Source organism: Oreochromis aureus, linkage group 3 (genome assembly GCF_013358895.1).
Source record: "Oreochromis aureus strain Israel breed Guangdong linkage group 3, ZZ_aureus, whole genome shotgun sequence".
Lineage (NCBI taxonomy): Eukaryota > Metazoa > Chordata > Actinopteri > Cichliformes > Cichlidae > Oreochromis > Oreochromis aureus.
The window spans coordinates 109909563-110197920 of NC_052944.1; the positions used below are offsets into that span (position 1 = coordinate 109909563).

General features: G+C 42.0%; 2 protein-coding genes, 3 long non-coding RNA genes and 2 pseudogenes across 5 annotated transcripts; 6 read left to right on the plus strand and 1 right to left on the minus strand.

Annotated features, from left to right (window-relative positions):
* The first annotated feature begins 25036 nt into the window (after positions 1-25036).
* LOC120435015 lies at positions 25037-29536 on the plus strand (annotated as a pseudogene).
* An 8367-nt stretch (positions 29537-37903) lies between these two features.
* LOC116321799 lies at positions 37904-94729 on the plus strand (annotated as a pseudogene).
* On the plus strand, positions 45902-48820 carry LOC120438808. Its single transcript, XR_005612166.1, has 2 exons — positions 45902-46956; positions 47396-48820. It is a non-coding gene; the product is annotated as an uncharacterized LOC120438808 (long non-coding RNA).
* Positions 55463-56303, minus strand: LOC120438814. Its single transcript, XR_005612175.1, has 3 exons — positions 56054-56303; positions 55829-55930; positions 55463-55594 (listed from the first exon to the last, which is right to left on the minus strand). It is a non-coding gene; the product is annotated as an uncharacterized LOC120438814 (long non-coding RNA).
* Positions 94730-120681: 25952 nt separating the features above from the next.
* LOC120438815 lies at positions 120682-124840 on the plus strand. The gene is made up of 3 exons (XR_005612176.1): positions 120682-120796; positions 120873-121051; positions 124552-124840. It is a non-coding gene; the product is annotated as an uncharacterized LOC120438815 (long non-coding RNA).
* Positions 124841-141824: 16984 nt separating this feature from the next.
* Positions 141825-208216, plus strand: LOC120435020 (protein NLRC3-like). The gene is made up of 11 exons (XM_039603749.1): positions 141825-141864; positions 141949-142050; positions 143631-143741; positions 145977-146055; positions 146217-146403; positions 146532-148335; positions 158164-158337; positions 160347-160520; positions 181475-181521; positions 181670-182201; positions 208126-208216. Exons 2-11 carry the CDS (start codon positions 142013-142015, stop codon positions 208214-208216), a joined length of 3237 nt encoding a protein of 1078 aa, XP_039459683.1. The 5' UTR covers positions 141825-141864; positions 141949-142012.
* Positions 208217-215445: 7229 nt separating this feature from the next.
* Positions 215446-229541, plus strand: LOC120435022 (NLR family CARD domain-containing protein 3-like; the record flags this gene model as incomplete). The annotated part of the gene is made up of 7 exons (XM_039603752.1): positions 215446-215505; positions 215667-215853; positions 215981-217784; positions 220253-220426; positions 225478-225651; positions 228799-228845; positions 228994-229541. Coding segments are annotated over 7 exons (2994 nt in total), but the record flags the coding sequence as incomplete, so codon positions are not given.
* Positions 229542-288358: the final 58817 nt, after the last annotated feature.

Genomic DNA, 288358 nt, shown 5'->3' on the forward strand with positions numbered 1-288358 from the left:
TAGTTAGTAATTAGTACCTTTTTATTCCTTAATTTTTATCAAAACTTAGCATTTTACTTATTTGTAATTCCTAGTTTTATATCTCTTGGAGATATATCCTTTATATATTTATAAATGCACCATGGGGGGCTCAGGGTGAAACAGCATTTCGGTACACTGTTACTACTGTACTGAAAATAAAGCTCTTGAATCTTGAATCTTGATTCACACAGTAAACTTATTGACACAGCATCTTATTGAATGCAAAACACCTGATTGTTCTGTAAATAGTTTGAAATGGTTATTTAAAAAATCAAGGTAAAAGGTAAACGATTGCAAATAACTTTGTTATTTGTTTGCAAACTTTGTTAGCAAAACTTGTGCATAGGATTTTAAAACTGACAATTTATATTTGCATTTAAAGTTATGAAATATGATTCAATAAACATGTTTGTGGTTTTTACAGTAAAAAATAGAACTTTTTCTACTCTGATTTTATGTTTTTTGTCTGATTTTAGATCAATTGCGTTAATACGGTATGTGAAAATGAAAACATAACTGTAAATTTAGACACGTGAGGTTGTGCTGAAAAGGATGAAACCAAACATCATCATTAAGTAACGCAATAGTTACTTGTCAAGTAATTAATTACTTTTAGAATATTGTAACTCAGTTACTGACTCATTTACTTCTTCAAAAAAGTAACTAGTAACTATAATTAATTAATTTTTCAAATTGATGATGAAAAATCAATTTGAAAATGATCTAAACCAATCACAGTGGGTGAGACAAAAGACTGTTGTAACTGAAAAGATACAGAGAGTCTCTCTGTGTGTGTGTGTGTGTGTGTGTGTGTGTGTGTGTGATGGTATAAAAGGGACGCTGCAATGCCCCAAGGTTAGAGCACTCATGACTGTAAACTTGTCCTGCATGCAGTAATAAAATAGCTTGACTGCAGGTCAGATGTGTTGGTTTTAGATGTGTCCTTGATCCAGCACAGCTGATTTAAATGGTTAAATTACCTCCTCAACATGTCTTGAAGTTCTCCAGAGGCCTGGTAATGAACTAATCATGCGATTCAGGTGTGTTGATCCAGGGTGAGATCTAAAACCTGCAGGCCCTTGAGGCCTGGAGTTGGACACCCCTGCCTTAAGGTGACATAGCAACAACCACGTGTGTCTTTGTTGTGTAATGAACAGCACTGAAGGACTCCTTTGAAAAGACCAGTTCCTCAAGGCTCTTAATACCATATTGTTTTCTTTTTTTTACATCATTAATAGAAAGACTGTTTTCACCCCATTTTGTGAATCAAGCTGTCACAACAACCCATCGTTTGTTCACTACAAGACACAGCCCATATTTAAATCAGGGTGGGGAAACATGATCACACTTTCACCAAACAGCCCAGAGGACCAGGGCTGTATCGTCACTGATTCAATTCAGTTTGGACTCAGACATAAATGATTAGAGTTACAATATTTCTGACTAAGTACATATCCATACTTTATATGTATAAAAACAAAGCTGATACTGTGAGACTTCATCAGAGGTGTGAGCATCACAGTGTGGAATGCCAAGACTGCCATAATGAATTAATTAAATACACCATTAAATAATTAATTAAATGTGGCAATAATTAATTAAAATTGGAAATAATTTATTAAATAAATATTTTTGACATATTGAATTAATTATTTATTTATTTCCACACTTAAATTAATTATTGCCACATTTAAATAATTATTTAATGGTGTATTTAATTCATTCATTTTGGCACACTTGAGTCCTTCAGATCTCACCATGAATTTATTTTATCTGTCAACCGCACCACAGCATACCACTCGCAAGCTAATGGGATGTGCGAGCGGTTTCACCGGTCACTCAAGGCCGGGCTCCGGGCTTCCTTAACAGGTGGCGACTGGGTTGACCGTCTTTCGTGGGTGTTGCTGGGATTACGTAGAGCGCTCAAAGAAGACCTTGGGGTTTCCCCGGCTGAACTGGTCCTTGGCCAGCCCCTCCGGGTCCCCGGGAAATTCTTACCTGAGAGCCCCCCCCCCCGTGTTTCGATACCTCTGTGCTGCCTTTTTGCCCCCCAAGACACTCATTTCCTGTTCCTGGCCCTGTGCACCACTGCCTGCCTGACACTTTTGTTCCGAGGTCGTTGGACTCTGCTCGTTTCATTTTTGTCAGGCACGATGCCCATAGGACTCCTATGGGCGGTGGGGTGGCTGTAGCTCAGGAGGTAGAGCAGGTCACCTACTGATCGGAAGGTTGGTGGTTCGATTCCTGGCTTCCCCTAGTCAAATATCCTTGGGCGAGATACTAACCCCAAATTGCTCTCTGATGCATCCATCGGAGTATGAATGTGTGTATCTTAGAAAGATGTGCTTGTGCGAATGGGTGAATGCACAAGTTGTGTAAAGCGCTTTGAGTGCTCAGATGAGTAGAAAAGCGCTATATAAGAACCAGTCCATTTACCATTACTCCACTGCGTCCACCATATGACGGGCCATACAGGGTTCTTAAACCGGGTGAAAAACATTTCATTTTGGACTTTGGTGGTTGGCAAGAAGTTGTCTCTGTTGACAGACTTAAGCCTGCACATGTTCTGCAAGATGATCAGGTGGTCCCGGCCCAGGCCACTTGCCGCGGCCGCCCACCTGCCACCGGGCTGATGGATTCTGTTTTTTCCCCCAGGAGCGCTCCATAACCAAGTTGTCTGCAGCTTTTTCTGACCGCCAGTGCCAGCCTCGCTCCCGGGCTGGGTTTCCCTCTGTCAGTTCCCCACCCCCCCGGTTCAGCCGTTCCGGCCGTTTGCTTAAACCCCGAGTCCTGGACTAGTTCTGCTGGGTGTTCGGGGGGGGGGGTCATGTGTGGTGGACCACTAGAGGGCTCCAGTCACACCCAGTGTTGAGGAAGTGTGTTGCTGTGTTTTGTGGCGCGATGTGTTCAGTTGATGTTGGAGAGGAATAAAGAAGGAGTGAGAACTGAGAGCTCTGTGTCGTCCATGCTTACCTCCACAAGGGTAAACAACCCTGTACGCCACGATAACGTCAGCTCTCTGAGTTGACCCAGAGTTTCCCAGCTGGGTCACATAAAAGTGTCGGCAGCATCAAACTAATCTAACGGTCATCTACGAATAATTCACGGGTCATATCAATATTATTTTACAGAAAATCATCCTTATTACTGCCAACTATTCCAGAGATGTGAAAATCTACAGCATAAAGAGCACAAAAATATAGCAGTCTAACGCAACACTGTAACAGAGATGAACGCATCAGTTTGTCACAGATCAAAGTGGAATGAAAGTGACTGGTTGAACAGGTGTTCATAATCTGTGTTTTCTGCATTTTCATCAGCGTAAGAGACTCAGCAGCAGATTAGAATAACATGTATACATTTAATAAATCACCAAATGAATCCACGCAAGAAACGATCAAACCTGTTCTGACAATTTGAGTTTGTATTCCCTCAGCTGCAGACTCCCTGCTGGTTAAATGTTTGAGAGCGAAGATTAGATATAAAGCAAACGTCAAACATAGACTCAGTCTGCGTTCACATTTGAGGCCAGCGCGTATAGTGGCTGTGTCCTGTTTTAAGATGATATATGTAAAATTGTTGTCTGACTCGTGTTGATCCAGCAGCTCACAGTCCGTGGTTACCATGGTTACTGCATAAGCAGCTGTAATTTAAACAGCTGGCACAGCCAACACATTCTCACTCCCAACTCGTCAAATGTGTGACGCATGGTCAGGCTCCCTCTGCTTCACTTATCGACGCGCAGGGTACCCCCCTCGCGTTGAGAATTGACGTGCAGGGTCCTCTCATTGAATACTATAGCGCTCCCTAAACGTCGTTTATCGACGACAAGAGATTGCCGTGGAAGAGCTTGTTGTCCGTATATTTATATATTTCCGAAATCACATTGTAGTGACGTGTACTGAACACAATATGTTATATAATGTAAGCAACTACCTGAGAAACATCAGATACAGCAGATAAATTAATTATAGGCCATTACTTTTGTATCGTTTATTGCATTTATGGAGGGAGAGGTGTAAAAAGGATGTATTGTTCCGACAACAGTTAATCCTTAATATGTTTTATGTGTGTGTTTTTGTGGTTGTGGTGGTGGTGGTGGTGGGGGGGCGCCAGAGGGAGTGTTCGCCCGGGGCGCCAAACAGGCTAGGACCGCCACTGGCTTTGAGTAACCACATTTTTTACCATATTAAAAAAATATATCAATGATGTATTTTGATGGGCTGTAACCTCCCTCATTTACTTTTAGAATTTTATGAAAAGTTTTGCACTCAGTGGTGAGTGATGTAGTTAAAATCATTTGTGCGGGATTTTGTCAGTCACAGTTTTTCGAAGCTTTTGTCTCCACGCAGTGTTTTTCACTTGTGGTAATTAAGCTAAAGTGGCTCAGTCCAGCAACATAACTGGTTTTCATTTTCATGCTGTCGGAGCCCCGTGACTTTAGTGCAGGCACAGCTCACATAGAGGGATGATGCGAGTTTCCAGTTATACTTGGTTGGTGTATCAGTAAGACCCATGCTCAGTCACGATGTTTATGTTTCTGTAGAACGATCTTCAAGACAAAGGTACATTCAGGAAATAATATAGTAATATGTGTTTAATCTGACATAAGTCTTTCATAATTTGTATGTTTAACAAGATTTATAACTGCAGAAGCCTTGAGGTGGATAGTTTATGCTCAAAAAGTATTCATGTATAATAAATTAACCTCTCTGTCATTTTAGTCAGTAAAACTGTTTGGTCGCCTTAGGGCATAAATGGATAATAGTAAGAATGCTCTGTATTTAACGTCAAATTAACACCCAATGGTGTTTGGATACAGAGATGATATTGTGTAGATTAAAAGGACGTCTTTTCAAATATAGGAAGATATATACATATATGCATACATATAAATACATAAATAGTGTTATTTCATGTCATGATCTATCACCAAATCGGTACAGAAAATAGGGTCTATCCCCATTTTAATCTAATAAAGAGTTTCATGGTTTTATAAGTGAACCTCACCTTTAAAAATTTTAGTATTACTTCAAATTTGTCTTTAACAATTTGTTTGTGTAAAATTTTTACTTCGGAGAGTGTGATTGTTATTAATGTTGTGTTCTTTTCAGTTGTTGGAAGATCCCTCAGCTTAAATTCAGCTGATCAGTATGTAGACTATGCATTTTAAATAAGTTGTGATGGATGATTGTATTAATTTAAACTACTAGTTTTGAAATTGAAGCAGAAGAAAATGACTAAGTTGACCCTACTTAATATAAGTTAACTCTGCCCATTTACATTTTATTCTAGGTTGAACGAGATAGAGTTCCATGTAATCACTGATGACCAAATCGAGAAGTTGGTTCTTCCATCAGGGATCCCACCAACAGTAGAGGAGCTGCAAAGTGTTGTGAAGGATACCTTTGGGATTTCAAACGACTTCAGTCTTCAGTATTTGACACCAAAATTTCAGGACTACTTCACTATTCACAGAAGTGACCAGATAAAAGACAAAGACACTGTGAAGGTTGTTGGCATCACCCTGGTCATCCTGCCAGTTTTCGACAGCCCCTCTGATCAACTGTCAGCTGACTATGACTCATCATCCAATCCAGTTGTATCTAATGCAGACTCTGCTGCAACCACTTCTCAGGACACCATTATTAAAAAGGCAGAACTTGTTCCCCATTCCACAGTCAGCATAGGAAACTGAAATGCAACTGGAAAGAGCCACTGAGGATTATAAAAAGAATGTAAATCTTCTGCCCACCTCCAAAGTAAAGACTGACATTCTCGAGAAGTTGGCTGAAACTATATTTTCAATTATGGCCTAGTCTTCCTATTATATTATTATTATATTATATTATTATTCCAAGCACTAGTGAAAAATTTCAGTGCATACGATCTAAATTAATCAGAAAAATGTGATATTATAAATTTTGTATACGTTTTATATTCCACAATAAAAACAATTACTGTTTGAATGTTCTCTTTGTGAAATTGATTCATTTTACTCAGAAAAGAAATTAAATTAGCTTGATTTTCTCTTACTATTCAGTCATTGTTTATAAAGTTTAATTGGAAAATGCTGCAGTGATGGTGGTGGAGCAGCATTAATGATGATGCTGTAGAACAACAGGAACATGGGGATATCAGACTGTTAGTGGGTTTAGTCGCTCCTGCTGCACTGTTTGTTCTTCTTATTGAAGTGACCTGCTGAGAGCTCACACTGTTCTCTGTAGAAATGATGTCAGTCTGACTCGTCACATGTTTGGAGGTGTGTTTGATGTTTGCTCTTCTGGAAACTCTCAGTATCAAATATGGAAGATGCAAAGGAGACACGCTTCAGTCTGGACCTGTTTCTGTAGCTGCCACCATCATTCTACATGTTTGTACATCAGCTTATCAAATCCTGTCTACGGTCTTCATTTATTACTCTTCACCTGCTTCACTGTCACTGTGTGGGCGGAGCTGCCTGAGCCCTGCCCACACATACACACCTCCTCTCTGGAGCTACACTTCTGCTTCATCTCTGCCTCTTTTCTTCATCCTCCATCTCTCTTTTCTCTTCTTCAGTGTTCTGCAGCCACGGAGCCTCACAGCCATTAGCACGCCCATACCTGAGCAGCTAGCATTACCCAGCATGCCGTGCAGCAGTGTCAGTTTGTAAATGTGCAATAATTCCTGCTCCAAACTGTTTCTGTTTCACAGATTGCTGTGTGCCGTGACCTTTGACCTGCTAAAGTGAGTCAGCTGTGGATTATTCATTGTTGTGTCTGATACTTAGAACTGTGAGGAAGAACGCTACACAGTTAATCAGGGTCCCCTCTCTGAATTAGGAAAGGTTGGCAGGCCGCGTGTGGGCCTTGGGCCATACGTTGAGTATCACTGTTTGAAATGTGAACATTGTTCTGCTGCAGTCAATAGACTAAACCAGAGAAGAAGAAAACAGACTTTACCATGAAGATCCTCAGTGTGGATCAGTATAATATCAGCCTTATGTCTGCAGTTTAGTGTCAGCACAACTTTCACATCATATTCATCTCAGCACAACTAAAACATGCTGACTGACCTCAGAGTTTCAAGTCCACATCCTGGACTCTCCAGAAAACCACACAGCTGCTTCACTCCTGAATCCTGCAGCTTGTTCCAGCTCAGGTCCAGCTCTCTCAGATGGGAGGGGTTGGACTTCAGTGCTGCTGCCAGATAATCACAGCTGATCTCTGACAAATCACAGCCCCTCAATCTGTATAAAGAATGAAAGATGTAAGTTTATTAGACAAAGTGTGAGCTTGAAATCATTCAGTGTTTCATCATCTGTTCAGAGCTGAAGAAGGTTCAGAATGTAGAAGTTTAGAAAATGGAAACTCCAAACAGCTGAAGCCAACAGGAAGCAGCTTCAAACAAACACAACAAGAGAAAAAAAACTCTGAATGTTTCATATTAAAGTCGTACATTTATCATAAAAACATGAAAGAGACTTGAAAAAGTCGTGTTTTTCCTTCCAGGAAAGACATGGCTTCACTTTTAAAGGTGAAGTGTGAAAGAAATGGACATATTTGAAGTCCAACACCTTTTTCCAGTCACATTATTAAAGCAGACAAACTACAAGCTCATTTTCATTCCAACAAGTCATCTTCTGACCTGGACTAACAACACTGGTCTCTATGTGCAGCTGGCTGTGAGACTCAGGGAGCGTCTACAAAGTGCAACACTGAAAGAACATCACACACAAATTTCCTTCCAGCACTTTCACACAAACATCTACTGTCATTATTTTCACCAAACTCTGTGGATTCTTTGTTGGAAATTCAAATGGGATTCAAACGGTCAGACAAAAGAGGGTTATGAGGAAATATGATGAAATGTTGTGTATTAGCAGGAAGTTATTGAATCATTTTCCTCAGAAACCAAACAAAATGATTGACAAACATGTTTTTACAAACTCAGTCTTGGACTTTGATCAGCAGGATAAGCTGATGTTTAAAGGCATTTTGGTCTCGCTGTAGGAGAGTCCAGTTATTACTCAATATTTATGCATGATGTTCTAAATTAGGCTCAAATATGTGACAGACATTTAATCCCATTTCAGTTTGGCCTCATCTTGGGCCAGACTATCCGACACACACTCTGACCACAGGTCACTACCTCTTCAAGCCAAACACAATAAAAACATGAGCATATATATGTTTCCTGATAAAATGATGTGACAGATAGAACAGAGTAAAGTGGTGGTGTTACAGCCTTTCTCCCCTCTGCTGCCGAGGCTGTTAGTCCCTCCCAAACTCAGCTACAGGACTTCCACATGAATGAAAGCAGCAGAAGTGGCTTTACAAATGAAAGAGGAAGAGGAGAAGAAGAGGAGAGGGAGGCCACCCTGACCATCACTTCAGCTGAAAACATCACACTTCCATTAAAGTTGGTGAGAAAATGTTGAGCAGGATGAGCTGCTGGCTAATCTGGAGGCTGTAGCAGCAATCACCGATCAGCCACCGATCAGCCCAATTGTGACCAGCAGCTCACAATCGGAGGTGGCTGTAGCTCAGGTGGTAGAGCGGGTCACCTACTCACCAGAAGGTTGAAGGTCGATCCCAGGCTCCTCCAGTCTACATGCCAAATATCGTTGGGCAAGATACTAACCCCATGTTTACATACTGGTGGTGGTCAGAGATGACTGTGAACAGAATAGATGTAACAGTAGTTGTTGTACATGTACAGACCATAAATATGGAGTCCAGCTGTGTTTGATGCTGCTGGGCAGACTGACCACTGGGAACCACTGAGCTCTGCTGGTCCACTCTGGAGGAACCATGAAGCATTAGATCAACACAGGATAAAGATCCAGCAGTTTCTGCTCAAATAACTTCATCTGACTCAAGTTTCTCAAGTTTTAAATTCTCAGATTCTGAAAATATGGGTAAGTTTATGGACTTTCTTTCAGTCATGATGTAAGGGATGATTTTGAAGAAGCTCATTAAACTGAACCATCAGCAGATCACTGCTCCAAAACCAGAACATGATCCGAGGTCTCCCTCCACCACCAGAACACCAGCTTTACTAACGTGGTAGATCAGTGTAGTACAGATCAAAAACTGATGAGTCATTTTATCAAAATCACTGAGTGCTTCACATCTGACCCTCTGATGTTTCTGTGGACATTTTGCATATTTAATGAATGTCTGAAAGTTTTACATTCGTTCTATGAATACAGTGTAAATGTTGTGTTATAGTCTCCATGTTTTTTCCAGCATCATAAATTCTTTTTTAGATTAGATTCTATTTTCACAGCTGAAAAACAACAACATTTATTCTCTATTGAAATCTGCATCGTCCACTCCAAAGGTCACAATCTGAAGGTAACATCTGGTTTTGTTCCCTGTGATCAAATCTGAGCATCAGTATGGTGGGATTTATCCACTACATCCACACCACTGTGGTTCAGTGTTGTCCTGATGGAGTAACAGCAGCCAGTATGATCCAGGCTTTAGCTGCTGGGTCTCTGTGTGACCTCTCAGACTGTTTAACAGATCAGACACAAAGAGAATCAGAGCAGCTCTTTAAAGACAAACATGAACCCACTCAGGTCACACTTTCCCCACAGATATGAGCATCACTGTCCTCAAACAGCAAATGACCAAGTCTAACATTTGGATCTTTTCTCTTTCATTGTTTTCTTTTTAATGAATCTTTGTAACAATCTGAGGATGTTTCAGGTCAGATTTATCCAGGAAACACAAACATGTAAAGGAGTCATCACAGCTCTCTGACCTCGTTGGTCCAGGTTCAGCACTGAAGACTGAAGGTTGACCTTTGGACCAGTCAGTCCTCACAGACGGACAGCCGGATCCTGCAGACTCTGCTCTGTCCTCCTCTTCCTCCATCATCATTTTCAGTCAGTCTGAGAGGTAAACCACAAACACTCAGTCAGTTCACATTAACAGGAGTAACTGAGTTACAGTAGCTGTAACTCAATTACATAACATGATATAATCTGGTAATTTACACCGATGTGTTTTATATATGCATGTGTAAAGAGAGTGTGAGAGCCCTTGTCTGACACTGTGTCTGACACACAACCTGTCCAAAGGGAGGGTCTGGCTGCTTCCAAATACAGCACATTTCATTCATAATGTTGTCAATCCAAGCCCCTTATATATTAATTATTTTTCCTGGGTTGTGTGAAATCCCTGGAAAAAAAAAACCCTAAACAAACTGAATCTGTGCACTAAGATGTGGGTCTGGTTGTGTTGTGGTGATTCTCGGGTTAGGGGATGGGTGTTGACACTGGAATACAAAATAACACCAATGGAAGATGGACAAGAAGAGGTCAAAGGTCATCTGGTGCTCAGTTTAGAAAAAAGAGAAAAGAAGAAAATGTAAGCAGATTTGTCTTTGGATATTAGCAGGTATTATGCAGGGCTCTAGAGTGCGACCAATTTTCTTTTCTTTTTTTTAAAAATTGAACAGTTTTTATTCATTATCAAGAAAAGCATAAAATCATAACAAAGCAGACAAACAACAAACAAGAAAAAAAAACCCCAAAGGGAATATATTAAAGTCATTATATATCTGTACAAATACACATATGGGGTAAAGAGGAGAAAAAAAAGAGAGAAAAAAAAGGAAATATATTTTCGCTCATTTACCCACAGATTTAGAAAGAGAAAAAGATAAACTCCAAGAGTGAATTGTTGTCCTTTACGCTTACTTCCTATTTAACTGAGAACATCTTAATCACAACCACCCCCCCTCAACAGTTGGGACAAATCATTTGGCAAATAAAAAAGCAAAGGGGACCAAACATTGAGAAAGAGACCCTCATTTCCTCCTAAAATAGCAGCAGTTCTTTTGTGAGGAATAACTTTAAATAATTCTCTGTACCACAAACTCACAGAGGAGGTTTATCCTTAACCCAATTAATGAGAATACATTTCCTAGCTACCAGCAATAGTTTGTCACATAATTTGCGCTGCGAGTGATTTAATGTTAGTTCTTTTGAGGGTAGGCCAAGAAGAAAATACCCGGGGTCCCTTTGGAGCAGATTGTTAAAAATATTACTTAGTTCTTGAGATATGGAGCTCCAAAAGCTTTTGATTAATTTACATTCCCAAAAGTAATGAAAAAAGTGCCAGTTTTTTTTGACATTTACTACAAAAATGGGAAATATGAGGTGCAATCTTATGCAAGACATTAGGAGCTATGTAAAGGCAATGTGTGATTTTGTATTGGGTTTCTCATAGCGGTTGCAAGTAAAAGTGGAACTACCCATGTTAATGGCTCCTTTCCACTCCTCTTCGGTATATTGATTATTAAGATCTCTCTCCCATTTATGAATAGCACTCAATGTGTTGCTACTTAGAGTATATAGGAGAGAATAAAAGGCTGAGATAAAAATGAGTTCTGTCTTTTTGCTTAATAAGAAATGTCTCAATATCATCATATATAACTATTTCTGAAGACTGTGGAATTTTAGAATGCACAAAGTTACGAACCTGGAGAAAGCCAAAAAAGTGGTCTCTAGGAATATTAAAATTTGACTGCAATTGCTCAAAGTTCATCAGTGTGTTGTTTTGAAACAAATCGCCAATTACCCTTAATCCCTTTTTGTGCCACTTATCGAACATACATTATGTAGGTATTATGCAGGGCTCTAGAGTGCGACCAATTTTCAATGGTGCGACAAAAATATCCTAGATCACACGGATGAATTACAATGGCTGTTTGTTAGCCAATGCATACTATCTATCTGTGTGTGTGTATATGCATGTGTGCACACACACACACAGATAGATAGTACACACACACAGATAGATAGTACACACACACACATGATATAGACTTATTACATGTAAAGCAAGATATTTCAAGCCTTTATTTTTTTATAATTTTGATGATTATTGCTTGCAGCAAATGAAATCCCAGTTTCAAAATCTCTAATGTAGCTAATGTACATATGGAGGATATCCCCAGGGTACCAAACAGGCTAGGACCGCCCCTATCTATGTACATGTCCCATGTTTAGTCAGTCATTGTCAGGAGTTGCAGTGTGGATGTTGGAGTGAATTGGTAACTGTTTGTCATTTTTATGCTTACCATCCATTTCTACATTGTTTAACTGTAGGATGAAAGGAATTCCACTGTCCCCCTCCCCAGATTCTCGAGGTTCTGGGTGAGAGGCTGTAGTCTTTTATTACAGACATCCTTGTGAAGGTCCTTTTGATGTAAGCTTCCTGCGTTTACGACCCTTTGGTCAGCAGGAGGTCTCAGACACACACACACACACACACACACATTCCTACTTACATATAGAAGTTCACACATATACATACAAAGCCTTGTCTTAGAACTATGTGGGCGTTACTTCTTGTGTGAACTGTCTCTCAATAAAAGGCAGCAGGAGGAGGCCATCGTCGGGGTCATTCGTGATGAGCTAAGATACCAACGAGGCCTCCCTTGCGCAAGTAATCAATCAAACGCTGTTGCCTTGTTTTTCTTTCATGGGAATAAGTCCTGGATACAGCGGGGTCTGAGTTTAGACTCAACAGTGGATGAGGGAAGGAGGACCCAAACGCTGGACTCACAGGTAGGTGAAGGTTGGGGTTTATTGTAGACGGAGTGAACGAACAGAACAGAAGCAGGAAATGGCTGGCTGGCTGGAAAGGCTAATGACTGACTGACTGACGTAACTGACGTAACTGAACAGCGACAACCTAACAGCGACAATGACACGACAGTGAACTGGTAAAACTGAGGAACTTAAATACACAGACTGGATGATGACAACAATTGGCAAGAGGTGAGTACAAGGCTGAAGATAATGAAACAAGAAATGGAACATGTAGGAAATAAACAGTGAAGAACAGAAAACACTGAGTCAAGGCGACGGCGTGGGAGCCGGCGGTGACGGCGGAGCGGCAGCTGCAGGGCCAGCAGGTGTGGAAACTTCTGGCTGGAGGCAGGCGGGGCCAGCAGTTGCGGGAACCCCTGGCTCAGGAGCGGCCGGGCCAGCGGGTGCGGACGCCCCTGGCTGAGGAGCGAGACAGCTCACAGCTGGCTCTAAATGCTGTGGCGGCAGGTCAGGTAGTGTGAAGGGGAGAAATATTTTACTGCTATTATTTGCTGCTATTTTATAATCATCATTACCATTTCATGTGATGTTGCATTCAGATGCATTCAGATGTTCAAATATATTGGTATTATATTAGTCTTTATTACAGGTTCAGTTATAATCAGTTGAATCTATAATTTAAAGGTTTTGAATGTTTTGTATTTTTATACTGAAGTCTTCAGTGGGGAGAAGCTGACTGCAGGCTGACAGGAAATGCGTCTGCAAGCCATGCTTTTGCAGAAGTGAAACTGTTCAGAGAGCAGAAGCACACTTTGTGCACCCACAGATAGACGAGACACACACACGCTGAGTTAGAGGGATCACTGGTAGGGGAAAGTTCAAATTGCTTTGCTTGGGGTTACTTTTAGACTATATTAGGAGGAGTAAACATATTAGCAGATCTGAAAAGGAAAAACCTGTGTTAGGAAAATGATTTTAATCTTTTATACATGATTGCATTTGAGCATATTAAAGAGCTGTGGCTCCTGGTCACGTGAAGGTCAGAAGTGTAATGGGTGAGATGTGAGAGCATTTAAGGGGCGAGACATATACGTACAGACAGACAAATAGTGAGAGGTCATGACACGACGCAGTACACAGCATGCGCCGCCTCGCCATGCGTGTCGCACACACACATACACACCATGGTAGATCTATTTTGGTAAGCAAGAAGTGAAGATGTGTGCCGACGTACTTAGAGGAAGTGCAACAGATGTCCCAGGGAAGCGACAGCGAAGACGAGCTGAGGGGAAGCACCGACCCGAAGACAATGTTCTTTAAAACTATGTTAAAGGTTGTTGACAGAACATTTGTGGTTTTGAGTGACGTATGCTTTGTTTAAATCTGCCTAGTGACAGAAAAGGGGGCTGTACTATCTTAACCCCATAAAACAGTTGTCTGAATATGATAAAGACAGTTCAACACTGATTGGGTTGTTGAACTCACACATGTGTTCATTAAAATGCCGTCTAAAGTGCACACGCCTGGATCTGTGGTTATTTATGGATTCTTCTCTCAACATTGAACCCTAACATTTGGGGGCTCGTTCCGGTGAGAGAGGGGAATGGTGTAGACGGAGAGATCCGGGGTCTGTGGTGATTAGATGGGCAAATAGGAGTCAGTGGTCTGAAGTGAGAGACAAGCCGGCTTAAACAAAGGTAAGGCACATACCTGTTGAATTTTCCAAAATGTGCTAGATTGGACATGTCAAATTAAAGTCTACTCACTGAAAATTACTGGTGAATGTCTGTTTTTTAATTTTGGTGAAGTTTTCATGAAGTTTACCGGGTGAAGTAATGATAATGAAGTATAAGTGACAGTACTGAGTAATGAGAATAAGTAAGTAATAAGTGAACTTAGAGTGATAGGGAATTTGGTCAATCTGTGGGTTAGAGTCCCATTGGTCATACAATCCTGAAGAAGTTTCTCGGAGGTGACGCTCCCTGCTGGGTAAAGACGTTTATCCTTCACCTACCCTGAAGAGTAGGGATAGTTTCGGGCAACATCCGAGGAGTACTGGGGAATCTCGAAATTGTTGAGGGTTGTCCTCAATCTTAATCCTTGTTGGGAGGGTAAGATTGTTGACTCAAATTATTCTAAATTTTTCTAGGATGACAGCGGCGTCTGTTAAGAAGCGCATTTTCTCGGAGGTAACGCTCCCTCCTGGATAAAGACGTTTATCCTTGACCTACCCGGAAGAGTAGGGATAGTACCGTCGACAGCGGGGGAAAACTGGGGAATCTCCAAAATTGCTAGGAGTTAGAGTCTCCTATTTTTGCGCTTATTTGGCTACCTGTAAATTAAGTTAGGATTAGATATTTGGACAGGCCAGTTAGAGTCTGGTCTGGTGAATTGATTGCAAAAAACCTGAGGTTTGCCCGTTCGAGTCGGTTATGTTAAATTTTTCGAAATTGGTAGGAGCTAAGAGGCCTAAAAAATCTGTGCAGTTGTAAAAATAAGGACGTCTCTGTAATATAATAATATAATAATAAGTAATCCTCGGCTGAAGGGAGTCTCTGTATCAGAAGCACTGCCTGCTGACTTCTATTTTTAGATGGTGTGTGTTCATGTAAATGAGGAGCAGTGACGCTCATAGTGACTATCGCTTTCGGTTTCGAGTGGAGTGAATGTGTAACTATTGTTTGAGCTTTTTGCTAAATGCCTGTATATAAGAGGTTGGTTTTGCTTATTACGAGAGTGTAAATACAGTTTGAATATATTAGTGTGGATGTATAGTAAATGACTGAATTTTGATAGATGTATATATCTTGAGCCATAAATGTTGGTGTGTTTTATTTTTCAGTTATGTGTGTGTGGGGAGAAGCTGTGAGACGATGAGAGGTTTCAGTTTTCTTTTTCTTTTTTCTTTTGACTTGCTCTTTCTGGTCATGGAAGGCATGTCCAAAATACTCGTATGAAAGCGTATTTTGTGTGATTTTAACTGTGTGAAGGCTGTCAGTATTTGATTTGAGTGACTCTGCATGATTTGTCTGAGTGAGTGGAAAATGGAAGTTTGAGAGAGAGAAGGCAGTGTGTGTGAGACGAGTCATGGCGTCTGAAAGAGGTTAGAATATTTAAAAGTGTGTGTGAGAGGAAGGTGTGTGTGACTGATGATGTCAGGGGAGCACCCAGAGAAATAGACAGAGTTAAATTCTAAGAAGATGAAGCGAATGCATGTTTTAAGAAAAAGTAATAAAGTAATAAAATTATATTAATTACAGGTTTTAGAAAAGAGACAGACCGAGAGAAATAAATACATGAACTAACAATTACATTAATGAATTGAAAACGCACGTACACAAACTGTTACATGTGAAATTATTGTTGGAAAGTTTAATAAAGAAAGCAGTTTACACTCCTTTAATTTCCAGAACCAGTGTGTCCCTAGACCTGATAACACTCTTGCCCAGTTGGCCCCTGTAGTAGGCGGGCATGGAAGGCTGGACAGCCCATGACGGGTAAGATCCCACCTCGAAACCCTGGGACAACCTAAGGCAAGGCGCAGTCACGATTGCTTGAACCTAAGTCCCGGAGTGACCTTGGAGTCACTGGAGGAGACAGGATTTAACAGGTAAGGCCACTGGGCACAGGCGGGGAAATGTCATTAACAAGGACCAGTGATGAACCAGAGAGAAAATACACCCTGTCAAAGGAGTTTGAAACACTGCAAAAGAAACATTTACAAGATCACAAAGATCATAAAGAAACATTTATAAAAATCACACATAAAAACATTAAATGCACTAACCTTACAGAGATAAGCTCATGAAGAGTAATGCATAGATAGTGATTAAAACTTGGCTAAGAACACAAATATATGTAATTAAATTAGCCTGTTAATTTCATGAGGGTTAAAATGGTGTGAATGTTGAAGAAAATACATTTAAAACACACTTGGATAAAATAGAGTTGTGGTGGAATAACTCAAACGAAGCTGTATGACAAGGGAGTGAGTTATGGAAAAAAAACAAAAACAAAACAAAAGAGAAGTGACTCAGGAGTGCTCTTGCACTGATTGATCAAAGTAAGTGATTAGTATAGAAAGAAAATGAAAATAATTCAATAATGTGATAAGGTTTAAATATGTATTTTTCTTGTCAAGGTGGCTGTTGAGCTGTGGGTTTATGCAAATTAGCTGGAGCAGAGACACTTCCTGTGTGCGTGTGTGTCGGAGGCTTTCAGTTCAGTTCAAGAGAGAGCGGTGGCTGTTGAAGATTATTTGGCGAAATATATACTGGTAAAGTATCAGGATATTTGATTACGGTGGTCAGGTCTGTTCAGAGGTGCAGATTTGGACAAGAAATTTATAATTTAGTGTGGACACATTGTTATAACGTGTTTATATTTTAGGCTGAATCTAAGTATGGTGAAGTGTCAAAGGAGACATGGTTGTGTGTAAAACGGTGCAGCTTTTGACGAGGTTTCAGTGCATTGAACGGGTGAACTTTGAGATTGTTTTAGATTTTTGAGGCTGTTGTTTTATTTCGAGAGAGGGAGTTTGATTAGACCTGGATAGGTCTGAGAGGGGCCCAGAGAAAAATTTTTTGTAGTAGTAAGTGCACTCAGGAAAAAACCTGTCAGGTGATTTTGTTTGGTACTTTGATGAGCTAATAATCAGCTCTCTTTTTTCATTTTTGTTCTAAGCAGGCCTGGAAGACAGTGAACGGACGGCGTTGACAAAATTACCAAGTACGAAAATCAGGTGGGCTTTACAGAATTATAATTGATTACAATCAGAGACTGATTGGCGGCGAGTCCCTGTCTAAAAAATGATTGCAGCGTGTCAATCCAGTCAAAATATAGAGAACTATTTTCCTAAAAAGGAAAACGAAATAAAACAAAGGATTGAGCTCATTTTGCTGATGTGGAGCATCTGATGACGTGCGCAGAAGGCTGCAGTATCAGCAAAAACATAAGGTGTGAATGCATGTGAGTGAATGCGAGTGATGGGACCAAGGGGGGAAATAAATGAAAGGACAAGTGGGAGACTTAATTCTGGGGATGCTGATTTTGGGATGCTGATGTTTGCTTTGAGAAAATTTCTTTTTACTGGGGTTAGATTATGGGATTACATTATATTGTTGGGAGAATGCTAAATGCTAAAAGGGAAACATTGTTTGATGAAACTCAAGTTACCATTAACTGAGGTAACACATGATTAATAACTGTTCTGTTTGAGTTTATTTTTGTCATGACACAGATTGGATCATATAGGGGGAGAGTTGAGTAAAGGTTTTGTTTTCAGGAAATTCCAAGGATCCAGACTTTCCATGGAGCAACGATTTTGAGGAGATTTGACATGATGATTAAATTGATTTTGTTCCTTAAACACAGGTTTTCAGGGCTGGAGCAAAATACCGGAGAGGAGGATGGCTGAAGTGTTCTGAGAAATGATATGATATGACTAACCTTTTTTCCCTTGTTAATTTGTTAAGCTTGGGTGAAGCATGTTGAGTTTTTTGCCACATGAGATGTGTCAAAAAAGAGAGGGATTTAAGATTTAATTTGTTTAATTTGAAATGGGTTTTAGTATGATTTTATAACTATTGGGGTTGTTTGATAATTTAGATATGGTAATACTGAGGCAGAGATTGTTAATTCTAAAGAAAGGAGTAAAATGAACTGAATTCTGTTTAGAAGATAAATTGCTGGTGTTAAGAAGAAGTTGTACACCAAATTTAGAGGGAAATTGTGGGAATAAAGGATATGCTTTGGGGAAAATAGTGAACATTTTATGAGTAGAAAATGTGGGATTTCTTTTTGATTTTTAGGATAAGTTGTAACAGTGACATAATGCTAGAATGTTGTTATAATGTAGGCTTTAGAAACAGATAGTAAATAGATTTATTTCTAGGGTAGAGGAGAGCTTTTTATGAGGATGTTAAGAGTGGTATGGACTCAAATGAATAATATTGGAGATTATATATGTAGAAATGATTTTTTCTTACACATTGCAATCGTGCTCATTAACAGAGTTGATGTTCGGTCCATTTAAAGGTCATAAGCTTCGATGAGCGTTATGTCTCAGTCGATATATTGTAGGGGACTTGGAGCAATAGAAGGATAAACAGCATTCACGCTTACAAACACATATGGTTTAAACATAGGTGAGGCCTAGGGCCTGAAATTCCTTTAGCTTTTAACTGAATTTGAGTTGGCCCAATAACAAATGACAGAAAGAGGAACTGAATAGGAGTTTTGCTTGTAACTAAACTGAGTGACATATAAAATATTGAGATAACACATGCAGCTCTAACTTAGTCCTCTTATATAAAAAGCAGTTACAGAATAACAAATACTTGTTGAAGCAAAACAGAAGCAAAGGGAGAAAGCTTATATATGTTGGTTAAGTCTGATAAAGTTTAAGTTAGAAGGAGTCATTACATTAAGAGCAGCAAAATGAAATAAAATGATATATTCAAACAGGTTATCACCCAGGAAATGGGAGCTCAAAAGACAGTTAGAGTTCAGCTTTTAGCTATGATGAAGTTTATCTAGGAGCAATTAACTATGTGTTTACACGTAATGATTAAAGTGGTTGTTTTTTATTATCCTTTTAGTAGAATAAGCCGTTATGATGATTTTCTTGATACATTTTCTTGTGATAGGTGACTTTAGATGAGAGGTAGGCCCTTGCAGCAGTGACAGTTTTGTGCACAGGATGTGGGTGATCAGATAAGGAACAACAGGAAACATATGACAGCAGTGCAGTGAGACTGTTAAAAGCTGTAGATTGAGATGAGTGATGTTTAAGATTATATAGGAACAAAAGTCAGAAAGTCAAAACATAATTAGGTTTATGCTTTTGAATGAAGAAAACAATTGAGGAAACAGAGTAAGTTAGAGCATAGTAGGGAGAAGGTTCTTATCCATTACAGTTAAGGTGGATCTAGTCTTAGACTAGGATCCACTCCGTGAATTATTAGTTTTGGTCATGCTTTTCGTTGTTTTGGTGACCTCTGGATGTTATCCAGAGGTCAAAAGGGGAAGTGTGAAGGGGAGAAATATTTTACTGCTATTATTTGCTGCTATTTTATAATCATCATTACCATTTCATGTGATGTTGCATTCAGATGCATTCAGATGTTCAAATATATTGGTATTATATTAGTCTTTATTACAGGTTCAGTTATAATCAGTTGAATCTATAATTTAAAGGTTTTGAATGTTTTGTATTTTTATACTGAAGTCTTCAGTGGGGGAGAAGCTGACTGCAGGCTGACAGGAAATGCGTCTGCAAGCCATGCTTTTGCAGAAGTGAAACTGTTCAGAGAGCAGAAGCACACTTTGTGCACCCACAGATAGACGAGACACACACACGCTGAGTTAGAGGGATCACTGATAGGGGAAAGTTCAAATTGCTTTGCTTGGGGTTACTTTTAGACTATATTAGGAGGAGTAAACATATTAGCAGATCTGAAAAGGAAAAACCTGTGTTAGGAAAATGATTTTAATCTTTTATACATGATTGCATTTGAGCATATTAAAGAGCTGTGGCTCCTGGTCACGTGAAGGTCAGAAGTGTAACGGGTGAGATGTGAGAGCATTTAAGGGCGAGACATATACGTACAGACAGACAAATAGTGAGAGGTCATGACACGTACGCAGTACACAGCATGCACACGCCCTCGCACGTGTACGCACACACACATACACACCATGGTAGATCTATTTTGGTAAGCAAGAAGTGAAGATGTGTGCCGACGTACTTAGAGGAAGTGCAACAGATGTCCCAGGGAAGCGACAGCGAAGACGAGCTGAGGGGAAGCACCGACCCGAAGACAATGTTCTTTAAAACTATGTTAAAGGTTGTTGACAGAACATTTGTGGTTTTGGAGTGACGTATGCTTTGTTTAAATCTGCCTAGTGACAGAAAAGGGGGCTGTACTATCTTAACCCCATAAAACAGTTGTCTGAATATGATAAAGACAGTTCAACACTGATTGGGTTGTTGAACTCACACATGTGTTCATTAAAATGCCGTCTAAAGTGCACACGCCTGGATCTGTGGTTATTTATGGATTCTTCTCTCAACATTGAACCCTAACAGTAGCAGAACAGGATGATAAATGAGTGACTGGGCCAGAGACTAGATAGGAGATTGGGCAATGGGTGACTGAGTTACTGGAGACTGGACTACAGACTGAACTGACTGGACTACAGAAGACTGGACGACAGACTGGGCTGACTGGACAGGAGGAGACTGGGCTGACTGGACAGGAGGAGGCTGGGCTGACTGGACAAGAGAAGACTGGAAAGGAGGAGAGTGGAGAACAGGAGACTGAGCTACAGGGGACTGGAGGACAGGAGACTGAGCTACAGGGCACAGGACTGACTGAACTGGAAGCTGAACAGCAGGCGAGTTAACTGACTGGACTAGAAGCTTAACAGCAGGTGAGTGAACTTACTGGACTGGGGAGGCTAATGGATGAGCTAAAGACTGTGCTAGTGAAGGAGAGAAAGCTGCAGCTTGGGCTAGCGCATCAGGTGCCTGAGCGGGGAAGAGCTCAGCTAGCCTAACCAGAGACAGAGCTAGGGCGTGAAAGGCTGGATCAGCAGGTGGGTGAAGTGGTAGACTGATGGGTGAACAGGCTAGCTCTTCCCGGCCTCCAGGGCATGAGGGCACTGGCTGGAGAGCCTCAGCTGAGCCTCTAGGATGGTCAGGTTGGATTCTGGCTGCCCTCAGCCTGGGCGCTGGGACAGGCACAGGGGGTGGCTGGACACCAGTCACCCCCACCCGAGGAACATGAACGGGTGCAGGAGTGGACTGGGTCATAGCTGCCCTTGTCCTGGGAGCTGGCACAGGTGAGGGTGTTGGCTGGCTGATAGGGGTGGAAATAATAACTGGGTGAGTGATACTGACAGGTTTAGCAGGGATTATTCTGGCACCGAGTTAATGTGATCCGTGAAATGTAGTACGTCCTGAGATTTGATTTTCACCCAGGTGTCATCCACATATCTGAACCAATGGCTTGGTGGTGTTCCAGGGTAGGATAGCAAAGCCCTGTTTTCCACTTCTTCCATGTACAAATTGGCCACGATGGGTGAAACTGGGGAGCCCGTGGCACACCCATGTTTCTGCCTGTAGAACTGACCCTTGTATGTGAAGTAGGTGGAATGAAGACACAGTTCAAACACACTTGGTCGATGCTGAGAGTGGTCCTGTTGCTGAGGTTGGTGTCATCCTGTAATCTCTTACGGACTACCTCCAACGCTTCCATGACTGGGATACAAGTGAAGAGAGATGTAACGCGCATCGTGCGAGACCATGGTTTCATCTGCCTCCATAATGACATCTCTCACCTTCTCAACAAAATCCAGGGTGTTCCTGATGTGGTGTTCAGAGCTGCCCACCAGCGGGTTGAGGATCGAAGCCAGAAACTTGGAGATGTTATAGGTGACCGAGTTGATCATGCAGACAATCGGTCTGAAAGGTGCACCCTGTTTATGTATTTTCGGTAAACCATACAGACTTGATGTAGACTCCCCTGGGTGTAGCCTGTGGTATGAGGTCTGGTCAATAGCTTTGTCTTGTTCTAACTGCTTCAGACAGTCTATCACCCTCTTCCTGTAACCACTTCCTGGGTCTCGTTTCAGGGGCTCATAAGTATTTTCATCACTGAGTAGTGACAAAATCTTCTCATGATAGTCTTTTTGGTTTAGCAATACTGTGCACCTACCCATATCTGCCGGAAGGATCAGGGAACTGACCTCACAGCCCATTGTTCCTCAGTGGGCTGCTTTCAGTCATTATGCAAATGTACTGTTTATAAGGTTTGGGGAAACCTGCAGTCAGCTGAGACTGAAGAAGTCACTTGGATGAGTGACGAAATGTTTTTCCCACAAAACGCTATGTCCAGATGAACAGAATCAACTTTTGGAGATTTACTTTCCTGGATGATTGAGAATGCATCAAGACTTATGCATGTGCATGTGGCGATATTAATCCCAGGAACCACATTCAGTTAAAAGTGTAAGAGCAAATGATCCATCAATAAAGGATAATGTTGGATCAGTGTTTCAATATTTATATCTTTTATTAGATGTGCATGTCGTTTGGTTATTTGCTTTTTGGTGAAAGTACACTGAGAGAGGACTTTTTTATTAGTGATCTTAATAATATTTTTTTTCATATTAATGTAATTTTTTATCTAATTGAATACAATCTATTTGTGTATGATTGTCAGTCAAAAGAGGGAGAGAGGAAAGAGGGGAACGTGAGGAGAAAGTACAAGGTCAGGAAGAACCCTGTTAGAAAACAGACAGGGAACAGTGACAGGCAAAACAGAAACTGTTTAACTGCTTGAGAGAGTTGACCACCAAAAAGTGATAGACAGATTTGCCAACCTCAAGCTGAGGCGACATAGGTTAAAATAAAAGAAAAAAATCTGCAGAGCCATATTAGTAGTATCTGCAGTAAACATCTTTTCATACATTGCACCATAGGCACAATTTTTTTTATCAATATTTTGTACATTTGTATATTTCAAGGACTCTTCTGTTTTTGGAGTGTATTTTTATACATCTGTATTATATTATACATACACATTAAAAGTGAATCTCTGTCCAAAAAATGCACTCAGTTTACTTCTTACTCACTATGAGCATCATTTTCACCCAGTAATTAAGGTAAGGATATGTATTTTTTTTATCCATTCTTCGTTTACAGCATTTAAATAACCTTCATCAGATTTGATGGTTTTGTTACAGACTTTTAAAAAAAAGTGTTTTGCCTTTCTTTCACAAATGTGGGGATTAAATTGTGTTAAAATGTACAAAACAATGATGTCATGTTTTGTGACGAGGACCCAGGCACAGAGAGACTTGATGAATTTAAGAATCTTATGATTTAATAAAGAAATTTGCAGACTTGCACAGAGATGGTAAAATTATGATGACTGATAGCGGAGATGAAGACAACAGACGATGAGGACAGGGAGGAACAGGGGTTTAAATTCACCAAGGAGACAGTCATAGAGAACTCGGGACAACTGGAGACATTTAAGGATGCAGTGACTGACAGAGACGGGGAAGAAGTCTCATCGTGAGGAGTACAGTTTATCTTGCCTGGCTGGGCAGCTCTCTGGGTGCTCAGCACCCCCAAAGCTCTGATCCTAGAATCGCCCCTGGTATAAATGATGAGGATCTGCAGCTGTGCAGCGCTGACATCACTGAGTTATTTGGGAGAACAGCGAGAAACTCCCTCATGCAGCTCACTTAAAGTTCACACACAGATTCATTCATCAGAATCAGCTCAGGCTGAAAATCCTGCAGCAAACACAGCAGAGCGATCAGTGCTGCGTCAGTGGATCTTTACTGTCACAGTCAGTTTCACAACTCACCTCACCGACTGCACTTCAACTGTTCAGCCAGAGTCACAAACTCTTTATCCATGTGCAGCTGTATGAGATGAAAGTCTTTAAGGTGGACTGATTGTGTGTTCAAATACAAAACTAAGACAGAGACAGAATCAGGGAGCAGACATCAGACACAGATCATCGCTGCAGTTCTTCACTTTCTCAGACTCTGATCTTCATGTTGATGCTTTGATTCTCAGTGTTTACTCTCAATGAAAGCTTCACATGGATTCATGTCACCTTTAAACTAAAGCAGGTGAACTTAGAAGCAGGACAGCAGCAGTTAATGAGCAAAGACTGCATTTATACTCAGACACATGTCAGGAGGAACAAACAGCAGGATCAGGTTTGATTCGCTCCCGGAAGAAAAGATCTGACTACACAAATTAAAGAATAACTCCTGACGTGTTGTGTTTGTGGAGCAGAGCTGTGAATATTAGAGGAGTAAATATTACAGAAATTATAAATATATACATACATATATGTATATATATTAGGAACATGTACAAATGAGAAAAACCATTTAAAATATCTTGCTGCAAACAGTCAATGAGTCAGAGTGATGGTGAAGAATTGCATTTGTGTAACTGTCACAGATAAAGTGGAAAAATCCACTCTGGGCAGAGGTCACAGAAAGAAAACTAAAAAGTCCGTACATGGAACAGTAGCTTAGCAACATAACAGAGTCATGACTGTGATCACAGGAATGAGCTGTGCTGATGAAACTCCTTCCTGTACAGCAGGAAGATCAGTAGGAACAGATTTCCTCTCTGCACACAGTGAAATAACAGGACACAAAAGGAAGGAAAGAAGGAAAAGAAAAGGTCCATCTCTGTCCTTTCAAACAAACAAGCATCAACTGTGTGCTCCAGCCAATCACAGGACAGACTGTGCTCTGAATAAAGCTGTCTCAGTTTGTACATATGTACACATTATGAATCCAGCACACAAACAATCCTGGATCTTCAAACAGAAAAAAGGCATTAGCACTTAGAAAAAGCCAAACAAATGGAAGCTGAGAGCTTTCAAATCTTCGGGGATCTTCAGGCTGGGAATTCCAGTCATGATGTGGAGCGCAAAGGCCGGATCAGCTTTAGTGACTAAACGAGTCTTTGGGAACACTAACAAGGCCACACCAGAAGGTCTGAGGCAGCGAGCGGCTCATGGAGTCAGCGTCTCTGATACAGGCAGGAGCCTGACCATGGAGGGCTTTAAAGATGGGTCTTTATTTGGATATCAATGAAAAATCCTCATCAATACAAAGCAGCAGACATCAGCAGCATCAAATGAATGCTGCAGTGTTTGATGTCAAAGATAAGATAAGATGACCTTTATTAGTCCCACAGATAGGAAATTTGTTTCGTTACAGCAAAAGTGCAAAGTTATGTACCAGAATTTAGAAAACACTGGAATGGAATAAAATAAAATACTATATACAATAGAATACAAATGCTATATACAACTGAGTAAGAAAATACAAAAGTACAACGTTAAGTCTAATTGTTGAATGTTGTCATTGTGTTTCTTAAATTTGTAAAGTCTTGGTTCAAACTATAGGATCAAGCAAGCAAGCAATTTATTTATATAGTACTTTCAGATCAGCCCCCAGCTGAACACAAAGTGCTGTACACTTGACATGCCAGAAATGATACATTGAACATGTTTAAAAAAAAATATATAAGAAAAAAAAAAAATTATATAAAAAAAAAAAATAAAAAATAAGATAATTATTAAAATGACATTTAAATTAATAAAATTAGCACAAATAGCAAAAACAATAATAAAATAGTATAAAAATGATGATGAGAATTACATTTAAAACAATAAAATCAGCACATTAGATTAAAACAATAAAATCAGGGTCAGACCGTGTCATAAGCCAAGGAGTAAAAATCAAGACATTCCTTTGTCTCTGACCATCTCTCCAGCCACTCTGTGCTGGGGGAGGTTTTATTGTACATACATCCTATCTGACAGATCTGTTTCTTGTGTTGTAAGCTTCCTGCTTTTATGACCCTTTTGGTGAGCAGAAGGTCACACACATGACACACACACACACGTTCTTGCACATGCATACAGGTGCTTACACATACACACACATAGTGCCTTGTCTTTGTAACCAAGGGGGGTTTTACGGAGGGAGGTGCTTGTGTTGCAACTGTCATGTCAATAAAAAGGCTATGAGGACAGCTGCTCTTTGAAGGATTTGGGCTAGAGACCAAGAGCTGGTTCTTTTCCAAAGCTTCCCTCATTAGCGAGTTAAGAAACCGGTTGAAGATGTTCTGTTATGTCTTGTGTTCTTCATGAGGAATAAGTCTCTAAACTAGTGGGGCCTGTGGAAACACAGACACAACATACAACTTTGTCAGAAAAAGAATTGCACATATAGCAGTCTTATTGCACATGTGTGGATGTGTGTGTTTGATCAGTTTAAGTCTTTGTTGTGGAGTCTGACAGCAGTGGGGAGGAAAGACCTGCGAAATCTCTCCGTCCCACACCGTGGGTGCCGCAGTCTCCCACTGAAGGAGCTGCTCAGTGCTGTCACAGTCTCATGCATGGGGTGGGAGATGTTGTCCAACAGGGATGACAGCTTAGCCACCATTCTCCTGTCACTCACCACCTCCACTGGGTCCAGAGGGCATCCTAGAACAGAGCTGGCCATCCGGATCAGCATGTGTAGTCTCTTCCTGTCTCTGGCAGAGATGTTGCCGCCCCAGCAGATCATACCTTAAAAGATGGCTGAGGCCACCACAGAGTCATAGAAGGTCTTCAGGAGTGGGCCCTCCACTCCAAACGACCTGAGTCTCCACAGCAGGTACAGCCTGCTCTGCCCTTTCCTGTAGAGGGCGTCTGAGTTATGAGTCCAGTCCAGTTTATTTGAAGACATACCATCTGTAGCACTGCCTCAGTTCTGGATGTTTCCACAGACTCCTCTGGGCTCTGTGCACCTAAAGAAAAGGTCAAAGGTCAGTAGCACATGTAGTTGGGACAGTTCTTCATTTACAAACAACAGTCGCACAAACTACACAATTATTTTCCTCCAATGACGACTTTTCACTTGCAGAAATGGTCCTGTGTGATTTCTAGGCTGTGATATAAAAACTAGTTCCTAATGGCAGCGATTCACTCAGTAAACATGTGTTTCCTTCACCAACCTCACACACAGATCCAATAAGATCAGGAAGTGGGCAGTATAGTACAATATGTGTTATTTTGTACTGTGCTGCCCAAACTAAAGATCTGCTGAAGTGTTGGAAATGATTCAGATGTTTATTTTGGACGATACAGCAGAAGATCAGACATGAAAGTGGAGATAACACAGAAGACCTGCAGCAAAGGGTCAGAGGTCAGACTGGGCCACGTGATTCAACAATGAGCCAATGATCATCAAGTAGTGACTAAAGCAGAGCCCTGACGTTCTGACATTTATCACACAGTTAGAACAAATGTCTGCTGATGACTTCATCTCATGAAATGACTGATAGATGTCAATTCATTGATCAGCTGACCTGCTGATCTTCATCGTGCACAGAAACATTCAGCTTGTTTCAATCAGTAAATAACTCCCACTACTCTCAGTTTGAACTGTTCCCACTCAAAATGCTGTCAGAACAATGATCATTGTAGAACTTCACAAACATCACGTGTTGTTTTCCACATGTAAGATCAGCAAACATACAGAAACTTCCTGTTGCCACACACGGCCTCTAAAATCTCTTCCACGCTTTCTGTCTGAAGTCCACTCTCTGTGTCGGATCCACAGGAAACAACAAGATCTTCCTGTTCGTGTATAGAGTCCGTAAAAAGTCCTTAAAATAAACCGTCCATAAGTCCAGGGGGATGTGTGTGAAGAAAGGGAACAGTAAGTTCAAAGTGGCGTGGTGTGTTTTTGTTTTGTTGCAACTGGCCTACCACACTCTGCTGTGCAGCACAGAACAAAGTCAATTGGCTCGCCATCGATTACAGGATCCGTTGCAATGCATCAAAAGGAAGATACAAAAGGAAACACACACACAAAAAAAAAAACCTGACCTGTCAACGACAGTGTCATAGAACATATTAAGTTCAACCTTGGTTTCGAGACCAAGGCCGGTGTTGAGACATCCAACTGTAACCTACACTACAGCTCTGCTGGCCTCTGTGTTCACCCTGCAGGAGACGTGGAGACCCGCCCTCACCTTCTGCAGCACTTAGACACAGTTGCAGTGAGGGAAGGTGAGTCATCCTTTAGCAGGACATCATTCAGGCTTTATTAGCATCACTGTGACTGTTATTGTGTTTGTAGGAGGTTTCCTCTGCTGGTCTCAGGCAGCAGCAGAAACATCAGCCTCCCTGTCAGTGGAGATCAGTTCTTATGTGCTGTTGGCCAAACTCAGCGCCTCCCCGACTGCTGAGGATCTGGGATATGCCTCTGGTATTATCACGTGGCTGACTGGGCAGCAGAACTATGACGGAGGCTTCTCCTCCACTCAGGTACGACACCACCCGAACAGCATGAAGCTCATCTTTGAGTTCATCTACAGTCTTGGACCAAATCAGGAGAAATAATCCTGAAGCTTTCATGTTGTTGCTTTTCTCTCAGATATGCAGACTTGTTTTAGCAGGCAGGGATGTTTTTATTCTTTATTTACAAGATGAAATTGACTTTGGTCTACTTTGTTTCTCTGAGATCATCTCTGTTAAACAGATTTAACCTGTTTAACCTTTATTTAACCAGGAAGTGAAGGTTAGAAACTCTTTGTGAGAGTGTGTTGAAGTGACACAGGCAGTTTGAACTTCATGTCAACATGAATCCATCCTGTAGGACACAGTGGAGGCTCTTCAGGCTCTCTGCTCCACTCTGGTGTTCAGTCCTGAAGGTTGGAGCACAGGGACAGTTCAGGCTCCAGCAGTCAGCTGACATTTGATCAGGGCAACAAACTGCTCCACCAGGAGGAGGCGCTGCAGGACGTGTCAGGAAAATCCAGGCTGGAGGTGAAGCTGCATGTGCTTCAGTGCAGCTCAGTGACAGCATCATGTGACCAGGTCCTGGTTGGTGTCAAACAGGCTTTCTTTGTTTCTTTGTACTTATAAAACGCTAAAGAAGCATTTTCACATGTAATCAATGTGTTTTCATAGACAACATTAGAGCTGACAGTAATAACTGCACACAGCACAATTCTGTTTGACACTAAATTAAAAATCACTAAAGTCACTTTGTGTCTACATGAGAATCAGAGAAACTTTCTTCATCCCAGAGGGAAACTGAGCTGTCGGAGCAGCAAACACACAACAAACATCAAGCACTGATAGACAATGAGAAACACAGATATTGATGATAAATATTAAGATAAAGAGATAAATATAGAGATATAAATATAAAAGTGTCACGGTGTAGAAAAGTGACAGCAGGCTGCACTGAGCTGTGATTGGTTCTGTTTGTTTCCCAGATTTGTGCACCTACAACATCCCAACACCTGCTGATGTCCTCACTCTCAGTGTGAAAGTCCACACAGAGGTGGAGCCCACAGGTCGATCTGCCAGACTGACTGTGGAAATACATCCCTGTAAGTATGTGACAGGTTAGAGGAGAGTCTGTACCAGCGTGGAGTCACTGTGGGTGATGAAGAGCATGTGTGCACACACTGTTCAATCACAGCTACAGTGGGAGGAGAAAACTACAAACATGGTGGTCCTGGATGTTCCCCACAGTGTGAGTCATTAGACAGACTCTACCAACACGTCATGTGACCACTGTGATGATGTCATCTCCTCACAGCTCAAACGTGGCCTCCTGGTGAGTCGTGTTGAACCAAAGGAAGATCCTGTTCTGGTGTCCTTAGAGGAGGTCAGAGAAGTCCACAGTGGGGACACCAGATGATGATCTTTGGTACAAACTGTGTCTGTGATTGTTTCTGTTTCGTCCAGTTATCAAAGGACACACCATCAACCACAGAGATCATCCAGGAGCTCCCAGTGGACGACCTGAAGCCAGCCGTGGTCCAGATCTATGACAACTACCAACCAGGTCCAAGTCTAACTAAGCTTTACTCCAACAGCTCACTGACACACTTCAGAGGATCCATCAGACTGAACAGTTCATACAAGCTGATGTTTCCATCAGTGACTCAGAGAAATGACACTTTCATAAATCTGGTTTTAGTCACTTTGAGTGTAAACAGGAAACAAACTGCATCATTTGTGCTTCTTGCACCAGGATCCTCCTCGTCTCTCCCACAGCAGGAAGTTCAGCTCTGCTCTCATGAAGCAGCAGGAAGAGGCTCAGAGTGAGGACTGAGTACAGGCTGATGGCACACTCAGCCTTTTGCCACTGCATGCACAGCTGTGAGTCATGTGACACTCGTGCACTCGTGTTGATCACACCTCTCATTGTAGATAAGTGAACTCTCCCAACGATCACACACAGTGGTGTGAAAAAGTCTTTCACTCAGTCATTTCTGACTGTGTTTATCACACAAATGTTCATGTTAGACAAAGATAACACAAGTAAATAAATGATGATGTCATTGATTAAGGCACAAAGGTGATCCCAACCTACCTGAGCTGTGTGCAAAAAAATAACTGCCCTCTGCTTCAATCATGAATGAACTGTGATGAAGCACATTTGTTTCTAAAGCTGAGTTTGACAAACACACTCAGCCTGATTACTAGAAGACCTGTTGGATCAACAGACTCATCAACTTCTACAGAACCCGTGTGAGAAAGTGAACAGGCTGAAAGATGTCAAACAGCAACACATGATGCCACCATCTACACAATCAGCTGACAGAGTTACAGCTGTCAGTCTGCACAGGGTTCAAAGCCATTTCTAAGGCTTTGGGACTCTGTTGAACCACGCTGAGAGCCATTAGACACAAATGCTGAAAGTGGGGAACAGTGGGAACCTTCCCAGGAGCCAGTGGCCTCCAACATGACTCCAAGAGCACATCGACATCCAGGAGCTCACAAAGAGCCCAGAACAACATGAACGAGCTGCAGGCCTCAGTTAAGGTCATCATTGAACAATAAGAAAGAGAATCCATGGAGGAGTCCAAGGAGAAAACCACTGCAGACCAAGAAGAACACAAAGGATGGTCTCACACTGTCCAACAACATGTTGATGATCCCGTTTGGGAAAGACTCTGTGGACTGATGAGACAAAAGCTTTCTGACAGCTTTGAGTCCTGTTACATCTGAAACTAACACAGCATCAATGAAGAGGAGCCTCATAGCAACAGTCACATATGGTGGTGGTAGTGTGATGGTCCCATGTGATGCATCATGGCAGCAACAATACAACAACAAATACACACATGTGACAAATGTACAATAACAGATCATTAAGTGTCACGGCGCCGTGCGCATTAGTATATTTGACTTAAGCTTAATAATCAGAATAATGCTCTGATCCCTTCACATAAATGAATCATACCTTTCTACTAAAACTGTTTCTGTTGGTCTCCACCTTTTCCTGAACCAGACCCTGCAGGATCCACCTGAGAGTCCCAGTCCTGGACCCTGTTTGTAACCAGGAGGATCCCAGGCCTGATTATTGCTGATGTGTTATAAATATTCTTCTTTTATTCTCATTAAATAAATATGTGTATAAATATGTGGATTCATGTTTCAGTCCTGTTGATGCTTGTTTGTTTGAAAGGACACAGATGGACCTTGTTTCCTTCTTTCCTTCCTTTTTGTGTCCTCTGTGCTTCATCTGCTGCTCTTCACTCTGTTACTTTGGACTGATTTCACTCACACTTTGTTTCCATGGTTTCTGTGCGTCACGCTGACAGCACGTGAACAACACGACATGTTTGATCTCAAAGAAGGAGCAGCATCCTCTCTCCAACCTGTTTCTCCATCTTCTACAACACCTGATTCATTCCAGTTTCTCTGCTTTGATTCATGTCAACATGAAGCCTGAGCGTCTGTGATGAACACACTATCAGCATCACTGACATGTTTCATCATTTAAAAACACTTCCTGTCACTGTGGTGGTTACAGTGACATCATGCAGTTTGTGCTTTGACCTCCAGAGGGCGACAAATCAGCACAGACAGAGAGCTCCATTCAAACTTTGCTGCCATCAGTAATAATTCTTCAAATATAATAATCAGCGTTTGAGCAGTTATGATATCAGGGACAATCTAGACATGTGTGACAATACTGAACATGTCACATGACACACCTTAAACATCATGTGATCCACTCTCAGTCTGCACTTTCATTCATGACTCCAACAGGTGAAATGAGCTTTGAACAAACATTAGTTCAGTGCTAAAATATTCAAACGCTGCAGGAAGAAGAACAACAAAGTGATGACACATGTTTGTGTTTCAAACAGGAAAACCAGCAGAAATAAATCAACCAAGGAGTTCCTTGAAGATTTGTGAATTTCCAAGTTTCACCTGATTGCAACACAGACTTTTCGATTCTTCTGAGTGTCCTCAAACGCCTCTTCGGTGTTTCCGCCTTTCGTCTTTCCTGAACTTCGTGGAGTGGAGCTTGTTGTTGTTGGTGTGTGAAGAAACTGTGAGTTTGCTTTGTTTCCTCCTTTAACAGTTTGTCTTTAGGAACTTTACTGTTTGTTCAGCTCATGTTTGATTTCTTCACACAACAAACTGTGTTTGTATTTCCAGTCTCTCCATTAAAGTCAGTGTGTAATGTTTTCTAACGAGGCCATTTTCCGTTAGTGTGTGATCAGACTCTGGGAATCAGACTAAACACACTGTATGTGTCCTGAGCTCGGCGGGAGAGCCTCTGAGCTTTATTTGTGTTTATTAGCTGTGTTTATATTCACAGAAACAGCAGGAGACGGAGAGCGGACTTTGTAAATGAAAATTCTGTATAGGTGTGTGTTAGATGCAGATTCAACATGTCGGTCTTAAAAATACTGCGCTCCACTCCAACAGGAAGAAGTGTTACAAAACTGAAAAGTTATTGTAGTTCACTAAAACTGAACTCACAACTAAAACTAGATCTGAAGTTAAAACAGAAATAGAAGCTAAACACAAAAATTAAAGCTAAAGTATTGATAATAATCAATGAAATTATTTTTGATAATTAAACAATGTTTTATAGGAAATGTCCTGTTAATTATTTTTAGTTTGGCTAAAAAAAGAATAAAAATAAAAAATCTGCCACATTATTCTTTGATAGACATTTATTTAGATGTTGGATGTTAGTCACGGCTTTCACAGAGTTATCAGCCCAGTCTCTGACACAGACCCTGAATACATAATAATAAAAACTAAAATCTAGTCTTAAAGAAGCAAACAAAATCGGATTAAACTATAATATGAAGTATAACATCAGGACTCCTTGTTGGATTTGCTGTTATGCTTTGGTTCATTGTCATGTTGCAGTGTCAAGTTGCTCTTCAGCTTTATGTTTTTAACAGATGGTTTCACATGTTCTTCAATCACCCTTTGATACTGGCCAGGTCCTGCTGCAGCAAACCATCCCCAAACTATCATACTGCCACCTCCATGCTTCACAGTTGGTATGAGGTTCTTTTCTTGGAAGGCTGCATTTGGTTTACACCAAACATGTCTACTGCTCTGGTGTCCAAATAATTCAGTTTTAGACTCACCTGTCCAAAGAACTTTATTCCAGAAGTCGTGGTCTTTGTCTACGTTCGGTCTGACAAACTTCAGTCTGGCCTTAATGTTTCTCTCAGAGAGCAAAGGTTTCCTCCTTCCACACCTCCCATGTAAGTCAAACTTGTGTATTCTCTGTCTGATAGTATTCAATTCAATTCAATTCAATTCAATTTTATTTATATAGCGCCAAATCACAACAAAAGTCGCCTCAAGGCGCTTTATATTGTACAGTAGATAGCACAATAATAAATACAGAGAAAAACCCAACAATCATATGACCCCTGTGAGCAAGCACTTTGGCGACAGTGGGAAGGAAAAACTCCCTTTAACAGGAAGAAACCTCCGGCAGAACCAGGCTCAGGGGGCGGGGCCATCTGCTGCGACCGGTTGGGGTGAAAGAAGGAAAACAGGATAAAGACATGCTGTGGAAGAGAGACAGAGATTAATAACAGATATGATTCGATGCAGAGAGGTCTATTAACACATAGTGAGTGAGAAAGGTGACTGGAAGGGAAAAACTCAATGCATCATGGGAATCCCCGGCAGCCTACATCTATTGCAGCATAACTAAGGGAGGATTCAGGGTCACCTGGTCCAGCCCTAACTATATGCTTTAGCAAAAGGAAAGTTTTAAGCCTAATCTTCAAAGTAGAGATAGTGTCTGTCTCCGAATCCAAACTGGAAGCTGGTTCCACAGAAGAGGGGCCTGAAAACTGAAGGCTCTCACTCCCATTCTACTTTTAAATACTCTAGGAACAACAAGTAAGCCTGCAGAGCGAGAGCGAAGTGCTCTAATAGGGTGATATGGTACTACAAGGTCATTAAGATAAGATGGGGCCTGATTATTTAAGACCTTGTATGTGAGGAGCAGGATTTTGAATTCAATTCTGGATTTAACAGGAAGCCAATGAAGGAAGCCAAAACAGGAGAAATATGCTCTCTCTTTCTAGTCCCTGTCAGTACCCTTGCTGCAGCATTTTGGATCAGCTGAAGGCTTTTCAGTGAGTTTTTAGGACATCCTGATAATAAAGAATTACAGTAGTCCAGCCTGGAAGTAATAAATGCATGAACTAGTTTTTCAGCATCACTCTGAGACAGGATATTTCTAATTTTAGAGATGTTGCTAAATGGAAGAAAGCAGTCTTACATATTTGTTTAATATGTGCATTGAAGGACATGTCCTGGTCAAAAATGACTCAAGGTTCCTCACAGCATTACTGGAGGCCAAGGTAATGCCATCCAGAGTAAGAATCTGCTTAGATACCATATTTCTAAGATTTTCAGGGCCGAGTACAATAACCTCAGTTTTATCTGAATTAAGAAGCAGAAAGTTAGCGGCCATCCAGGTCTTTATGTCTTTAAGACATTCCTGCAGTTTAACTAATTGGTGTGTTATCTGGCTTCATGGATAGATAGAGCTGCGTGTCATCTGCATAGCAGTGAAAATTTATGCTATGTCTTCTAATGATGCTGCCTAAAGGAAGCATGTATAATGTAAATAGAATTGGTCCTAGCACTGAACCCTGTGGCACACCATAATTGACCTTAGTGTGTGAAGAGGACTCTCCATTTACTTGAACAAATTGGAGTCTATTAGATAGATATGATACAAACCACTGCAGTGCAGTACCTGTAATACCTACAGCATGTTCTAATCGCTCTAATAGGATATTATGGTCAACAGTATCGAACGCAGCACTGAGGTCTAGCAGGACAAGCACAGAGATGAGTCCACTGTCAGAGGCCATAAGAAGATCATTTGTAACCTTCACTAAAGCTGTTTCTGTGCTGTGATGAGCTCTGAAACCTGACTGAAACGCTTCAAATAAGCCATTCCTCTGCAGATGATCTGTTAGCTGTTTGACAACTACTCTTTCAAGGATTTTTGATATGAAAGGAAGGTTGGAGATTGGCCTATAATTAGCTAAGACAGCTGGGTCTAGAGATGGCTTTTTAAGTAAAGGTTTAACTACAGCCACCTTGAAGGCCTGTGGTACATAGCCGATTATTAGAGATAGGTTGATCATATTTAAGATCGAAGAATTAATTAATGGCAGGACTTCTTTGAGCAGTTTTGTAGGAATGGGGTCTAAAAGACACGTTGATGGTTTGGAGGAATTAATTATTGAAGTTAACTCAGAAAGATCAATTGCAGAAAAAGAGTCTAACTTAACATCGATGGTACTAAAAGTAGCTGTAGATAATATTACATCTGTGGGATGATTATTGGTAATTTTTCTCTAATGATAAAAATTTTATTTGTGAAGAAGTTCATGAAGTCATTACTAGTTAACGTTAAAGGGATTGTTGGCTCAGTAGAGCTCTGACTTTTTGTCAGCCTGGCTACAGTGCTGAAGAGAAACCTGGGGTTGTTCTTATTTTCTTCAATCAGTGACGAATAGTAAGATGTTCTGGCTTTTATGGAGGGCTTTCTTATAAAGCAGCAAACTATTTCTCCAGGCTAAAAGATGATCCTCTAAATTTGTGACACGCCATTTCCTCTCCAGCTTACGAGTTATCTGCTTTAGGCTACGTGTTTGAGAATTATACCACGGAGTCAGGTACTTCGGATTTGAGGCCTTAGTTTTCACAGGAGCTACAGTATCCAGAGTCGTGCGTAGTGAGGAGGTAAAATTATTAACAAGATAATCGACCTCTGTTGGAGTAGCGTTCAGATAGCTGCTCTGCTCTATGTTGGTACAGGGCATTGAAGATGATAACAGTGGGTGGATTATATTCTTAAACTTAGTTACAGCACTTTCAGAAAGACATCTACTTTGATAAAGTCTACTCTCCGCTGCTGTGTAATCAATTATTGTAAATGTAAATGTTATCAGGAAATGATCAGACAGCAGAGGGTTTTCAGGAAACACTGTTAAATGTTCAGTTTCTATGCCATATGTTAAAACAAGATCTAGAGTGTGATTAAAGTGGTGGGTGGGTTCTTTTACATTTTGAGAGAAGCCAATTGAGTCTAATAACAGATTAAATGCGATGTTGAGGCTGTCATTTTTAGCATCTACATGGATGTTAAAATCACCCACAATAATTATTTTATCTGAGCTGAGCACTAAATCAGATAAAAAGTCTGAGAAATCAGAGAGAAGATAGTAGAGTCATGCATGTTCACATCGACAGTAGAGAGCCTGCTGTAGTTCCTGTGATGACATTTTAGGCTTTTGATGACTTCTTTGAGCATCTTGCAGTAGCTCTGGGGGTAAATATGCTTTGATGTCCAGACCGGGGTCATGGTGGCAGTTGTTTTGAATTTTCTCCACTTATAAACAATTTTCCGGATGGTGGAAGGGCTGATGTCAAATTCTTTTGAGAAAAGGTTTTTAAATCCCTTACCAGACTCATAAGGGACCACAATCGTCTTTCTGAGGGCATCCCACAGCTCTTTAGATCTCACTATGGAGCTCACTTCAACAGTCAGGAGCACAACAGACTCAATCTGAGGTTTAAATAGGGCTCCTTTAAAATGCTGGATAACAATGTACTGATCATGTGCACCTGACATGATACACCTGTGTGTGATTTTAACCATTTTAAGTAGGATGACACGTGGGGGGGTCCTAATTTATTCCTCACCAGAAATTGCATTCTTTTAAATTACGTTTCACATAAAGTTTTGAAAAGGCTTTTCTGATTTTTTTAATTGTTTAGTTATATTATTTGGATTCCTCAGTATGATTTAAATTGATATTAAATATCTATATGTCCAAATATATTTTACAATATACAGGCTTTCATAGGGTGTCCTAGTTTCCTCATGTGACTGTACTCCAGTGAGTAATTAAGTCATGTAAATGTTGGATCTACTTCAACAGGGAGTCATTATGACCACCAGTCTATGACACAGAGGTTGTTGCTTCTGTTATTCAGACTGACGTCTTTAGACCAAACAAAATGATTATATTACTGGAAACATTAACAGATAAACAGATATCAGTTATCAGGTATGTCTACAGGTGAAGTCAGATGTTGAGACAGAAGAAAGAATAAATAAATAAATTGTCATGAACTGTGTGTGGAGCAGGACTTTAACTCAAAAACATCCAGTTTTATTGTGTGAAGGAAAAATAAGTACAAAACTGACAAAGAAACACACAGCCATGAGGGAGGTCGCGATGCAGGACAGATGGAGACATATACATAAATCTGGGCAAATGGGGACAGCAACACAGCTGAAGGTGATCTACAAAACAGGCCAACAAATCTGAACAGGACGCACACCAGACAAGAAACTACCAAAGTAAAACAGGAAACACTAAGGCACAGACTAACTCACACAAGAGGTTGCTTTTGTGTGTAAGGAACTATCAGGGAAACCAGATGGATTAGAGAGATAATGGGAGGAGACAACGAGAGCGATGTGGACACGGACTCTTCAGCTTCCGGCGCCCCCCGTGTGCGGCAGCCTGTTACAGCAGCTCTGCTCATTCTGAGTTTATTTCTTTCTTATCTTTTTTCTTCTCGTAATTTTTATAACTAACGTATTAGTAATTAGACTCTGCAACCATGTTCTACCGTTTTGTGCTAGTTCTGGTTGTTTTTCTTAGTTTTTTTCTACTTTTTTCACCCGTGTCTGGGGACCCAGAGCAGGGATCCTTTGTTTACAGTAGGGATCAGCTGTTAGTGCTGCATCCAGCAGCGGTACTGCCGGCGGACAGACTCGACATTCCCAGTGAACTGAGGAAGAAAAGACGGGGGTGTCGTGCTGGGAAGGAGCGCCGTCGCCCGAGAAGGAGACGTTATCGACCATCTCTTCCTTCTGTAATTATTAGAAACGTACGATCTCTGCTCAATAAGATGGATGAGCTAACGTCGCTAACCTGGTCACAGAGGGAGTACCGGCAATGTAGCATCATGATGCTAACGGAGTCGTGGCTAACACCGCTAACTCCGGACACGAGCGTGACACTACCGGGATTCCAGATGCTGCGAGCGGACAGGACGAGAGAGAGCGGTAAGAGGAAAGGAGGGGACTGACAGTGTTTGTGAATGACAGATGGTGTAACCCGGGCACATCACTGTGAAAGAACAACTCTGCAGCAGAGACATTGAGCTGTTAGCCGTTAGCATGCGTCCGTACTACCTGCCCCGGGAATTCTCGCATGTTATCGCGATAACAGCGTATATGCCCCCTCGGCCAACGCGGATGCAGCCTGTGACACTCTCCACTCAGTGGTGGTCAGCAGACTGCAAACGCAATCTCCGAGAGCCCTTCTCATAATATCAGACTTCAATCATGCCTCACTGGACTCCACACTGCCCACCTTCACCCAGTATGTGACCTGCCCAACCAGAGACAATAAAACACTGGACTTACTGTATGCCAATGCAGAAGAGGCATACAGTTCATCACCTCTCCTCCCTGGGCAGATCTGATCACAACCTGGTGCACCTTGTCCCTGTGTATGAGCCCTTAGTGCGCAGGGAGCCACCAGCCACCCGCACAGTGCAGAGATGGTCGGAGGAGAGCGAGGAGGCTCTTAAGGATTGTTTTGAGTCCACTGTGTGGGAGGTGATCTGTGACGACCACGGAGAGGACATCGACAGCCTTACTACACGCATTACTGACTATATTAATTTCTGTGTGGATAACACCGCACCTACCAGGACTGTACGGTGTTTCTCCAACAACAAACCTTGGATTACCCCAGAAATTAAAGCCGTCCTCAAGCAGAAGAGGAGGGCCTTCAAATCCAGAGACAAAGAGGAGTTGAAAAGGGTGCAGAGAGAACTGAGGGGACTGATAAGAAATGGGAAGGACAGCTACAGGCAGAAGATGGAGAACCAGCTTCAGCAAAATAACGTTGGTGAAGTCTGGAGAGGCCTCAGAACGATCTCAGGCCACAAACATCAGAACTCTCTGCCTGGGAGGGATGTGAGGTGGGCAAATGAACTGAATCATTTCTTCAACAGATTTGATTCAGCCATGAGGCAGTCTCCAACATCGGCTGCAGACTCACCCACCCCCACTGCTGCTGTTCCACCTCTGACACCTCAGACACTTCACACCTCCTCTATTCACCCTGCTCACTCCTCCCCACCCCCAACAACAGCATCCAATGCACACTCATCACAAGGCTCCAGTCTGTCTCTCTCAACCACCCAGGTTAGGAGGGAACTGAGGAGGATTAAAGCCAAGAAGGCAGCGGGTCCAGATGGCATCAGCTCGAGGGCCATCAGGTCCTGCGCGGACCAACTGTGTGGGGTGATGGAGCACCTCTTCAACCTAAGCCTGAGGCTGGGAAGAGTCCCACAGCTCTGGAAAACTTCCTGTGTTGTTCCAGTGCCAAAGACTTCACGCCCCAAGGACCTCAACAGCTACAGGCCGGTGGCTCTGACATCCCACCTGATGAAGACCCTGGAGCGGCTGGTCCTGGCTCAGCCGCGCCTTGTGAGCTCATCACTGGACCCACTTCAGTTTGCCTACCAGCCTGGCATTGGAGCGGATGATGCCGTCATTCATCTCCTACATCGTTCCCTCGCTCACCTGGAGACCGCTGGGAGCACTGTGAGAATCATGTTCTTTGATTTCTCCAGTGCCTTTAACACTATTCTTCCCTCGGTCCTGAAGGACAAGTTGGAGAACTCTGGAGTGGACCATCACCTCACTACCTGGATTTTGGACTACCTCACCGACCGACCACAGTATGTGAGGACTCAGGGCTGTGTGTCGGACAGGGTCGAGTCTGCAGCACGGGGCCCCACAGGGAGCGGTTCTGGCTCCGTTCCTCTTCACCATCTACACTGCAGACTTCTCCCACAACTCCACCCAGTGCTTCCTGCAGAAGTTCTCTGATGACTCTGCAATAGTCGGCCTCATCACTGATGGGGACGACAAGGAGTACAGAGGACTGACTCAGGACTTTGTGGACTGGTGCCAGCTGAACTACCTCCAGATCAATGCCAGTAAAACCAAGGAGCTGGTGGTAGACTTCCGCAGGCACAAGCATCCTCCACTGCAACCACTGAACATCCAAGGTATGGACATCAAGGCTGTGGACAGCTACAGGTACCTTGGTGTTCATCTGAACAGCAAACTGGACTGGACTCATAACTCAGACGCCCTCTACAGGAAAGGGCAGAGCAGGCTGTACCTGCTGCGGAGACTCAGGTCGTTTGGAGTGGAGGGCCCACTCCTGAAGACCTTCTATGACTCTGTGGTGGCCTCAGCCATTTTTTATGGTGTGGTCTGCTGGGGTGGCAGCATCTCTGCTGGGGACAGGAAGGGACTGAACAGGCTGATCCGAAGGGCCAGCTCTGTTCTGGGAGGCCCTCTGGACCCAGTGGAGGTTGTGAGTGACAGGAGAATGGTGGCTAAGCTGTCATCCCTGATGGACAACATCTCCCACCCCATGCATGAGACTGTGACAGCACTGAGCAGCTCCTTCAGTGGGAGACTGCGGCACCCACGGTGTGGGACGGAGAGATTTCGCAGGTCTTTCCTCCCCACTGCTGTCAGACTCCACAACAAAGACTTTTGCAGCTGATCAAACACACAAACCCCCACATGTGCAATAAGACTGCTATATGTGCAATTCTTCTTCTGACGAAGTTGTGTTTTTGTATTTTCCTACTCAGTTGTATATAGTATTTGTATTTCTATTTTATTCTATTGTATATATTATTCTATTCTATTTTATTCTATTGTACATAGTATTTTATTTTATTTTATTTTATTTTATTTTATTGTATTGCATTCCAGTGTTTTCTCATTTCTGCTACATAACTTTGCACTTTTGCTGTAACAAAACAAATTTCCCACCTGTGGGACTAATAAAGGCCATCTTATCTTATCTTAATGCAGACGAGAGACAGAGAGTGAGAAGAGAATGAAGCATTAGGAGAACATGGGGACAAAAAAGGGAAAGAACTCACAAGCACACACAGAGACACAAGGGGAACCAAAGAGGAATATTAGAAACTCAAATCAGACTAACCTAAAGACCGCTAATGTACCTAAATAAAAAAGTGGTTTAAAAATAAAAATACGAATGACCTGTACTCTAATATAGTGTATTTCTATATGTTAAAACCAAGTAACACTTACTGATTTCTGTTTGTACACAGACATGATGTAAGTGAAAAGTGCAGATACCAGTCTCAGTGTTTGACCTCAGCTGTCCCTCAGCGGTTCGTCACTCACTGATACATTGTAACATACAAAATATGTGTATTCTCATACCTATAACAGACCCATTTCTGTAACATATCTATATTATAGCTAAAGCACTTCTGGGTGGATGCAAACGGCATTTCGCTGCTTTGTACTTGTGACGTGTGCAATGACAATAAAGTTGAATTCTATTCTATTCTGTTCAGTTTGGCACAAAATTCAGCCCATATTATGTCTCCATCTAGTAGACTGATAGTAGAGCAGCTTCCTCTGCCTCACACTGCTGTCTGACTGCATTCAGCTGACACTGAGATGAAGCAGGAAAGAAGCAGCTGATATTTGGACAGCACACATGATGGAAAGGAGGATTTCAGTTGATGTGCACATGAATGATTTGTGTTTCCTCTGCAGGTGAAGGTAGAAAGTGTGTGTGAGCTGATGTGAATTGAGCAGCATGGATCAGTGTGAGGACAGAGAGAGGAGTCCCTCCTCTAAAAGCACTCTGTGTGGGGAACATGAGAGCCAGACCAAAGCTCAGAGGTGAGATGACCATCTCTAACTGTCCATGACTCGTCTCCATGTCACAGCTCAGCACTCACATCACTGCTCCATCATTATTCACAGGAACCAACAAGGAACTAAACGCAAACATGAACCTGAACCCAGCTGTGTGTCCCTAAGGAGTGACCAGTCCAAGGGTCACATCATTAACTTTAAAGTCCAGCCTGTGTCTGCTGCAGAGAGGTGAGCTGTTAGTAACATGAACTCTTTGATGTCACTTTGCTGTCTGATTTAAATGAACTGTTTGATGGTCCAGATTAGAGATGCAGATTAGAGACCAGTTTCCTGGTCTCTAATCTGCATCTCAAAGGAAGTAACTGAGCATGTTCTATAAAACATGTCCAACATTTAAACTCCTGCTGCTCACAGTGGGACCATCAATAGGGCTTTGGAGTTGACGTCACGCCGCAGTGCATTGTGGGATCGCTGCACCATGTCAGAAGGCAACAAATCAAAACAAACACCCTGTGTTGGAAGCAGGACTGTCAGGACCATGCTTAAAATCAGCGCAAAAGACAAAGGGCTGTATCGCGACCGATTGCGCCCAGATGCAAAAAAAATAGCGTGCATCGGTAATGTGGACCTGTATGAAAAAAGGCAGTGGAGCGGAAACCCAGACAGCCTACCGCCGTTGTCCTATCCCGATATCGTCGCGTACCTTGTCTGTGGAGTCAGCGCATACACGGCGAATCATTTTCATAATTATAAATTCCTGGAGGCGCACATCTAATTCACAAACGGTTGGGTACAAGATTTGGCCATTTTTAAGTCTCCACGTTGTGAGTACGTTGACCATATGACCAAGATACAGCCAGAGGTTGCCAGCTGTGCGTTGCCATGTAAATAGTTTGCATTTCATGTGTATGTACTTGCTAAGTACATGTGAACAGATCTTGAATTAAAAAATAAACATACTTTTCTTTTCTGTTTCATATTTCATATGCTGGTTTGCCTGCAATAATGCCAAATAATAAGCTACTCTGTCAACATGACGTGGTTCTGCAGCATCACACATTAGGATGTTTTTGTCTAATTATCTATGACCTCAGTGCATTCAAAATAACGCTAAAAGCCTATTAAGAGAGATATGAATTTATTTAAACTCAGCTGAAAGAAAATGCCGTAACCAACCCAACAAAAAATTGGGGATGGCAGAGAACTCGATATCCGCTCATCTGACCGCTGCAATCCAAGCCTGATGTCTTCGTTTAGTAATATCGGATATACGAGATCCCTCCCGTTGCCTCCAGGAGGGGAGACGATGAAAAGAGAGCCCATTTTCCAGCTTCTTGCCTTCCCTATCGTGTGATCTAACGTTGCAACCGACAACACAGCATGTACAAACCATAGCTGACACTTCCATGTGCTTTGTTTGGCCTACTGTCATGGTGACATCACGCTCCAAAGCCCTATAGTCCTGCACAGTGTAAATGACTGTGTTTACCTCTGGGTGGCGCTCTGTTCTTACACTGCTAACACTAGTTTAGATTTTCCTTCAGCTCATGCTCAGCCAGCAAACAGGGGATGATAAAGGTATTTTAAGTTTCCATCAGCTTCCATGGCTCCAAATGGAAAAACTCATTTTTCTTCTCTGACAGGATCAATGAGAGACCTGCTGGACCTGAACCTGAACCCAGCTGTGTGTCCTTAAAGAGTGACCAGTCCAATGGTCACATTGTTCATTTTAAAGTCCAGCCTCTGTCGGCTGTAGAGAGGTGAGCTGTTAGTAACATGAACTCTTTGATGTCAGTTTGGTTTCTTCCACCTGTCCTCGTCCTCCTGCTCCACACCTCCACATTAGTGGTCCTGGGTGGTTGTCACAGAGGGACTCAGAGCTGTTTCTGAATGATGGTGCCAGTGTTTTAGCAGACTGCTTATTCTCAGCACCAGGCTCCAGAGTACAGAGCTGCTAACACTGGTTTTATTGACACTTTTAATCTGTGTGTGAAATCATTCCTTTTTTTCCCCTGAACCCACAGAGTCTATCCCAACTGCTTAGGAAGCCAAATCCTAACAGCTTTCATTCGGTCTTGTCTCAGACACTATGATGCAAATATATCAGTGTCTCTGACCATAAGTGTATTTAATGTCCAAAACAACCCGCGAGGAATAAACCAAGCCTACATGCACATGTACTTTTAATAATAATAATGGATAGCATTGATATAGCGCTTTTCGAGACCCTCAAAGTGCTTTACAATTCCACTATTCATTCACTCTCACATTCACCCACTGGTGGAGGCAGCTACAGTTGTAGCCACAGCTGCCCTGGGGCAGACTGACAGAAGCGAGGCTGCCATATCACCAATCCGTTCTCACTCCCGACGCGTAAAATACTGACGATTTGTCACGTCCCTTAACTTCTCATGCTGACGCTAAAGGTACCCTTCCACGTTTTTATGTGACGCTGTGGGTTGCCAATTCATTCCAATATGAAGCCGCTCGCGGCGATCAGAGACGCTTCGAGTAGAGGCTCCAGCCATCCATTTACTCCAATAATAACCCCGTCACGGCGAAACGTGACGCCGTGAAGCACAATCTAACTGGAGAACCGGGGACCCTCTCCGCGAACGGGTTTTTCTCCCTAATTTAATGCTTTCTTTTAATGACATCGTTAACATTTCTCAACAAAAACACATGAAAGTATCACTGATAATTCAACAATAAAATCGCTTCATGTTGTGGCCATCACACAGTGTTTTCCAAAGTGATTCATGATCTGAAAGTGCGCAGATTTAACGTACATAATCCTTTGTTAGGTTTATTATTTTCATTTCACACATAAAACACATTTATAGATTCATTCACCACTCCTGTTAGTTTTGGATGCGCTCGGCTCCAACCAATCAGACCAATTTACGCTAACGGCGCACTAATCCCGTAACTGCACACTACCCATAAGCCTCAACCGCCGTTGGTATGGAAATGAAGATAACAACAGCTTGGTGCTACCCGTTATTCCTTTATTTACTCTAAACTAATAACCAGCGATAATACGAAAATAAACTGGCCCAGTGTTTAATTATGTAATTACAAATTGCAAATTTTATTTTATTTTTTTTTTATTATTTTTTTTATTTTCAGTTGTTACAGATGGGACAGACATGACTGGGGGATAGGAAAGGGAGAAAGAAAGAGAGGAAAGAAAAGAAAAACAGAAGGGAAAAGGGACAGTGAGAAAGGGCACTTACAAAGACAAAGAGAAAGGAAAAAAAAAAAATCTCCTGGATCACCTGTTGAGAGAAAAAGAAGAGAAGACAAGCAAAAACAACCAAACAAAAACAAAGCAACATACTAAACAACACCATCACGTTAATCTAGCTAAGTGTGAACAGCAGTAAATACTAAATATTGAAAGTTGTTGTGCAGCACGCAGGACAGACAGCGCACAGTGTGCTTTGAAGTAGCAGCTAAGAAAGGTGTAGTTTATGTCACGAACAGTGAACACCCGTGTGCACACCTGTGTGGATCAACGCGCTTGTATACAAAAAGGTTTCCCATGTAACGGTCTGCTAGAGGGTGTGGAGGCCCATAGCCCCGTCCCCCAGGGCATGAAGCAGGCATGGAGGAGATCCAGGCTCCAGACATCCAGAGGCCCCAGAGTGCGAGAGCCCAAGGAGTACCACGGAGGGGCATCCGTGCCACCTTCCTGGGAAGGGCTGAGGAGATCCCCAGACGAGGGGTCACCCAGTAGCCACGGAGCAGAAGCCAGAGGGGGCTGCACTGGCGTGCCCGCCGGCTCTGCCGGCAGCCAGCTGTGCCAGAGTGAACTGAGTTGCAGGCCCCTTTGCCCTGGAAGAGGCCTGACCGAGCGACAGGCACCAGGCCCCGCCAAGTAGCCACCGGGAGTGAGCTGGTGCATACCTGAGCGCAAATTTTATTTTTTAATTTTATTTTATTTTTTACAAATTGCAATATTTATCTACAGCGTGCCTTTAGCGACACGTCAACAGATCTTAAGCAAGGCGATTGGATGGTTTTTACTGCAATGCATCTTGGGAGTCGTAGTAAATGGATCTTTCAACTTACGGTCCTGCAGGAATTTTTCTACTCGACACGAGGCAGATCCTAGCTAAGTAAGTTGTGATAAACTGTGGGTAATTTGCATGTTCAGTGAAATATTATTTTCAGTGATATTAAACTGATATTAAACTTGAAATGTTTTCACAGAGCAGTCTGTGTACCAAGAGAACTACTTCTGCAAAAGTTTATTTAATTTTTTTTGTGACGTATTGTCATGTGTAAGACACTTGCTTGGCCACCCAGCTAATGTTAGTACTGCTCTATTTTAGCAATGTACCTTTTCTGTAATCAATTCAGTTTTTTTAACCCTATTCACGTAATTAACTCAATATTAACGACTTTAATCTCGTAATTGATTTTTTTTCTAAATATGGTGTAATAATGCCTCGTAATATAAGTTATTTCTTTGGTCACAAATTATTTTTGTAACCATTTCACCAAGACAGACCTGAAATAATCCCTACATGTTCCATTTTCATTTGCAGAAATTACAAAGTCAAAAACCAAACCATGCCCTTCCTGTCAGTCTCCAAACACCTGCAACAGGAAGACATGCAGTGGATGCCTGGGCAGCCTGAACGTAAAGGAGGGATTGAAAAAAAACACAAGAACAGTTTAAAAACAGTAACTGGGCTGCCTCTGTTAAAAAAAACAGAAATGCGAGCAGGGTGGTTAATTCAGCCCAGTTGTCAGTAAGTTTAAAAGTTCTGATCTAATAAGTGGTTGGTCTGCTAGACAATTCTTTATTAATCACAGTTGTCAATGTTTTCTTGTATATCATGAAGTAAGAAACTAACAAGACATGTATATACACATAAAATATTAATTTATAAAAGAGCATAAATAAAAAAGTTATTCACATCAGAATAACATCATCACACTAAAGACATCAAACTAGAAAAAACTATTTTTATTTAAGCTACTTCTGATTTTTAATTTAATCGGCTATTAACTGAGAGACAAAACATTTCAAGGTGGATTTTATCATTAATTTACAGGTTTGGTCACCATAAATACTTTTTAACTATCTACAACAATAAAACAACAAAGATGTGAAACTTAAAGGTTTGTTATACATCAATTTGCTTACATGAAAGACTGGCTGCATGTTTTTCTTTGTTGTTCTTGCAGGTTTCAAAACTACATGCCCTGGGCTTCCAGCCAATTCTGTTTCTTGGACAGTTTGACCGAAAGGGCCGTATAGTAGGGGACGTGATCACTCAGATCGAACCAGCGGAAGGTGCTGCACGTGACATCCTTATGAAGATGAGGAAGCTTTATGAACACCTTCTGAGAAGTAAGATATGCTTTGTCCATTATCTGTAACCAGGTGTCCTTATCAGGTAGCCTATCCTAGCTGTCTTTGGGTGATACTCATGGTACACCCTAGATAAGAAGGCAGGTCACCACGGGCTACACAGAGACAAACAAGATGGTGAGGATGAGGATAGTTAACAGTCACCAGCTATTCTATTATATTCTACTCTACTCTATTTTGTTCTATTCTATTCTATTATTCAGCCAAGGTTCAGACCAGTAACCTTCTTGCTGTGAGGTGACAGCTGCTCTACATGTCCTGTTGCTAACATGAAAATAGTGTTATATATGCCTTATTACCTCCCATGTGGCGTTCACATTACCAAAGCTAGCCATACTGAACCTCTGGTGTTACCCACCTGAACAATTTTGTATGTGTGTGTGTGTGTGTATAGTATGGTCTTTCACACTCATGTATATACAAATGTAATTTTAAAAATCTTCACGAAAACCAGACCTGATAATTCTCTTCAAGACTTTCCAGTATAACAAATGTTATATAATGTTACCAATATGAACACCAAGATTCTTAAATAACTTATATACTTCTTAAGAGGTTACCTGATTACCTCCCTGAGGTTGTTAAGGTGACCATTGTACAAATACTTTACTTCTTTATAGAGCTTATAGTTAGGGCTGGTTCAGGTCAGCCCTTAGTTATGCTGTCATAGGACCAGACTGCTGGGGTTAGTCCCCCCCCCCTCTCTCTGTCTGTCTCTTTGGTTGAAGATGCAGTCACGTCTCCTTTTACTGAAAACTCTCCCCCTCTCCCTCACCACCATCTGTAAACATACATGTCTCAGTAATGCAGTTCATGCATGTTACTAACTAAACTTCTTCCCTGTAGTTTCTGTGCTCTCTCATCCAGCAGGTTCCGATGGCTCGTGGCTGCTGCTATGGTCCTGCTTGACATCTACTACATATATTATTACTCTCTGACTTGATTTGATTAATTTAGATTACAATGAAGGTGTATAAAGCATGACGTGAATATAGAAGATATTTCATCCTAAAAAATTGTCATATGTCACAACCTAAATTATCCTATTTTGTGTGTGTTTGTGTGTGGTTGTCATTGTTGTTTGTTATGTTTTTCCCCTGACAGTGGCAAAGTGTTGGATGACACATGGGAACCTGCGCAGTTTTACACACAGTAAACCAGATCCCTGTGTGCGATCGCACAGTTCAGTTTGTAGTTCAGCATAAAAGTTCAAAATAAAATATTTACTATACATTTCAGCCAGTGTCAGTCTCTGTTTCACTCTCTAATTGTGGCTTAAGTACCTAACACATTCATGAATCTGATCAATCAATAATATCTTCCCTGCACTCGATATCTCATAGTTTTACATATCAGCCAACATTGTGTACATCCTCATAAATATAGAAGTGACTTGCTTATTATAACATATTACAAGTTAAAGTAATACTGCACTGCACGTAAAGTAAGTAACACCTACTGTGTATGGGAGCCTAAAGCAAAGTTAACTGCACCAGTAGCAGCTTCAGAACATATTGTATATTATATGTTTCTACCTTTGGCAATATGTCATGTTTAGATGCAGTGACAATTGCACATTTGGAGTTGTGGTCATACGTGGTTTTTATATACAGGGTATTAGAAAAAAATTGACATTTTTTGCTATTTTTCTTGTTTGGTTGCACATTATTATTCTGTACATATTACTGTCAAGAGATTTATTCTAAATGACACTTCTTCAGCTGAGAGTCTAAGAGTGAAGAGACACAGAGACGCTGCAGCATTTACTTGTATACAAGGACGATCACAGAACGCTCACACCAGAGTGGGGGCCCTGTGATGCGCGCTCTGTTCTTGCACTTGTCTTTATTTATATACAAAAGTAATACAACAGTGAATACGTCTATTCATAGGTAGAGGAAAGTTAGTGTGTAGGGAGTGAAGATAAGAGTGGTTTAGGTGTATGCGTGTGTGTTGTGAGATTCAGAAGGACGCAGCCTCTCTTCTTGTTAGGGAGCGTCAGATAAGAGTGTCCAGCTCTTCCTCTTCCTGGCAGGAGTGAAATAATAACAGCTTATTCAGCTGTGAGAAAGAATTTATAAAACAGTCCTGTAGTGGACAACAGTCTAAGTCATCAAAAGGTCAACATACAGTATTCTATCATATGCAAACTTATATCATTAAAAGCTTATACTGACTACTAAGTACAATTTTCCACTGACAATTACATATGTAACATTATTGTTAATATTATTATTAGATATCAAAGATACAATTTGATTAAGGGTTTTCCTCTCATAATTTCAATAAAAATGCAATTACACACGTAAACAATAGGATCAAAATAAACTTTAAAATAGAGATAAAATAATCTGAATAGTAACAGTGATCTTGGATGATGATGGAGGTTTCAGTGGATTATTCTGTTTCAATCAATAGGTTTGTATCTATGACAATAATTTGATAAGTTTAACAGGTTGGTTTAGGCCTGGCAATACAGCAAATATTCACAAACTTTTGTTTTTGAAGAATGTTTATCTTTTTGGGGATGAAGCTATCTGGCAAAATGATACAACCGTTTTAACCTCATCTTTATGTCTATCATGTGGCTATGATACTAGATTTTGGTTTGATGCATATGCAGGTTACAGCTGGGGAATGGCAGTATGTTGTGGATTGATTTGGCATGTTCAACCACTGTTACACCAAACTCTCTCACTTATAACATGATAAAGGCCTCTTACTCAATGTCATGGATTTTCTATACTTTTGGGGACACAGGGCCAAAGTCTGAGGCAGTAAGTCAGCTCAAAGAAGGCAATGATTCTAAAATGGGAGTTTACTCATGGCATTGTATGTATCCAGGAATATGTGCCTGAGGATAGTTGTCATGAAATCAATATTAAATCAAAGTATTCCTTAATTACCACAGCTGACACGAGTTCTCCATAGCTGTCTGCTGTCTCAGGATCTGTCTCCAAAAAGGACCAGGGAGCGCTAACATATTATGTTCTAAACTGATGCAGAAAATGCACATTAAACATAATATAAACTTACTGAGTGAAGTAATGTCAAGAGGATTCCTTTAGCTCCTACTGGGTTGGTTCCTTGATCAATGCAATACAGAATCATTAATCTGGTTTTATGTGATTTCCTTAAAACATGTCAAAATGAGGCTCACTAGTCTGTATGACCTCCCTACAACACCTGGGCATGCTCCTGATGAAGTGGCAGATGCTCTCCTGATGGATCTCCTCCCAGACTCCAGGACTAAAGCATCTGCCCACTCCTGGACATTTTGTGGTGCAGTTGGTGGATGAGACATGATGTCCCAGATGTCCTCAATTGGATTCAGGTCTGGGGAACAGGCAGGCCAGTCCACAGCATCAATGCCTTTGTCTTGCAGGAACTGCTGACACACTCCAGCCACATGAGGTCTAGCATTGTCTTGCATTAGGAGGAACCCGGGGCCAACCGCACCAGCATATGGTCTCACAAGGGGCCTGAGGATCTCATCTCAGTACCTAATGGCTGTCAGGCTACCTCTGCCGAACACATGGAGGGCTGTGCAGCTCCCCAAAGAAATGCCACCCCACACCAAAACTGACCCACTGCCAAACCGTCAAGCTGGAGGATGTTGCAGGCAGCAGAAGGTTCTCCACGGCGTCTCCAGACTCTGTCAAAAGTGCTCAGTGTGAACCTGCTTTCATCTGTGAGGAGCACAGGGCGCCAGTGGCAAAGTTGCCAATCTTTGTGTTCTCTGGCAAATGCCAAACATCCTGCATGGTGTTGGGCTGTAAGCACAACCCCACCTATGGACGTCGGGCCCTCATGCCACCCTCATGGAGTCAGTTTCTGACCGTTTGAGCAGACGTGCACATTTGTGGCCTGCTGGAGGTCATTTTGCACGGCTCTGGCCTTTCTTTCCTACCCCGCAGTACCTTCCCTTACCATTCGTTTCTTACTCTTTTACTTCTTCTTTGATGACGGTTGTCTTTCTAGATAAGCAATTTCATTTGCTCTTGTGCGAGTCAGTGGCTCGGGTGCATTCTGGGACTGTCAGTTCACCAGTGTGCTGGCATGCTTCTTAACAAACACACCACTACAGCAAACATCTCAATTGTACTTGTTGATTTCTTCGACAAAACACTGAACAAAAAATTTACTTGTGAGTTTGCTGCCTGGTGCTTTTAAATTTTGTGATAATTTGAGCAGCCCAGAAAGCATCCCATGAATTAAATTAGGTTAGTCTATCTGAACATGTATACTAGTCATTAAATTAGATGGGAAAGAATGATTCAGGGTAAACAACCGCACCAAGGGAATTACATTTTTCTTCTCAAAATGTAAAAGGTCTGTTGAAAAATCACATTAAACAGAGATGTGATTAACTTTTTATTTTACCAAAAATAACATCAATGGTGACACAATCAGTCTTCATCAGAAGTGCTCAAATCACTCTCAGTGGCATCGTCTGGAATGTCCTCCTCCTCCTCCGAGTCCATTTCCAGGAGTGGTTGGTGGCTGAGGATTCTCTTGTACATGTCCTTTACTTTGAGCATTTCAGCTTTCAGTTCACTTTGTTTTTTTTAAACCAGGCTACGGAGTCCCTTCTGTGCATCCTCCGACATGCCAACAAAGGAGGCTGTAAAAAGAACAAAACAAAGAAATATGAGTAAAGTAAAAACAAACAAACAACAAAAACCTCACCTCATAAACACAAGGAATTAGGATCCTGTAATTAAACTTTTTTTTTTTTAAGGGAGAAGGCAGTGTTAGCTAGCAATCTAGATATAGGTAAAAGATCCAGTAAGACTTTAGCATCTGCTCTTATTTTCAATCGATTCATCAAATAATTAATAAATAAAAGATGTGCTTACAGTCTGAGCAGATTGTCCCCAACACCACAGATCGCATTCACAACACTGTCCAGTGATGCCGCATCTCCCTGCACAGGATCATCTCCTCCTCTCTCAGGCGCCTCACAGCCATCACCTTCTCAAAGATCTTTCTCTTTGTCTGGAGGTCAGCAGCAGCTACAGTTTAACAACATCAGATGGGAAAACATAGTAGCACGTTATGACTCAAGAACAAAACATTCAGCTACTGCTCAGATACTGGGAGTTTGTTTAAAAAGGATATTTATAAATCAAGAGCTTACGTTCACTTGTGCTCGGCCAGGGCCAAATATCGGTCTGGATGAGGGCATCACTGGATACGATTGACTTTGTTGGTTCAGCAAGCTTGTTGTAGTCGTCAACAGCAGCCGCCAAGCGTTTCTTCTCAACTAAGATGACCTTGCGAATTCTGTGTCGCCTCTTGTTGCTATCTGTAAATAATCATAAAAAATTCACACCTTCGCATAATGTATATATTTACATTTTAATCTACACTCATCAATTTGTTTGCTAGAACAAATCACATCCAGCTTAAACAAACCTGGATCTGATTTTATTCTGTTTACAAAGTAGCTGTACAAACTAAGTATCAAACGGTCCATTTCAAAGAAACTGGGACGTACCATTTTGTCTGTAAAGACTTTGTGTTCGCACTCTGATGATGACGACAAGCTCCTCTATTCGTGTCTGCAACGCTCCAAGGCTGCCATCAGTTTGATCAGTTTCTAAGTGAGAGGAATATTAATCAGAATACAGGATGAGTAACAGTCACCAAACTACAGTGGACTCTGTAATCACTGACTTGATGACATTCGTTATAAGACATCTGTAGCCTTCATGTGCTGCATTATCATTAGATAACAAGTATGTTGGTGTTCAGGTTTATAAAACCAACTAGTACGACATCATTTCAACCCAGTTCCAATACAATTTGATCAAACGCAACAACTCTGCCATCAATTCTGCTTTTACAAGGCTTATTTTTCATTGTTTGTTGACACTGTCAGAAAGATATTAATTCTACCTTAAGTTCTTTAATGAGGCCATGGTAGGTCCTATTGTTATACACGAGTGCGTTATATTGAGACTCACCTTCAGCCCATTTCTGCACATTGGCCACCAATTGCTGCAGTGTGTCGTCATCCACACCCAGCTCATTTTTGGTCGCATTCAGGCTCTCCACTTGTTCTCTAAGGATCCTTATGATCTAAGAATACATTAATAAATGTCATTCATATTGACATTAAAAGAGTACTGGTGTTTTTCCCCCATTACCACACACATTAAAATGGGTGTTGAAAAAAAAAAATCACCTTGAGATATCTCTGGCTCAAACTGCGGCCCAGTTGTTCCACTTTCCTTTTGTTCCACCCCAAAGCCAGGAGGGTCAGCATGTCTGTTCGCCCTGCATTTCAGTTAGTATACAAATAAGAATTAATGAGCAGGAGACTGAGTGGAATCTCAGACACGGACACATACCTGCTTTAGACATGTACTTCGTTGTGATGGCCGCCCTAGACAGGAAACTGTTTACTTGTTCCACCTCTTCTCCAACTGTTGAACCGGCCCCATCCTGAAACGCACCTCCCCATTGGATCTATAGAAAGGTCACAATACATGACTGCTGAATTCATTCAACCTTATAAGGAAATGTCTCAAATTAATCCAAAACTACAGGCTGCAGTATACCTTGCATTTCCAAGTGTGAGCCTTTGCATGCATGACAGAGAGAAAAGGACGCATTGACAAGAGGTTCCTCAGCTCAGGGCACTGCTGAGCCACCTTGGTTAAATAGGGGAAATATCTACAGGCCACATCGGAGCAAAGGAACGTAATATGTCCTGGGACGTTAGCTCCCAACTTCCTCTGGAGAAAAAGGGGATAAGCAAAGATCTCCCCTCGAAACATGTTCAATGCAGCTAAGAGGACTCCGTGGCGACAAACAGCTATTTCCATGCTCTCTTCATCCAACTTCCCAGTGGACTTTTTAGTCGACTCCTTTGCTGCAGTCCAAGATGAAGATCCGCACAACCCTTTCCCCGGGACCTATACACTCAAAGATTTTAACATAAAAGACACGACGTGATTAAGCCCTATCAGGGACAAACTTTTTAAAACAAATGCATAACAATTAGCTGAATTAGCCTTAAGTCACACAAGACCTCATATCTCCCCAGGACAGCACTGATAACATAACATAAAAATCATGTTGTTGTTTTTTTAAAATACACATGGTGACAAAATTAAGTACACATTAAGATAAAGTAAAGTAAATAGTATTACCACAACACCAAGAGAAAAATAAAATAAATATCCACCCATCCATATATGTATATACACACACACACACACACACACCTATGTGTATATGGTTATGGCGTTAATGTCATTTTAACAACATTACCGCTGACTGCACTAATATATATGTGTATCTTACATGATTTGTGTGTCTCTGGATGTATTTCACAAACTCAGCTACTTCCTCATCTTTTTCAATGAAGACACCTTCAAAGTTCGCCTGCTCTGAAGTGCTGAACGAACACAGTGACAGTTGTTTGAAAAGAAACAGTAAAATACATTTTTTTACAAATCCATATTTGATTTATGTACACAATGCATAACGTACCTTGCATTAGATTGAAAGCGATAAACCTTGCGGTTTCCATCAACTGAGACGGCAAGCATGTCTGGAGTGCAGGCAGGGCAGCTAAAGCATGGCTCCTTGCACATCCTGTCCACCTCAAACTTTACAGCACTCCACTCCAAGAAACTTTTACTGAAGGCATCAGGTGATATTCGGCCAGTCTTTTACATAGAGGACATACAACAGAATATTCAAGGACAGTCATCATAAACATTGATTTGCACAATTTCCTTAAACTTGGCAAATTTAGAAACTCACCCTTCCAAAATGGGCTGTTCTTTCATCCAGCATTTTGACAAATGCCTTAAGTGACATCCGTGGTGCAGCCTTCTTAATGTCATGGAAAGACTGAAAGACAGCCATTGAAAACAGGGTGCAGAAATTTAAGGTGCCAGGCCAATATCCACTACCCAGGATGTCCTTAACTGAGGGGGACCACATTAGGCCACAGCTGGTGCAGCTCACCACTGGCAGTGCAAGGTTATAACGGCCTTTAGAAAGGATAAGGATAAATTCAGTCATGGTTCAAAGCATTCATTTTAAACATGTTGTGAAGATTTCATGTTGTTTTCAAATCGGTCTGGTAAATCCAAATGACCTTTGACAGGTGCCCACATATACTGCGGGCCGAGGGTAATTCAAACCAAGATAGCAATGCACAATTTGCAATAAAACCTGCAAACACATCTATTGTGTATGTAGTGTGTGACAAAAGGGCAACTTACCATTTATGGTTACAAGAGCCACAATTGCGCCGGGTGAAACCTCAACGTTACCTGCTGGGCAGTCACACACATGGTCTGGCCTTTGCACAGGCAACAGCCAAACTAACATTAAAACACACAATATATATAAAAAGAATTGGAAATTAACTGATACACAACAAATATACAATAACAGCACCCACTCATAGTACATAGCAAGAAATGCATAAGACTTAAAAACCGTACCTATTGGCTTGTGAAACTCTGATGAAGGCTGCAAAAACCCTCCTGTTACTGCCTCTCTGTTGTGCAGGACAAAGTGTGTGTGAACTGCAATATCACACTCAGCACAAAGGAATGGAAGAGGCAGGCAGTCCAGACACCTCACAACTACTTGTTTGCCACACTGACACACACGGTGTGACTGTGGATCCAGAGTAGCTAACATATTGTCTATAAGACAAGGCCTGGCCTCTTTCCACTTTTGCGAGGACACCATATTTCTGATCGCCCAGTGAGTAGCAGCTGACTCAGACGCCGTCTCACAAGTCATGGCTGCGTCCTCTTCTCCATCCTCCAACAACTGAAGGAGCTCCTGAGGAAGCACCTCAGTTCCATACACTAACAGAAAAAAAATAAAGAAACTCTTCCACAAAGTGAAAAACACTCTAGGCAGTATGTTTCTTAGGACTGCACAAAAGCCCTGCCAAACTCAACTATAACAACAAATATAAAAGTAAACTTTAAAAAAGGAATACCTTCTTTTATATATTGTGAAAGTGCCTTTTGGTGGGTTGACACTGGCAACATAACTAGGTTCTTCACGTGGACATTGATGCTGATCTGCGGAAAATGGGGGAAAAAAGAGATTGAAGAATATTTACTTACTGAAACATATATACACATATATAAAATGTATAAAAAAATATATCAAATAATATTACGTTTACTACGTACAATAAATTAGACAAGTGTGTCCCCTCTTTAAAAATTGTTTCCACTACATCACATTTACAAAAAAAAAAAGTTTACCTGCATTTATTGAGTCTTCGTCAGCAGCTTGAAGCTTGGCGCTCCGGTTAACGTTAGCAATTAAGGTTAGCATCATAGGTTTGTAATGAGCTAGCAGAACTATTAGCGCAAAAACTGCTTTACACACCATGTAAGGCTATTTTGCAACACACAAGTCCTTAAATGTTTATAATAGATTTAATGATCATCACAGGATTAAATGGCTAATGCTGCACTAGCCACGTGTAGTCGTTACCGTACTCTACCTAGCAAGCATGCTGACGGTAGCTGTAGCCATTTTTAAATGAATTAAATCGTTTCCGAGATCAGTCACCTCTGTTTGCTTGAAGCTTTTATGAAAAAAACCCCTTTGAAACACACATCAAGCTATTACTCCAAATATATGACTACTTTGTAGTCATATATTTTTTTACATACCTGCATTAGAATCAATCAATTCCGCCTCCTTTTCTTACTCTTATAACTGGGTCTCTCCGTTCTTCCATCATCCTTTGCTTACACAGGTTGCGTCTGATTGGTTGGAGCCGAGCGCATCCAAAACTAACAGGAATGGTATAAAACTATAAATGTGTTTTACGTGTGAAATAAAAATAATAACCCCAACCAAGGATTATGTACGTTAAATCTGCGTACTTTCAGATCGTGAATCACTTTAGAAAATAAAGCGATTTTATTGTTGAATTATCAGTGTTACTTTCATGTGTTTTTGTTGAGAAATGTTAACGATGTCATTAAAAGAAAGCATTAAATTAGGGAGAAAACCCTGTTCGCGGAGAGGGTTCCCGGTTGTCCAGTTAGATTGTACTTCAAGGCGTCACGTTTCGCCGTGAAGGGGGAGTAAATGGATGGCTGGAGCCTCTGCTCGAAGCGTCTCTTATCACCGCAAGCGGGTTCATATTGGAATGAATTGACAACCCACAGCGTCGCATAAAAACGTGGAAGGGTACCTTTAGCGTCAGCATGAGAAGTTAAGGGACATGACAAAACGTCAGTATTTTACGCGTCGGGAGTGAGAACAGGTTGCATATCATACCATCGGCCCCTCTGGCCAACATACTGTGAGCAATGTTTCACATACTTTAATCTTATAGATGATTAAAGCTGCAATGGATGGTTAAGTTAAATGTTTTTGTCTCATTTCTTTGCTTTCTTTTTATCTGCTTCCTGGATATGAGTCATTAGTAAATAATGATTGCTAAAAGACTTTGGCAAATCACAATAATCTGTCAATTTGTTCTTTGAGCGCAAGTTTCCTAAAATAGTATTTAGCAGTCTTTAGTTCTAAAGTTATATTTTGATCAGCAGAGCTCTGATAAGTTCAGATCCCCCTGACACCCACCCTGGATCTAAGACTTCAATCAATCTCACTCAGCACCCACATATCCCCCCACTGTGGCTGAGGACTGCATGTCCACAGGGCTCTCAGCCCCCTGCTGTATGCCCTGTACAACCTATGACTGCACACCAACCAATCAACCAATGTCATCGTCATGTATGCTGATGACACCACTGTGTTTGGGTCATCTGTGATGGAGATGAGACAGCGACAGGGACAAGGTGGAGAACGTGCGATATGACCAAAATGTCATATCCCGATATGAGACATCTATCGTCCCGACAACAACATAAATCACAAACATTTTCTGTAAACTCTGTGACTCTCGGACAAATCGACTTGCGTGAAGTGTTTCCAGCTGGGTGTCGTGTACCTGGAGTCGAGTGTTTTGACCGATGCATGAAACTATACATTTTTACACATAAGTTGTAACTTTTCTTTGTGAGTATTTATCACATGGCGTGCTGTGGGGAAAAGCCTGTTCTAACGTTTGAGTCTAAGGTTTGTTTGGAGCACCTGACGGCTCTTCTTGCTTCTCATCCATAAACTCTCTCCGCACTCTGCCACGTGATTCTTGTGTAGGTGGTAGCAGAGGTTTGTTGTGTTTGAGTCTGTGGTTGGGACCGGTTTGTTCCATAATTTGCAGAGTACAGTTTTCTGGTCAGTGTTAGACTTTTCATAACCAAACAGCGTCCGTGCTACAGAGCTAGACCCTTGTTTAGGAATAAGGTCCTCAATTTATTTGGACTGGTCCTTCTGTTTGTCATCATTTCAGTTTATTTTGAAAGATCTCAACAGGATCTTGAGCTTTATTTTGAAAGGTTTATGTAGAAAATAAACAAACGACAGATTTACCATCGTTGTTGCTAACGACAACGCGTAAAAACAGTCACCTGTCTGCCCGTAGTGTGTTTATTTTAAATATAAGAGGAAGTGAGAACTTGTGACCATCAAAATAATGAAAAAATAAACAGTTTATTTTGTGACACCACGAAATAAACAGTAGCGTATAATATAAAACGCTAGACGTTTACATGTCGTCATCCGATATATATCGTTATATCAAACAGCTGCAGGAGGCACAGACAGCTCCACTCCTCTCATGGCACCATCACCCTGGTATAAAAGGCCCAGCAGCAGCTGCCTTCCTTTGTGTCCTGAGCAAGAATAAACTGGACCAGGAGCTGCTGCTGGCTTTCTGCCCTCCTCAGTGGAGAGTGTGCTCTCCTGCTGCCTGGTGTTTGTATTCAGGGGCCACAACTGAGAACAGGAAGGCTGCACAGAGGGTCATTAACAACCCCAAATCATCATTGGCTTCCCTTTTCCACCACTGGAGGCCATCATCAGATCCTCCTGTCTCAGGTAAACCAGGGCCATCACAGCTGACCCCTTGCACTCCACCCACCACCTGTTTCACCTGCTGCCCTCTGGATAGCAACTTAGGTCAATCACTCGCTCTAGGGCTGCCCCAAACCATTATTTTGATAGTCGACTAGTCACCAATTATTTTTGCGATTAGTTGACTAATCAGATCATGCATCCATTAGACGTAAAACGTACAGCTTATTGCACCAGCCTGCATCTCCTCTTACATAACTATCATTAGCTTACAGCTGTAAGTGTTTAAGGTATGTGCTAACTAAAAATAAAGACAAGATGATAGTTTATTAGGTTTTAATGAATTTTGCAGATTGTTTCGGTGAAGTTTGATAAACTCAGCCGTCTGCTCCTTGCTATCTAAAATATAACGGGACACCGGAGTATATTCTCACGCATCTCACACTTCTGATAATCAGTTGTCTGCTTGACATTTATTCAGCTGTGTAAAAACTATAACTTTAATCTCAGCCAAACCGATTTACTCAGGAACAAATAAAATACTGAAAAAAGGCAAACAATAACATTTTAGGTTATATAAGTGACTTAGATATCATGTTTAATCTGAGTAGCGAAAGACCACAGAGATCTGAAAACGATATGCTGGGAGTTCGCTGTTCCCACCGGCTCTAGTGAGGCTTGAACCCCGACTAGCTATCAAGCTGGTGTCTGTGAAGGTTTTCAGTCATCCGGGTCATCGTAGTAGAGCTTAGAAAGAAAAGCGTCTGGACTTCTTTGAGTTGCTTGAAGACGTTTCACCTCTCATCTGAGAAGCTTCTTCAGTTCTAAGGGTCAATTGGTGGGGAGTCCCAGATTTAAACCCAGTGGGAGTTTCCCCCCCAAAGAGGGACAAAGGACCCCCTGATGATCCTCTACCTAATCACATGAGCCAAGGTGTGAAAGTGGGTGGGGGTCCTAATCAGCCAGGGTTTCGGGTGAGGTCATTGTGAAACCTGGCCCCACCCTATCATGTGATTTCCTGAGGTCAGATGGCCCAGGATGTGAGTGGGCGTTAAGGCGTCTGGGAAGGGATCTCAAAACTGGATTATAGATGGCAGACAGTTAGTTTCGTAAACCACCACCTCTGTTCAAAGATGGTCGCTCACAGTGGACGTAAATGGCTTCTTTCACTCCTCTTTCAAACCATCTGTCCTCTCTGTCCAAAATGTGAACGTTGGCATCCTCGAAAGAGTGACCTTTGTCCTTTAGATGCAGATGAACTGCTGAGTCTTGTCCTGTGGAGGTGGCTCTTCTATGTTGTGCCATGCGCTTGTGAAGTGGCTGTTTGGTCTCTCCGATGTAGAGGTCTGGGCATTCCTCACTGCACTGTACAGCATACACCACATTGTTAAGTTTGTGTTTAGGAGTTTTGTCTTTCGGGTGAACCAGTTTCTGTCTGAGTGTGTTGCTGGGTCTGAAGTACACTGGGATGTCATGCTTGGAGAAAACTCTCCTGAGTTTCTCTGATACACCGGCTACATAGGGGATGACAATGTTGTTGCATCTGTCTTTCTTATCCTCCCTCGCTGGTGTCTGATCTTCTTTTCTGTGCATCTTTGCTGACTTTATGAACGCCCAATTAGGATAACCGCATGTTTTAAGTGCTTCCTTTACATGTGTGTGTTCCTTCTTTTTCCCTTCAGGCTTAGAGGGAACATGTTCTGCCCGGTGGTGTAGGGTCCTGATAACCCCAAGTTTGTGTTCCAGAGGGTGATGGGAGTCAAAGAGGAGGTACTGGTCCGTGTGTGTGGGCTTCCGGTAAACTTCAATGTTGAGGTTGCCATTCTCTTCAATGTGCACAGCGCAGTCCAGGAATGGCAAACAGTTATCCTTTGTGTCTTCCCTGGTGAACTTGATGTTTTTATCCACGGCGTTAATGTGCGCAGTGAAGGATTCCACTTCTTGTCTTTTGATTTTCACCCAGGTGTCGTCTACATATCTGTACCAGTGGCTGGGTACTCTCCCTTTAAAAGAGCCAAGAGCCTTTCTCTCCACTTCCTCCATGTAAAGGTTGGCTACAATAGGTGACACGGGGGAGCCCATGGCACAGCCATGTTTTTGTCTGTAGAAACCTTCGTTGTATTTGAAATATGTAGTGGTAAGGCAGAGGTCTAACAGTGTGCAAATCTGGTCGGGTGTGAAATTGGTCCTGTCTTCCAAGGAGCTGTCTTCTTGTAGTCGTTTTCTGACAGTCTCCACTGCCTCCGTGGTGGGTATGCAAGTGAAGAGTGAGACTACATCAAAGGACACCATGGTTTCAGGGGTTCCTTTGTCCCTCTTAGATGCGCAACCTTGTCACCGATGTTTACAAGTAATCTGCCGTCGTATACTATAAGACTAGAGGATTTTGGAATGTAAACTAGTGCAAAAAATAAGTAAAAAACAAAAAAAGTGGATAGTCGGAGCGGAACGGTCAGGAAGGAGTCTGGACGTGGCCGCGCCATCTTGAAAGAGTGAAGCCACGTTAATAACAACGTGTACAACCATTGGAGATTTGTGCAGGACAGACGGAACAACTGACGGAAAAAGTGTGGACTTTATACCAGTTTTTAAATTGTGTTGATAGGCCACGTAAAACCAGAGTTATGATAAAAATATCTGCAATGTTTGGTTTTCTTCCTGAATACTATCGTTGTTTATATTTGTAGTAGCTTACATGTATTACATGTAGCTTGCCATCACCAGTGTGTGAATGTGTGCGTGAATGGGTGGATGACTGGATGTGTAAAGCGCTTTGGGGTCCTTAGGGACTAGTAAAAGCGCTATATAAATACAGGCCATTTACCGTTTAACATTTACTGTGGGAAGAAACGGTAAAAACAGCGTTTTATAAGGAAAATGCTCGAAAGCACTCTCTGCCTGTGAGCAAAGACGAAACCAAAAAAAAAACCCCACCCTTTCCTATTGGTGGAAAAATGTACCATGTCGACCAATCAAAAAATGGCATTTAGTTGTTAAGAAACGGGAGGAAGTTTTAAGAGTGTCGGTGGTGTTTTGAGATGTGGAAGTTTTGCGATCTTTAGTGCAAATCTTGTGTAGTTATGGTGTAGTGTAGTCAATAGGTTTGTTGTGTGTGTCAGAACAATGAGGCGACTGCTGAATGTCACCGGTGTTACAGGAGTGATACATCTCCTGTTGTCAGGCCTGCAGGTATCAGGCTGTTGTTCTCCTTTATCTCATAGTGGACAGAAATTATTTTTTGGAGTGGCACAAATAATTTGTGTGGCATCGAATTTGATGCAGAACAGCTGATTGTTCTGTAAATATTTTGAAATGTTTATTTAAAAAAAACGCCTTGGCTGCATTTTTAGGTAAACAGCTGCAAAAAACTTTGTTTGCAAAACTCAGTAACTTATTTGAAGGAGTAACTATATAATTAAATGCCCAACATTGGTCATTATATACTGTATTTCGCAGACAGAGAGTTACAGGACTCTCTCCCAGACCACAGACTCAGACTCATAATACAAGTCAGAGCTTTATTTAAAAATAAAAAAAAAGAAGTTGTGTTTTCAAAATTGGAGTTCAAGTTATTTTTACTTCCAGTATGTTAACATACTACACAGGTCATGAACAAGATTTTTTTAATTTTCATTGTAAGTGGGCTAAAGCAGTTAATTAAAAGTAGTCTAACATAAATGTAAATGCTGTAATTTGATTATTTTAATAAACCATGTAACTTGGATGGATTGGATGCTGGCGTGACCACAGTGCACACGGCTGCTGTTGCTCACAGTGGTCCAAGGTATCGCTCAGGGAGTTTGTGTGTTCGCTCAGACACATGAAAAATTAGAGGGAACATTGATTGTGTCCTTTCCTTAGTCTTTCCTACCTCTCCTCCTTCCTTGTAATTGTTGTGTGGTTTGACATTATGTTACGGACCCCAGCAATGTTGCCACAATAACAAAGATGAAATCCATGCAAATGCTGGTAAAGTTCAGGAGCGATGAAGACACAGTGCACTCGGTTTGTCTTCCAGATTGCATCTCAGTAGTGGGAAAAGTCCCCAAAGCAACTGGGGAACACCTGACTTGACATCAATAGTTCCACCTGTGATGTTGCTCCATTTTTCTGTCCTTCTGTACAGGCCATGTCACAAAATAATATATTACAGAAATTAGTCATGTTTCCAAAATAATTTGGAGTCCTCATGGTCACTGAAAATAACAAATAAACAAATTAAATGAATTAAATTAAATGTTTAAGATAAAGTTGGAGACACGTGGTTAGCCCACTGCATGACCCCCTGACTCTGACCGAATCAGTGGTGAGTTGATTGTAATAATAGAGTGTGAACAGCGATCTTCTCCTCTCCCTATGCCGGCCCCTCTCAACAGTTTCTGACCATGTTTCTGTTGCAGATATGCTAACAATGCTAATGCTAAAGGCTGCATAACTAATACTGGGACAAGAACTACATGTTGTGTTGTTCAACAATAAAGAAGCAGCAAAGACAAAGATGTTTGGACTTGTGCGTGTTCAATCCTGCAGCTGCAGCAGTCAGAAACCACATCTGTAATGTGACACCGAGTACAGTCTGACTGACAGCTGGGACACTTTTGTTTTAGCTGCTTAGAGTTTATGCTGGAGAAGAACCTGCTCACTTTGGGTATGTTTCTGGTTCTGCAGACAGTGCATCTGCTCATACTGGGACCCGTCTTCTTCATCAGGAGACTCCTCCTGTCCCCAGTGTGGAGAAAGATCCAGAAGCAGAGCTGGACTGCAGACAGCCAGTCAGAGCAGCTGTGTACAAAGTAAGACTGAACATCTGTCTGCTGATGGACTCATTTCTGAAAACTGGACTTCTTGTTGTTGTTCAGACATTAAAGAGTTTTCTTTCTGTTTTTCTTTCTTTCAGCAGATGTTGGTCTACAGGAGGTTTTAGATGAACATAAGATCAGTCTGAGGAGGAGATGTGAACGTGTGACTGAAGGAAGTGATGAAACAGGAAGTAGAACCCTCCTCAACAGGATCTACACTGAGCTCTACATCACAGAGGGACAGAGTGAAGAGGTTCATACCCAACATGAGGTGAGGCAGCTGGAGACAGCTTCCAAGATGGACGCCCTCCATGACACTCCAATCAGGTGCCAGGACATCTTTAAAGCCTTACCTGACCAACAGAGACCCATCAGAGTGGTTCTGACCAACGGCGTGGCTGGTGTTGGAAAAACCTTCTCAGTGCAGAAGTTCACTCTGGACTGGGCAGAGGGCTTGGAGAACCAACATGTCAGTGTGGTGGTTCTGCTTTCATTCAGGAGCTGAACCTGATCAGAGATGAGCAGTACAGTCTTCTGGAGCTGCTCCATGTTTTCCATCCAACATTACAGAAGGTCACAGCAGAGAAGCTGGCTGTCTCTCAGCTTTTGTTCATCTTTGACGGCCTGGATGAAAGCAGACTTTCATTGGATTTCACCAACAGGAAGCTGCTGTCTGATGTCACACAGAAGTCATCAGTCAGCCAGCTGCTGACAAACCTCATCCAGGGGAATCTGCTTCCCTCGGCTCTCGTCTGGATAACTTCCCGACCTGCAGCAGCCAATCAGATCCCTCCTACATGTGTTGACAGGCTAACAGAAGTACGAGGCTTCACTGACGCCCAGAAGGAGGAGTACTTCAGGTGGAGATTCAGTGATGAAGAGCTGTCCAGCAGAATCATCTCACACATGAAGACATCCAGGAGCCTCCACATCATGTGTAGTATCCCAGTCTTCTGCTGGATCACTGCTACAGTTCTGGAGCACATGTTGACTACAGAGCAGAGAGGAGAGCTGCCCAAGACCCTGACTGACATGTACTCACACTTCCTGCTGGTTCAGACAAAGAGGAAGAAGAACAAGTACCATGAGGGACATGAGACGAGTCCACAGGAGCTGACGGAGGCTGACAGGGAAGTACTTCTGAAGCTGGGGAGGCTGGCGTTTGAACATCTGGAGAAAGGAAACATCATGTTCTACCAAGAAGACCTGGAGCAGTGTGGTCTGGATGTGACAGAGGCCTCGGTGTACTCAGGAGTTTGTACAGAGATCTTCAAAAGAGAGTGTGTGATCTTCCAGAAACCAGTCTACTGCTTTGTTCATCTGAGCATTCAGGAGTTTCTGGCTGCGGTCTACATGTTCCACTGTCACACCAACAGGAAGACAGAGATGCTGAGGAATTTCCTGGGAGATTTTTATGATTCTCTTTATCCTGGAAGGAATCCCGATAATAAACCATCTCTGGATGATTTCCATAACAGAGTCATGTATAAATCCCTCCAGAGTAAAAACGGCCACCTGGACCTGTTTGTTCGCTTCCTTCATGGCCTCTGTCTGGAGTCCAACCAGAGACTCTTAGGAGGTCTGCTGGGTCAGACAGAGAACAGTGCAGAGACCATCCAGAGAATCATCAACAACCTGAAGATGACTGTGAACAGCGATGACATCTCTCCTGACAGAAGCATCAACATCTTCCACTGTCTGATGGAGATGAACGACCTCTCAGTACATCAGGAGATCCAAGAGTTCCTGAAGTCAGAGAACAGATCAAAGAAGAAACTCTCTGAGATCCACTGCTCAGCTCTGGCCTTCATGCTGCAGATGTCAGAGGAGGTTCTGGATGAGTTGGACCTGCAGGAGTACAACACATCAGAGGGGGGACGGCAGAGACTGATTCCAGCTGTGAGGAACTGCAGAAAGGCTCGGTGAGTCTAGATTGGTTCATAAACATAATCAGCCAAATCAACTTGCATGTTTATATGCTGGTGTTTGCTTGAGCTTAAGCAAATGTATAAATGTTGTTGTGAAGGCTGAATCTTCTCTTTACTGCCACTCTGACATTCCCAACATCATTTCAGACAGAACTGTGTAGTTGATGGAACATTTCTAATCAGATCAGGATTCACCAAATGTCTCCAAATACTCACTGAGAGGAAACCTTGCAGCATGTCCTGCATAAGAAAGCAGATCCATGTCACACCCTGTTGTGGACATAGACGTTCCTACACCGTGGAAGTTTCTGTAGTGCTAATAGAGAGCACCAGACCCTCTGCCACTTTTTCTCTACTCGAGGATATTAAATGTCAACAGTGATCAAAATTCAATGAAAGCAAGTTTGATGCAAGAGAATCAATAAAGACAATCTGAATCAGCAGAGATGCAACAGGACCAACAAACTAATCATCAAGGCTGGAAGCATCATTGGTCAGAATCTGAAGGTGTTTGAGTCAGTGAGGGTCAGAGGTCACTGAACAAACTGCTAAATTGGTCATGTGATTCCAAAGCAGCGGCGTGTCCATCGACCCCAGAGGGTTAACTGGGTGAAAGGACACTCTCTCAATCTGAACACCATTATTTTATGAATTTCTTCATCCCTTCTATGTACAAACAGCAACAAGATGCAGCAACCCAGAGTCTCCATTACAACTTGGGCGAAAGTGCGGAGTTCAAACCGTATAACAGTTTTTAAATTGCGCAGATAGGCCACGTTAAACCAGAGTTATGATAAAAAATGCACACGACGTTTGTTTCGGAACAAAACAGAACAGTGGTGTTTACAGCAGGAAGGAACGGTATGAACTGCGTTTTCTACGGACAACGCTAGCAAACACTCCACTTGTGAGTGAAAAAAGAAAAAGAAAAAACACCCCTTCCCTATTGGTGGTAAAGTTTACCATGTCAGCCAATCAAAAAAATGATATGGCAACATGTGGCATTTGGTTGTTTAGGGAGAGGGGGCAGTTTTAGTAGTGACAACAGCGCGAGAAAACGAACGAGCAAAAGAAAGAAGGAAAGTTTTCATATGTGAGAGATTAGTGACGTTTATTGTGCTTGGAGGCTATAGTTAGTGTGCACTGTAGTCATTGTTTTGTTTTGTGTGTCAGTTCTACTAGTGAATGTCACATTTGCTCCAAAAAAACCACCAAAGGCAGATTGCAGTGTAAACACTGTCCCCACATGGATAACAGGAGTGATATATGCATTATTCGTTAAACATGTTTGTGGTTTTTACAGTAAAAAATATAACTTTTTTCTACTCTGATTTTAAATTTTTTGTTTGAATTTAGATCAATTGTGCTAATATAGTATGTCAAAATGAAAAAATAACTCCAATTTCAGATATTTGAGGTTGAGCTTAAAATAGTGATACTAAACAAGGCAAGATAAACAGTTTTTAAAGGTGAAATATAGAGGTAAAATCAAAAGTAGTCAAAAACAGCCAATTATACCCTGGACCCCAGAGGGTTAAGCGAAAGTCAACAGTCCGCAGCCTATGCAGGTGGCCTTGGAAGAATATGGACAAAAGAGTCAAACAGTCCTCTTTAGGGATGGGTATCGTTTAGGGTTTATCCGATACAGTGTTTGCTAGTTCACCTTACATGCATTAATTTAATAACTTGGTTAGCCTACTCAACGTAAATTACACACGAACAACATTAAGCTACTCACGCAGAGAAGAACAGCTGCTGCTGCCATCATCATCCGTCATCATTTCTCCTACACTGGCAGGGCTAGGTGCCAGGACTCTACTCTTCGGGTTTTTGGGGGATGTTGCTAACTCCGGGTCCGATAACAGGCAACCCACCCGCAGCACATGTGCACGGTGTGAGGTCTCGCAGCAAGCTATCAAATACTGTGCATTTCTCGGCTTAAAAAACCGCTATGCGTCGCCAGGTGTTTCATCAGATTCGAGGTGTTACCTCCTTTTCACAGTATCACCTTAAAGCACTTGTTGCAAGCTGCTGAGTTTGCATCTTTTGGTGTGAAGTACAGCCAGACTTTGACCGCTTCGCTTTGGGCATTTTTAATCTGTAGCTCTGCTCTAAAAGAACGTACGTACCTGGCCCCGCCTACTACGCTTACAAAGGTAAAATGATTGGCTAGAATCCAAAGTGTATGACATCTCAGGAAAAAAAGCACTGAAATAAAGCACCGAAATGTGCGCTGCTTTTCAGTCTGGTTACTACCGTTTATGTCAGAATACCGGTACCCATCCCTAGTCCTCTTATCAGGGAGAATTTTCTTGTTCCTGCCATCCTTGGCCTTCGAGCGTCCAGCTGGCGTCGGGCGGTGAGCCGTATGACATGAAGATGATTGTTATTGAGTTAGTACGAACAGACTGAATCAGAATTTTACAGTTGTTCTTAATGTCGATCACTGGTCACAAGGTGTATCAATTTCCTGTTGAAGAGCCATGAACCTTTCCATGATCTACAACAGTCTGAGTACTCACAGCCCTCCCCAGACCTTTAATCATAGCTGCTAGCCTTGTGGGGTTTGGAACAGGTGTAACCACTTTCTTCAATTTCCGATAAGCCAGCTCCGATCAGCAAGGACCCCGTTATCATGGTTCCAAATACGTAGATGTCTTCGATGTCCTCAATCGACAGTCCCGCCAGGAACATGACGCGCCACTTTTGCCACCCAACCATTGCGTATCCAGCAGGGAATGTCCCTCCAGGACATTCCAACTCTCCCAAATCCAGGCTTCTCGTCGAGAAGACAATGTCAAATGCATTTGGGGACCAGTTGATCAAATCCATAATTCTTCTTTAGGTTTTAGAGAACAGGACTAAGAGGCTCTTCTGGGGTTTAAAGATAGACACGACTAGACAGAAGACAAGAGATGCCAAGCAGGCAAGATACGATGAGGGAGATGGAGAAAAGAGAGCCAAGGAGAACGTTCCCCCACCCCTGCTTTAGATATAGCTATGCCAGACCCTTAGTAAAACAATGACCATAATCAAAGAGCCGATGTGTGTTTCTCCTTGTAATCTTGTAATTATCTCCGCTCTGACCTCAGACTAGAGTTTTCTGCTGTGAGCTGTGGACAGGAGGAAAATGGAAGCAGATGGGGAGAGTATGTCAGATTGTCTCAGGTGAAGCATTGACTGAGGGTCAACAATGAGCAGGCACTTATAAGGAGGACTGTAGTCCCTTTGTTTTATTCAGCTGGTTTGATGTTTTGAAATCCAACTGCCAAAGAGATTCATGAGATAAAAAAACAATCTGAAGCACAGATGAGAAAAACTGATTTTTTCAGATGATGACATCAATTTCTTTTGTCTTCATATACATTCAGTGTGTGTTTATAATGCAGATTTTCTGCTTGTATAATAACGCATTTTATATTTTCTGTAATCACAGACTGACTCAGTGTGGACTCTCAGAGAGTCACTGTGAAGTTGTGGCCTCAGCTCTGAAGTCCAACCCCTCCCATCTGACAGAGCTGGACATGAGTGAGAACAACCTGCAGGATTCAGTAGTGAAGCTTCTTTGTGCTGGACTGGAGAGTCCAAACTGTCGACTGGAGACTCTGAGGTGAGTTCACGTATGGAACGCCAGGACTGCCATAGTGAATTAATTAAATACACCATTAAATAATTAAATGTGACAATAATTAAATACAATTGGGAATAATTAATTAAATATTTTTGACACATTTAATTTATTGTTGATACATTTAATTAATGATTTATTTATTTCACATTTTAATTCATTATTGACACATTTAATTATTTAATGGTGTATTTAATTAATTCATTATGGAACCTTGACTCCTTCAGGTCTCACCATGAAATAACTTTATATGTCAACCTCACCCATCAAACTCAGGGGGCAGGGAGTCTTCATGATGAACATGCTGTTGCAAACTCTCCTCCTCTCGGTGGAAATGCGCTTTTTCTTTCCTCTTTGTATAAAAACATTTTAAAAGTCAGTTTAATCTCAAAATTCACTGTTAAATCCAAAACACACCAGTCTAACACATGTGCCAGTGAACCATTAAACTTCAGTAAAACTATGCAGTTCTGAAACGTAACTTTAACCTCAGCCAAACCGATTTGCTCACTTGTAAATAAAACAGCGAAGTAAACGTGACCCGACAGACAAAACCTGAGTGAATTAAGTCCAGCGTTTAACCACTGAGCGCTAAAACTCAGGTGAGGTTTCAAAGCTGTGCGGTGATTGGACATCAGCCGCTGATAAAGCTGGTTCGCTTATAAAGTGCTCTGTTGGGAAACAAGCTCCAGCAGCTCTGCGCTCGGGAAAAAAAACACTATATTTACTTATCTTGTGCAGAAAAATGTGTCGACATTGCGTTATATCGAGCACCGGCTGCCCAGTTAAACTTTGACTATCAGCAGGTGCCGTGGGCATGTTTCTTGAATTAGCAGCAGGTGTTAAACAGCTGACAGGTGAGGAGGAGGATGCATGCAGCTAAACTGAGTACCTGTTGAGCTGATCGCTGGTTTCGTGAGAAAAATATCAGCTCGTTCTTTATGTTACAGAAGCACAGAGCCACAAGACCAGGCGGAAAGAGACGATCATTCGGTGAAAATGAGAATCTGCGAATGCAACATGTGGAACACGGAGAGTGGAATATGTAAACCTCCCACCCCCTTCCCCTCCAAAAACACCCAAACAAACAAAAAACAGTTAAGCTGGAACACCGGGGCTGTGAGCTTGGTACACTCTGTCAGCTGACTGTTAGCAGAGCTAGTGACATCTCTGAAAACATCTGAGCACTTTTGCAAACATGCTCTATGTTGACAACCTGACCAGACATGTGAAGATAACGTCGCGACATTTGCTGTTAAAACACCAACTACAGAAAAACGGGGTATTTTAAAACTTTACACCACCATTGCTGCTTGTGATTTAGAATTCATTCTGGGATACCTGGCTGCCCCAAGTCCTCACAAGCAATCAATTATCTAGGATCGACCTGTCTTGAGTTACTTTGAACGGCAACCGATCAAATGCTAGAGAAGCTGCAGTGGCAGCGTTAACCCCGCCCACTTTGTTTGATCGGTGAGGCTGACAGATAAAATTATTTCAAGGCGAGGCATGAAGGAGACAATAGACCCTGTGCACGAGAAAATGCTAACTTCCTGGTTTGAGACCGGATGTGGGGTTGTACATTTCCGGTAGCTTTACTTTGCGGTCAATCGCTACTGCGAAGATATTCTCCAAAATCATGTCCAAAACTCAAAAACGGAAAGATCACGTTAAGTTACAAAGAGGAGAGGGTGGGAACACTCACCACTGTTGTGTCATAAAAAAATCTAATGATCAATTTTGACGTTTAGAGTTTAGATCGATCAGTTGTTTACATCACTCAACACACGCAGAACTGCATTACAGAATCAGAAGACACATCGTCCACATTCAGAAGCACATCTCTGTATAGTGACTGGTCTTATGATTTAAACAGGCAAATGTTGAGCATTCAAACTACAGGTGAGGGATAGTCAAACCAGATGTTTCCCGTTATGTTGATATCAGCTAGTCAAGTACACACCTACACAGCATGTTAACAAACCGTGAAAAAAGCCACACAAAAAATGAATGATTGCTGGTAAGAGTTTCTATACATTAGTATTTACGAAGGGTATGTTATGACTTATCTTCAAAATTACAGTGGTCCCTCGCTATAACACGGTTCACCTTTCACCTGCTGTTTCACAGATTTTTTTAGTGCAAGTTTGCATGCTTATTTTTTTATGTCACATTGTGTCCTGCGTCCTGATCGCTGCAGACGATCTCCTCCGTGCCGTCGCTGCATCGATCGCTAGCAGTGTCACTCTGAAGTGCAGTACTGTATGTCCACGATGTCCACCAAACGTTTTGCACCGTCAAAAAATAAAATTGGCTTCTTGATTTCATCTATCGCTGGTTATTTTTAGAACATAACACCTGCGATAAATGAGGGACAGCTGACAAATATAACATTTGAATCCCTTTTCTCTTTTACTCTGAGGTGCAGGGGAAAAATATCGACAAGTCGATGAACATCATTTACAGATATATTGGGTAAATGCCCAAGACATCTATAGAAATGTAAATCGCCACTTGATTCATTCATTTGGTTAACTTGTTTTGGACCGTAAACAAGGCGCAAATAGGACACTGGAAACAAAGCTCCCCACAGGAGTTTCCGCACCGGAAGTAGCAAATGCTAACGTGCACATAGTCAATAGTGTCATAATGAATTAAATGAATACATCATTAAATAATAAATTAAAACTGTCAATTATTTAAATGTGTTATTAATTAATTAAATGTGTCAATAATTAATTAATTAAATGTGTCGTAAATACTTACTTAATTAATTACTTCCAATTTTAATTCATTGTTGCCAGATTTAATTAATTATTTAATGGTGTATTTAGTTAATTCATTATGGCAGTCCTGGCGTTCCATAACGCGGTTCCGGTTCTACAGGGATTTAAAAATAGTTACGTAAAAATGAAGCTAATAAAATCAAAGCTAATAAAATGAAGTTAGGAGCTGTGATGATGTTCATGGTACGAGAAGCTGATATGGCTGCTACAGAGACAACCCACACAGCTGCTGTGGTGAGGTGTGTGTTAAACTAGAGGAACACAGAGCAGCCTAACTAGGGATGGGTATCGTTTGGGTTTTATCCGATACCAGTGCCAAACCGGCACTTTTGAAACCGTGCTGGTGCTCGAACCGGTGCTTAAACAATGGAGAAAACACAAACTTTGTCCAAAAACCTCTCATGTTCAGCTGTTTTTTTTTGTAAAAGGATAACAATGTTAGCCTTTTCTGCAGCTCTAGGGCATATATGGTATCACTCTTGGCTGGAAGCAGTGCTTAAACAATGGAAAAAACACAAACTTTGTCCAAAAACCTCTCATGTTTAACTGTTTAACACATCAAACTTATTGGTAATGTCACAAGAAAAACAATGGTGTGCTCGGTTTCAACGTAACTTTATTCAGCCGTTCTTCTCTGCGTGAGTAGTTTAATTTTGTTCGTGTGTAATTTACGTTGAGTAGGCTAACCACGTTATTAAATTAATGCATGTAAGGTGAACTAGCAAACACCATCGTAGTTTCATGCGGCTGTCTTCTTGTTTGATGGCAGATACTCCCATCACCCTGGCAAAAAGGCTAAAATGACCAAAGAAATAGTGGAAAGTCTTTTTCATGTTTTTTTGATAAATGTACGACTTTAATGTGAAACACTCAGAGTTTTTTCTCTTGTTGTGTTTGTTTGAAGCAGCTTCCTGTTGGCTTCAGCTGTTTGGATTTTTCATTCTAAACTTCTACATTCTGAACCTTCTTCAGCTCTGAACAGATGATGAAACACTGAATGATTTCAAGCACACACTTTGTCTAATAAATTTACATCTTTCATTTTTTATACAGATTGTTTGGCTGTGGTTTGTCAGAGATCAGCTGTGATTTTCTGGCAGCAGCGCTGAAGTCCAACCCCTCGTATCCTAGAGTTCTGGATCTGAGTGGAAACTACAACAACCTGCAGGACTCAGGACTGAAGCAGCTGTGTGTTCTTCTGGAGAATCCACGATGTCGATTTGAAACTCTGAGGTCAGTCACCATGTTTTAGTTGTGCTGAGATTAATATGATGTGAAAGTTGTGCTGACACTGTGGATTCGGTAGCCCCACAGACCCCTATACAGGAAGTCTTGTTCAGCTCTTTGTAGAACTTCTGATCCCTGATTCTCTGAGCCCGACTCAGTAGATAATGCAGAGTTCTGAGCTGATGTGGGTGAGGGGACTCAGGCAGCCTGACAGAGTTGATGTCCATGTCTTCCCTGCTTCTCCTGATACAAATAAACATGAGTATCCTTGCAGGTCAGATCTTATCAGTCACACCTGTTAGTGCAGCTCTCCTCTACAGGGAGTGCAGAATTATTAGGCAGTGTTGTGTTTTTAAAAGTAACCTAGTCAGTTTTCGAGATTTACAATGACTAACACAGAGCAGTGCTGATTTTCTAACACTGGAATATTTCTAACATTTTGAGTTATTTTCCAGTGTTCAGAAAATCAGCACTGCTCAGTTTTATTCATTGTAAATCTTGAAAACTGACTAGGTTACTTTTAAAAATACAACACTGTCAAAAGTGTTCATTTAACACTCAACAGTGTGGACACATATAGACACTCTGTAGTGTTAATTTAACACTGGAGATTTTGCTGTGTACCCACTGAGTCAAAGGCCAGTGAATATAATGTGTTTTCAATCTGGATTTAAAAACCAGCCAAGGCTCGCAAAATTTCAAAATCCCTGGTAGCCCTTCGGGCCGGCACTCTTCAGTTTTTGGTAGCCCAAAATAAATTTAAGTAGCCTGAATAAAAAAGAGAGCAATTTTTTTTATGTTTTGTTTCCTGTTTTGTTTCCGTTACAATATTCATGTATAATATTGTAACGGAAACAAAAATTAATCAAAAAATTGTTAAAATACAAATCACAACAACTGTATAAAAATTACAATCATCAACTCAAATACTTGGTTCTCATTGAACAGAAATTTCTATGAACTTGTAAGAACTGTGAACATGAATCAGTCTGTGTCAGATCCTGAATTTGAAATTTCCACTGAAGTCACTGGTAAGAGGTAAGTGGAACCAAGATCTGGGCCATTTGCTTTTTGAAGTTTGCAAAGACTGCTGAATTTTGCCAATGGTAGTTCACTCTTTGCAACATAGTACGCTGTTCTAAACAGATTTTTCAGGACTTCTTCTTGTGCTTGGTCTATTTTTAGTATGTTTTTTGCATTTGGTGTTTGTTCTGGGAAAGATACTGCAGACTGGGCAATAATGCATTTCTTGCATTTCTCATGGGTTCTGATGGGGTCTTTCTTAAAATTACTGGTCCCAGTAACAAAGGCGCTTGTCGACTCAATAATTGAATGAAACTCACAGCACACCTGGCAGAACATCATGTTATTTAGCTTGTCATATTCCAGCCACAGAAATTCTTTTGTCCATGAAACCAAAAAAAGCTTTTTTTTGCCTCATAGTCTGATTTGTCATAACTTTCCGTTTTGTGGTAGGCTTTTCTTTGGCTGTCACTTCTTCACCCTGACCTGTCTTATTTTGCTGAGCAGAACTAAAATACCGGCGTAAATCCTGCTGCTTTTACACACGCACTTGCATAACGGACAGCGATTCTCTGCACAATCAACCTCTCACATGTTTAAGCTTGCTGTGGGAGATTTCACTTGTCATGTCTGAATAGTAGCTAATGAGAGATAAGACGATGCCAGAGGAATTGGTGCGCAATTAATCGTCACTCACCAATCAGTACTGTCGCTCTCTACACACCATTCGCACGATCGCAAAGTGAAAGCAAAAAACAAGCGCAAATTCAAACGCGATTTCAATATGTCACATATTGACAGTGGCTCATCGAGAATGCTTGGTCTCCTCTCAGTTTCAGCCGTGATTTGGGGACTGAGAGTAACAGCTGCTCAGTTGACCGCAGCGAACGAGTGGGGACATAAGGCTTTAGCAAATTAGACAAATATGCAGGTGCCAGACCATTTAAGGGTTTAAAAACCAATAAAAGAACTTTAAAATGACAGACACGATCCGGCCATCGAACTGAGTGGACAAAGGCCTTGACAAAAAAGGTAGGCACAGGCCTGTTGATTTCTATCCGAAGTGTGCTGAATTGGACGATAAAATTAAATGTTTATTCAGTGAAATTGCCGTTAAAGGTCTGTTTTGATTGAGGTGAAATTTGCATGACAATTGAAAGTTGAAGTAATGGTAATGAAATTCTTGAGAATAAAGTAAAACTTTGAAGTAAAGACAAGCTTTGAAGTGAAACTTTGAAATAATGAGAAGTTTTGAAGTAAAGAGAAACTTTGGAGGAAAGAGAAGCTTTGAAGTAATGAGAACCTCTGAAGTAAGGATAATGAAACCTTGAGAAAAAGGCAGTACTGAGTTAAATGTAATATGGTATTTTATGGTAAAAGAGAAAAGAGACCAATGTGTCTTTAGGAAAAGACAGGATCATAGGTTATTGGTCAGTTTATGGTTGTCAACCCACGGGGTTGGAGAACCCCCTCCCTGTCTGAGACGTTAGAGAGGAGCTCCGGCGTTGGGCATACTGCAGGTGGCACCTGCCAAGAGTTGTGGGCTTGGTATTAAAAATAGCTAATGATCGACAGGATCATTTTGGGATACACTTATTTGTGAGTACAAAGAGTAATTTCGGACGTGGAAGTCCGACAGAAGAACACCTGGTGTTGGTGTTCAAGTGCCTCAGAATCTCAGAGAACCGAGTCACTTATGGTTTTGAGTTCCTTGGTTAATTGATTTGAAGGAAAAATCTATGAATATACTGTTAAGAAGACTTTCAGTATTGTAACATAAGTGAAGAATCAACTGTGTAGTTTTGGGAATAAAAGTGTGTTGACATTATCAGACCCGGCGTGGTCTGAAAAACAGACAAAGAAATACATCAGTGACGGTATTAATATATTTCTTTGAATATTGGTGGATCTACTGAGGTCCAGAAGAATAATCAATGCTTACTGTGTTGGTTTGAATGTTGATAAATGATCCAGGAAGAATTGCCCTGTGTCTGTGTGTGTGTGTGTTCTTCAGTGACAGTATGTGTGTATACAATGATTATGGCTGCTCCTGTAATAAAAATGTTCATATGTGATTATGATAACAATGATAATGTAATACAAGTTTTAACGTAATGCCAACAGCTTCAATAAATGCTTTGATGGGATGATGATTAATGCAATGGTAGCAGTAAAATATTTCCCTCATCTTGACACTTCGAATCAGGACAACAGTCAGCGAGAAACTCCGAAAACTCAGATAAAAACTCCTTGCTATATTTAGGAGGCCGATAAACACAGCAACAAAGGCGAGTGGCCCAGTTCAGACAAACAAAGTTCAAAGCTGGTGTGGCGTGTCCATGAGGATAGTTGCTTAAACTCAAAGTGTGCTTAAAAAACAACAGCTAACCCCCCACCAAGACAGAAGCTCTCGGAGTGCTAAAATAAGCACAGCCAAGAGTCATGGTGTACATAGATTAATACTCAGATTTACATCTTTATTGTTTCACAAAGGGTTAAAATTTGAATGTACACAGAGAGGTTGGTGGTGAGATGGGCACTGTAGATGTGTTCCAGCTCAGTGTTCATGGAAATAATCCGGAGAGCATGATTCCTTGATGAATGTCACATCTTCTTAAAGTTATCATCCACAGAGAAAACCTTGAAACTGTCGCTCTGAGATCTAGTCAACCAATCTGGTGTTTACATGACATTCACTGATCTTCAGCCCCACCTTATTATCTCTCTCTCTCTCTCTCTCTCTCTCGCTTTCACATCTGAATAATCGTGATTTCACACTTAAGTCAGTTAAGATTTCAGTAGCACGTTCACATTAGCATAATCCATTTTAATCCAAATACCTTTCTCTTTAAAATCTGTTTGTCAATCACAGTATATTCAGTATAATCCTCTTTTTCACTAGTCAGTAATTCAATGGTAACTTTATTGTCCCCAATGGGAAACTGATTTGCGGTATGTCCATACGGAGATATAAAATCAAACAAACACAACACATACACACAAAAATAAGCTCAGAGAAAACAACCTAAATTTTATCATCAAAAAAGTGCAGTGTGCAATGGGAACAACACCTATGGTTTAGTGTTATTAACCACTATAATACAGTAGGTACAAAAGACAAGCTATGTCTCTTTGTTTTCACTACAGGCAATTTATTACGACGACCTGATGGAAACAGTTGAAAATCATTAAAGAGAGGATGATCTGAACACAACAAGACAGAGGTTGCCTTCCTCCACACCTGCCTTTTATAAAAGTCCACAAGCTGGACCTGAGACCTCCCTGAAATCTGACCAGCCACTTTAACCAGGTTACTAAGTCTGGTCTTATTATTCAAAGACATATGACCAAACCAAGCAATGATACACAAGGTTAAAATAAATTCAATAAAACTAGAAATGGGCTGATATATCCTGTATCCACTAAAGCTCTCTTCTCTCTCTCTCTCTTTTTTTTTTAAGAAATCCATGTGTTTCTGAAATTATAATTATCATTAAATTTCAAATAAAATCTGCTCTGCTCATTACCTAACTGAGAGTCTGAACTAAAACCAGGGAGACTTATCCTATAACAGACACCGTGACAATGACCAGTCATGTGTTTAATGCCTGCCCAGGCAACCCTTAAGTTATTGCTACCCATCTCCGCCTCTACCTTATCCTTATTTTGGCTTTTTTTTTTAAATTTCTGATCTGATCTGGCCTGCTACAGATGTATACGCACGTTTTATGGAACCATAACATAGATCCTCAGTCTTACGGAAGTGTCTGGGTTCACATACTGATAAAAACTACCCAATGTTTTCTTCAAGTCACAGCATTTAAAGTCCCCAAGAACGATATTAGGGCCCTCTGGAGAGAGAGATTATAGTGAGTGGATAACGTTGAAGATGGTGTCAGTTGCATTCTTTGGAGTTGCTTTAAGATGGATGTAAACGATGGCGATGTTGATCTGCAGGAATTCTCTCCGCAGATAAAACGGTCTCCAAGACACAGAGAGGAGGTCGATGTGAGGCAGACACATCTTGTTGGGTCCAAACATTTGACCCAGCCATACGTATGATTCACTTGCAGGTAGCAATCACAAGCTGACTTCTGAGTAGCTCCACATTCCCGAGCCAAACGTATGGGAAACCCGAAGTTTAGTTCCAGAGAAGAATTAGGATCAGAATCCCTGAGCCAAGTCTCTGTGAATGCCATCAGACATGTATCCCAGTAGTCACATAAATGTGCGACATTCAAATGCAGTTCATCCAATTTACTCCTTGGAGACTGCACATAACCCAGGATTATTGATGGCAAAGGAATACGATTGTATCGTATTTGCTTTCTCAATCACTGACATAGACCTCTCTTCTTACCACGCTTCCTAGCTTTGACACACATTTGAAACACTGAAGGGTGAAAAGAATCCAGAGACAGGCCGTTCCACCGAAGATCCAGAAGAAACTCCTGTGAGTATGTACTTGTTTGTGAGTAGCAATGACTCCAAACAACTGTTAGGATTGTCAATAAAACCATGCGAAATAAAAACCCCATCTTCGTTAAAAAGAAAGTTCCACAAAGCACAAGCCAATGCTATAGGATTTGCTCAGGCTCAAAAATTAAAAAACACAACTCAAAAATGAAATAAACTACATTGTCTGACATTGACAGACAGAGACAACCTGCTGGTCGCCGCAAGAGCAGCCCTCTCCTAAGTCACACACTCAGAGATCAGAGTGTCCTGTGTGCGCTCTCATTGACTCACACTCACTCTCATATGGCTAAAGCCTGTTTCTACACAGGCTGACCTCAGGAAATCACATGGGGGCTAGATTTCACAATGTGCTCACCTGAAACCCTGGCTGATTGTGACCTACACCCATTTTCAGACCTTGGTTCGTGTGATTAGGTAGAGGATCATCAGGGGGATCATGACCCCCTTGGGTGGACATTCACCTAGGGCAGGGGTCGGCAACCCGCGGCTCCGGAGCCGCATGCGGCTCTTTAGTCCTTATAGTGCGGCTCCGCGTGGTTTGGGAAAATAAATTAGAAGTATTTCGCTGAAGTGTATTTTATTTATGTTAGTTCTTTTAAACTTGTAGTTCTAAATTGGAAGATTATTGTGATATTGAAATATAAATATAAAATTATATTCTATTATTTTTTCCTCGCTCAATATAAAGCGTCACACTGGCGGAAAGCTTGGTATACCCTTGAAACGCCGTGCATTTATCGAGACTTTCAACCCCAGGTAGGCCAATTATGGATCTTCGGATCCACATTATGTCAGCAGCTGTTCTCCACCGTGAACTATGTTAAATTCAAACACCGTTCACGCCTGACAGATGACAGCTTACAGTCCTGCGTAAACTGACTTCGTATAGCCCCGATTTGCGGACTGTGCGCAAAGGTTCAGGAGCAGAAGTCTCATTGTAAACAAATCACGGCAGACCCGACGATGTTTGCATGAACGCGCTTTTCAGCATCTCTTTATTGATCACTTTTAAAACATGGTTGCTGTACGCATACAGCCGGCTGTAGCTTCGCAGCTCACAGCCCGACACACACCACCAACAACAACAGCAGAGAGACCACAGACTTTAAGGTGGCGAGGCGTGATTGTGGGTGCCGCTCAGGTGCGTCCGCCTCCCCTGCAGCGGCGCTGCAGACCACGCCCCGCCGCACGCATTAACCAGGTAAAATACATATTTAGGCAGAATTTTGCAAATATCTATTTTCAGTTTTCAGCAGCATAGAGCTTTTTCCAATTATTTTTAAAAGTCAGGTCAAGGCTCCAAAAGCCCAAAGGAGATATAAGGGAGGCGGCTGACAACTGTTTTTGTTTGCTACATGGATCATTTTAGTTCAGCTGGGTGTCTTTGCTTTTGTTATATTTCTTTAAGAGTTCAAAATGTGTTAATTACACAAATAAAATGTAATTTTCTCTGTAGCACTTCATGGATTTCATAAGCAGCACACCTTAGTTGTTCACACAAAGGTAAAAAACAATATATACAGTGTTATCTTCATTTTAGATGTCAAAAAGTATTTGCGGCTCCCAGTGTTTTCTTTTTGCGTGGAAACCGGGTCCAAGTGGCTCTTTGGGTGTAAAGGTTGCAGACCCCTGCCCTAGGGCTTAAATCTGAGACTCTCCACCATTTCAGCTCAGAATGGAAGCTTCTCAGATGAGAGGTGAAACGTCTTCAAGCAACTTAGAGACGTCCAGACGCTTTTCTTTCCAAGCTCCTTAGACTACGATGAGCTGGATGACAGAGAACCTTCACAGACACCTCATCAGAGGGACTCTCAGAGCTACCAGCCCTTTCCTACAATCACAAAGCTCTTCACTGAAATCAATGATATCAAAGCTGGAATCAAATGAGTCCAAGTCTTCTGCTGATTCAGCATCACATTCATCTTTTGTCTTTGTTCTGCATCCCCACCATGGGCATCATTCCTTTCCAAGCCAGCCTTGAGTGTCCTTTATTCAACTTATGCTCTACTTTACTTTTAGATCTGATTTTAGCTGCTTTATCTCTCTTTGAACAATTTTGTGTGCCTCAATCTTTTTCTTCTCTCCCTCATAACAAGACAGCTTCTTCTGACTGATAACATGTTTGAGTGATCAGGGCTACTTATTGGGGAAAATAGTTCCTGTTTTCAAAATAATCCCCGTTTTTCCTAGAAAGAAATGTAAGTAGAAATAGATGATCTAAGTGAGAATATGAGCCTTCTAAAAAGGCTCTTCTGAGGCTGCTGCTAGTGGTCAAAAGCCTCCAACAAAGCTCTGTAAGTACATATCTGATCATACATTCAGTTTTAAATATTTTTAAATTCTAGTTAACACAAATCGGGTGCAAACAATAAAAATAAAAAAAACTAAACATAAGAAGTCTTGATTGCTGACGTCTGAAAAATCTATAAAACTACTAAATGATCATCAGCACTCACTTTGTTCAATGCTGAATACATTGCAGCAGAAATTCTCCGCATTTCTGAAATATTTTCGGGTGTAACTGTTACCAAAGCGCCATCTAGACCTGGCCTGTGGTTGTTACCTAAGTGATAATGATCAATTCTTCTAAAACGAATACAAAATAAAGAAATTTGACACATTTTGTTGATGTCAAAAGCACACTGAACAATTCAGTGTTCTTTTACTGCTGTTCTCTCTTCACTTCGTCTCCTCTGATTCCGTCCAGTGCTCAGTTTCCTGATATATTGCTAAATATAATAGTATCTCATTACACTTCAACGTAAGTGTTTTATTTTTGTAATTGTTTATCTGTTATTTTTCAGACTGAGTCACTGTGACCTGTCAGAGAGAAGCTGTGAAGCTCTGTCCTCAGCTCTCAGCTCTCAGTCCTCTAATCTGAGAGAGCTGGACCTGAGTAACAATAACCTGCAGGATTCAGGATTGAAGCTTCTGTCTGAAGGACTGAAGAGTCTACACTGTACACTGGAAACTCTCAGGTGAGATCAAGCATTGTTTGGTTTTTTTCATCAACTGACAGAATTAACAAACTAATAATAAAGTAATCGTCTGATAAGAGGAGACATGGGGTGTTTTGAAGTGCAGTATTTTCTTATATTGAAAGGTTCTAAAACATGAAGTAGTTCCTGGGAACTAGCTGTTTGGTGGTTGTTGAGATGGTTTTGTGAGCTTTGAGATTCTGACATTTCTGTAGATACCACACATGTCTATATCTAAATAACAGATCTGTTGGTACATCACATTAAACCAGAAGTTCCTTCTCACCCGTCATACCGCAGACATTGGGATTCAACAGCTTAAATGTTTATTGCTTAATTACTTTGTATAGTATGATAAAAGTGTCATAAAAGACACCTCACATCCTGGCCACTCCCTGTTTGAACTATTGCCCTCAGGCAGACGGTACAGAGCAGTCAGTGTAAGGACTAATAGACTCAAACACAGCTTTTATCCAACTGCAATAACAAATCTGAATACTACAAAAAAATGTCCATCACGCCACTCTTGTGTTAACCTATGCGCGGTCTGAAGCATGTATGTGGGAATGTATGTGAATGTTTACTGATACGTCTTATTAGCATTTTAAGTATTCTGTTTATTTTATTGAATGAATTTTATTGTTTTATTTATATTTTGATATTGTTGGGGATGATGCAATGATCAGGGACCTTTCTTAATTTCGTTGTACCTGTGACAATTACAATCAAGATTCTGATTCTGATTCTGATTCTGAATGGCCATAAGGAGGTTTTTAACAGTAAGAAAATTTGTAAAACTTAAGAAAATACAGTTAAAAGTCCAAAACTTCTGGTTGTTTGTGGTACGTAGCGGATTAAAGGAGTTAAGAGCTATAAATTTTAATTATGAATGGCTTCATCGAGTCTCATTCAGGCCTGTGAGACTCATTCAGACACTGAGCCGTGGCTCTGTGCTACATGCACACATTAATGCATCTCTGCCATTCAAATGTACTTTACTTTGTTTTATGAAGTATTCAATACTAAACTGTACTTTTGGTCTTTTTAAAGTCAGCCATTTTTATTTAGTGTTTTCATAAAAGCCTTATTTTTATCCACTTAATGGTATAAGGAAGAACACACAAGCGAGGTTTAAGGTCTTGACAAGTTTGACACTTTCGTACTCCACAATGGAAAATGGGTGAAGATAAAAATGGGTATCACTTTAGTCAGCTCATAATTTGATCAGTTCTACTCTCAGTGTCTCCTATATATCTCCTATATAAATTCTGCACTCAGCTTTGTGGTCTCCAATATCACTGAAATGCAGCCAGATGCTGCTCATTTTGCGTTTTCACTCTTCCCTGACACGCTTGCATTTAAATACAGCTCCCAGTTTCTCTGTGTACCGGGTCTCTACCACTGCACTTGCTGTCTATGGAACATTTCCGTCTTCTTTCAAATAATGGTATGATCCCAGTCTGTCTCTTAAAGTGTTTGGCCACATGGTGTGCTCATCATAATAACATCTCGGCCGTCCTCACATTGATTATCAGCAACCTTGAAAATTAATCAATAATTGACATGAAATTATCTTAACAGCTGGATTTGACCCACGGGCCATATGTTTGACACCCCTGGTTTACACACTTTAGTATTCAATGTAATAGTGAGTTAGCACCCAGCTAACTCACTAGCAAACCAGCTAACTAGTAAACCAGCTAACTGCAGCCACAAGCTGTGACTGCATCTTTCTAACAAGAGCATCAGACACTCAGACTGGTTTTCTTTGTGGATGATGTTGTATTCTCACACTGATCCTTCATAGTGATGTTGCCATCCACCCACTGCTCCTGGGTTCACATCTTCATCATCATCTCCATCAGCCCTCACAATACTCCACCTTCATCAGCTCCATGTTCAGGAGCCTGGATGGACAGTAATTCTTTCCATGGGTTATGGTGATGGGCAGCTTTGTTCAGAGCATTAAGGCCCAGCCAAGATTACTGAGGTCAAAGAGTCACTGATGAAACCTGTGTGCTTATAGAAACTGAAACCAGATGAACCAGAATAGAAGGACATTAAAATGAAGTGTCAGCTACACAAAGTTATTCAGTTGTTGGTGTGAGTTATTTAAATGGAGGATGGAGTCAGACTTTAAGCTGCTGGACTCAGTCACTATATCCTGTTCCCCTCATAGAACCTGGATACACAGACTCACCTGTGACTCAGTGACACACAGTGTGGCTACACACACATTAGAAAGTGGATCAGTCACACTTGTGCAATCATTTGTAGTGCTGGGCAACCATGAACACTTTGAATCACCATTAATGGCTTTGTTACAGCAACATTCAATCATGAGTTCAGTGTGCAGAAACAAATCAGGTGCTTTATCAGCAGTGTTCCCTTTAACACAGTAGCAGTTCAAATATTTCTGTTAATCTGAGCTGAAACATGAATCTAATCAAATCAAATATCAAATCAAAGTTCTTTGCCTCTGCTATGACGTTAACATTTGATCTAGTTTGGTCCAAACAAAGTTCCCCTCAGAGTTCAGAGCCACCATCATATCATTATAACAAGCACCTTTGATCAACAGCAAGTGAACATTTATAAATGTGTGTTTTCAGAACAGGAACCAGCAGAACTATTTTTCTGTTATCAGGTAGCAGCACAAACACTCATCAGCTCATTTACTGTGCAGGACTTTGAGTGTGTGAAGTGTGTGTTTGTACTGGATTTCCTTTGGAGAATCTCAGTCAGAAACAAGACAAAGAAAAACACTTTCAGTCGTCCAGGTTGAGTTGACAACATGAACTGCATTTATCGTCCTCTGGCTTGACATTTTCTTCCTCCTCTGCACCGAGCCAGCTGCTAAGACACAAGCTCATTGACATTTTCTGATGATAAAGAAACTCTCTTCTTCTGTACAATATGAGCAACAACAGAGAACAACCTTTCACAGCCACAGATGTTGCAGCTGTGGCCAAGTACATGTGCTGCATGTTTGGAGCAGCACTCTAATGGACAGACCTCTGTACTGATGGTGGGCTCTGCTCTGTATCCACCACACTGTTCTCAGCTGAGTCTTCCTCCTGTTCACAATCACACTCTGATGAAGCAGCCAATAGGTCCAACTTTTTCTCTGGTGGCTCGGATGTTGTTGCTTCCACAGGTTTCCCTCCAACAACCCTCTGTTCCTTCAGTAAGTTCAGTAAGATCTGGGTAAACACTTGAGCTCCTTGAGTCTGGCTCCAGTGCAGCAGCAGTTTTCACAAATACAATGTTGGCAATTAGTTTGCGTGTCTCCAGGTCTGTTCTGAATGTAGACTTGAATTTGACCACGTAGGCGGGGTCATCATCTGAGCTCCCCATCACCCGAGAGAGATGACAAAACACAGGCAGAGTCACAGAGCATGAAACACTTTTCTCCTCCCAGAAGTTCAGTCACAGACCTGCAACAGAAACAAAAATCAAAGATTCAAATGAGAATGTCGAGCACTCATTTACTTATATACACAAACATGTCCTCTACATATTCATGCTGTATTTACACACACATACAGAGGCTGTTTGTCTCTCACACACAGACAGTGAGAAATACATCATGTTAAATATACCTGCAGGGTTCCAGCTGTGCACTTTGTCCCTGTTAGCTGTGATTGCCATGGCAACCTTGGTGTTGTGCACGATGCAGGGACGTGTTCAAAGGCAGACGTCTGGCAGCAGCATCATATTTGAAGCACTATCTGTAGTGAGTGTGCTGACTTCATTTCAAAAACTGCTGTGCAACATGAATCACATGTTCTGCACGTTTCAGTCAAATGCCTCTGTTTTTATTACAGTCAGAGCATGTGAAAGCAGCTCCTACTCTTCATTAATATCATGTACTGTAACTCCCAGGTAACCATGGTTACCCAGCCACGTCCAGTAGTCTCCAGAGAGACCAACAGCTGGTGCACGTTGTAACGCCGTGGCTTTCGTAGTCTCTCCTTTTTCTACAGCTCATGTATTCTTCTTGTGATGGTGCGTCTTGAGGCTCATACATGCCGTCATTTGTTGATCCTAAGAACGTTCCTCAGACCAACTTCTTCAACAACACTAATCGGCCTGCAGTTTGTAGCTACTCACTTCACTATGGCGTTTGTTAGCTTGTCTTTCTGTGGTTTATCTAGACTCCTCCCACAAGCTGATCCAACATATTCTGCCCAAGCCTCCCGCCACTGTTTGTTTGGGTGGTTTGTTTGCTGCCATCAACAGCGTGTAATGCATTTAAGTGATACAGACATGAAGTACTCCAGTGATAAAAAAAACTCAAATTTGCTTCCAAATAACTTTAGTTGTATCAACACTGCCCTCTGGAACAGTTTAAAATGAACATGTCCATGTCAAAGATCTGTACCTGTCTCCATGTTTCTGTCCCCACCCCTTTCTTTCTGTCAGAATCAGAATACTTTATAGATCCCTAGGGGAAATTATTTTTCGTTACAGTGCTCCATTATAGACAAACATTAACTAAGACAGACAATACACTAACTAAGAATAGCACAATATACATATACAGGCATATATATACATAAAAGTCACTTATTAATAAATAGCTGAAAAAGAACATGTGCAAGAAGTGTGTAGCTGTTGCAGTAAACAGTGTGTTAAGTGGATGCGTTGTACAGGGAGATGGCCACAGGCAGGAATGATTTCCTGTGTCGTTCAGTGGTGCTTTTCGGCAATCTCAGTCTTTCACTGAACGTGCTCCTGTGACTGACCAGCATGTCATGGAGTGGGTGGGAGGTGTTATCCAACATTGTCTTTATCTTGGACAACATCCGCCTCTCCGACACCACCTTGAGGGAGTCCAGCTCCATCCCCACAACATTACTGGCCTTACGAATCAGTTTATCGAGTCTGTTGGCATCTGCGACCCTCAGTCTGCTCCCCCAGCATGCCACAGCATAGAGGATCGCACTGGCCACAACAGACTCGTAGAAAATCCTGAGCATTTTCTGGCAGATGTTGAAGGACCTCAGTCGCCTCAAAAAATAGAGACGACTCTGGCCCTTCCTGTGAAGTGCTGTGGTGTTTTTAGCCCAGTCCAGTTTATTGTCAATGTGTACTCCAAGGTATTTATAGTCCTCCACGATGTCAACACTGACCCCCTGGATTGAAACAGGGGTCAAGTGTTTCCTGGTCTTCCTGACGTCCACTATTAATTCCTTGGTCTTTGCCACGTTGAGCTGCAGATGATTCTGCTCACACCACGTGACAAAGGAGTCGACCACAGCCCGGTACTCTGTCTCATCATCCCTGCTGATGCATCCAACCACCGCTGAGTCATCAGAAAACTTCTGAAGATGGCAGGTCTCTGTGCAGTGGCTGAAGTCTGTGGTGTAGAGGGTGAAGAGGAAGGGGGAGAGGACAGTCCCCTGTGGTGCCCCTGTGTTGCTGATCACCTTGTCAGACACACCCTGTGGGAGACGTACATATTGTGGTCTTCCTGTCAGGTAATCAACAATCCAGGACACCAGAGAAGGATCCACCCGCATCACTGTTAACTTATCACCCAGGAGGGTCGGCCTGATGGTGTTCAATGCACTGGAAAAGTCAAAAAACATGACCCTCACAGTGCTCGCCGGCTGGTCCAGATGGGTGTAGACACGATCGAGCAGGTAGATGATGGCGTCCTCTGTTCCAAGATGAGGCTGATAAGCAAATTGAAGGGGATCCAGATGTGGTCTGACAATGGGTCGCAGCTGATCCAGGATGAGCCTTTCCATGGTCTTCATGATGTGGGATGTCAGTGCCATGGGCCTGTAATCCTGGGGGCCACTGGGACGTGGCGTCTTTGGTACAGGGACGAGGCATGATGTCTTCCACTGCACTGGTACCCTCTGCAGACTCAAACTCAGCATAAACAGTTTATGAAAGACTCCACACAACTGGGGGGCACAGGTCTTGAGGACGCGGGGACTCACTCCGTCTGGTCCAGCAGACTTGCCTGAGTGAAGTCTCCTCATTTGCATCTCAACCTGGTATTGAGTGAAGGTGATGGGTGGGGGAGGGGTGTCAGGAATCCCACAGGAGGCAACAGCGCCATGTGAAGAGAGAGGCTGGCACAGTGGTGTGGCTCTGGATTCCAGGCTGACCACAGGTGAGGTTGTGGGGGTGTGAGCAGACACTGTGATGTCGAATCTATTGAAAAACAGATTCAACTCGTTAGCTCTATTCTCACCTCCCTCAGCTCCCCTGCTGTTGGTTGGCCTGAATCCAGTGATGGTCTTCATGCCCCTCCACACCTCTCTCATGCTGTTCTGCTGGAGTTTCCACTCCAGCTTCCTCCTGTAATTGTCCTTAGCCTCTCTGATCTTGTCCTTTAGTAACACCTGGACCTTCCTCACCTCCTCTTTATTGCCCCCTCTGAAAGCCCTCTTCTTGTCGTTGAGGAGGGCTTTGATGTCCTTAGTCACCCACGGCTTGTTATTTGGGTAAGAATGAACAGTCTGAGCTGGAACAATGGAGTCGGTGCAGAAAGTTATGTAGTCTGTGATACACTCAGTAAGCCCATTGATGTCCTCAGCGTGAGGCTCACAGAGTGTCTCCCAGTTGGTCACCTCGAAACAGCCCTGTAGTTCCGCTAAGGCGTCCTCTGACCACCTCCTAACGCTCCTCGTGGTCACAGGTTCCCTCCTCACAATTGGCACATAGCGGGGGGTGAGGTGAATCAGGTTATGATCTGACCTACCAAGTGGGGGGAGGGAGGAGGAGCTGTATGCATCCTTGACATTAGCATACAGTAGGTCTAGAATTTTCTCTCCCCTGGTGGGACAGTCCACATATTGTCTGAATGTTGGTAGTGTATTTTCCAGTGATACATGGTTGAAGTCACCCAAGATCACAATAAAGGCACTCGGGTGCTGAGTCTGTAACCGGGCTATGGCAGAGTGGATAGTGTCACATGCAGCTGTGGGGTTAGCAGAGGGAGGAACATAAACAGCCACCAAGATGACGTGAGAGAATTCCCTGGGTAAATAATACGGCCTGAGTCCAACAGCACACAGTTCAATGTCCGGGCAACAAATCCTTTCTTTGATTGTTATGTTGGCAGGGTTACACCACCGGTTGTTAACTAAAACAACATGCCCACCTCCTTTCCGCTTACCGCTAGCGATGCTGTCCCTGTCCGCCCGAACAGTGTGGAAGCCTTCCACGGAAGCATTCTCGTCGGGAATGTCCTGGTGCATCCATGATTCAGTGAAACACATCAGGCTACACTCTCGGTATTCCCTCTGACTCCGTACCACTGCTGAGAGCTCATCAATTTTACTCGATAACGATCGCACATTTCCTATTACGATAGACGGCAGACACGGTTTATACCTCCTCCTTGCTTCGAGCCTCCGCTGTATGCACACTGTCCTGGGTCATGTGAGCGCTGCAGTAGTATTAGGCCCACCCTCAATGCTCTCATTGGTTGAGACGCATAATGACGCCCATTTCAAGCCAGCACTGATCAACATCCCATCCCTCCTGTGACCCGTGGCTTTTTATATTCAGAGCCAGTGAGCACTTTCACAATAATCATGATTTTAAAAACTGTGATTCAAAACTGTGATTAATCAATTAATGAGTTAACGTGATAATAACAGTTTAACTTGCCCTAATAATTAGACTTTGATGACAAACTGATGTGATCTCAGTGTTTCCTTTGTTGGACTGTGGGCGAGTGTCAGAAATGAATGTACTGAGTAACATGTAGTGTTTAACCCTTTAAAGCCGGTAGTGGACATGCTCCATTTTGCGTAACTATTTTTAAATCCGGGAGCACTGCAACCACTTAAGCTAGCGCAATAATTCTTTTTCCATATGAAACCGGAGGAGTTGTACTTACATCTTATTCCATTAGCTTGCCCTAGGTCACAGTTTCCTTCCACATATGGCTTTGCAAAAATTGCATAAAAAGCACTTGCAGCAACAAAAACATAATATTCCAGAAACATGCTTTTCCGATCCGATCAGCTGTTCATAACACTTCCTATGTCCATCAGCGCAAACTATCTCATGTCCGCCATGACCTGCCCTAAACCGGAAGTGATGTCATTTTGCAGAAATGTAGTTTTTTACCATCAGGGCCTTATGAGCCTATACTGGTGTTTTTACAAGTTATGTTTGACTTTATGACTTTCTGTGTCGTTTCTGGGATGCTTAGGATTCATATTGCACTGCTGGAAATAGTTTATTTTGATGCACATGCTGTTTTTTTGCAAATTTGCATTAGAATATTTATTTTCGTTTTTCCTGCAGCATATAAAAATTGGTGTATTTCAAAAATAAAACTATGAAGACACTTAAAATTAATTTCCTGTGGTGGGAAACTATTTTGTGCAACTTTTTTGTATTTACAGTTTTGAGGGATAAACCTCTTAAATTTCTCTAAGTAGAAATATATGTTAAAAAAAACAAAAACGATTTTCAATTTTTTTGTAGTTTATTGCACTTTTTTGCAATTTATGTAATTACTATGCACTTAATGCATACATATTATTAAAAATTTGGCTACAATGGTTGTATTGATGTATATCAACTTGAAATGCTCCCAAAAATGGCACTACAGCATGTAAAAATATAATATAAGCTCTGGCGGACTTCAGTTCCAGTTTTAGAGCTCTAAAGTGCAGCTATCATGTTAGGAATATGTTAGGAATAGAGTGTAAGGTCAAGTCTTTATTTTACCACTCGCTGCATTCTTGATGTTCATGAATTCAGCAGGTTCATGATTGTCAGCAGCATTAATCTCATATTTCCATCTAAAGTGTTGAATTTGACTGTTTGATGTTCTTTATGATCTCTGGCACCAGTTCATCTGTAGGCTGAACTCAGTCCATCCATTTAGTGAAATGATGTTTAAAGGTCTCCTTGTTCTGTGAGCGTGCAGAGATCCTGAAGCAGAAAGCCTGGGTTAACAGAGAAATGATCATCACTGTGATGATACTCATCATCTCTGACTGGGATTTGTGGTTTTGTCAAAGCAGCGAACACAAAGAAAGCCTGGCTATGTTGGACTGGGTGTGGAAGCAGCTCCCAGTTTGAGTTCAGGAGACAGACACCCTCTCTACTTTGAAGATCAGCTTCAAACTTCCCTTTTTGATAAAGCTTATAGTTCGAGCAGGATCAGGTGACCCTGAACCATCCCTTAGTTATGCTGCTATAGGCTCAGGCTGTTGGTGGACTTCCCATGATGCTCTGCTTTTTTCTCCACTCCCCTCTTTTCACTCCTGATGCTTTTATATGTCACTACTGCATGTCCTTAACTTTTGTCTTCTCTCTCCTTTGTTTGTGTTTTGTTCTTTTCTCTCTGAGCTCATCTCTTCTCTTTCCCCTCACCCTGCAACCTGTCATGGTAGATGCTGCTCCTGGAGCCTGTTTTCACTGGGAGGATCTTTGTGTCAAAGGGAGTTCTTCCTTCCCACCATCACCAAGTGGTGCTCACAGTGGATTGTCTAATGGTTGGGGCTTTCTCTCTAATATTGGAGGCTGTTACCTTACACTGTTAAACAGCTTGAGATGACTGTTGGTGTCTGTTGGGTATTGTCACTTCTAAATAAAGTTACATTGAATGGATGTAAATGGATAGATGTTATTGTGACAAAGAGAAAATGATTGTTGACAGATGGATTGTTGTTTTGTGTGTCTGTAGCCTGTCAGGCTGTCTGATCACAGACGAAGGCTGTACTTCTCTGGCCTCAGCTCTGAGCTCCAACCCCTCCCATCTGAGAGAGCTGGACCTGAGCTACAATCATCCAGGAGACTCAGGAATGAAGCTGCTGTCGGCTGGACTGAGGGATCCAGGCTGGAGACTGGACACTCTCAGGTATGGGGAGAATGTCTGATAGAGGAGGAAGAGCTGGAAACATTTCCTGTGTCATTCACTCACTTCCTGTTTGTTTCCTGCAGATGACATGAACAATCACACATGCAGGAATATTTTCAGGGACAGACACACTAGTCTAACTGGATAGTACATGGATATTTATGTAGGGGTCTCCAAGGAGTCTGTTTGCAGGAACATTTAGGTCACAGGTGTACCTGAGATAGATGCCAGTGTACCTAATAAAGTGTCAGTTAACATTTGGAAATGGAAGCTTAAATGATGACAAACTCTACATTCACAGCTGAATTCACAATAAATTTGATCTCGTGCATGGGATCAAAGAGCTCTGCTTGGTGCCTTTTGCTGTTGTAGTAGAATTTTCTGGTTCCAGTAGTAGCTCTGTGCTAGACAGACCATCACCTGCTTTTTCCACTGGTTACCAGTACGTTGTAGAACCCACTTCCAGATCTTGTTGTTTGTCTTTAAATCTCTGAATGGATTAGCTCCATCTTATCTCTCTTTAACAAAAATAATCCATGCAGAGCCCTCAGGTCTGCAGATAAGTAGCTTCTGACCAGAACTAGCTGTAAAAACAGAGATGAGCTTTATCGATCGCTGCAGCCAAACTCTGGAACAGTCTCCCTTCACATCAGTGTTGCGAAATCAGTTTTGCCCCGGTTCTTTTATTCGTCGAGGGATCCAGAGACGGCACCGGAACTCAGTAGTCATTTTTACAAAATCTTTATTCATCTTCATTTAAGCATGCACTTCTAGAAGGGAAGACGAGGCCAGTGTCCCTCTGAAACAATCTTCACCCCTTTGTTAGTCACAGCCAGCTTTATAGAGGCGACCCCATCATAAATCCCCCATGGTGTGCTGGAAACTCTGTATGTCTGTGTGTGTATGCACGAGCCTGTGAATGCCTATGTGTGCGCGTACCCATGTGTCTATGTGTGTGAGTGAATGTATGCACGTAGGTGTGGGTGCGTAACAGTTAAAGCACTATGTGTGTGTCTCTCCGTACGTGACTTCCTGGGGGTCATAAAAGTAACCTCACCCAAGCTACACCAAATTCCTTTAGTCCACATACAAAACAGAGTTAACATATTACAAATATTGAGACCACCACTCTGCATCCACTGGGCCATTGGCTTTTGTTGTCTTACATTTACAGATCAGGTGGAGAGTCTCCAGCAAACCTACTTTTAAGTTATGGCAATTATGAACTTTTATTAAAGGTACAAGCATCAGCATCAGCAACCCCCAACTGTAGCTTCCTGTCTCCTTTTATGACACCAGACCCCCAGTGTCCATAAATTCCTTTCCCTCTAAACAATTACACACTCTCAAGCCTACAGCTAAGCCAAACTGAAACACAGACCAATCCTTCGTCATTACTGTGATCTAAACAAATTTAACACATTACATTCTAATAATTATTTTCTTGTACTCACATATGAACACACAACTTAAGGTCATGAGAGAGGTCGTACCGATAAATAAATGTAGATTTCTTTGAATAAAACAGTGGAGCCGAGCTTTGAGCTCAGTGTGTAACAGTGTGTGTGTGAGAGCCATGTAATGTCCATGTGTGCATGCTGACTGCTCTGACCCCTCCTCCTTTCAGGGTGGAGCCTGCTGGAGTCCGATGGTTGAGACCAGGTCTGAGGAAGTGTAAGTGTGTTTTTAATGGGATTCATGAAAACAAAGCAGCACACATTCAACCATCTTCATCATGTCAGGAGTCATCATCAAAGTGTCAATCAATGAACAGATGATGGATCAATAACTGCAGCTGGATTGTGTTTGTTCTCTCCATCAGATTCCTGTCAACTCACAATCGACACAAACACAGTGAACACAAAGCTTCAACTGTCTGACAACAACAGGAAGGTGACACGTGTGAAGGAGGTTCAGTCATATCCTGATCATCCAGACAGATTTGATGGTTGGCCTCAGCTGCTGTGTAGAAATGGTCTGATTGGTCGCTGTTACTGGGAGGTTGAGTGGAGAGGAAGAGTTGATATATCAGTGAGTTACAGAAGAATCAGAAGGAAAGGAGACAGTAATGACTGTGGGTTTGGATGGAATGATCAGTCCTGGAGTCTGTACTGTTATAGTGGTGCTCCTCGTTATGTCAGGCACAATAAGAGACAAACATCCTCCTCCTCCTCCTCCTCCTCCTCCTCCTCCTCCTCCTCTGTCTCTAACAGAGCAGCAGTGTATGTGGACTGTCCTGCTGGCACTCTGTCCTTCTACAGAGTCTCCTCTGACACTCTGATCCACCTCCACACCTTCAACACCACATTCACTCAAACTCTTTATCCTGGGTTTAATATCTATCGTGGTTCGTCAGTGCTCCTGTGCTGAGTGGAGTGTACAGAGTGTCTCCTGTTAGAGAAACACTCTGACTGTTGAACAGATAGTTCAGTCTGTACATGTCTGTCTCTTTCACTCACAAACACGTTTTCACATTCATGGATTCAATCAGTTGATGTTTGAAACTCTTCTAAATGATTCCTTGTAAACTTCTTCCTCTTCATCACAAACAAACAGGAAGTGATGTCACATGTGTTCCTGTCCACACAGCAGAATGAGTCTATTGCTGACAGTGATGTACAAACAGAGTGAGCATTTCTGAGGCCCAAAATAAACTGAGCAGTTCACTGAATGAACAATGGACTGTGAGCTCAGTTCCTTCATCATTAGTATGGATTATATATGTATATGTATTATATTAGTATCATATATATCAGGTGCTGCTGCTGCTGGTTTCAGTCATTGTGCAAATGTGCTGTTTGTAAGGTTGCAGATTTGGTGACTTCTTCGGTCTCAGCTGACTGCAGCTTTACAACAAAGGTTTGTATAGTTTTATGATTTAAATGAATTAAAAACTTCAGACTTTACCTCTGATTGTTATTTGAAGAGGCTCTTGTTGAGCTGTTGCCTTAAATGTTTCACTCTCTACTCTGAAGAAGTATGTGTCTGTGTAGTTTGTGGTTAAATTAGAAAACAGAGTGGTGCAGTCTCTCTGACTCAGGTTCCCAGTAATACTCATTGGATAGATGCTAACTGTTCCACTACAAACAAGATCACATTGTTTGGATATATGTCAAAGTATACATAATTTTTAATCCACACTCCAAAGATTTTTCTTCTGCTGTTAAATTTCCATTCGTCTTTGGGTCTGAAGCGACATGGGATTTGCAAACAAGATCCACTCAGTGCTTCCATCTTCTTTGGTGCAGTGATGAAGAGGTCTGCAGAGTCAGCATAACCATTTAAAGTACCTGTAAAGACAGTGTCATGATTAACAAACTGCTGTCCTTTCCAATTTCCTGGTATACCGATTACACTTCTAAATGCAAAACATGTAGCAGTGAGCGCATAAACTGTGGGAGCTGTTAGCGCTAGCAGTCCCAATTCAGGTACCAACAAAAAGTGTTAGAAGCCTAAACTTGATGAAATGACTGGCTTCAGGACCGAAATTTGTAAGTTAACATCGGACAAAACTTACAAATTCTCTCAAAAATGATTGCTCTGGACTGTAGACCACTATCAGTGGTAGAAGACAGGGGGTTAGACAATGTGCTACAGTCAGCATCAGCTGATCCAACTTTCCAACTGCCATGCCGAAAGACAATTTTGCATAAAATTCAACAGCTTTACGACTGTTAGCCTTGCTGCTAGAGGATGGAGTGATGCATTAGCATAACGAAATTTCTGCGGTACTTTGTGTGAGACATACAATAAGACAATTTCTTAACTTATTGTTACTGTTTCTTAGAAAAACTTTATACTTCACAGTTATTGTGTAGATTAATTGGCCAGGGATATTATTTTTATTTCTCAGTTTTCAACTGAAATGCAGTTTAAATGTTTGGGGGGTTTTTTCAAAAATTAAAAGAGTTTGAGTTTACAATATTTAGGACCATGTCTATTATTTGATTCTGTTACCCACTAAATCCTTTTAAATTTAAAAAAGTAATAAAAACATTTGCGCTTTGGGGCAAATTTTCTTGAGCAATTAATTATTTAATCAAGTGTTATTCAAAATTAATTCATTATAATCCCTCTAATTAATTAGATTAGGTTTTTAAGTTCCACCCCTAGTAATGAGTTAATTGGCAAATGAATCCAAATTTTTTTTTTTTTTTAATAACTGAACAATCAGCTCACCTGAAACAAAGAAAAAAATCAGTAAAATGCTGACTGTCACCATGTTCACACACAGGAACTCGTTCCTGAAATCACAACAAACAAACAAACAAATTAATCAACAAAAACTTAATGATTACGAGTTAGTGATTATTATTTACATTTGTAGAGCTGTGTGCTTTGACCATAGCTGAAATAATAAAAACTGAGTTTGAGTCTAAGATTAAAGCAAAATTTGATAAAATTACATGACGTGTCAGTCAGTTCACTGAAAGAAAAATAACTTAAAGTTTAGTTTATAAAGTTAATGAATAAAAGCTGTAAAATTTTCCTTACATATTAAGTACATGTGTTTTACTGTAAGATTAGGCTGTTTCTAAATAAGTATAAAGACAACATGTTCTTTAAGAAAGACAGTCAAATATAGTCAGTCAAAAATAATAAATATTTTTTTAATTTAGAAAGTTAAGAAATAAAAGCAGTAAAATATTTCCTTACCCCACATTACATCTGATGATTGCCTTATGAGTGAAACAAAGCAGCCTTCAGCAGAACTACTATAAACTGTAAAATACAAATTGTCATCTGAGGAAGGACATGTAGAGACACCCACTGACTGTAGCGCTGCATAATGAAGTCAGTTTTGTGCTACCAGCTTATTTCCTGTGAAAAAGTCAGATGTTACTGATAAAGACATTTTTAACTTTTGGTCTGTCGAAGCCTCTGATCTTAACCTTACAGAATTAATTTAATCATTCTCAGTCTGACTGTAAAACCTGTGCTAACACAAATCATGTTGATGGACTATGAAAGACAAAAGACTCTCTTTTTTTTTTTTTTTTTATTTAGAGACTCTCTCTAAATATATACAGTGAAGAACATAAGCATAAGCATTTGAGCACCGTGCGATTTTGCAAGTTCTCCCACCTTAGGAGTCTGAAATTCACTTGTAGGTGCATTCCCTATGTGAGAGACAGTATTTAAAAAACAGTTCAGGAAATCACATTGTATCAAATCAAAATTAAATCAAAATTTATTTATATAGCACATATTAAAACAACAATGTTGACCATAGTGCTTCACAGTCAGTAAAAGCATGAGACAATTAAAACAAACAATAAAACAGGACAACAAACAATATGTAACAACACAACACGCTAGAACAGCCAACTAGTTAGAATCAAAAGCCAAAGTAAAAAGATAGGTTTTAAGATGTGATTTAAAAGACTGGATAGACTCAGCAGTACGAATATGAACAGGGAGGTTATTCCAGAATCTAGGTGCCACGGTTGCAAAGGCCCAGTCGTGCTAGGAGCCTGTGATTGGACGATCTAAGTGCTCTGTTGGGATTGTATAAGTGGAGTAGTTCAGAAAGATAGCTGGGTGCTAAATTATTCAGAATTCTAAAAGTGAACAAAAGAATTTTAAAATCTATGCGATATTTAACAGAGAGCCAATGTAATTTGGCTAAAATTGGAGTTATGCGTTCATAGATTCTTGTACCTGTTAAAAGACGCGCAGCTGCATTTTGAATTAACTGAAGCCGGTAAAGAGAAGAGTGTTGGAGGCCCGAGTAGAGGGAGTTACAGTAGTCCAATCTGTATGTGATAAATGCGTGAACAAGCTTTTCAAGGTCCTTTAAAGGAAGGAACGGCTTTGCTTTGGAAATCTGACGCAACTGGCAAAAGCTGTTTTTTACCACAGTGGAGAGCTGTTTCTCAAGTTTAAAAGAGAGCCATCCAGAAACACTCCGAGGTTTCTTACAGTGAGCGAGAGATGGCTAGCGAGAGGGCCAAGGGCATCAGCTAACTGGTCTAGCGGAGTGGGACTACCAAAGACTACGATTTCGGTCTTATATTCTCGTTCAGTGTAAGAAAATTATGTGATAACCAAATTTTAACTTCATGCAAACAGTTGAACAGAGGTTGCAAAGAAACAGTCACATCGAATTTCAAAGGTGAATAAATCTGGATGTCATCAGCATAACAGTGAAAGGAGATGTTATATTTTTTAAAAATTAATCCCAACGGCAACATGTACAAAGAGAAAAGAGCAGGACCGAGCATGGACCCTTGAGGCACACCACAATAAATAGGGGCAGAACGACCACTCTGAGAGGTAGGATTTAAACCAAGTTAAAACCGTACCTTTGAGACCAACAACATGTTCCAGTCTTGATAGAAGAAAGTTGTGGTTAACTACGTCAAAAGCAGCAGTCAAGTCAAGTAAAACTAAAACCATGGAATAGTATGGGCAGAAATCTGTGCCATCAGAAGCTGAATTTGAATAAGTTAAAGTTGAATTTGAATTGCTCAGATTGAATCTGAATTGTAACTTGAATAAATGCTTTTGAAAACTGAATTTGAATTAGTCTAATTTGAAATTGAATTTATGGTTTGAAAATGATCATCACTAAATTGAAATTGAATTTTATATATTGAAAATGAATTGATTTGCTTTGAAACTGCATTTTATCCTTTAAAAATTCAGCTCTCCAATAATTTCAGTTTCACTCTCACCATTAAGTTTCAGTTCTACAATTCAATTTCAGTTCCAAAATTCAGTTTTTTGGAACTTACATCCGGTTCCGGTTCAAGAGTGAACGAGCGCAGATTAACAGAACTACGTTTTACTAGCGGACTGAAAGTGTTACTGACGGGAATCTACAGCATCTTGAGCTGAATTAAGACTTCAGAAGTCATTCGTCATGTCGAATGACCAGCGGATAAACTCTCAGGTTGGTAATAAATGTATTACATGTATAAGAACAAGCGTCATGTTAACAAATGATAGCCGTACAGTAACGTTTATGCTTATTGTAGCTGTTAACTAAAAATGCTAATTTAGCCTAGTTTGCCCTGGATTCAGCTTTGACAAACAAATATGATCGACTGTTTCTAGTAGAATTCCAAAGTTGTCATCTTGTACCCTCTCAGAGCCCTGTATGCTTGCAGAGACCCCTACAGTAGGGAAACATGCAAAACGGTGTCCAAACCTTTGTATTTTAGCTTTATTTATGTCTTACACAGCATCCCAACTCTTTAGCTAAAAAAGAAAAAAGAAAAAGATTATTGGAGATTAATCACATATTTTAGAAAGCTGAGTTCACTTTCATTTCAACACACTGATCCGGTTCCCTGTGATGACCTACAAGGGAACATTTTCTGTAACATTTGTTCAACCACACACTCATTTTCTTCTGTACTTTTCTTCTGTTCTCAGTCTTGCACACTTACTTGCACACTCAGTACATAAAATGAGAGTTCATACTCTCTGGGCTATCACGTCTCTGTGTTACACCTGTTGACATGTTGATCTGTGAATAACACTAAACACTTAATCCTGCTTCTGTCTGCTGTCCCGCACTGAGTCTAAAGAAGGTCAGGGTCCCCGTTTGGAGAAGTCAGTTTCCTCATTATGACCACCTTCATTTTCTGCTCTTATGGCTGATTCTTGAAGAGCTGCACTCCGTGATCAAAAATCAAAAAGACCAAACAGTTCAAACACACTGTACAATCTAATATTGTGTTTAATTACTGCAGTTCCCTCTTATTTGGTCTCCCTAAAAGATCCCTTCATAAACTCCAACTTCTTCAAAATTCTGCAGCATAACTCGTACTCCGTAAAGAGCTCATATTACCCTAGTTCAGGGGTCGGCAACCTGCGGCACCGGAGCCGCGTGCGGCTCTTTAGTCCTTAAAGTGCAGCTCCGCGTGGTTTGGGCAAATAAATTAGAAGTATTTAGCGGAAGTGTATTTTATTTATGTTAGTTCTTTTTAACTCGTAGTTCTAAATTGGAAGATTATTGTGATATTGAAATATAAAAATAAAATTATATTCTATTATTTTTTCATCGCTCAAAATAAGAGTCACACTCACAGAAGCCGGTATACCCGCCGATACGCCGTGCATTTATCGAGACTTTCAACCCCAGGTAGGCCAATTATGGATCTTCGGATCCACATTATGTCAGCAGCTGTTCTCCACCGTGAACTAAGACAAACACCGTTCACGCCTGACAGATGACAGCTTACAGTCCTGCGTAAACTGACTTCGTATAGCCCCGATTTGTGGACTCTGTGCGCAGAGGTTCAAGAGCAGAAGTCCCATTGTAAACAAATCACGGCAGACCCGACGATGTTTCCATGAACACGCTTTTGAGCATCTCTTTATTGACCACTTTTCACACAAGGTTGCAGTACGCATACAGCCGGCTGTAGCTTTTCAGCTCACAGCCCGACATACACCACCAACAACACAACAGCACAGATAGCGCAGACGTAAAGGCAGCGAGGCGTGATTGCGGGTGTCGCTCAGGTGCGTCCGCCTCCCCTGCAGCGGCGCTGCAGACCACGCCCCGCCGCACGCATTAACCAGGTAAAATACATATTTAGGCAGAATTTTGCAAATATCTATTTTTCATCTTTCAGCAGCATAGTGCTTTTTTCCAATTATTTTTTAAGAGTCAGGTCAAGGCTCCAAAAGCCCAAAGGCAATATAAGGGTGGCGGCTGACACTTGTTTGCTACATGGATCATTTTAGTTCAGCTGGGTGTCTTTGCTTTTGTTATATTTCTTTAAGAGTTCAAAATGTGTTGATTACATAAACAAAATGTAATTTTCTCTGTAGCACTTCATGGATTTCATAAGCAGCACACCTTAGTTGTTCACACAAAGGTAAAAAACAATATATACAGTGTTATCTTCATTTTAGATGTCAAAAAGTATTTGCGGCTCCCAGTGTTTCCTTTTGCGTGGAAACCGGGTCCAAGTGGCTCTTTGGGTGTAAAAGGTTGCAGACCCCTGCCCTAGGGCTTAAATCTGAGACTCTCCACCATTTCAGCTCAGAATGGAAGCTTCTCAGATGAGAGGTGAAACGTCTTCAAGCAACTTAGAGACGTCCAGACGCTTTTCTTTCCAAGCTCCTTAGACTACGATGAGCTGGATGACAGAGAACCTTCACAGACACCTCATCAGAGGGACTCTCAGAGCTACCAGCCCTTTCCTACAATCACAAAGCTCTTCACTGAAATCAATGATATCAAAGCTGGAATCAAATGAGTCCAAGTCTTCTGCTGATTCAGCATCACATTCATCTTTTGTCTTTGTTCTGCATCCCCACCATGGGCATCATTCCTTTCCAAGCCAGCCTTGAGTGTCCTTTATTCAACTTATGCTCTACTTTACTTTTAGATCTGATTTTAGCTGCTTTATCTCTCTTTGAACAATTTTGTGTGCCTCAATCTTTTCTTCTCTCCCTCATAACAAGACAGCTTCTTCTGACTGATAACATGTTTGAGTGATCAGGGCTACTTATTGGGGAAAATAGTTCCTGTTTTCAAAATAATCCCGTTTTCCTAGAAAGAAATGTAAGTAGAAATAGATGATCTAAGTGAGAATATGAGCCTTCTAAAAGGCTCTTCTGAGGCTGCTGCTAGTGGTCAAAAGCCTCCAACAAAGCTCTGTAAGTACATATCTGATCATACATTCAGTTTTAAATATTTTTAAATTCTAGTTAACACAAATCGGTGCAAACAATAAAAAAAAAAAAACTAAACATAAGAAGTCTTGATTGCTGACGTCTGAAAAATCTATAAAACTACTAAATGATCATCAGCACTCACTTTGTTCAATGCTGAATACATTGCAGCAGAAATTCTCCGCATTTCTGAAATATTTTCGGGTGTAACTGTTACCAAAGCGCCATCTAGACCTGGCCTGTGGTTGTTACCTAAGTGATAATGATCAATTCTTCTAAAACGAATACAAAATAAAGAAATTTGACACATTTTGTTGATGTCAAAAGCACACTGAACAATTCAGTGTTCTTTTACTGCTGTTCTCTCTTCACTTCGTCTCCTCTGATTCTGTCCAGTGCTCAGTTTCCTGATATATTGCTAAATATAATAGTATCTCATTACACTTCAACGTAAGTGTTTTATTTTTGTAATTGTTTATCTGTTATTTTTCAGACTGAGTCACTGTGACCTGTCAGAGAGAAGCTGTGAAGCTCTGTCCTCAGCTCTCAGTCCTCTAATCTGAGAGAGCTGGACCTGAGTAACAATAACCTGCAGGATTCAGGATTGAAGCTTCTGTCTGAAGGACTGAAGAGTCTACACTGTACACTGGAAACTCTCAGGTGAGATCAAGCATTGTTTGGTTTTTTTCATCAACTGACAGAATTAACAAACTAATAATAAAGTAATCGTCTGATAAGAGGAGACATGGGGTGTTTTGAAGTGCAGTATTTTCTTATATTGAAAGGTTCTAAAACATGAAGTAGTTCCTGGGAACTGCTTCCTGTTTTGTTATTGTCTCAGTAGAAACTTGATGGTGAAAATAGTGATGAGTTTGCAGAGGTGAATCCACAGCACACAACACAACAATGCTGTTGTGTGCTGAAAGCAGACTTCCCGCTGGTTCTGAGACTGCAGGTTTCATCACTGTCCAACCAAAATTCACTGAACCAGCAGTAAATGAAAGTCCAAAGCTACACTTCACGTTTGAAAAACAGTTGAACAGGAGGATCCGTACTTTGTGTTTACATCTTTTTGGTGGAACCTGTTTACTTCTCGTCTGTTCACTTGCTGTTTTAGCTGTTTGGTGGTTGTTGAGATGGTTTTGTGAGCTTTGAGATTCTGACATTTCTGTAGATACCACACATGTCTATATCTAAATAACAGATCTGTTGGTACATCACATTAAACCAGAAGTTCCTTCTCACCCGTCATACCGCAGACATTGGGATTCAACAGCTTAAATGTTTATTGCTTAATTACTTTGTATAGTATGATAAAAGTATATAATTAAATATTAAGTATATAATAAAATATAATTTAATTTTCTCTGTAGCACTTCATGGATTTCATAAGCAGCACACCTTAGTTGTTCACACAAAGCATAAAGATAAAAAACAATATATACAGTGTTATCTTCATTTTAGATGTCAAAAAGTATTTGCGGCTCCCAGTGTTTTCTTTTGCGTGGAAACCGGGTCCAAATGGCTCTTTGGGTGTAAAAGGTTGCAGACCCCTGCCCTAGTTCTTCAGCAGCTTCACTGGTTGTCCATAGAAGCCAGGATAAACTTTACAATCTTACTTCTCACGTACAAGGGTATCCATAAAACTGCTCCTTCCTATTTGTGTGACCTGCTTCATATTGCCACTGTTTCCCACCCTCTCAGATCCTCATCTGCTATTCATCTTACTGTTCCGTCCGCACGTCTTATCAGGGGAACAGAGCCTTCAGTTGCTGTCCTCCTCAGCTCTGGAACTCTCTTCCTCCAGCCATAAATAATATAGACTCATTCGCTTTAGTGCTGATTTTATCTGTTGTCAACTTTTGTTTTGCAATTTTAACTTATTGTATGCATTTTATGACTGGCAGGCAGGAATGATTTTGTGTGTCATTCAGCCTTTCTTTAGCAACATAAGCAAAATGATTTTACATTAAAAAAAATAATGGTAGTGATAAGTTTTATTTAATAAGTAATGATAAAATAATAATAATAATAATGAATAAAACTGAAAGATCAAACTGCAAAGACAACAAAACAGACTAACGCTTTATTCCTCTTAGCAGACTGTGATGCCTACATGTGTGTAACAGGGTCTGTCATTCAGCACAGAGACTTAAATACACGAGTACAAAACAAGCAAGCGCTCCTTCAAATCTGTGAGCGCACGGTAATAAAAACACTTGACATGTGAAAGATCATCAGTGTCTGAATCTTCACAGAAATGCAAAAATAAAAACGTAGAATAGAAAACAGCAGATTTTTAGTGACAGAAGTGCAGAAAATGCTGTTTTCATTTTGCTTCCAGCATCAGAAGAGTGTGACATGATGCACACGTGTAGAAACAGACACGTGTAGCTGTGCATGGACACATGATTCCATCTTTCTCATGCAAACACCTACAGAAGCTGTAAACAGGCAGAGAAGCTTTCCTGCACATGTTCTCAGCAGTGACGCTGCTCACAGCTGCTTCGTCCTCGTGGGTTTGGTGAGGCTGCAGGTCAGTAACCATGGTTACAGGTGACGCTCTGATGATCAAAGATGTCAGGTTATTGTTTCCATGCAGAATCAAGACTGAAGTCAAATAAATCCACTGTGTGTTTAGATAGTGTGTCAGTGTCGTTTCCATGGTAACACTGACTTATAAAAACAAAGGCGATCCATCAGTCCAGATCAATGATGTGAGCTCATTTAAGTGCACATGTATGTTTGTGTATTCACAGCATGAATGTCCACTGATGACTGCTGACATCTAGTGGACATTTGATGACATTACAACAACAGTTTGTGTGAAATAAATAAAATGCAGATAGAAAACATTAATTCACACAAGGAGAAGTCATGTGACTGTGACGACAGATGTCATTGGGTGGAAAGATCGGCGCCATCAGAACGCTGACTGACCTGCAGCCTGATGGCCTGTGGCAGGAAATAGTGCGTTCATCGTTCAGCTGTAACCTGATGGAGTCGTGTGTAAAATAAGGCAAAGATGGAGCAGAAGAAGAGCAGACGCTGAGCTCCCAGTGTTTCAAACATACACACCACTGTGTTTGTGCTGTTCCAACATACGCACAGTGGTGACAACAAAATAGTCTCGTCCAATAAATCTGATGGTCATTTTGTGTGACGTCTCCGAGAAGTTTGAACTCTTTCATACAAACATTAGTAAACGAGGCCACACAGGTGATGACTTCATGTTGCTCTCTAATCTGGAAACAGAAGAAGAGTCAGACGTGTGTGCAGCAGGGATACTGTCAGGATTCCTGGGTCATTGACCCAGCGTTTTCAGTTCATGTTCTGTTTTCACCACTCCTGCCATTTCCTGTTTCATTATGTTCAGCTGTGTATTCGCCTGTGTCCAATTATCGTCATCATCCAGTCTGTGTATTTAAGTTCCTCAGTTTTACCACTTCTCTGTCGTGTCACTGATGTTAAGGGGGCGATCGTGGCTCAAGAGTTGGGAGTTCGCCCTGTAATCAGAAGGTTGCCGGTTCGAGCCCCGGCTTGGACAGTCTCGGTCGTTGTGTCCTTGGGCAAGACACTTCACCCGTTGCCTAGTGGTCAGAGGGCCCGGTGGCGCCAGTGTTCGGCAGCCTCGCCTCTGTCAGTGTGCCCCAGGGTGGCTGTGGCTACTATGTAGCTTGCCATCACCAGTGTGTGAATGTGTGTGTGAATGGGTGGATGTCTGGATATGTAAAGCGCTTTGGGGTCCTTAGGGACTAGAAAGCGCTATATAAATACAGGCCATTTACCATTTTAAGGTGGATGTTGTCACTACTGTCCAGTCCTTGAGTTTGCCTTTCAGTCAGATCAGTCAGCCGTGCTTTCAGTTCAGTTAGTCAGCCATCTCCTGTTCTTGCCATTTGTCCCTCACAATAAACACCCTGAACCTTCACCGTGAGTCCTGCGTTTGAGTCCTCTACTCCACCTCCACTCAGCAAACCTGACAGAGACGAGCGCTGTCATGAAGTGTGATGCTTCCAGTCTGCAGTCAAACACCACCTTCAGCATGTTTCAGCCTTTTATCCACCATCACACCATGAAGCCGCTGTTAGGTTTTGTATTGTTGATTGTCATTTATGCTTAGAAATATCTACTCATATATGCTTAGAGTTTTATAATTAGTTGTAGATTAATAGAAGTTTGATCCTTAGTAGTCTGCAGACACACGTTGTGTGCATTCCAGAGCACTCTGGCTTTCACACCCACATTTGGGAGCATGGGAGAGGTCATACCTTGTCTTATTGTTTTATGGTAGGATAAACGTATCTATGTCTGTTTTAGGCTAAGTGCATTTTGTTTAGATGAACTGCTGGACTTCCAGGCCAGCAGGGTTAGGAAGTCATTTTATGGACACACACACACACACACAGGGTATTCTTTGTTCACATGTATACCTGGGTACGCTGTCATATGTTAATGACCCTGTGCATATTCATGTAACCACAATAAAATAGCAGTGTTACGGGGAAACGGACGAGAGCAACTGAGGTCAAGCGAAGGAACGGCGCCTGTCCAGTTCTCTCCCGTGCACGTGAAACATAAAGAATGTTGCCTACTCGTGTCTTGCTTGCTGTGTAATTACATTGCCTTCAACGTTCCAGCGAATAGGTTCAAGCTAGAAACCTATCATTAATTGGTCCTTCGACGCCAGATCCCTGGAGTCGGCATTCACCGAGGAGAGAACCCTGACGTCAGCGAAACGTGAGAATTTGTCATCGGGCCGGTGGATTAGCTGTCTGTTTTCTCTCTTTGATGAATGACGATCGGCGGGATCCGAGGCTGATATTACACCCTAAGCAAAGCCGAGTAAGTTTCAAGTCTTTGCCACTGTGGGCAAAGCACGTAACCACTGTGTGAGGTTGCGTTGCTGTCTCTTCTGAGCTGATGAGCAAGCTACACATTATCAGATCGGGACCTGGCTGAGAACTCATCAAAGAAAGGGGAAGAGAACTATGATAACTCGAGTATGTAGCGTATCCGTGAGTTCAGCTTCTTCTTTCAGATGCGCAGCAGTTTTCCTGCATCTTGACTCGTGTGTAGAGTGTTCATAGCATCAGCATCATGTTCTTGTTTATTTGTTTTGTTGGGTTGAAAAATAATTAAATAAACTTGTGATCATACTTATGGATCACCATGGCACATATCATCAGCCATATGATTTATTTATGCAGATGAAAAAATGAGTGTGAATGTGTCTGATGTCGCAGTGTGTGTGTGCACTGTGTAAAAGTAACTTTTAAGCCTCCAATTGTGAGAACGGTGATTCTGCAGGTCACTATGCAAAAAAAAAAAAGTGTAGAGTAAAGAAGAGACAAAATTTACATTGTAGATGAAAAAAAAAAATAATCATAGGAAAAAGGTTTTGTGTCTATCAGCCAAGAAACAACTACAGTCTAATTTCTGCTTTTAAGGAAGACGAGTTTACGAAAGACAGAGAGAGAGTTCTGTGTGTTCGTTAAGCAGTGATAATAATAATGAAAAATGTCTTAGTTTGTCACTTTCAGATGAAAAGCAGACCTGGATCGATTTTCCACATGCAGCGGTCGGAATAAAGTTATAGTTTAACACTTTTGGAAATGTTCAGGCCAAGTTTCTGGCTAAGTTATTTACAGCACCATGTGTACCTCAACCTCACAAGTGAGCTCTCACTCCTCCCTGAAGACAAGGAATGCAGTTCCAAAGAGCAATAACATGGCAGATAAAGAGACAGCAGCAAAGTCCTGAGCAAAGAGTCCCAGCAAGCAGCAGCAGTGTGGACAAACAGCATCGCAGAAGAAGAGCAAACCATCATCCTGACTGATTGATGAATGGCACTGTGTTTCCAACAAGCTGCAAAGTCACTGTGCTTGTGAAAAGAACTGAGGAGACTGTTGGGAGTTTGACATTTGCCACCTTTGGAGAAAATGGCAAGAAGAGACAGTGAAGAATACAGGACAAAGCTGAAGAAGAACTGCCGGCTATTGGACTGTTGAAGTGGGAGAGGACAACAGAGTGAGAGCAGTAGGTGAGAACACAGAGGAATGCTGTTGTTTAATGTGGGAAATCAAAATTTGGGTTAGCAAACCTGGGGAAAATAATACTGACTGCTTAAGTTGAAAATTGTGAAGGAATCTGAACCACTGCAAAAAGAAACATATACAAAATCATACACACAAGCAGAACATGCATTAACCCTACTAACACAAACACAAGAGAGCTCATGAAGATTAGGCAGCATCTTGAGCATGTGAGTCTGTTTATCATCTTGTCCAAGTCACCTTGTGTGATGAAAAGACCAGTGGACTCATAGCACGTTAGTTAAAATGATCAATTAATAGCAGAGAAGTGTGTAGGAAAGGCAGCTTTAAGAACATGCCCTGCTGGAGTTGCAGCTCCAGACACATTGATTAAACCTGCCTAATAACACAAACACACATGCAATGAAAATCAGCTTGTTATCTCTCATCAGTGCTAAAATAGTGTCAATTTAACAGACACCTGTTATCAAATGCTGAATTAATCCAATGCTGACAGTTAACTCTCTAGGTTGCAGGACAACAGTTTAACTTTTGTGGGAAAAAAGATTCTGGTTTGACCCACCAGTGATCAGACAATAAATTTAGTTGTTAATATAGTAAATTGGGAGATGCTTTCTGCCTGAATGATGCAGCACAAAATATTTTACTGTGTGAGGGAAATTCTATTTTTGTGATAATATTTTGAACATGCATTTCTGTTGTCCTGTCATCTTAGTGGGTTAATAGCTGATATGCAAATTAGTTGATGGTTCTTAGATTAATGAAAGGTGATTGAATTCTAGCACGAGTGAATGAGATGTGTTGGAGTTTGTTAGAGTGGAGACTCTAAAAACACTGAGTTTACTGTTGTGATGTGCAAGTGAATCCTGCACCCAGATACACAACTCTGAATACATAAGAACAAACGTTTTTTGTGAAATACCTGATGACGTCACATGTTTTATGATGACGGGGAAAACGGAAAACTAAATAAAATTTGTGGCCTAAATGAGTAAAAAGTACAGATTAAATTCATAGCTAATAAGACATTAGGCTTATGTTGTGTGTTGTGCGGCTGATGGTTGGCTTGAAGTTTATCTAGCTGATGATTTTTCTTTTGTTGTGAAGTTGAGCCTGCCAATTAGTATGATGGTTTGATAAATCATGCTAATGGTATGATTTACCCTCCTGAGATGAGGAGCATGTGTCATGACTGAACGAGGCCTTTTTATTTTGATACTTTCACAGTGCACTGAAAGTTTTGTTTGATGACCTTGTTTGAAGCAGATCTGCATGATTAGAACAAAAGCGCTATACGACTCGTCGTCGAGAAAATTGTTGCAAGTGAGTTTCTCCACATTAAAATGGGCTCAGGAGAAAGTCACTTATCTGGGACAATTAGAAAATAAGTTCCTGTCCAAAAGTATTCAACAAGAAAATCCAGTCTAAATTCTTTCCTTTTTGAAATGACGTCATTTTGCTGAGTGTGGGAACTGAATGCGTCGATGGGTTCCACTTTTAGCAAAGAATGAATGAATGCATGAATGAGTGAATGACAAATGAGTAAGAGAAATAAAACTGACTGATTGACAACAGCTGACAAAAGCTGACAAGACTGACTGACTTAACACCATTGTGTGAAGTTAACCCCCACCTGACAAATGTGTGGATGCATCTCTGTGTGTGTCTCTATTGCAGGAGCAGAAGGAGACCACAGGAGGAAACTTGGGTCACATGACTATGTGAACTCTGCAAATTTAACCTTTTAGTTAAAAATTCTCTGTGTCTGTGAATTAACCATGGGTTTGTTATTCACTACCTTGTGTTGCTCACAGAGGTAACTGTGAGAAAGTGTGTATACACCTGCCCAGCACTAACATTTCTACAGCATTACAGTTCTTCATGTGATTTATACCAGGATAGCTGGTTGATGTTTTTTTTACTACAGGATTTCTGGGTTGTCTGAAGAAAACTGTGTTTGCAGGTTATGAGTGGTGATGCTGTTACACTGTGTTGTTGGGGAAATGTTAAAGGTTACTTTGACGATGTGAATAACATGTGAAACATTTCCTGTTTTGAAACTAGTGTCACTTCTTTCCACAGCCATGGATGGGTTTTTTTACAGCACCTCTGGACCCTGTCAATTTGTGCCTGACCTTCAGGATTATCCATGTGTGTTGCTAATGTTTGTTTTTTTTCTAAGTGTGCATGTAGAGCAGGGGTGCCCAATCCCAGTCCTCGAGAGCTACTGCCCTGCAGCTTTTAGATGCGTCTTTGTTACAGCACACCTGAATCAAATGAATGGCTTGTTATCAGGCCTTTGCCAGACTTGATGGCATGCCGAAGAGGTAATCCAACTACTTGATTCAGCTGTGTTGGAGTAGGGATGCATCTAAAAACTGCAGGACAGTAGCTCTCGAGGACTGGGATTGGGCACCCCTGCTGTAGACACACGTTGTGTGCATTCCAGAGCACTCTGGCTTTCATACCCACATCCTGGGAGCATGGGAGAGGTCGTACCTTGTCTTATTGTTTTATGGTAGGATAAACGTATCTATGTCTGTTTTAGGCTAAGTGCATTTTGTTTAGATGAACTGCTGGACTTCCAGGCCAGCAGGGTTAGGAAGTCATTTTATGGACACACACACACACACACACACACACACACACACACACACACAGGGTATTCTTTGTTCACATGTATACCTGGGTACGCTGTTATATGTTAATGACCCTATGCATATTCATGTAACCACAATAAAAGAGCAGTGTTACGGGGGAGCGGACGAGAGCAACTGAGGTCAAGCGAAGGAACGGTCCAGTTCTCTCCCGTGCACGTGAAACATTAAGAATGTTGCCTACTCGTGTCTTGCTTGCTGTGTAATTACATTGCCTTCAACGTTCCAGCGAATAGGTTCAAGCTAGAAACCTATCAGCCGCCTCCAGTCAGAGACGTTACTCTGAGCGCTTCGCCTCCTCGTGTCCTTGTCTCCTCCCTCCTCGTGTCTCAGGTGAAGCTGCACAGAAACCTGCTCAGCTCGTGTGATTCATCTGTGCAGAGCTTTAAACTCACACTCTCCTGTCACACAAGCTCAGTTAAATCAAGTTTTTGTCCTCATGTGAACAAAGTGAGTGTGTGTGCTGAAAGCAGCTGCTGTGTGTTTCCCTTCTTATTGCATACTAAAACACACACACTCTCTCTTTCAGCTCAGTTTAGTGTGTGCAGCCAAACATCACGGCAGACTGCCACAGAGTTCAGCTTCCTCATACTTTCACACGTCATAAGCCTTCACATCACTTCCTGTCCTCACAGGAAGCTAAACTCCGTCTCTCACAGCAAAGAACGGAGCGTTTGTCAGAGCCACACATATTCTTAAGGACAAAATCAGTGTTTCACAATAAAAGCTGTGTTAATACAAAACTGTCCAGCAGCTATTAGGAGGGCCTTTAATTTGAAATAGATGGAAAAGGAAGCAGAAAAGGTCAGCCAGCTTCAGCGGTCAGAGGTCTTGTGAATGAGGAAAAGCTGTTCATACTTTGGTTATTTTTTCTGTCTGAACTGGCAGGAAGTCCTCTGTGAGGAGCAGGAAGTCCTCTGTGAGAAGAAGGAAGTACCACTTTTGTTGTTTTTGGTGACTTTCAGAAATCTTCCAGCCGCTGTAAAATAAAGTGATGCTGGAAACATCGCTGTGGCAGATGGAGGGCTCAGCCGCCTCCAACCGAGTAAAGAGGTTCAGCAGCTCTGATGGTTCATTGGAGTCAGCACAGTGTGTGGAGACATCTAGTGGTGGTGGAGAGAAGTGCACTCAAAGCTCTGCTGCTGAATGTAGTTACTGTAAGGTCCCTGATGGAGCTCTGTGATTGGTGGATCGTCCAAACTAAACTCAGTGATAAAGTTTCCTCTGATAAACAATGAAAGAACCGATCAGCTGATCAGCATCGTGACACGAGCACTGGATCCAAATTTGAAGTTCTTTTCTCTGACCAATGAAATCTGACCTGGAATTTGGGGAAAGTCCTGGAAAGTTGTTTTCCTGCATTAAGGATTCTGCTCACAGCCTGGGTGACCTTTGACCTTAAGCTGAAGATTCAGCTCCACATTAATCATTAATAATAACTGACATATGAAAGTGTATCAGGGCCTGATGTGGCCCGCTGGCAGTATGTTGGACACACCTGCTTTAGCTGCTGAGTCACGGCTGAACGAGCACAAACAGCTCAGACTTGTTTCTCACTACTTTCTGTGGAGAAAGAAAGAAAACAAACCCACTCATGATCTTCAGAGTGTCCATTTGATTCTGTGTCACAGTGTGACTGTGGGGATGAAGGAGCTCTCAGGGCCTCCACAGCCTCCTGTTTCTAAAAGCAGCAGCTTCAATGACAGGAGGAGGAATAATTATTCAATTCAATTCAATTCAGTTTTATTTATATAGCGCCAAATCACAACAAAAGTCGCCTCAAGGCGCTTTATATTGTACAATAGATCGCACAATAATAAATACAGAGAAAACCCCAACAATCATATCATATGACCCCCTATGAGCAAGCACTTTGGCGACAGTGGGAAGGAAAAACTCCCTTTTAACAGGAAGAAACCTCCGGCAGAACCAGGCTCAGGGAGGGGCGGGGCCATCTGCTGCGACCGGTTGGGGTGAAGAAGGAAAACAGGATGAAAGACATGCTGTGGAAGAGAGACAGAAATTAATAACAGATATGATTCGATGCAGAGAGGTCTATTAACACATAGTGAGTGGCTGGAAAGGAAAAACTCAATGCATCATGGGAATCCCGGCAGCTCACGTCTATTGCAGCATAACTAAGGGAGGATTCAGGGTCACCTGGTCCAGCCCTAACTATATGCTTTAGCAAAAAGGAAAGTTTTAAGCCTAATCTTGAAAGTAGAGATAGTGTCTGTCTCCTGAATCCAAACTGGAAGCTGGTTCCACAGAAGAGGGGCCTGAAAACTGAAGGCTCTCCCTCCCATTCTACTTTTAAATACTCTAGGAACAACAAGTAGGCCTGCAGAGCGAGAGCGAAGTGCTCTAATAGGGTGATATGGCACTACAAGGTCATTAAGATAAGATGGGGCCTGATTATTTAAGACCTTGTATGTGAGGAGCAGGATTTTGAATTCAATTCTGGATTTAACAGGAAGCCAATGAAGGGAAGCCAAAACAGGAGAAATATGTTCTCTCTTCCTAGTCCCTGTCAGTACTCTTGCTGCAGCATTTTGGATTAGCTGAAGACTTTTCAGGGAGTTTTTAGGACATCCTGATAATAAAGAATTACAGTAGTCCAGCCTGGAAGTAATGAAGGCATGAACTAGTTTTCAGCATCACTCTGAGACAGGATATTTCTAATTTTAGAGATGTTGCGCAAATGGAAGAAAGCAGTCTTACATATTTGTTTAATATGTGCGTTAAAGGACATGTCCTGGTCAAAAATGACTCCAAGGTTCCTCACAGTGTTACTGGAGGCCAAGGTAATGCCATCCAGAGTAAGAATCTGGTTAGATACCATATTTCTAAGATTTTCAGGGCCGAGTACAATAACCTCAGTTTTATCTGAATTAAGAAGCAGAAAGTTAGCGGCCATCCAGGTCTTTATGTCTTTAAGACATTCCTGCAGTTTAACTAATTGGTGTGTGTTACCTGGCTTCATGGATAGATAGAGCTGCGTGTCATCTGCATAGCAGTGAAAATTTATGCTATGTCTTCTAATGATGCTGCCTAAGGGAAGCATGTATAATGTAAATAGAATTGGTCCTAGCACTGAACCCTGTGGAACACCATAATTGACCTTAGTGGGTGAAGAGGACTCTCCATTTACTTGAACAAATTGGAGTCTATTAGATAGATATGATACAAACCACTGCAGCGCAGTACCTGTAATACCTACAGCATGTTCTAATCGCTCTAATAGGATATTATGATCAACAGTATCAAAGCGCAGCACTGAGGTCTAGCAGGACAAGCACAGAGATGAGTCCACTGTCAGAGGCCATAAGAAGATCATTTGTAACCTTCACTAAAGCTGTTTCTGTGCTGTGATGAGCTCTGAAACCTGACTGAAACGCTTCAAATAAGCCATTCCTCTGCAGATAATCTGTTAGCTGTTTGACAACTACTCTTTCAAGGATTTTTGATATAAAAGGAAGGTTGGAGATTGGCCTGTAATTAGCTAAGACAGCTGGGTCTAGAGATGGCTTTTTAGTAAAGGTTTAACTACAGCCAACTTGAAGGCCTGTGGTACATAGCCGATTATTAGAGATAGGTTGATCATATTTAAGATCGAAGAATTAATTAATGGCAGGACTTCTTTGAGCAGTTTTGTAGGAATGGGGTCTAAAAGACACGTTGATGGTTTGGAGGAATTAATTATTGAAGTTAACTCAGAAAGATCAATTGGAGAAAAAGAGTCTAACTTAACATCAATGGTACTAAAAGTAGCTGTAGATAATATTACATCTGTGGGATGATTATTGGTAATTTTTCTCTAATGATAAAAATTTTATTTGTGAAGAAGTTCATGAAGTCATTACTAGTTAATGTTAAAGGGATGGTTGGCTCAAAAGAGCTCTGACTTTTGTCAGCCTGGCTACAGTGCTGAAGAGAAACCTGGGGTTGTTCTTATTTTCTTCAATCAGTGACGAATAGTAAGATGTTCTGGCTTTATGGAGGGCTTTCTTATAAAGCAGCAAACTATTTCTCCAGGCTAAATGATGATCCTCTAAATTTGTGACACGCCATTTCCTCTCCAGCTTACGAGTTATCTGCTTTAGGCTACGTGTTTGAGAATTATACCACGGAGTCAGGTACTCGGATTTGAGGCCTTAGTTTTCACAGGAGCTACAGTATCCAGAGTCGCATGCGTAGTGAGGAGGTAAAATTAATAACAAGATAATCGACCTCTGTTGGAGTAGCGTTCAGGTAGCTGCTCTGCTCTATGTTGGTACAGGGCATTGAAGATGATAACAGTGGGTGGATTATATTCTTAAACTTAGTTACAGCACTTTCAGAAAGACATCTACTTTGATAAAGTCTACTCTCCACTGCTGTGTAATCAATTATTGTAAATGTAAATGTTATCAGGAAATGATCAGACAGCAGAGGGTTTTCAGGAAACACTGTTACATGTTCAGTTTCTATGCCATATGTTAAAACAAGATCTAGAGTGTGATTAAAGTGGTGGGTGGGTTCTTTTACATTTTGAGAGAAGCCAATTGAGTCTAATAACAGATTAAATGCGATGTTGAGGCTGTCATTTTAGCATCTACATGGATGTTAAAATCACCCACAATAATTATTTTATCTGAGCTGAGCACTAAATCAGATAAAAGTCTGAGAAATCAGAGAGAAACTCTGTGTAAGGCCCAGGTGGACGATATATGATAACAAGTAAGACTGGTTTCTGAGTTTTACAGCTGGGGTGGACGAGGCTAAGCATCAGGCTTTCAAATGAATTAAAAGTCTGTCTTGGTCTTTCGTTAATTAATAGGCTGGTGTGAAAAATTGCTGCCACACCGCCCCTCGGCCTGTGCTTCGAGGTTTCTGGTAGTTAGAATGACTCGGGGTGTTGATTCATTTAAACTAACATACTCATCCTGCTGCAACCAGGTTTCTGTAAGGCAGAGTAAATCGATTTGTTGATCAATTATTAAGTCATGTACTAACAGAGACTTGGAGGAGAGAGACCTAATATTTAATAATCCACATTTCACTGTTTTACTCTTTGGTTCAGATGTGGATACTGTATTGTTCTTTCTTTGTGATTTTTTATGTTTAAGTTGTTTATTGCTGGGTTTTGGTTTGTTTTTGTCTGTTTGGGAGCTGACACAGTCTCAATGGAGATGGGTTTTGGGGGTAGCAGGAGGAGAGAAGCTGCAGAGAGGCGTGTAAGACTGCAACTCTGCTTCCTGGTCCCAACTCTGGATAGTCATATTTTGGGGAGTTTAATAAATTGGTCCATATTTCTAGAAATGAGAGCTGCTCCATCCAAAGTGGGATGGATGCCGTCTCTCCTAACAAGACCAGGTTTCCTCCAGAAGGTTTGCCAATTATCTATGAAGCCCACATCGTTTCTGGGACACCACTCAGACAGCCAGCAATTTAAGGAGAACATGCGGCTAAACATGTCACTCCTGGTCTGATTGGGGAGGGGACCAGAGAAAACTACAGAGTCCGACATTGTTATGTGTTTAGTTACAAACAACAAATTCTCTGATTTGATGCTGTTTCATTTTAATGCAGACAGAATATCAACAGCATCACAAAGGCTGCAGATAAAGTGTTTTCATGTCCCTGAGTGAGGAAAGTATTAGATGCTACAACACACACACACACTCCTGATCTCAGCTCATGTGTGGATGAAGCACAGCCGTGCACAGATTCACTTTCTTCTGCTCCACCCTCTCCACCACCACAGGACCAAAGAGCTAAACCACGCCCCCTCACCCCCATCACTGCTAACCTCTTACAATAACACACTTATTGACTCAGGCTGTGGAAACTCTTTGCTCGTCACTCCTGCCTGGATTTTGCACTCAGCTCATAATCATCCATAGTTCATATTTTCTCATCTATATCTGTGGGCAGGTCTGGTCTGGAACAGGTGAGTGATCAGCAGGTGTGACCAGCCCACCTACTGACCAATCAGCTGTCATGAGGGTGTGTCAGAGCTGTGTGGGAGAGCACAGTTGTTCACAGAGTCTTTGTTCCTCTGATGAGCATCAGTGTTGATTATGGAAGCTCAGACACAACTTTACTCTCTGATTCTTCCTCCATCAGCTGCTCTGTGAGCAGTAATATAGGATCCTGTCTCTGACAGACAGATGATGACCTTTGATGACCTTTGTGAACTCTGTTTTTAAGTTTACTCTGAGCATGAAACAGCATGAAAACTCAAATTTAAACATTCATTTAATGAAACACGATTCTTCCTCACATTCTCCTCGTCTTCATATTGATGCTACGCTCACTAAACATCATTGATACTTCACACACACCAGCTTTGTCTCAAATGTCCAACATAATAAATCCCTGTGTGATGTGTGATAAGCTTTAGCATCACTGTCACTGCTGTGGGCGGAGCTGAACTCTCAGAAGGAGACAAACTAGCGTAAAACTGCGAGTAGAAGAGAAACTGACTGAGACTGAATCCAAACATCTGGAGCTGATTTTACCTTCATCTGTTTAAACTGTAACACACCTGGATCCCTGTGATTTTATTATTACGGAGCCTCACGTGTGATATGTGAGGAGTTCAGCACACACCTGCTTCCTGCTCTCTGCTGACATCGTGACCCTGAGCAGTCGTGTAACTGTGCAGAAGGTCGAGCAGCTGCTTCCTGCTGCGTCTGAGATTTATTCAGGAGGAAGAGAAGATGTGTTTGTCTCTTCTTCTCTGGAGCCAACCACAGTCCAGCTGCAGCCCTGATACGCTGCCTTCAGCTGCAGATACTGAGTGTGTGTGAAGCTGCTGTGTGACTGTGTTTGTTGAGCCTGTAGTTTCACACTGTTGTTAGTGTAACTGTGCTGCTGCCTTAACTCGGCTACATTACAGGGCGTGGCCACGATCCTATAGGTCCAATGAAAACTCTGCAACACTAAATGTTTTTAAAGTGTCAGCCTCCTCCAGAGCAGAGCTGTCAAACATAAGGCCCGGGGACCAGAATCGGCCAAAGACTTCAGCCCATTGGACAGCTTTGGAAAACATGAAGCAGGGCATCAGTTTCTGTAACTTTAAATATATGAAGTAAGTCTTACAGGGCCCTGCGACAGACTGAAGAGCTGTCCAGGGGAAGCCCACCTCTCCCCCCGTGGTGACTGGGAGAGGCCGTCCTGTCCTGTAGAAACACTGAGACGTGCTGCTGAAGCTGATCCTTCATATCAACATGTCTCAGGAATCAACAGTGACTTAAACATCTTTGCACTGACACAAAGAGGAGCTTCACTCGTCCGGCCCACTGACCATCAACATGTGTGTAAAATCGGTGTGACGCTGCGCTCTACAGGAAGAGGACGACACTCCACACACAGAATCCAGAAACTAGAAAAGCTGAGGACAGAAACCCGAGAGGGCGCGAGCAGAACCAAGGCGTCACCGACAAAGAGCACGATCAGATATCTGCTGCACCGAGACGCCGAGCCAACAGCTGGATGTGAAGAACATGTGAGAAGATAGCGCGTCCCAGAGGCCGACGAGGGAACAAGATGTTCCCACAGGAGCTGAAACAAACACGTCTTAAACTTTACATCCTGTATATTTAACTTCAGCTGTGCTCTCAGACCCACCGTGGACCCAGCAGGACTGGGTTCAGATCTCTGGGTCACTTACATCACCTTCATGTCCCGGGTCCATGAGAGCTCTTCAACACCACCTGGTAAAGAACTCTATGGACCAGTGACTGTAGTACAGAACCATCACTGTGTGAGGACACAAACCAGTATGTTTGATGGTGAGGACAGGACCCAGTAAACTATCTAAATACTGCAGATTTAATGAGGCTGTGCTAAATGATGACGTCACTAAAGAGGAAGTACAGAAAGATTTAACTATGTGTCACATGATGATGTCACAGTCTCGCTGTCTACCCTGTGGGAGGGGCCTAAAGTAGGCATGAGGGGGGCATTACAGCCATTTCCTGCAGACTGAGAAAACAAAGCTGAAGCAGAGAAACTAGAGACAGAGCAGCAGCAGCCACACAGACAGGAGGCGTCTGCATCAGTAAGGACTCTTTGACATCCACGTCAAAGCAAACACACACTGGGACAACACATCAACAACAACAACATCATCACAGACAGAGCAGTTATTTAGGAGCTGTTATGGTTGTAAATTGTAGGTTTATTACTTAGAAAATGATTAATTTCAGATGATTAACATACAGGATAATTCTGCTTCTATTAATGTTATGAAGTTTGATTTCTCTGAGGTTTCATAAATACTTATCTCTGACTGTAATTTCTGCTAACTGAGGCACTTACTAGTCGTTATTGTTAGTTAGTGCTTTTGTCTGTTCTCAACGAAGGCGACGATTATTCAGACTTTCAGGAGGTTTTAGATGAAACTGAAAGGCCCACAGAACCAAACACGTCTCAGCTGTGATCACACCAGAAACAGACAAACACAAAGTGATCAAACACACACCAAAGCCTACACTGCCATCTAGTGACAGAAACTAGTACTGCTAGACAACCAGGCTGCTTTAAAGCAGGTGATGTTTAGGTTGGAAAATAAAAAATAAGTTGATAATAAACATTTGACAAAATCTTTTGGCAGCTAACATCTGGAAGTGAGCTGTTCTTTGGTGGTAATTAACAGTTTATTCTTGTTGGTAATTATGTAATGAAAGGTAGCAGTAAAAGTCACACACACACACACACACACACTGACAACAACAACTACAGACACGTCTGTGACTGCGATGAACACCTGAGTGTGAGACGAGGACTGAATATGATACAGTAACAGTCAAATATGAATGTGTGTAACAGCATGATTATGTGTTATACATATATCAGAAATATGTGACATTTAACAGTCAAATCTCTCTGAACATGAAACCAGTGTTAAACCATTTCAGTCTGTCAGTGTTACTGAAACATCTCCAACAGCATCACTGACACAGACAGTTGGAGCAGTTACAGTCAAATCATTGATCAGTGTTTTTATAACATGAGCTGCTGTTGCTGCACTAGTGCTGCTGCTCTCTTTCTCTTATTGTAGGTCTTTAGCTAACAAGTGTCTTCATGTGACTGTTGTCTAATGTTCAAATGTAGATAACACCACCTGCACCACCCTGTTCCACAGCACAGCCCTCTCATGTAGGCTTGGCTGCAGCACATATTAGCAGCTGCAGTGACATCAGCTTTCTGTGCAGAACTAGACAGGAGATCCGCTCCATAGTGTCATCACATCTACAGACTGTTACATATTCTCACCTGGTAATAAGAAGCTGCTCACAGCTCCAAGATTAACAGACTGAAGGAAATACAAATGAAAGTTACAGGAAACTGAAATCTTGGAAACACAACATGAAACAGCAGGAAATATGTTCATGTTGCATAAAACATGTGTTGCATTACAGATATTTATATGATCCATATTTAAGGTGGATGGGCTCATCCAGCCACTCTCACACCATCATATCACCATCCTGGGTTAGTGTCTTGGTCTCAGGTCACAACATCAGCACAGTCTTGGCTTGGCTGAGGTAGCTGAGTGGTTCTTGTTGTCCCTGACAGCTGCAGGGACAGTGCCATCAGCCATGCAGCAGCACAATGACTGCTCACAGTCAGTGTGGCTCAGTCTGCTGTAAACATTGTCCTAAAGTGGTGGCAAAGTGGCTGCAAGCTGGCTGTACGTGCACTGTGTCCAGTACTCCCAGTACGTGCACCTGCAGATGATATCCACAAAGCTCTGAGTGTCACAGAGTGGGCCTGTGCTCAGCTCACTCTGCCCCATTGAATTCTACTTACACAGTTTTACAAGTGTGAGTAAAGTTATATATACAAGTTGGTGGCTGATAAGTTCTTGTAGTGACCCCTGACCCCGTGGTTCTTATTGGTTAATAGTAGCTTAGAGCATCTGCACCAATCATAAAGCACCAAGCACTCTGCAAGTAAGTCCCTGTAATGTTGGCCAAGCCTGATATACTAGAAACATCTGTCATTACCAGCAGATGAAGCTGCCCTTAAAGCAGGATCTCACTTTAAACCTGACAAAAGAATTTGCTATTAGCATACTATGGTTATATGTCTCTCTCTCCTGTCCCTCACCTGTCTGCCTGGGCGGAGCTCAGCTGGGCTCCGCCCTTGGCCCACACACCTGCTGTGAATCTACCTGATGACCTGGACTCCTGGGCTATTTAAGCTGAGGCTCAGAAGGCTTCTTCGCTGGGTGGTGGACTTACTCTCGTCAGCACAGCCCCGATAAACCCCGTTTGTCCTGTGATTACTCTGTTTATGCTCACCGCAGTTCTCTTGTGCTCAGGTTCTCGCACTCGTCCGTGACCCCGATCTGTTTCCCTGGTGGCGTGGAGTGGAGTGAGAGTGAGTGTGCTGAAAACAAATACGAGAGGGGCGAGTGAGCGGAGCGAGTGTTGGACTTTGTCCCTTTTCCCCTGGACCATTGCACATCCTGCCCTGTACACGTGGGGTTTGTAAATAAATGTACGACTGCTGTTCTAGTTCAGCTGCTCTGCGCCTGCTGACAGCTGCAGTTATTATATGACATTTTATTATTGGATTATCCATCCATTCACCTCTACTGTTCTTGCATTACATCACATAGTCAGCATAAATGTGTTTTTAATGAATGATGAAAGTGGGATGAATTTAATGAGCCCTTGTTGAGAGAGGTGGGACAGAGAGAGACAGAAGTCCCCCCCTCACCTCTTATTGCCTCTGAGAGGAATAAAAAGCTTTTAACATTTAGGCTGTTGTGTTTACAATGATATGAAGTGCTATTAGTAAATCATCTTCATTCTGAATCAGAAGTTTAATGAATATGTTGAATGAGAATAATTGACATGATTTAAATGTGTAGATGTTGTGTGTGTAGACTCAGCTTTGAGAGATTAGTGTGTGTGTGGCTGCAGGAATGTTGGAAGATAAGAAATGTGCCAGAACTCCATCCTGATAAAAGACATTAAGAGTTAACAATAGAGTCATAATTCATATGTGATTGTGCTGATAGTTAATCCTGCTTAACTGACTGAAACTGTTTAGAATACAATCAGGTAGAAGTTTAACCAAAGCAACGAATAAGAAAATCTGATAATAACTCTGTAGGCCCCACACTGAGAGTCTGTGTGGAAAGGATGGAGGAGCCACTAATCTAACATTAACATGGAAATCAAATCAATTATACTGAATATATTTGTTTCTGGGAAGAAAGTTTTCCTGTGTGTTTGAATCAAAAGACATTATGTGGATGTTGATGTGAAAATGAGCTGATGGTGAATCTAACTGAAGATGAACTGCATGGGTTGATGCTTCATAAAGTGAAGTATATTCATATGCAGCCAAATGTTCATAATGGAATTTTCTATGTTAAGAAGAAAAGAAGAAAATGAAATGAAGCGATTTTGAAGCTAAAAGTCAGACACAGAGAGGATGAACGTTTATGGTTAGTTGCTCGAGTTCTTGCGATGAGCAGAGACGTCATCTGAAGACTCGTCCCGTGAGTCCACAGTTTGACACAAATTCATAGAAACTCTATCAGGATAAGATAGAAGATCTTTATTGTCACTGTTACCAGAACAATGAGGAGTTTCTCTCCATTGGCAGCTTGTATCTGTTTACATTCAGATTCTCAGGATAATAGAAGAAGATAAATAAAGATAAGAACAAGTTTCAGAGGTACCTACACAGGGAATGTGTGTAATGCACAATAAATGAAGTAAACAAAAGGATCTGCACAAGTTCTATACAGAAACAAATCTATAGATATATCTGCAGGTACAGTGTAAAGAGGAGGATCAGGTCAGTATAAGGTGCTCTGTGATTGGTGGGATTGCTCATTGAGTAAGCGGTAGGAATGCTGGTTGCTGCTGTAAAAGAATACAGTTCTATAAATAGAGGCAGGAATTCTACTGTAATGAATACTGGTTAGAAATAAATATAGTGCAAGTGTCGATGAGTGTTAACAGCACAGTTAAGCTTCAATCAGGGTGGAGGTAGAAACTTCTACTGAGCCTGTTTGTCTTTGTTGGACCTGTAGAGTTTACCAGAGGGAAGGTGGGAAAGTGAGTGTCCAGGGTGGAGGGGTCCTTGATGATGATGCTGGCTTCTTGCTGAAGGCTGCCAGTATAGATGTCTCTGAGGGGGGTCAGTGAAGTGCCGATTGGCCGCTCTGCTGCCCTCACCACGCGCTGCAGTTTCCTCTTGTCCTCCACAGTGCAGCAGTTGAAGCAGAGGGTGCAGCAGGAGGTCAGAAGGCTCTCGATGGTGGAGCAGTAGAAATTAATTAGCAGGCTTTGGGGCTTGACATTGCTTCCTGAGGAAGTGCAGCCTTTGTTGTGCTTTCCCTACCTGGTGGGAGATGTTTGTGGACCAGGTAAGGTCGGCCGAGATGTGGACTCCGAGGAACTTGAAGCTCTCCACCCTTTCTACCTCCTCCATCAATGTAGAGGGTGGAGTGCTCAGATCCTTTGTTCTGCTGAAGTCGATTATCATGTTCTTGGTCTTGGCTGTGTTCAGATGCAGGTTGTTGTGGTCACACCATTGCTTCAGATGCTGAACCTCCTCTCTGTAGCTGAATCATCGTTGTTGTCCATCAGTCCTATGATGGTGGTGTCATCAGCACATTTATAATGGTGTTACTGGTGTGGACTGGAGAACAGTCATGGGTGAAAAGTGAGTATAAGAGGGGACTGAGGACACACGTTCAGAGTGAGGGTGGAGGAGGTGTGGCTCCCATTCTGACGTTCTGGGGTGTGTTGCTCAGGAAGTCCAGTATCCAGCTGCACAGTGAGCTGCTGGGTCCTAAGTTGCTGAGTTTATGAACCAGTTTGTGGGCTTGAACTGTGTTGAAGGTAAAGTCCACAAACAGCATTCTCACGTACGTGTTTCCTACTGTCCAGATGTGTGAGGGTTGTGTGAAGAGCTGTAATCATGGCGTCCTCTGTCCACCTGTTTGCCTTCTACAGACTGTAGCAGTGAGAGGTTGAAGATGGTGGTGAAACCTCTGGTAGTTGGTCTCCACATGCTTTAAGCACTCCATCGGCTGCACCGTCAGCACCAGCTGCTTTCCTGGCATAGACTCAGTGTGGCTCTGACCTGATGCTGCTCCAGCTGGATGGGGGCGTCGTCCCTCTCTGTAACGCAGGATAGGTGTTGGTGTCACTGTTTTGTTGGTCAAAGCGAGCGAAGAACTGCTTCATGGTGTCAGGTGAGGTGATGAGCGGGAGTTTGTTTGTGTGCGATTGTCCTTGTAGCCAGTGAGTGTCTTGATCCCTGCCACATGTTTCTGGAGTGGTTTGTGTTAAAGTGTTCCTCGATTCGCTGTTTGAATCTGCGTTTGGATTCTTTGATGCCTTTAGATTAGACGCCTCTTTGCAGGTTTGTTGGTCTCCTGATCTGAAGGCGCTGCTCTCAGTAGAGCTGCACCTCACTGTTGAGCCATGGCTTCTGCTTTGGGAACACTTTGTCTTTGTTGTTGTTACACTCTCAGTGCAGATGTATGAGAGTACAGCAGATGTGTGGCCCTCCAAGTCTGTTCCTTCTGTGAATACACTCCAGACCATATTGTCCAAACAGTCCTGCAGGGCTGTGGTGGATCCACAGTCTAGTGTGGACTGTGTTACTTCTGGGTCTTAGAGACAAGGTTTGGATTTCTGAGGATGTTTCTGGGGGATCTAGTTTTGGTTAAATTATAGTTCTGCATTCTTCATCATCATTTCACTTATTTCTTGGTGTTCACATCTCATTTATTTCCCTTTCCTGATACAACTGTTAGTTCATGCTGGTTTAAATGAGTCCTAAACTTCATTGTATGTGACATTAAACATCTTAAATGTAACTTTCTGTAGCAAAGAAAGCTGCAGGAGCCCAGGTTTCATCTTCACACACATCAGGAGCAGCTGCTCCATCACAAACACCACAGAAGAAGAACAACACTGGATCAGATTTAATGTAACCAGCTGTTTTTATCTGGATTTATCTGACAGGGACAGAGTTCATGTTCATGGACATCAGGATAAAAACAGAAGATGGAAACCTGCCAGATTTGAGCTGCTCATGTGTCGTCCCTGGGCAGGTCACATGACTCTATCCAACACACAAAGACACACAGACACACAAGAAAAGCCAGAGAAACAAAGACAAATCCAAACAATCCATCATACTGAGTTAAAGTGATCACAGGTCTGCTTTGTTGGAGCCTTCAAAGTGTCACATGTGGACTTATTACTACCACTGAAGGCCACGCCCCTCTGGTCATGTGATCATGTGGTTTGTAGGAACGCTTCTCTTCCTCAGAGGATCCACCTGTGCTTCCTCTCCTCCACCTGTTACAGTGAGGGAACGTCCTCCATGATGGAGGAGCTGCTGGAAAGTGCTGAGAGTTTCCTCCAGAGTGAGACCTCTGTCACAGTTCAGAGGATCTACGGCAGCAGCGACCTTCATGGACACTAAAAGTCTCAAACACACAACATCACACTGACTCCACTCTGACATCACTGATCAATAATCAAACAGATCAAACTGATTGATCAGCCATCAGAGGATCAATGGAGCTGCTTCTGTTCCTGATGTTTGATCCTGGACCTGAAGCGTCCCTGCAGAGGAGACACGACAGCTTCACACAGAAACACAATAAAATAATAAGTGAAAGCAGAGAGAACCAAGTGAAAGTGAACAAACAGCTGTAACTGTGAGCAGCACGATTCTCCATCCATGATGTTTCCCTGGCTCCAGGCCACACAGCTGTATCTGTCTGTGGGGCGTTTAAGGGTCAGGCTGAACTGTCCGCTTTTCACACGCTCGTCTTTCTTTCACTCTGTGATGCTGCTCCTGTTTGTCAGGCTTCTCAGGACGGTGCCACCACTCCACCCGAGTGTCCTCAGGCAGCCGGACAGACTCCGCCCCCTCCTCCACCTGACACTGTGAGAGAACAGCAAACACAGCATGAGGTGTACAGACAGCAGCAGGTTTCAGACAGCTGTGACATCAAAGATCTAATCAAACTAATAATGAATCACTTTGTTTGTGCAGCAGCGTCAGGAAATGTTCAGGAGCTCGTCTCTTCCTTCCAGCTGCTCTGATGGATCAATAAACCTGTGATCATGTTGTAAAGTGAGTTTGTTTCTGCACTGTGTGAACTTGACACACACACTGAGTCAGTTTCTGGAGCATCCAGCACACAGTCTGACTGCAGCTCTGCTGGACCTGAGCGATCCCTCTGATCTTCTTCTTTCTAATCCTGTCCATCCTGCTCACCTCCAACCAAACTCTCAGCATCTTCAGCTCTGCCACCTGCAGGTCCTCCTGTCTGTGTGCCACCGTCTCCATCACAGCAGGTCTCACTGCCATCTCCTCCTCTTCACTCTTACTGCTCTCCTCCTGTCATAAATCAGCCCTGACCTCCTCCTCATCTCTCCTTGTTTGTACTTTCTCTTCTCTCCAGACTCTCCTCCCCACTCTCACTACAGATCATAACTTTGTCTGCAAACATCAGAGTGTTCATCAGCACTGCAAACGATAAACGGCTCAGAGCCTCCTCTTTGTGAGCCCACTGCCTGAGCCTGTGAGTATTTAGAAAGTAGAAGGACAGAAACTCCAGGTGTGGACGAGGCTCGTTGCATCAAAAACAGCTGCTGCTGTGATTCCTGCTGAAGGGGCTTCAAATAAGTGTCTGAATACTTCAGGAAATATGATGTTAAAGAAACAATCGTAAAGTTGTGTTTCCAGTTTGTCATTATTAGAAACATTATCAGCCACAGGCTGAATGGATTCAATGGAGTAAACTGATACTGGTCCCACCATGACCTCTGACCTTTGACCTGCATCTACAGCACTGAGCCCTGACAGTGAGCAGCACTTGTTTCTTCAGCAGGATGTTTCCCTCCCTGCTGCAGACGGTGCAGGTGGAGGTGTTTGTGTCTCCATCTGTGGGTATTTCAGGGTCAGACTGAGGTCTCCAGGTTACAGCAGCTTTCTCTTCATCTTCGTTGGGTCTCTGTAAAACTTGTGTGTCTCAGTTTGTTCCTGATGTGTTCCTGACTCGTTCTTTGGTAACTAGTCTGCAGCGTCCTGTAAAGTGCTGCAGACATGTTGGATGAAGAAGAACAGACAGACTGAGCCTCCACAGTCGGCCATGTCTCACAGGCTTCCTTTCTTTGGGCCTCAGCATCAGCAACGTGTCTGCGGAGGATGTAGCTTTGAGTGAGCACAACTGCGTCTTTGTTGACCTTCACTTGAGGACGTGCCATTGGATAAATGAGTCTATTTGAAACTTCAGAAACAAAACTCAGATCAGAAAATGGGAGAAATTCCAAAGTTTTGTTTGACACAATCAGCTGTTGCGTCTCGAGCTGCCTCACCTATAAATGTGGCTCTAAAGCAGACAGCAACAAAAGTCTGATTTTCTGTAGATCACAGAAATCAATGACAAATCCCCCCAGAGCGTTCTTGTTGTGCAGCTCACTGCTGCTCTACTTTTACACCTGTGACATTTGATGAGAATCAGCCGTCTTCAGCTCCCTCAGAGATTCTCCCCACAAAGCTTTTTGCCTTGTAAACCTTTTTAACGCTTTTCTTCAGACTGGAGTGTTCCAGCTTTTTCAAACATGCCGTTGTGGAAGCAAAGCTCAGCAAACCCAGCTTAGATCCAACATTACATCAACATTATAGATCAGTTTCTCTTTCAGGTCAAAGCTTGTTGAGAAGCCGCTTGCTGCCCACCTCACAGCCTGCTTGAAGAAACACCACATCTGTGACCGTTTCCACTCTGGTTTTGGTCAAATGCATCCACTGACACTGCACTACTAACAGTAAGCAGTTATATGTCAGCAGATGGTGGAACAGTCCTGGTCTTGTTGGAGCTCTCCTGCTCTGAACATCTGAAGCTCTCCACCACATGACTGAGCACAACTCAGGGAGGAACATTTACTGAAGCTGCTGCAACATTTCCTGTCAGCACATGAACTTTGTAGGTCAAAACAAAGCTCAGGGTCACATTTGATCCAGTACTCGTATCACGACACTGATGTCCTGACCCCTGATCAGCTGATCGGTCCTTTCATAGTTTATCAGAGGACAAAGAAACTTGATTTAGTTTGGACAATCCACCAATCACAGAGCTCCATCAGAGACCTTACAGTAACTACACCAGCAGAGCTTTGATGGCGCTACTCTCCACGACCACTAGATGTCTCCACACTCTTTGCTGACTCCAATGAACGATCAGAGCTGCTGAGCCTGTTTGCAGAGCGAGGAGGAGCTCCTGGTGATCCGTGTGGGACTAAAAAGCTCTGATAACGTCCATCCAGCAGCTGATAACAGGGACATTTGGTGCCATGTCAGAGCTGCACAGTCAATCATCAGTTTGGCTCTTTAGTTTGAAGAGTTCAAAGCAGCAGCAGAGAATCTAAAGTGTGTCACACAGCACCAAGTTTCCTTTGGTCACATATGAAATGTGAGTCAGAGCTTCAGCTACACAACAACAACACACACAGCAGCTGATTGTAACATGAGCTCATCTGAAAGCCACCAAGAAGAATCCAGTGATTTGAAAGTTGCTGCTTTGGATTGTTAGTTTGATCTGAATCAGAATCCAGAGTTTGATGGAAATCTCCTCCTGAAACAATGAATCAGGTTAAAATACTTTAAATCAGTGCAGATGTATAATGTAATTTAACATGTTGATAATGGTTGTAGTGGGCTTGTAATGTAAATGTGATTAAATGTGACATTAATGGTGACGCTGCATAAACCTGATCAAACAGTTCTATTAGTGGGTCTGTGTGATCAGCATCAGTGGGTTAAGGTGAGGCCTTGACTAGTAGAACGTCATGTTGGTGTCTGACAACACATGAGCCAACATCAGACTCCGAGCGCTATAATAAAGATGTGAGTTGTTTTTGAGCCCCTGTATTAAAAGTAGATCCAGTTTAAAGTCAGCTTGAGTTTGATGTCTTTATGTCAAAGCTGCTCATGATGTTGAGCTGCTGATGGAATAAAAACAGGTAAAAATCTGCCTCAATATAAAAGCATGTAGTCCAGACTTAAATGTAGCCTATTGTTAGCTGAGGTCCACACACAGTGTTTGACAGTGTAAACTGTGTGAAAGGGCTGCTGGTGGAGCTCACTAGGATGAGCAGGTGACCATGTGCCACGAGGTGGAGAGCAGCTGGCCTGGCTTTGATTCTGACCACGCCCCCTTTCTATCTCCCTCTGCTTTGCTGTCACTTATCTTCACTGCTCTGTCCAATAAAGCTGAAAAAGGCCCCAAATCAAAGAAATCTGCCTGCAGCCTCGCGCGAGCCGGCGCACTCGTGCGCCTCAGGAGACGCGGACTGCGAACTGCTCTTCCTGGGATCTTCCTTTCCAACGTACCCTCACTCAGGAATAAGATGGACGAGCTGCCCTGATGAGAAGCATGAACAGAGACTTTGCCTCCTCCTGTGTCTTATGTTTTACGGAGTCGTGGCTCTGTGAGGACATCCCGGACTGCGCGCTCAAGTTGGAGGGTTTTCATCTGCTGCATGCAGACCGGCAGGCCTCTCTCTCTGGTAAGACCACAGGTGGAGGTGTCTGCTTCTACATTAATAGTGGCTGGTGCACAGATGTAACAGTGATTGCTCAGCACTGCTCTTCCTCTCTGGAATACCTTTTTATTCACTGCAAACCGTTTTATTCTCCGCGGGAGTTTGCTTCATTCATCTTGGCTGCTGTTTACATCCCGCCAGATGCAGATGTGCAGGCAGCTCAGTGCGCCCTGGCGGAGCAGATACTGCACATGGAGCGGACATTCCCGGACTCCCTCATTATTGCTCTTGGGGACTTTAACAAAGCCAATCTGAGCCAAGAGCTTCCCAAATACAAGCAGTATATTAAATGCCCGACCAGAGAGGAGAGGACATTGGACCATTGCTACACGATCAGCGGGGCCTATCGCGCGGTGCCCCGCGTACAGACAGAGGCTGAAGCTCTCCAAACCTGTCGTGAGGACTAAAAAAGTGTGGAGCAACGAGGCTGTGGAGGAGCTTCGCACGTGTTTGGAGTCCACAGACTGGGACACAATGAAGGCTGCTTCTAACAGCTTGGACGAGTTTACGGACACTGTCACCTCCTATATCCACTTCTGTGAGGACAGCATTGTGCCATCACGCACCCGGGTGAGTTATAACAATGACAAACCCTAGTTTACTCCTAAACTCAAAAAGCTGTGGCTGGAAAAGAGAAAGGCGTTCAGAAGCGGAGACAGGGACTGCTACAGAGAGGCCAAGTACAGGTTCACTAAAGAAGCGGACATTGCTAAACATCAGCACTCTGAGAAGATGCAGCAGCAGATCTCAGAGAATGACTCGGCCTCTGTGTGGAAAAGTTTTAGGAATATCATCAACTACAAGCCTAAAACCCCCCACTCCACTGATGACTTGCTCTTGGCCAACACCCTTAACGACTTTTACTGCCGTTTTGACGAGCCATCAAGCAGCCTTCACACCTCCAACGGCCCCAACAATAGAGACACTTTGGACACTCATTCCCCCACCTCTCCCCCCTCCATAGAGCCATCACCACCATCAAACACTTCATCTACAACACCTCCTTCCACACCCCACACCTAGTAGGATTTCACACCACCTTCTCCCACTACAACTCTTCATATTCATGAAGCAGATGTGAGGAAGCAGTTTAAGAGTCTGAATGCTCGAAAAGCCCCTGGCCCAGACGGTGTGTCTCCTGCCACCCTCAGACACTGTGCAAACGAGCTGGCCCCAGTGTTTTCTGGCATTTTCAACTCCTCACTGCAGGCATGTCATGTGCCTGCCTGCTTCAAGTCCTCTACCATAATCCCTGTCCCCAAGAAACCTAGGATCACTGGACTAAATGACTACAGACCTGTGGCTCTGACATCTGTGGTCATGAAGTCATTTGAGCGCCTGGTTCTCTCCTACCTCAAGACCCTCACGGCCCCCCTCCTGGACCCCCTGCAGTTTGCTTACAGAGCCAACAGGTCTGTAGACGATGCTATCAACATGGCTCTACACTTCATCCTGCAGCATCTGGACTCCCCAGGAACCTACGCCAGGATCCTGTTTGTGGACTTCAGCTCTGCCTTCAACACCATCCTTCCAGACCATCTCCAAGGAAAGCTTTCCCAGATGAATGTGCCTGATCCCATCTGCCGGTGGATCACCGACTTCCTGACGGACAGGAAGCAGCATGTGAGGCTGGGAAAGAATGTCTCGGACTCCCGGACCATCAGCACCGGCTCCCCTCAGGGCTGTGTTCTTTCTCCTCTGCTCTTCTCCCTGTACACCAACTGCTGCACCTCCACCTACCAGTCTGTCAAGCTAATCAAGTTTGCAGATGACACCACCGTTATTGGACTCATCTCGGACGAGGATGAGTCTGCCTACAGGAGGGAGGTTGAACGTCTGGTGTCCTGGTGCAGCCACAACAACCTGGTGCTGAATGCCCAGAAGACAGTGGAGATTATTGTGGACTTCAGGAAGCACACAGCCCCACTCCCCCCCATCATCCTGACTGACACCCTCATCACCTCTGTGGACTCATTCCGCTTCCTGGGTACCACCATCACCCAGGACCTGAAGTGGGAGCCCACCATCACCTCCGTCATAAAGAAAGCCCAGCAGAGGATGTACTTCCTGAGGCAGCTGAAGAAATTCAACCTGCCAACACGGACGATGATGCAATTCTACACCGCAATCATCGAGTCCATCCTCACCTCCTCCATCACCGTGTGGTACGCTGGAGCCACTATCAGGGACAAACAGAGACTACAGCGTGTTGTGCGCTCTGCTGAGAAGGTGATTGGCTGCAGACTCCCATCTCTGCAGGACCTGTACACCTCCAGGACACTGGGGCGTGCAGCTCGGATCACAGCTGACCCTTCTCACCCTGGACACAGTCTGTTTGACCTGCTCCCCTCAGGCAGGAGGCTCCGGTCCATCCGCACCAGAACCTCTCGCCATAAGAACAGTTTCTTCCCGTCTGCTGTTGGACTCATGAACAATAACCATATGACTGTTCCCACCACTAACACATGACCCTACACTGTGTTCACTGCATCATTCCATGTTTGCACTGATCACCACCTGCACTCATGTATATATCTATCTACTTATCTCTTTTAATTTGAATTTTTATGTTTATTTAAGCATTATATGACAGTATGTTTGCACTAAGTACTGCAGCAATTTCCTAATGTTGTAAACCTGCTCAACATTTGGCAATAAAACCCTTTCTGATTCTGATAGAGGGGGCCCAGTATGGATCGCATTCCAGCATTTTGTAGGCTGGTTTTCCTACAAAACACAACAAACATTAGCCCGCAAAGCCACAGTGAACAAAGCAGCATAGCTCAATGAATTCAATTCAAATCAATGTAAGAGTTATTTGTAAGCTACCTACATCAACAATTATGTTGTGATAAATTACGTAATAACTACAACAGAAGACGTACCTTTGTGGAAATGCTTGGAGCAGACTAACATGTGAGCTGGAGTGTTCTGGGACGTTATATTTGGTCTGCAATCCAGGCCATCTGTCGGCTCTTTGTTACTTCGGAAACATGGCTTAAACAATTTCTCTTTCAGGACGGAATCCGATAACAACTGATCTCTTTACCCGTCGGCTTCCCGTGGCTGTCATGCGACCCGCTATTGCAGTTAATAATACAACAGCTTCTTGCCATTCTTTGTGTTTCTTTTTATCACTGTGTGACTGTTTTCATGTGAAAGCCTGCGTGTGCTAGTACCGCTTGCCACTCGTTCCCAGAATCCTTTGCGGTTTTACCCATGAATGATGTCACATTTACAATCTCTATATTTGCTAAATTTAGGGATACCCGTGTCACTGTAAGAGTTGGAGGCCGGTGTTTTAGGAGCGGCACAAGATCTCATCAACAGGCAGTGTTGGGGAGTAACGTAATACATGCACCGGTGTTACGTATTTATAATACAAAATATGAGTAAATGTATCCGTTACAGTTACCATTCAATAGGTGATTAAGAACACAGTTACTTTGTTAAAATAAATGGATTACATTACATATTTCCTGTTTCATATGTTAGGCTATGGTCTCTCTATGTTTGGTAATTCCACGCTGGTGGAAACCCAAACAAAACACGCAATAAGAGGCTCTAAAAATTATTATACAAAAATGATTCAATATGAAGGCAATAGCAGAGTGTTACAGGCATCGCCCTAAAGAATGTAGCCTCATGGGCAGTGTAGTCCGTGCTGCAGGGAGAATGGACTGCCATACACGTTATGTGTCTGTGAGCGAGGGAGGAAGAGAAAGGAAAAGTACGAGCTGTCACGGAGCAAAAACGGGAGCTGGAAGCATGTAAATATAATAATAACCACCGCAGCCAAGAAGAGTGCCTGACGAGCCCATTTGTAAGTAAGCTATTAAGACTCAACTGTACACTGTGTTTCTGTTTTCCTCCGAAACAATAAGCTCTGTTGGAGCAGCCTTTCAACGCCTCTCTCTGTCTCTCACTAGCAAAGTTGACCCAGACAACAAAGTAAAGCTAGTTTCAGCTACGCGCCCGACACGAACCCGACGTATTAGCCAGAGGTCCCTTTACTACGGTTCGGAGCCGCGGACCTGTTTTATATACGCACAGAATAGTTTTCTATACAAGATCGCTGCAAAAAGTGCAGCCTCACCTAATGTCCACCTACTGTTACTCATTTTATATTAAGATTTTAATATCTAGTTGGTATTGGTATGGCGAGTAGCCTTCAGTAATAGTAATAAATCACACAGCAATAGTACATTACTTCTATAATCTTTGGTGGAATACATTTTAAAATTAACCTTCCCAACACTGTCAACAGGTTAGCACCTCATACCACAGTGCAGCAAAAGCAGTCTCATGAGCGCTGGGAAGGACAAACCCAGAGCCCAAAACAGACAGTGCAGGAGTGACAAGGTTAGTAATTGTATGGTGAAAAATATACTTTTAGTTATCTTGATTGGCAAAAGAAAACAACAACAACAATCTCTATTTATAGAGCACATTTAAAAACCAACGGTATGCCAAAGTGCTTAACATAAAACAAGGAAATAACACAGGTATAATCAGGGTCATAAAAATGTAAAAATGTAAAATTGTAAAATTATGTTCACAGGAAATGCCACAAGTACACGATGGGGATATGACATACACAGCACAAATAAAAGCATAGTAGGAAAATTAATGGAATAAATCTATGCAAACAAGGCCAGCATTAACCGGTAGAAAAAGCAAGATTAAACAAATACGTTTTAAGCCGTGATTTAAAAGATTGAATAGAATCAGACGCCGGATGCCAATCGGAAGGTTGTTCCACAGCTCTGGTGCAGCCAGGGCAAACGCTCGGTCACCTCTAGACTTCAGCCGAGATCTAGGCTGCACCAACAGTAACTGTGAAGATGATCTTAGAGCCCTAGCAGGAACATATGAGTTTAGGAGTTCCTTAAGATAGCTCGGTGCTGTGTTATTAGTGATTTTAAAAGTAATCAGCAGAATTTTAAATTGGATACGGTATTTCACAGGCAGCCAGTGCAAATCAGCTAGGCCGGGAGTGATGTGGGGAAACTTCCTAGTTTTGGTTAGAATGCGTGCTGCAGCATTTTGGACTGTCTGCAGTCTATGAAGGAGAGCAGAGTGGAGACCAAAATAGAGTGAATTGCAGTAATCCAGCCTCGAAGTCACAAAGGCATGGATGAGCTTTTCCAGGTCTTTATGCGGGATATACTGCCTAGCCTTAGGAATAAGGCGGAGTTGGTAAAAACTGGATCTAACAACAGCAGACATTTGTTTATCAAGTTTAAACGAGCTGTCAAGTAACACACCCAGATTCCTAGCAGTGTCAGAAAAGGAACTAGTGAGAAAACCAAAAGCATCACGAAGTTGGGCACGAAGAATGTTACTGCCAAAGACCACAATTTCAGTTTTCTTATCATTAAGGATAAGAGTATTTGCTAGGAGCCATTGCTTGACCTCGCACATGCACTCTCCAAAACAATTCAAGGACAAAGCTAGGTCATCATTTAACTCAAAGTAGATCTGAATGTCATCAGCATAACAATGAAAAGCGATGTGAAATTTCTCAAAGATAGCGCTTAAAGGAAGCATGTACAATGAGAACAGAGTAGGGCCTAACACAGATCCCTGAGGGACACCACAGCAGACAGGTACAGCGGAGGAAGAGCAAGTGCCCAGGTTAACCGAGGAGAGCCGATTGGAAAAAGTAAATACTAAATCTGCTTCTCACATATAGGGCATTTCCAAGATTTTTTTTCAAAACTTCTTCAATTTCTTTCATTACAGCTGTCCTGTGCCAGATGTTCTGTTGACCCTGTACTGGAAATTTCTTTATTTTTCCTATGCATTAATCACACATTTAATCATATCACATTTGTTATAGTTATATCACTTTCTCACTTTAGTATAGCAAAATCACTCTGAACACCTCTTTGTATACATATATGTGGAATGTTTTTACGAGTGGGCCTCAGGGTTTATTATACCTCACAGAGGGTGCATTGTAGACTTGAAGATCTCCAGAACATCCTGCTCTTGGGGAGGTGACGGGTGGTCGTAACTTTTCTTAGAGTGGGAGAGGGGCAAGGATGAGCTGGATTGAAAGTATAGAGATATGTGATGTGCTGTGGAATGTTCTTTGTTTGAGAGTGTTCTGGGAGGGTATAAAATGGTTCGGGGTGGTGTCCTTCCTCAGAAAATTGTTTGGTGTTTGCTCTGAACATTTTCTCCAGTGCAGTGTTTTTCTTTTTTTTAATAAACCTCACTTCAAAGATATGCTCACCTGGTCGTTGCTGTTTATTTAAGATTTTCCATAACAACCCACAGTGAGAGGCATCATTTCACAAACACCAGGAAGACTGAAACTCATCGCCGGGATCAAGCAGGGCTTGTGATCTTCACCAGCAGCTCCCTCACAAGAGGGATAAACCCAGCATTTCGTGAACACTGATGACCTTTGCTTGTGTAATGTTAGAAGTACTCAGATAATCCTTAGAGGTTCTGGACTTTTACATAATATAATATCTTTAAGTCCTGTAAAAAGTTAAATATATGTTGTGCTCTCTGGTTACTCTGGTATGAATGACTCTGAATTACTTTATGATAAATAACACTTTTGTCAAAAAACAGTGAAAGAATTCCACATCACAAGTTTTAGTTCAAATACAAGTAGCAACCTTTGACTTTAATCAGGTTTTATTTAATTGTGTCAGAGAAAACATCATGTGCTCTTCATGTAGCTGAGTATATTCAGTGTTTAAAACGGGAGCTGTGCAGGTCTGAGATCAGCAGTTTTCTGAAACACCAAACTGAGGTCCTGTTAATGCTGATATATAGTGACACAGTTACAGGGGTGATTAATCCTTTTGTTTTTTGTCTTTAAATTTATCAATAAAACAGCTGCAGCTTTCACTGACAGCACATGTGGTACTTTAACCTTTGTACTGTTTTCTTCAGTTAATTTTGGAGTTACTACAAAGAGTGAAGATATAGGATGATCTGTCTGCTGTCACTGGGAGGTGCTGAGGTCTGAATCTGAGAACAGAACAGAATCATCACAAACTGAAATATAACGTTTATCTCTCAAATCTGAAATAAAGCTGATTCTCTCTGTCCTCACACACTCGGGATCTGAAGTTGTTCAGTCCTACAGTTCTGCCGACAGCTGACATATGAGCTGTTTATTTTTTATTTTTTTAAAGGCCTTATATATTAACACATTTTCCCCAAAATTTTCCATTGTGGAGCGCTCAGTTTCTCAGTGGATTCATGTTTCAGTCCTGGACGTTGATGCTTGTTTGTTTGAAAGGACACAGATTGACCTTGTTTCCTTCTTCCGTTCCTTTTTGTGTCCTCTGTGCTTCATCTGCTGCTGTTCACTCTGTTACTTTGGACTGATTTCACTCACACGTTGGCTGTGTCCCAATTCAGGGTCTGCAGCCTTAAAGGCTGCATTTTAAGGGCCGATTACGTCACAGCGACGAAGGCTGTCCCAATTCAAAGGCTGCTCGAAATGCGGCCCTCAAATGCGTCCTTCATTTCCCTGAATTTTAAGGATGTGGCGGTGTAAACTTCATGGCCCAACATATCCCAAAATTCATAGCGCAGCGGTGGGTGTGGATAATTTTGCCGAAAAAAAACGGCAGAAGAGGGGCGGCCAAAGAGAAAACTTTCAAAAGTAAATACTGAATATTATGTCACTTATTTATATGCAATTGTTTAATAACGAAGAACATTAAAACATTACTGTTGGCCACATGTCGGCAAAGTTGTGTGACATTAGTGATGTTTGTACGTTTACTTGGTTTTAAAGCCTTTAAAATATAATAATACAATAGTCGACCTTAATCTTACAGAGAATGTGATGATTTTATGGATAATTAAAGTCAGTCATATATCCACAAACACAACAAGCTGAAAGTCAGTGATGCTGCTCGGTTTGCAGTCCTGAATATGACGGCACAAGCAGGATTCACTGCACTGTTAATGTTAGCTATGTTATATTGCTGCCTCTGTTCGGTGGTGTCGAGCCAAACGGACTTTAACGTGTGTTTGAACGAGCTGACGGTTCACTCGTTAAGCTGAAAGAAAGATGCTTTAATCACAGGAGTCACACATGTGTCCACTGTACCATCTGGGAACTCTTCTTGTTTAGCACTCGTAATAACACAAACACTAAATCCTCCTTCTCTTGTGCTGTTTTGTAGCAGTGTGTACACCTGAGACTGTCACCTGTCTGTCTGTCCTGCACTCTCTCTCTGTTTCTTTCTCTCTGATTGTGGAATAAAAGTATGAACATGTATTTATAAGTTACACTTGTGTTCGAATCCTGCAGCGTGAACAACGACATGTTTGATCTCAAAGAAGGAGCAGCTTCCTCTCTCCAACCTGTTTCTCCATCTTCTACAACACCTGATTCATTCCAGTTTCTCTGCTTTGATTCATGTCAACATGAAGCCTGAGCGTCTGTGATGAACACACTATCAGCATCACTGACATGTTTCATCATTTAAAAACACTTCCTGTCACTGTGGTGGTTACAGTGACATCATGCAGTTTGTGTTTTGACCTCCAGAGGGCGACAAATCAGCACAGACAGAGAGCTCCATTCAAACTTTGCTGCCATTCTTCAAATATAATCATCAGTGTTTGAGCAGTTATGATATCAGGGACAATCTAGACATGTGTGACAATACTGAACATGTCACATGACACACCTAAAACATCATGTGATCCACTCTCAGTCTGCACTTTCATTCATGACTTCAACAGGTTGAAATGAGCTTTGAACAAGCATCAGTTTAGTGCTGAAATATTCAAACGCTGCAGGAAGAAGAACAATAAAATGATGACAGATGTTTATGTTTCAAACGGGAAATTAAGCAGAAATAAACCACAACCTGTCAGAGATTTGGGAGTTTCCGAAGTGCACCTGATCGCAGCACACAGTGCTCAATGCTCCTGATTGTCCTCAAACGCCTCTTTGGGTGTTTCCTTCCTGCTCAAAGTTTACTTTCAGTTTCCTGAATTTCGTATTTCTGACTTATGCTGACCGTCTCTGTGTGAAGGTAATGAAGCAGTCCTTAATATTTTCCTGGCTAACATGAGCAGACTGTTAAGCTTTTTTGTGATTGTGTGTTTGCTGGTTTAAATGATTATTCCAACTGCAGACTAACTGTAGCCTATTTTTTAATAGGCTAGAAACCGTTATTAATTATTAATCAATAACGGTTTCTACAAAGCTGCAGGACAAGTGCCGATTTCGTCCACAAAGCCGTTGAAAGGAATAACTCAAATACTCTGGAGGTCCCTGCATATGCATGTATATATTTTGCAGGGAGAACTATTTCTGTCAGCTTTGCTAACTTGTCTGTTAATTTGACATATTTTGCTGCATCCATTTTTAGTTTCTTTTTCTTTTTTCCTTCTAGCTTTTCTGCTCCGCCTTTGAACTTTTATTTTTTCACCTTCATCAACCACAACCACCACTTTCTCAATTTACACACTGAACTCTGTTCTGAAAGGTGCATGAGTGCACAAGGGAGGTAGTGCATCTTCCTTGTGCACTCACACATCTTTCAGAACAGAGCTCAGTGTGTAAATGTACAAGGAAGCTAGTGGAGGGGCTGATTATGTTAAGAGATATGACTAGCCAGTTCATTGTCATTGATGAAAATGAACAAATGGACTGCTGCCAGTGTTTGCAAGGCCACTGCACAGCAGCCATTTAACCCCATAACCTGTATAATTAGATCAACAAAGAAAAATGAATTGTTTTGACCCATTGGCTTACAAGTGTGTCAACCTCAGGGCTCGCAAAATTTCAAAATCCCTGGTAGCCCTTCGGGCAGGGACTCTTCAGTATGTGGTAGCCCAAAATAAATTTAAGTAGCCCGAATAAAAAAGAGAGCAATTTTTTGATTGATGTTTTGTTTCCTGTTTTGTTTCCGTTAGAATATTATACATTAAAGTATAATATTCTAACGGAAACAAAACATGAATCAAAAAATTGTTGAAACACAAATTACAACATTGTATAAAAATTACAATCATCAACTCAAATACTTGGTTCTAATTGAACAGAAATTTCTATGAACTTGTAAGAACTGTACAACAGGAATCAGTCTGTGTCAGATCCTGAATTTGAAGTTTCCACTGAAATCACAGGTAAGGGGTAAGTGGAACCAAGATCGAGGCCATTTGCTTTTTGAAGTTTGCAAAGACTGCTAAATTGTGCCAGTGGTAGTTCACTCTTTGCAACATAGTACGCTGTTCTAAACAGATTTTTCAGGTTTATTTTTAGTATGTTATTTGCAGACAGAGCAATAATCCATTTCTTGCATTTCTCATGGGTTCTAATGGGGGCCTTTTCTTAAAATCCAGTAACCAGTGGTCCAGTGGTCCCAGTAACAAAGGCGCTTGTCGACTCAGAAATCGAGGGAAACCAACAACACACCCGGCAGAACATTATGTTATTTACACGGGTGCACATAAGTGGTCCGCAGGTGCGCATTCGCTGTCAAAATAAAAAGACGCGCACCAGATACGAAGTTGCAACGCGCGTTTGCGTCCATATAAAAGGCTGTTTTTCTCCGCTAGAGTGGGATTTTCACGGCACATTCTGCACCAAATCTCTGTGCGTTCATCATTTGTTTGAAGCCAGCTCACCTCCTGCAACCACTTTTCAGAGAATACGCGCTTCTTTTGTGGTTCGGACTCCTTCTGACATTTCTTTGGAGGTGGAGGAACACCAAAGTAATTGCTTAAAGGAGCTTCTTCGACATCTTTAAGAGTTCTAAACAAATGTCTGTCCTCCTCCACAAAATCTTATGGACACAAACGCGCGTTGCAACTTCTTATCTTGTGCGCGTTAATTATTTTGACAGCGAATGCGCAGCTGCGGACCACTTATGTGCACCCCTGGTTATTTAGCTTGTCATATTGCAGCCACGGAAATTCTTTTGTCCATGAAACCATAAAGCTGAGCTTTCTTTTTCCCTCATAGTCTGATTTGTCCTAACTTTTCCGTTTTGTGGTTGGCTTTTCTTTGGCTGTCACTTCTTCACCCTGACCGGTCTTATTTGGCTCAGCAGAACTAAAATATATATCCTGCTGCCTTTACACACGCACTCACATAACGCTCAGCGATTCTCTGCGCGATCAACCTCTCACATGTTTAAGCTTCTTGCGGGAGATTTCACTTGTCATGTTCGCATAGTAAAATAACGATTGATAAGACGATGTCAGAGGAATTGGTGCGCAAATTATCGTCACTCACCAATCAGTACCGTCGCTCTCTATACACAGTTCACGCAATTGCAAAGTGACAGAAAATATAATAAAATAAAGTAAAAAAACACAAAAATAAATAGAAAAATAGTAAAGAGCAAAATATTAGAGAGACGTGGTAAAAGAGAAAAGATGACTAAATATATATGTATCTATAAATATAAATATATGTACACTAGTGATTAAATAAGAAAATCTTGAAAAGAAATATGACGGGAGGGCAGATGGGATATTGCACAGGAATGAGCAGCAGAAATTTACAGTATTGCACTTTTTTAAATATAAATATCAATAACAATAATGTGGAGGTAAAGTGGAGTATGTATACACATACACACACACACACACACACACACACATATGTATGTGTGTGTGTGTGTGTGTGTGTGTGTGTGTATATACACACACACATATACATACATATATATATATATATATATATATATATATATATATATATATATATATATATATATATATATATATATATATATATATATATATATATATATGTGTGTGTGTGTGTGTATGTATGTATGTATGTATGTACATAATATACTTAATATATGATTAATATACACCTGCAGAGCACTAACGCTTAGCTAGCACTAAGAGCTCTTATAGACACAAGTTAAAAATGTATTTGAGCACTTTATGAATGAGAGCACCACAGAGTTAGTTGATGGTCAGATGGTTACAGAGAGAGCAGCACACTTTGTAAATGATTATTTATTCTAGCTGTAACTTGAGTGATGCTTCACTTTCAGCCATCTGTGGATTGTCTTCAGGAAACGTAGTTGCAGCTGTGAAATGCGGCCGACTGTGAGGAGGAAGTGTAATATGAAACAGGAAGCCTGTAAAAGCTGAACTTACACTTCCAACATGTCAGCACAAAAGCTCACACATGACTGCTTCATCAACATGGAGCTCTGAGTGTTTATTAAAGGATCATAGTGTGAAAGACACACAGCTGACTGCAGCCTTTAGCTGTGAGCACACAGTGTCTCACATTTACATTCACTTTACTGTCAAATACACTCAGTAACTTTAAACAGCTGCTGTTATCCATTGAAAATAGCCCCAGTGTTTCAACATCCCAGTAACACCTCAGACAGTCACAACTCATCAAAGCTTCTCTTTATCACCAGGACAGATTTAGGTCAATATCATTTCACATTTCTGTGTCATCATCCATCAAATGTTGACACATAGTGGGTTTGTCATTCTCTCAGCTGACACCGAGATGAAGCAGAAAAGAAGCAGCTGATATTTGGACAGCACACATGATGGAAAGGAGGATTTCAGTTGATGTGCACATGAATGATTTGTGTTTCCTCTGCAGGTGAAGGTAGAAAGTGTGTGTGAGCTGAATTGAGCAGCATGGATCAGTGTGAGGACAGAGAGGAGGAGTCCCTCCTCTAAAAGCACTCTGTGTGGGGAACATGAGAGCCAGACCAAAGCTCAGAGGTGAGATGACCATCTCTAACTGTCCATGACTCTTCTCCATGTCACAGCTCAGCACTCACATCACTGCTCCATCATTATTCACAGGAACCCACCTGGACCTCCACCCATCTCTGTGTCCTTACAGAGTGACGGGTCCAATGAACATTTAATGAATTTTAAAGTCCATGAGGGGTCTGCTGCAGAGAGGTGAATCGTTAATGTCAGTTCATCTGATTTAAATTAACTGCTTGATGTTGTTTCCTGGACTCTAAACTGTATCTCTGTAGGGGAAGCAATCAAAGAACCTTCAGACTCAGTTTGAAGTGTTTTTAGTTTTTGTTTAAAATAAAAATTACTGTTGAAGTTTTATGATGAGAAGTCCCTATTTTGTGGATATTTCCTACTTTTATTGTCCTTGTTGTGTTGATGTTAATCTAAATGTAATTAACATCTGTGTATTCATTCATGAAATATCAACAGCGTCTCAATGATATGATCACGTTTCCTGTCTTATTGTTGCTTTGGATGAAGACATGCTTTATGATTTAGCACACTGTTGTATTATCCAGCTTCTCCTGTGAAAATTAAACAAGACTGACACGAACTAGAAAAAGGAGATGGATCCCTTTCAAAGTGAAAGTCCTTTGAAATATAGTATAAATACAATCATATGAGTGCGTGGCTTTGGCAGGTCTTGGTTCAGGCAGAAGTCTGCAGTGATGTTAGCTATGATGGTAAATTCAATGCGGTGTTAGTAAGTACTGACTGACGGCGGCACAGGGTTTATTCATGTTTCTAATTCATTAATTATAATTAATTCATGTTAGTTGTTAGCTAGTGACTTCACATAGAGGATCAGGTGAGCTGTAGTAGTGTCATTACGTGCAACCTCATTTGATGTGTTATGTGGGAGTTGAGCTATGAGAGACAATCTGAATGATAAATATGACATAAACAGTTAAGTTGATGTCATGTTATAGTTCTCGTGTGTGCAGAAGAAATGTGTCACGGGTTCAGAGATTAACTTTGTGCAGCTTTCCCACTTGAAGGGGATTGATGCTTTTGTGGAAAATCTAACAATAGCATGCAACACACCCAGTGAGCCATTACAATGGCCTCAGTGTGTTAACTTTCCACATGCATGTGAACTAGTGACAGGAGTGCTCTTACTATAGTAAAGTGAGAAAGTGATATTACTATAACTAATGTGATATGATTAAATATGTGAAAAGAAATCTTCCTCCAGAATGCATCTACCCCAGGTGTTTAGCTGGATTTCACTCAATGAACAGGCAGATAGGTGAAAAACCCAGTAGATACAAAACCATGTTTGTTATCACACATCTGTCAACATTGCGAGCAATTCAACATATCCTGCTTCAATTAAAAAATTTCCTTCATTAAATACAAGTAAAATGTTCATTTCTGTCACAACTACAAGCACATCAATAGCAGTGTACAACAGAAAGAAGAAATGTGCGTTACTGTAGTAGTTTCATTTTATGGTGGTAATATTTTGGTTTTTGTTCCTAGCTCCTGTGGTGTCTTACCACATCTCTAACAAAGTTTCTGTGAAGCATCAGTTTAAGAGAGCATCATTCAGCCTGGCATGCAACACCCACAGGCTGTGACATATGTGCTCTGTATTTATGCAGCTGATTCAGTTATGTTTAAAAATGCATGGCTTTTACATTGAAGAGGAACAGACCCTTTGTCTGGTTGAAATCAGCCTTCAGTGTATTCATCAGTTTCTGTGGCTGCAAATAAAAAATGTTTCTGTCTAATAGGATCTATGGGAGATCTGCTGGACCTGGACCCAGCTGTGTGTCCTTAAAGAGTGACTGGTCTAAAGAAGAACCCATTAATTTTAAAGTCCAGGCTCTGTCTGCTGAAGAGAGGTGAGCTGTTAGTAAGATGAACTCTTTGATTTAACTGCTTGATGCTGTTGGATATAAACTGCAGTACAAACACATCATTCCCTTAATCCCATTTAAACTGTTTCTTAAAAACAAGCCTTTGGTTTCTAAACAACTGAAAATCCACTTCAGCAAACAGGAATCAGTCATGTTGCGCTGTATGTTGGAGGACGTTGGAGGAGGTAACACTAACTTTGCTGCACAGATTTCACTTTTACTTTTTACTTTTAAATCCATCAAAAAAACTCAAACTGTAATCTGCTAAAATGTAGAAAAGAAAGTTTCCTCTCTGACTTTGAGCCTTTTGGAGATCAGTTCATCTTCTGCTCACTGAACTGTTGACAGAAAGAGAAATTTGAAGCTTTTCCATGTAAATGTTTGGAGGCTTCAAGCATCCATCTGTCCACACAGGCTGATGTTTGACTTGCTGAGTTGAGTTAGCTGGTGGCTGCTGCAGAGACCAGCATCACTCTGTTATTTTGTGTGCTGATCCTGGTGTGGCCCTTGGTGTGGTGATGAAGTCCACTGCAGATGAACAGCTTAAAGTTAGCCAAACTTTTAAGGTGGAGAGGAAACTGAGAAAGTTCTAGAGTAAGATGGCGGACATGTCAAACAGCTGTCAAAGGCAGCATGTGTTAGTCATGACGACCTCTGTAAAGCTGCTTTGTATATGTGAGCTTTAGATAAAAGCATATGGGGATTTTGTTTTGTACATTCAGATCAGAGTCATTGTCAAGTTATTTAACCCTTTATCCCCTATAATATTAAACAGGCCACCTGGAATTATTTTGTTACTTTAGCTGTAAAAGTGTCATAAAATCAGCTGTGGCTGTGTGCTTTTGACCCTCTTTTCAGGATTACTACTTCTTTCCACATCTGGTAGTCTTTTTTTGGCTACTCTATACTATAAGAGTGTAATCAGGGAATAATAACAGAAAAAGGCAAAAAAACAAAATTGAAATGTTACAGTTTTTACTGAATAAGGCACTCACAGAATTTACATGAATAAAAGATTTAGAATAGCCAATTTGAAGCATGAACCTTGTATGTGAGCTTTGGCCCTGTGGTTTGTTTTTGGGCATCTCTTTTCTTCTAAATAAGTCCAGGTGCTGTGGGCCCCTGGTAGAGCTCCAAGAAGCAATTCCTCTCAAGCCGTAGCCTACATTGCACTGATGACACAGCAGAGGGTTTTCAGGACACACTGTTAAATGTTCAGTTTCTATGCCATATGTTAAAACAAGATCTAGAGTGTGATTAAAGTGGTGGGTGGGTTATTTTACATTTTGAGAGAAGCCAATTGAGTCTAGTAACAGATTAAATTCCTTGTTGAGGCTGTCATTTTCATTAAGTACATACATGTTAAAGTTACCTACAAGGCCTATTTTATCTGAATTGAGTGCTAAATCAGATAAAAAGTCTGAGAAGTCATACAGAAACTCTGGGCAAGGGCCAGGTGGACAACGGTCAACAAATAAAATAGGTTTTTGTGTCTTCCATCTATGGTGGACACAGCTAAGCTAATAAATTAAAAATGGGTCTTTGGTTGACTAATAAGCTAGAGCAGAAGAATGCTGCCACTCCTCCTGTTATGCCTGTGCTTCCAGGATTCTGACAGTTGGTGTGAATCAGGAGTCTTGATTCATTTACTAACTAACATAATAATTGTTGTAATAAAATATATGGTTGACTATTTGGAAACAGCTGAGATAGAGCTAATTAGCAGCTGTGTAGTCTAGTCTGAAACAGCAGAAGATAAAATCTGGAAACCAGAATCATCTATTTGATCCAAAGTTGTTGAGCTGAGAAAGGAACTAACAGTGTCTCGGAGGGATAACTTTGGTATTTAGTTGGAAGACATTGTGTTGTGTACCTGCATTACCCCTCCCAGTGATCTTAATTAGATCTCAAGTGTTTGAGGTAATGCTTGAGGTTTAGGTCTGTAAAGCATCAGATTTCTAATGTATCTGAGATCAAATTTAAAGGTTTAAAAACTTCTGACTCCAAAGCTCCAAAGCTCCAAAGCTCCCTGATCATTGATGCTCAGCAGAGCAAAGCAGAGCAAACTGAAAACACAAAACTGAACAATTGATTCTCTATGGGATCAGTTGAACTGTGAACATTTAAAACTATGAGTAGTCACCTAAACCTGTTTGCCAAAATATTACTGGCGGGATCACTAATCTGTCCTTGAACTAATTCTCCATGATTCCTCAACAGAGTGGACCAGGAAAGCTCAGAGGTTCCCAGTGGTCAGTCTGCCCATCAGCATCAAACACAGCTGGACTCCATATTTATGGTCTGTACATGTACAACAACTACTGTTACATCTATTCTGTTCACAGTCATCTCCATGCTGCTCTTTGTAGACCAGTGGATTGTCAGTGTGTCCAACATGGATCTGATGTTTGGCTCCATGATTTCAGTCTGATTGGCTCATTCATAAATATTCTGTTCCAGCTGCTGGAGGACAACATCATCACTTTTGTGAAGAACGAGCTGAAGAAGATCCAGAAGGTTCTGAGTCCAGATTACCCAGAATGCTTAGAGAGTCAGAGGAGCAGCAGCAGAGAGGCATTTGTGAAGATCACAGTAGACTTCCTGAGGAGAATGAAGCAGGAGGAGCTGGCTGACCGTCTGCAGAGCAGTAAGAGGATTTATCTAAAGATTTAAGCTGCTGGATAAATGAACATTTTCCAGAGATGGAAGATGGAGCAACATGTTTTAAAGATTAGTTCTTTTTGGAATTGAGTGTTTATTTTTCTTCTCATTCAGAACTTCAAGCTGCAGTTTGTCATCGTAACCTTAAATCCACCCTGAAGAAGAAGTTCCAGTGTGTGTTTGAGGGCATCGCTAAAGCAGGAAGCCCAACCCTTCTGAATCAGATCTACACAGAGCTCTACATCACAGAGGGAGGGACTGCAGAGGTCAATGATGAACATGAGGTCAGACAGATTGAAACAGCATCCAGGAAACCAGACAGACCAGAAACAACAATCAGACAAGAAGACATCTTTAAAGCCTCACCTGGAAGAGATGAACCAATCAGAACAGTGCTGACAAAGGGAGTGGCTGGCATTGGGAAAACAGTCTTAACACAGAAATACACCCTGGACTGGGCTGAAGACAAAGCCAACCAGGACATCCAGTTCATAATTCCATTCACTTTCAGAGAGCTGAATGTGCTGAAAGAGGAAAAGTTCAGCTTGGTGGAACTTGTTCATCACTTCTTTACTGAAACCAAAGAAGCAGGAATCTGCAGCTTTGAAGACTTCCAGGTTGTGTTCATCTTTGATGGTCTGGATGAGTGTCGACTTCCTCTGGACTTCCACAAAACTACAATCCTAACTGACCCTAGAAAGTCCACCTCAGTGGATGTGCTGCTGATAAACCTCATCAGGGGGAAACTGCTTCCCTCTGCTCACCTCTGGATAACCACACGACCTGCAGCAGCCAATCAGATCCCTCCTGACTGTGTTAGCATGGTGACAGAGGTCAGAGGATTCACTGACCCACAGAAGGAGGAGTACTTCAGGAAGAGATTCAGAGATGAGGAGCAGGCCAGCAGGATCATCTCCCACATCAAGACATCACGAAGCCTCCACATCATGTGCCACATCCCAGTCTTCTGCTGGATCACTGCTACAGTTCTGGAGGATGTGCTGGAAACCAGAGAGGGAGGACAGCTGCCCAAGACCCTGACTGAGATGTACATCCACTTCCTGGTGGTTCAGGCCAAAGTGAAGAAGGTCAAGTATGATGGAGGAGCTGAGACAGATCCACACTGGAGTCCAGAGAGCAGGAGGATGATTGAGTCTCTGGGAAAACTGGCTTTTGATCAGCTGCAGAAAGGAAACCTGATCTTCTATGAATCAGACCTGACAGAGTGTGGCATCGATATCAGAGCAGCCTCAGTGTACTCAGGAGTGTTCACACAGATCTTTAAAGAGGAGAGAGGACTGTACCAGGACAAGGTGTTCTGCTTCATCCATCTGAGTGTTCAGGAGTTTCTGGCTGCTCTTCATGTCCATCTGACCTTCATCAACTCTGGAGTCAATCTGCTGGAAGAACAACAAACAACCTCCCAGAAGTCTAAATTATTTAAAAAGAAAAAGAGTTTAAAATCTCTCCACCAGAGTGCTGTGAACAAGGCCTTACAGAGTCCAAATGGACACCTGGACTTGTTCCTCCGCTTCCTCCTGGGTCTTTCACTGCAGACCAGTCCTGATCTCCTTCGAGGTCTGCTGACACTGACAGGAAGTAGCTCACAGGACAATCAGGAGACAGTCCAGTACATCAAGAAGAAGCTCAATGAGAATCTGTCTGCAGAGAAAAGCATCAATCTGTTCCACTGTCTAAATGAACTGAATGATCGTTCTCTAGTGGAGGAGATCCAACAGTCCCTGAGATCAGGAAGTCTCTCCACAGATAAACTGTCTCCTGCTCAGTGGTCAGCTCTGGTCTTCATCTTACTGTCATCAGAAAAAGATCTGGATGTGTTTGACCTGAAGAAATACTCTGCTTCAGAGGAGGCTCTTCTGTGGCTGCTGCCAGTGGTCAAAGCCTCCAACAAAGCTCTGTAAGGAAATATGTGATCATAGCTTTATTTTGGAAAAAAAAAAAAATTCTACTTAAAACATAATTTTCATGTGTAATTAACAAAGTGTGGCATATACCTACTGAGTGAGCAGCAGGTATACTGTCGATGTCCACCTTTGTTGTGGCATTCCTGTCATGTTTATTCGGTCGGCTGTCACTTCATCGGGACTCCGCGTTTGGACCGTCGTGGTGGACTTGCCACTGTTTTCCGGGACAGTTTATCCTGCAGAGCTTTGGACTCTGAGACTTTCCCTTCCTTTGAGTCACAACTTCTTAAGGTCAGTTCAATATATTTTACTGTGTTTTAATCTATTGACCTCCCGGCTCCGCTGGTATTTTTATCCAGGTTTTCACAGACTTTTTATCCTCCATTATTAAACTGAAGAAAGTCTTGATGATCTGCGATTTCAACCTGCATGTGGATGATCTTACCTGTAGCATGGCCTCTGACATTTTTATCCATTACAGACTCTTTTAGTTGTATTCAGCATGTCTCTAGTCCCACTCACGTTAAAGGCCACACCTTGGACCTTATGTTTTCTCTTGGCTTAGACATAACTCATCTTTGTGTCACTTGTGACATACAAGTGAGTGACCACTCTTGTATTATTTCTAACCTCAGCTTCCCTCTGTACACACCACCATCCAATCTCTTGTTCAGTAAGCGGTTCATAAATCAGGATGTTGCGCTGAAGTTTTATGATTTATTGGATCCTCATGTGATCAGGGGCTGCACTGATGCTGATGTTGCTACGCAGTGTTTTAATAGCCATTGTTTGGAGATATTAAATTTGGTGGCACCTTTAAAAACTGTCATTGCTGCCCCAAAAAGAGCTCATCCGTGGATAAACGATGACATAAGGAAAGTCAAAAGACTGTAGGAAAGCAGAATGCCTTTGGAAATCAACTAATCTTATATTCACAGGCTCCACCTTAGGGAACTTTGGGTTTCCCTGCACGAAACCATTAAATCAGCTAGCTCAGAATATTTTTCTCAGGTGATCTCATCAAACAAGAGAAATTCCAAAGTACTGTTCGAAACCATGAACTCTATTTTTCCCCCGTGGACCACCGAGTACCCGTGTCCTCTATATCTGAGAGTGATGACTTTCTAAACTTCTTTGTGGATACAGTTAATAATGTCCATATGAGCATTGGTTCTTCAATACCGTCTGTTTGTGTCTCTGGTCCACCTCCCCTTCATTTACTGTCAGTGTTTAACCCAGTGACCATACATGACCTTTCACTTTTGCTGGATAAAATGAAAATCACCACTTGTCCAAATGACATTCTACCTGCTGTGCTGTTTAAAAAATGCTCTCTCTCTCATTGGCCTCCCTATTGTAGAAATATGCAATGCCTCTCTTTCAACAGGTGTGGTCCCTAGGTTCTGTGAGCATGCTGTTGTTGAGCCCATATTAAAAAAGAGCAGTTTGGATACAACACAACTTAAGAATTATAGGCCTATCTCTAAGCTCCCATTACTGTCAAAAATTCTGGAAAAAGTAGTTGCACATCAACTTACCGCTTTTTTAGAAAAACATGAAATCTCTGACAAATTTCAGTCGGGTTTCCGTAAGTGTCACTCAACAGAAACCGGATTAATTAAGGTCTCTAGTGACATTATGATGTCAGCTGTCTCCAGAGCATCCACAGTCATGGTTTTGCTGGACTTAACATCTGCCTTTGATACCGTTGACCATAACGTCCTGATTAACAGGCTCCGGCACATAGTCGGTGTGTCCGGTCTCGCTCTGGAGTGGTTTCAGTCATCCCTTTCCAGCAGGTCTTTTATTGTCTTTGCAAATCAGTTTATGTCACACTCTAAGGACCTGACATGATGGGTCCCACAGGGTTCAGTTCTGTGACCGATTATTTTTCTCCTGTACATGTCACCCGTAGGACTTGTAATTAGGCAGTTCCCTGATGTGTCTTATCACCTCTCTGCTCTTTTAAGCTGATGGAAGTCCATAAACTGTCCTCTTTAACCCTTTAAAACCGGTCGGAGCGGGCACGCTCTGTTTTGCGTAACTATTTTTAAATCCCTGTAGAACCGGAACCACGTAAGCTGGCGCAATGATTTTTTTGTTTTTTGCATATGAAACCGGAGGAGTTGTACTTACATCTTATCCCATCAGCTTGCCCTAGGTCAAGGTTTCCTTCCACATAAAGCTTTGCAAAAATTGCATAAAAAGCACTTGCAGCAACAAAAACATAATATTCCCGAAACACGCTTTGCCGATCCTATCAGCTGTTCAAAACACTTCCTACATTGGAATAGATGTCAGCGCGAACTATCGCATGTCCGCCATTACTTGCCCGAAACTGGAAGTGATGTAATTTCCGTGGGAAATGTAGTGTTTTACCTTCGGGGCCTTATAAGCCTATACTGGTGTTTTTCAAAGTCATTTTTTGCGATCGTGGCTCAAGAGTTGGGAGTTCACCTTGTAATCGGAAGGTTACCAGTTCGAGCCCCAGCTTGGACAATCTTGGTCGTCGTGTCCTTGGGCAAGACACTTCACCCGTTGCCTACTGGTGGTGGTCAGAGGGCCCGGTGGCGCCAGTGTCCGGCAGCCTCGCCTCTGTCAGTGCGCCGCAGGGTGGCTGTGGCTACAATAGAGATTGAAAATGTGACGTCATTCAGGGGTAAAACCCCAAAGGATTCTGGGAACGCGTGGCAAGAGGTACGAGCGCACACAGGCTTTCACATGAAAACAGTCACACAGCGATAAAAAGAAACACAAAAAATGGCAAGAGGCTGTTGTATTATTAACTGCAATAGCCGGTCGCATGACAGCCACAGGAAGCCGACGGGTAAAGAGATCGGTTGTTATCGGATTACGTCGTGGAAGAGAAATTGTTTAAGCCATGTTTCCGAAGTAACAAAGAGCCAACGGATGGCCTGGATTGCAGCCATTCGAAAACCAAATATAACGTCTCAGAACACTCCAGCTCACATGTTAGTCTGCTCCAAGCATTTCCACAAAGGTAAGTCTTCTGTTGTAGTTATTACGTAATTGATCATAACATAATTGCTGGTGTAGGTTACAAATAAGTCTTATATTGATTTATATTGATTTATATTGATTTGAATTCGTTGCACTATGCTGCTTTGTTCACTGTGGCTTTGCGGGCTAATGTTTGTTGTGTTTTGTAGGAAAACCAGCCTACAAAATGCTGCAATGCAATCCAGACTGGGCACCCTCTATCAACCTGGGTCATACCGAGTTTAAAGCTGCTACCACAGCCAGATTTAACCGTATAAGAGAGAGCGATATCAAAACAGCCACGAAACGTCCCGCACGTATGTGCCCAAGTGTTGTATTGAAGCAGTCAAGTGATGAATAACTGTTTTCCAGTATGTTGTTTTGCAATGTTTTTTGTTTTTTTTTGCATTGTTGATTTGTTTTTTTTACCGAAGCAGCTAATAAAGCATAATGGAATACAATTTTGCCTCTTTCTTGTAAGATTCTATAATAGAATGAAACAATAATGCCAGTTATAAATGAAGACAATAAATTGAATGAATTACGAAACACTCATTTTATTTCTATTAGATCTGAAAATGTTGTGTAATACTACAACCTGAAACGATAAATAGATTGGGTTGGCCTGTACAGGAGATAAAGGGAAAAAAAATAACAACAGCTGTGAAATGGAATAGTCCAAATCACCAAAGTAAACTGGACCTGGACTTGTTGCAGGGGTCTGAAGTTACTAAACATTTTGTGAGTGTATGCACTAAAACTTAGGACCATATAATAATAAATATGTGCGTGATGAAAGTTGGGCAGCATGTCCTTGCTCGTATGGGTCTGACCCTTTCACTACTTTGATTTTTTCCTTTGATTTTTTTTGCCTTTTCGTCAAGTCTGTCTTTGTACGGACCTGCCGTGTTGTCCGTCGTTTTGTACATAACTGTTTTTGGGGCAAATAAAACGCAAGTATGGATTAAAACCGCAGAATTAATGATTACCGGTGCTGGAAATACTAGCGCTTGATGCAGTGTTTTGATTTTGTTGCCACAGGTACCCACAAAGCAATGCGCGAAAGTCACATGGTCTGTCAATCTCTATGTAGCTTGCCATCACCAGTGTGTGAATGTGTGTGTGAATGGGTGGATGACTGGATGTGTAAAGCGCTTTTGGGTCCTTAGGGACTAGTAAAGCGTTATACAAATACAGGCCATTTACCATTTACCATGTTTGACTTTATGCTTTTCTGAATAGTTTCTGGGATGCTTAGAACTCAAATTGCACCGCTGGAAATATTTTTTTTTTTTTTTTGCAAATTTGGATTATAAAATTTATTTTCGTTTTTCCAGCAGTGTATAAAAATTGGTGTTTCTCAAAAATAAAACTATGAAGACACTCAAAATAAATTTCCTATTGGAAACTATTTTGTGCAACTTTTTTGTATTTACAGTTTTGAGGGATAAACCTCTTAAATTTCTCTAACTAGAAATATATGGAAAAACAAAAACAATTTTCAGTTTTTTTGTACTTTATTGCCCTTTTTTTGCAATTTATGTAGTTACTATGAACTCATTGCATACATATTATTAAAATTTGGGCTATAACGGTTGTATTGGGGTGGCTGTGGTTGGGGTGGCTGTGGTTCAGGCGGTAGAGCAGATCAGCTACTGATTGGAAGGTTGGTGGTTCGATTCCTGGCTTCCCCAGTCTGCATGCCAAATGTCCTTGGGCAAGATATTAACCCCAAATTGCCCTCCGATGCATTCATCGGAGTGTGAATGTGTGTAGATGTTTATTAGTTGCGCTTGTGTGAATGGGTGAATGAGGCATGTTGTATAGCTTTGAGTACTCCGGGAGAGTAGAAAAGCGCTATATAAGAATCAGTCCACCTAACCCTTCCATTTACCATTTATTGATGTATAGCAACTTGAAATGCTCCCAAAAATGGCACTACAGCATGTAAAAATATAAAGATAAGCTCTTTGGTTCTATGGTAGGTCTTAAAGGGTTAATAAAATGTTTAGCTTCTGTTTAACAGTGGCTTGGAGACAACTACTTGCAGTTGAAGTCTGAGAAGTCAGAAACATTAATTATTGCCCCTGACAGCCAGATATCTATAAACAAACAGCATCTTGGTTCTCTTGGATCTTGATTCTGCCATGTCTCTAGAGCCACACTCTAGACATTTAATTAGGAACTGACTTTTTCAGCTAAGAAATATCTCCAAACTTTTCTAAATCCGAGTTAGAAATGATGAATCATGCTTTTATTTCTTCTCGCATAGATTATTGTAACAGTCTTTTTCTTTGTTTGAGCAAAAAGAATCTTGACCGTCTCCAGTCAGTCCAGAATGCTGCAGCAAGGCTTTTAACAAAGACACGAAAAAGAGAGCACATTACACCAGTTTTACGCTCATTACACTGGCTTTCAGTACATTTTAGAATTCATTTTAAAATCTTAGTACTGGGCCCCGGTCCAGATGGGCCTGGGCCCCCTTTCCCTGGCGGGTTGCAGAGTATGGGGGTGCCTACTGGGGTCAGCGGGGGAGCTGGCCCCAGGGAGGGGTCACTGCCCTCCCTTCCTTCCCTCCCCATCTCCAGCTGCCTCCCTCTTCCCGCTCCACCACAATCACCCACACATGCAGGGCCTTGGGGTAAAGGTGGTCACCAGGGTGCAGGGAGGCATCCCCCCTCTGTCCCCTTCTGGCTGCCTGTGCCTCAATTTTATCTCACAACTTAGACATTCACATTACTCACACTCTCATAACACATACATATAGGATCTTGGGGGTGGGCACACTACACGGACTCCAAAAGACCATCAGGGTGTACACCTCACCCCTGGCGTCGTTGCCCACCTCTCAATTTTAAATACACGTAGACATTGAGGGCTAGCAGGAGGGGCTATGCACTTACCTGCTGCTCTCTGGCAGGTAGCTCCATGCCCTCCTGGGTTTTAAATGCACCTTAGAACACACATGCATCAACACTACATATGAGCGGGCGGAGGGAGGTTTGGAGTCTTCTCACACCCCCGTTCTCTGCGGCCTGCTGGAGCGGGGGGCTAGGAGGAGGAGTTGGCTGTCCGACTGGGGTCTGGAATGTGGGGCCTCCCTGCTGCTGCGGAGTCGGGGCGGTCTGCTTCTCCCCACTGCAGGGAAAAGGGTAACACCACCTGGGTCTGGGTGCAGATTCCCCCTCCAGGGGCAAGGGTACCTAGTCCCGGTTCTTAGAGTACGGTTGGGGAGTGTGATTGTGTGTACAGTCTCTCTATGTCTGTCTCCACGTTGGTTGAGTGTTGAGCAATTGCATATGAAAGCATGAGGGTGGGAATGGATGTTTGTATCTGTGTGTGCCTGTATGTATGTGTCTATATGTCAGGTTGGGTATCAGACGCCACCTCTCTGGGGACATCTCAGGCCCTCCAGGGTATGGAGGCCTATCTCCCCCCACCACTTCCCCTGCCAATGGCAGACGCCCTCAGACATCGGTGCGTTGGTGGTTCTTTGTGTCCGGGGATGGGCGTCCAGGTACACACCGGCTCACTCCTTGGTGGCTGCTTGTCGGGGCCTGGAGCCTGGGGCTCGCTCGGGCCACTTCAGGGGTGGGGTGCCCTCGGCCTCTCGGCCTGGGGCTCGGTCACTCTGGCTGCCGCCGGAGCTCACGGGCACGTCACTGCAACCCCCTCTGGCTTCTGCTCCGAGGCTGCTGAGTGACGCCTCATCTGGGACTCTCCTCAGCTCTTTCTGGGATAGTGGCACGGCTGCCCCTCTGTTGGTCTTCCTTGGTCTCTTTTGTTCTGAGGGCCTCTGGATGTCTGGAGTTTTGATCTCCTCCATACCTGCTTCATGCCCTGGAGGTCGGGGCAGTGGCCCCCCACACCCTCTAACAGATCATTACATGAAGGAACCTTTTAAAAACAAGCGCGTCCATGCTCACAGGTGTACACACGGGTGATCACACACACAAACTACACCCTTTTTGGCTCCTACCTCAAAGCACACTGTGCGCTGTCGATCTTACGTGCTGTACAATAATGTTTAATATTTAGTATTTACTGTTATATTCCCATAGATCATCGTGATGTTGTTTATTCTATTGCTCTCGTTTTCTTCTGCTTGTTTTCTTTTTTCTTTCTCAACAGGTGATCCAGGTGATTGATATATGTATTTTTTGTCTGCTTATTTTGTTGGTTTTTGTTTTTTGCCCTTTATCCCCGTCCCTCTTCTCCGCTGTTTTTTCCCCCTCTTTCTTTCTCCCTTTTGTTTTCCTCATTCAAGTCTGTCCCGTATCTAGCAAGTGAAAATAAAAAAAATAATAAAAAAAACAATACAAGGTGAATCAAATAGACCATTACAGCAAGGCTGGGATGGTCCATTTGGTAAAGTAAATCCGTTGGGCATCTTTCTTCGCCTTTAGACAATAATTCTGATGGCAAAAGAACCAAACGGGACAGGCAAAAAAAAAAAAAAAAAATCTTAGTACTGACTTTTAAAGCTTTGAATCATGATGCTCCTGCCTATATTTCTGATCTCTTAGAACCTCACACTCCCTCTTGCAGCCTGAGATCATCTAATCAAAGGCTGTTAGTGGTAGAGCAGGGCGATATGACCAAAAATATTTATCACGATATACATTTGAAAATTTGTGATAACGATATAACTGACGATATAATTGACACTAGACAAAATACTTTACAACTCCACAGCTTTATTAGTGCAAAAAAAACAAAACGTCAATGCATTTTCACTTAAACAGGCAGCTGTTTTTTATATACATTAAAGTTATATAAAAATTTAGCAGTGCAAATGCAAATTCCTTGCTGACACTTTAACCAAAAGACATTTCCAATGGAAATTGGGCAACATATACCCAGGATAACCATGTATAATATCCACAAAAGTTAAAGTGAGGTCATACACATGCAATACGGTAATATTATGTTGAAGCACAGTACGTATCACTCCGTGACGCTCCTGCCTACGATAGCCGATAGCTCTGACAATCCATCAAGTGGTACGGGTTTGTAGCTTAGCAAAGTCGTACTAAAACATTTGACAGATTTTCGAGTGCCGTGTGCCACATAAAATCTTTTCGAGGTCAGTAAACACAACCAGAATTCATACATAAGGCACACGGGATTACAAGGGGCACTGTCAATTTTCAGAAAAATCAAAGGATTGATTTTAAGTGTGCCGCATTTTCCCCAAAACACGGTAATAACGACGGCCCGCTAGCATGCCCTACCAAAAATAGTGCTTTGTTGTGTATCTGATGGACGAAAGCTAAACCAATTCCACACCACTGAAGTTGCAGCAGTTTTTACAAACCCATTCTCGTTCATCCGTTTCATTCAAAAATCCGCTTTCGCCCTTCTCATTCTCCGTCCCTGCCATGGTTTTTCCGCCATGTGTGTATGAAAACAAAAGCACTGCGCACACGCCTTTTACCCATATTCTATCACAATATTTCCCTACAGTGAAACACATACACATCATTATTATTATTATTATTATATTACGTCTTGAGACATTCGGCCGCATTGCTATGACAACCTCACATTAGGTGGAATTTGAATATAATGGAAAAGGAGTCGTGCCACGTTGAGCCAGTCCAAGAAGGTACTAATGGAACAAGGACTACAATTTCAGTATTTCTGGAAGATTTGCAGTTATAACCCTTATTAAAGTACCCAGACACAGCTTATGGTCGACCAGTAGCTGACAATTATCAACTATTACAAAATGAATATAAACAAAAATAAAAATAAGCACCTATGACAGCATACATCAGCATTAATTACCTTTACTTTGTACCTGTGGTCAAAAATTTTAGCTTTAGTTTTGGTGAAAACAAGTGGAGGACAAAAGATGAAGTGGCAGTCATAAAAACTAGAAAATTGACAGTATTTGAAAACCATGTTCTTAAGAAATAGAACAATTTCCACTTAAGACCTGACATTGAGGGATGCATTTATATTACACAAGAACTGTACTGATAATTATTGGCAACTGGTCTGATGGAGTGATGAATCCAAAGTCAGAGATCCAGCAGAGAGTATCTATAGCTATTTGTAAAACATCTCATAGTTTGAAGCTGCATGTAAGCCAGTGGTGTTGGGAATTGTCAAACGCTAACTGAAACCAGATCAAAGTAACCTTTATGAGAGTTAAGGCTATATTAAAGAATAAATGGAGTCATACAGTTGGCTTTCAAGTTGGTTAGAAATTCACGACCTCTGTTATGCTTTATATACTGTATTTTCATATATTGTAGCAGGCTTTTTACAATCACACTAATTGTAAGAGCCATTTAAATGCTAGTTCATTGGTACTGATAAAATGGTAACAAAAAGGGTAACTATACAATCTCGTTGTTAAAAATATTATTTCATGTTAAACCGGAGGGACATATTACACGTTAAACCTGTCTGAGTGTTTTTATTCTAACCTGAGTTGCAATACAGGAAATCTCCTGACACATGTAAATTCACAAATGCTGTTATGTTAAAGGCATAGAATATAGAAATGTGAAATTCTAATGCACTTTTTGGTATTTTGGGCTTCCGGCACACTGTAATTATGTGGTTGTGTGGTTGTGTGTGTGTGTGTGTGTGGGGGGGGGGTTGGAGATAAGCTGGAGTCAACACTGTTTTTTGACAGAGTCTGGCTATGTTAATTTTAAGTTTCATTAAACATCTCTTTTGAAAGAAAAGTGCCTAGTTTTGCTCTCGTTTCACATGCTTGTTGGCTGGACAGACTTCTAAAGGTGGTACAGAAGAGTGAAATAGAGTGCCGTCGCTATAAAACTATTTATCACAAATATATTTTTCAGACTCAGTTTCTGTAACCTCTCCGAGAGAAGCTGTGAACCTCTGTCTTCAGTTCTCAGCTCCCAGTCCTCTAGTCTGAGAGAGCTGGACCTGAGTAACAACAAGCTGAAGGATTCAGGGGTGAAGCGTTTGTCTGCTGGGTTGAAGAGTCCACATTTTAAACTGGAAACTCTAAGGTCAGATCAAGTGCCTTTCTTTTTGTGTGCGTGTGTGTGTTTGTTGAAAAAATTAACCCTTAACCTATAAATGTTGACACTTTTCTTTTTAAATTGTTATGCATATTTAACAGAAGAGATCAAAGTCTGTTCCAAAGCTTCATATTGTAAGTTCTCATTGTGTCATGAATGCACGTATGTGCCATGTATTCTCTTTTTTTTTGTCAGACTGAATGGCTGTAACCTCTCACAGAGAAGTTGTGAAGCTCTGTCCTGCATTCTCAGCTTCCAGTCCTCTAGTCTGAAAGAGCTGGACCTGAGTACCAATGGCTTGCAGGATTCAGGAATAAAGAAGCTGTCCGTTGCAGTGGAGAGTCCATATTGTAAACTGGAAACTCTCAGGTTGGATCAAGTGACTTCCTTTTTTTGTGTAATGACAAAATTAGCAAATTGAATATTTTACACAACTAAGTTCAACTTCATCCTTTGTATTGTAGCACTATAAAAAATATATTTATAAATCACATTAAATGGCCATATTTTGGTAATGCTTTGAAATAACTACAGTTGATTTAGCACCCATCCATTAATTCTCTCCTGCTTATCCTCATTGGAGCGGGGGTTGCTGGTAGAAATCAACACCCACCGGGAACGAGTCCACCTTATTGCTGGCTATAAGGATCAAATGGGCCAAACACCCCATTCTCCCAAAGCATCTCTCACACAATACTCCAAGGGACACAGTCGAATGCCTTCTCCAAGTTTACAAAACACTTCTAGACTGGTTGGGCAAATTCTCATGCACCCTCAAGTGTCTTCAAGAGTGTAAAATTCAAGTCCATTGTTCCGCAAATTGCATTGTTCCTCCTGTAACCAAGGTTTAACTAACGAACAGACTGTCCTTTCAGGCACCCTGACATAGACTTTCCCAAAAAAGGTGTGAGTGTGATCCCCTACACTTAGAGCACACCCTCCTGTCCCACGTCTTAAAGATGGAAACCACTAACCCGGTCTGCTATTCTAAAGGTAATGCCCCTGGTCTCCACACGAAATTGTAGAGACCAAAACAACTTTCAGAGCCTTTAGGAACTCAGTGTGATTCTTATACATTCCAGGGGCCTGCCACCAAGGGGTTGCTTAACTGCCTCAGTAACCACACCCCAGGTGATGGACCAGTTACCCCCACCCCCCCAGACTCTGCTTGCTCTATGGAAAATGTGCCAGAAATATTAAGGAGGTCCTTAAAGTATTCCTTGCACTGCCCAGCAATATCCTCAGTTGATGTTGGCAGCACTCTGTTCGCATTATACACAGTGGAGGTGGAGTCACCGCCTTGCCCAACTGAGTCCCCTGATGGTTTAAAAGAACCTCTTTGAGGCATTCCAAAAGTCTTTCTCCATGGCATCATTGTTTTTGATTCAATCACCGCCCGAGCCGCATTGCACAGGACAAATCGACTGCCTCCAAAGTCCCACAGGCTAACCAAGCCTGAGAGGAGGACTACTTCTGGTGGTAGACACCACCCAGCTAAGTTAAATGGAGGTCCTGAGCATGGTCCATTCAGACTTAATCTCTGAAAATACAGTTGCAGATCTGATGATATGATTACAAAGCCAATCACTGACTTGTGGCCTGGGTGGCCTGGTGTCATGTGCGCTTATGGACATCATTATGTTCAAACATGGTGTTTGTTATAGACAAACTGCAATTTTCAGAAGTGTCTAGTAACAGAATACCACTCGGGTTCAGATGTGGCAGGCCGTTCCTCCCAATCACACCCCTCCAGGTCTCATGTAGTTGCCGACATGAGCATTGAAGTCCCCAAGTAGGATGACAGAGTCCCCAGGTGGAACACCGTCCAAGAAGGCCGCGTACTCAATAATGTCATTCGCAGGTGTAGGGAACAAACCCTTTTGTCTACTGAGAAAACCTCACCATAAACATGAATAAATATTGCTAAGTAGTCCTCAGTGCTTCATGAATACACTTTAACAACTGCCTCATTGTTCTGTGTGTTTCTAATTTTTCAGACTGAGCGACTGTGATCTCTCGGAGAGAAGCTGTGAAGCTTTGTCCTCAGTTCTCAGCTGTCAGTCCTGTAGTCTGAGAGAGCTGGACCTGAGTAAGAATGAAGTTAAGGACACAGGAGTGAAGCTTTTGTCTGTTGGACTAAAGAGTCTGTATTGTGCACTGGAAAATCTCAGGTCAGGATTTTATTTTAATGATGATCATTTAAAATTTGAATATTACTGCATAAACAACTAACATTTAAATAATTTTTCTTGTGGAATATTGAATGACTATGAATACTCTGAGAAGTCATGTTTGATTAAGACGTCTCATTTATTGTGCATAGTAAAGAACACTATGTTGTTTACTAAAATTAGTAACATCACATCTGAGTTATTCCATAAAACAGTGACATGCATTTGGTAGTTAGAGGCTACACTACTGTAATTCATTATGAGTTTGTTCTGAAAGCTCCCTTAAAGGCATTCAAATGAATCACTCAGAAAGAGCACTGAGAGGGAAGAGAAACATAAATTAACTCATTTTTTTTCTCTCCATCGGTTCCCTGTGAATTCCAGAAAATCAAAGTCCTTCTTCCAACATATAGTCTTATACAACCATATTCCCTCATATAGCACATATCCTAATGCCAGACCCAGAGTGCAGACTTACTTGTGGTGCTTAGAGTTTCTAAAAGAAGAAAACTTTGGATGGCTTTTCCTCCCTCAACCTGGTCCTGCTTCAGGTCCTTTGCTATTGAGAGACTTCTTCCTCTCCAGTGTCACAAAGCACGGATGATCTGGGTGTTAAATCTCTCTGAAAGAAGAAAAAAAAATGAAGAAAATTGTATAGAGAAGAGTTCACAGATTTTTGTGTGTCTGCAGTCTGTCAGGCTGTCTGATCACAGAGGAAGGCTGTACTTCTCTGGCCTCAGCTCTGAGCTCCAACCCCTCCCATCTGAGAGAGCTGGACCTGAGCTACAATCATCCAGGTGACTCAGGAATGAAGCTGCTGTCGGCTGGACTGAAGGATCCAGGCTGGAGACTGGACACTCTCAGGTATGGAGAGAATGTCTGATAGAGGAGGGAGCTGGAAACATTTCCTGTGTCCTTCACTCAATTCCTGTTTGTTTCCTGCAGATGAGACATGAACAATCACACATGCAGGAATATTTTCAGGGACAGACACACTAGTCTAGCTGGATAGTACATGGATATTTATGTAGGGGGTCTCCAAGGAGTCTGTTTGCTGGAACATTAATGATAACTGATAAGTCATGTTGAGAGTTTCTTTAAAAGTATACCTACAGTTAGGTCCATAAATATTTGGACAGAGACAACTTTACATACCTCTTATTAGGTCACAGGTGTACTGTACCTGAGATAGTGGCCACTATGTACCTAATAAAGTGTCAGCCATGTGTATGTTTCCCATGCTGTATGTCCACAGTCACAGTGACAGTCAGTGACACCGACAGAAAAATGAATCAAGGCTGTGAATATGGGCTCAAAATGTGGTCATAAATATTTTGTACTCTTAAATCAGTTTTGTACTTGTAAATCAGGATTTGTATGTGTAAAAAGAATGTGTGTGTAAAAAAGATTTGTATGTGTAAAAAAGATTTGTGTGTGTAAAAAAGATTTGTATCTGTAAAAAGAATTTGTGTGTGCGTAAAAAAGATTTGTGTGTGTGTAAAAAAGATTTGTATGTGTAAAAAGAATTTGTGTGTGCGTAATAAAAGATTTTTATGTGGACTTAGCCAAAAAAAACCCCCTGCAAGTTACAAGTACGAATTTTGACCCTATTTTTCTTCCTTTCATCTGATTGGTCAATGTCATGTCAATCACAAATGTAACAATTCAATCAGAGAACCGATGTGTTTGGCTGTCGGAGTGGTGCTTTTTTTGAACTGCAGGTCTTTGAAGGGAATAAATGCCCTTTTACATGCCAACCACGAAGGAAAACAGTCTGTGGTCGTCCGAGTTTGGTGATTTTTGTGTCACAGGTCTACGTGCTTAATACAGGGACTTCCACAGCCTTTTCAACAGCGCTGCGGGGGGGGGGGGCAGTGTTTTGGAAATGAAATAGCTACAGTTGATTTAGCACCCCTCTTCATCTTCATTACAAAGCTTTCTTCGTTATGAATTAGCATACATGTTTTTATTGAACATTTGAAGAACTAGCAAAAAAAACAGAAATTCTTGTAGAGGACATAAAGTCAGAGATAGAAACGACAAGGAGCAGGTGCATCTAGTACAGGTAGAGCTGCTGCAAAAACCCACAGAGCTCAGCAGCCAGCGCAACAAATTCTGGATCCTTTGCTTTTAGTTAGCATTAGCAGCACATCCTGCGTCTGATGTGAAAGCACTTTTATGCTGCGCAATGTGACTCACAGCAATGGTCCCGGGTCAGCCCTGACTTTGTGTTAAACTAATCCTAAAGTAATAATTGTATTTCTAACCACTGACATACCACAACTTTATCCTTTCAACAGCTGCTGAAAGTTAGGGGACCTAGCTGCTATCGGATATTTATATAGAGATCCTCCAGCTTCAAACTGTATTACCCTTCAAGGACCTGCAGTTCAAAAAAGTGCCCCTCCGACAGCCAAACCCATCTGTTCTCTGATTGGATTGTTACATTTGTGATTGACATGACATTGACCAATCAGATGAAAGGAAGAAAAATAGGGTCAAAATTTGTACTTGTAACTTGCAGGGTTTTTTTTTGGCTAAGTCCACACACAAATCTTTTTTTATGCACACACAAATTCTTTTTACACACACAAATCTTTTTTACAAACACAAATCTTTTTTACATATACAAATCTTTTTTACACACACAAATTCTTTTTACACATACAAATCCTGATTTACAAGTACAAAACTGATTTACAAGTACAGAATATTTATGACCACATTTTGAGCCCATATGTGAATCATTTCAGTCTGTGTGTGTGTGTGTGTGTGACAAAGAGGCAGAAAGAAGCAGCTAACATTTGGAAATGGAAGCTTACCCAGATAGCAAGGAAACATTGAAACAATGTTGAGTCAATATCAGGCGACGTCATTGAAGCAACGTTGAAGTGTGACGTTGACCCAACATCACTCTTGCACCCATTTTTAACGTTGAAACAACGTCAGGTTTTGATGTTGAATCAATGTTGAAACCTGACATTGATTCTACGTTATATTTTCTAACACTGTTGACATTGAAACAATGTCAGATTCTGATATTGAAACACTGTTGAGCTATGGTATTGATTTTCCACCTCTTTCGTACAGTTGCTTTTTTAAAAAAAAAAACAAAAACCAAAAAGGTCAATAGACATGTATCATTTGCAAAATACTTTATTAAAAGACAAAGTTTCCTATTTACATTTTTATGTTTCACGTCACTTTTATTATTTACTCCGGGATGGGGATGGATGATGTGCGTCCTGCGCGCCACCCGCATTCGATCTGGAGCATATCTGAGCCATTTCTGGACTGCTTGAGCAAAGACCAACTCAGACATAGAGTTCGCTCTACCTGCTGCGCCAGGCCATCTAGGACAAAAAATAGACACACACACACAAAAAAAACAAAGACAAAAAAAGGGAATTAGAGCACATGAATAAGCTCTTGTTAATTGTCTTCAGCAGGGAGAAAGTATGTAAACTCCTAGGCTGATAAACATGAAAGTCACCAGGCGGAAATCAGCAAACTGCTGCATTTGATTCCCAAAGAGCTATAAGCTGAAAATGTGATATGTTTTAGCATGGTGTGCCGTGTATCCTTTAAAAAAAAAAAAAAAAAAAAAAAGAAAACATGGGGTCCTCGGGCTGTACAAAGTGTACAACCCGAGGACAAAACACTCTTTCGAAGACCAAAGACTCCATCTCCAGATTAACCGGACATGAAAGTCTTGTTATTAAGAAAGACAAAGTAATATTCCAAAAACAGACATAGGAAATGTGAAACGCACCCAGCACATCAATTGATCCCTTTATTGTTCACTTTAGGCTCATAAAACTACAATAAATGTTAAAACTTACCAAATATGCATCTGCACAGCGCTGTCTCTTTAAATGCCCTTTTTGCTTTGTCTGGTCCTTGGTTTTTCCCCTGCCCAGTTGAGTACAGAGGCCAGCTCCTTTGTAATGGCATAAACCATTACACGGCGGACTCGCACCTCCAGTGTGGTCCAGCAGCACCAATCAACGCAAAGCGTCTCACCTATAGACACATTTTATGAGATGGAATTAGCGTGTCTCATGTCTTAAATGTGTATGCAAGTGCTTGTGTGTTTACTTCATGTAATTGATGATAGAAACATGTCATTTAGTTTTCCCTAAAGCCTGATTTTCAAGTCATACAAAGAATAAACCAAAGTATTGGCAGTACAATGTATTTCTATTCCCTTTTGTTGGATATTCATTTGTTAGTTCTTGTAACTGCTAAAAGTGTTTACTAGTTTTTGCCTGTCACATATATTTGTTATACCATGTAAACTGTGAAATTCCAAGATTTTCAAACTTGCCTTGTAATAGTGGCCTCACAGAGTCTCTGGAATCTACAGAAAAAAAAAAAATCACAACAAGATGACATTCAGGAGTATAAATTGGGGTTTTTTAGATAAGAGTACAATGACATTGTGATGCAGCTTTAAAACTTTTTAAAAGCATACCATCTATAGGGAAGACATCAGACTCTGCATGCTGGCGAGATCGCAAAGCTGTGTCGGCTTGTGCCGGAGTGGCGAAAGGTGCCGGAAGCTGGGTGTGGCATTATGATGGTTGCTATCAGTGGGCTGGGGGGCAGACTGCGGAGTGGTGAGGGCCGTTTAGAAAAGATAATTTTTAAGTATTTAAGAATACAGACAACTTGTCAAAAAGTTTCCTCGTGTCAGACACAGATATGTACACAGACACTAGACAGTATTTTATTACCTGGTATTTTCACTCGAGGGGCCTGGGGAAACAGTTTTTTTGTAGGCTGCTCATCCTCTGAGTCCGTATATGTGTACAGGGGATTTGGTCTAAAGAAAAGAAATTAAAAACGGTCCTAAGTAATTGTAAATATGCTTTTGGCATATTGTTTCCTAAAGTTAGTTTGATTTCTAACAACACACACAGGAAACAGAGACGTGCAAGAAGGTACAGTATACAATGAATTTTTGAAGTGCACAAGTGTACACGGCTTTGCATTTTAAAAAGTTTACAAACTTCCACTTTTTGGACTATATTATGTGGTGATATTGCAGTATGCAAGCACCACAGATATGTATAAAAGACAAGATCATAAATTCTTAACAATCAAAGATATGTTTGGGAATAAAAAGGTTTTACTTGTGCTTTCTTTTAAGACTGGTCTGGGTTTCTTCTTCGGACTGAAGGTCAGACGTATCACAGCGTTCACGTGGATATATCTCTGACGACTGCGTTCTGCTTCGTGAAATGTGCCTGAAATACAAACACAATGTACGGCCAGACATACATTAGGTGTGGACAAAAGGTGCAAACGCATAGAAAAATCAGCGGTTTCAAAAATACGCTGGTGCGTGTGGACGTAGCCTTATTCATTATTCAAGGCACAAACGGAAAGTCATGTACGCGTGCAACGTAAAGTTAGGTGACCGTGCAACGTACAGTCACGTGGGCATGCCGCGTGAGCATTCAAACTGAGTCTAAAGTTTTCGTTTGCGAATGGAAGCGGGTGCTCTCCAATCATCAAAAGTAACAAAGTCATTGAACACGTTTATACAGTTAACTTTACGTTTATCAATCATATATCACAGATTTAGAATTTTTGTAGTACTAAGCAACTACAGAGCGAAAGTCTGGGTCAGCGCCGAGGCGACGGCAAGAACAAAGGAAAACTCAAGCGTTAAAGCTAGCTTTGTAAGGGAATATAACGAAGAAATTATGAAACAAAAATGTTTTCTTTGTTGATATACTTTGTTCGCAGTGCAGTTTATTTGTTGCCGGATTGTAAGAAGTAGACACAATTTCGGGTCAGAATAACAGTAAAAAACTCGTTAATGTACAACATTAACGAGTTTTTACTGTTATTCAAATGCAAACATGGAAATAACGAGTAGGGAAAAAAAATCATTCATTCTTACCTTATACTAATCGTGGTGCAGGCCAGTGCAGTGCATGAACTGATGCCTTCTCCGGTCAATTCGCTGAGAGTAAATCAAATGTCCCGCTCTACTGTAGAAGACAATGAATACCTGGGGGGATGTACCAATGTGAGAGGGGTGCTGCGGAATAGTCCAAGTGATCGCTGCTTTAATTTCGGTCAACTATACATAAACTGCACGTAGACACGATTTTTTAAAGCTGGTGAACTAGACCAAGTCATTGATAACAAATGAACAATAGATCTACTTTCTCTGGTACTTTATACCTGATCAGTTGCAATGCAATTTAATGCTCAACTACAAATCGATGGTTTTTGATGGTGACCGGAGCGAATGATCGTCAACTATAAATAGAGCGTTTTCTCGACGTTGTTGTTGTCACCTGGTCGACTATAAATAGATCAAATATCAATGACAAAAAAACAACGGTGAATCAACATCGTTACAACGTCTCTATAGTAAGACCGTCGGTTTACCACAGTATTTCAATGTTGTTACAACATTGGCATTTCAACCCCGACCATATACGACGGTTTGGATGAAAAATCAACATAGATTCAATGTCGTCTTGCTATCTGGGTAAATACTGACAAACTCTATATTCACAGCTGAATTCACAATAGATTTGTTCTCAAACAACAGAATGAGAATAAAATATTGATTTTAACAGGGCCCATAAACAGCATTAGCTTAGCAGCATTAGAGTTTCCATCATGGTCACACAAATCCTTAGCAGAGCAAAGCAACCTACTTAGCATTAGCTGCTCAAGTTGTAAAAAGCAAGGGAAAACAATATTAGCATTAGCTGCTAATGGCAGCCTACTTAGCATAAACTCTTCACATTGTTATAACGCAAGGGAAAGGAGTCACTCATGGCAGCCTATTTAGCATTAACGTCTCACATCATTACAACACAAGAGAAAAGGGTATTAGCGTTAGCTACTAATGCTTATTCACCTCAAATTAGCTTTAACTGTTAATGGCAGCCTACTTAGCATTAACTCCTCACTAATATAATGCTAATTCACATTAAATTAGCATTAGCTGCTCATATTGTTATAAGGAAAGAGAAAATGGTATTAGCATTATCTACTAATAATTATTCACCCCTAATTAGAATATGCCGCTAAAAGCAGCCTGCTTAGCATTAACGCCTCACATTGTTGTTAGCCAAGGGAAAAGAGTATTAGCATTAGCTACTATCATTGTCAGTAAGTAAGAGAAAACAGTGTTAGCATTATTGGATAATTATTGGATAATGCTAACTGTTAAGGGTCCGAAATTGAGGACGAGAGTAAAACAATCATGGTCCAGAAAAGGTCAATCAAACAATTGATTTTAATGAATACACGCAGCGTGGGGAGATGTAAACTGGAAACCATCAGTTGTAAATCCCCAACCAAAAATACACTTCAGATTGCTTTTATAACATCAGGGTATTATGACGCCCCCTCATGCGTTTACAAGCACATAATTTGCATCTTAAGAACATTATTTGCCTCTTCTACAGACACTGATCAATCTTAAGAGATAACTGCAGAGACAGGAGTTCCCCTTTCTGGCATCTTCTCCAAATAAGGCGATGGGGTCCCCATGGACTTGTCCTCCTCTCTGCGTCACCTGTTGCTAGGCAGACTCAAATGCAACAAGAAGCTGAATACATTCAGGCCTTCACTCAGCCACTATTTTTTACTGTAACAATATACTCAGCATATGAGTTATGATATATATATATATGTTTAACTCAATCATTTTAAAGTAGTTATAACTGCACCTGTAATAAACATGTTAATATTTGATTATGATAACCCCTATAATATAAATTATAACATAATGCCAGCAACTTCAATAAACACTTTGATGAAATGATAATTAATGCAATGATAAGATGATGGTTATGTAAAATAATCCCTGTAATTCCACAATTCCCTCTCTTGACGTCTAACAAAGACGTCACTACACCATTCCCAGGTCCACTACCTTCGCTCTGACCCTCTCTAACCGTCCCCTGACTCAGCAAATCAGACAATAACCTCATGTCATCTACGTGGTCCAGTAATAAAACGCCAGCTCCCACTTGAAAACACTTCATGCTTAAGTGGTCTCTGCTCCTTTCCTGGGTCCCTCTCTAGTGGAAATCTAGTGGAATGGACCCTCGTCATCAGTGTTGGGACTAACGCGTTATTAAGTAACGCGTTACAGTAACTACGTTATTATTGTGGTAACGAGCACGGTAACTAGTTATTATGCCAAAACCAGGGCGCGTTACTCGTTACTGGGATTTAGATAGGCTCGTTACTCGTTACTTCGTGTGGTGGCTATCGCGGAGCTTCCACAGATTCAATAACATTAGCAAGTGGTGGAAGCCAGCAGGTGGATGAAGGAAAAGGAGGCAAGAGGAGAGACCCAAGCGGCCGCCGGTCCGCGTGTCAGGTGAACTGAACTTCAGGTAAGAAGTTATGACCTGCAGTCTATCTGGGTCAGGTATAAACCAAGTTTAGGTGGAGTTTATTTTCGGTATGCTGACATTTTCGTACTGCGTGCTAGCTAGCATGACGGAGTTTCTATACAGCTGGGTGGGTGCTATGTTACTGATGTTGAACTTTATTTTGTTCATACGGTTAATTATCAGAGTTGCCAACCGTCCTGTAAAAAAACAGAATCGTCTCGTATTCAGAGAAAATATTACGCGTTTCGTACTGAGGTGAAAAGGAACACAGTTTGTCCCGGATGAAAAAGACACAAAGCTGAAGCTGCACAGCTGCCTCTTCTTCTCTCATTCTCTCCCGTTTCTACTTCAAACACGAAACTGATCAATGATCAGCTGATCGGCTTTTCTCTCTTGTTTATTTATCGCTCACTTTGCGCCAGAAAGAGGAAACCAGCGGATGTTGCGCTGAACAACAGCAGCACGTTTAAGCTTGATCAGCTGTTGTTAGAATTTATTTAATATTAATTGCTAGTATCAGCTGATGTTTGCTGGAGCCACAGCTGTAAAGCTGCTGGTCATGATATCGGTTTGGTTATCTGGTGAGAGGGAAACATGAAGATGAAACCAGGAGATGTCCTTACTGAATCATCAGAGCTGAACAGGTGATGGAGAAACAGGTTTACCTTTTAGGTGACATGAATGAGTTGAAGGAAGTTATGAACTGTTTCTGAGAGACAAATAACACCAGCATCCTTTTCACGTAGCTGACAGCTGGTAACTGTGCAGGGGCGGGTCTAGCAAAGTGTTGCCAGGGGCCAGGTAGGGCATTAACAGGGAAAGGGGGCACAAGGAAATACTTTTCTTTATTATTCTCATTTAAAATGTCTCGCTTTTAAAAAATAATTATCTGAGTCTTACAACAAACAATTGATAGATTGATACATATATACCATCAGAACAGTGTACATCACTGTCACAACAGTGTTTGTTTTCATTCAAAGGCTTTATGATTTTTCCTATAATGGTGGGCGGTCTCTAGTCAAAATGCCGGGACGATTTTTTTGTCCCAGTCCAGCTCTGTATGCAGCTCATCTGCAGTCTGGTGTTACCTACATCTTCCTATTCAGAAGGCAGAATTTCCAAGTTCTGAGTACAATCAAAAGCACCACGACTGCAGTTTTTGTGTTGGATGTAAAATGCAGGCTAGAATCATGGCGGCGGTCAATGACGGTCCAGGCGTGGGATTTCTCTCGTGGAAATGTGCACATTATTTTTGCCTTTCTATTGGTAGGTGGCACAATGCACTTGTGGCAAGTAAGCAAGCTAGAAGACTGACAATCTTGCTGGGTATCCAGTTACGGAAGCAACACATTAACAAGAGAATTCTGAGTAAAACCAAAGTTACTTTCCCTAGTAACTAGTTACTCTGAAAGTAACGAGTAACTTGAAGTAACTGAGTTACTTTTTTAGAGAAGTAACTAGTAATGTAACTAAGTTACTAATATAAAGTAACTTACCCAACACTGCTCGTCATCAATCACTAAGTAAACTAAATTGGCGCAGGTCTCAAATAAGAAGCAGAAGACACTTGGGCCCTCGCTCAGGCCTGCTACTAGATTTATGTGTATTGTAAGCATGCATGCAATTAACCTGCTATGTTCCCATCTTCCCTCAACATGTATCACCTGGACACTCTCACCAGTGAAGCTTAAAACCCTCTTGGATAGAACATCAACTCTAAACAAGCACAGATATGCAATGTGTATAAAATGAACTAAACCTGTGAATAGAATGAATGTGATGACAAACATATTCAATGCAATATGAACCCTGTAAACAATATTACTGATAAACAATGTTTCCTTATTATTTTGTCATAAAATAAATCAAACAAATAACTTAAGCTGTGTGACGGCACTTATGCGTTTACGCCAGGCTGTGAGCTGCCCTAAATCTACTTGCTACACCCCCTTTTTCACCTAGTTTAATTTTTTCAATCCTAGTTTAAACTATTCCTAACTTCCCTCAGTGCACACTGTAAAGTGTAAAAGATACAATTAGCTTTCTCCTGGTAAAAGGTCCTACATTATTTTCTCAACCTTTGGAAACCTCCTCTATCGAGTTAACCCATTTCATTTTTCAGACTTAGGCCTGATTTCTTCGCCCCCTTTAACGGGTAGCGCATATCCGGTCTGAACACTGTGTTTGGGCAATTTACTTAATTGTTGCAGGATTTCTATGTTATGTAAATTTCCTCTCATCCCTTTTATGCTTCCATTATAACTCACGTCTAACAAGCTTTTGACCTTCTTTGTAACATAAACAACTAGGTGTATTTGTGCTCTGTTTTTTCCTCCTTTCTCTGGTTGGTTCCGTTCGGTCTGGGGCTTCCAGGATTCTCGCTCCCCTATGGTCGCTGTGGTCCTGAAATCTTCTCCTGTAAAAGATAGAAAACAAAAAGCCTCTCTCTGCTACCCCTCACTAATCTACTGTGTTCATCCGATGTTCCTTTAATTATTCAAACTTGGTTCACAATATCATGTTCTGGGCTTTATCCTTTTATTAACTTTACTTAATCTCAATACTCTTTTGTGTGTGAGCAATACTTTTAGTTTTATTAAACACACCCGGGTAAAATATACACCATCCCCATGTCAGCCTAACTCTCCGCTAGAAAGCACGCTTCAGAATTTCTATCAGGATTTACACCTCTTTTTGCTTCAAGCATATACCTAACATGCAAAAATTACTGTTAATGCCAGTTACACAAGTTTCCATTATTTACAACATTTTGTTTCACCCGTCTCAGCCTCACATGTTTCCTGTTCACTTATTACATGTATTCATCTTTAACACCTTTTACCTCATTAGTTGCTAAGCAGAAACAAAACACCATGTGTTCCACCTTTGCCCTATAAAATAAATCTATGTCATATTTGTGTCTGTAAGCATGTTTTGCATTCATTCATTACACTCCACGCCATCCCTGCAAGTTAAGAGCTATACAGTTAAAAGCTACAGGCCTTTGGCCTCGCCTATTTTAAATCAAGCAGGGGAGTTTCATTTTACTTTAAAAATAACTCTATTTAAAAATAACAATTTCTGCCTCAGTTTTACCATATCTAAATTATCAACAACCCCAAAAGTCATAAAATGATCCTAGAACCCATCTCAAATTACCTCTTAAATTCCCCCTTTATATTTGGACACACCAAATGTGTCCAAATAAATAAAAACTCAAAAAACTCAAAATGCATCACCCGGGGTTAAGAAATTAAAGGAAAAAGGTTAGTCATATCATCTCTCAGAACAGCTCAGCAATCCTCCTCTCCGGTGGATCTGCTCCAGCCCTGAAAACCTGTGCTTAAGGAATAAAATCAATTTAATCATCATGTCAAATCTTCTCAAAGTCCTTGCTCCATGCAAAAGTCTGGATCCTTAGAATTTCCTGGAAACAAAACCTATACTTTATATTTCATAGTCAACTCTCCCCATTTATGATCCAATCTGTGTTACAACAAAGAAAACTTAAAACAGAACCGTTATCAATCATGTGTTTCTTCAGTTAATGGTAACATGAGTTATATCAAACAATGTTTCCCTTTTAGCATTTAGCATTTTATAATGTAATAACATAATCCAACCCCAGTAAATAAAACAAAAATTCCCTCCAAGCAAACATCAGCATCCCCAGAATTAAGTCTTCCACTTGTCCTGCTCATGGCAAAAGCAAAACAAAGCATCCCCTTTCTTTTACACACAACAATGGTCCCTTTACAACAATGTATCTTCACCATACTTAGATTCAGCCTAAAATATAAACACGTTATAACAATGTGTCAACACTAAATTATAAATTTCCTGTCCAAATCTACACCTCTGAACAGTCTACTTTGCTTCCTTTCCTCAAGGCCTCAATCACACACACACAGCAAGCTCCTCTGTCGTCACTCACTCGAGCTAATTTGCATAGTGACTCACAGCTCAACAGCCAACTTGACAAGAGAAATACATGTTTAAACTTATCATATTATTCAATTATTTTCATTTTCTTTCTATACTAACCACTTACTTTGATCAATCAGTGCAAGAGCACTCCTAAGTCACCCTTTTAAAAACTGCTTTAATAGTTTTCTTGTGTTTTTCCATCTATTTTAAATCTTTCCATCAATTTTATTAACCATTCACACCATTCTCTCACTCATACAAGCAGCAAGCAGATCTTCATTGCATATGTTTATGTTCTTAGCCAGGTTTTAATCAATGTCTCTATGCATTAAGCTTTGATTAGACAAGCTTCATGAGCTTGTCTTTGTACGGTTAATACATTTTCTGTTTGTGTGTGGTATTTTGCATCTATGGCTTCGCAATCTGTCAGACACCTTTCCAATTCTCCAGTTAAGCAGTCAGTTTTCTTTTTCCCCGAATTACTAACCCTCTGTTTTGATTTCCCACCTTAAATAAAGCACTCCTAGTCTTCAGCCAGGAGCTAGGGCCTGTTTTCCAGGTTCATGGACACATGATTCTGTGAACAATTCAACCAGAAACTTGCCTTAACTTATCCAGTGATGTTAACTTCTAACTTTCTTCCGACTGCTGCTGTGGAGAGTTGGTACGGTTCTGCTTTACCCCTGAAAATAACAAAACTAAGACATTTTCATTATTACCACAAGTACTTAAATGACCCATTTCTCTGTCTCTAGTCAGAAATACCAATTTTGCCATGGATGTAAGCGTGTTCTTCCTTACATTTTACATTAATTGAGTGTAAGCTGCTTCTTCATTAAATTAATTCATTGAGTTCTTCGTTGCATTTCTATGTATTCATGTTAATGTACACTACGTGTCAGCTGTTTCTTCATTGCATCCTATATGTTCATATTTAATTTATGCATTTCACCACTGAGCTTTAGATTCAAACTATCTCACTTCTGATTCATTTCAAAAATATCTCACATGTAACAATTTGTATGTGTGTTTTCTATTCATTAAGGTAATGACAATTATTTCTTTCATTATTCTTACCTTTTCTAATGTTTACCTCTTTGTTATGCTATGGTGGACATCCCTAAACAATTCATGAGTTCAGGTTTCAATTTTTAATCCAATTATATCCTATATTCTCGCAGTCAAACTCGTCCAGCTTCATCTCTCACTGGTCCTCTCTGCACAATGTCCTGTTCGTGCTTCAAAGCTCCAGCAAACACAGTCTCAACTCAGCTGTTGTCTTCTTCTCTGTTTCTTTACAGTCTTTCTTTCAGATTAAGTCCCAGCATGGCAAAATATCACTCAATGTCCAGTGCTCTTCCACAATTCTTTATCCCACTGTTCAACTGCCCAGCCTGTATTTTCACAGTACATCTTGCATTACTCTTACATGCTGCTGCTGGTCGTCAGTCGTCATCAGTGTTACTGGATCAGTGGCACTGTCGTTTGCCTGCTGTATTCAAGTCCACGATGTTCTGTCGGTCTTCATCAGGCGATTAACTGTCCTTTGAACTTCTTCTCCGCTTCAGGGACAAAGTGAGAGATCCAGCCGCACAATTTCGAGCCAAAAACTGGCTTATTCTCCCAATTCTTTTAATCTACTTTTCTGCTGCTGAACTCAAGGTTCCAAAGTTGAGAGACGCCCACCTGTATTGACACACTAGAGCATACAATTAGTATTATATTCATTTTTTTTATCTTAAAACCTCGATTTGCTTCATCTTCTTAGAATTTAACTCTGTCTATTTCTCTGGGTGCTCCCCTGACATCATCAGTCACACACACACCTTCCTCTCACACACACAGCAGCACAGTATTTCCTGTTTCTCTTTCCTGTTTCTACAAATTAATCAAACACTTGTTTTTTCATATTTACAGTCTACAAACCCTCTTTTAGTTTTACTAAGTCTTGGTCTAAAAACAATACACCCTCTTCTCACACACACACTTTTAAATATACTAAGTTTTTGCATTTTTGTCAGTTTTTGTCACATCATTCGCACAATACTTTCATAATCATCTCACACCCACTGCCTTTTCTCTCAAACTTCTCCCTTTTTCACTCACTCAGACAAATCATTCAGAGACATTCAAATCAAATACTGACAGCATTCACACAGTTAAAATCACTCAAAATACGCTTTCATACGAGTATCTTGGACATGCCTTCCATGATCAGAAAGAGCAAGTCAAAAAAAAAGAAAAAAGAAGACTGAAACCTCTCATCGTCTCACACACAACTTCTCACCACACACACATAACTGAAAAATAAAACACACCACCATTCATGACTCAGAATATATACATCTATCAGAATTCAGTCACTTACTATACATCCACTACAGCAACTCAAAACTTTATTTATAACCCTCTAATAAACATAAATGGCGTCTTAAACACACGCATTCAACACTGTTTGCAGCAGTACTTGTGAAACCAACTGTGGTTTAAGCAGTTCACAGCTTCTTAATTTGCATTTTATTGCCTTCTAGGACATTCTAGTCTCTAATTCCTCTGTTTACATGTTATCTCCCGTTTGACACACACAAACACCACCACACACACACCCCTAAAACCCACAAAAACTATCCCTAAAACACACACAAAAACCCTTAAGAAACTTCATTCATTTATTTATTATTATTTTAAACCCTTAAGATGTTGTACTGTGTTTCCTCTGTGCCCGTTGCAACCTATATATTAACATAAAGCCAAAATGTAAACAAGTCTGTCAAATCTAACTACTTATATATCATCGGACTAAAGGAAAACCACTCACAGTCTTCTAAAGTTCTCCTTTGCCCAACAAACATCAAACAACTTACACCTATATGTATCACTCAAAGTCAACAATGCATTAGAAACCCCAACTGTAACTGTGTATATTATCTCAAACTGAAACGAAACCCATCTAAAAATCCTAGAACATCTTACTTGAACACACCAAAAGGGACATCACTTACAGACATATTTATTGATGAAATTAGTTCAAAGTCAATTTCAGTCTTCCGACCCCAAATAACGGTCATAAGTATCAACATTTTATATGTCCCATCTTAAAACCCAGCAAACAGTCATACAGTCATGGCAAGAAATAAAAACTTTACTTACAATATTGTAATAAACAAAACCAGTGTCTTAAACACAGCCATTCAGCAAGGTGTCACAGTCTCTATCTAAACTTCCTAAAAGTCTAGAGACCTTGCAGCTGCCTTATTTGCATTTTCACACACACACACACAGTCTAAAAATAATACCAGCCTGACTCACAGACTCAGACAAGTCTCTTAATATATTCACACAGACGTCTTTATAATTACAACTGCAGTATTAGGCCTGTTAAAACCTAGACAATTTAGACAATTTTAAGTTAACCCTCCAAGGGACAAACTCCAAGTTTTTTATTGTCAATTACCCAGTATCAGGTCCAACCTGTCTCTGGTCTAATCTCTAAAATCCCTAACTCAATTTAAAAGCGTCCAACGCCCAAGCTCCAAGCTTTGCTACCCAAAAAAGCGCAAATACCGTTCCAAACGGTCAAGTGGTCCAACCACTAGTTATTCTGGAGTGCCCCAAGCTCCACAGTGACCAACTGACTATCCCTCGTAGAGGACGAAGGCCCGCGTCCGCACCTTCGGCAAGCGTTACCTCTGGACAATGCGCTTCTTAACAGACGCCGCTGTCGTTCTAGAAAAATTTAGAGTAATTTAAACCCACAATCTACACTCTCAAACAGGAGTAAGATTTAGGCAGACCTATCCTTGTGGACATAGGGGACTCTAACCCACAAAATGACCATCACAAAATAGGGCCAGTGACCAATGGGACTCTAACCAACAAAATCACCAAATTCCCTACTTTCTACGTGAGACTCTAACTGACTTTAACTCTTTTTCCTTTTCCTTTGGGACTTTAACCCGGTACCTTTAGTGAGACTCTAACTCACTTTTACTTATAACTTATCATTACTTCAACTTCAACTTCTCATGAGATTTTCACCAAAATCAAAACAGACATTTAGCAGTAATTTCAGTAAGTAGACTTTAATTTCTCATGTCCAATCTGGCACATTTTGGAAATAATTCAACAGGTAGTGCCTTACCTTTGAATAAGCCGGCTTATGTCCACTCACTTCGACCACTGACTCGTGTCTGCCTGTTTGAGCACCTCGGACCCTCTCGGTCTCAATCTCCAAGTGTTCTCCCTCAACCCTCGGCCAATGCACCAAATGTTAAGGGTCCGAAATTGAGGACGAGAGTAAAACAATCATGGTCCAGAAAAGGTCAATCAAACAATTGATTTTAATGAATACACGCAGCGTGGGGAGATGTAAACTGGAAACCATCAGTTGTAAATCCCCAACCAAAAATACACTTCAGATTGCTTTTATAACATCAGGGTATTATGACGCCCCCTCATGCGTTTACAAGCACATAATTTGCATCTTAAGAACATTATTTGCCTCTTCTACAGACACTGATCAATCTTAAGAGATAACTGCAGAGACAGGAGTTCCCCTTTCTGGCATCTTCTCCAAATAAGGCGATGGGGTCCCCATGGACTTGTCCTCCCTCTCTCGTCACCTGTTGCTAGGCAGACTCAAATGCAACAAGAAGCTGAATACATTCAGGCCTTCACTCAGCCACTATTTTTACTGTAACAATATACTCAGCATATGAGTTATGATATATATATATATGTTTAACTCAATCATTTTAAAGTAGTTATAACTGCACCTGTAATAAACATGTTAATATTTGATTATGATAACCCCTATAATATAAATTATAACATAATGCCAGCAACTTCAATAAACACTTTGATGAAATGATAATTAATGCAATGATAAGATGATGGTTATGTAAAATAATCCCTGTAATTCCACATAACTCACATTAAATTAGCATTAGCTATTAACAACAGCGCACTTAGAATTAGCCACTCACATTGTTAAAAAGTAAGGGAAAATAGTATTAGCATTAGCGCATAATGCTAATTCATGTCAAAGTAGCATTAGCTGCTCACATTGTTATAAGGAAAGAGAAAACTGAATTAGCATTAGCTGCTACTAATTATTCACCCCTAATTAGAGTTAGCCCCTAATGGCAGCATACTTATCAATAACTCCTGACATCGTTATAATACAGGGGAAAAGAGTTAGCATTATCGGATAATGTTAATTCACATCAAATTAGCATTAGTTAATAACAGTAGACTTCATATCATTAGCTGCTGTCATTCTTACAAAGCAAAGGAAAATGGTATGAGCATTAGCTGCTAATGCTTATTCACCTAAAATTAGAATTAGCCACTAATGGCGTCCTATTTAGCATTAACTCTTCACATCGCAGGGGAAAAGTTAAAATTGAATAAAAAATTGTGTTAGCATTAGCTACTCATATTGTTATAAATCAAGAGAATAGAGATTGAAAATGTGACGTCATTCAGTGGTAAAACCCCAAAGGATTCTGGGAACGCGTGGCAAGCGGTACTAGCGCACGCAGGCTTTCACATGAAAACAGTCACACAGCGATAAAAAGAAACACAAAACATGGCAAGAGGCTGTTGTATTATTAACTGCAATAGCCGGTCGCATGACAGCCACTGGAAGCCGACGGGTAAAGAGATCGGTTGTTATCGGATTACGTCGTGGAAGAGAAATTGTTTAAGCCATGTTTCCGAAGTAACAAAGAGCCGACGGATGGCCTGGATTGCAGCCATTCGAAAACCAAATATAACGTCCCAGAACATTCCAGCTCACATGTTAGTCTGCTCCAAGCATTTCCACAAAGGTACGTCTTCTGTTGTAGTTATTACGTAATGTATCATAACATAATTGTTAATGTAGGTTACAAATAAGTGTTATATTGATTTGAATTGAATTCGTTGCGCTATGCTGCTTTGTTCACTGTGGCTTTGCGGGCTAATGTTTGTTGTGTTTTGTAGGAAAACCAGCCTACAAAATGCTGCAATGCGATCCAGACTGGGCACCCTCTATCAACCTGGGTCATACCGAGTTTAAAGCTGCTACCACAGCCAGATTTGATCGGTCAAGAGAGAGAGCGATATCAAAACAGCCACGAAACGTCCCGCATATAGGGAAGCAACCAACTGATGAATAACTGTTTTCCAGTATGTTGTTTTGCAATGGTTTTTTTTTTTTTTTTTTGCATTGTTGATTTGTTTTTCACCGAAGCAGCTAATAAAGCATAATGGAATAAAATTTTGCCTCTTTCTTGTAAGATTCTATAATAGAATGAAACAGTAATGCCAGTTATAAATAAAGACAATAAATTGAATGAATTACGAAAAACTCATTTTATTTCTATTAGATCTGAAAATGTTGTGTAATACTACAACCTGAAACGATAAATAGATTGCATTGGCCTGTACAGGAGACAAAGGAAAAAAATGTAACAACAGCTGTGAAATGGAATAGTCCAAATCACCAAAGTAAACTGGACCTGGGCTTGTTGCAGGGGTCTGAAGTTACTAAACATTTTGTGAGTGTATGCACTAAAACTTAGGATCATATAATAATAAATATGTGCGTGATGAAAGTTGGGCAGCATGTCCTTGCTCGTATGGGTCTGACCCTTTCACTTTGATCTTTTCCTCGTCCTTTTTTTTGCCTTTTCGTCAAGTCTGTCTTTGTACGGACCTGCCGTGTTCTCCTTCGTTTTGTACATAACTGTTTTTGGGGCAAATAAAACGCAAGTAGGGATTAAACCCGCACAATTAATGATTACCGGTGCTGGAAATACTAGCGCTTGATGCAGTGTTTTGATTTTGTTGCCACGGGTACCCACAAAGCAATGCGCGAAAGTCACGTGGTCTGTCAATCTCTATATGTTATTAGCATTAGTTGCCAATGCTTATTCACCTAAAACTAGCCACTAATTAGCCACTAATGGTAGCCTATTTAGCATTAACTTCTTAATGCTAAATGAAGTTAATTAATGCTAAATAGGCTTGACTGAAGGGAAAGTCATTTTAGCATTAGCTGCTAATATTGTTAAAAAGGAAGGAAAAAGTAAGAAAAAACATTGTTAGGAGTAGTGGATAATGCTAACACACGTCAAATTTGCATCAGCTAATAACAGCAGCCTTCTTAGCATTAGTTGCTCATATTGTTATAATGCAAGGGAAAAGAGTTAGCAAAAACATTGTTAGCATTAGCAGATAATGCTAATTCACCTCAAATTAGCATTAGCTAATAATGGCAACCTACCTAGAATTAGCTGCTCACAATGTTATAAAGGAAGAGAATATGGTATTAGCATTAGCTGCCAATGCTTATTTACAAAAATTAGCATTGGCCACTAATGGTAGCCTATTTAGCATTAACTTCTTAATACCTAATGAAGTTAATTAATGCTAAATAGGCTTAATTGAAGGGAAAGTAGTGTTAGCATTAGCTACTGATATTGTTATAAAGCAAAAAATATGGTATTAGCATTAGCTACTAATGGTTTCACCTCAAATTAGTATTAGCTATTAACAGTAGCCTACTTAGCAGTAGCTGCTCACATTGTTATAAAGCAAAGGAAACGATATTAGCATTAGGTTCTTATGCGTATTTGCCTTAAATTAGACATAGGTGCTGACGGCGGCCTTCTTAGCCTTAGCAGCTCAGATTGTTGTAATGCTGGGGAAAAGAGTGTTAGCATTAGCCGTTCACATTTTTATAAAGCAAAGGGAAATAGTGTTAGCATTAGCTACTCACATTGTTAATAAGTAAGGGAAAACAGTGTTATCATTAGCGCATAATGCTAATTCACGTCAAATTAGCATTAGCTGCTAAGATCAGCTTACATAGCACTAGCTGCTGACATTGTTATAATGCAAGTGAAAAGAGTTAGCATTATCGGATAATGTTGACCATGGCTGGAAAAGTTCAGGACTCTGTTTGCTAAAGATTTAGGAGTGTTTCTCAATAGCTCTTTTTCATTTGAGAAACAAAGAAATTCTGTTATTAAAACCAGCTGTAAGGTTTATATTGTTGATTGTCATTTATGCTTAGAAATATTTACTCATATATGCTTAGAGTTTTATAATTGATTGCATAATGATAGAGGTTTGATCCTTAGTAGTCTGTAAAGACTCTGTGTGCCTTCCAGAGTGTTCTGGCATGCACACACAACTTGGGGTCATGAGAGAGGTCGTACCTTCTCTTACTGATTTATGGTGTAGGAGGACAACTACTCTGTGTCTGGTTAAGTATAAGAGCCCTTCGTTAGGGGGACCGCTGGACTCTTAGCACCAGCTTTGGGGGGTCTTCACAGGGTCACATCTGGAACACAAACACACACACACACACACACACACACACACACACCTACACTATGCACCGACTGGTACTCTTTGTTCATATGTATGCCTGTGTAAGACGTCATGTGTTAATGAACTTATGCATATTCATTTTATCTCTACTCTGTGCAGCACTTTGGCTCAACCTGTTTTTAAATGTGCTGATAAATAAATGTAGATGTCTTTGAATAAAACAGTGGAGCCGATCTTTGAGCTCAGTGTGTAACAGTGTGTATGAGAGCCATGTAATGTCCATGTGTGCATGCTGACTGCTCTGACCCCTCCTCCTTTCAGGGTGGAGCCTGCTGGAGTCCGATGGTTGAGACCAGGTCTGAGGAAGTGTAAGTGTGTTTTTAATGGGATTCATGAAAACAAAGCAGCACACATTCAACCATCTTCATCATGTCAGGAGTCATCATCAAAGTGTCAATCAATGAACAGATGATGGATCAATAACTGCAGCTGGATTGTGTTTGTTCTCTCCATCAGATTCCTGTCAACTCACAATCGACACAAACACAGTGAACACAAAGCTCCAACTGTCTGACAACAACAGGAAGGTGACACGTGTGGAGGAGGTTCAGTCATATCCTGATCATCCAGACAGATTTGATGTTCATCAGCTGCTGTGTAGAAATGGTCTGACTGGTCGCTGTTACTGGGAGGTTGAGTGGAGAGGAGACGTTTTTATATCAGTGAGTTACAGAAGCATCAGAAGGAAAGGACGCAGTGAACACTCTGTGTTTGGATACAATGATCAGTCCTGGTGTCTGTACTGCTCTGATGATGGTCCTCGTTATGTCTGGCACAATAACATAAAAACATTCATCTCCTCCTCCTCCTCCTCCTCCTCCTCTGTCTCTAACAGAGCAGCAGTGTATGTGGACTGTCCTGCTGGCACTCTGTCCTTCTACAGAGTCTCCTCTGACACTCTGATCCACCTCCACACCTTCAACACCACATTCACTCAAACTCTTTATCCTGGGTTTGGGTTCTGGTCTCCTGGTTCCTCAGTGTCCCTGTGCTGAGTGGAGTGTAAAGAGTGTCTCCAGTTAGAGAAACACTCTGACTGTTGAACAGATAGTTCAGTCTGTACATGTCTGTCTCTTTCACTCACAAACACGTTTTCAGATTCATGGATTCAATCAGTTGATGTTGGAAACTCTTCTAAATGATTCCTTATAAACTTCTTCCTCTTCAGTCCTTTAAAGATGGAAGCTCCCATTATTCCAGGATCCACATGTTGTTTTCTGTCTTTTTCCACTCAAAGCTTCACAGTGAATCTCAGTATGTTGTGTTTCTCTGAAGCTCAGTTCACAACCAGCTCCTCTGAGTCTGAGCTCATTAAAATGAATCCAAATGTTTGATTTCTCTTTCTTAATGGGATGTTTCCAAACTCTCCACATGCTCTTACTGTTTCACTCATTGTTGGAAGCTCATCATTTGAAAATGTTTCAGCCATAGAAGCTGAAAATATTGGCTCAATAGTTTTGAATGCAGTTCTAACCAGTGTGCTGGGTTTTTAAAAATACGTGGCTGCTGCCTGATGTTGGGCCCACAGAGGAAGACGACTCACACACTCTTCTTCACTTCCTCCTTAAACATGTGGAAGGAGAGCAAAGTGCTACCAGACTCTTATTTCTGACAGAAACAGAAGAAACCACAGCAAACTGGTCCAGTTATTCATCTTCATCACAATCTATTTATTTATGATGGTGACTTCAGTCTGAGGGTTTGAAGTTTCCATGTCTGTGTGATGTGTGGTGTGAAGGCTGCTGGTTAAACTGGGACTCACTGTTTAAAGCACTGAGTGCTCATAGAGAGATGTTCCATGAGTCCCAGTACAGACTACAAACATGGTGGAAACTTAGCTTTGATATCCACACACTCTGCACGTCTGTGAGTAACTGTGATGAAGATGTGCAGAGATCTGTGTACAAACAGGAGAAAGACTGTAAAGACTCTGTGCTTCTAACAGCCTCTGTTAACATATGTGAGGCTGTTTGTTATTGTTGCCATGGAGCTTTTCACTGTTTGGGTCAGCAGGTCATGTGATCAGGTTTGTTCTGCTCGACGATGGTTCAGTGTCAGGGTTTGTTTGCATTCATCAATAAATATCTAAATAAATCAAAGACTCCATGTTTGTTCTTTCATCATGTGACCTCTGCTCATCCATCTGTGTGTGTATCAGGATACATTTAGTTCATAATACACAGAAAAATCAGAGTTATTACCTGTAATAAATGTGAAAGATTCCTGCAGTGATAACCAGGCAGCACTGAAACACATCACAGCTGTCACCACGGTAACAGCACCGTCCATCCACAGGTGAGGGGAGGAGCAAAAAGAGGGACTTTCACCATTTTATACTAAAAACACTCAACTAATGTTTCTAATATCAAACAAATAAGCCCACATTAATGTGAGCGTTTATTAAATAATAATAATAATGATTTCCTCCTGATCTCATTTCCATAGCAGAGAAAACTGTGGTGTATATTGAGGTGGAGGTGTGGTCTATGGCTCAGGTGTAGAGTGAGGGTGGGGTGCACCACAGCAGCATGCTGGGACTGCTGAGGGTGGAGGAGGGAGTGATGATGACATCAGAGCTGCAGCAAAGCAGTCAGCAGCACAGAGACCAGTGAACACACAGTCTGTTCATCTTTGCATAGATACAATATATAGCACAATATTGAATGACAGAGACACGCTGTGTGAGCTTCCACAGATACACTGACGTCAGCATCCAGAGTCCTCCTGCTGCTCCCCCTCAGAGCCCTGTGATCAGCACCAACACATTCAGTTAGATGACAGAGTCCAGCTGCAGCTAGAATCAGCTCTGTGAACAACAGCACAGCATCAGTGTTTCACACTCAGTGAAAGGAGGAAACAGCAGAAGAACACCATGTGTGCTACGTTTCCCAGGACACACTACAAACTGCACAAATACAGAGCAGCACGTGGAAGGACCTGGAGCTGCATTTAAAGAGAAAAGACAGCGTGATGTCCTGTATGGACAGGTGGAAGGAACCAAGTCCTCAGCTGAAACACTCGTGTTTGTCCACAGACAGGAAACACAGCAGGAAACAAAGAAGCTCATGGATAACACACTTCCTGTCAGTCAGAATGAGGCTGGAGCCAAACACAGAAAGGTGTTTTTGTCCAGATGAGCCCAGAGAAGAAACACAGTGTTCACAGACATCAGAAGCTCAGAGAGGTGAAACATGAGGTTGGAGTCCTCGTCAGCATCCAGAAGAGCTGCTGTGAAACCCTGAGTACTCATGACAGACTCTGATGGCACAAACACATCATGATTCAAACAGAAAGACAAACATGGAGCTCCTGATCCTCCTGCATGAGAACAAGCTGACATGAGCGCTGTGTCTGAGAGTGTCTCCCTGTCACAGTGACAAGAACACAGCTGCTGCTCACAGTCATTAAACTGACCTGAGGTCAGCTGCTAGCACGTCTCTGTGCTCCTTACATATGAACCATGTGACCTCACATCAGTGCTGTGGATGACTGTAGTCATAGAAGAGTAGAGCTGTAGCAGGTGGTGTGAGGAGGAGGAGGAGGTGGTGTATTCTAGTTAACGCAGGACTGAAACACTCCAGCAGAGGGCGCTGTTAAGTCCTTATTGTAACACAGTTACTGTGTGCAGTTATACTTCATACATAATCTGCACTTATTTCAATCAGACATGCTGTCAGTAAATGATTGGTTTCTATTGATTCTACTTCCTGTTGACTAGTTTGATGACAGTGAACCAATCACAGCTGATTGTGTGATGATGTCACTGTTACATTCAGTGTGTGTGACATCATGTTAGTGCAGCTGATAACAGCCTGGTTATGATGCTGTTAGAAACACATGAACATGTCCATAGATCAGTGTGTGTTTAACATGAGAGCTTCAGCCCTGCTGATGTGTTCAATAAAGACATGCAGGAAAACTGATGAGACTCTGAAATAACTCTTTATATTTATAATGTAACTCTGCATCAAAAAAGAACAACAAAGGATCCCAGACAGGTTTATGTCAACAAAGACGATTCTGATGTTTCTGTGTTTCTAACAGTTTGACATTATTAGTAAACAGACTGCAGTGAACAGGATTTATAAAGAGCTTATATATAAAGATATGACAGCTGTTTGTTGATCACTCTGTGTTTGGACCTGATCAGTCCAGCTGTTTACTTGAAATATGTTCATTTACCTGTGACGTTATATTTATGTTCTTGTCTCTGTTGAAAAACACATTTTAATGTCCCTCAGATTTTTCTCCCAGATGAATAAATATATAAAATGACACAAACTGACTGCAGCTACTTTTTGTCCTTTCTGTCAGAAACCTTCATGTGACTCATGAGAGACACGTTTCAGCTGTTTGTGACAGATCAGAGGCCAACAAGTCATTTATAACACTTTCCATCATTGTTTAGCACAAACACATGTTGACACAGCAGCAGGGGCCGCAGTGAGAGTCAGAGCCAGGAGATAAAACTCCTGTTTGACCACAGCCTCAGTTTGTTCCTGCAAACACTTCCTGTTGTTGACTGGGTGGAGTCAGGAAGCCAGCGAGGCCCTGCAGGACTGAGCCTGCAGACTGGGACGTGCTCTGTGATGGAGATCAACAGCATCACTGACTGTTTCTGTGAGGACACCATCATCCCAGCAGGGCTGTTTCCCAACAACAAGCCTGGACCATCAGAGACCTGAAGCTGCTGCTGAATGAAAGAAGAGGATCTTCAGGTCTGGAACAAGGACGAGCTGAGAGTGTTAATAACGTTACTAATGTTCAGCTACACTTTACTAGGTCACATCTGTGACACACGTCACTTAAATAAAGAAGCAAATATTGGCTCTGTTTTATCTGCTGGGCCCAAAAGTGACTCCCGTATTTAAACTGCTATGAATAACTTGTTGGTCTATAATATGTGAAACATGTGTCAAAGGTCTCCATCATGAAAGATATCAGGTCATCTTGAGCCACAAAAACATTCCTATCATGAGGTAGAAGCTGGAATCAGTTTGTTGCAGAGGGACGTTTATATATCCCATATTTATCCAGTTAAAGTCACATTGAAATTCAAAAATGTCTTTTCAAGAGTCGTCTGTCCAAGAGGAGCAGAAACAAATATAACAACAGTTATTTAAGCTGTTTTAAAGGCCACAAAGGAGCAGATTGGTTATAATGCAGCTGCTTCACAGGAATAAAGATGAAACACTGTTTTTATTTCATGTGTAACACCTTTCAATCATGTGTTGACTAAAGTCTATTGACCAGTATAAGTAAAGACATCACACACACACACATGGAAACACTGAAACCTGTTTTTGGTGCAGCAGCGGTCCCAGCTGCTCGCCTTTATCTAGACTGGGTCGGCTGCTTATCTCAATATAATCAATGTTTAAAGTTCTCAGTGTTTCTGTGTTGCTTCAGTATAGGATCTCCCAGCATCATCACTGTGCTGTCCAATCATTGTGTGCTAGGTTACCCTTATAGTGCGATGTGTGTTTGCACAAAGAGAAGCATGTGTGTCAAATATAAGCACAGAACAGAAAAAAGCTGCCAGTTTCTTCTATTTAGAGTCAAGTTAGTGTTTTGTGTCTTTGTTTGAGGCCTAATGTCAAGCAGAGGTGTGTGTAACTGGACTGCTCTGTTATATGTGTGAAATGTGTGCTTCAGCATCATCTTCGTCACTGCTGATTCCTTTGTGTCATCATGTGTTGAGAAGAGAGAACAGTTATAACGGAGGAGCAACAGGAAGCCCTGAAATCTGCATCCAACAAGGAAGTGTTGGCTCACCAGTGATCCCAGCAGAGCCACTGGTTTGGCTCCAGTTGTTCTCGATTCAATGATGTTGTTTTTATTTCTGTCTTTCAGAACTGGATTGAAACTATCAAAGGTCTAAAAACAGCCTCAACCCTCCCAAAGACAAACTTTACACACGTCATCTTTCAGCTACAATCTTTGTTGCAGGGATCTTCTGCCAAACAAGGCTGAGAGAAGATTTCTTACAGCTGTCATGTTGATGCTGTTTCAATCTTTGGGCAAACACACTCATATATTAGGGCTGATATCAGGGCTGCACAAGTTCTTTGTGATCATGAATAATAGAAGTGTGCCTGTTGAAGATCATGTTTCTACATGATTATATGTCCTGTTATTGTTCTGTATTATATTCAGCTTTCAGCATCCTTTCCCAGCCCCTGTTACACCATCCATACAAAGCCAATCTGACTGTGAGCCAATGTGTTTGATAGTTTGTGTTGGATCAATAGATTTGACAGACTTGGTTCTCATCCAGAGGGAAACAGTCCAAATTCAGATCTAATGAAATGATGGAGGCTGTTTCCTACCACGGTGCTAATGTGTGACTAACAAGGCTCATGGTCTCCAGCAGACAAGCGCCTGGAATGAGGTGAGCTGAGTGTTGCTTTGGTGGGTCTGTGCCCACGTCATGCATCAGGATTCATATTGGCAATAGTTCATATCTCTGTTCTTTAGCCTTCATCACAAAGCTGTGAAGGAAAAACAAACATCTAACAGGATTTGATGGATGCAAAGTCCACTGAGCTCTTTGTCATTTACAAACTTGTCCAACCAACAAGAGCACAGATGAAAAACACAGTGACACTTAAAGGATTTTGCCATATATGAGCATAGATTACTTTCATATAGATTTTCAATGCAGGCTTTTGGTGAGCCGCTGGGTTCTGTCTAATAATCATCTCAGCATTTTACAATAGAATAGCTCTTTATTAGCTCTTCATTTATTGTTATTGGACATGAAACAAGGAAGCTGTGTTTCTCATTGGATGTTAGTTTCATGTTCATCAGGATCATTTTCTAAAGAGCTGATATTTAGACCATTTACTGCACTGGCTGCACATTCTGTCTACATTTCTCTGTATGTGCTGTGTTTGTCTTTCATATTTCTCCATATTGACACAAACAGTGAACAGCAGTAGATCTACTCTTCATCTGTTTTAGGCCCAGTGAAAGATCTGAAGCAGAAATGGTGTCATTAGGAGAAGAAGAAGAGCGGCGAGGAGGCAGCAGCTCTTAAAGATGAAACACAGCAACTTAGCCCTGAGCTCAGAGAGCTTCACATGAAAAAGCTCCTCAAGCAGATCATGTCAGAGGTTTGTCATCAACAGGAGGAACTGTTCATATCATAGAATGAAGGATGCTGTCAGCTGGATGAAGAAGCTTATTTAATGGCAAACGTTCACATTGAAGTCAAATTGTTGTGGTGTTGAACAGATTCATGGACTGATTGTCTCCAGAATGTTAGAAGAGCTTCAATGAATCATTAGAAACAACTTACAGCTGCACAGTTGTGTCAAACACATCTTTGTGTCATTGTGGGATTTTTGTGTTTCTACATGTGACACACGTCTAAAACATGCACACAATTTGAAGACAAACAGGGATCATTTGTTCCCACAGCCAGATGCTGAGAGCCATTTCCTTGTAGTCCTGTGTCTATATATATGTAGCATTAGATGTTATTGGAATGATTGTCAGCTTTGATAGTTTCATGTATGTTTAGCTGGACGGCTGTTTGATCCTCCACATGTTTAAAGGTGTCCAGTCCTGAGACACTGGGGTGGAAACAGCTGTGATGTCATTGGACTGTCACAAAGACAGAAGTGCATGAAGTGAGCAGCCAAGGAGCTGCTGATGTTTTGGATTCAACAGCATTTGAAAGGTTGACACAGACACATTTGCACATAGAAAGCTGAATTTGTCATATGCCACAGTGAACTCACTGTTCAGTGTTTTCAGGAAGCTTCTTAACTGCCTCTGCTGCCAAACAAGCAGCTGATGTCCTTGAGAAGAAGCTGAAGAAGTCTTCAACAACAAATACAGGAAGTGGACTTTCAAATACTAGATTCACTTTAGACTCACACAAGAAATGACTCAACTAGCTGTGTTTGATTGACTCCTTTGACTCTATGAAAGCTCAGTGTGTGTCTGTACACAGACTGTTGTGTTGGACTATTATTCAGTTGTCTGCTTTTCAAATGTCTGCATCTCAGTGTAGATGAGGCTGGGGGTCATGGGAGGCCACCATAGCAGTCTCTTCAACATCATGACATCATCATAAATGCTGCTGGACTGTCTGATGGGCTGACGGTGAAAAAGCCGTCGGGAAGGAAACAGAAGACATTTCAGAGGCTGCAGCAGATTTCTTTGATTTGGGGCCTTTTTCAGCTTTATTGGACAGAGCAGTGAAGATAAGTGACAGCAAAGCAGAGGGAGAGAGAAAGGGGCGTGGTCAGAATCAAAGCCAGGCCAGCTGCTCTCCACCTCGTGGCACATGGTCACCTGCTCATCCTAGTGAGCTCCACCAGCAGCCCTTTCACACAGTTTACACTGTCAAACACTGTGTGTGGACCTCAGCTAACAATAGGCTACATTTAAGTCTGGACTACATGCTTTTATATTGAGGCAGATTTTTACCTGTTTTTATTCCATCAGCAGCTCAACATCATGAGCAGCTTTGACATAAAGACATCAAACTCAAGCTGACTTTAAACTGGATCTACTTTTAATACAGGGCTCAAAAACAACTCACATCTTTATTATATATCAGGACAGAAAGTCATTTCATCTCAAATGGAAAACAGCTTTATTTGGAATAATCAGCACTATCAACTGGTTTGGGATCTGCACCAGTTTCATGTCTTTACAGCTTCTCCAACAAAGTTCCTGTAAAATCAGCATCTTTATTGGTTTGATAGTGATTGATTATTCAGTCCCAATCTGCTGTCATCTAAAGAACAAAATGATGTTTCTATGAGTCAAAAAGCTCCAGATGTTGTTCACAAAGAAAACAAAGATTAGGAACTTAAACACAAAGTGTTTGGAGCCAAAATGTTCCCAAGCTGCTCTTTTTGAAATGGCAGAGGTACTGTGGAATTACAGGGATTATTTTACATAACCATCATCTTATCATTGCATTAATTATCATTTCATCAAAGTGTTTATTGAAGTTGCTGGCATTATGTTATAATTTATATTATAGGGGTTATCATAATCAAATATTAACATGTTTATTACAGGTGCAGTATAACTACTTTAAAATGATTGAGTTAAATATATATGTATCATAACTCATATGCTGAGTATATGGTTACAGTAAAATAGTAGCTGAGCAAAGGCCTGAATGTATTCAGCTTCTTGTGGTATTTGAGTTTGCTTAGTTACAGGTGACGGAAGGATGTCCAGTCCATGGTGACCTCAAAGGCCTTAGGTCATCACTATATTCGGAAGAGTATGCCACAAGGAGGAACCTCTATGTTGCAGTTAATTCTTAAAATACATGAATGTTCTCTACATGCAAATTATGTGCTTGTAAGCGCAAGAAGGGCGTTACAATACCCTGATGTTATAAAAGCAATCTAGAGTGTATTTTGGGTAGAGATGTACAACTGCTTTGCAGTTTGCACCTCTCCACGCTGCGTGTATTCATTAAAATCAATTGTTTGAACGGCCTTTTCTGGACCATCATTGTTTTACTCTCATCCTCAATTTCGGACCCGTAACATTTGGTGCATTGGCGGTTGAGGGAGAAAAGTTGGAGGTTGAGACTGAGAGGGTCCAAGGTGCTCAAACAGGCAGACACGAGTCAGTGGTCGAAGTGAGTGGACATAAGCCGGCTTATTCAAAGGTAAGGCACTACCTGTTGAATTATTTCCAAACAGTGCTGAATTGGTTCTGACAAAATTGAAAGTCTACTCACTGAAAATTACTGGTAAAGGTCTGTTTTGGTTTTGGTGAAAATCTCATGAGAAGTTGAAGTTGAAGTAATGATAAGAAAAAGAGTAAAAGTGAGTTAGAGTCTCACTAAAGGTACCGGGTTAAAGTCCCAAAGGAATAAGAATAAAGAGGATTTAGGATAAAGAGAATTTAGAATAATAGGTAATTGGTGAAGTTTGTGACATTAAAGTCTCAATTGAATATAAAGCCGGGCTTGGACACCGATATGGTGGGTTTGTGATTTTGGGGTGTCTTCAAAATAATTAAATTGTATAGAGCGGGACTCTGGGAGTCTAACAAGTGCATTTCTCGGAGGTGACGCTCCAAATTTCCTGAGGACGCTCGGGATCTTCCTTGGATAGGGATAGTCCGACTTGGCCTTTCGTGGAGAACTTGGGAAACTCAAAATAGGCCACTGACTGGGTCAGTTTGCCGTCCGGGCGGTGGTTTGCACTTTTTGGTCAGTAGAAACCGGGTTTCGGGCGTCTACCTTTAACTTAAAACTGGGAAGCCTGGGATGTGGGGTGTCCACATAACAGGGCTTTTCGGGTTGAGTTGATTGATGCTTTTAAATTGTGTAGGGTCTTAGATATTTGGCCACGGCCCGGGGCCGAGACTGGTTAAATTGATGACAAAAAACTCAGGGAGTTTATCGGTCAGACCGTTAATTTAAAAATTGTCTAAATTGTGTAGGTTTTGAAATGAGAAGCCTAAAATCTGTGCAGTTGTAATCATAGGACGTCTGTGTAAATAGATTAAGAGACTTGTCTGAGTCTGAGAGTCAGGCTGGTATTATTTTTAGATTGTGTGTGTGTGTGAGAATGCAAATAAGGCAGCTGAGAGGTCAATAGAATATGAGGAAGTTAATAGAGACTGTTACACATTGCTGGTGCACGTACTTAAGACGCTGGTTTTGTTTATTACAATATGTAAGTAAAGTTTTATTTCTTGCCATGACTGTATGACTTTTTGTGGGGTTTTGAGATAGGATACATAAACTGTTGATACTTAAGACCGTTACCTGGGTTCTGAGAACTGAAAGTGAATTTGAGATAATTTAATTAATAAAGATGTCTGTAGCGATGTGTGTTTTGGGGTGTCAAGTAAGATGTTTTAGGATTTTTAGATGGGTTTTGTTTCAGTTTGAGATAATATATACAGTTACATTTTCTGTGTGTGTGTTGTTGAGTGACAACATGCGCACTTTAAATTAGGCGCTGTCCTTCCTCTTTTAGTTTCAAAACACAAAGGCTGAGTAAGGGAAAAGGGAAGTCTGAGAGAGAGAAAGGCAGTGCGTGTGAGACGATTTATGGCGTCTGAAAGAGGTTAGAGCATTTAAAAGGTGTGTATGGAATAAAGGAGTGTGAAATATATTTCTTCTGTGATGAAAAGTAGGATGTGCTAAAGTTTGAAAGTGTTTTTAATTCAAGAAAGAAAAAAAAAAAACAAAGGAGTTAGATTAGTTTGAGGAACAGGAAATATTGCTCTATGTACCGGGGCTGCAGCGACAGGAAATAGTGAACAGGAACTGTGCATGCCCATATATGGGAACTGAGTGTGTACAGAAAGAACACAGAGAGATAGATGAGTTAACTCTAGGCACATGAAGCAAATGAAGCCTTTAAGAAAAATGCATATATTACTAATTATATGGTTTAGTGTGTCAATACAGGTGGGCGTCTTTCAACTTTGCAACTTTGAGTTCAGCAGCAGAAAAGTAGATTAAAAGAATTGGGAGAAAATAAGCCAGTCTTTGGCTCGAAATTGTGCAGCTTGAGCTCTTACTTTGTCCTTCACCCGAGAAGACACGTAAAGGACAGTCAATCGCCTGATGAAGACCGATAGAACATCGTGGACTTGAATACAGCAGGCAAACGACAGTGCCACTGATCCATTAACACTGATGACGACTGACGACCAGCAGCAGCATGTAAGAATACTGCAACATGTACTGTGAAAATACAGGCTGGGCAGTTGAACAGTGGGATAAAGAATTGTGGAAGAGCACTGGACATTGAGTGATATTTTGCCATGCTGGGACTTAATCTGAAAGAAAGACTGTAAAGAAACAGAGAAGAAGACAGCAGCTGAGTTGAGACTGTGTTTGCTGGAGCTTTGAAGCCCGAATAGGACATTGTGCAGAGAGGACCAGTGAGAGATGAAGCTGGACGAGTTTGACTGCGAGAATATAGGATATAATTGGATTGAAAATTGAAGCCTGAACTCATGAATTGTTTAGGGATGTCCACTACAGCATAACAAAGAGGTAAACATTAGAAAAGGTAAGAATAATGAAAGAAATAATTGTCATTACCTTAATGAATAGAAAACACACATACAAATTGTTACATGTGAGATATTTTTGAAATGAATCAGAAGTGAGATAGTTTGAATCTAAAGCTCAGTGGTGAAATGCATAAATTAAATATGAATATATAGGATGCAATGAAGAAACAGCTTACACGTAGTGTACATTAACATGAATACATCGCAAGGCAACGAAGAACTCAATGAATTAATTTAATGAAGAAGCAGTTTACACCCAATTAACATAAAATGCAGGGAAGAACACGCTTACATACATGGCATAATTGGTATTTTTGACTAGAAAAGAGAAATGGGTCGTTTAGGCGTCCGTGATAATAATGAAAATGTTTTAGTTTTGTTATTTTCAGGAGTAAAGCAGACTTGGACCGCTCTCCAGATCCAGCAGTCGGAAGAAAGTTAGAGGTTAACATCTATGGATAAGTTAAGGCAAGTTTCTGGTTGAATTGTTCACAGCATGATGTGTCCAGGAACCTGAAAAGCAAGCCCCAGCTCCTGGCTGAAGACCAGGAGGGCGGTAATTTAAGGTGGGAAATCAAAATATGGGTTAGTAACTCGGGAAAAAAAAAACTGACTGCTTAACTGGAGAGTTGGGAAGAAGTCTGGGAGACTGTGAAGTCATAGATGCAAAATAACATATACCCATACACACACAAACAGAAAATGCATTAACCTTATAAAGACAAGCTCCTGAAGCTTAATGAACAGATATTGATTAAAAAAACCTGGCTAAGAACATAAGCATATGCAATGAAGATCTGCTTGCTGCTTGTATGAGTGAGAGAATGGTGTGAATGGTTAATACAATTGATGGAAAGATTTAAAAGAGATGGAAAAAAACAAAACAAAAGAAAAGTGTCTATAAGAGTGACTCAGGAGTGCTCTTGCACTGATTGATCAAAGTAAGTGATTAGTATAGAAAGAAAATGAAAATAATTAAATAATGTGATAAAGTTTAAACATGTATTTCTTTTGCCAAGTTAAATTGTTGAGATATGGCTGAGTATGGAAAAGTTTGAGAGCTTGTGTGAATGTGGACAGAGGAGCTTGCTGTGTGTGTGTGATTGAGGCCTTAAAGGAGGGGTAGATTGTTCAGAGGTGCAAATTTGATTAGGAGGTGTATAAATTAGTGTTGACACATTGTTGTAAGGTGTTAGGCTGAATCTGAGTATGGTAAAGTGCTTAACCGGGGTTATTGTTGTGTACTGAAACGGTGTAGCTTTTGGCGAGGTTTTCGTGTGTTGAATGGGTGAAATTTAAGATGGTTTAAGATTTTTGGGGCTGTTGTTTTCATTTTAATAGAGGAGTTTTGATAAATATGGACAGGTCTAAAAGGGCCCATAGTTTTTATAACAGTGCACTTAGAAAAAACCTGTCAGGTGATTTTGTTTTGTACTTTGATGAGCTAACAATCAGCTCTCTTTTTCTCATTTTTGCTCTAAGCAGGCCTGGAAGAGAGTGAACTGACGGCGCGGACAAATTACCAAGTAAGGATTGCAGCGAGTCAATCCAGTCAAAAGTATAGAGAACTATTTTCCTAAAAAGGAAAAACGAAATAAAACAAATGATTGAGCTCATTTTGCTGATGTGGAGCATCTGATCACGTGCGCAGAAGGCTGCAGATCAGCAAAAATATCATGTGTGAATGCATGGGAGTGAATGTGAGTGATGGGACCAAGAGGGGAAATAAATAAAAGGTTGACAAACAGGACAAGTGGGAGACTTAAATCTGGGGATGCTGATTTTGGGATATTGATGTGCGTTGAGAAAATTATTTATTGGGGTTGGATTATGTTATTACATTATAGGATGCTAAATGCTAAAGGGAAACATTGATGTAACTTAAGTTACCATGAACGGAGGGGACACATGATTAATAACTGTTCTGTGTAAGTTTATTTTGGGTTATAACACAGGTTGGATCATCAGTGGAGAAAGTGAGTATAAAAGGTGATGTTCTGGTTAACACACAGGCTTTTGTTTATAGGACGTTTCAAGGATGCAGGCTGTGGATGGAGCCAAGAAAAGATTTGACATGATGATTAATTTGATTTCATTCCTTAAAAACAGGTTTGAAGGTCCGGAGCATGTAGACTTAATATGATATGACTAACCTTTTTAATGCCCTAACCTGAGTGAAGGATTTTGAGTTTGTAACACATGAGATGTGTCACAAAAAGGGGAGTTACAGGATTTAAGGTTTAATTTGAAAGGGGTTTTAGGATTACTTGATGATGTTTAGGTTTTTGATAATTTAGGTATGGTAAAACTGAGGCAGAAAGTGTTATTTTCAGGTTATTTTTGATTTCTAGAATAAGAGGTTATAATTTAGGCGCGTGCACATACAGATATGTCAAAGGAAAATTGTATATATGTTATCAGCTACATGAAATGTGTCTACGTGACGTTTACCTAATAACTTATGTGATGATAAAGTTGTTTACCGACTAGCAGCTTGCTCTCTTCTTGAACCTACAGACTTAGAAAAGGGGAACTTCAGCTCTGAGTTCTGAGAATAACTCTGGTATTTTTATAAGTAGACAGGAAACACGTCGAGACCGCCGTATAGGGCAAATGTGTTAGAGCTTGTAATTAAATGTGGGCTTGAAAAGAGGAAGCAAATTTGGTACAGGACGTGCTTGAGATGATCAGATGAGAGAAGGGAAGGTCAGGAATAGTTTAAACTAAGATTGAGAAATTAAATTGGGTGAAAGGGGGTGTAGCAAGTAGATTCAGGGCAGCTCACAGCCTGGCGTAAACGCAAGGTGCCGTCACACAGCTTAAGTTATTTGTTTGATTTATTTTATGACAAAATAATAAGGAAACATTGAAAACATACAACCCGTTGAGGAGACAGATAGGGTTGGGGAATTGAAAGGGTTGGTTTGTTTAGCATAATGCACTACAAAGTATACAAAGTTTATATAACATGATGCAAACACACGAATCAGAGACACGTAATGAGAAAACTGATTAGAATGCTCCTTACAACTACATGTTTATTGTATGCAATGATATTAACTATGGCTGTGTTGTTTATTGTCTATATTTTGCAGGGCACTCCGAACCACTTGTCTGAACACGGAGGCCAGTCCAGCCCAGCACTTCCTGAGACTGTAGTTGCTAAAACAGGATCGGTAAAAAGACAAAAGCGCGAGGGGTCAGGTAAAGGTGATGAGTGTCTCAGCAGGAATAAGGGCATAGGGTTGAATTATGGTAAAGGGTCTACCAGCTCATTCACATTTGATTTGTGTGACGTCATTAAGTGTACAGGAGCTAGTAGTAGCTGGAGAGCGTATGAGGTACGGGTCTGCAATCACCCCATGATATGCTTAGGGTAAATTTAGTTGATGCAAAGTCTAAGCCGCTTGCAGAAAGCTTAATCACCATTCTGACTGATCAGATGGTAACTTCGGGAACAGTAGCTCAAAAGGAACAGGAACCAAAAGGGAGAGTACTTCTGACAACAGATTACTTTAGACTGAAGCTTAAAGAGTTGATAAAAGCGCCACGGGTTTCAAGGACAGTAACCTCTGGCTTGATTGGGTGGCTCAAGATGCTAGAGAACAACATGTATCTGACTGTGTTGCCTGTGCTTCAGCTAGGTCACGGTTGTTTACAGAGCCTGCACCATTGCATTAGAGGATGAGTGGGGCTATGATTGTATGTTACAGTTAACTAGAAGTGAAGTGACTACTGGCAACTGTACTGTGTTGTCCAGACTTTTCCCTGCCATTTCAAAGCAGACAGCAGTGGGACCATTTATGCTAAAATTAGATAATTACATGTTTCAAGTTTTCTACAGATAATGAAAAGTACAAGGTGGGAGAGATCGACCCAACTAGGTGTGCTGTCACACTCACAGGACGAACCACCAACAATGTAAGCGACCCTACCACGGTAATTGGAACATGGGCAAGAAGTGGGCTCTACTAATACTGTGGGGAAGATATTCGTGTTCCTATGGGAAGCGAGGGACATGTGCGATGGTGCGATTGGGAGCTCCGATCATGCTTATTGGAAACCAGGTAAAGGCTATTCCACAACATAACACGTGAACTTTAGCTGCCATACGTAAGAGATACATTTTGGCCAAAAGAGGGACCCAGACTACCCATGCATATGATCCTCGTTTGAACTCGCCGACCTGGATAGACTCCATAGGAGTGCCCAGGGAGTTCCTAATGAGTGCAAGCTGGTAAGTCAGGTAGTTGCAGGATCGGAGAGTATATTTCTTTGGGTAACGCCTAAGGAAAATGTTGGCCGATTATGTTCATTACAACCTGCTGAGACTCTCTGACCAAACTAGGGACGCCATGATGGGGTTCGCAGAACAATTAGGTCCGAGTTCACTGACGGGAGAGCTAAATCGAATTATCTAAAACCATGCATGAGCACTCAGGTATCGAAAATATGCTGGCGTCCTGGATGACATCTGTGTTTGGACAATGGAAAGGTGTGGCTAAGTAAACTTGGCAAGTGTCAGTGATGTTTTCTTTGACTGTACTTTTGGGAATATTGGTCATCGCTAGTTGTGGTATCATTCCTTGTGTCAGAGGATGGTTGGTAAAGATAATGGCGAGGGTTGCGAACCCTGCCTGGGTTGAGGGAAATTCTTTATTCCTATTATATAATCTGCATTATTATGATTGCATTAAGAACATGTTTTACAGCATTGTTTACCAGTAATATTGTTTACAGGGTTCATATTGCATTGCATAGGTTTCTCATCACATTCATTCTATTCACAGGTTTAGTTCATTTTATACACATTGCATATCTGTGCTTGTTTAGAGTTGATGTTCTATCCAAGAGGGTTTTAAGCTTCACTGGTGAGAGTGTCCAGGTGATACATGTTGAGGGAAGATGAGAACATAGCAGGTGAATTGCATGCATGCTTACAATACACATGATTTAAATATAGGCCAGGCCAAAGGCCTGGACTTGATGCAGCTTTCAACTTTACAGCTCTAACTTGCAGGAATGGCGGGAGTGTAATGAATGAATGCAAAACATGCTTACAGACACAAACATGACAGGGGTTTATTTTACAGGGTAAAGGTGGACCACAGGTTGCTTTGTTTCTGCTTAGCAACTACTGAGGTAAATGGTGTTAAAGATAAATATGCAATAAGTGAACAGGAAATGTGTAAGGGTGAGCCGGGTGAAACAAAATGTTGTAGATAATGGAAACTTGTCTAACGGGCATTAACAGTAACCTTTGCATGTTATGTATATGCTTGAGGCCAAAAGAGGCGTAAAACCAGATAGAAAACTTTGAAGTGTGCTTTTAGCGGAGAGTCAGGCTGACATGGGGATGGTGTGTATTTTATTGGGGTGGTGTTCAATAAAGCTAAAAGCGTTGCTCACACACATAAAGAGTATTGAGATTAAATAAAGTTAATATAATGGATAGAGCCCAGAACAGGATAATACATAAGTGAAATCAAATGCAATGTTTGATTTCACTTTTATTGGGAAATAATCAGGCTAGAAATGTGAGTAACCTATGTTTAAACTGTGAAAACACTCTCCACATACTTTGAAACTGCGCAACTCTGAGTGGGCAATGTAATGAAGCAACTGTTACATATCTGTATTAAACTAGCCAACATAGACTCACCACAAAACGATGTAGGATGTTGCCCTGCAGCGGGGGCAGAAAATCATTTGCAAACCAGGGATCTTAGGTTGATTATTATATTCTTACTTATGTACACACACACACACAGAAGGGAAAAATTTCAAAACAAAACAAAAAATAACTTCGCTTAACCTGTCAAGCACAGGAGCAAAATAAAATCCCTTTGGGCTCTGTTAAAATTTCTTTAGTAAAAGTGTAAAAGGCCAAACTTAAGAGGTTGGCCAACCCTGAAAGTCCCGCCAATATCAGGAGTTAATAGTCAGGAAACATTCTCACATTAACGCTTTTTTTCTGAAAAATCATTGACTCATAGATGCAGATAGACATACAAGTGCACATACATCCAGATGTGCACTTAGACATTAAAAGTGTAGAGACATGTACACACAGATTGGCAAACCGGTACAGAGTCTAGCTGAAGAGCTTAACAAAGTAGACGTGGCAGTAGGGTTTGTGATTTTGCCTGATATGATATTGTGAACCAACTTTGAATAATGACAGGAACCTGAGATGAACACAGTAAGTTAGTAAGGTGTAGCAGAGAAAGGTTGTTTGTTTTCTATCCCTTACAGGAGAAGATTTCCACTAGAGAGGGACCCAGAAAAGGAGCAGAGACCACTTAAGCATGAAGTGTTTTCAAGTGGGAGCTGGTGTTTTATTGCTGGACCACCTAGAGGACATGAGGTTGTTGTCGGATTTGCTGAGTCAGGGGGCGGCTAGAGAGGGTCAGAGCGAAGGTAGTGGACCTGGGAATGGTGTAGTGACGTCTTTGGAAGACGTCAAGAGAGGGAATTGTGGAATTACAGGGATTATTTTACATAACCATCATCTTATCATTGCATTAATTATCATTTCATCAAAGTGTTTATTGAAGTTGCTGGCATTATGTTATAATTTATATTATAGGGGTTATCATAATCAAATATTAACATGTTTATTACAGGTGCAGTATAACTACTTTAAAATGATTGAGTTAAATATATATGTATCATAACTCATATGCTGAGTATATGGTTACAGTAAAATAGTAGCTGAGCAAAGGCCTGAATGTATTCAGCTTCTTGTGGTATTTGAGTTTGCTTAGTTACAGGTGACGGAAGGATGTCCAGTCCATGGTGACCTCAAAGGCCTTAGGTCATCACTATATTCGGAAGAGTATGCCACAAGGAGGAACCTCTATGTTGCAGTTAATTCTTAAAATACATGAATGTTCTCTACATGCAAATTATGTGCTTGTAAACGCAAGAAGGGGCGTTACAATACCCTGATGTTATAAAAGCAATCTAGAGTGTATTTTGGGTAGAGATGTACAACTGCTTTGCAGTTTGCACCTCTCCACGCTGCGTGTATTCATTAAAATCAATTGTTTGAACGGCCTTTTCTGGACCATCATTGTTTTACTCTCATCCTCAATTTCGGACCCGTAACAGTACAGTGGTGTCTAACAGCACACTGTGGAAGGCAAACATGTTATTGTTGGATGAAACTTCATGAATCCTTTGTAGATTTGAGCTTTTGGAGCCTTTCTTTTCTCTTCAGGTGTACAGAGGCTGAGGAGGCAGGTGAAGCAGGTGGAGCTGTTGTAATGCTGGCAGAGGGTGTGTCTTAGTAACTCTGTGAGGTAGAACTGGATCCAACATTGTGGATGTGTTGATGTTGGAGCCATTAAGATTCTCTGCACACTGTAGGATTTCCCTGTGATTCACTGCGGGGGCATTTTGGAGTCTGTCAATGAAACTCTTCATATTTGTGTTTGACACCAGTTTATAGAAACAGACAAATGTGTCATGCTTTTGTTCGGCCTCCACAAATATACACATTTGTTCATTGGTTGGACTTTTGGAAGGAGACACATTGAAAACCATGTTAATAAGATCTTGTTGTTTCCTGTGGATCCGACACAGAGAGTGGACTTCAGACAGAAAGCGTGGAAGAGATTTTAGAGGCCGTGTGTGGCAACAGGAAGTTTCTGTATGTTTGCTGATCTTACATGTGGAAAACAACACGTGATGTTTGTGAAGTTCTACAATGATCATTGTTCTGACAGCATTTTGAGTGGGAACAGTTCAAACTGAGAGTAGTGGGAGTTATTTACTGATTGAAACAAGCTGAATGTTTCTGTGCACGATGAAGATCAGCAGCTCAGCTGATCAATGAATTGACATCTATCAGTCATTTCATGAGATGAAGTCATCAGCAGACATTTGTTCTAACTGTGTGATAAATGTCAGAACGTCAGGGCTCTGCTTTAGTCACTACTTGATGATCATTGGCTCATTGTTGAATCACGTGGCCCAGTCTGACCTCTGACCCTTTGCTGCAGGTCTTCTGTGTTATCTCCACTTTCATGTCTGATCTTCTGCTGTATCGTCCAAAATAAACATCTGAATCATTTCCAACACTTCAGCAGATCTTTAGTTTGGGCAGCACAGTACAAAATAACACATATTGTACTATACTGCCCACTTCCTGATCTTATTGGATCTGTGTGTGAGGTTGGTGAAGGAAACACATGTTTACTGAGTGAATCGCTGCCATTAGGAACTAGTTTTTATATCACAGCCTAGAAATCACACAGGACCATTTCTGCAAGTGAAAAGTCCTAATTGGAGGAAAATCATTGTGTAGTTTGTGCGACTGAAGAATTGTCCCAACTACATGTGCTGCTGACCTTTGACCTTTTCTTTAGGTGCACAGAGGAGTCTGTGGAAACATCCTGAGGCAGTGCTACAGATGTCTTCAAATAAAGTGGTGTATTATCCATGTTTTCTATGGATCACATCAATATCCTGATCTAACAAGCCCCCTTTTGTGGATTTTAGAGCCTCTGACTTTTGCTGCGTCTGCGTCTCATTTCAAGCACAAGAGCAAGAAGTGGATGAAGAAATGGGGCGAGTGGGGTCAGTGTGGTGCATGTCAGCTGTGCTCATGCTGTCACAAAGAACATGTGTATTCATTGGCAGCATTAAGGTGCACTTTAGTCTTCATAATAATAAAGTATTGTGACTTTATTATTGTGAATCCTCACAGTCATGTTGCAGCTCTGCTTTGCTTTAAGAAAATGTTCTACCAGGATGTTACTTTCCTAAACGTGTTCTCCAAATGTTCCCAAAGACTTTGTTCTAAGTAGTTCTACATGATGAAACATTCACACTAAGTTTAAGAAGGACACACAAACACCATCTGTCCTTTCATCATGTGTACAAACGTGTTCAGATGTCAAATGTACCGTGAATGGATGCAAATGTGGATCGTTCCAATAAAATGAGACAGTTTTGTAAGTGGATCCCAGTTTGAAGTTCATTGAAACCTATAAGAACATGTTATTCAAAGCAACTTTATCCAACAGGAAGAAGCATCAGGGGAACAGGAAACATTCAAACATGTTTACTGTAAGAACTGCACAAAGGAAGGAAACACAATCCTACACACGAGCACTTTAAAATGGACATTTAGCTTTTCAAACATCAGGGAGTGCTGCAATAACAACACTGTGCCCATTCTGATCAGACTGAAAGATTTATAGAGATTTATCCATGTGCTGGAAAAGGATTTGATATCAACATATATGCAGATTAGTAGGAGCATTTTCTTCATATTGATTTAGAGTTCAGTACTAGGAATATGTAGAATTAACATCTGTGTACATGACGAGTGATGAAAACTTTCAAAGGACGTCAGAATTGGTGTCTCTATCTGTGACTGTCCCAGAGGAACCTACCTGAGGGATTATTAAAGATCTGTCTATCTAGAAAGACTTGCATTGATTCACAGTGTACAATTCTTTCTAATCTATTAACATCTTCCTCCAAATCCTGTTTCTGCTGCATCAGAAGGGCTCAAACCTCCTGCTGTTGTCTGCTGGACCATCAATTCTACTTTATGATGATCTTCAAAGATAAAAACGTGAGTTTATTTGTGAACTCTGTGAAATGATGTTTAGTTTGAACCAATCCTGTGTCAGCTGCAGCCACATCATTGCCACGCATACAAATGGCTGCGTTCCTGTTTAGACCTGCTGGCTGTCAATGGGCTTCATTCCATTTCAGACTGCCGGTGGTCGCTGTGATCTAAACTCAACATGGCTCCTGTGTTAGAAGAGCCTCTGATTTTAAATTTGCACATTGAATAGTTTCTTTCCAACACTATGGAGCTACCAGCCCAGTATATGTAGCCCACAGTAGATGGAGTTATCAAGCTGCACTGACAAACATCAGGACTCATGTGATCCCTACATGTGGACCTTTCACACATGGATCCAAGTGCAGATTCAACTCTGCATTACATTTGACTTCAGCTGTTACACACTTTCATTTTCTAGCTGTGGCACTTCCTGCTTTTTGGGTCAGAGAGTTTATCCATGTCCACAAATGTTTGGCTGCATGTTTGTATCATCTATATTTTCCAGTCTTCATACAGCCGATATTTCATGTGGACTCCAATCTGCCACCTGCCATCACGTTTTCAGGGTTCATTCAGTGTTGAAATGTAGGACAAACAGCAGCACATGTTCTCTAAATGTTTGCAGTCATTTTAAATGAAGCTGATACTACATGAGACATTTTCCACATTTATTGTCTTTGAACAGAGAATAATAAAGCCATCAAACATATACAGGCTGTGCAAATACAAACTTCTGTGGTGCATTTGATGACCTGCAGAGGAGAACAAGTCGGGCTTTTCAGCCCTAACACAACCTCTTTGTTCTCAATGCTACAAAACCTTCAAAGGCTGATATGCAAGTTTGCATGAATCACCAACACAGTTGTGTTTGTTTCTAGTATAGTTATAAATAAGCTGATCAAATAGCTGCTGACTGATTAGATCCAGTATCTATTACAGATGAACTGGATATCACAGCATGTTGTTAATCCGTCATATCAAACTAAACAGTGTTGCTGCTGTAAATATCCTCCAATAAAGTCAGATGAGGGCTGCTGTTGCCAGGTAACGATGATGTCACACTGGATCTTCTGATCTTTAGCATCGTAGCGCTCGGAGTCTGATGTTGGCTCATGTGTTGTCATACACCAACATGACGTTCTACTAGTCAAGGCCTCACCTTAACCCACTGATGCTGATCACACAGACCCACTAATAGAACTGTTTGATCAGGTTTATGCAGCGTCACCATTAATGTCACATTTAATCACATTTACATTACAAGCCCACTACAACCATTATCAACATGTTACATTACATTATACATCTGCACTGATTTAAAGTATTTTAACCTGATTCATTGTTTCCACCTTAACAGTTCATTCCTCAAATCAAACAAGATATTTGACCCTCAAAAAAATGTACCAACAAATAATTTTGCAATAAAATATTTTTCAACTTTTACAAGTGAAATCAAACAAGTGTGTTTAACAGTGAGACCAGAGTGGAAGCTGCTCATATAGAGTCCAACCCAGGCTAAAGTAAGTTGAGTAGAGCAGCATCATCAAAGTGTCGGCTCTCTGAACACGGTGCAAGATCGCCATCTGCAGGACAAAACTAGTTTTTCACCTCGTCAACGTCAAGATGACGTCATCGTACAGCAAAACATGCAGATCAGGTGACATGACTGTCTGAGAGGCGGAGTTAAACTGTGGCAGGTAAGCATGTGGAGGAGGAGCAACAACATGACGCTGGAACATCATCATTGCATTATACAGTTTCCTCTCTAACTGGATGTTGTGAACAAGAACAGCTGTGGAACCAGGGTCCTGAGTGTCATCTGTTGATGAATGCAGGTCAGTGTGTTGCTGGTGGAGGTGATGAATCACAGTGTCCATCTCACGTTGGAGTCACAGCTTTTCTTCAGCTGCTCTGCTCTTCAAATGTAAGGCATTGATGGCTCTCCTTTTCAGCTCCGTTGGAATATCACCTTCTTCTGTCTGATTCATGAAACAAACCTGACAAAACAAAAACAGCAGCAGTGACAGTAAATTGTACTTATAAATTCACTGAAAACCCACATTTGAACTCTACCTACTTCTTCATCGAGGCATGGGTACAAGGACAAGGAGACTTCACAGACATGTTGAAATTGTCTTTGTGATGTGAAGATGGTGGACTGTGGTGGCCACTGCAGACCGTTGGAATCTTCTTCAGTCTCCTGTTGCAGCCGTGGGTTTGCATTTACAGAAAATGCATACAACACATGTCAACATCACATGATATTTTATTATTCATTATATTATATATTATTATCATTTATTAATATGTCTTTTCAATGAAGATGAACAACCAACTGCAGCTTGAATCATTGAATTTACACCAAGCACTGCAGATATATTTTAAGACTTCTACGTTTTATTAATAGTGAAAAGAAAATGCCTTCGGTTGTCAATAGAGACCAATGACTGTAGAAAAGATGTTTAACTACATTGCTGTTTGTATTATTGCTGAAGTCCTAAATGATCAGCTTTAAAGTGTTTGTGCTAATAACATAATAACATCATGTACAGTCAGACAGAGAACAGCACTGACTGGGAGAGGCTTGAACCATTGACTGTAGAAAACATGGACGACGCGACACCGCCTCCTCCCATTGTGCAAAAATGAAGCCAAAATATCCCGCTTCTGGAGGCTGCCATCTTGCATTTTTTGAGCCAGAGTCTGACTTGAGGTGGAGTGACTGTGTAACGCTCCGGGCCACAAACCCGCTGGACGTGACTGGCAACATGGAAATTTGTTACCATGTTGCCAGAAGAAGGTTTCAGTAGTGTAGTCTATTTTTTTATTTTCATTTAATAACAGAGTCCATATTATATCAACAGCTACATTCACCCTGGGGAGAAACTAGTGAGGGAGACCATCAGGACCAAGCTGGGTTTCCTGGGTCCAGAGGTTTGGAGAAACTTCTTCATTTTCTTTCATCACAGCTGTCCTGTGCCAGATGTTCTGTTGACCCGCTGTAAGAGGCTTCATTTAAGAAACACCAGGAAGACTGAAGCTCATCGCATTGATCAAGCAGGACTCATGATCTTCACCAGCAGCTCCCTCACAGGGAAATCTTCAGCACTCCTCCGTAGGCCCGATCCAGGAGATGGATAAACTCAGCATTTCATGAACACTGTGATGGAGACCTTTGCTTTGTGTAATGTTATAAATACTCAGATACTCCTCAGAGGCTCCAAGTTTTTACATAAAGATATTATATTCAGTCCTGTAGAAAGTTATATATTTAAAAATATATGATCCTCTCTGGTTACTCTGGTATGAATAACTCTGAATCACTTTATAGTAAATAACACACTATCTGCAAAACACTGTGAAAGAATTCCAGATGACAAGTTTGTAGTTCAACACACAAGTGACGACCTTTGACCTTCATCAGGTTTTATTTAACTGTGTCAGAGAAAATCTCATATGCTCTTCATGCAGCTGAGTACATCAAGTGTTTAAAACGGAAGCTGTGCAGGTCTGAGATCAGCAGCTTTGTGAAACACCAAACTGAGGTCCTGTTAATGCTGATATATGGCCCTCCTCTCAGAGCCTACGCTCTATCTGCTATTCCCGAACAGAGATACGCAAGTTTCTCCGTGACTGCAGCTGCCAGTCAAAGCTGCTATGATGACGTTTCACCCCAATTTAACATCGCCGCTGTAGGAATTAGAATCAAACTTATGGGAAAGGAGACCCCTTGGACATCAATCAGCATGATGAGAACTATTGATAACAAAGGAAAGAATCTTTGGAAAAAAATTATCTGAGGAGAATTAATCCCAGTTAATGTCCCGCTAACATGGAGGAGGCAGTCCGACACCAGTTGGCGATAGAGACGCTTTGGCTTCATTTTTGGGAGCTGACGCGTCATCCATGTTTTCTGCAGTCATTGGTCCAGTCCATTGATAGAGACACATTAAACCAAACCTTGCTTGATGACAATAAGCAGAGTTAAATCAGTACAATAAGTGTGGAGCCCTTCCTTCAGAACGTGTCTGCGTAGGTTCTCAGTCATCCAGGTCATGGTAGTTTAAGAAGCAACCACACCTTCCCTGCAGAAAATTTTGCAAAGTTTAATTTGTTTATTGTCCCATCAAGAGTTTACCTACAGAATCTTCTTTGCAGGAGTGCAATACAAATATCTTGTACCGCACCGGAAGTGATGCAGAAAATACAACGTTTCCCTCTCTGTGACAATGAAAAGTGCTTGAAGATATCAAGAGGCTCATCATTATTTGGACCTTCTGGTGTCATCATGAGTCCAGGCAGACCATCTTCAGATTATATATTATATAATTGCATCTAATTATATTATATTACATTATTAATGTTAAGGTTCAGTTTGCATACAATTACAATAGGTTACAATTGTCCTGCAATGAGCTGCTTCTTACTTTCAGGACATTTCAGAGTCCTTACTTTTTATTAGAGTATTTTTCAACACTAGTATCTGTACTTCTACTTAAATAAATACTGTGTGTACTTTTACCACCTGTGCTGACAGCTTTGCATTGTTAAGAGGTGTATTTTCTGGTACAAAGGGCATTCAGCCCAGTATTTACACTCTCCAACATGGATATATGAAGAATGTGAAGGAGGAACGGAGAGCTGAACGTCCGAGTGTCAGCCTGTGGACAGCCTGACCACCCGACTGCAAATGACTGCTGTAATAGGTGTAGGCTGCTGGGGGATTCCCATGATGCACTGGGTGTTTCTATGTGTTAATAGACCTCTCTGCACTGAATCATACTTGTTATTAATCTCTGGCTCCTGTGATGTTTGTAAAGTGTCCATAAAAAGCAGACAAAGCAGTGATTTGCAGTCACTTGCGTCCATATTGAAGGTAAAATCCTACAGAGACGACAGATCAAACTCTGAAACTGGAAACTTTCCTGTTTTTAAACACACGTTTGAAATTTGATGCCATTGAGACGTTTGAAACCAGCAGGGAAACTGGTGCAGATGCTTAAGTGTCACAAACAGAGCCAATGAGCTCTGCTCTTTGTAGCCTCCTTCAGCCGGCCATCACCGTTTGGACGGATGCTTTCAGCTCTGCTCTCAGTGCTAACATTATTTCTGGATGTGTGTTTAAAGTCAGCTGTCTCTGTCATCAGTGAGCTGTAGGCTGTAGCAACATTTACTAAACACCTCTAAGCTCCTGAACGCATCAATGTTAGCTTCACCGGTCTTTGAATGCCACATCATCGAGTCCTCCTAAACACAGCTCGAAGCTATGTTTAGTGTCCCGCTGTGACGCGCTGATGTTCAGATTTCACCAGTTTGAAGAGAACATCTGTTCACTGAGACTGCACCACCTGCTGTCTGAGGTCCAGGAGAAGAGCAGCAGCTGGAGCAGCTGACGGGTGGAGCTGGTGGAGGTTGTTGTTCATGTGTGAACAAACTGTAAGTTTGCTTTGTTCCCTCCTTTAACAGTTTGACTGTTCCTGTGATGTTTGGAGCTGATGTTCAGCTCTTATTTCAGGACAAACTTTGATCACTTGTGTGTTTGAAGACAAAACCACATGATTATAGATTATTGATCAGCTGGAATCAAACTCACTGGCTGAATTTCTTCATAAACAAACTGTGTGTGTTTGTTTGTGTCCTGTTTAGTTTGTCCTCTTCTCCTTTAGTGCTGACAGTCCCTGTAAAACATGCAGTCTATTTATAGCTGAACCTGATCCTGTAGCTGGGCCCTGCAGTCAGTGCAGGCAGATATCTTAGACCTGATCAGGGGAAACACTGGGGGCTCAGTCCTGGAACCACAGCAGCTGTTTGAAGTTACTCAGTGTATTTGACAGTAAAGTGGATGCAAATGTGAGACTCACAAGTGTGCTCACAGCTAAAGGCTGCAGTCAGCTGTGTTAGAGCGTCTTTCACACAATGATCCTTTAACACTCAGAGCTCCATGTTGGTGAAGCTGTCATGTGTGAGCTCGTGTGCTGACATGTTGACAGAGTGACCTCAGAGCTTCTATTGAGCCATAATGGCTCCTTTAAACTGTCAGACACTCTCCTCTTCTTCACTGCTGCACTCTTCATCTCCTCTGGTCTCTCCTCCTCCTCTCTCTCCTGTCCTTGTTAGAAAAACAAACCAATCAAACTGTGTCCAGATTATTTATCAATTTATTTTAAATGTCAGCTCAAACTTAATTAAACACATCATTACTGCAGTCATCATCAGTCAGCGCTCTGCTGCTCATTCATGTTGGATTCTGTTTCCACTCAGTGACATTTTTCACTCTGACGCTCTTTAAATGCTCAGACCTGCAGATTGTTTAATAGCACAACAAACTGTAATCAGTGAAATGTATGGAGAAAAATTTGCCTCCAAAATGCTATGAATGGGTTCAACACGATCCATCAGTGTAAACTAATATTTATAATGTGTGCATTGGTTACTGTGTAACCTCTGAGGACTCACAAATGCTGCTTTCAATCCAACACAAACAAACACAAATCAGTCTGATTACATGTTTTACAGAAACCTGAACAATGACTAATCAGCTCAGTTTATCATGCTCACCTTCACTAACCTGATCATTGTGTCTGTAAAAAGCTTCCTGTGGGTCAAAGGTCTAAACTTCACTAACATCTCTCTGCATCGTTTGCAGGCAGAGGAGACGTGCTGGCAAAGTTTAACCTTCATCAACATTTACACTTTGTTTTCTTCAGGTTTCACTGCTGCTGCCTAAAAACAAAGCAATGGTACCAACGATGAAGAACTCAGTCTGGACTGATCGTTTGCTTCATCTGTGACGTCAGGCTTTAGCTCTTTAACATTTTAAATAAATTTTCCTGTAAAACAGTCAATAAGTTGAATAACAGCACTGATATCAGTGACAGTCCAAAAGACTTTGGTGCTTGATGAAGCCACCAATGTTTTAAGACCCAATGAACGCCTGTTTTTCCAGATGAGCTGGTCCTGCTGCTTCAGCACTAAAGCTAAATGCTACTAACTGCACATAATGTCCTCCTGTATATATTCACTTCATGTATATAATGTTCTGTCTCTGTGTGCACACTCGAGGAGCGCGTCAGGATACAATTCACTGCGTGTTGTACTTGTATAACTGTGCATGTGACAAGTAAAGAATCTTGAAAGGACAGTATAGGTGACCGCACTGATGCCTGTTCATGATTTCACCAAAGCTAATAAACTGTTGGTTAAATGTTCTTGTTGTCAGAGGTAAACAGAGGTGAGAGGAGCAGATAATAAGGATTAAATATATGCTGAGTAACTAAATGCTGCTAGCAGTTAGAGGATGAAATCTCTGTAAAGCTGGGCACACACTGTGGGAGTGTTTCAGTCGCGTTATTCAGCTCGTGCTCAAACAACCGAATCGCAGGGGTTAGAAGGTCATAGGTCACGATGCAGGTCTCACACTATACGGCCCGATGCTCTGCTGTGACCTGAGTGCTCACACTGTGCGTCCATAACATGAAGCTTATAACACAGAATCTGTCTCTCTGTCTTTCACTCACACACAACCACCATCAACTTTGCTAAACAGCTAATGAGGAACATGGACTTACCAGGCAGCTGCAACTGAGCAGTGATGTCCATCCAACTCTTTTCACGGATGTAGTGTTTGTGATCATTTGTGAGGTCACATTGAAAAGGCTCGAGGAGCCAAAGGTCTGCAAGTGGTGTCAATATCAATTGTGTCCAGATGATACGCTGCTCTGCCGTGCTGCTCTGCCATGCTGCTCTGTGTGTTTCACTTCCATTTCTGTGTTTACTTGTGCGCAGTGTGAGAGGTCGCGTTAAATCGTTGCTTGGCGCTGCTTGGCGCTGACCCTGACACTACATACTGCCCTGTCACACCTGGAGAAGAGAGACACGTATGTGAGAATGCTGTTTGTAGATTACAGCTCATTCAACACCATCGTTCCCTTGAAGCTGGACAGGAAACTGCAGGATCTAGGACTGAGCAGCTGGATCCTTAACTTCCTGTCTGACAGACGCCAAGTGGTCAGACTGGGCAGCATCACCTCATCCCCCATCACACTGAACACTGGTGCTCCACAGGGGTGTGTACTGAGCCCTCTCCTGTACTCACTCTACACCTACGACTGCACGGCCACTAGCAACTCCAACATCATTGTGAAGTTAGCGGACGACACTACAGTGGTGGGTCTTATCACCAATGGTGATGAGATGGCCTACAGGGAGGAAGTCAGCGCCCTGACCCACTGGTGTCAAGATAACCATCTCACCCTCAACGTCGCAAAGACAAATGAGTTGATAGTGGACTTCCGGAGGCGCAGAGAAGTACACACCCCCATCACCATCAACGTGATGGGGGTGTGTACTTCTTCTTTTTTTTATTTTATTTAGCAAAACTGTGATTAATAGTTAAATATTATTGTTAAGGGGCACAGACAGGACTCCGCACACACACACACATTAAAATTTTTTTTTTTTTAATTTTAAAATTCTTTTTAAAAAGTTGCCTCAACAAAAGGGCACTTTGGGCACCCATCAGGAAAGGGGCGGGTGCTCAAGTCCCTCCAGCCCCCCCGCACGTGCCTGCATGAATGATTTGTGTTTCCTCTTCAGGTGAAGGTAGAAAGTGTGTGTGAGCTGATGTGAATTGAGCAGCATGGATCAGTGTGAGGACAGAGAGGAGGGAGTCCCTCCTCTAAAAAGCACTCTGTGTGGGGAACATGAGAGCCAGACCAAAGCTCAGAGGTGAGATGACCATCTCTAACTGTCCATGACTCTTCTCCATGTCACAGCTCAGCACTCACATCACTGCTCCATCATTATTCACAGGAACCAACGAGGAAGAAAACACAAACATGAACCTGAACCCAGCTGTGTGTCCTTAAAGAGTGACGTGTCTAAAGATGAGCCCTTTAATTTTAAAGTCCAGCCTGTTTCTGCAGCAGAGAGGTGAGCTGTTAGTAACATGAACTCTTTGAGTTGGTTGGTTGCTGATAGACATAGATTAGTTTATGTTAGCTAATTAGAGACAGAAGCAATGACTTAGTGGAGAATAAGAACACTGAAGCTAAAAAACTGTCTCACTGTTGTGCTGCTCTTTGCTGCAGCAATGAGTTTATTTAAAAACTTTCACTCTCTGCAGCAGGAAGTGGTTCTGCTTTGTTTGCTGGCTGAGCTAAAACAGGAAAATCCACTGTTAGCTGTAGTGTTTGGGTTTGTAACGACACTGAAGAGGGGAAACAGAGAGAGAGAGAGAGAACTTTATTAATCCCTCGAGTTGGTTCTTCCGGGAAATTCAGTTAAACAACAGCTGGAACTAATCAGGTACAACAAGACAAGGAGAACGCACAACTTAACAAAATCCTGTAGAGACACAAGACTGTCAGAATAAAACTGAAACACACACAAAGACACAGACTGACTAGATGCAGGAGACAGACAAGAGAGAGAGAGAGGGACACAGAGACAGTAGTTACACACACAAAGCTACATCAGAGATTTTGAATCTGGGGTTTTCATAAGCTGTAAGCTATAATCATAAAAATTATTTTAAAAAAACCCCAAAGGATTGAAATGTCTGACTTTACATGTAATGAGTTGATATCATATATTAGTTTGACCTTTTACGTAGAATAGCAGACAAATCAACAATACAGCTCTTCTTCCAATTAATGGCTAATTAATATTATGCTGAACACAGTCCAAAAGATTCAGTTAGCCACATCACTGTCTGTCTGCTGTTTACTATCACAGCCAAGTTGCTAACAAAGGTAAACAAAAGTTTTCCTACTAATGAATGTTATCTTATTTCAGGATACAACAAGACAGGGAGAACGCACAACTTAACAAAATCCTGTAGAGACACCTGCCATTATCCAATCACACATCTGCTGACCTTTCACTTTTTCTTGTCCATCTTCCATTGGTGTTAATTTGCACTCCAGTATGAACACCATCCCGCAACCCAAGAATCACCACAACATAACGTATCAGACCTACACCTTAGTGTACAGATTCGGTTTGTTTAGGGGGTTTTTTTCTGGGATTTCGCACAACTCAGGAAAAATCATTACTACATAATGATCTTGGATTGACAATATTACAAATAAAATGTGCTCTATTTGGAAGCAGCATGCCCCCATCCTCTCAGTGCGCCTGTGGGCACTCACGCTCACTTTTCACATTTATGTGCGTGATAAAATTTAGAAAACATATTGATACAAATTACTAGTCTATATCATGTTGTCTTCAGTTTTAGTGTCTGTTGTTTGTTTTTTTTTTATTTTGTTTTATTTTGCCATCTGGTTATTAAATGCTACTCCAGCCAGCCAGAGAATCCCTCCCTGTCCCTCAATCAATCAATCAATCAATCAATCAATCAATCAATCAACCACTTCATATGAACATTAGGTGAACTGTTCTGCTGTGGATCAGAGTTTCACACAGTCACAGAAACAAAGTTCTCCAATTCAACAAAGAAGAGTTTCAGCTGCAGACTGTAAATAAGTCTCCCTGACAGCCAATTGGTGCTGATTACAGCTGTCAGCTGATGTTTTAGTTTCACTCATGATTGAACAACTTCAGTTCAAACTGTGGAGACAAAAATGTGGATTAAACATGTAATTCGTGGATCTCCAGGAATAAAGTCAGAGCCTGCAGGAGTTTTAAGTTCATCCTTGTTTCCTCAGACTGTTTGAATTCAGTGTGTCAGAGAAACAGAAACATGGAGGCGTGTTCATGACAGTGTCTGATTCCTGATGTCAGAGAAACTTTAGATTATTCAGCAGAGCTGATGTGGAGCTCAGATCTGAATCAACATGAATGTTACATGTCAAACTAGGACAGTCACAGATATCATGTGATCCTAAAGTGTCTGAGAGCCCATAAAAGAGCTTTAATTCATACTGAGGTCGGAGTTTGCAGTGAGCTGACTGTATCACACTCAGAGCTGTTCCTAATGTTCTGTCAATTTCTTACTTTTTGTGTTTTGTTATTGGAATGTCTTAAATGTCAGAGCCAGCAGGTGAGATCAGGTTTCTCTGATCCCTGATGTGGATCATGTGACCTGGTTTCTAGGTTACATGACAGGTCAGAGGTCAGCTACTATAACTAATTTGCTTCTGTTAATGTGAACTCACTGAGTGTTTGTGGTTTATCTCTCAGACTGACTGAAGTCCAGAAGAAGATGATGATGGAGGAAGAGGAGGACAGAGCAGAGTCTGCAGGGTCCAGCTGTCCGTCTGTGAGGAGTGACTGGTCCAAAGATCTACCTCCACTCTTCAGTGGTGAACCTGGACCAACGAGGTCAGAGAGCTGAACTCACTGAGTAACAGAAATAATTGTGCACTGACATTATAATCAGTGTTGATTCTGGTTGATTTTCTGACTGTGTTTGTGAGCTGAGATCAGTTTTGTCCAGTTTTCCTGTAAAAAGCTGAACTCTAATCTAAGAGGATGTTACTGACAGGAAACAGCTGCATCATCTGCAGTCTGTGTGATCACAGCTGCTTCAATCATGTTTGTGTCTGCAGAGGTCAGAGGTCACAGTCTGCAGGGTCCAGCTGTCCGTCTGTGAGGAGTGACCGGTCCAAAGGTTATAATCCAAACTTCAGTGCTGAACCTGGACCAACGAGGTCAGAGAGCTGTGATGACTCCTTTACATGTTTGTGTTTCCTGGATAAATCTGACCTGAAACATCCTCAGATTGTTACAAAGATTCATTAAAAAGAAAACAATGAAAGAGAAAAGATCCAAATGTTAGACTTGGTCATTTGCTGTTTGAGGACAGTGATGCTCATATCTGTGGGGAAAGTGTGACCTGAGTGGGTTCATGTTTGTCTTTAAAGAGCTGCTCTGATTCTCTTTGTGTCTGATCTGTTAAACAGTCTGAGAGGTCACACAGAGACCCAGCAGCTAAAGCCTGGATCATACTGGCTGCTGTTACTCCATCAGGACAACACTGAACCACAGTGGTGTGGATATAGTGGATAAATCCCACCATACTGATGCTCAGATTGAATCACAGGGAACAAAACCAGATGTTACCTTCAGATTGTGACCTTTGGAGTGGACGATGCAGATTTCAATAGAGAATAAATGTTGTTGTTTTTCAGCTGTGAAAAAAGAATCTAATTTTCTGAACTTAAGAATTTATGATGCTGGAAACAACATGGAGACTATAACACAACAATTCCACTGTATTCATAGAATGAATGTAAAACTGTCAGACATTCATTAAATATGCAAAATGTCCACAGAAGCATCAGAGGGTCAGATGTGAAGCACTCAGTGATTTTGATCAAATGACTCATCAGTTATTGATCTGTACTACACTGATCTACCACGTTAGTAAATCTGGTGTTCTGGTGGTGGAGGGAGACCTCGGATCATGTTCTGGTTTTGGAGCAGTGATCTGCTGATGGTTCAGTTTAATGAGCTTCTTCAAAATCATCCCTGACATCACCACTGAAAGGACGTCCATGAAAACAGACTGAAAATTACTGATATGTTCACAATCTGAGAGTTTAAAACTTGACAGACTTGATTCAGATGAAGTTATTTGAGAAGAAACCCCTGGATCTTTATCCTGTGTTGATGTAATCCTTCATGGTTCCTCCACAGAGTGGACCAGCAGAGCTCAGAGGTTCCCAGTGGTCAGTCTGCCCAGCAGCATCAAACACAGCTGGACTCCATATTTATGGTCTGTACATGTACAACAACTACTGTTACATCTATTCTGTTCACAGTCATCTCCATGCTGCTCTTTGTAGACCAGTGGATTGTCAGTGTGTCCAACATGGATCTGATGTTTGGCTCCATGATTTCAGTCTGATTGGCTCATTCATAAATATTCTGTTCCAGCTGCTGGAGGACATCATCATCACTTTTGTGAAGAACGAGCTGAAGAAGATCCAGAAGGTTCTGAGTCCAGATTACCCAGAATGCTTAGAGAGTCAGAGGAGCAGCAGCAGAGAGGCATTTGTGAAGATCGCAGTGGACTTCCTGAGGACAATGAAGCAGGAAGAGCTGGCTGACCGTCTGCAGAGACGTAAGAGGATTTCTATTAAGATTCAAGACGTTGGAGAAATGAACATTTTCCAGAGATGGAAGATGGAGCATCATGTTTTAAAGATGAATTCTTTTGGAATTGAATGTTTATTTTTCTTCTCATTCAGAACTTGAAGCTGCAGTTTGTCATCGTAACCTTAAGTCTGCTCTGAATAAGAAGTTCCAGTGTGTGTTTGAGGGCATCGCTAAAGCAGGAAGCCCAACCCTTCTGAATCAGATCTACACAGAGCTCTACATCACAGAGGGAGGGACTGCAGAGGTCAATGATGAACATGAGGTCAGACAGATTGAAACAGCATCCAGGAAACCAGACAGACCAGAAACAACAATCAGACAAGAAGACATCTTTAAAGCCTCACCTGGAAGAGATGAACCAATCAGAACAGTGCTGACAAAGGGAGTGGCTGGCATTGGGAAAACAGTCTTAACACAGAAATACACCCTGGACTGGGCTGAAGACAAAGCCAACCAGGACATCCAGTTCATATTTCCATTCACTTTCAGAGAGCTGAATGTGCTGAAAGAGGAAAAGTTCAGCTTGGTGGAACTTGTTCATCACTTCTTTACTGAAACCAAAGAAGCAGGAATCTGCAGCTTTGAAGACTTCCAGGTTGTGTTCATCTTTGATGGTCTGGATGAGTGTCGACTTCCTCTGGACTTCCACAAAACTACAATCCTAACTGACCCTAGAAAGTCCACCTCAGTAGATGTGCTGCTGATAAACCTCATCAGGGGGAAACTGCTTCCCTCTGCTCGCCTCTGGATAACCACACGCCCTGCAGCAGCCAATCAGATCCCTCCTGACTGTGTTGGCATGGTGGCAGAGGTCAGAGGGTTCACTGACCCACAGAAGGAGGAGTACTTCAGGAAGAGATTCAGAGATGAGGAGCAGGCCAGCAGGATCATCTCCCACATCAAGACATCACGAAGCCTCCACATCATGTGCCACATCCCAGTCTTCTGCTGGATCACTGCTACAGTTCTGGAGGATGTGCTGGAAACCAGAGAGGGAGGACAGCTGCCCAAGACCCTGACTGAGATGTACATCCACTTCCTGGTGGTTCAAGCCAAAGTGAAGAAGATCAAGTATGATGGAGGAGCTGAGACAGATCCACACTGGAGTCCAGGGAGCAGGAAGATGATGAAGTCTCTGGGAAAACTGGCTTTTGATCAGCTGCAGAAAGGAAACCTGATCTTCTATGAATCAGACCTGACAGAGTGTGGCATCGATATCAGAGCAGCCTCAGTGTACTCAGGAGTGTTCACACAGATCTTTAAAGAGGAGAGAGGACTGTACCAGAAAGAAGACAAGGTGTTCTGCTTCATCCATCTGAGTGTTCAGGAGTTTCTGGCTGCTCTTCATGTCCATCTGACCTTCATCAACTCTGGAGTCAATCTGCTGGAAGAACAACAGAGAACCTCAATGTTGTCTAAATTATTTAAAAAGATTTTAACCTCTCTCCACCAGAGTGCTGTGAACAAGGCCTTAAAGAGTCCAAATGGACACCTGGACTTGTTCCTCCGTTTCCTCCTGGGTCTTTCAATGCAGAACAATCAGACTCTCCTACGAGGTCTGCTGACACAGACAGGAAGTAGCTCACTGACCAATCAGGAAACAGTCCAGTACATCAAGAAGAAGCTCAGTGAGAATCTGTCTGCAGAGAAAAGCATCAATCTGTTCCACTGTCTGAATGAACTGAATGATCGTTCTCTAGTGGAGGAGATCCAACAGTCCCTGAGATCAGGAAGTCTCTCCACAGATAAACTGTCTCCTGCTCAGTGGTCAGCTCTGGTCTTCATCTTACTGTCATCAGAAGAAGATCTGGATGTGTTTGACCTGCAGAAATACTCTGCTTCAGAGGAGGCTCTTCTGAGGCTGCTGCCAGTGGTCAAAGCCTCCAACAAAGCTCTGTAAGTAAATCTGTGATCATGTTTATTTTTAAAATGTTGATTAAAAGTGGTCATAGATTTCTTCCATGATAGATCCATGTCCTAAAACCATCAGCCTACGTAGTTGTATAGTATAAATGAAAAAAGGTGAACTTTTGACTACAATATTGTAACTTGAATGAACTTTTGATACAGCCTTTAAACACTTCAGGAGCTTAAAATGTTTTGATCTATGAACCCACATCAAACACTCTAATTACACTCTAAAAACAGAACATTAAAATCTGTATGTCTGCAAATGTATGTGCATTGATGTGAGCATGCGTGGAGATCTGAGGTTGGTTGGTAGGATGGACCCATGTGCAGAATCACATGTGTGCTAATATTTCTTTGTTTGGATTTTTGAGAATTTGGTTCTTTTGTTGTTTCTCTCGGTATGTAGCCTTGGGCTGGTTCACCTGAATCAGGGGTGTCCAGGCTACTGGGTGTGGTCTGTTGATTGTTAGTTATTAATATATATTATTTCTGTTCTATAATTTATTAAAATATCAACATTTTAGTAATTTGGGGTATTTTTTTGTTGATTATTAACAGGAACACAGTTGAAAGTAACTACATTGTTGGGATTGTCTAAATGATTAGTAGGAACTACTTCTTTCACCTGTCACAGTAATGTGTGAAATACAGCTGTAAAAATGCTTCACAGCTGACGTGTGCTCGCTCACTCAGGTGATGATCATAAGCGAGTCATGTGTGAAGATATTTCAGCTCCACAAATTGCCAAGATGCTAGTTGTGAGAAATGTGGCAGGGGTGACAACCTCATCCAACACAAATAAAAGTAAATCTTAACACAGAGTAGTGCTGCAGGCAGGTACTATCCCTGTATAGAGGGAGGAAATATGTAGCTGGCAGTGTTGTATAGCACGGTTGCTAAACTTTGTAAAGTGACTAAAATCCAGGCTCTGGGTTTTTCTCTCTGTTTAAATGATGGGAATTCACTGCATCTTTAAAACCACAGAATCCCATTTGTTCAATTTGTAGAGCCTTTAAATTTGACTATAGACTAGCTATTTTAAAAATATACAGTGTACTGGGAGTAAAACAGCAGCTGTTGGCTTTAAGCAACAAAAATACAATTCAAAATATTTAATATAGGAAAGAGAGAGAAAATAACATCATCCATCCATCCATCCATCCATCCATTTTCTTCCGCTTATCCAAGGCCTGGGTGGTGGGGGCAGCAGCCTAAGCAGAGAAGCCCAGACCTGCCTCTCCCCAGCCACCTCCTCCAGCTTGTCCGGGGGAGCACCAAGGCGTTCCCAGGCCAGCCGAGAGATATAATCTCTCCAGCGTGTCCTGGGTCTGCCATGGGGCCTCCTCCCAATGGGACATGCCCAGAACACCTTGCCCAGGAGGCATCCTTGTCAGATGCCCAAACCACCTCAACTGACTCCTTTCAATGGCCTTTTCGGATGGCTGAACTCCTCTCCCTATCTCTAAGGGAGAGGCCAGCCGCCATTCGGAGGAAGCCCATTTCTGCCGCTTGTATCCATGATCTCGTTCTTTCGGTCACTACCTTGGAGGTGCTGATCCTCATTCCCGCTGCCTCACACTTGGCTGCAAACCGTTCCATCACCCGATGAAGTCAACAGAAACCACATCATCCGCGAAAAGCAGAGATGAGATTCTGAGACCCCCCAGGTGAAAGCCTTCCGCCACTTGGCCACGCCTAGAAATTCTGTCCATAAAAATTATGAACAGAATCAGTGACAAAGGGCAGCCCTGGCGGAGCCCGTCACCCACCGGACTTATTGCTATCCAACTTATTGCCGGCTATGCCAACCAAGCTCTTGCAATGATTGTAAAAGGACCGAATGGCCCGTAGCAATGGCCATAAAATGTTTCTCAGTTTTAATATTTTCAGTCACATCTGTTTTTGATTATTAATTAAATATTTTAAAATTCAGGCTTTTTATGTTATACAAAACATCATATTTTCTTATGATGTCTTGTATTGACTCTGAAGGAATAGTTTTCATCAGTATCTCACATACCAGCCTGAATTTTACTTTGTATTGGATGAGAAAGGAAATCAGTGGGATCACACATCACTTACAGCAACTTCAGTACCACTTCATTTTAATAAACTGGGGGGAGGTGCACCAAGATTCAGTATGAGATAAAGAATGATTTTTAACTGTAAGGTTGGAGAAATCTGTTGTTGGAAATTGGAAGAACAGGTCATCTTAAAAATCACTGCATTATAGTTTTATTCAGGCCCCTTCAATCTGTGATCGCTGTTGCTTTGCATTGTAAATGCTACTATTACAAAAGTCGCAAATATTAGTGTATGTGTGTGTTATTAGGTAATAAACCAAAAGAACAGAATCTACCAGCACCTCACTGATTTCTGCTTAAAAACAAAAAAAAAGCAATAAAGCTCTGATTTGTTTTGTTGATCTTGTCTCCCTTCCCGCTTGATTTCAGACTGAGTGGTTGTAACCTGTCAGACAGAAGCTGTGAAGCTCTGTCCTCAGTCCTGAGCTCCCAGTCCTCCCGTCTGAGAGAGCTGGATCTGAGTAACAACAACCTGCGGGATCCAGGAGTGAAGCTTCTGTCTGCTGGGATGAAGAGTCAATACTGCAAACTGGAAACACTGAGGTCAGATCAAGCGATATCGATTTTTTTTCATTAACGTCATTTAATCAATTTCATTTGGAAAAACTTAACATTGAGCCAGTGTGTATGTTTTTTAGTTTTTTAAATGAATCCTTCCAAGTCACAGTAAGCTGCCACATTTGACCTTTGTAACATGAGGCAATAAGGATTCCAGCATGTCCTGAAACTATACATGCCAACCCTCCCGATTTTTCCGGGAGAATCCTCATTCAGTGCCCCTCCCGAAAATCTTGCGGAGCCACCATTCTCCTGTATTTCTCCCGATTTTCCACCCGGACAACAAAATAGAAAAACCATATGCGGGAATTCATAGTGCGGCCCAGCCAATTCCAGTTTCCAACAATGGCTGCAGCTACTTAGTTTTAATATTGCTCTTATTACTCTTTCTGGGTCACAAAATAAACTTTTAACATATTTTCAGGCGAGAATGTGGCTTCAAATATCTGAGCCGGTGAGAAAAGCAAACCCCGCGGTCTTTCGCTACTCAGGTTAAACATGATGTATAAGTCACTTAGATAACTTAAAAATGTTGTTGTTTGGCTTTTTTCAGTGTTTTATGTGTTTGTGAGTAAATTGGTTTGGCTGAGATTAAAGTTATTATAAAACTTTATTAATCCCTCAGGAGAATTCCTCTGGGGTTTTCACACATCTAAATAAATGTCAAATAGAAAACTGATTAAACAGAAGTGTGAGATGGTCAAGAATTTACGCCAACGTCCAGTTATATTTTAGATAGCAAGAAGCAGACGGCTGAGTTTCAGCCCACCGAGCTCATGACGTAATTCTGACCGTCCAATTTCACAGTCGCTCACTTCCAGCCTACCCAGCTTTCGGAGGACACGGCCCACTTAGACCGCGAACGCTGGGTCCTCAGGTGGATGCAGCCTCTGAATTTGGACACCCCCGTATTTTCTGGCCAGAGAATAATTAACATTTTTTTCGATAAAATAACACAATAAACACTGTAAAATTCAAGTTTTTGTGTGTGTGTGTGTGTACATATACATATATATATATATATATATATATGTATATGTGTGTGTGTGTGTGTGTGTGTGTATACCACTCACCCCCACCCCAACAGCCCTTTTGAATGTCTCCCTAATTCTGAGGTCTCAAGGTTGGCAAGTATGCCTGAAACAGTTTTGAAATATTGTAAATGTAGTAGCTCTCCGTGAATCGCTACCTTATCGTGGTGGAGGGGTTTGTGTGTCACAGGGATCCCAGGGGCTATGTTGTCTGGGGGCTTTTGCCCCCTGGTAGGGTCTCCCATGGCAAATTGGTCCTGGGTGAGGGACCAGACAAAGAGCGATTCAGAAGACCCGTATGAAAAGAACATCGAGGGAACAGTTTACCCTGCCGGGATAGGGTTACGGGGCCCCGCCCTGGAGCCAGGCCCGGGAGGGTGCCCGAGGGCGGCGTCTGGTGGCGGGCCTTAGTCCATGGGGCCCGGCCGGGCACAGCCCGAAGAGGAGACATGGGCCCATCCTCCCGCAGGCCCACCACCCGCAGGAGGCGCCATAGGGGTCGGGTGCAATGTGTGTCGGGCGGCGGCCAGGAGCGGAGGCCCTGGCGGACCGATCCCCGCTGCCAAGACTGGCAATAGGGACATGGAATGTCACCTCTCTGGTGGGGAAGGAGCCTGAATTAGTGCGTGAGGTTGAGAAGTACCGGCTAGATATAGTCGGGCTCACCTCCACGCATGGCTTGGGCTCTGGAACTAGTCTCCTGGAGAGGGGCTGGACTCTGTCTCAGTCTGGAGTTGCCCCTGGTGAGAGGCGGCGGGCTGGGGTGGGTATTCTAATATCCCCGGCTTGCTGCCGGTACGCTGGGGTTTTTCCGGTGGATGAGAGGGTTTGTTCCCTGCGCCTCAGGGTCAGGGAACGGGTCCTGACTGTCATCTGCGCTTATGCGCCGAGTGGCAGTTCAGAGTACCCAGCCTTCTTAGAGTCCCTGGGGGTGCTGGAAGGTGCCCCACCTGGAGACTCTGTTGTCCTACTGGGAGACTTCAATGCTCACGTGGGTAACGACAGCGAGACCTGGAGGGGCGTGATTGGGAGGAACGGCCTCCCTGATCTGAACCCGAGTGGTGTTTTGTTACTGGACTTCTGTGCAAATCACAGTTTGGCCATAACGAACACCTTGTTCGAACATAAGAGTGTCCATAAGTGCATGTGGCACCCAGGATGCTCTAGGCCGCAGGTCGATGATCGATTTTGTAATCGTATCACCAGACCTGCGACCATATGTTCTGGACACTCGGGTAAAGAGAGGGGCTGAGCTGTCAACTGATCACCACCTGGTGGTGAGTTGGATCAGGTGGCGGGGGAGGACGCTGGACAGACCCGGTGCACCTAAACGCGTAGTGAGGGTGTGCTGGGAACGTCTAGCAGAGGCCCCAGTCCGCGGGATCTTCAACGCACACCTCCGGCAGAGCTTCAACAACATTCCGAGGGAGACTGGGGACATTGAGTCCGAATGGACCATGTTCAGCGTCTCCATTGCCAAGCTGCTGCATTGAGCTGCGGCCGCAAGGTGGTTGGTGCCTGCCGTGGTGGTAATCCCGAACCAAATGGTGGACACCAGAGGTGAAGGGAGCCACCAGGCTGAAGAAGGAGTCCTATCGGGCTTGGTTAGCCTGTGGGACTCCAGAGGCAGCTGACAGGTATCGACAGGCCAAGCGGAATGCGGCTCGGGCAGTGGCTGAAGCAAAAACTCGGGTGTGGGAGGAGTTCGGAGAGACCATGGAAAAGACTTTCGGACTGCCTCGAAGAGATTCTGGCAAACCGTCAGGCGCCTCAGGAGGGGAAAGCGGTGCTCTACCTGCACTGTGTATAGTGCTGGCGGTGCGCTGCTGACGCCGACTGAGAAAATTGTCAGACGGTGGAAGGAATACTGAGGACCTCCTTAATCCCACTGACACGCCTTCCGAGGAGGAAGCAGAGTCTGGGGATGAGGGAATGACCCGCCAATTTCTGGGGTCGAGGTCACTGAGGCAGTTAAACAACTCCTCGGTGGCAGAGCCCCTGGTGTTGATGAGGTCCGCCCGAGTTCCTGAAGGCTCTGGACGTTGTAGGGCTGTCCTGGTTGACACGCCTCTACAATGTTGCGTGGAGATCAGGGGCAGTACCCTGGACTGGCAGACCGGGTGGTGGTCCCCATCTTTAAGAAGGGAGACCGGAGGGTGTGTTCCAACTACAGGGGATCACACTCCTCAGCCTCCCTGGGAAAGTCTATGCCAGGGTGCTGGAAAGGAGAGTTCGTCCGTTAGTCGAACCTCGGATACAGGAGGAACAATGCGGTTTTCGTCCTGGTCGCGGAACACTGGACCAGCTCTTTATCCTCTCGAGGATACTTGAGGGTGCATGGGAGTTTGCCCAACCAGTCTACATGTGTTTTGTGGACTTGGAGAAGGCATTCGACCGTGTCCCTCGGGTGTCCTGTGGGAGGTGTTGCGGGAGTATGGGGTGTCTGGCCCACTGTTACGGGCCATTCGATCCCTATACAACCGTTGCAAGAGTTTGGTTCGCATTGCCGGCAATAAGTCGGACTTGTTTCCGGTGGGCGATGGGCTCCGCCAGGGCTGCCCTTTGTCACCGATTCTGTTCATAATTTTATGGACAGGATTTCTAGGCGCAGCCAAGTGGCGGAGGGCTTTCACTTCGGTGGCCTCAGAATCTCATCTCTGCTTTTTTGCGGATGATGTGGTTCTGATGGCTTCATCGGTGGGGGCCTCCAGCTCGCACTGGAAGCAGTTCGCAGCCGAGTGTGAAGCAGCGGGAATGAGGATCAGCACCTCCAAATCTGAGGCCATGGTTCTCAGCCGAAAAGGGTGGAGTGCCCACTCCGGGTCGGGGATGAGTTCCTGCCCCAAGTGGAGGAGTTCAAGTATCTCGGGGTCTTGTTCGCGAGTGATGGGAGAAGGGAGCCGGAGATCGACAGACGGATTGGTGCTGCGGCTGCAGTGATGCGGACGCTGCACCGGTCCGTCGTGGTGAAGAGGGAGCTGAGTGTAAAAGCGAAGCTCTCAATTTACCGGTCGATCTACGTCCCGACCCTCACCTATGGCCACGAGCTGTGGGTAGTGACCCGAAAGAACGAGATCGCGGGTACAAGCGGCAGAAATGAGCTTCCTCCGAAGGGTGGCTGGCCTCTCCCTTAGAGATAGGGTGAGAAGTTCGGCCATCCGGGAGGGGCTCAGAGTAGAGCCGCTGCTCCTCCACATCGAAAGGAGCCAGTTGAGGTGGTTCGGGCATCTGACAAGGATGCCCCCTGGGCGCCTCCTGGGTGAGGTGTTCCGGGCATGTCCCACCGGGAGGAGGCCCCGGGGCAGACCCAGGACGCGCTGGAGAGATTATATCTCTCGGCTGGCCTGGGAACGCCTTGGTGTTCCCCCGGATGAGCTGGAGGAGGTGGCTGGGGAGAGGGAGGTCTGGGCTTCTCTGCTTAGGCTGCTGCCCCCGCGACCCGACTTCGGATAAAGCGGATGAGGATGGATGGATGGATGGTAGTAGCTCCTCATGGCACCATGAATATACTTTAACACAAGTGTTTCATGTCTTCTTGTCATCATTTCTTCAGACTGAGTGGCTGTAAGCTGTCAGACAGAAGCTGTGAAGCTCTGTCCTCAGTGCTGAGCTCCCAGTCCTCCCATCTGACAGAGCTGGACCTGAGTAACAACAACCTGCAGGATCCAGGAGCAAAGCTTCTGTCTGCTGGGATGAAGAGTCAACACTGCAAACTGGAAACGCTGAGGTCAGATCAAGCAATATCGATTTTTTTTCCATCACTTAACATCATTTAATCAATTTCATTTGGAAAAAAATAACATTGTGTGTATGTTTTTTTTTTTTTTAAATGAATCCGTCCAAGTCACAGTAAACTGCCACATTTGACTTTTGTAACATAAGGCAATATGGATTCCAGCCTGTCCTGAAACAGTGTTGAAATATTGTAAATGTAGTAGCTCCTCATGGCACCATGAATATACTTTAACACAAGTGTTTCATGTCTTCTTGTCATCATTTTTTCAGACTGAGTGGCTGTAACCTGTCAGACAGAAGCTGTGAAACGCTGTCCTCAGTGCTGAGCTCCCAGTCCTCTAGTCTGAGAGAGTTGGACCTGGGTAACAACAACCTGCAGGATTCAGGACTGAAGCTTCTATTTTCTGCAGTGGAAAGTCCAAAGTGTACACTTGGAATTCTCAGGTCAGGATTCCGTCTTTTCTGATGATGATTTAAAACCTGAGTCAGGTCGATAAATGGCTTACTCATTTACAACAGACATGATTTGTCAAATCACCTTATATCTAACCCAAAGGTCCTGTGTTTTACAACTTTGATTTTGTAGTAAACCACAGGACCTCTTAATATTCATCTAAGAGAACATATACGTTCAAGTTTCAGCACAAAAATATTAATCAGATTTTTCCCTGGATCATGTGTGTACCCTTCTGGTTGGAGCTCCAGCAGCCTGTATCAGTGAATGTGACTTTAAATGAAATTGCTGCCCCTGTCAGGAAGAGGTCTGAGCGACAAACAAAACAGCAAATATGAGCACTGCATGTGTATGAGACTACACAGATACAGACCTGAATGAGACACTAACTTTGTCTCTGAGAGATAACTTTTATTATTAAATACACTTCATTTCTCATCTGTGTAGAGAATGTAGAGTTTGACATGCTAATATTACAAAGTGCAAAATCACACTGAGTCACAAAGAAATTGTTTTGGAGTATTTATGGTTCAGCTGATGAAATTGTTCAAACAAACCAGTAATTTACACAGAAACAGCACAAGTGAAACTTTTTCGGGGACTTTCCACTAAGCTTGTCCTGGTAGACCTGTAGTCCCCAGCTTCTATGGACCGTGTGCTTAAGTTCTGTGCTGCTATGATTAGTGCCCGTGCTGTCATTCAGTTCAGCTTTGTCGACCCTCTGGTAGGATCTTTGAATGTCAGACACTTTTTTTTACATGACCTGTGTAAAAACAAAACAGTAAACACATTAAGCTGAAGTAAGATGCACAATTTGAAAAATGGGGCACAAAAAATGTTGCTGCTTTCTGGAAAGTGCGTCTAAGAAGACCCAATGGAGAAAGTGAAGAGAAAAATCAAAGATTAAGAAGAAGAAAATGGCAGAGGCAGTTTCTCTTGGACTGCCTGCAGATGGAGCAAGACTCTAGAAGCAGGGATGATTGGAGAAAATGTAAAGAGGCCATATGATAAACCAGGAGATGAATACTCTGGTATTCTGGGGATAGTGGGAGTGAGAGGGAGAGATGCCAGTAAATGATTTCAAGGATAAATTTCAGAGAATCAGAGCTAAGAATCCAAAGCAAGTGGGGAACTAAAAACATGTGGACAGACTCATAATTAGGCCAAAGACACATTAAAGGAATTATTACAGGTTTAGAAACAGGGATGGATATGAAGGAGCTTAGCATGAATTTGCATTGAGGAAAAAATAGCAACGAGCATCAGAGGTGAGGAAACAGTTAGGAAAACTAAAAGGATGTACTGGCAGGAATACTGCAGTACTTTAGGGAGAACTACACCAATTCAGAATGTGTGGAGTACAGTTAAGAACATGAATGCAGACAGGAAACAACAGCAGTTGTAGTAAAGTAAATTCAAACTCCTTCATTAAATGCAGCTGGTTGAGTTGGAAACAATGGAGAATGATTCTGTTAAGTTGTTTATTTTCTATAGAAATGGAGCAGAAGGAGTACATGCAGAGCTGGACGTGGGCTGTATATACATGCGTGTATCTGTGTTGTCTGTGAGCAGAGCAAACAAAGCGCTTTGATTCTCCCACAATGAGTGAAATATAAATGTAGTTTACATAATACCTGTTAAACAGTTGAAATAATAATGATACTGTTAGCTTCAACAACAACTCCTCTTGACACACATTAACAGGCCGTGCAATAAACTAATAACCACAAAAGTCCTGACAGGTAATAAACCTGTTATTACTTACAGTGGCTTCATAAACGCACTGATGGAAATGTCCAGTGTATCATGAGCCAGCCAGTCCTGTTACTGCTGTTAACTTCTTCACCAGAAAGTGTCACCATCAGGCTTCAACAGCAGTTCACAGTATTAATAGTATTAATGAGCTACAGGTAGTATGGATGGGAAAATGTAGAGATGCTGGGCAAACAATCTGATCTAATCCACAGTGGGAATAATTGAAGTGATGACGGCAGAGAGAACAAAAATGAATCATATTGAAATGTTAAATCAGGAAAATCCTGGAGAGGAGGATAGTTCTAATGTTCAGTTTGTAATGATTGAATTCAAAGCAGCTCTTAAATGCATAAAAATGACTTCACCTGGGAAGAATCAGGTGTGTTACATCATGATGAAGCAGGTAGAGGATGCTCTGCTGCTCTTCTATAATAGAATATATCAGGAAGCTGGAAAGAACTGTGAAACCAGGGAAAGACCCCACTAAGACCACAGGTTATAGGCCTACAGCTCTAACATCTCATCCAGGGAAAGTCATGGAAAGAATGACAGTGGACAGACTGATTGATGTATGTGACGCAAAGAAGGCAGCTGTTTGCACAGCAGGGGGGGGGGGGACACCATGGACCCAGCAGTCAGTTAGAGTCAGAGATGAGGAAAGCTCAGTGCATTAGGAGATGAGGTGTGGTTTGTATTAGCCAACTTAAATGATGGAAATGAACGAGCTGTGCCTGGTTAATTTATTCTGTGTTTGCTAACAGTGTTACAGACCCAGGCCTAATCTGTCATCTGTTAACACGTCCAACATCTCCTCATCTATTGGTGGATAATCCACTAACATGTTTTAATGCACAAGTTCATGTGATTTCTGTGTGCTGATAACATCCAGTCTGTTCTGTGTGGAAATAAAATAACAATGAAACCAGACGAGGTCATTTCTGGAGAAGTTGTGGTGGGATTGTTGCTCCTGCCGGACTCTGTCTGTGGCAGCGAGCCACAGACAGAGGCACTTTATTAGGTCACAGGTGTACTGTACCTGAGACAGTGGCAACTGTGTACCTAATAAAGTCAGCCATGGCAAATGTGTTTCCAAGAGGAGAAAACCAGCTGGCAGCAAAGGCAGGGAGGTGTCCTTTCCACCTAAACAGGAGAGGAATATACAGATAATGAAGGTCACAGTTTGAATCAGTCATATTTCATTCAATACAGTGATGTACTGATCTAGGATCAGTCCAATCATCAGCAGTTTGATCCACAGATGGATTGAAGTGTATCTGTGAAAATGTTGGACTGTTCCTTTATCAGTGTGTAACAGTGTGTATGAGAGCCATGTAATGTCCATGTGTGCATGCTGACTGCTCTGACCCCCCTCCTCCTTTCAGGGTGGAGCCTGCTGGAGTCCGATGGTTGACACCAGGTCTGAGGAAGTGTAAGTGTGTTTTTAATGGGATTCACGAAAACAAAGCAGCACACATTCAACCATCTTCATCATGTCAGGAGTCATCATCAAAGTGTCAATCAATGAACAGATGATGGATCAATAACTGCAGCTGGATTGTGTTTGTTCTCTCCATCAGATTCCTGTCAACTCACAATCGACACAAACACAGTAAACACAAAGCTCCAACTGTCTGACAACAACAGGAAGGTGACACATGTGTGGAAGGTTCAGTCATATCCTGATCATCCAGACAGATTTGATGTTTGTCCTCAGCTGCTGTGTAGAAATGGTCTGACTGGTCGCTGTTACTGGGAGGTCGAGTGGAGAGGAGACGTTTGTATATCAGTGAGTTACAGAAGCATCAGAAGGAAAGGAGGCAGTGAAGACTGTGTGTTTGGAAACAATGATCAGTCCTGGAGTCTGTGGTGCTTTGATGGTGGTCCTCAGTCTGTCTGGCACAATAACAGACAAACATCCATCTCCTCCTCCTCCTCCTCCTCCTCCTCCTCCTCTGTCTCTAACAGAGCAGCAGTGTATGTGGACTGTCCTGCTGGCACTCTGTCCTTCTACAGAGTCTCCTCTGACACTCTGATCCACCTCCACACATTCAACACCACATTCACTCAAACTCTTTATCCTGGGTTTAGAGTCTGGTATCCTGGTGGCTCAGTGTCCCTGTGCTGAGTGGAGTGTAAAGAGTGTCTCCTGTTAGAGAAACACTCTGACTGTTGAACAGTGTTAAGAGAAAAACTCAGGAAGCAAGAAACACAGACTCAGCGATATTTCATGTACATGGACGAATGCCCCAACACAGCCTCACACAGTGACGTGTATGAGACGAGTCACGGAGGATTCGTGCCGGGGCATCAGCTTGTTCTTTATTATATAGTCAGACAGCTTGCATTCCATTCATGGGTGGAGCATACAAAGAGAAACAACTCCCTATATGTAAACCGAAGATATGTGAGTTCGTTGGCCACATCAGGGTTTGTCCAGCAGCTTCCTCATGCAGTGATCACACTAATGTCACACACACTAAGTTTAAATGAAGCTAAACACTATAAGAGTACAAACACTTTAAAACAGTAATAGAAAAATATAAATTTCCTTTAACAAACAGATAGTTCAGTCTGTACATGTCTGTCTTTAAAAACAAACATAAAGCTCGGCTGCTATCCTCCCCCACCTACCCTAGCTTTGAAGCTCAGTTATTGGAGTTGCCTGGCTCTCTGACTACTCTGTGTGTTGTGGTCTATCGTCCGCCTAAATACCACAAGATGTTTATTTCTGAATTCACTGACTTTTTGGGATCCATTCTTTTTAAATATGGCTGTGTTATTATTACTGGTGATTTTAATATACACGTCTGCTGTATGAATGACCCATTGGTTAAAGATTTTCTTGCATTGACTGACTCTTTTAATCTTACTCAGTGGGTAAATGAACCAACCCATGTTAAAGGCCATACCCTTGATTTGGTCTTTTCATATGGCGTGGACATATGCATCAAGGATATTAGGAATGCTGGTTTCTCTGACCACTCCCCGGTCATCTTTGATGTTGATCTTGTGTTAAGGTTCAAATGTTGAGAGAGGAATCCAAAATAAGCACAGATCTGGGCGGGTGCAATTTAGACGGCATTTTAATGAATACACATATGCGGAGCCAATACTGTTCAGATTCAGTATTGGACTAACTACAATCGTCAGCACAAAGACTTTTATAGGGTTGGCAGTCTTCCTGTTACCAGGCAGAGTTAAACAAAGCATACGTCACTCCAAAACCACAATGACTCTTAACATAGTCTAAAACAGAACATCTTCTTGGTCGACGCCAAGCGCTTCCTCTCAGCTGTCTTCGCTGTCGCCATCTTCTGGGACATCTGGTCCACGTTCTGCACAAAATGTCACTCATGCACAACTTTGCAGTCATAAACTCTTACCTACTAAATGAGTCTATCTGTGTGCGCGTACGCGTGCGAGGGCGTGCATGCTGTGTACCGCGCACGTGTCATGACCTCTCTAACTATATGTATCTGTATGTGTATGTCACGTCTGTCTGTGCGTGCAGAGTTTGCATCTGCTTTCTGAACCTTAGTTGACCTCAACTTAGGCAACCAGGCTAAAGCCATCCTGTGTGTACTGATCTTGACTTATATGTAAAATATATAAACAACTGTTTCAATCTAATCCACCTACTTAAAGCTTAATCCGCAATAAATGCATAATAAACACCCTGCTCTTTGGCTTGCACTCACTCTGCTTTCAGTTTCACTTCTGCAAAAGCATGTAACTTCAAAAACATATAACTTCCTGTCTTCTTTTAGCACAGAGTTACTCTTTCACCCTGCAGTCTGCATAAACATTAAAATTATAAATTCAAAAGCATTTCGGGTTATAGATTCAACTCCACAGTTTAAAGTGGTTCTCCTTGGACTTGTAATAAAGACTAATATAATACCAATATATTTGAACATCTGAATGCATCTGAATGCAACATCACTCTCAATCATGAAATGGTAATGATGATTATACTAATAGCAGCAAATAATAGCAGGAAATATTTCTATTCTCAATACTTGGTAATACTGAATTGCACCTTGAGGCCCTTTTTTGCCCTATGCACACAGTTAATGCTGATACTGTGGCGAATTTTTCTGCTTTTTTTTTTAAATTCTGCTTTCACTACGTTAGATTGTTTTACCCCTCATATGGTTGAGAATTTTGCTAACACCCTGTTAACCACATGTTCCTCTATCCTCGACATTGTTGCACCTATTAAATTGAAGTGCCCCAGAACTTATTCACAATGTTGGTTAAGCGACTCTGTTCGCGCCCTACGACGTGTGTGTCGGCGTGATGAGAGGAGTGTTAGAGTGAATTGTTAAATGTTTGTCATTTTTATTCTTACCATTTGTACTTTAACTGTGTGTTGAAAGGAATTCTTTTGTTCTCCCCTCCCCAGATTCTCGAGGTTCTGAGTCGGGGGCTGTAGTGTTTTATCACAGGCAAACATCCTTGTGAAGGTCTGATGTGGTAAAACTTCCTGCCCTTTGTATGGCTTCACTGTGTTATCTAGGGTGAACCATAGATTGGGTGTGGGGAGGTTACCCTCTTTATGACCTAGGATGTTGTTCCTGCTTTATGACCCTTTTGGTCAGCAGCTCACACACACACAAGGTATTCCTTGTTCACATGTATACCTATAAGATGTCATATGTTAATGAACCTATGCATATTCATGTAACCACAATAAAAGAGCAGTGTTACGGGGGAACGGACGAGAGCAACTGGGGTCAAGCGAAGGAACGGCGCCTGTCCAGTTCTCTCCCGTGCACGTGAAACATAAAGAATGTTGCCTACTCGTGTCTTGCTTGCTGTGTAATCACATTGCCTTCAACGTTCCAGCGAATAGGTTCAAGCTACAAACCTATCATTAATTGGTCCTTCGAGCCGGATCCCTGGAGTCGGCATTCACCGAGGAGAGAACCCTGACGTCAGCGAGACGTGAGAATTTGTCATCGGGCCGGTGGATTAGCTGTCCGTTTTCTCTCCCCGACGAATGACGATCGGCGGGATCCGAGGCTGATATTACACGCTAAGCAACGCCGAGTAAGTTGGAAGAGTTGACTGGGTTAGTGTCCCAGAACTGGGTTAGGGTCCCGAGAGAGAGGTTTTGGTAAAATCGCCCAAGGGCCCAAGCGTCCGGTGAGTGTCCGGTTTTGAAATCGCCCTGGGTTTGTGTCCCGAGCGTCCCTTCACTGGGTTTTGAGTCGCGCGACTGGGTTAGGGTCCCAGAAGAGTGTTGCTGTGTTTGTGTTAATGACTGCGGAGCAGACATGGTCTGTGACACGGTTGTTGTTATCATGGGTTCCCGAGCAAGTAAGACTGCCTCACAGGGAGACAACACATTTTTGCAAGAATTTACTCCCAACAGTGCGAGGTATTTATATTCTCATAACTGTCATGAGCGTAAACTAGTCACGGGAGAATCTCAAATGTTAGAAGTTTTCAGGAAAACAGCAGCCTTGAAGAGCGTGTGGAGAAGGCCAGCTCACATCAGCAGCAGTTAAGCTCTGGTGAATGGCTTTCACCCACTCCTTGCTGACACAAAATGTTTAGATGATTTCCCTGATCAACAACAGCCTGTGCTCCAGACCATTACTTTAACCAGTTGTTAAAAGTAATCTGCATTAAGCTTAAGGTTGCTCAAATTCAGTACAATGACATATGAGATGAAGTAAAATAGGCAAATATTTTACCTAATTACGTGCATAGAGGCACTTGACCTGTTTGAAAACTGTCATCCTAATATGAGCCATTGTTGAGATATAGAGCACAGATGTGAAAACAACTATTATGCTGAACCCTGTGTGAAACAGCTGAAAACTACATGATGGAGAAGCTGAGTTGAATATGAAAGTGTAAGTCTTTGCCACTGTGGGCAAAGCACGCAACCACTGTGTGAGGTTGTGTTGCTGTCTCTTCTGAGCTGATGAGCAAGCTACACATTTTCAGATCAGGAGCTGGCTGAGAACTCATCAAAGAAAGGGGAAGAGAACTATGATAACTCGAGTATGTAGCGTATCCGTGAGTTCAGCTTCTTCTTTCAGATGCGCAGCAGTTTTCCTGGATCTTGATTCATGTGTGTAGAGTGTTCATAGCATCAGCATCATGTTTTTGTTTATTTCCTTTGTTGGGTTGAAAACTAACTAGATAAACCTGTGATCATACTTATGGATCACCATCATCAGCCATATGTTTTATTTATGCAGATGAAAAAGTGAGTGTGAATGTGCCTGACGTCGCAGTGTGTGTGTGCGTTGTGTAAACGTAATTGTCACAAATTGTGAGAGCGGTGATTCTGCAGGTCACCAGCTAGTGTAAAGAAAGGAAGAGTAAAAAAGAGACAGAATCTACATTGTAGATGGAAAATAATAGGAAAAAGGTTTTGTGTTTATTAGCCAAGAACAACTACAATCTCATTTTCTGCTTTTAAGAAAGGAGAGTTCTGTGTGTTGTTTTAAGCAGTGATAAGAATGATCAAAATGTCTCAGTGTGTCACTTTCAGATGAGAAGCAGACCCGGATCAATTTCCCATATGCAGCAGTCGGAAGAAAGTTATAGTTTAACACTATTGGAAACATTCAGGCCAATTTCTGGCTAACTTATTTACAGCACCATGTGTCCCTCATCCTCACAAGTGAGCTCTCACTCCTCCCTGAAGACAAGGAATGCAGCCCCAAGAGCAATAACATGGCAGATAAAGAGACAGCAGCAAAGTCCTGAGCAAAGAGACCCAGCAAGCAGCAGCAGTGTGGACAAACAGCAGTGGAGAAGAAAAGCAAAACCATCATCCTGACTGATCGGATGAATGACACTGTGTTTCCAACAAGCTGCAAAGTCACTGTGCATGTGAAAAGGACTTTTGAGGAGAACTGAGGAGACTGTTGGAGGTTGACATTTGCCACCTTTGGAGAAAATGGCAAGAAGAGACAGTGGAACACAGGACAAAGCTGAAGGAGAACTGCCGGCTATTGGACTGTTGAAGTGGGAGAGGACAACAGAGTGAGAGTAAGTAAGGACACAGAGGAAAGCTGTTGTTTAATGTGGGAAATCAAAATTTGGGTTAGCAAACCTGGGGAAAAGAAAACTGACTGCTTAAGTGGAGAATTGTGAAGGAATCTGAAACACTGCAAAAAGAAACATATACAAAATCACACACACAAGCAAAACATGCATTAACCCTACTAACACAAACAAGAGAGCCCATGAAGATTAGACAACATCTTAAGCATGTGAGTCTGTTTATCATCTTGTCCAAGTCACTTCGTGTGATGAGAAGTGATGCAAACACCGGTGGACTCATAGCACATTAGTTAAAAATGATCAAATAATAGCGGAGAAGTGTGTAGGAAAGGCAGCTTTAAGAACATGCCCTGTTGGAGATGCAGCTCCACAGACATTGATTAAACCTGCCTAATAACAAACACACATGCAATGAAAATCAGCTTGTTATCTCTCATCAGTGCTAAAATAGTGTCAATTTAGCAGACACTTGTTATCAAATGCTGAAATTATCCAATGCTGACAGTTAACTCTCTAGGTTACAGGACAACAGTTTAATTTTTGTGGGAAAAAAAGATTCTGGTTTGACCAACCAGTGATCAGACAATAAATTTAGTTGTTAATATAGTAAATTGGGAGATGCTTTCTGCCTGATTGATGCAGCACAAGTAATTTACTGTATGGGGGAAATTCTATTTTTGTGATAATATTTTGAACATGCATTTCTGTTGTCCTGTCATCTTAGTGGGTTAATAGCTGATATGCAAATTAGTTGGTTGTTCTTAGATTAATGAAAGGTGATTGAATTCTAGCACGAGTGAATGAGACGTGTTGGAGTTTGTTGGAATGGAGACTCTAAAACACTGAGTTTCCTGTTGTGATGTGCGAGTGAATCCTGCACCCAGATACACAACTCTGAATACATAAGAACAAACTTCTTTTGCGAAATGCATGACAACATGTCACATGTTTTATGATGACGGGGAAAAAGGAAAACTAAATAAAATCTGTGGCCTAAATGAGTAAAAAGTACAGACCTGGGGATTAAAATTCATAGCTAATGAGACATGAGGCTTATGTTGTGTGTTGTGCGGCTAATGGTTGGGTTGGTTTTGAATTAATCTAGCTGATGATTTTTCTTTTGTTGTGAAGTTGAGCCTGCCAATCAGTATGATGGTTTGATAAACCATGCTAATGGTATGATTTACCCTCCTGAGATGAGGAGCATGTGTCATGACTTAACGAGGCCTTTTTATTTTGATACTTTCATAGTGCACTGAAAGTTTTGTTTGATGATCTCTGTTTGAGCAGATCTGCACGATTAGAACTGAAGCGCTATACGACATGTCGTCGAGAAAATTGTTGCAAGTGAGTTTCTCCACATTAATATGGGCTCAGGAGGAGGTCACTTATCTGGGACAATTAGGAAATAAGTTCCTGTCCAAAAGGATTCAACGAGAAAATCCAGTCTAAATTCTTTTCTTTTTGAAATGACTGAAATGAATGACGCCTGCACTGAAAATGTTAAGCAAGAGGTGCATGGCTGAGAATATACTACATAGGAATAATTTGGAGCATAAAAATTACAAAACAGGAGGGAAATGTTAGAGTGAATTGTTAAATGTTTGTCATTTTTATTCTTACCATTTGTACTTTAACTGTGTGTTGAAAGGAATTCTTTTGTTCTCCCCTCCCCAGATTCTCGAGGTTCTGAGTCGGGGGCTGTAGTGTTTTATCACAGGCAAACATCCTTGTGAAGGTCTGATGTGGTAAAACTTCCTGCCCTTTGTATGGCTTCACTGTGTTATCTAGGGTGAACCATAGATTGGGTGTGGGGAGGTTACCCTCTTTATGACCTAGGATGTTGTTCCTGCTTTATGACCCTTTTGGTCAGCAGCTCACACACACACAAGGTATTCCTTGTTCACATGTATACCTATAAGATGTCATATGTTAATGAACCTATGCATATTCATGTAACCACAATAAAAGAGCAGTGTTACGGGGGAACGGACGAGAGCAACTGGGGTCAAGCGAAGGAACGGCGCCTGTCCAGTTCTCTCCCGTGCACGTGAAACATTAAGAACTTTGCCTACTCGTGTCTTGCTTGCTGTGTAATCACATTGCCTTCAACGTTCCAGCGAATAGGTTCAAGCTACAAACCTATCAAGGAGGTGGAGGAAAGATAAACTCCAGGCATCCTATGATATCCTACGCACCAGCCGCTCGAAGTTCCAAACTGCTGCCAAAATGGCCAAAGCAGCTTTTCTATCAAAATTATCTCAACTAATGGTCACAATCCTCGAATTTTATTTAAAATTGTTAATTCTGTGGTCAACCCCTGCCCTACTATGCCGCTGCCGTGCTCCCCGGTTCTTTGTGAACAATTTTTAAATCACTTTTTAGATAAAGGCTCATCTCTTAAATCCTCACTTCCTTTAATGACAGGCCCTGCGTTTATCTCTGACTGTTCGTCTACTTTCCATCAGTTTGAACCCGTGTCACTTCCTACTCTTAAGCGTTTAGTTGAACAACTGAACAATACTAATCCCATATATGATATTCTCCCATCTCGCATAGTTAAGGACTGCTTCAGTGTAATTGGACCCAGTATATTGTCGCTATTGAACTCTTCCTTACTCTCTGGCTGCGTCCCGTCAGCCTTTAAACATGCTATAGTTCAACCTGTTCTTAAAAAAAGGAACCTTGATTATAATGATTATGCGAACTATAGGCCGATCTCCAAGCTTCTGTTCCTGGCCAAAATCCTTGAGAAGATAGTTTTGCTGCAACTACAGGCGTACCTGGATGAGAATAACATTAATGATAAATTCCAATCGGCCTTCAAACCACATCATAGCACTGAGACTGCGCTGCTTCGAGTCCTTAATGACCTTCTATTAATGGCTGATAATGGACGCTCCGCGGTCCTAGTGCTATTGGATTTATCTTCGGCATTCGACATGATTGATCATAACATCTTATTAGCGAGGCTTGAGCATACAGTAGGCATCAAAGGTGCTGCCTTGGATTGGTTTAAATTATACCTCTCCAATCGGCTTTCCTCGGTCAACCTGGGCACTTGCTTTTCCTCTGCTGTACCTGTCTGCTGTGGTGTTCCACAAGGATCTGTGTTAGGCCCTACTTTTTTCTCACTGTACATGCTTCCTCTAAGTGCAATCTTTGAGAAATACCACATCTCTTTCCATTGTTATGCTGATGACATTCAGATTTACTTTGAGCTAAACGATGACCTAGCTTTGTCCTTGAATTGTTTTTGAGAGTGCATGTGCGAGGTCAAGGAATGGCTCCTAGCAAATACTCTTATCCTTAATGATAAGAAAACTGAAATTGTGGTCTTTGGTAGAAATGTTCCTCGTGGCCAACTTAGTGATGCTTTTGGTTTTCTTACTAGCTCCTTTTCTGACACTGCTAGGAATCTGGGAGTGTTACTTGACAGCTCGTTTAAACTTGATAAACAAGTGTCTGCTGTTGTTAGATCCAGTTTTCACCAACTCCGCCTTATTTCTAAGGCTAGGCAGTATATCCTGCATAAAGACCTGGAAAAGCTCATCCATGCTTTGTGACCTCGAGGCTGGACTACTGCAACTCACTCTATTTTGGCCTCCATTCTGCCCTCCTTCATAGATTGCAGACAGTCCAAAATGCTGTAGCATGCATTCTAACCAAAACTAGGAAGTTTGCCCACATCACTCCCGTCCTAGCTGATTTGCACTGGCTGCCTGTGAAATACCGTATCCAATTTAGAATTCTGCTGTTTACTTTTAAAATCACTAACAACACAGCGCCGGGCTACCTTAAGGAACTCCTTAACTCATATGTTCCTGCCAGGGCTTTGAGATCATCTACTCAGTTACTATTGGTGCAGCCTAGATCTCGGCTGAAGTCTAGAGGTGACCGGGCGTTTGCCCTGGCTGCTCCAGAATTGTGGAACAACCTTCCGACTGAGATCCGGGCGTCTGATTCTATTCAATCTTTTAAATCACGGCTTAAAACATATTTGTTTAATCTTGCCTTTTCTACTTGTTAATGCTTGCATTTGTTGCATTGATTTATTCTTTTAATTCTTTTAATTTTCCTACTGATTCTTTGACTGGGTTTTATTATGCTTTTATTTGTGCTGTGTATGTTATATTACCATTGTGTATTTGTGGCATTTTCCTGTGAACATAATCTCACACTTTTTTAAGGCCTTATAATACTGTGTTATTTCCTTGCTCTATGTTAAGCACTTTGGTATACCGTTGGTTTTTAAATGTGCTCTATAAATAAAGATTGTTGTTGTTGTTGTTGTTGTCTCTTTCACTCACAAACACGTTTTCAGATTCATGGATTCAATCAGTTGATGTTTGAAACTCTTCTAAATGATTTCTTGTAAACTTCTTCCTCTTCAGTCACAAACAAACAGGAAAAAACAGGACATCGCTGCTCAGTTGAGCTCCCTGGTAAGTCCATGTTCCTCATTAGCAATATAGCAAAGTTGATGGTGGTTGTGTGTGAGTGAAAGACAGAGAGACAGAGTTTGTGTTATAAGCTTCATGTTATGGACGCACAGTGTGAGCACTCAGGTCACAGCAGAGCATCGGGCCGTATAGTGTGAGACCTGCATCGTGACCTATGACCTTCTAACCCCTGCGATTTGGTTGTTTGAGCACGAGCTGAATAACGCGACTGAAACACTCCCACAGCGTGTGCCCAGCTTTACAGAGATTTCATCCTCTAACTGCTAGCAGCATTTAGTTACTCAGCATATATTTAATCCTTATTATCTGCTCCTCTCACCTCTGTTTACCTCTGACAACAAGAACATTTAACCAACAGTTTATTAGCTTTGGTGAAATTATGAACAGGCATCAGTGCGGTCACCTATACTGTCCTTTCAAGATTCTTTACTTGTCACATGCACAGTTATACAAGTACAACACGCAGTGAAATGTATCCTGACGCGCTCCTCGACTGTGCACAAAGAGACAGAACATTATATACAGGAGGACATTATGTGCAGTTAGTAGCATTTAGCTTTAGTGCTGAAGCAGCAGGACCAGTTCATCTGGAAAAAACAGGCGTTCATTGGGTCTTAAAACAATGCTTCAGATTCCTGGGCATCAACATCAGCAGGATCTGAGCTGCTCACACCATGTTGGAGCACAAAAGCAGCAAGACAGCGGCTCTTCCTGCAGCACCTGAGAAGATTCAGCATGAACCCAGAATACTAACAAATACTGCACCATTGAGAGTATTCTGACTGGCTGCATCACCACCTGGTACGGCAGCTGTAATGCTCTGGACTGCAAAGCTCTGCAGAGGGTGGTGAGATCAGCACAGCATCACCAGGACTGAACTGGCAGCCATGCAGGATCTACAGACAGCGCTGCATGAGGAAGACACAGCGGATCCTCTCTGATCCCAGACACAGACTTTTCACACTCCTGCCGTCCGGCAGGCGGTTCAGGAGCATCCAGACCCGCACTACCACACACAGGGACAGTTTTTACCCACAAGCCATCAGGCTTTTGACCTGCTGACATTCTGCACATACCACCACACACTGACTACAATTACAGGACTCTTCACACTGTCACTTCAACTAATGCCACTTGTTCAAGTTTAGCACGAACTGTAAATACCAACTTGTCTTAAATTCCCTAAATATTTAATACTTTTAGTCTTTTTTCATTATTATTATTATTATTATTATTATTATTATTATTATTATTATTATTAGTGCTATTCTCTGTTTTTTTCTCCATAATATAACTGCACACTCTCTATATGCTGATGTAAAGCTGAGGAGCCAAAGAGTTTCATTCTAGATAAATGTGGCTGCTCTGTTTATCTGTACATCACAATAAAAGCTGAAACTTGAAGCTTTGCCGAGCACCAAAGTCTTTGGACTGTCACTGATATCAGTGCTGTTATTCAACTTATTTCCTGTTTTACAGGAAAATGTATTTAACATGTTAAAGAGCTAAAGCCTGACGTCACAGATGAAGCAAACGATCAGTCCAGACTGAGTTCTTCATCGTTGGTACCATTGCTTTGTTTTTAGGCAGCAGCAGTGAAACCTGAAGAAAACAAAGTGTAAATGTTGATGAAGGTTAAACTTTGCCAGCACGTCTCCTCTGCCTGCAAACGATGCAGAGAGATGTTAGTGAAGTTTAGACCTTTGACCCACAGGAAGGTTGTTTAAGACACAATGATCAGGTTAGTGAAGCATGATGAACTGAGCTGATCAGTCATTGTTCAGCTTTTTGTCAAACATCAGACTGATTTGTGTTTGTGTTGGATTGAAACATTTGTGAGTCCTCAGAGGTCACAGTGTGACACACTTGCATCCACTTCCTGTTTGTGTCCAACACGTCACACAGACCTGCAGCTGCCTTACAAATAAGCTTTACTGTGTTCAGGATGATGTCAGCAGGTCACAGTAGAATCCGTCAGTCTGTAACTGTTGGAGGATCAACATCAGAGATTAATGACATGGAAGTGCTGACAGGTGATCTGCCAGCAGGTGTGAACAGGTGAACCTGTGAGCTTTAGATTTCTGTGTTTTCATCACTCGAGTCTGTTTGAAAAGCTGAAACTCTGATTCATTGCTGCAGTAAAACTCTGAGTATTAAAGTAAAGACGAGCTGCTTGAAGAACAGCTGGAGCTCATATTAATATTATACTGTGTACACAGTATAATATTAATATGAGCTGTGCTGCTTATTAATATGAAGCACAGCTCATATTAATGAGAGTGCAGCCTCTACATGTACAAATATGAGATCTTATTTGTTCAGTGTGAACGAGCACAGATACTGAATGCTTTGTTTCCTCCATCCTGCTCACTGAGCAGCGATGATGCATATTGGGAATAAGTGGACATCTAAAGGGCACAAACAGTGAAGCTGTGAACTCTCTGCAGTCACTCCATCATCTAAAGACACTGTGGATGTGACACAGAGAGGAAACTCAGCTTTTCTTCCTGTTCTTTCTCTCGCTTCACTTTCCTGTTAAACTTTGGAAGCACAAATCAAAGACAGTCAGAGGAACTCAGCCAGACCAGCTGCTGCTCCATCTACAGGTGGAGAGCACCACCCACGTGTCTTTAGGAGAACCAGAGTCACAAAGTAATTCAATTCAATTCAATTCAATTTTATTTCTATAGCGCCAAATCACAACAAAAGTCGCCTCAAGGCGCTTCACAGATACAGAGAAAAACCCAACAATCATATGACCCCCTATGAGCAAGCACTTTGGCGACAGTGGGAAGGAAAAACTCCCTTTTAACAGGAAGAAACCTCCGGCAGAACCAGGCTCAGGGAGGGGCGGGGCCATCTGCCGCGACCAGTTGGGGTGAAAGAAGGAAGACAGGATAAAGACATGCTGTGGAAGAGAGACAGAGATTAATAACAGATATGATTCGATGCAGAGAGGTCTATTAACACATAGTGAGTGAGAAGGTGACTGGAAAGGAAAAACTCAATGCATCATGGGAATCCCGGCAGCTCACGTCTATTGCAGCATAACTAAGGGAGGATTCAGGGTCACCTGGTCCAGCCCTAACTATATGCTTTAGCAAAAGGAAAGTTTGAAGCCTAATCTTAAAAGTAGAGATAGTGTCTGTCTCCCGAATCCAAACTGGAAGTTGGTTCCACAGAAGAGGGGCCTGAAAACTGAAGGCTCTGCCTCCAATTCTACTTTTAAATACTCTAGGAACAACAAGTAGGCCTGCAGAGCGAGAGTGAAGTGCTCTAATAGGCTGATATGGTACTACAAGGTCATTAAGATAAGATGGGGCCTGATTATTTAAGACCTTGTATGTGAGGAGCAGGATTTTGAATTCAATTCTGGATTTAACAGGAAGCCAATGAAGGGAAGCCAAAACAGGAGAAATATGCTCTCTCTTTCTAGTCCCTGTCAGGACTCTTGCTGCAGCATTTTGGATTAGCTGAAGGCTTTTCACGAGTTTTTAGGACATCCTCATAATAAAGAATTACAGTAGTCCAGCCTGGAAGTAATAAATGCATGAACTAGTTTTTCAGCGTCACTCTGAGACAGGATATTTCTAATTTTAGAGATGTTGCGCAAATGGAAGAAAGCAGTCTTACATATTTGTTTAATATGTGCGCTGAAGGACATGTCCTGGTCAAAAATGACTCCAAGGTTCCTCACAGCCTTACTGGAGGCCAAGGTAATGCCATCCAGAGTAAGAATCTGGTTAGATACCATATTTCTAAGATTTTTAGGGTTGATTACAATTGTCAGGATCCTGGGTCCTTTTGACCCAGCGTTTTGTGTTTTCTATTAGTGTCATTTTGGTTCTGTTGTTCCTCCTTTTTAGTGTTATTCTGTTCTACCCATCTATTCCTGTGTTAAGCCCGCGTTTCCTAGTCTGTGTCTTTGCGTGTATGTGTTTCCTGTTTTATTGTGAAGGTCTGCGTCTTATGTGAGTGTTTTCAGTGTGCCTCCCTAGTCTCGTCACATTAATCACTCCCAGCTGTGTCCCCCACCTGTGTGTAATCTCCCTGTGTTCTCTGAGTGTTTTTAAGTTGTGTCTTCTGTCTTAGTCGTTGCTGGTTCGTCTGTGTTATTTCCCCTCCACTTTCCTGTGCATTCTCCCGCGTTGTTCTCCCTGCATCTCTGTTTCATGTCTCAAGGTTTCAGGTTTGTTTTTGCTTAGCTTTTCCCAGTTTAGTTTACTCTTAGGTTTTGGGTTTTGTCCACCTCATCTCTGTTTGTGTCACCCTTTGGTTAATAAAGCTCGCTCACCACTTAAGCAGTCTGCACCTTGGGTCCTCATCTACACTCCACACGTCTGCCACGCCAGGCGTGACAGTACGAACCAGCCACTATGGACCCAGCAGCTTGCAACCCTTCTGAGGAGCTAAAGGATGACATCATTTTCACTGTGGAGAATCGTCTCAGCCTATGGCTGGAACACCCTCCGGAAGAGCTTCGCCGCGCAGCGGAAAATCGGCTACAACGGCTCTTTTCCGGCCTGCCATGGCTATTGGAATCGCTTTCCCCGACCATGCAGGCCTTTCTCCACCTCACACCACACTTGTGAGGTGGAGAACACGCTGATCAGCTAACTCAGCTCAGTTAGCTGATCAGCAGCAGCCACACTCAGCTCAGTTAGCTGATCAGCAGCAGCCACACTCAGCTCAGTTAGCTGATCAGCAGCAGCCACACTCAGCTCAGTTAGCTGATCAGCAGCAGCCACACTCAGCTCAGTTAGCTGATCAGCAGCAGCCACTCTCAGCTCAGTTAGCTGATCAGCAGCAGCCACTCTCAGCTCAGTTAGCTGATCAGCAGCAGCCACTCTCAGCTCAGTTAGCTGATCAGCAGCAGCCACACTCAGCTCAGTTAGCTGATCAGCAGCAGCCACACTCAGCTCAGTTAGCTGATCAGCAGCAGCCACACTCAGCTCAGTTAGCTGATCAGCAGCAGCCACACTCAGCTCAGTTAGCTGATCAGCAGCAGCCACACTCAGCTCAGTTAGCTGATCAGCAGCAGCCACTCTCAGCTCAGTCTTCAGCGCCCCCAGTGTCAGCTGTAGCTCAGGCCCCCGCGCCCCAGTGTCAGCTGTAGCTCAGGCCCCCACGCCCCCAGTGTCAGCTGTAGCTCAGGCCCCCGCGCCTCCAGTATTACCAGTTTCACTCATTCACTCCATCCAGGGAGAAAGTCTTATTTTTTCTCAAGGTGCTTTTCATGGTTTAGCCGCCATTGGCACAGTTGGCCACTCCAGGGCTTCCCCAGAGGCTAGGTCTCAGTGCCCGGCTGATTCTGGACCCCTGAAGTTTAAGCAGCCACCTGAGAACTGCACCATGTCAGCATTGCCTGGGCAGAGCCAGTGCTCAGTGCATTGCCAGTTGCCTTTATGTCAGCTAGTGGCCTCCATGACTGCTGGCTTAGTGATGGCTTCTGCTGGAGGGTCCGAGGGACCGCTCTGGCCTTCGTCTCGTGTCTCCGCTGGAGGGTCCGAGGGACCGCTCTGGCCTTCGTCTGGTGTCTCCGCTGGAGGGTCCGAGGGACCGCTCTGGCCTTCGTCTCGTGTCTCCGCTGGATGGTCCGATGGACCGCTCTGGCCTTCGTCTCGTGTCTCCGCTGGAGGGTCCGAGGGACCGCTCCAGCCTTCGTCTCGTGTCTCCGCTGGATGGTCTGATGGACCGCTCTGGCCTTCGTCTCGTGTCTCCGCTGGAGGGTCCGAGGGGCCCGTCCGGCCTGTTGCGCCACTGCCTGCAGCGCCCTCGTCTGCAGCTTCCACGCCGTCGCCTGCAGCGCCCTCGTCACCGGCTTCCACGCCAGCTGCAGCCTCATCATGCTCGCCAGCTGCAGCCTCATCATGCTCGCCAGCTGCAGCCTCATCATGCTCGTCAGCTGCAGCCTCATCATGCTCGCCAGCTGCAGCCTCATCATGCTCGCCAGCTGCAGCCTCATCATGCTCGCCAGCTGCAGCCTCATCATGCTCGCCAGCTGCAGCCTCATCATGCTCGCCAGCTGCAGCCTCATCATGCTCGCCAGCTGCAGCCTCATCATGCTCGCCAGCTGCAGCCTCATCATGCTCGCCAGCTGCAGCCTCATCATGCTCGCCAGCTGCAGCCTCATCATGCTCGCCAGCTGCAGCCTCATCATGCTCGCCAGCTGCAGCCTCATCATGCTCGCCAGCTGCAGCCTCATCATGCTCGCCAGCTGCAGCTTTTGCTTCTGCCTCTGTGCCCTCGCCTCCAGCGTCGCCTGGCCCAGCCTCGTCTGGGGCTGCAGTTAACCGGCCACTTTCCAGGCCACTGGCCGCGCCCGGGGGTTGCCCAAGATGGTGATGGCGCCCCATCGCCATCTTGGGCGACCCCCAGACTCCCTTCGTCTGAGTCGCCACCGTTGCCTTCTGCACGGTCGCCCCCCCGAACTGTGTCCACGTCGGTGCCACTGCCTTCCGCGCGGCCGGCCTCCGGACCTCCGTCGCCTGAGTCGCCGCCGTTGCCTTCCGCACGGTCGGCCCCCTGAACTGTTTGGACTCCGGTGCCCCCTGGCCGGCCCCCTGGCCGGCCCCCTGAACTCTTCTGTTTTGGACTCTGTTTTCTTGGACTCCAGTGTGTTTCTTTTGTTGTTGTTTTTTGGTGCTGGCTCGTGTGTTGTGTTTTTTTTTGTCCCTCTTGTGCTCCTGTTTTGTTTTGCTCCGAGCCCTCCGTCCTGGGCCCCCGCCGCCCGCCCTGGTCGCGTTGTTTTCTGTTTTTAGGGTGGTTTTGTTTTCTTGTTGGGCTGTCTGGGGCCAGCCTTTGAGGGGGGGTACTGTCATGATCCTGGGTCCTTTTGACCCAGCGTTTTGTGTTTTCTATTAGTGTAATTTTGGTTCTGTTCTTCCTCCTGTTTAGTGTTATTCTGTTCTGCCCATTTATTCCTGTGTTAAGCCCGCGTTTCCTAGTCTGTCTTTGCGTGTATGTGTTTCCTGTTTTATTGTGAAGGTCTGCGTCTTATGTGAGTGTTTTCAGTTTGCCTCCCTAGTCTCGTCACGTTAATCACTCCCAGCTGTGTCCCCCACCTGTGTGTAATCTCCCTGTGTTCTCTGAGTGTTTTTAAGTCGTGTCTTCTGTCTTAGTCTTAGTAGTTTACCAGAGGGAAGGTGGGAAAGTGAGTGTCCAGGGTGCAAGGGGTCGATGATGATGATGATGATGATGATGCAGGCTTCCTGCTGAAGTCTGCCAGTATAGATGTCTCTGAGGGGGGTTAGTGAAGTGCCGATTGGTCGCTCTGCTGCCCTCACCACGCGCTGCAGTTTCCTCTTGTCCTCCACAGTGCAGCAGTTGAAGCAGAGTGCGCAGCAGTAGGTCAGAAGGCTCTCGATGGTGGAGCAGTAGAAATTATGTTGTCCATCAGTCCTATGATGGTGGTGTCATGAGCACATTTTATAATGGTGTTACTGGAGTGGATTGGAGAACAGTGTTACAGTGTTTAAACAGTGTTTAATGTTGTCAGTGTTTTGTTTTGTGTTATGTTTAAGGATTTGTTCTCGTTTCCTGTTTTATTGTGAAGGTCTGCGTCTCATGTGAGTGTGTTCAGTTTTACCTCTGTCTCGTCTTGTTGATTATTCCCAGCTGTGTTCCCCACCTGTGTGCAATCTCCCTGTGTGTATTTAAGTCGCGTCCTCTGTCTTTGTAGTTTTGGCTGGCCCGTCTGTGTATCCACCATGTCTCATCCGTGTGTTTCCCTGCTGCCCAACCGTCATCTGTTTTCTGCTGGCTGTTATTCGTGTTCAGGTTTGTGTTTCTGTTCAGGGTCAGTAGTTTAGTTTTTCCCAGTATAGTTTAGTTCTCCGTTCACCATTTTGTCCATCTCTTTTGTTGTGTTTGCCTTAGTGGCACCAGCCATTTTTAGCCGATCTGGTTGTCCATTTTAAGATAAAGCCTCTTCTCATCCCACAATCTGGTATTCATCTTCTTTTATGTTGCGGCTTTGAGCCGGGTCGTAACAACAGTCACGAGTGAAAAGTGAGTATAAGAGGGGACTGAGGACACACGTTCAGAGTGAGGGTGGAGGAGGTGTGGCTCCCATTCTGACGTTCTGGGGTGTGTTGCTCAGGAAATCCAGTATCCAGCTGCACAGTGAGCTGCTGGGTCCTAAGTTGTTGAGTTTATTAACCAGTTTTTGGGCTTGAACTGTGTTGAAGGTAAAGTCCACAAACAGCATTCTCACGTACGTGTTTCCTACTGTCCAGATGTGTGAGGTTGTGTGAAGAGCTGTAATTATGGCGTCCTCTGTCCACCTGTTTGCCTTCTACAGACTGTAGCAGTGAGAGGTTGAAGATGATGGTGAAAACCTCTGCTAGTTGGTCTGCACATGCTTTAAGCTCTCCACCAGCTGCACCGTCAGGACCAGCTGCTTTCCTCGCATAGTGTCACGGTTCTGGGTCAGTTCGACCCAGCATTTTGGAGTTGTTATGTTTTTATTTTGAATGATGGATTATTCTTGTATACTGGTGGTGGTGGTGATGATTATGATGATAGAGTATTATTAGAGTTCCATGTTTCTGTTTGTTCATGTTTAAGGATTTGTTCATGTTTAAGGATTTGTTCTTCGGTCGTGTCTGCTTAGTATAGGTCTAGTTCCATGTGTCATTTTCTGTCTCTCTCTGTGTCGAGTCGGCGTCTTTGTGTGATGGTTTCCTGTTTTATTGTGAAGGTCAGCGTCTCATGTGAGTGTGTTCAGTTTTACCTCTCGTCTCGTTAATGACTCCGAGCTTTGTCCCCCACCTGTGTGTAATCTCCCTGTTTCCCTGAGTGTATTTAAGTCGTGTCTTCTGTGTTTGTAGTTGCTGGTCCGTCTGTGTATCCACCATGTTTCATTCGTGTGTTCCCTGCCGTCATCATCGTGTACCATCGTCTTCCTTCCTTTATGTCCAGGTTCGTGTTCTTGTTCATGCTCAGTAGTTTAGTTGTCCCAGTATAGTTTAGTTCTCCGTTTTGCCGTTTGCCTATCTATATTTCGTGTTCAATAAATCACCTTCACACCTTCGCGACTGCCTGCGTTTGGATCCTCCTTTACCTTTTCCACACGGCTCTTCTCACTTGCCGTGACAGAACCAGCAGAGCTGTGGCCCAGAATGGAAATGGTTCTGTAGAGAAACACAAATTGTCAGGTGACCTTTGACTGAATGTAATGAATTAAAGAATATGCTTAGATTTAAAATGGTGAAGCAAGCATGCTTATTGTGACAATATTAAAAGTTCAGTTTGAGTGATTGTGATGGTCTACAGCACGGTTTTGGTTCGATGTTGACCTTTGACCTGCAGTAGGACATCTCTCAGTCTAAATGATCTGAGCAGGTGTAGGTGGCGCTGTCAGACAGGTGGAGGTTGGTCAGGTTCAGGCTGAGGTCTCCAGTTTCCAGAGCGTCTGTCTTCATGGATGTTCGGCCGCTGTAACGCTGCTTTGGATCTTTCAGTTAGTCTCCTTGAAGCTGGTGGACGGTTGGAGGACTGAGGTGGGAGCGACTCCACACCACTGTGGGGCTGTCCAGTTCAAAAGTGGGAAACTCACAGGGCAGCAGGACAAACAGCTCTCCCTCATACAGCTCCACAGCTGAGGCATGCTGGGAAACTGAGGACACAGACAGAGTCCATGTGTCACTTTGAGATCAAACGTGGACACAGCTTCAGTTACACAATATCAAATATCTACATATAGAAATAAAATCACTGTGCAGGTCAAATAAATAAATGTAACCCAGCTGGAGAAACGGGTAAAAATAAGATGAGCTTCATAAGGTATTTGTTTAGTTTCAGAATCATTCCTTTATTTGTTTTATTTTATTGTCACAAGAAGTGATAATGTGGAAAAAATGTTTATTTCCACACTTCCTGCTGTGCCTAGCAGGGGCTTTTATTTTGAAGGTTAAGAGGAAGTTGTGTGTTTTTACTTGGCATATTGATACCAGCCATTCGAGGAGAAGAAAAATCCGAAGCTATCTTGGTTTGCAGCAGATACTGCCGCGGTTACAGAAGCAGGGCTTCATAAAAGTTGTCAAAAAGTGTTCAGAAGTTATCGGCTAACACTTCAATAGTGAGTTGAATGTTAGACAGCTGCCGAAATCAGCAGAGGTGGCGGCTAAGTTAATAGTGTTCCACGTGTCTCGGTAAGCTAACTGATTTATCTTCTATGTTCAATGATCGTAACGATGATGCTAATCATAGTAGTTAATGCATATTTTTCTACTGTATGTGTCATGTCAATAATGAGCGTTTGTGTTATGAGGGAACAAATGCAATTTGATAGCTTTTGTGCCGGATTTAGTGTAACGTATGTTCTGAAGAAATTTAAGCTTTAACATTTGTATTTTATTTGTCTAATAATTTTGTTACGTGTGTGTCTATTGCAACTATGTTGGTTAGACAGAAGTTCTAACTCAAGTTACAATTTAATCTGTTAACTGAAGAGTACCACAATTTTTCAGGATGTTAATTAGTTAGTTAGGGGTTAGTAAGTTAGTTAATTGCAAATTGCAGTTATTGTTGTTGAATTTATGATTAATTTGAATGCTGGAAGAAGTGATAGGTGAGAGACTATAAACCTGTTTTTAAATACAGGTCAGGTCTTTCAGTGAGCTTTGAGCTCCACGAGAAAAGACCAGTGATTCCAATTGATGGCGAGCATCCCAGTGTGATTTCCAGGATCCAGATCTGCACAACCAATCAGACGGCCAATGGTTTATCTGATTTCTGATAGGATTCCATCAGTCACACCGACTGGCAACAGTGAACAGATAAAGAGTGCACTCTAGACTATAAAAACACTAAGTGTGAAACTTCACTGGACCCCTTTTTTTGCTGACTGACAGATCATTGCAGATCATTCCCTCGTTCGATCTGTGTTTTGACTTGACTGACCCTCTACTCTATAAACTCTGAGGAACAAACTGAACTATAAGGTTGCAACCTAACAAATACTTTCAAAGGGACAATTTCAATGATTAAGGACAATGCATTTTATTTCTGTTTTTATTTTAAGGGTCCTAGTTGTTGTTTTGCTGTGAAACTGTTATTGTTGAAACTAAAGTCACAGTTAACTGAAATTTCTGTGTGTTATGATTATTCGCACTCATGTCCAGCTCCTCCCCGAACCTAGAGTGAGGTGTACTTACCCAGGAGTGGGTTACATAAATACAATAAAGAAAGAAATAAGACATGGTATAAGTGAAAAGTCTGAGTTCAGCTCGTCAGCTCACAGAAACACTGACTTCCTTTTATTAATGAAGCGGCTGTGGGAACAGGTAGGAGGCTCCTGATTGATTCATAAGGTGTGAATAAATGTGTCATGTAGCAGGAAGCAAAGCCACATCAGGCCTTAGAAGGAATTCATGAAAGTGTGAAGTCTGTCTGCAGTGCAGTGGAGTGTAGGGCTGCCACAAACGATTATTTTGATAGTCGACTAGTCACCGATTATTTTTGCGATTAGTCGACTAATCAGATCATGCATCCATTGGACGTAAAACGTACAGCTTATTGCACCAGCATGCATCTGCTCTTATATAACTATTGAAGCGAGATCGATCAACTGTAGACCAGACAACAAACGATGGAGGCCCAGAAAAGTACAATCAAACGATGAGTTTATTGACAACGGAGAACAACCATCAGCATATGGCTTATTTGCTCTGACAAAAATACACTGAGTTCTGGTTTTATAGCATAGAGGATCACACCCCCACATACACGTCAATACAGGTCAAAAATACATTGTGTACAGTCATTGTTTACAGACAAGGGTACATCTTGTACATTTCTAATAACTATAAACAGACATATAACTTCTCTTTTTGATAACACCTTCCTTTTAAGGTAATAACTTCAAGCTTCAGGGCCTCTAAGGGCTAATAATGGACCCTCGTCCTCAATCACTAGTAGACTGAATTGGCGCAGGTCTCAAAAAAGAAGCAGAAGACACTTGGGCCTTCGCTCAGGCCTGCTACTAGATTTATGTGTATTGTAAGCATGCATGCAATTAACCTGCTATGTTCTCATCTTCCCTCAACATGTATCACCTGGACACTCTCACCAGTGAAGCTTAAAACCCTCTTGGATAGAACATCAACTCTAAACAAGCACAGTTATGCATTGTGTATAGAATGAACTCAACCTGTGAATAGAATGAATGTGATGACAAACATATTCAATGCAATATGAACCCTGTAAACAATATTACTGATAAAATAATACTGTAGAACATGTTATTAATGCATTTATCATAAGGCAGAGTATATGGCAGCAATAAAAGAATCTCTAAATCCCAACATTCCCTCTTTTGACATTCCATCAAGGAATGTCACCATACCTCATGTTGTATCACTCCCTGGCCCACTCTATGTGTTCTAAGTTCATCTGGTAGATGCCCTCAACCCAGCCAGGGTTAGGAACCCTCGCCATTACTTTTACCAACAATCCTCTGACACAAGGAATGATACAACAACTAGCGATGACCAGTATTCCCAAAAGTACAGTCAAAGAAAACATCACTGACATAGCCACACCTTTCCATTGTCCAAACACAGATGTCATCCAATACGCCAGCAGATTTTCGATACCTGAGTGTTCATGCATAGTTTTAGACAATTCGATTTTGCTCTCCGTCAGTGAACTCGGACCCAATTGTTCTGCGAACCCCATCATGGCGTCCCTGGTTTGGTTAGAGAGTCTCAGCAGATTCCAATGAACATAGTTACTTTCAAATTCTACCACTATCAGATTTACCAGCTTGTACTCATCTGGAACTCTCCTGGGCACTCCAATAGAGTCTAGGTTGGAGAGTTTAACCTAGGGTCATATGCATGTGTACCCTGGGTCCCTCTTTCGGCCAAAATATGTCTCTTACCTCTGGCGGCTAAGGTGCGTGTGTTGTGTTGTGGAATAGCCTTTACCTGCCTAACTGAAGCACAGGCAACACAGTCAGATACATGTTGTTCTCTAGCATTTTGAGCCACCCAATCAAGCCAGAGGTTACTGTCCTTGAAACCGGTGGCACGCTTTATCAAATCCTTAGGCTTCAGTCTGGAGTAATCTGTCGTCAGAAGTAATCTCTCTTTTGGTTCCTGTTCCTTTTGAGCTACTGTTCTCGAAGTTACCATCTGATCAGTCAGAATGGTGATTAAGCTTTCTGCTGGCGGCTTAGACTTTGCATCAACTAAATTTGCCCTAAGCATATCATGGGGTGATTGCAGACCCATACATCATACGCTCTCCAGCTACTACTAGCTCCTGTACACTTAATAACGTCACACAAATCAAATGTGAATGAGCGGGTAGACCCTTTACCATAATTCAACTCTATGCCATTATTCATGCTGAGACACTCATCACCTTTACCTGACACCTCGCGCTTTTGTCTTTTACCGATCCTGTTTTAGCAACTACAGTCTCAGGAAGTGCTGGGCTGGACTGGCCTCCGTGTTCAGACAAGTGGTCCAGAGTGCCCTGCAAAATATAGACAATAAACAACACAGCCATAGTTAATATCATTGCATACAATAAACATGTAGTTGTAAGGAACATTCTAATCAGTTTTCTCATTATGTGTCTCTGATTCGTGTGTTTGCATCATGTTATATAAACTTTATATCCTGGAATGAAACTCCCCTGCTTTTGTGGAGTCCTCAACTTGTCACCGCTCCTTTCTGCTGGCGTGGCGACCTTCTGCGCTGCTCCTCTTCTCTCTTGGCCTCCCAGGTGGACTACTGGTTGGCCCGTTGCACAGGTGAGAGGATTTATTTTGCCTCTGCTCGTTATCGTTGACACCTGTGTTAGTTAAAGACGAGTTTTCCTCTGGCAAGCTCTCATGTGCTGGCGCACACTGCGACCAATGATACCAGGTATTGCCTTTCCCTTTCAGTTGAACTGCTGTAGTTGTTCTGTAGCGACCTCATAAGGACCCGTCCAGCGTGGCTCCTTTCACTGCTGGAGTTCCTCGTGGGCTCAAATTCAGTTCCTTGTTTGCAGACTATAGCATAGCCTGCTTTCGATCCTTCTTCATCACGATGACAGCAGCCATCTCTGAACCAATCCTCAGCTCCAGGGATAGGTTCTGCTTTTAAATCTTCCCTGACTTTCCCTTCAACTTCTGCTTTCTTAGTACAATCATGAGGTTCTCCTGATCCCATTAAATCTGCCATATTGATTCCTTCATGTGTAAATGTCAGATTTGGAGCATCTAAAACTTTACTCAGTCTCTGTTGTGCTAATGATGTCATAGTTGAAAGGGGGACTGGTGTTAGGAATAAAAGAAATATTTTTAATGTGTATCTGCTCATTATCCTGTTTTATGTACTTTAATAATGAAGGCTTGTAGAGCAAGGCCACCTTTGACTTACAAACAAGAGCTCAGCCAGACTGAAAAACAGGAAGTTTTAGGGCACAAGGCATATTAATAGATATAGACACAAAAAAGAGGAACTCCCCATATAAACAACGTTCAAGCCTGTATGACGTGTAAAGTACCGAAATAACACCATATAGGTCACAGCTGATGATTCTAATGTTAGAGAGCTCTTGCAACTGGCGTTTGAGCTCTGCAGAGGTCTCTCACCCCCGGAAGATGATTGAATAAAGAAAGACAGGTACTTATGTATGTCAGCATAAGGTGGAGTCCAACAGAAGCAAGGCACCCTACATGCACACAGCATGCAGCAGGGGTTGCCAAAATAATATAGAAAACAGCACATGCAGTGAGAGAACACCCACTAAAAGTTCTGATTACACATAGTGTGGTGGCATATGTGAACTCATGAGGCGTTCAACTATGACACATCATTAGCACAACAGAGACTGAGTAAAGTTTTAGATGCTCCAAATCTGACATTTACACATGAAGGAATCAATATGGCAGATTTAATGGGATCAGGAGAACCTCATGATTGTACTAAGAAAGCAGAAGTTGAAGGAAAGTCAGGGAAGATTTAAAAGCAGAACCTATCCCTGGAGCTGAGGATTGGTTCAGAGATGGCTGCTGTCATCGTGATGAAGAAGGATCGAAAGCAGGCTATGCTATAGTCTGCAAACAAGGAACTGAATTTGAGCCCACGAGGAACTCCAGCAGTGAAAGGAGCCACGCTGGACGGGTCCTTATGAGGTCGTTGCCAGAACAACTACAGCAGTTCAACTGAAAGGGAAAGGCAATACCTGGTATCATTGGTCGCAGTGTGCGCCAGCACATGAGAGCTTGCCAGAGGAAAACTCGTCTTTAACTAACACAGGTGTCAACGATAACGAGCAGAGGCAAAATAAATCCTCTCACCTGTGCAACGGGCCAACCAGTAGTCCACCTGGGAGGCCGAAGAGAGAAGAGGAGCAGCGCAGAAGGTCGCCACGCCAGCAGAAAGGAGCGGTGACAAGTTGAGGACTCCACAAAAGCAGGGAGTTTCATTCCAGGATATAAAGTTTATATAACATGATGCAAACACACGAATCAGAGACACATAATGAGAAAACTGATTAGAATGTTCCTTACAACTACATGTTTATTGTATGCAATGATATTAACTATGGCTGTGTTGTTTATTGTCTATATTTTGCAGGGCACTCTGGACCACTTGTCTGAACACGGAGGCCAGTCCAGCCCAGCACTTCCTGAGACTGTAGTTGCTAAAACAGGATCGGTAAAAAGACAAAAGCGCGAGGTGTCAGGTAAAGGTGATGAGTGTCTCAGCATGAATAATGGCATAGAGTTGAATTATGGTAAAGGGTCTACCCGCTCATTCACATTTGATTTGTGTGACGTTATTAAGTGTACAGGAGCTAGTAGTAGCTGGAGAGCGTATGATGTATGGGTCTGCAATCACCCCATGATATGCTTAGGGCAAATTTAGTTGATGCAAAGTCTAAGCCGCTCGCAGAAAGCTTAATCACCATTCTGACTGATCAGATGGTAACTTCGAGAACAGTAGCTCAAAAGGAACAGGAACCAAAAGAGAGATTACTTCTGACGACAGATTACTCCAGACTGAAGCCTAAGGATTTGATAAAGCGTGCCACGGTTTCAAGGACAGTAACCTCTGGCTTGATTGGGTGGCTCAAAATGCTAGAGAACAACATGTATCTGACTGTGTTGCCTGTGCTTCAGTTAGGCAGGTAAAGGCTATTCCACAACACAACACACGTGCCTTAGCCGCCAGAGGTAAGAGACATATTTTGCCGAAAGAGGGACCCAGGGTACACATGCATATGACCCTAGGTTAAACTCTCCAACCTAGACTCTATTGGAGTGCCCAGGAGAGTTCCAGATGAGTACAAGCTGGTAAATCTGATAGTGGTAGAATTTGAAAGTAACTATGTTCATTGGAATCTGCTGAGACTCTCTAACCAAACCAGGGACGCCATGATGGGGTTCGCAGAACAATTGGGTCCGAGTTCACTGACGGAGAGCAAAATCGAATTGTCTAAAACTATGCATGAACACTCAGGTATCGAAAATCTGCTGGCGTACTGGATGACATCTGTGTTTGGACAATGGAAAGGTGTGGCTATGTCAGTGATGTTTTCTTTGACTGTACTTTTGGGAATACTGGTCATCGCTAGTTGTTGTATCATTCCTTGTGTCAGAGGATTGTTGGTAAAAGTAATGGCGAGGGTTCCTAACCCTGGCTGGGTTGAGGGCATCTACCAGATGAACTTAGAACACATAGAGTGGGCCAGGGAGTGATACAACATGAGGTATGGTGACATTCCTTGATGGAATGTCAAAAGAGGGAATGTTGGGATTTAGAGATTCTTTTATTGCTGCCATATACTCTGCCTTATGATAAATGCATTAATAACATGTTCTACAGTATTATTTTATCAGTAATATTGTTTACAGGGTTCATATTGCATTGAATATGTTTGTCATCACATTCATTCTATTCACAGGTTGAGTTCATTCTATACACAATGCATAACTGTGCTTGTTTAGAGTTGATGTTCTATCCAAGAGGGTTTTAAGCTTCACTGGTGAGAGTGTCCAGGTGATACATGTTGAGGGAAGATGAGAACATAGCAGGTTAATTGCATGCATGCTTACAATACACATAAATCTAGTAGCAGGCCTGAGCGAAGGCCCAAGTGTCTTCTGCTTCTTATTTGAGACCTGCGCCAATTTAGTAGTTAAGATCATCTACTCAGCGAACAGATAATTTAGAATTCAGCCAATTTGCACAAATTTGCTTATTGAACAGGTTTGTGCGTACCTCTTAATCTTTTTAGACCGGTCTTCTGTTCGCCTCATATCAGATCCAACCTTCGCCACATTAGTTCTCTCTGATTTAATCTAGAAACTTCACGGTCTGCCGTACACAGAATCTCTTTTCCTTTTCTTTAACAAGAGATACTCAAAAATTCTGCAAATTCTCTCCACTCAGGAGGAGGCTCACAGCTTTATTTATTACTCTGTTTCTTGTTGGATTAAAATAACTCTTATATTAGAATCACCCTGTCCAGTGATACTGTATTTCAAAATCACCAAAAGCACGCTCACAAAACAGGAAAATGCTTCAGCAGCCTTAATGGGATCCCCGTGGGCCTCTCACTGTCTATTTCAAGCACCTATAATGAAACACCGGCACAATGAGCATGCCTTTTTATCTACCCCTCATTTAATCAATGTATCTATTCTTTGTTAAAATTAAAAGGGAAGTGACCGCACCCAAATTTTAACTGCGCACTTTTCCCCAGCAAAAAGAACGGAAAAAGAGACTTTACAGCCCTCTCACACACAGCCTGCAACCGGCTGGCACTTAAATCATTGCAGACAGTTTCTTACGTCACGGTTTCCAGCTGTATGAGTGGGTCCCCCACGACCCGGATATACACACCGCTGCTCGTCTTTAAGAGACGTCAACAGGTCTGCAAATTCTCCAGGAATATCAACAAAAACACAGCTTTTCTTGGCCCACGGTGGTCCACAAATTTTCACTGACCACGGCGGGTCCACAAATGCATAGGTAATACTTTTAATCGTCTCTCATAGCTCACAGTATTTATTCTCAGAGTTACTTCAACACAACAGACCTTAGTTTCACTTTACTGCTCGGGTGGCTTTACTGCAAAACCTCAAGCTTACGGCTGACCTGAGTTTCTCTTAAATCATATATCAATTTCCTCGGACTCTTGCGTCCGGTATTTTACTCTTTTTCTCACAATTAAGTGTCTCCCTAACAATGATCCTCTGCGATCACCAGGGCTATATCTGAGGCCACAACTCTCAGCGGGCCCTCCCTAGTATAATCCTAGGAAACGTCTTTCCCAGGGAGGGAGTTCTTCAACTCCTTGACTTTAGACACTTTTAATCTCTTTTAATCTCTCTTATTTCCTTAAAAACAACGTCTCTAGTTACTTTTAGCTCAGTACTGCTTTTTCCAAGCGACCATGAACACAACACAAATTACTTTTAGCTCAGTACTGCTTTTTCCGAGCGACCGTGAACACAATACTACTCTTAAGTTTCACTTTCGTTGCAACAAAGGTTTTCGTTTCAAACAAAACTCAAAACAGAGATCAACGGATGACCACTTGACTACATATTCTAGAATTATAATCCACTACAGCACAATTTCAGTTTAAGAGGTTTGTGCCTTACCTTTTTGCGGGCCCAATAGTCAAGCGATCACCGTGACGTCTGCCGTTCGATCACCTGATCTGGCCTCGACCTCCGCCTCGACAACAAACACCTGTAATTCTTTCTGCTGATCTTTAGTTGCCCGCATTCTCCACCAAATGAAGCGAGATCGATCAACTGTAGACCAGACAACAAACGACGGAGGCCCAGAAAAGTACAATCAAACGATGAGTTTATTGACAACGGAGAACAACCATCAGCATATGGCTTATTTGCTCTGACAAAAATACACTGAGTTCTGGTTTTATAGCATAGAGGATCACACCCCCACATACACGTCAATACAGGTCAAAAATACATTGTGTACAGTCATTGTTTACAGACAAGGGTACATCTTGTACATTTCTAATAACTATAAACAGACATATAACTTCTCTTTTTGATAACACCTTCCTTTTAAGGTAATAACTTCAAGCTTCAGGGCCTCTAAGGGCTAATAATGGACCCTCGTCCTCAATCACTAGTAGACTGAATTGGCGCAGGTCTCAAATAAGAAGCAGAAGACACTTGGGCCTTCGCTCAGGCCTGCTACTAGATTTATGTGTATTGTAAGCATGCATGCAATTAACCTGCTATGTTCTCATCTTCCCTCAACATGTATCACCTGGACACTCTCACCAGTGAAGCTTAAAACCCTCTTGGATAGAACATCAACTCTAAACAAGCACAGTTATGCATTGTGTATAGAATGAACTCAACCTGTGAATAGAATGAATGTGATGACAAACATATTCAATGCAATATGAACCCTGTAAACAATATTACTGATAAAATAATACTGTAGAACATGTTATTAATGCATTTATCATAAGGCAGAGTATATGGCAGCAATAAAAGAATCTCTAAATCCCAACACTATCATTAGCTTACAGCTTGAAGTGTTTAAGGTATGTGCTAACTAAAAATAAAGACAAGATGATAGTTTATTAAATTTTAATGAAATTTGCAGATTGTTTTGGTGAAGTTTAATAAACTCCTTGCTATCTAAAATATAACAGGACACCAGAGTATATTCTCGAGCATCTCACACTTCTGATAATCAGCTGTCTGCTTTATGCAGCTGTGTAAAAACTATAACTTTAATCTCAGCCAAACCGATTTACTCAGGAACAAATAAAATACTAAAAAAAGCCAAACAATAACATTTTTAAGTTATCTAAGTGACTTATGTATGTTTAACCTGAGTAGCGAAAGACGGCGGTGGGTTTGAAAACAATTTGCCGGGAGTCCGGTGTTCTCACGGGCGCTAGTGAGCCTTGCCCCCGGCTAGCTATCGAGCTGGTGGGTAACAGACATCTCCGAAAACGTCGGAGCGCTTTTGAAAATATGTGATGTCTTGATAAACTGAGCAGATATTTGAGATTTACACAGTTACATTCTCGCCTGAAAATATGTTAAACGTTTATTTTGTGACCCGGAAAGAATAATAAGAGTAATATTAAAACTAACTAGCTGCAGCCATTGTTGGAAACTGAGCTGGGCTGCGCTATGAATTCTGGGACACAGCTTCTTCTTCTTCGGGGTTTAACGGCAGCTGGTATCCTTGTACATGCAGTGCTGCCATCTTCTGTTTCCATCCGTCATTACACTCTTAAATCCTACTACTTATTCCTGCGTCTTTTGGGATCTTACAAAGATTCAAACGACGCGTCGACCATTAAATCAGTCGTCAACGATTTTGATAGTCGACGTAATCGTGACTAGTCGACTAATCGTGGCAGCCCTAGTGGAGTGATCTCCTCCCTATGAATGAAGTTAGAAGTCTGGAAGTTTAGGAAGCAGCTGCACGTCAGGAAGCACAAATGTGATGAGGAGAAGGCGTGGAGCGCTGTGTCAGGCTCTGCTGTGGAAACCAATGAACTTTTGCATGTTTTGAACTGGAAGAAGAAGCAGGATGTGAACTTTGTAGGTCAAAACAAAGCTCAGGGTCAAATTTGGATCCAGTACTCGTGTCACCACGATACTGATGTCCTGGCTGCTGATCAGCTGATCGGTCCTTTCGTGGTTCATCAGAGGACAAAGAAACTTGATAACTTAATTTAGTTTGGACAATCCACCAATCACAGAGCTCCATCAGAGACCTTACAGTAACTACATTCAACAGCAGAGCTTTGATGGCGCTACTCTCCACGACCACTAGATGTCTCCACACTCTGTGCTGACTCCAATGAATGATCAGAGCTGCTGAGCCTGTTTGCAGACCGAGGAGGAGCTCCTGGTGATCCGTGTGGGACTAAAAGGCTCTGATAACGTCCATCCAGCAGCTGATAACAGGGACATTTGGTGCCATGTCAGAGCTGCACAGTCAATCATCAGTTTGGCTCTTTAGTTTGAAGAGTTCAAAGCAGCAGCAGATAATCTAAAGTGTGTCACACAGCACCAAGTTTCCTTTGGTCACATATGAAATGTGAGTCAGAGCTTCAGCTACACAACAACAACACACACAGCAGCTGATTGTAACATGAGCTCATCTGAAAGCCACCAAGAAGAATCCAGTGATTTGAAAGTTGCTGCTTTGGATTGTTAGTTTGATCTGAATCAGAATCCAGTGTTTGATGGAAATCTCCTCCTGAAACAATGAATCAGGTTAAAATACTTTAAATCAGTGCAGATGTATAATGTAATTTAACATGTTGATAATGGTTGTAGTGGGCTTGTAATGTAAATGTGATTAAATGTGACATTAATGGTGACGCTGCATAAACCTGATCAAACAGTTCTATTAGTGGGTCTGTGTGATCAGCATCAGTGGGTTAAGGTGAGGCCTTGACTAGTAGAACGTCATGTTGGTGTCTGACAACACATGAGCCAACATCAGACTCCGAGCGCTACGATGCTAAAGATCAGAAGATCCAGTGTGACATCATCGTTACCTGGCAACAGCAGCCCTCAGCCCATCTGACTTTATTGGAGGATATTTACACCAGCAACACTGTTTAGTTTGATATGACGGATTAACAACATGCTGTGATATCCAGTTCATCTGTAATAGATACTGGATCTAATCAGTCAGCAGATATTTGATCAGCTTATTTATAACTATACTAGAAACAAACACAACTGTGTTGGTGATTCATGCAAACTTGCATATCAGCCTTTGAAGGTTTTGTAGTATTGAGAACAAAGAGGTTGTGTTAGGGCTGAAAAGCCCGACTTGTTCTCCTCTGCAGGTCATCAAATGCACCACAGAAGTTTGTATTTGCACAGCCTGTATATGTTTGATGGCTTTATTATTCTCTGTTCAAAGACAATAAATGTGGAAAATGTCTCATGTAGTATCAGCTTCATTTAAAATGACTGCAAACATTTAGAGAACATGTGCTGCTGTTTGTCCTACATTTCAACACTGAATGAACCCTGAAAACGTGATGGCAGGTGGCAGATTGGAGTCCACATGAAATATCGGCTGTATGAAGACTGGAAAATATAGATGATACAAATATGCAGCCAAACATTTGTGGACATGGATAAACTCTCTGATCCAAAAAGCAGGAAGTGACACAGCTAGAAAATGAAAGTGTGTAACAGCTGAAGTCAAATGTAATGCAGAGTTGAATCTGCACTTGGATCCATGTGTGAAAGGTCCACATGTAGGGATCACATGAGTCCTGATGTTTGTCAGTGCAGCTTGATAACTCCATCTACTGTGGGCTACATATACTGGGCTGGTAGCTCCATAGTGTTGCAAAGAAACTATTCAATGTGCAAATTTAAAATCAGAGGTGTAGTGGATTTTTGTATGACATGTATACCTATAAATCTAACATGATGGATTTTTGTCTGAATAACTTTCATTTGGAGTTTTAGGCATGCAGTGGTTCACACACACACACACACACACAAACACACACACACACCCACAAGTCATGCAGCACACTCATGAGGCATATCTTCACTGTCCTGTACACACACACACACACACACACACTATAAACCTACACTGGAGTGTTTTATTTTTATGTTATGCATTTAACTCATATATTTGATGTAGTTAGGCCAAGTATTATTCACATTAATATGATAATTATCTTTTAAAAACTATGCTATTTGCTGTACTAATGTGTGACCTTTGACCATGTTGTGACCTATTGTCAGAGGGTAAAGCAAAGGGTTAACCTAGGGGTGTCACTTTGGACCGGGCGCTCAGCCAGCGCCAGGTGTGAACTCTGGCCGGCATTTGACCCTGCACCTGCTGCTCCTGGGTGCGTGGGAAAGTTACTCAGCAGCAGGAGGTGGGACTACTGGTACCTTTAAAAAGGGGCGGGACAGCCCTCTGGGCTTTTTTTCTGCTGTCTGTCCGTGGGGTCGGTCCCTACCTGCATGCGCTACTGCGAACACCCTAGGGAGCTTTGCTTTTCCTTCTGTTTTGCTGAGCTACACTGTTCAATAAAACAGCTGGCATAGAACTTTGTTCCTCTCCTGTAATTTTTGTGTTTTTGACTTTAATTGGAATTGGGAAGCTGAGATCCACCTATTGCTAATCTGAAGAATTACTCTCCATTGTGGCAACTACAATTTGGCGACCGGACGAAGGGACAAGGAGTTGGAGGCGTCAGCCGTGGACCTTGGGCGTTGTTGCCACTCTGCGCACCCAGAGAGCACCAAGCGGCCGCATAAGATAAGGTAAGCAGAGCTTTTTCTGCATAAAATAATTGGTGCTGTCTGAGTGCTGTCTGAGGGGGTTCCGCCCGGGTTCAAGGTACATTTCGCCTCGCCTTGAAAAAGAACATTAAAAGTGTCCTTTGTAATTGGAGAGTTAAAATTGTTACATTGTTAAAATTTTTAATATTGGAGACAGGAAGGAGCAGAGTTTAATGCTGGGATCTATGTGTAACTTTGCTGTGAACCACGGCGCGGAAGTGTGTGTGTGGCTGCGAGTGGGAGCTGCTGTGTGTGTAAAGAGGTTATCTGTCTTGACCTGTGTTTGGGTTGATGACTGCTGAGCCGTGAGGGAGTGTGCGCTAAGTGGGATCTGTTGCTTTCTGTTTTGTTTTGGGTTATAGTTCTTGGGGGAGTTTGTTCTGTTATTCTTTAGTGTCGAAGCTGAAGGATAGACTTGTTAGTGTGTGTGTGCGCAGAAGTAAAAAGATGAAAAGTGATGAAAAGTGATAAAAGTGATGAAAAGTGAAATATATGTCGGCACCCCCAAGGTGGTTACCGCTGGAAACCTAGTTATCCATTTAAGTAGATAAGGTGATACAGGCTAACTAGGTTAACCATTTAATTGGTTAACCTGGTTAACCCAAGTGAATTCAATTCAATTCAATTCAATTCAATTTTATTTATATAGCGCCAAATCACAACAAAAGTCGCCTCAAGGCGCTTTATATTGTACAGTAGATAGCACAATAATAAATACAGAGAAAAACCCAACAATCATATGACCCCTATGAGCAAGCACTTTGGCGACAGTGGGAAGGAAAAACTCCCTTTTAACAGGAAGAAACCTCCAGCAGAACCAGGCTCAGGGAGGCGGCCATCTGCTGCGACCGGTTGGGGTGAAAGAAGGAAAACAGGATGAAAGACATGCTGTGGAAGAGAGACAGAGATTAATAACAGATATGATTCGATGCAGAGAGGTCTATTAGCACATAGTGAGTGAGAAAGGTGACTGGAAGGGAAAACTCAATGCATCATGGGAATCCCGGCAGCCTACGTCTATTGCAGCATAACTAAGGGAGGATTCAGGGTCACCTGGTCCAGCCCTAACTATATGCTTTAGCAAAAGGAAAGTTTTAAACCTAATCTTGAAAGTAGAGATAGTGTCTGTCTCCGAATCCAAACTGGAAGTTGGTTCCACAGAAGAGGGGCCTGAAAACTGAAGGCTCTGCCTCCCATTCTACTTTTAAATACTCTAGGAACAACAAGTAGGCCTGCAGTGCAAGAGCGAAGTGCTCTAATAGGGTGATATGGTACTACAAGGTCATTAAGATAAGATGGGGCCTGATTATTTAAGACCTTGTATGTGAGGAGCAGGATTTTGAATTCAATTCTGGAATTGCTAGGTAGTCAGGACTGCTCGGGCTTTGGGGGAATTTTGGAGATAAGAACTCAGCACGTAACGCGGGGGCTTGGGGCTCGCAGTGGGATTCTGAGGGCTTTCGAGTCCACCGGTCTGGACACGCTGGGTAACTGCTGCCGCTGTATGAAAGGCGACACCTTCGGCCAAAGTGTAAATATGTAAATAGCTGTTACTAACCTTTAAGTATAATCGCTGCTGTAAATATTGCTGATTAGTAGTTTAGAGTATAGTTTCTTGTTGCTGTAAATATTGCTTAATATTAATCTATAAATATAACTAATGTATGGCTGTAAATATGAGTTAAAGGAACACGCGTGAGGGGATGGGTTTTGATTCATAAATTAGAAAAAAGGGAAAATAGGTAAGGTAATACAACGTTGTAAGAGAGGTGTTAAATTAGACAAGGTGTTAAAAAAATTGAGCAGCTCATTGTGGGACAGATATTCGGCCAAAGGGGGTGTTAAAAGTCATAATTAAAGTATGTGAGGAAGATTAGAGAGGGAGGTCGGCAAATAACTAGGGCAAGTAAAGTGAAAAAAGGAAAATTTACTCTCAAGGTTTGTGTTAAAAATAGGGAAAAAGAAAATCATTGTCAAAATTGGGATTAAACCCTTTAATGTCTGGAGTAAGTAGATACAGGGTTAAATAAACTAATATTGTGCTGACAAAATTGGAGTAGAGTGGAGTAAATAAGTACTTATTGGTAAAAAGGGAACGAATAGAATCAGATGCGTAAAAATAATAACAAGGTATAAAAACAGAATAAAATAACTGTAAGGTGATAGAAAATAGAGCTCTAAAAATAAAGGGAAGAGAAAGGAAAGTATAAGCACTACTACTTCCAAATAACTAAAATAGTAAGAAATAGTAATGAGACTAACATTAATTCTAAGATATAGCTGAGATAATAGTAACAGAATGCGAGTGGTGGATGGCATGGCATAAAGTTAATCAAACCGAACTTTAGTAGGAAGTGATTTAAATGAAATCAATAAATAAATGAAAAATAAAAAGATATTGATTAACCTATTTGCATGGAATGGTGTGTATGGAAAATAGCTGGTAAAGGGTGGTGAGTGCACAGCTGATCAACCTGAGGCTCTGGCAACCGTTTCGCGTATTTACAATAAAATCTGTAAGAGGATCTGGTGTTCAAAACAAAAATTAAAAAAACGGGCTTGCCCAGTGTGGGGCGGGTTGTGTGGGACTTCCCTGTGCCGTTGCTGTAGCAACAATAAGCCAGTGCTCGCTTGGGAGTGCTGGGTAAAAAGTAAGAAGTAACAAATTTGTGACTGTGTCCTGACATTCCGAGAGGAGGAGAGCGTAGTAAAATAGATAAGCGTGCTGGTTTAATAAGCCACAAACATAACATCTCATCCAAATTTAGTTGAAAGAAGTGTTTTAAAAAGAAAAGAAAAATCAATAAATTATAAAATACATTTATTTCCGGGTGTGTGATTGTGATACATGGGAGTCAGTCAGAGCAAAGAAGGTGGGGCAGGTTATAGCCCTAAGGACCGGGTGATAAAACGACACCCGAGTCAAAGGAGGAGGATTTTAAAATGTATGCGTAAGTGGCATAGTAGAACATCAGGGGCACATCGGTGGCCCCCAAATGGTACCTTTAATATGGCATGTTGTGAAGAGGTGGAGCTAAGCATACATAAGAAAGTGGCCACTGACCTCCAAAAAAATTGTAAGCAAGAAAATAAAAGATTAAAGGAGCGAGAGGTTTTGGGGTGGTTTAGACAAGAGGGGGCTAAATTGAGGCAGAAGCTTGTGGAAAACAAAAGTGTGTCATCAAAAGGGAAAAATGAGATTTCTGAGTCATCACAGGTGTCTCCGTCGGCCCCTTTGTGGCCAGAGAGGCCTCCACCACACGCACACACAAATCAACATTCACAAGCGGGGCAGTATCCTCTGAGACACATGTCCTCTGAGCAAGCTGTAATTAGTGATGGCACACAAGATGTGGACTGTGAATTAACAGGAAGACTCACTGTCACCCTAAAGGATAAGCGCAATGGTGTTGGAGGAGAGAATTGGAGACATGATGGAGAAGAAAGCGAGTGCTCCACTGGCACCTGTTATTCTGATGAAGTTGAACCTTGGTATAGGACAGAGCTGAGTCGCAATGAGGCCACATCTCTACCTGGGAATAAAACTGCAGCAGAGTCAGCAGCACCTCAGACTCAGGAAATGCTGCACCCCTAACTAAAAAGAGATAAGCTACACGAAATGCAGCAACAAAGCGAACAGGTTTCACATCGGAAAGAGTTAAACACTACAGTTCTGCTAGAAGAGACACTTGTACGGCTGGATCAGCTGATAAATAGACATTCACAAGGATTAAGGGATCAGGAGAAAACAAAGCATGTGAAGCTTCACACCTTTGAGGCCCCTGTACCAGGACAGACAGGGCCCACAATCAGGAGAATAGAATTGGTGGGAACAATAACAGATAATCCTCCCAGAGGAAAGGAAACAGCCGCATTGGCTTGTTTCTCACCTCATGATACTGTTTCAAGTCGGCCTTTGTTGACAGATATCACAGGCCTACAAGACGCCATTTCCAGGGGTCAGCCGGTGGAAAGGAGAGAGAACGAAGGCCATGTGAGGGAGGAGGACAGAGGAATGCGGCTGCGGAGTGGAAAGATGGTGCACAGAGCAAGCAGTCTGCCACATGATTTCCAAAATCACAAGGATCCGGAAGCAGCATGGCTGGAGCAGGGGAGTGATGAGGGGTATGGAGCCCCTATGTGCCCTATCATGAAGAAAGGAGGGGTCTCAACATATGTGCCGTGGTCATTCATGGACATGGTGGGACTGGCTGAGAGACTGCCTGACCTTTCACAAGGGGCGGGCAAATGGATAACAGCACTCGAGGAAAGTACAGCCGGAGTGACCCTGGCCTTGGGAGATATTAAAGCCCTCCTAATGAAGGTAGTCGGCAAGCACGCAACAGTAAACATCTTTGAAAATGCTAAACTGGGTCGAGTTTGCCAAAGCAATCTGCTGGATGATGTAAATATGGGGATGCATCGTACTGTGTTGTGGGAGGCGCTGAGGAAACAATATCCTGATGATGGAGACCCCTCTAGTTTAGAGGGGGAGGTTTTGAAGGATGAGGAGTGCCCCTCTAAGTGGCTGCATGCTTTTCAGCGCAAATGAAAGGATGAGACGGGAAGCGCCTGGAATGCCAATAAATCTACAGAGGCCTTATTCAAAAGTATGGTGAAAAAGGGATTGCCTGCTCCAGTGCAGCAAAAATTAGAGCAAGTGGTGGGCCTGAGTAAGATGGACTGGCCACTGTTTGTGGAGCATATAGTACATCATGTGAATTATCACAGAAAAGAGAAACAACGAGAGGAAGAGACCAATAAACACCTGACTAATAAATTAACACAGCTACAGTTGGGAGAGCTGACAAAAAACAAAAAGGAGAAAACTAAAACACAGGCCCCGCTGATAACCACACTACCTGAGACACAAGCCCCAGTGATAGCAGCTACTCCATCTCAGAGCTATGCCACGCCTCCCCCACAGGCTCAGACAGTGTTCCAGCCTGCTGCCTCATCAGCACGTACACACATCAGTAACTCTCCTGCTCAAACTGGGCCTGCCCTGCCTGCTATACATGTGTACGTGAATCAGGGTGAAAACTCATACCCACAGGGTCGTGGACGAGGCAGGGAGGCGATGAGAGGAGGATTGATAAGGAGAGGACGAGGGAGAGGAGGAGTACCAACATTTAGGCTCACCCAGCCTAACCCGCAGCAGAGCAATGTGCCTAAAGGAGACATCATATGTTGGAGCTGTAACCAACCTGGACATTTGCAACGGGATTGCCCTGTTAATCCTTGGACAGGGCCCTCAGCAAACTGGTTATAGGGGTGTCCGGAGGAGCCTCAGGGGGAGATGGAGCTACCTGTGGTGTCATTAAATTCATCAAATGAGCCCATCATACCTGTAGAAATACAGGGACACGAATATTCATTTATGGTGGACACAGGAGCGACCTATTCATGTATTGGAACTGAAGGTGCTGGGCTCCCCCTCTCTACAGCATCAGTTAAGACAGTAGGCTTCTCTGGAAAAACACAAGTGATACCCCTCACCCAGCCAGTTCCAATGATGGTGTCAGGAAAATCAATTGTTGCACCTTTGTTGTATTCAGCCGACACCCCAATCAATCTTATGGGAAGAGATATTTTGTGCCCTTTAAAAGCAAAAATAATGTGCACCCCTGATGGACTGTATGTGGATTTTCCACAGGAGGAAATACATAAAATGATGCCAACTCAAACTGAAAAAGAGGTTGAACGTCTGATGCAGCCTCTAGTCTATTGGCTGCAGCTAACACCTGAAGAATCCATGCTGAAGCAGGAATGGACAAAGTGGAAAATCTGGGTGCAGACACAGATGGGTGAAGTGGAGGAAGTCCGGCTGCCGTTACATTGCACATTGCTCTTCGACGGAAATCACCGCTTTAAGGATTATGAAGCCTGCTGGGATGAGCTGCTTAATAAAAAGCCATTTCTCATAACTAGTGAAGACATTTACATTGGCCCACAAGGAGCGGCGGCAGCAGTAACCCTCCCTGATGAATTAAAAGACTGGTTTCAAGTGCAAAACTCTGTGCCGCATATCACTCTTTTGATTGCTCAGGGACATGAGTCTCATGAGTTGGGGCCTATGATAAAGCAGGCTCTGCAGGTACCAGAATGGGAGCCTACAGAGAACAAATTAATTCATCTATCCAAAGATAGACAGTTTGTCAGAATCTCCATGAAAAATAGCGATGAGAGTGTTGCAACTAAAGTAATGCTAAATGAAAGGCCTGTTACTTTGATGCCTTTGTCTGCAGAACATGAACACCTGCTGAAGCAGGTTCCTGCCCAGCTGTGGTCAATAAACAAAACTGATGTGGGGAAAGTAAAGTCAGCTCAACCAGTAAAAGTAAAACTGAAGCCTGAAATTAAGTTGCCATACATTAAGCAATATCCACTCAAGCCACATGCCATTGAAGGTATCAAACCTATAATTGAGGGGTTGGAAAAGGCTGGTGTATTAATTAAAGCAACCAGCCCATGTAACACACCTATCTGTCCAATTCAGAAGCCAAATTCTAAAGATTACAGATTGGTGCATGATCTCAGAGCTATTAACGCTATAGTAGAATCTGAAACACCAGTTGTTCCCGACCCCCACACATTGCTTTCCAACATTCCACCTGACACACGGTGGTATACAGTAATTGATTTGTGTTCAGCTTTTTTCAGCATCCCATTGCACTCTGACTCTCAGTATCTTTTTGCCTTCACATACCAGAATCAGCAGTATGTATACACACGTCTTCCACAAGGGTTCACTCAGAGCCCTAGCATTTTTAACCCTCTACTGCATGACTTTTTAATTTTTTGGGAAAAAAATATTTTTCCCTATTTTGTTTGAGCTTTAGGGTCACTAACAATATATCAATCATAAAATTTGACACCCTGCCCCCCCCCCAAAAAAGATATTGGTTTGTTGCCTCAAGGCAACACTGTGCGACAAGGGTAGTAAAATGCCAAGTTATTCTATAATAAGTTGTATTAGTACAACAAGGATGAACAAATAAATAAACAACAAATAAACAATGTAAACATTTTACAGAACAATAAAACACCAAAATACATCCAACATTTGACCCTAACCCCATGTACGCGCGCGCACACACACACACCCACACACGTGTTGTGTTTCCATCACTTTTGGGGACATTACATTAACTTACATTAATTTCCTGGAGATTTATCCTGACTCTACCCATCACAAGTCCCTGCCTGAATCTTACCCTAACCCTGACTCAAGCCTTCACCCTAAAATTGATGATTTACCTTGCAATTTGTCCCCATAAAGTAGGCGAGACCTCACAATGTGAGTGTGTAAAGAAATTTGTGTCCCCACAACAAGTAATACATGACCACACACACACACACACCCACACAGCAAAATTGGTATGGCCTGGATCAGGCCCACACAATGTGCTTACACATGGCCCACATACCGCAAAGAATGGCGGCCCTTTGGTGGCCCAGACCTGGTTTGCCAGAGGTGGCCCACACATGGGCCAGCACAAGGCCAGTTTCAGACACACTGGTGGTCCTGTGCTGGCCCATGTGTAGATTCCCTTTGGCAAACCTGATCTGGGCCACCAAAGGGCTGTCATTCATTGCAGTATGTGGGCCATCTGTAGGTGGTGTGCAGCCACGGGCCAGTTGTAGACACACTGCTGGCCCTGTGCTGGCCCAGACCGGTTTCAGCTCTGGCCCCAGATGTCAGCCTAATGTGGACCTTAATCAATCCATGCAATAACAACATGTGCCAGAACATGCAAAACAGTGCAAAAGTAACATGCCGAAACTCTGTTCAGACAGTGAATGGACTGATAGCACTTTTCTACTCTCCCAGATTACTCAAAGTGCAACATGCCACATTCACCCACTTTCGCTTAACTGAGTGCTTCCTAACTACATTCATACACATCACACTCTTGACATGCAGACTGGAGGAGCCAGGGATCGAATCACTAACCTTCCGATCAGTTTGTAACCTGCTCTACAAGCTGAGATATGGCATGCCATCGCATAAACAGTGGCGTCATTGCCAGACCTGGCACATATCTGGTTGACATACACTCTGCCAAAACACCAGTCAGTCAGAAGTGCCAGCTTGATACCAGATCTGGGCCAGACCTGTTTTCTGTAGGCCTAGGGCACATAAACCAAGCCACAATCAAGCAAGATATGGCATGCCATCACATAGACAGTGCCATCTATGCCAGGCCTGGCCCACATCTGGATGACATACGTCTTGTCATGCCAGAAGTCAGCCAGCAGTGACGACTTGATACCAGATCCGGGCCAGACCTGCTTGCTATGTGGGCACTAACACAAACACAGGCACAGTTACTTTACCAACTGACCCCTGACCCCTGAGCTCCTAAGTGTCCCTCAAACCTCATTTAGGGATCCACTCCTCTACTTCACTGTCACTCCCTGGAAGCTCACTGTGCTCACTTTCTGAGGACAGAAAATGCACATTCCCTTGGTTTCCTTCCATAAAAGGTATTTACATCCATGTCCTGTAATTATGAGTAGATTGTAAAGTAAAAAACATATACTATGATCATATAAATGCACACAAACACATCTGTACACACATATGCAAATGCATTATATTGCCTGAAAAAAATTGGGCTAACTGCGCAGTGTTGCCTTGAGGCAACGAATGAAAATTAACAGTTTTACTGTATAAATAAATTTTAAAAAGTAGAACAAACAATCAAATATGCTTCTTAACATATTCATGCACATACAAGTATTTTTTTTTATACATTTATTTCACTATAAACATGTAAAATAGTGATCTTTATCTTGCCTCCTAATCGAGATGTCTCTCATGTAGTGCAGCTTGCAGAAAGGGGTCCTCCCCCCCCAAAATGAAAGTCACACCACCTTCAACTCATCATTTTATTGGAAAGAGATGTGTCTGGTAGCATTATTTGAAAAAAAAAAAGTTGTTTTTTTTTGAAGGGCCAGTGTAAGGCATGAAAATGTGGTTTGTTGCCTCAGGGCAACGCTATGCTGTAGAGGGTTAATCGGGTTTTAGCACAAGATTTGCAACACCTAAGTGTCCCAAGTGTCGTTTTGCAGTACGCTGATGATCTGTTGATCTGTAGTCCAACTAAGGAGCAGTGTGAGAGAGATTCTATTGCTGTCTTATCCGTACTGGCGGAGGGAGGACACAAAGTGAGTAAAGATAAAATTCAGTTTTGCCAACAATCAGTGGAATATTTAGGAAGACAGCTGAGAGGAGAGAAAAAACTAATTGCTCCATCTCAAATAGAAGCTGTGGTCAAAGCCCCTAAACCGCAAACGGTGGGGCAAATGCTTTCGTTTCTGGGCATGGCGGGATACAGTCGGCCTTGGATTTGTGACTATGCATTTAAAACAGCTCCCCTGCGAGCCCTGATAAGGGCTGCAGGACAAAATAACTGCAGATCTGAGCTGCAGTGGACGGAAGAAGCAGCTGCGGCCTTTGAGGCACTGAAGGGGGACATGCAGTCTGCCCCAGCACTGGGTAATCCAGATTATTCAAAACCTTTTCACCTGTATGTAGCCAACAGAGGGAGCTATGCTAATGCTGTATTGATGCAAGATACACCTATAGGGAAGCAACCTTTAGCCTATTACAGCACAAAGCTGGATAACATTGAGGCTGGCCTGCCACCCTGTTATCAAGGGTTGGCAGCAGCAGCATTTGCTTTTCAAAAAGCAGCCTCTTTAACTATGGGTCATCCTGTCATCTTATACACATCACATCAGCTGCATACGTTGCTCTCCAGCCCGAGATTTGTTATCACTCAGGCTAGGCGGACTGGATATGAGGTAATTCTGTCCGCTCCAGAGTTAACTATTCAAAGGTGTAATACTGTCAACCCAGCCTCTAGAATGATGCTACCTGATGAGGGGATTTCCCATGATTGTTTGCAACAAACTGATAAATTTTTGCGAGCACGAGAAGATTTGTTTAATGAACCTATTACAGCTGATTTAACATTGTTTGTTGATGGGTCCTGTTTCAGAGATGAAAAGGGATGCCATGCGGGATACGGCATCGTTCAGCTTAATCCCGCCAATTCGGGTTTCACCACCTTGCAGACGCAGAAGGTTGATCAGCCGTGTTCTGCTCAGTTAGCAGAATTGAAGGCCTTGACTGCAGCCTGTAAGCTGGCAGCAGGTAAAAGACTGAATGTCTACACTGATTCAGCATATGCATATGGAGTGTGTCATGTTAGTGCTAACATCTGGAAACAAAGAGGTTTTCAAAGAGCTGATGGCACACCAGTGATACATGGAGAAGCTGTAGCACAATTAATAGAAGCTTTGCAGCTTCCCAGTGCAGTGGCAGTAATCAAATGCCCTGCCCATCAGAAGACAGACACCCTGATTGCTAAAGGGAATAACTTAGCAGATGAAGCAGCTAAGCAGGCAGCTACAGGAGACAAAATGGCACCATTGTTGTTACAGGAGTCACAGGAAGCACCCTTGGTGACACTGCAATCACTTATTGAGGCTCAGAGCGAGGTAGATCCTCAAGAAAAAAGGTTATGGGAAAGGAGAGGTGCAATAAGAAGTACCAGCCCTCCACATGAAGGGCTGTGGAGAAGCGTGCAGGGTCAGTTTGTCATGCCATCCTCCATATTGCCTATAGCTGTACGGAAAGTGCATGGAGTGGATCATTGCCACAGGAGGGAAGTTATTAAGAGGTTGCAGGAGGTGTGGTGGTCTCCCCTTTTGATAGCAGAAGTAAACAGGATTTTGAACGAGTGTGAAATATGTGCAAAAAATAATGTGAGAAAAAGCTTCTCAGCACCTCTGGCACATATCCCACCCCCGGATGGGCCGTTTCGACATCTAGTGATTGATTTTATTGACATGGGGATGGAGAATAGGCGAGAAGGGATGAGATATGTTCTTGTTGTAGTGTGCAGGTTCAGTAGGTGGGTGGAAGCTACACCCACCCGCGCACCAGACCATAGGTCTGTCGCCAAGTTCTTGAGTAGAGAGGTTTTTCCTAGATTTGGGTTACCGGACACCATTTCTTCTGATAACGGGCCACACTTTGTTTCTCAAGTCATACAAGTGATGTTGAAACTGTTGGGCATAAAACAGAAGTTTGGGTGTGTGTATCATCCTCAGTCACAGGGAAGTGTGGAACGGCAGAATGGAATTATTAAGGCAAAAATCACCAAAATCATAGTGGATGTGGTAAAAGGCAGTGGGGAAGAGCTAAGTTGGTTGCAAGCTTTGCCTTTGGCTCTCATGTGTATGAGATCTCAAACTAACAGAACTATGTGTTTAAGTCCTCACGAGCTGCTCACAGGAAGGCCGATGCCCCTTCCGTACTATCGAGGACTTTATGAAGGCCCTTCATTAGAGCAATTAGAAAATGAAATGGGAAGTTATTTGCGACAACTAACTAGAATACATAAAGTTATCTTTCAACAGGTGAAAGGAGCCACAGCGGACCGAGACGCAGAGATTCCTGACAATCTGCTGACCATACGGCCAGGCGACCAGGTGTACTTGAAAGTGATTAAGAGAAGGTGGGACCAACCTAGAAGGGAAGGCCCGTACACAGTTATCCTAGCAACTCCAACAGCTGTTAAAGTTGCAGGTAAGGGGGCATGGTTTCATTTGTCCTCCTGCACCAAGGCACCTCAGCCTGAGCCAGGGCGTCACAAGAAAACAGAGAGACAGAGGAGGGGCAGGCAAGCCGCCCCACGGGTGACATCGCAGCCGCACGAAGGGGACGGTGCCACCTCCCCACAGGGAATCAGGAGATCTCAGAGACTGGCAGCAAGGCACAGCTGTAGTGACTCAAACAACAGGGGGACCCCTCCCGACCACCAGGAGTACCTGTGTAGTGAAGAGGGGGGGGGGCTCTACCAGCTGAAAGTTAACTGGTCCAGACAGAAGCCTAGTTAAAATAGATCCTCAAAAGAGTGGTTTAGCAAGTAGGGATATTTTAATACTGAAAAGGGGTTTAATCGGTGGGCGGAGAAAGAGGGCGAGCAGTAAGTGTAGCAGAGGGAAAATGAAGCAGGTAGAGAGGGATCTGATGCAGGGCAGGGAGTGTCAGGCTGGTGTGGACCAGGTCCAAGGGGGGGGGGAATGTTATAAACTTGAAAATTATGTTGATAGCTTTCACAGCTTGGTTGGGTGAAGGGAAGATAATGGGACCTGTAGGAGTTAAAAGCAACCAAAAACAGGAGTGGTTACATGACTGCTTATCAGCTGTAGCCGTTATAGCAGCAGAAAAAGGTAAATTGCCCATGAGGCAGAAAGTTACACTGACATACGTAAAATCTGATGAATATGGTTTGATCATGGTCTCCGACTTCAGGGGACTGCAGGTGAAAGCTTATGCAAGGAGCATGCGGTGTGACGAGGAGGGGATGGTGACATCACAAGTCATATGTGCTCCTGGGCATTGTGTAAATGTTCATAATGGGAAGGTAATTATCATAAGGAGAGCATCTCCGTGGGTGATAGTGGTTGATAGGCAAAAGCGAGGAGTGACTCAACAGCTCACCCCGCTGACTAGCTTAAAATCGACAACCCTAGAATCTAATGTTTTTTATCAGTGGTTGAAATTTTCAGCTAAGCTAGTGGAAAAACAGGATTGTATAGTTTGCCATAAACGCAGAATACCTCAAGTATTGCCAATCCCATTTGAAGGAGTGGAGAAGTGTTTAGTTTCCCCAGGAAGGCATTGTTTTGCTCACTGCGTGTTATGGAAGGCCCATACACTGGAACCATACTGTAGAAGGAAGCAACCCCCTAAAGGTTTTAAGCGTAAAGGCAAGTGTGTGGAGGAAAAGTTAGGAGGATGCCCTCTGCGGTTGAGCGACACTAAACAATATCAGATACCGCCGGTAGTTCATGTAGCAGTAAACACGGTGTTCCCGTTCTGCTTAGCGTCAGGATTAGAACATGAGAGCATCCTGTGGAATGACACTGTAGAAATGGCCAACCAATTAATTCAATGTGAATATCATAATTATCTTTTTCCCCGTAGTAAACAAACGTGGAGCATGAAAGTATGTAACACCACTAGTCGAGCTAAAATGCAATGTGCTAGAGTTGTTAGTGGAGCAGGAGGATCAGGACCAGATGTATATATTGTAGGGCATAATAAGTCCTATGCCCAGTGGTTGCATGTCTATAGTTTAACAAATGGCACCTATCCATTAGCAGATGTGTTTTGGATGTGTGAAGAAGACAGACGAATTAGATCTGTTCTAGTGCCAAATTGGAAAGGCATTTGTGCCCCAGTCATGTTAACGGGTCAAATCTATGTGATTCATTTTGCAGACAAAGAAGAAAATGGAGTTCTAAAAAGGATTAAAAAAGACGCCAAAGCAGCTTCACAATTCCCTTGGGAAGAACATGCAGACATTTATGTTACAGCCGACCGTATGGTTAAAGGAGTTCCAGCTGAACATCAGGCTATAGGGGAGGCGTGGATTGTGTCCGGCCAAGTAGCAGGGTCTATACCTATTGCTGGCACGATTGTAAATGCTCAATACATAGCCAAAAATTCAAGGTGGATAAATTATTTATGGTATAACCAACAAAGATTTTTGAATTGGACTATTGCAGCCCTCCAGGGAGTTAGTGAGCAATTACATGCCACATCATTAATGACACTGCAAAACAGGCTTTTGATTGAAACTATGCTAGCCGAGGAGCAGGGTGTTTGTGATAGATTTGGGGATGATTGCTGTACAGCCATTCCCATGCACACAGGGGAGGCGGGAAACATTACAAAGGTCTTGGAAAACCTAAAAAGGATAAGAAATGACCATGTTAAACACTCTAATTGGAATTCCTCGTCTTACTCTGTATGGAAGTGGTTTCAGAGTTTATCACTTCTTCAGTTACTTAAGTCAATAGTGTTAGGGTTCAATGTTGAGAGAAGAATCCATAAATAACCACAGATCCGGTCCAGTGTGCAATTAGACAGTATTTTAATAAACACATGTGTGAGTTCAACAACCCAATCAGTGTTGAACTGTCTTTATCATATTCAGACAACTGTTTTATGGGGTTAAGGTAGTACAGCCCCCTTTTCTGTTACTAGGCAGAAATACGTCACACCAAAACCACAATGACTTTTAACATAGAACATCATCTTCGTGTCGACGGCTGATGCTTCCTGTCAGCCCGCCTTCGCTGTCGCTTATCTCCCTGGAACATCAGGTGCACTTCCTGTAGAAAATGTCACTCATACAGGCACAACCCCGCAGTTAGACTCATTTAGTAGGTAAGAGTTTATATCTGTGTGTGTGTGCACGTGCAGGGGCGCGTGCATGCTGTGTACTGCGTACGTGTCATGACCTCTCACTATTTGTCTCTCTGTATGTGTGTCTCGTCTATCTGTGGGTGCACAGTTTCACTTCTGCAAAAGCATGGCTTGCAGACGCATTTCCTGTCTCATTTTGGCACAGAGTGTATTTTCCTGTCTCTGCCCTCTACACAGAGATCATAAAAGCATTAATAACCTTTAAATTATAGATTCAACTCAACCATTTAAAATGGTTCTTCTTTGGACCTGTAATAAACATGTTAATATTTGATTATGATAACCCCTGTAATACAAATTATAACCTAATGCCAGCACTTCAATAAATGCTTGGATGAAATGATAATTAATGCAATGATAAAGATGATGGTTATGAACAGTAACCCTAAAATAATTCCTATAATTCTACAATTCCCTCTCTTGACCTCTTGACCACAAGAGGTCACCATACTGTGTGTGGTGTCACTCCTCGACCCACTCGGTCACCTCTAGTCCCATTAATGGCATCATGGGCCCCGAAACCACCATTCCCAGGTCTACTGCCTTCGCTCTGACCCTCTCTAGCCGTCCCCTGACTCAGCAAACCAGACAACAACCTCATGTCCTCTAGGTGGTCCAGTAATAAAACGCCAGCTCCCACTTGAGAACACTCATGCTTGAGGTTAATCACACCAAAGTATCAGTGAGCCTAAAGTTGATCAGGGGCAGGAGAGAATAAGAGTGAATCTCTAGTGGTCTGTCCCTTTTCTGGGTCCTTCTCTTGTGGAAATCTTCTCCTGTAAAGGATAGAAAACCCTTTCTCCCTACTTTATTCAACCCTGATTCCAGCTAATATTACTCAAAACATGAACCTAATTTCATATTTGGTTTTTGACTTTTATTTTCAAATCTTAATCAACCGTACTCAGCATTTGTAAAACTCTTAAAAGCACTGCCTTTAAGAGAATCGAAGGAAGCACGTCTCTGCATGTGCTTCCTCTTTGCTCCTTATCTGATCATCAACATCCTGTGCACAAAACTGTCACTGCTGCAAGGGCCTACCTCTCATCTAAAGTCACCTTTCACAAGAAAATCCTAAACACTTATTCTACTAAAGGATCAAAGAAAAACAACCACTTTCATCATTACGTAAACACATAGTTAATTGCTCCTAGATAAACTTCATCATAGCTAAAAGCTGAACTCTAACTGTATTTTGAACTCCCATTTCCTGGGTGATAACCTGTTTGAATCTATCATTTTATTTCATTTTGCTACTCTTAATGTAATGACTCCTTCTAACTTAAACTTTATCAGACTTAACCAAAATATATAAGCTTTCTCCCTTTGCTTCTGTTTTAAACAAAAACTTGGTCACTTACACAATTTAGTTACAAGCAAAACTCCTATTCAGTTCCTCTTGTCTGTCACCTGTTACAGGGCCAGCTCAAATTCAGTTAAAAGCTAAAGGAATTTCAGGCCCTAGGCCTCAAATCAATACTGTCCTGTGTGTTGATGAACTCTATATGTCTGTAAGCGTGTGCAATCCTTCAATAACTCAGGTCATTCTCACAGTAGATTGGCTAATCATAACGTTAACCAAAGGTTTGTGACCCTCAAGAGACGACTCTCTGAGCCACAACTCTGTTAAAGGCACAAAAATGCAATGTGTATGAAAAAATCATTTCTACATATATAATCTCCAGTATTAGTCATTTGAGTCAGCGAGACTTTTAACATCCTCATAAAAGCTCTCCCCTACCCTAAAAATAAATCTATTTACTATCTGTTTCTAAAGCCTACGTTATAACAACATTCTAGCATTATGTCACTGTTACAACTTATCCTAAAAATCAAAAAGAAATCCCACATTTTCTACTCATCAAATGTTCACTATTTTCCCCAAAGCATATCCTTTATTCCCACAGTTTCCCCTTTAAGTTTGGTGTACAACTTCTTATTAACCCCAGCAATTTATCTTCTAAACAGAATTCAGTTCATTTTAATCCTTTCTTTTAACAAGTCCTCAGTTTTACTATATCTAGATTATCAAACAACCCCAATCATTATAAAATCCTAGTAAAACCCCTTTCAAATTAAACAAATTAAATCTTAAATCTTAAACCCCTCTCTTTTTTTGACACATCTCATGTGGCAAAAAACTCAACATGCTTCACCCAAGCTTAACAAATCAAAAGGAAAAAAGGTTAGTCATTTCATTTCTCAGAACAGCTCAGCAATTCTCCTCTCCGGTGTTTTGCTCCAGCCCTGAAAACCTGTATTTAAGGAACAAAATCAATTTAATCATCATGTCAAATCTCCTCAAACTCGTTGCTCCATGCAAAGTCTGGATCCTTGGAATTTCCTGAAAACAAAACCTGTGTGTTAACCAGAACTTCACATTTCATACTCAATTTCCCCACTTATGATCCAACCTGTGTTATAACCCAAAATAAACTTACACAGAACAGTTATTAATCATGTGTCCCTCCGTTCATGGTAACTTAAGTTACATCAATGTTTCCTTTAGCATTTAGCCTTCTATAATGTAATAACATAATCCAACCCCAGTAAATAATTTTCTCAAAGCACACATCAATATCCCAAAATCAGCATCCCCAGATTTAAGTCTCCCACTTGTCCTGTCATTTATTTCCCCTTGGTCCCATCACTCGCATTCACTCCCATGCATTCACATGATATTTTTTGCTGATCTGCAGCCTTCTGCGCACGTCATCAGATGCTCCACATCAGCAAAATGAGCTCAATCATTTGTTTTATTTCGTTTTCCTTTTAGGAAAATAGTTCTCTATACTTTTGACTGGATTGAATCGATACAATCCATTTTTAGACAGAGACTTGCCGCCACTCAGTCTCTGATTGTAATCAATTATAATTCTGTAATGCCCACCTGATTTTCGTACTTGGTAATTTTGTCAACGCCGTCCGCTCACTGTCTTCCAGGCCTGCTTAGAACAAAATGAAAAAAGAGAGCTGATTATTAGCTCATCAAAGTACAAAACAAAATCACCTGACAGGTTTTTTCCTGAGTGCACTTACTACTACAAAAATTTTTGGGGCCCCTCTCAGACATATCCATGTCTTAATCAAACACCCTCTCTGGAAATAAAACAACAGCCTCAAAAATCTGAAACAATCTTAAATTTCACCCGTTCAACACACCGAAAACCTCGCCAAAAGCTACACCGTTTCAGTACACAACAATAACCCGGTTAAGCACTTTACCATACTCAGATTCAGCCTAACACCTTACAACAATGTGTCAACACTAATTTATAAACCTCCTAATCAAATTTGCACCTCTGAACAATCTACCCCTCCTTTAAGGCCTCAAACACACACACAGCAAGCTCCTCTGTCCACATTCACACGAGCTCTCAAACTTTTTCCATACTCAGCCATATCTCAACAATTTAACTTGGCAAAAGAAATACATGTTTAAACTTTATCACATTATTCAATTATTTTCATTTTCTTCCTATACTAATCACTTACTTTGATCAATCAGTGCAAGAGCACTCCTGAGTCACTCTTATAGACACTTTTCTTTTGTTTTTTCCATCTATTTTAAATCTTTCCATCAATTGTATTAACCATTCACACCATTCTCTCACTCATACAAGCAGCAAGCAGATCTTCATTGCATACGCTTATGCTCTTAGCCAGGTTTTAATCGATGTCTCTATGCATTAAGCTTCATAAGGTTGTCTCTGGTCAGAAACACCAATTATGCCATGCATGTAAGCGTGTTCTTCCTTGCATTTTATGTATTCATGTTAATGTACACTACGTGTAAGCTGTTTCTTCATTGCATCCTATATATTCATATTTAATTTATGCATTTCACCACTAAGCTTTAGATTCAAACTATCTCCCTTCTGATTCATTTCAAAAATAATCTCACATGTAACAATTTGTATGTGTGTTTTCTATTCATTAAGGTAATGACAATTATTTTCTTTCATTATTCTCACCTTTTCTAATGTTTACCTCTTTGTTATGCGGTGGTGGACATCCCTAAACAATTCATGAGTTCAGGTTTCAATTTTCAATCCAATTATATCCTATATTCTCGCAGTCAAACTCGTCCAGCTTCATCTCTCACCGGTCTCTTTTTCATTCACAGTGTCCTGTTCGTGCTTCAAAGCTCCAGCAAACACAGTCTCAACTCAGCTGTTGTCTTCTTCTCTGTTTCTTTACAGTCTTTCTTTTAGATTAAGTCCCAGCATGGCAAAATATCACTCAATGTCCAGTGCTCTTCCACAATTCTTTATCCCACTGTTCAACTGCCCAGCCTGTATTTTCACAGTACATGTTGCAGTACTCTTACATGCTGCTGCTGGTCGTCAGTCGTCATCAGTGTTAATGGATCAGTGGCACTGTCGTTTGCCTGCTGTATTCAAGTCCACGATGTTCTGTCGGTCTTCATCAGGCGATTAACTGTCCTTTGAACTTCTTCTCCGCTTCAGGGACAAAGTGAGAGATCCAGCCGCACAATTTCGAGCCAAAGACTGGCTTATTCTCCCAATTCTTTTAATCTACTTTTCTGCTGCTGAACTCAAGGTTCCAATGTTGAGAGAGCCCACCTGTATTGACACACTAAAGCATACAATTAGTATCATATTCATTTTTCATCTTAAGACCTCCATTTTGCTTCATCTCCCTCGAGTTTGACTCGTCTGTCTCTCTGTGTTCTTTCTTTACACACTCAGTTCCCATATATGGGCATGCAAAGTTCCTGTTCACTATTTCCTGTCGCTGCAGCCCCGGTACACAGAGCCATATTTCCTGTTCTTCAAACTAATCTAACTCCTTTGTTTTTTTTCTTTGTATTTATAGTCTACAGGCCCTCTTTTATTCTACTAAATCTTAGTCTAAAAACAATACACCTTCATTTCACTCACACACATTTAAACCGAGCTCTTTCACACATCCAAACAATTAACCAAGTGTATATGCTTATGTGTTTTTGAACTGAGAGAAAAAGACACTCAACCTCTCATACCATCACTCATGCATTTCTTGAATTAAAAGCACTTTCAAACTTTAGCACATCCTACTTTTCATCACACAAGAAATATATTTCACACTCCTTTATTCCATACACACGTTTAAAGGTTCTAACCTCTTTAGTCATTCAGTAATCGTCTCACACACTGCCTTTTCTTTCAAACTCCCCCTTTTCACTTACTCAGACAAATCACACAGTCACTCAAATCAAATACTGACAGCATTCACACAGTTAAAATCACACAAAATACGCTTTTCATACGAGTATTTTGGACATGCCTTCCATGATCAGAAAGAGCAAGTCAAAAGAAAAAAGAAAAAGAAAACTGAAACCTCTCATCGTCTCACAGCTTCTCCCCACACACACATAACTGAAAAATAAACCACACCAACATTTATGGCTCACGAACTATACATCTATCAAAATTCAGTCATTTTCTAATCATTTTCTATACATCCACACTAATATATTCAAACTGTATTTACACTCTCATAATAAGCAAAACCAACCTCTTATATACAGGCATTTAGCAAAAAGCTCTCAGTCCTCTCGAAATTGAAACCACCCTCTCTGCGTCACTGCTGCTCATTTGCATTTACACACACCATCCGCACATCCGGCTGTGCATTACTGACACAGAGACTGATCTTACTCATAGATCTCATATTTTATATTACAGACGTCTTATTAATTACAACTGCACAGATTTTTTAGGCCTTTTCGCTCCTACAAATTTCGATAATAGAACATAACGGCTCCAACCGATCAGTCCCAGACTTTTTGTGCTCAATTCACCAGGGCGGTCCCAGACTGTCCTGTCCAGATCTCTAAACCTAACTCAATTTGCCAGCATACCCAATAAGCGCAAAACAGGGAGACTCTAACTCCTAGCAATTTTGAAGATTCCCCAGTCCTTCCCGGCTCGTCGTGCCGTACTAACTCTACTCTTCAGGGTAGGTCAAGGATAAACGTCTTTATCCAGGAGGGAGCGTTACCTCCGAGAAAATGCCCTTCTTAACAGACGCCGCTGTCATCCTAGAAAAATTTATAATAATTTGAAACAACAATCTACACCAAGCAGGATTAAGATTGAGGCAGATCTCCGTTGTGGACATAGGGACTCTAACCCACAAAATGACCATCACACGTAGACCAAATGACCAACGGGACTTGAACCCACACAATTACCAAATTCCCTATCATTCTAAGAGTTCACTTAGCAGTCCAACTGCTTTAATTCTCTTTTCATTCCTTTATTCTCATTACTCAGTACTGTCACTTATACTTCCTTATCATTACTTCAACCGGTAAACTTCATCAAAATTTCGCCAAAATTAAAAAACAGACATTCACCAGTAATTACAGTGACCAGGCTTTTAATTTGACATGCCCAATGTGACACCTTTTGAAATATATTTCAACAGGCAGTGTCTTACCTTTAAATGCCCCGGGAATGCCTGCTCACTTTCACCACTGATTACCGTCTGCCCGTCCAATTACCACGGACCCCGGATCTCTCCATCTACCCCTCTACCTCTCTCTCACCGGAACGAGCACCCAAATGTTAGGGTTCAATGTTGAGAAGAATCCATAAATAACCACAGATCCGGTCCAGTGTGCAATTAGACAGTATTTTAATAAACACATGTGTGAGTTCAACAACCCAATCAGTGTTGAACTGTCTTTATCATATTCAGACAACTGTTTTATGGGGTTAAGGTAGTACAGCCCCCTTTTCTGTTACTAGGCAGAAATACGTCACACCAAAACCACAATGACTTTTAACATAGAACATCATCTTCGTGTCGACGGCTGATGCTTCCTGTCAGCCCGCCTTCGCTGTCGCTTATCTCCCTGGAACATCAGGTGCACTTCCTGTAGAAAATGTCACTCATACAGGCACAACCCCGCAGTTAGACTCATTTAGTAGGTAAGAGTTTATATCTGTGTGTGTGTGTGCACGTGCAGGGGGCGTGCATGCTGTGTACCGCGACGTGTCATGACCTCTCACTATTTGTCTCTCTGTATGTGTGTCTCGTCTCATCTGTGGGTGCACAGTTTCACTTCTGCAAAAGCATGGCTTGCAGACGCATTTCCTGTCTCATTTTGGCACAGAGTGTATTTTCCTGTCTCTGCCCTCTACACAGAGATCATAAAAGCATTAATAACCTTTAAATTATAGATTCAACTCAACCATTTAAAATGGTTCTTCTTTGGACTTGTAATAAACATGTTAATATTTGATTATGATAACCCCTGTAATACAAATTATAACCTAATGCCAGCACTTCAATAAATGCTTGGATGAAATGATAATTAATGCAATGATAAAGATGATGGTTATGAACAGTAACCCTAAAATAATTCCTATAATTCTACAATAGGCATAGCCATAGGCATAATCCTATTAATACTTATGTTGCTAACCTGTTGTGTGTTTCCTTTGATTAAGATACTGATCGCCAAGACCTTGAAGGCAGTGAAGCAGTTTCCTGTCTGGATAGACCAAAGTGTGGATTTCACAGTAGCAGTGGAATCGTCTCCTCAGGAGCCTCAGCAAGGACCAGATTATGCTGATATGTCTTGTTGGGATTTAGAGATTCTTTTATTGCTGCCATATACTCTGCCTTATGATAAATGCATTAATAACATGTTCTACAGTATTATTTTATCAGTAATATTGTTTACAGGGTTAATATTGCATTGAATATGTTTGTCATCACATTGACCTTTCTATTTATAGGTGTAGTTATGATCATTTATACACATTGCATAACTGTGCTTGTTTAGAGTTGATGTTCTATCCAAGAGGGTTTTAAGCTTCACTGGTGAGAGTGTCCAGGTGATACATGTTGAGGGAAGATGAGAACATAGCAGGTTAATTGCATGCATGCTTACAATACACATAAATCTAGTAGCAGGCCTGAGCGAAGGCCCAAGTGTCTTCTGCTTCTTTTTGAGACTTGCTGTAATTCTGTATACTTAGTGATTGGTGACGAGGGTCCATTATTAGCCCTTAGAGACCCTGAAGCTTGAAGTTTATTACCTTAAAAGGCAAGTGTTATCAAAAAGAGAAGTTATATGTCTGTTTATAGTTATTAGAGATGTACAAAATGTACCCTTGTCTGTAAACAATGACTGGACATAATGTATTTTTGACCTGTATTGACGTGTATGTGGGGGTGTGATCCTCTATGCTATAAAACCAGAACTCAGTGTATTTTTGTCAGAGCAAATAAGCCATATGCTGATGGTTGTTCTCCGTTGTCAATAAACTCATCGTTTGATTGCACTTTTCTGGTGCCTCCGTCGTTTGTTGTCTGGTCTACAGTTGATCGATCTCGCTTCATTTTGGTGGAGAATGCGGGCAATCTGAAGACCAGTAGAAAGAAGTACAGGTGTTTGTTGTCGGCGGAGGTTGAGGCCAGATCAGGTGATCGAACGGCAGACGTCACGGTGAATCGCTTGACTACTGGGCCCACATAAAAAAGGTAAGGCACAAACCTCTTAAACGGAAATTGTGCTGTAGTGGATTATAATTCTAAAATAGGTAGTCAAGTGGTCATCCGTTGAGCTCTGTTTTGAGTTTTGTTTGAAACGAAAAACTTTGTTGCAACGAAAGTGAAACTTAAGAGTAGTGTTGCATTCACGGTCAGCTCGGAAAAAGCAGTACCGAGCTAAAAGTAACTAGAGACGTTGTTTTAAGGAAATAAGAGAGATTAAAAGAGATAATAAGTGTATAAAGTCAAGGAGTTGAAGAACTCCCTCCCTGGGAAAGACGTTTCCTAGGATTATACTAGGGGGAGGGCCCCGCTGAGACTTGTGGCCTCAGATATAGCCCTGGTGATCGCAGAGGATCATTGTTAGGGAGACACTTAATTGTGAGAAAAAGAGTAAAATACCGGACGCAAGAGTCCGAGGAAGTTGATATATGATTTAAGAGAAACTCAGGCCAGCCGTAAGCTTGAGGTTTTGCAGTAAAGCCAGCCGAGCAGTAAAGTGAAACTAAGGTCTGTTGTGTTGAAGTAACTCTGATAATAGATACTGTGAGCTATGAGATTAAGAAGTATTACCTGTGCATTTGTGGACCAGCCGTGGTCTGTGAAAAAGCTGTGTTTCTGTTGATATTCCCCCAAAGTCCGTGGACCTGCTGAGGTCGCACGAAAGACGTGCAGCGTTGTTGAGATCCGGGGTTCAGTGAACGAGTCACAGTTGTAAACAGTGACGTAAAGAAGCATTTTCCTGTTTTGTGAGCGTGCCTTGGGTGATTTTGAAATACAGTATCACTGGACAGGGTGAGTCTAATATAAGAGTTATTTTAATCCAACCAGAAACAGAGTAAGAATAAAGCTGTGAGCCTCCTCCTGAGTGGAGAGAATTTGCAGAATTTTTGAGTATCTCTTGTCAAAGAAAAGGGAAAAGAGATTCTGTGTACGGCAGACCGTGAAGTTTCTAGATTAGATCAGAGAGAACTAATGTGGTCAAGGTTGGATCTGATATGAGGCGAACAGAGGACCGGTCTAAAAAGATTAAAAGGACGCACAAACCTGTTCAATAAGCAAATTTGTGCAAATTGGCTGAATTCTAAATTATCTGTTCGCTGAGTAGATGATCTTAACTACTAAATTGGCGCAGTAGGGTAAAACTGAATTCTCGAGAATAAAGTAAAACGTTGAAGTAATGAATGAGTAACTTGGAAGTAATGAGAAGCTTTGAAGCAAGGATAATGAAACTTTGAGAAACAGACAGTACTGAGTTAAAAGGTTATATGGTATTTCATGGTAAAAAAAAAAAAAGAAAGAAAGAGACCAATGCATGTTTAAGAATAGAGAAGAATATAAGAGTTATTGGTCAGCTTATGGTTTAATAAGTGTCAAACTCACGGGATTGGAGAATCCTGTACTTCTTTGAGACTTCAAAGAGGAGCTCCGCGGCGTGGGCCTACGTCAGGTGGTGTTGCCGAGAGTTGTGGGCTCGGTGAATAGCTAATGATCAAGAGGATCATTTTGGGAGATGCTTATTTGTAAGTAAAGGATTAAGTTCGGACGAGGAAGTCCGACAGAAAACACCTGGTGCTGTCAGGATGTTTAAGTGACACAGAAGTTCAGAAAATCGAGTCAGAAATGGTTTTGTGGTTTCTTGGTAAACTGATTTTGAAGGAAAATCAGTGTTTATTGTGCTGAAGTAACAGATCCGGGCGTGGTCTGAGGAAAAGAAATAAATCGGTTAATGGCTGATATATTTATATGAATTTTGGTGGATCCGCTGAGGTCCAGAAAATAATCAATGCGGACTGTGTTTGTTCGAACGTTGATAAATGATCCAGGAAGAATTGCCCTGGGTCTGTGTGTGTGTGTGTTGTTCAGTGACAACATGCACAGTTTAAAATTGGGCGCTGTTCCTTCCTCTTTTGGTTTCAAAACACAAAGGCTGTTGGATGAAGAATTACTGTGTGAGGAACGGCTTCACTTTTGATTAGGGAAATAATATGCTTACTTTTGGGTTTATGAAGATCTCGTAACAATCTGGGGAGATGCCGGGTAAAAAGAGTGAGCTCGGACTAAGGGGTCCGAGAAAAGAACACCGTGAGTTGAGCAAGGTGTTTTAACTGACTCAGGATTTCAGAGAATCGAGTCAGCTGTGATCTCGAAGTTTTAATGGTAAGTTGATTTTAAAGGAAAATCAATGTTTACCATGTTGAAGTAATTCTGATGATATTACTAGATGTGTTGTGATACAAGTAAAGAATAAGTTGTGTAAATGTGGACACACGATTGTGTGAGATGTATGGATCGGCTGCGGTCCACCTGATAAGTTAATACTGGGTAAACTGAGCCAATAAACTGTTTTAAATCTTCACTGGCTGCAGTGAGATACGTGTGTTGAAGATTACTGGACCCGGCGAGGTCCATATGATGAAGTTCTTGGGGAGATAAATGACAGAAACAGTTTCTGAATTTTGAGGAGAATGTTGAAGCACTGAGGTTGAATTTTCTCTGTGCTTGAGGCTGTGTGGACTTATATCAGAGTTATAAGTCCAAAGGTTATGACCTGGAGGTCATTCATGGTGTTTAAAGAAGAACAGGAATTAGAAAAGGATATTTAATGTCATATTTTGTGTAAATTGAGGAAAACTCACCACACGTGTTCACCTTTTTTCATTTAAAGGGACACAGACATTAACACACACACACAATTCTTGGGTGTGAGTTACTTCCTCTTTTAATTTTAAACTGCAACACGTGTTCATTGAACTAGAATTTCAGCAGTGGATGAGACAGGATTTAGGTTAGGGCTAGTCAAAGATAAAGATGACTTTTATTAGTCCCACCGGTGGGAAATTTGGTTTGTTAAAGCAAAAGTGCAAAGTTATGCAGCAGAAATTAGAAAACACTGGAATGCAATAAAATAAAGTAGAATAGAATAAAATAGAATACCAATACTATATACAGCTGAGTAAGAAAATACAAAATACAACTTTGTCAAAGAAAGAATTGCACATATAGCAGTCTTATTGCACGTATGAGGGTTCTGGTAAAGTACTAGTTCTGGTAAAAGTAAAAACCTAGGTTTAAAGTTTTATGCCCTGGAGGCCAAGAGTCGTGTGTAGAGAAGAACATGACTTAGAAACGGACATTAAAGGTCACATTTCGTCTAAGATGGGGAGAATTGTCCCATATGTGTTTATTTCTCTTCTTTTAAGAGGACAGACGCACTGAGTGTTGTCTACTTGCTCTTTCTGATTCTAAGCAAGCATGTTTGATAAAATACTCTTAGGAAAGCGTATTTTGAGTGCTTCTAAGTGTGTGAATGTTGTGAGTACTTGATTTGAATGATTCTGTGTGAT

Bases quoted from the DNA above. Each gene is read 5' to 3' on its own strand.
- LOC120435020 (XM_039603749.1), top strand. From the start codon at position 142,013: ATGAATTTTAAAGTCCATGAGGGGTCTGCTGCAGAGAG. The intron at 146,056-146,216 runs GTCTGTACATGT...ATTCTGTTCCAG, and splicing joins AGCTGGACTCCATATTTATG to CTGCTGGAGGACAACATCAT. The intron at 182,202-208,125 runs GTGCTGAGTGGA...GCTGATGTTCAG, and splicing joins CCTGGTTCCTCAGTGTCCCT to ATTTCACCAGTTTGAAGAGA.